Here is a 247,299-nt window from a genome sequence, read left to right on the forward strand (position 1 = left end):
GGTATCTAAATAGACAAGCTGGCTCCTCGTTTATGTGATACTGATAGATGCCAAAGTAGTAACTATTTCTAGTTTGCATAGATCTGAAAAGGAGTTACTCAAAGTGTCACAGAAAGCCCATTTTGATTGTTCTTTATCAACATGTCAGTAAAAATTTACTGTTTTGCAGATGACGTGCAATCGTATATGTTTTTTTCAGCTTCTCTTCACTGACGCCAAATTTAAGCTCCTGTAAAATTTTGTTTTTAACCTCTAATCTTGCAGCAATAATGCACGCGTGAACTCGAATCATTCCCTACACAGTCTGTAGCCTGAAGCTGTCCACTGTGTTTGTGGTGTTGATGCCTTTTGGAATATTTTAATGGAGTTATGTGAAAATTAATGTGGCTTTCTCTCGCAAATTCTAGGATTTTATTAGTCTGTTTAGTCAGCAGATTCGCGTATCTGGGCGTCACACCTGTAAAGTTCATGAATGCAGCACGCTAACCAGGCTAGCTAGCTCTGCCCTCTCGTCCTAAAAAGTGGTCACGTGTGTTGACAGCAGGTTATCTACAACATGTGGCTTAAAAACAAATCAACAATAAATCCATCATTTATATACAGTCTATGGTTAAACTGTGATATCAGTGCACTGGAAACAGGTAGAAACAGACAGACTTTTATGTGTCACTGCTGGTAACAATTTCAGCAACACAGGCCAAAATACCTCTGCTCTGATCCTACACATCCCACAGTGCAACCCCCCCTCTGACCACATGTTCCTTTCATTCAAACTGTACAGCTCCGCAGCAGTTTGGACAGCAGGCTGTCTGTCGCTCACACATCTTTAACCCGGACGCCTCTAAGGCTACGTTCACACTGCAGGTCTTAATGCTCAATTCCGATTTTTTGATCAAATCCGATTTTTTTTGTCTGCTTGTTCACACTACAAATAAAATGCGACAACAAACGTACGCTCAAAGCGGCCCGCATGCGCAAAAGAAGATGTCACACACAACGCGCTCTGTTTAGACCCAGAGCAAACAATATTGTTTGACTGATGGCCCTTAATATAAAGACTTCGGACTTTACGTTTCCCAATTTTTGCTTTAAGTTATTTTGTTATTTACATAATAATGTAAATAACCTAATAATGATCCTTATTGCTGTTTTAGAGAGGAGCGGTGCTTCAAAGGATAGTTGCAGATTTCTGTCAGAACCTGCAGATTATACAGTACAAATAAAATGTTCACGTTGTCTTCCCAACAGTTTCACTAACATCTACACTGGATGGCCAGGAAGCGTTCGCGATGTCTTCTCCGGAGCTGATAATTGGCGTCTGTCTGGTGTCAGTGACGTAAAAGACGGATTTAATGCGACATGACCGTTCAAACAGCAGTTGCTTTCTAAACCATCGGATATGTATCGGATTCAGGACCACATACGAAAGTGACCCAGATCGGATTTGAAAATATCGGATTTGTGCCGTTCACACTGTCATACCATGATCGGATATGGGTCGCAGAGGGTCAAAAAAATCGGATTTGATGCGCTTTCGCCTGCAGTGTGAACGTAGCCTAAGAGTTATGAACACCAGAGAACACTGCGCGCTTTTGACTTTTGTACAGTTTTATGAAATTGTAGCTTTTACCCAACTTTGTCCAGGTGTCTAAAAAAGTTGCCAGCTGTCACTGTAACCCAGGACTTCCTCCCTTCATCGAAACTGAGAGGACACTAAAGCATTGTCTGCATATTTTTGGCCTCATACTGTCACGTCTGCGTCTCTGCGTTTCCCTTCTTGGGCCACCTCCCCTCTCTGCGTGTGTGTGCGTGGATATTTGCCTCTTGTATTTCTCCTTCCCTCCTGTATTTATTTCATTCTGTCCTCTCTGCTGCTGGTCCTCCCCTTCCAGTCAGGGTGAGGGATCTCTGCGCCTCCCCATTGGTTCAGAAACAGGACAAAGTCCCGCCCCCTCCTCTCTCTCTCCGTCTCCGCGAGGCAGAGTGAAAGTGGAGGAAGCAGGCAGACGTGTTGCAACAGATGGCTTTACCAGCGGCGGCTCGGCGGCTGCTGCACCGCCGTTAGACACACTCGGATGCAGAGAGGGAGGGAGGGGAGCTCGTAAGCGTGGCTGTGGAACAAATCAAGAAAAAAAGGAAGAGAGGGAGACTTTTACCTCCTCCTCTGCTTCGGCTAACAAACTCACTCCTCCTCTCCAGACCCACAGGAGCACATGCCGGTGTGAGCGCAAGTTTTCAAAAAACATTATTTTATGGATTTCCGAAACTAAGGGGAGTTATGGAGGTGGCAGTGTGAACCGAGCCTTCCTCCCCTTCCTGTCGGAGGGGTCAGAGAGGAGAACACCTGCTGACAGTGAGGAGTTCCTGAAGGAGGCGACGCAGCAGCAGCCGCAGGAGGAGGAGGTACAGCACCGTCTTCATGCTTCTGCAGAAGCGCCTGTGCGGTTAGTGTGTGTGTGTGTGTGTGTGTGTGTGTGTGTGTGTGTGTGTGTGTGTGTGTGTGTGTGTGTGTCTTCAGTTCTGCTCTACTTCACTGTGTGTCACTTTCTGTGGTCAGAGCTGTTAGTCAGAGCAGCTTTGTTAATGTGTGTGTGTGTGTGTGTGTGTGTGTGTGTTTGTGTGTGTGTGTTGCTCCACTTTACCGATGTGTTCCTCGCATTAGTTTTGAGGCCATCCTGTACTTAGACTTGTTTGCAACTGTGTGTTTCACGTGCTTTCCCACCTTTTTCAAAGTGTGTGTGTGTGTTTGTGTGTGTGTGTGTGTGTATTTATTGCTTCCTTATTGCTGAACACGTGGGAGTGTGTTTTAGCTGCGCAACACTGAGGTCAGTCAGGATAGACGGAGAGGGAGGAAAGACAGAAAGAAGAGGTAGATGAATGGAGGGAGGGAAAGAGGAAAAAGGAAGGAAGGGAGGAAAGCTGTTCCACCCAGCTCTGTTTTTATTATAATCATATTTTTTTATGCTCCACTTTACCTAAGTAAGTAACAAAGGGCTTCACGGGGAACATAAACCGTGAAAAGAGGCTGTAAAGAGCAAGTCAGACAAATAGAAACCATAAAAACACAAAAAGTGTGCAACAAATGCAGTGAACTGAGACGTGACACACACACCATGCTGAGTTATGTGAGACTCCATGAATTCGGTAACAATAACTGAGCTCTTTCAAAGGCTCCGGGTGGAAAACGGTGACTTTGTTGTGTAATTATGCTGAACTCATGAAACGAGCCACGTCAGTGCTGCACAAACTTGTAATTGTTTTATACAGTTACACTAATAAAGTGCAGACACTATAAATATTCAGATGCTGTGATAGGACGACACTGCAGACCTGGATAACTATTGAAGACTGAACGGCTCATTAAGATGAAACTAACTGTTTTGTACATGACTTCATGATAATGATGCTGCGTATCACCTGTGTCCACGTCTGGCTGCTGGGCTGTGTTTTGACTAAGTGTGTGTTAACCTGTTGTTGTGTGTGAGTGATGTAAATTACATCAGGAGGTCGGTGTGGGGCTCCCAGATAACCACGAGCCTCCAATAACATCCAGCAGGTCACTGATGGAGCGTTCAGGGTCAGGGGACGGAAAAGCTTTTAGCAGGAAAAACTGTGACGCTGTGTTTGAGGCTTTATTTGAAAGGTAACATGTTCCAGTCTGGAACGACCAGTAACTGACTGGAAATTAAGAGGTTAAAGCACTCTATGAAAAAGAGAGGGCCTTGGTTATAAGAAAGCTCGCTCTTTTTCAACATGTTTTAAAAAAACACTACGGTAGGACAAGAGGATGAAGAGTGTTCATCAGCTTTTTCTTGTCTCCGTGACACTCAGAATAAGGACAAACCCACATTAGTGTAAACTGTTTGTTGGCCACAGATCCTTCAACCTGACACTTGAAGCTCATAATGAAACACTTTTTATATTTCTCTCCTTCGAACCATCTAAGCAAACACTCTCACTGCTGACTGACCCTGGAAGACTCGCCACAAACGCTCCAAACACTCATCTCATCTCCAAAGACTCACACTTCACTCGGCCATAATGAAACTGCACGGAGAAGGCCGCGCTGCGCCGTGCATTCAACAGGAATATGTGACACTCACAGTCCACTGTCCACTCTGTAAATAAAAGATGTTACAGCCACAGTGAGTGAAATCAGACGTCCACCTCTGCACCTGTGCATGGACCAGTTTCAGAATGAATACTGTATTTTTCCAGGCTGTCCGTGAACCTGGTGGGAAAGGTTGGTGCGATCAGTCCTTTTGTTGGCTTTGCTGTTTGTTGGGTTGGAATTCTGTTTTTGCTGAATTAGAAAAATGAACTGCACTAAGCCCCGCCCAGCAGCTGGCCCTGAAACACCTCCCTGTTTAGGCTCCAGTACTTCCTGCCAGGTGAAAACCTTTGGGGCAGATCTTTAAGAATTTAATATTGTTGTCTGGTCAAGAGAGCCGAGATCGTCCCTGCAGTTTTAGTTAATTATGCTGTAATACAATAATTTGGAGCCGTGGGAAAAATAAGCCAATGACAATCATCACGAGTCAGAGACGGTGATCCAGATTGATAAGGCCGGACTTAAACTTGTTCAGATTGACACAGTTGTGATGTTTTGGGGGTAAATTATGCAATAAAACGTGATGAGTGATTGAGATATTATTTCAAAGGCAGATATTTGTTTATAGAACTTTTGGTTTTGAGATAATCGACAGTTTTGCTTTATCTTTGAGGGCCATAACGTTTTGTAGAGACAGCGCTGCACAGACAACAGAAAGTCGAGCAGCAGTACACTAAAACCTGGCTGAGTCCTCTGCACCTGGTGTGTGTGTGTGTGTGTGTGTGTGTGTGTGTGTGTGTGATGGATGGTGGAAACCCAGAGACCAAAATCGTAATAATTGTCAACACAGTCCCCGCCAACACTGACCACTGCAGCTCGCTCACACACACACACACACACACACACACACACACACACACACACACAGCACGGGGTAAATGAGGCTTATGGCTACTTTGCTACCACTGGAATGTAAACATTCACTGACCCAGACTCTTTAAATATTAACACACACAAACGTTTTACGCTCGCCACTCGGCAGAATTAATATTTAATGCCTGTAAGTCTTCACAACACAACAAATACAAAATACTACAGCGTACCAGAGTATTCAGAAATAAACAATTTTCAGCGTTTGTCCTCTTAAACTGATCGGGACGAGCGGCACTGAGTTAATATGTTGTAGTGCACTGCAGAGCACGTGCCACCAGAGGGCGGTCTCTGCTGTCGGACGAGGCTGGTGAGCTCAGCGAGCTGTGAAAGAAGGCGAGCGGTAAAGAGAGAAAAACACAGCCACTCTGTTTGGAAGCATCGGGGGTTTAGCCCCATTGATCGAAGTCTGCCAGCCAACACGGAGGAAGCTGTGCGGATGATGTGCTTCAAGGAAGTCGCGGCTAAAGAGGGTAATGCTAAAGACTCCACCCCACACAGGTCATCGCTGCGTTGGTGTGAGGCACAGGAACAAGTTATAGGAGGTCATTCTGATTTGTGTTCACACCTCCGGACACCACGTGGAACGTCTTTGTGTTTGCTGTGTAACTGAGTGTTGTGTGTTAGGAGTAGGCGGTAGAGCAGCAACAGGTGCTGGCTGTAGTGGACTGTGCACTACAGCCAGCCAACTGCGTGGGTTCTCCAGCATTAATCTTTGGAAAAAAATATAACCAATCACCTAAAACAATTGATTAGTTTAAAAACGAATAAATAATAATAGATCTGCATATTATTTAGGGTTCATTTTCTGCAGCATTTTTGGCTGCGGTAAGGAATGAAGCCACAGTCTCGTGTTAGAACAATGACCTAATTGTGTCATAAATGAACTACGTGTAAAAACGCTCATTAATAATTAAGGTTAATGTTGGTCATGTGACACACTTTCAGTGCAGCTGGACCCGCTTTCTAAAACCCGTCTGTAACTACCATGATGTCACTGTTGGTTTCCATGGTTTCCAGATGTTGTTTGAAGCCTCATTCGTATGTTGGCCACTGATTGTTGAGTTTTTGGGGGGGTAATTTTTAAGTATTTATGATTATTATTTTTTTTAAGTCAGAAGTGGCCATATTTGGACGAGAGGTTTGACTGTTAAGCTATCAGCTAATGACACAGAAGTGACACCTGCTAATTTCTTCTAAGTAACAGACAAATAAATTCTAGAAACCAAAACCTGTGTAAAGACTTGTGGGATTGTCTGAGTGACGTGTCCGGCCATATTCTTTGTTAGATGATACCATTAAAAATGCTCTGAAAGGCACAAACACAGTGGGGCGTCCAGGTCAGTGACTCCATTTAGCAGCGGTGAGGCGGAGCAGCCGCCTGTCAGTCAAAGCGGCCACGCCTCTAACTTCGAGCCCATGAATAAGGCTGAATAATTTAGTTATTAAAGAAACTGATGCCAGTGTTGGTTTGTTATAAAGCAGGATCAAACCCACAGATTTGATTTCTGCTCTTAATTTAACCCGCGAGTCTGTGGGAACTGACCTGCTCTGGGAGCCACCCTCAAGTGGCCATAAGAGGAACTGCAGTTTTTGACACTTTTGTGCTGGCTTCATTTTTTTTCAGCCCAGAGGATAAAAAGTGTTGTTAAAAAAGTCGAACACCGTCCACCTCTCTGCTTCTGTGTTGTCAGGTTTGTGAAATGAAGCGAGCGGTACTTATTGATGCTTTGTTTCATATTGATGGGCGGTCACGCTGGTTTCCCCTCCATCGCTGCTCTTTGCGGAGCTGCACCAGCGTTGAGGACTCACACTGTCTGCACATATTTCAGCTTGTTTCTCTAAGTTTGTCAAGAGTGAAATAAAAACTGAAGCAGCTTCAGGACAGACGGCTCGCTGTCACGCATCGCACTACATCTGTGTGTGCGTGTGAAGCGATGATGACGATGACACTGTAGCCTGGAGCCGCTTCACATCGCTGTTGTCCTTTGACCCCCCGCCCTTCTGTTCCTCTCGCTGCACTTCCAGTGTTGTCGCTTCGTGTTTCATCAGAGACTTGAGCTGGTTTGTGTCACGTGACTCTGTCTCCACGTGAGCTCAGACCCGTTTCAACAGTCAAAGCAGAGAATGTGTGTTTTTTAGCACACGAACAGAGAGTGCTTTAAAAAAAAACCACAGCAGTCACATGAGTGATGTCGTGTTGTGAGTCTTTTCGTATTGCAGATAGTGAGTCTGGTCTCTAAATGTTGATTAAATATGTCACGCAGTGAAACAGCTGCTGTGTGCTGTGGGGCGCTGATTGTCAGTCGAAGCATGCTGAAATGAACTGCAGCATTATTTTACGTTTGGCTCTAAACATTATTTTAAACTGTGGTGTGAAGTTGTTCAGAATGTGAAATTGAAATGTTAAAATCGCTGTGTGACACTAAATATGTATCGAATTTGCAAAAAAGCTCGATGTTCCCACAGAAGCCTCACGAGACAATTTTCAGGCTTTATTGACAATCAAATGGTCGAACAGCTCCTACCTGAATGAATCTTGCTCTGGGCAGCTCATCAACACCCAGCTGAGCTGCTGCAGTGCTGCTGAGCAAAGCACAACGACGTCATGCCCGCACGTCAGCTGATCCTGCTGAGCAAGGTCGATACCACGGCGATAACGCTGGGTGACCTTCGAACTTGTTACAGGTTGGAGCCTGACACATGTGCAGGGTCTCATGCACACACACACACACACACACGCACACACACACACACACGCGCGGCGCACACACACTTCCTGTGCTTCGGTTTGTTTTCGGCACTTTCCCTGTTCCTCGTGTTCTTGCCCTTTTCTTCTCCTTGTTTATTTTCTCTAATATTGATTCATTTGGAAAGTCGGCAGTTTGAAGCGTGCGAGGCGGCTCGGCTTGTCTCTGTGTGTGTTTGTACTCGTATACCTGTCTCTGTGAGGACCAATGAGATTGCTTTTCCTTACAAAGTGAGGACATTTTATCTGGTTCTCAGATTATTTCAGAGCTTCAAAGAGCTCTTTATGGTTCCAACCTGATAAAAAGAGGTCGGGTTTGGATCACGTGCAGATCAAGGGTTGAATTTAGTTGTGATTTAAAGGTTTTTGTAAAGTTTGAGCATAGAGGGGAAGAAAGAAAAACCTCAAAAGTCTCAGAACCACAGCTGTGAAGCCAAAACGCGCTACATTATGCTGTGTGGATAATAAAACATTGAGAGGAAATTAGGGGCAAAATTGCCTCTCAGGAGTCATCTTGGAAACACCTCCAGGCAGCTCTTTGGGTTTTTTAGAAGGCCTTAAGTTCACATTAGCATCTCAACCTGGGTTTGTGGCCTGGTCATTGTCTGACTCCTTGCACCATAATGTTGATTCATGCCATGAATATACACTGCTCAAAAATTAAAGGAACAATTTGAAAACAGTCATGCTGGGCATCTGTAGTGATGTGTTAGGAATGGAAGGATGCCACATCATTTCATGAAAGTAATCAACCTTCAGGGCTGAATTCAAAGACACCCGAAAAATCAGGGTGAGTCCAACTCAAGTCAAGAAACTCAAAATGGTGCTCCGTAGTTTGGATGGCCTCCACGTGCTCGTACGTGTGCCTGAGAACCTCAGACCGTGCTCCTGATGAGCCAATAGATGATGTTCTAGAGGATCTGCCCCCAGATCTGGACCAGGGCATCACTGAGCATCTGGACACTCTGAGGTGCAACCTGGTAACATCGGACGGAACGAAATGTGTTCTGTTAGATTTAGGCAAGGCAAGTCTGTGGGAACCAGCCAATGATATCAATTCCTTCATGCACCAGCGTGGGGCGTGACAGTGGGTCCAAGGACTTCATCCCAATACTTAATGGCAATGAGAGAAGTCTGTGCAGGCGGGGGGATGGAGGGGGGAGGCTCGCCTCGTGCTAGCAGCAGTGACGCTGACCCGAGCCAATTAAAAACACTACAGAAAAGGTGAGGAGGGGAAAGTGTCAGCGGCTCCACCTGTAAAACCAGCCCTACTCTGATTAAAAAGTGCAGCAGGCAGCGATGCAGCGCAGCAGTGGAAGTGATGTGTCACCACCTGATTGGGCGCGTGTGTTTGGTTTATTGTGCGGAGCGTGAAGCACGCTGAGCGTGCATGATGCTCTGAACCAGCTTGTGACTTTGGACTGTTTTCATTGGTTGGAGATTTTAGTCAGTTTTCAGCTTGCAGTCTGTTGTCTGCATCAATAACATGATTGGACGGAGGTGTTGTTGTGTCGTTGGTCTTCTAATAACATTTCGTCTGGTCTGTTGATCTCTGGAGTTTTTTTTCCTGAAATTTACAAATTTTATTGAAATTTTAATTTAAAGTTTTTACTTAACAGCCACCCCAAGCTCCTTTTTTATTTGTATTTTTCTATTATATTGTTTTATTATATTTGCTTATCTTGAGTGGTCCTAATATTCCTTCCTTTTTGTTTTGTTTCTTTCATCTTTTCATTCATGTTTTTTCACTTCCTGGACGTTTGTTTCCTCGCCTAGTTTTGGTTTAATTTCAGTTTTTTAACTGAAGCCTGGATTAATACTTTCCATGAACTCAAGTCTGCTTGGGTCCGCTCGTTTCAGAGTAACAAAAATGTTGTTACAGTGGGTGAGCGTGAGGATCCACGTGCCCGCCTGTGTTTTTGTTTTTTCTTGACCCCTTGTTTGAATCTGCAGAGAATTTGCATTACAATGCACCGAGTGCGCGTGTGCCCCAGCGGCAGAGTCCACGCGGACTTCAAAGAAGTACAACAGGAATGCCTACTCAGCCGTCGGGTCTCCAGCTGTCCGTGTCCACGTTCACAGTGGAGTGTAATCTGGGCTTGAGTGTCCTCACAGGGGTGGAAATCTGAGGATGTGTGAGCGACTGAGCGAGCGCCGGGTCATCGAGGTCACATGTAGAGATGTAAAGAACAGCAGGGACGCTTCTGGTCTTTAGAAACAAACACACACACACACACACACACACACACACACACACACACACACACACACACACACACACACACAGTGGGACGAGGCTGCTCGTCTCTGTTGTGGAGCTGTTTAGATTCCACTCAGCATTACTTTTTAATTTGCTTTATCGCCGCTCTGAAAGTGAAAACTCGTCTCTGGACCCGTCCACAGTCACTCGGCAGCAGTCTGCTCGTTCCCTGCAGCTCTGAGTGTGTAATGAGATGTGCAGTTTACTCAATGTGTATCCAGATGGAAAACAGAGAGCATTTTGGACCCTGGAGACTTTGGGAGAGTAAGTGCAGGTCTTTGTGGCTGCTGGAGCTGCTTTTCACAGTGTTGGAGGTAAATGTTTAAAAAACACAGGTAACAGATTATTCCAAATGTATAATATTTTGTAAGGAGGGAGGTGTTATTGTATCAAATGTGCTTTATGTAGCAGTTATTAATTCTACTCAGGACAGTTTTGTTGGCCTTTTTGTTGTTGTTGTTGATCCTCATGTTGAAATGGTCCTTACAGTTCGCCATGCTCATAAACGATACTTTATAACATTTTAGTTCAGCTTTCAAAAATGTCCCCCGGGTGTTCCTAATAAAGCGCTCACTGAGTGCAGGAGTACTGATGCTGATGTATCGCCTCTGTTTGCATCTCTGCTCGTTTTCACTCACATTAATATCTGTGTGTTGCAAAAGTGGGACTGCTTTAAAATATTTGAAGTAAAGCTTTAAAAAACTGACAGACGTGCTCCTCCTGCACGCACGTGATGCAAAAAACACCAAGAACCTCAAACCATCGACACAAACGGGGGGAAAAGGATCACGGCGTCTCCGGCTACGCCAAAGGGAAAAGGAAGATATCGTGCTGGCAGCAAAGTTAGGAGGCAGCCTCAGACTACAGAACCTCAAGAAAAGGAACAATTAGAGAATAAAGCATGTTATTTTAGTGAGTAATAAAAGTGTCAGAACAGAATAAAAATAGAAGATTATCTGTCTCACTGTGTCACATGACTCTGTTTACTGTCGCGTACTCGCTGGCAAGGAGACTGCTTACTTCAGAAAACCCTCAAATCAAACATACAGAAGCATGATGAATAGAATAATGCTGAAGATGGCATGCAAAATCACATTTGCATGGGCAAATAATAGAAGGATTACATAACTGTCATGACAGCATGCACACATTGATATATATAAATCATCAAGAGTGAAACAGCATATTTTGGAATGAGAGCCATAAAAACGTAACATGTTTTTCAAATCTAACACAAATGATTGAAGGTAGAGTTTTTTTTTATTCTAAATTTTGACCCTATTTTGACACACGCGCACACACACACGCACACACACACACAAAATTTGATCTGCGTCATAACATGGAAAGTAAAAAAAAGGTGCCAAGTAGCCCACGTGTTGGTGTATTTGCATTTTGTTATTTCCTCTCCATGTGAATGGAAAAACAAACTGTCTGTTATCTAAGAGGTTCAAATTTCACATCCAGGAAATCCCGCGTGGACCTGATGCAGGGCGTCGAAGCTGGTGCATGTAAATATTTCATGCAAAGAGAAAGATGTCGTAGCATTCTGAGTCTGGATGATTGTGTCGGTTGTGTTTAATAAACTATAAAAATCTGCTGCTGACATCAGTAACCACAGATGTGAACGATACTCGATTGGTCAGTGTGTCCTTTGAACATTTCATTTTATTATTGCCGGTGGCTGTTACACATTCCAGCGTTGCTGTAATCGCATTACATCTTCCTGTAACGTAATCATGTAACACTGTATTAAATGTAGTAATCATATTACTGTTATCTATCAAACTAATATGTAGTTACTGTTGTTACATTCTTTAATTATCTGCATGATGGGTGGTTAAAGAATTTGGAGTGGGAAGGAAAATAACAGAGTGGTCTCCAACGTTTGAGCAGTGGTGATATGAATGCAAACTTTACTGCACGAAAAGCAAAAGCATGATGTAAAGTTCAAACTGCAGGTCAGAAACGACCGTCCACAACTGGACAACGCGACATTGACTCTTTAAAAGCTCCCGCCAAGACTGCATGCTAACACCAAGCTAGCAGCAAGCAATTCCCAATCCAAGCAGCCGGAGCAGATCTTAACAGGAAACAGGCAGTGATGATGTTTCTGCAGGAGAATCTGTTACCATTTGTCTAAATCTTTCGACTGGTTTTCAGCTCGTATGTATGCATTCATAAAAGGGTTTGCACGTGCGTGTTCGACTGTAGCCTCGGGTTTAAATTGTTATCTGGTAGTTATGTTACACTGCATCTCACACCACGCTGTGCTGCAACACAACAAGAAACAGAATAGTTACTTTATGTGGGTAGGTTCTCACTCATCCAGGTCATGGTAACCTAGAGAGATTTTTAAGAAACCTGATTGAAACCACTGGTGAGAGCTTGCCCGACCACCCAGTGTGACCAATTGGGGTCACCTGAGGTAAGGTGCATGGGGAGGGATCTCAAGACTGAAAGCTGATGCTCGATCTGATTTCCTCGTGTTGGTGTTGTTCCCAGATCATCATGAAAATGTTGTTCCAGGATCAACATTGCAAGTGACCAATCAGAATGTTGTGACGTCATACTTTTGCGACTTCGGGAAAAACCACCGTAAAACAAAAAACTGTACTTAAGCTGTGAGAAACCGCCTCTGTCCGCCGATCAACGTACCCTGACCCTAATCCTAACCCTAACCCTAACCTTTTAATAAACGGTAAGCAGAATTGATATTATCCTTGCAACATTGGAATTTCATAAATGCAAGAATGGCTTGGCGCGCAAAAGAAAAACGTCACAACATTCTGATTGGTCACTTGCAATGTTGATCCTGGAACAACATTTTCATGATGATCTGGGAACAACACCAACACGAGGATATCAGATCATCCGAAAGCTGATAGCTGGTGTCATAAGCCATCACCTCTGTCAGCCATGTAACAACAACTACTTCATATGGGGAGTAGTTAATGTAGTGCATTACTTCAGATAACAGTAAAATGTAATGCATGTAATGACCCCAGCCCTGTGGCCTTCAGGCTCCTTTAAATCTGCAGGTGTTTCTGCTGTTCGGCATCTGGTCATGCAAAGTCCCAGTCAGGATTAATGGAGACCAGATTCATATTCCTGAGTCTGAATGGGGAAAAACATTACTTTTATCTGTTGACACCTGATCTCTGATAGTTTTCTGATATCATTTCTGTGGACGATGTTTGCAGAAACTCAACCTTCTCCCAAGAACATTTAGCCTTCCTCTTGTTTTAGGCTGTAAGAAGACATAAATCTTTGGGATGTTCTTTTTTCCGTTCGTCATCTTCTCACTGTGACTGTAATGACATCTGCGGCCTCCAGGGAGCGCTGACAGCATTCCCAGTCGTTCCCTTCTGAACCCCGGCACGCCGCAGTGTTTTCTCGGCGGTTCTGTTTGCCGTGTGACTTTTCATCAGCGTCTCATAAATCGCCTCATAAATCTCCTCCACTTTAATTGTCCTTTTCACTTTGTTTCATTTAGACAGAAGGTCACTTAGGATGTATAAAAAATACAGCTGGAACAGCTCTGATTGGTGTTCGCCCTCCTCGCACTGTTATATTTAAAACCCCTCCTCGCCTCCCCCTCACTGTAGCAGAATTGATGAAATTGGTAATCGTTATAGACCGCTGCTTTGGAGCGGCTGACCTTCAGAGACGCTCGGTGAGAGCGATGGAGGGAGGCAGGAGGATGGGGGGAGGCTTTAGTTTTTAATGAATGTAAATTCTTCATAGAGCAGCAGTTTTAAAGCGCGATGCTCTCTGCAGCAGCAGTGGAGCCAAACTAACTGCAGGCTGTAAGAAGTAATTTGACTGTGGAACATCCACAACTGCTGTGATATATCAGAGAGACAAAGACGATGAGGAGAGGAGGAGTCTGCTATTTAAATGGGAACACTAAATCCACATTTACTGCCAGAGGTTTCTGGGCCCAGTCTGAACCTGTCTTTGCTTTTCCTGTGAAAATCTGCTAATTCTGTCCTGAGCAATCAATAAAAACGATTGCTTTTTACTTCATGCTCTCAAACTCTACTCATAGGAGCTGGTGTGGGAACCCATCATCTGGTCTGCTGACTTAGCCTCTGGGGATAACGGCCAGTATTTAGTGTAGTCAGCAGTCATCAGGATTAAGCTTCTAGAAGCAGATACAGAAGATGCTCATAAAAAATGATATTTTCATTGTCAGGCTGATGGCTTTGAACAATAATCTGTACACACACTGTTTATTTTCTGCTTTACAAAGTCCGCTCCAATTTGATGAAATCAGTGAGTTCTACATTTCTGTGGGTGAAGATCCCAAGGCTAGCTCCAAACCCCATCCAAAAAAGTCATTTTGGATAAAATGATTCTAGTTCTTTCTGCGTGTTGGTTAGAGAAACTATTTTATTTTTGTTTCTTCCCAGATGGTTGAGGACAGCTGAGGGGAGAAAGAAACCTGTATATTGTGATAGCGTTAGCGACAGGGTTGAGGTCATCACCAGCGATGACTTGGGCCTCACAGTGTTAGAAGTTGGACAAGTGGACCCAAGGCTCCTCATACCACAGATGTAGTCCCTTATATTCAGTAGTTTGATCAGTACAGAAGGCCAGTGAGGTAATTATAATGAATCTGTATTTATATTTTATAGTTTTTATTCAGTTTGAACAAGACTGTGGCTTGTTTGCACAAGATGTGTGAACAAGCTGTTATCTTGTGGACAGAAGAAAAGCATCTTCTTACCCTCAGTTATTTACCTTGCATGTAAAATTTAACTGTGAGTGTATTAAGTGAGGATAAGCAGCAAACAGCATGATGTGAGTTGAGCTTATTTAAAAAGAACAAATCTGTATTTGATTTAGCACTTTTTAGCTATAAAATCCTTCACAGGGACAAGAAAGTAAAAGAAAATGTCATAAAATCAGACTTTAGAAATCAGTCATCAAGGAGAATTATAATCCATACGTCTCTGATGTGGTCTGTGCACGGTGGTGGGAAAAGTTAGAGGTGTCTTCTTAAAATCTTAAAAACTTCAAGATAACATCCACGTATTTTAGTGCCGCTGGCGTCGGCGAGCATGTTGGGTACGTCTGAAGTGGAAGTGCTGAATAAAACAGCAGCAGTCAGACATGATCTCATGATGGCCCATCGGATGGAGGCGCACACAGAGCTGGAAAGAGAATTAAACTCTCCAGCACCGTCTCCAGGAGAGGTACTGATTAGGTCAGTGTGTGTGTGTGTGTGTGTGTGTGTCCGTGGGGCTCCATTAGCAGTGACACGCTGTGCAGAAATGGAGCAGAGTGATTCAGACTGACAGAACAGGGTGAAGACAGACAGCAGGAGGAAGTGAAGTGAGTTTCACATGAAGGTCACAGATGATTTTCTTGTCCCCCGGGGGAAACCTGTTGGTGGTCGAAACGACTGTTACCACGGTCACGGACACCGACACCATCCCAAAATACTTTGCTTGCTTTCACTGCTTCATCTTCTACAGCAGGGACACACCTGATGACTGAATACTTGTAGAGTTCATGTCCTACAGCTATCCCGGGATCAGCTACCGGATCGACCCACATTTTCCAACATTTGTTTTTGACAAAGACTTTTAAAGGACAGACAACAGTTTGACACCTGCTCTAAAGTTTCTCTGAGATCTCATGTCCAGGGGTTGGTCCGTAGGGAGAGCCTTCAAACAGATGTGTCTCTAAATGCCATGCTGGGTTTACCAGCAAAAAGCATGAGCTCCTCACAACTTTCCCAAAAAGCTGAATTGTCTATGAATCATTATAAACTTGTATTTCCAGTCAGACTGAAATGAAACACAGAAATTTGCTGTGTCTGTGTTTCCCTTACGATCATGCAGAGGTCAAAGCAACCAGAGAAAGAAACGTGCAAACACTGTGTTAACGCGTTACACCAACACTGTTTGGCAACAGTGTTACAGCGTTACTGTAAATACATTACATTTTTCAGTATTTACATTACAGTAACAATTATGCTGTTACATCTGTTACAAAGGTTCTTCAGTTATCTTATTTTTACTGCACAAAAAGACAAGAGCATGATTATAAAAAGCAAACTGTATCCAAGACAGAAACAACTGCATTAGACTGCTAACAGAGCTTTGGCTCTTTGCAACCATCTGCACAGCGAGCATGCTAACAGTGAGCTAGCCAAGAACCCAGAGTTATTTTAAAGCCGAGTGCAGCCCAGCAGTCGGACCCTGAACTTCAACAGGTAACAAGTAGTAATTAAGTAACGTGCTCCAGAACAGTAACAGATAATGTGTAATATATAAACACGTCTCACACCTCATAAAGAACACTGTTATCACATTTACACACAGTGACGTGTCATTTCTCAGCATGATGTTTCCTAAATATGAACCAAGTAGTTTTTGGTTCATGAGCTTAAAAATGAAGTAAAAAAACAATAAGTGAGTCTAAATGAAGCAAAATGAAGGTCAAAGCTCCAAAATGATCCACATCTTCTCTCTGTCCATCTTAGTACACCGCCCCCCCTCCATCCTCCAAATGTGCACAACGGTTATATATCGCCCATCATCATCATCATCATCATCACTGACGCTGCTTCAGGGCACTGCCGGCAGTATCTGACATAACAGTATTTCTCGATGCCCTGGGATGTGTGTTATCGTTTTCTCTGCCTTTTAGCTCTTTTTTTTCTAGATATGGGTATTTTCTTCCCCAAAAAGCTCCTCATTATACATGTAACATCTTTTTGTCCAGTAACTGCTCCCCCATTAGCACGTGATCGTGCTCTCACGCAGCAGGCAAAGCTGTCTGTGACTGGACTCTGTTCAGTGAGCGAGCAGCTGTTTCAGGGTTGTTTTAGTGGTTTGTTACCCAGATGTTGCTGTCAGATAGGTATGAAGAAACTCTGTCTGTCTGGTTGTTATGTACCTGGGGAACGTTTGAATCAGATCTCAGTTTACTTCTGTTAGATTAAAAAACAAACACATTTTTCTATAACATATATCTGTTCCTGATGTTGGAAGGCCAAGTGAAGTGTGTAATGGGGGAAATATTTATTGGATCCCGTGCTTAATTTGTAATTTGCTCACTTACAAAGAAACGAACAGTCTTTAATTTTTATTGTAGTTTTATTTTAATGCAGAGAAACAGAATATCAACTAAAAAATCCAGAAAAAACCCAACACATTCCAGTCAAACCTCTTCACCACCATCAGCAAGACCACTGAGCTGTCAAAGAACGTCAGGGACAAGACTGTAGAGCTGCACAGGTTTAGAGTGGGCTACATGACCATCAGCAAGAAGCCTGGTGACAAGGTGGTAACTGTTGGAGCGATTATTTGGAAACAGAAGAAATATTTCTTCTGTAATAACTTGCTCTCAGTCTGCAGCTCCATGAGGATGATCATGAGAAAGGTGGTGGATGAGCCTAAAACTACACAGGAGGAGCTTGTTAATGACCTGAAGGCTGTTGGGACCACAGTCACCAAGAACACCGTGGGTAAGACACTAAAGGACTTAATTCTTGCAGTGCCTGTGAGGTCCTCCTGCTCCAGAAGGCACAGGTACAGGCCGTCTTAAGTTTCCTAAGATAAATGCTGAGTATGACCTAAAGAACACTTTCCCTAGAGTCAAGCATGGAGGTGGAAACATTTTGCTTCCTTGTTGGATGGGCCAACGTACCATAAAATCTCAGACAAGAACTTCCTTCCTTCAGACAAAAATCTAAAGTTGGGTCAATGGAAGAGTCTTCCAGAATGACAATGACAAAAGGCTTACTGCCAAGTATGGCTAAAGAAGAAGCACATTAAGGTCATGGAGTGGCCTCCCCCGTCTCCAGACTTCAGTCCCATCAAAAATCTGTGGAGCGAGCTGAAGCCAAGACAACTAAAGGATTTTTAAAGTTTCTATAACGAGGAGTGGGCCAAAATCCCTCTTGAGGTTTCTGCAAACCTGATGACCAACTACAGAGTCTTAGCATTGTGCATGCCAACAAGGGTAAGCACAAGCATACAATCAAAGTGGAAGCACTGCTGAACTTTGTGTATACAGACAAATATATAAAGTTTTACTATTGGAATAAATAAAAAAAGTAATACAAAAAGTTGTTGGCACCTGTGGAGACGTAGCTAAACTCAAACTAATTTAAACTACAAACAGTTGGTTGTACATTTGCTTAAAACACACCATAAAATATGTGACCCGAGCACACCAAAAAAACAAACTGCAGTTGTTTTAAGATGTGAAGGAAACTGAATAGTACTGGTCTGATGGTCTCGTTTCATACCACAAACTGTATATAAAAGGTTACTTTACAGTTTGGTTTTTCACTCCACATTTTGAAGGTTAGTTTGGCCTCAGCCATGTTTTTTTTTTTTTTTTCTTTTCAGAGGATTTTGACTTTTGTTGCCATGATGCCAGGTCTCTCTTGGAAATGAGATTTTTAATCTCAATGAGATTTTTTACCTGGATAAATAAAGGACTAATAAAAAGTTGATATTTGGATGAGAGCTTGAATTGCCAAATCTTGGTCAGCAAGCTAAACCTATAAATCAGTTACATGATGATGAGTTACAAGTTTACAGCATTAAAAAGCATGTTAGTGTAAAGTTGGACATTTTTACAACAAGAACATATTTGCTTAGAGTCAGCAAGTGGTCATTAGAGGAACTGTAGTTAGCACTTCCACATAAGCTTCAGTTTTCACACCTTATTGTAGCAAAACATTTTTTTTATCCCAAACAGAGGGTTTTTTTTCTTTTCTTCTTTTAGTGGTTTTACATCACAGACACAGGTGATGGATTTATTTCTAAACTGTGCCAGAAGTAGCTGCAGGAGAGGAAGAAGGGCCAATATTATTAATGTTTAGAGAGTAGAGGAACAAAGGAGAAAGAAGACGAAATGAGGATAGAAGGAAAAAGATTAAAGGATGGAAGAGGTAAGGAAAAAGGAAGCAAAGGGGGAGAGAAAGGACAGAAGAGAAGGAGGGTGATGAAGAGGAAAGAAGGTGAGGATGAGAAACAATGATGGCTGAAAAGCTTTTCACTGAAGCATGAAATGAGAATTGGGGGATTCTTTTACACACACGTGCACAAAATTTCGGACCCCATCACCTCCTATAAAAGCTCCTCCTCTCCTATCTGACCTGGTGGCGCCTCCCTGTGTATGTGGAGGCGTCAGAGCAGCACTCGTCGATACGAAACAGAAGAAGAATCTGGAAACTGGAGATTCTCTCAGATGTCGATCACTCTGCTCCCTCAGAGTGCTGCTGCTGCTCAGCGTTTCTTTAGTTTTCCTTTAAATTCATTTGCCACTTGCTTTTCTCTACAGATACTTTTCATTTATACACATGCACGTCCTTCAGTTTTTAAAAACAGTTTGTAATACATAGTGCCGTCAGAAAGAATCAAGTTAAGTGATATTAAATGGGCATTTGACATCCGTAGTGAACTCTGCAGTAAAAAAACAGCAAAAGGTCATCTTTCATCAACGTAAAACAGAAAAAACAATCAAACCATCAAAGAGCTGCAGTGCATTCTCCAGTCAGTTACATTTTTACAGTTTCTGCCGTCTACCAACCAAAATCCAAAACAAGACTTTTAGTGTGTTCCTCTATGGAGACAACTCTGTGGGTTCTGAACTGTGCTGCCATTAATGCAAGGTTGCTGAATAGCCCTAAACAGACCCCCACTGGACCCAGGCATTGGGGAATTGTATATTTTAAAATATTTCATAAACTACCCGCTAAGCAGTTATGAAACAAACCATTAACCTTCAAAGTAAAAGTTGTGCAATTTTAAACAAGCTTTTATACCAAAGCTAACCATTCTCGGTGGTTAATTAGCAAGTATTTGCAGATAAGTGCTAGAACTCGGGTGTTTGCATGGTGTGTCTCAAGCCTCATCTCCTGAATTCAAGTCAGGGCTCTAACACATGAAAACGTGCTCATTTATTCCAGATATTGTCGCAGTTACTTATTGTCAGCAGATTACACGTGCCACCCTCCTATCTTTTGATACTTATCAGCAAGCTGGCTGAAGAACAGCAGCAACTGGTTATAAGCTAACATTATACAAGCTAATGCTAGGCTCGAGTGTCCTGAAAATCACACTTTCCTTCTGATAAACATTTTGACTACATTCTCACATCGTATTAGGTTTTGTTTGCTAAGTGTCAGAGTCAAAGAATGTAAGAGCCACTTCAAAGAAAGTTTCATTAACATCAGCGAACAGCAGCTAACAGAGGCTAACAGCAGCTAACAGAGGCTAACCGCGGCTAACAGCAGTGATTTAGACAGATAAATGGATAGATACAAAGCTAGACCCACGAACACTAAACATTTAAAACTAGACATGATGAGCAAAGTGTAGATCTAATTGTGAAACAGAGCTGCTGCCGGCTCATCTTTTTGTGAGGTGTTTTGTATCTATTTTGCTTGTTTGGGTTCATCTAGTCTTTCTAGCTTCTGTGCAGGCTTATCTGACTTACTGCATGACGACGAGACCATCAAAGCAAAACAAACTATGCTACCTGCTTTATCCATCATAGCTAAAATGTACTCAGGTCATTTTGTAAGTAAGTAACAACTTGCCGTGCTCTTGTCTTCCAACAGTCAATGTGCAGTGTTGATGCAACGAAAAGAGCTCAAATAATTTAATGGCCGAAATAAAGTCAGACTTGAGGGCTTTTCGTCTAATGATTCAGTTCAGAGGCTTAGGGGGAAGCCCTGGTTCACATCAGTGTCTGTAGACAGATAAACAAAGATGACAATTTTTCAAGGCAGGTTAGAAACATGCAATTTATTGAAAGAAAACATTCTTTATTGATGAACAGTTACATTATTGTAAAAGAAAACCTAGCCGGATAGCAGACAGAAGGACACTGTGTCCACTCTTACTGGTTTTCACAGACAATGGGATTCGGTCTTAATAGTCAGAGGAGGCCGATGAATTCGCCTGAATCTAATGTCAGTTTAAGTCACGATGACAAACTTTTTTTGACGGGCTTTAGGATTTAGTGAACAGTTCAGCTTGTTTCTCTGTGTTCTTGAAGGATGCCTGAAAACAAACAAGCCTTTTAAAATCTCACCGTTGAGGTGCACAATTTAACAGTGCTTGAAAACAGCTTTGACTCTCCCTATTGGACTGATTGGCTAATTGTTAGTCGCTACGGCAATGCTCATTTGGGCAACTGTTTCAAGAAACAGCTGTTTCATGTTACAGTGCCAGACCCAGCCCGTCAGCTCAGTTGAACAAATGGATTTAAGAATCAGCAACAACAAAACCTCCTCTGTTACAGATTTTCTGCTTTGTGTGCCATCCAGCCCACATCTACACTTCAGGAGTATCTATCCTGCAGCTAATTTAGCTCAGGGAAACCAAGCACTTCCTGCTTCATGTTGCTGGGAATAACCACAGTTCTGAAAGTTCAAGAAATGTTCGATATAACTCGTGTATTTTCTGCATGACTGGATAAAAGATGCTGTGCACACTGAAAGAAAGAAGATCAGTCAGTTTCAGTGCTTGGACTATTTCAACTTTTTAAAATCTGACAGAAAAATGGAGCAGCACGCATCCGAAACTTTGCTGAAGATATTTGGCATTAAAGATCCAGCACCATAAACCTGGTTGTTAATGTGAGACATTATGGCTTGTTAGAACATGCTGAAACCAGTGTGGGCAGTGGATGTGGGCCTTTGACGAGCATGAGGCCAGTACACACTGTGACTGTGCAGCAACAAATGACTACAGCACCATGTCTTTAAACTTCACAGGAAAATTGTGTGCAGCAAAGAAACCCTGAGACAGTTCAGGGTTAATGAAAGCCACAGCAGTTTGTCCTAAAGTTAATTACCAGAGTTATCGTAGTTTTAATTAGGTTCAGTGTTGTGCTTGTCTGGTCACGGCGTTTTGATCTCAATTAAAATCACAGAGTTTGTGATTAACGTGATGATTGGAAGTTTTAAATCATGGATGGAGCAGTGTTTCACCCACATAGAGCGTCCGCCCGCGTATCGTAAACTCCCAAACTTTTTTTAGTTTCGTTTTATTTTTTATCCACCCAAGAGAATGATGACATCATTGATCGATTTACAAGTGGGTGACCATCATTCTTATTTTGATAGTTTTGTTCCTGCCAACCAGCCCTGGCCCTTCCTGTTCTATCCTTATCAGATATGTATTGTTCCAGAGAGTTTCTCATCCCGTTGCTGGGTGGAGTAACTCCACTGTAAAGGTCTGCTTGGCAGTGCCTGTTCTGTTGTGTGGACGGTAACTGTAATCAGAACTTACAGCAGGTTAGAAACTACAGTGGCTTGCAAAAGTATTCGGCCCCCTTGAACTTTTCCACATTTTGTGACATTACAGCCACAAACATGAATCAATTTTATTGGAATTCCACGTGAAAGACTAATACAAAGTGGTGTACACGTGAGAAGTGGAAAGAAAATCATACATGATTCCAAACATTTTTTACAAATAAATAACTGCAAAGTAGGGTGTGCGTAATTATTCAGCCCCCTGAGTCAATACTTTGTAGAACCACCTTTTGCTGCAATTACAGCTGCCAGTCTTTTAGGGTATGTCTCTACCAGCTTTGCACATCTAGAGACTGAAATTCTTGCCCATTCTTCTTTGCAAAACAGCTCCACAACTGCCCTGTGACGGCCTCAGAGGTTGTCTAAGAGAATATTGGGAACAACGACACCATGAAGTCCAAAGAACACATCAGACAGGTCAGGGATAAAGTTATGGAGAAATTTAAAGCAGGCTTAGGCTACAAAAAGATTTCCCAAGCCTTAGAACATCCCACGGAGCACTGTTCAAGCGATCATTCAGAAATGGAAGGAGTATGGCACAACTGCAAACCTACCAAGACAAGGCCGTCCACCTAAACTCACAGGCCGAACAAGGAGAGCGCTGATCAGAAATGCAGCCAAGAGGCCCATGGTGACTCTGGACGAGCTGCAGAGATCTACAGCTCAGGTGGGGGAATCTGTCCATAGGACAACTATTAGTCGTGCACTGCACAAAGTTGGCCTTTATGGAAGAGTGGCAAGAAGAAAGCCATTGTTAACAGAAAACCATAAGAAGTCCCGTTTGCAGTTTGCCACAAGCCATGTGGGGGACACAGCAAACATGTGGAAGAAGGTGCTCTGGTCAGATGAGACCAAAATGGAACTTTTTGGCCAAAATGCAAAACGCTATGTGTGGCGGAAAACTAACACTGCACATCACTCTGAACACACCATCCCCACTGTCAAATATGGTGGTGGCAGCATCATGCTCTGGGGGTGCTTCTCTTCAGCAGGGACAGGGAAGCTGGTCAGAGTTGATGGGAAGATGGATGGAGCCAAATACAGGGCAATCTTGGAAGAAAACCTCTTGGAGTCTGCAAAAGACTTGAGACTGGGGCGGAGGTTCACCTTCCAGCAGGACAACGACCCTAAACAGAAAGCCAGGGCAACAATGGAATGGTTTAAAACAAAACATATCCATGTGTTAGAATGGCCCAGTCAAAGTCCAGATCTAAATCCAATCCAGAATCTGTGGCAAGATCTGAAAACTGCTGTTCACAAACGCTGTCCATCTAATCTGACTTTTGCAAAGAAGAGTGGGCAAGGATTTCAGTCTCTAAATGTGCAAAGCTGGTAGAGACATACCCTAAAAGACTGGCAGCTGTAATTGCAGCAAAAGGTGGTTCTACAAAGTATTGACTCAGGGGGCTAAATAATTACGCACACCCTACTTTTCAGTTATTTATTTGTAAAAAATGTTTGGAATCATGTATGATTTTCGTTCCACTTCTCACGTGTACACCACTTTGTGTTGGTCTTTCACGTGGAATTCCAATAAAATTGATTCATGTTTGTGGCTGTAATGTCACAAAATGTGGAAAAGTTCAAGGGGGCCGAATACTTTTGCAAGCCACTGTATGTGCTGCTCTGCTGAAGACTTCCACAGCTTGAGTCCAAAAAAGTGAAGCTCCATCTCTGGGATGTGGAACTCGCTGGAGAGGTGGCTGATCACTGCTCTGGTATCCATTGTTAGTGGCCGGGACACACGTGCACCTTCCTGTCGCTAAAGCCACAAGCAGAATCTAATTATATGGGAGACAGAGTGAAGTTACAGTGAACACTTGTGTTACCTTTCACTGTTTCCAATTAACTGTTGTATTCTTCAGGCCTTCATCACTGGAATACTCAAATTCTCAGTGCACACGCTTTTTCTCAGATGGACCATTGAAAGTATTTGACTCCACTGCGACGTGCAGCACATACGCACGCGTCCCTCTTTTCGTGTGTCTCGTAGTTTTTGGCTCGTTCCAAACCTTTTTAAAATTCAGTGACTTTAAATGTGTTTAGTTGTTGCTCTCAGAGTTTCTACCACTTTTCCCAACCACAGTAACTGAAAATACTCTGTTAGAAATCTCACTGAATCAGCTTTTAATGCAAAACTAAAATGTGTGGTCCAGTTCTGTTTTTTCAGTTTTTTTAAAGTAGCCAACTCCTGACTGCACTTTGATGTGTGGTTTGATAATCAAATGCAGTTATGATAAGCAGGTACACGTGTGCATTCGGTTATGATAAAATGCCCAGCGAGCTCCATCTGTAGACCTGCCGCGGCTGTTTGCTGGAAGCCTTCTGCAGAGGGCGAAAGAAAATACATTTTTGCAGACAGACTGAGGTCTTTAAGTGGAATCAGGTGGATCAGAAAGTCCAGAGAGCAGGTTCAGGTCCTGAACCTGCCTGAAGACCTCCACCGTGTGGCCTCATTATCCAGCCACACACACCAAACCCCACAAACAGACCACCAGCCCAGCTAATTGGAGATGTTGTATCACCTCCCTCGTGTCTTTTGCTCTTTCTGTTTCTTACACACACACACACACACACACACACACACACACACACACACACGGTGACCCAGTGGGAGTTGGCAGCTCGGAGCGAATTGAAAGAGAAGGCAGAAAGTCATTACTTCTCTCACTAGATTGTGTGTGTGTGTGTGTGTGTGTGTAATCCCACCATCAGTATGCTGCTCATGCTTTGCAACAGAAGGGAGGAAATTGAAGAGAGAGAAAAAGAGAGGAGGGAGAGAATAGTAGGAGGGGGGAGGCGGCAGTCCAACACGGAGTTCTTTTGATTACAGATGGTAAATGTGCCTTCAGTTACCACCTCCTCCTCCTCTTCATCGTCTCCTCGCTCCTTCTCACTCGGGGGATTTGAGGTGGACGTGAGCGGAATCACTGACTGCGCTGTGTGTGTGTGTGTGTGTGTGTGTGTGTGTGTGTGTGTGTGTGTGTACGCGCTGTACTGTATTTTGTATGGCGGTGGTTTTATTATGGAGCTAAGCTGGGGTCACAGAGGTCGTCTGCTGGAAGTTTTAAAACTGAAAGTGCTGTCTGTTACCAGGACTGCTCTATTATGATGGGGGGATAATCCCGGTTATTTTGGCCAATAATTAAAATTGGGCTTGTTTAACATAATTTTAATTAGCGTAACACTTGCCATGGATTCAATTAACGTTATTTATAGAAGAGTTTTCTTGAACTTTAAATATATTTCAAATGAAAACAAACAAATAACAGAGAAAAGCAGTGGAAGGATACGGGGCCATTCGCCACGTGCTGGTCCGGTGCACCCTAACCCTGGTGCGTGATATACGCGCCTCTTATAAATTCTCCCTCCACGCTGCATTACATGCGACGTGCCCCACTGGGACCCCTTTTATTCTTTCTTTTCTGTCTTGAACTCCTTTCTTACTTTCACTTTAACTCACCGTTTGAGTTTAAGAACTAAAAACTACTCGGTTAAGTTTAGGAAATCAGAGTTTGGGTTGCTTTGGATCATGTACCCGCCGCTGCCATGCTGTCTCCGTACTGTGTCATCCAGTTAGGTTTATAACTTAACATGGGTTGCTGACCTCAGCATAAGAGAAACAGTTTTGCGTTGTTCTTCTTCACTCCCAACAACATATTGAGGGAAATCTTAGATACAGTTAGAATGACAGTCTAAAATGGATTCATATCAGGAAAACCTTTAGAAAATATAAACGAACACCAAATGTGGATGAAGCAAGAACTTTATTTCTGCAAAAAATCCACCCAGTCAGCGGACTTCAAAGATTCAAAGAGGTTTAACAGGAATGATCGCTCGGACATCGGTTCCCCAGCTGTCTGCGTTCACAACTGAGTATAAACCCAAAAGCCAGCTGGTTTCCCAGGGTCTCCTCCTGGCAGGACGTCCCACAAACATCTCGTCTGGGACTCACCAACGAGGCATCCTAGTCAGGTCTTTGAACCTTGGCTGGCTCCTTTCAGTTTGGAGGTGTGTTGACTCTACTCTGAGCCCCTCACCGCTAAGGGAACACAATAGCCACATTTCATGGCCATAGGTGAGCGTAGGAATGTAACTCAACCAGGAAATTGCCTTAACTTCTCTTAGTGAATATTATTTCCAGTAACCAAAATCATTGTAGTTATGATTTTTGTTTTTAATCAGGCAGCCTTATTGACATTGTTGCATTGTAAAAGACCCGTGGAGCTTCCAGCTCTGAGAAGTTAACCCAACGACTGCGCGGTGTGTCCACTTTTAACCGCTTACGCCTCACTTCCAGCTCCATAACAGAACTTCATCAGTGCCTACATCAATATTTATACTGTCTATGGTTGCAGCCAGTGTTTTCACCACTGTATGTGGTTTAAATGTGGCCGATGAGCTGTGACAGGCTACTGATTTAGCAGTTCATTAATGTGCCTGCGCCTGTACTCGCCTTACGTCAGTGTAAATGTCAGTCAGAGCTCCTCGTTAACAGCTTCTTCTGTCTCTGTTTGTCTCTGCAGGACTGAACACAGCAGGACACGCCACACACACCTGACAGGTAAAGCTATTTTTGCTCTTCGCTAATTTAGCCACGCCGTCTGTTTGCTGGTAACGAGGAGCACGGCTGCAGACAGATGCAAACAGCTGCGATGGATCACAATTATCTTGTAGATTTGTGGCACTCATGCTTGCAGAAACAATGATTACACTCATTACTGAAATAAATATAAATTCTGCTTTTATTTATTTAACTTCCCCCAAACGATTTTCTCGGGACTCGATGGTTCCTGTGATATCTTACTGTAACATCTGATCTCAGTCTGTCGTGTCATATGAAATCTCTTTAAAACCACGACGTTGTTATCGTGGGGTAATGACAGATAAATAGCAGCTTCACCAAACTGCTATTTTTAATCCTGTGAAAACAAGATGGGAAGTTGTAATCACAAGAAACAGCCTGTTATCCCAGGATATCAAGATCGCAGAGCTGTTTTACCGAGCTCTCTTTAACCAAAAAATGGAGTGTGAAGGAAACAAAGGTTAGAAAAACTCCACACGGGAATCCAAAAATGAAACGTAGACTCGCAGCGATGCAGATGAGGATGTGAGACAGCGTTGCCGGGTTGCGACCCGGTAAGAGCGGCCTCGCACTCTCACGTTCCTGATTAATGACGGGGCTGTTCCCAAACAATGAAAACACACGGACACGGTCAGATTGTGATCACATGTGCACACCTCACACTCACATGCAGGAAGCTATCACGCCCACGCCTCTTTGTGCTTTTCATCATGTCTGTTATTCAGCTCAGACCGCACGAACCAAACCTGTTGATTGGTTCGGATCGAGCTCAGATCATGTTCATGCCATAAACGAACCGCTCTGGACTTGATTTGGGATCGCACATCCGAGTGCAATTACTGTGTTCACACTGGCCCCAACAAAAAGCACTGGGGGGAAAATTACACATCCTAAGTGCAAAGTAGAAGCAGTAAAGCATGCATGGGTGTCACTCAAAAACACATACTGATCTACACTAGGAAGCTGGTTGTCCAAATCAGGTCGGTGAGCAAAAAGAGAACTGGAGACCAAGTGAGAGGGAGCTTTTATTGGCCCAGGTGTAGCTCACACATCCAGTTACTTCAATCAGCTCCTGCAGAACAAACCACAACACAAAATCCAAAATAGAGACACCCAGTGCCCAGGGGTCGTCACAACTCTCGCCCAGAGTCGGGGTAAGCATCTCAGCAGCTCAGAGAGGTTAAGAGGGGGCTCTTCCTTCGCTCTGGCAGGAATCAGGTGAGATGGTTAATCAGACCAAGACATGACCTAAAGACCGCCACAGTCACATGTTACAGTCACAGTGCAGGAAACAGCGGTTGAAGACCACAGCACGCCCAAAATGAATGCAACTGCCTGCAGTCAACCTTTGATCTTTGTTGTCTTTGGTTGCTTCGAAGTCAGAGATCAGGGCTACGAGCGCTCTCAACCAGGCACTGTCTCCAAGGTGAATTTGGTGCATCAACATGGTGATGATCACACTCTGACTTTAAAGATGTGCTGCACAGAAACAGGAGACGCAGGAAGTCAAAACGCGGCCATTACGTCATCATTTCACAAGCTGACAGCTGCGCGGTCACCACATACCCAAAAACTCTCTGATGGCCATGTTTCTCCATGAAATGTGTTCTTTTGCTGCACCTGTCATGAAAGCGTGGACATGGATAAGGACACATGGATCGCTCACTTAGTGCAAAAACAAACAGATGTTCGAGCCTGTAAATAAGACGCCTGCTTAAACAAATGAAGAGAAATGAAACGGCAGTTACATAAATACACTGTTGGAGCTGCATCAAGAACAAATCACGTCTCTCTCGTGGAGCGTGGCTGAACTTTCAACATTTAGTGCAATGAAATTCTGCCAGCTGGCAAACAAGCATGGGCAGAAATATCAGTGCTGCAGATGTTTTAAAGACCAGCTGCATACAAGAAGGACTCTGACAATAAAATGACTTGAATCCTGCGATTTCGGAGGCAGAGGTAAGTGTTTAATGTTTCTGTTAAATCTGCTGTGTAAAAAGCACAGAGTGGATCATGGAGACGCTGCAGAGGAGTGAAGGAGTTTGTGCTTCAGTGTGAACTCTGCAGCCTCGTTTGTTTCCCTGCAGCTGATTTCTGGTTCAGCTCCAGATGACCTGCACTCCTCCACATTCCTCCCAGTGCGTGCACATGTGTGTCTGTGTGTGCGCGTGTGTGTGTGCATGTGTGTGCATGTGTGTGCACGTGTGTCTGTGTGTGTGCGTGCATCTGTGCGTGTGTTTTCACACACTGAGAGGACACAGACAGAGGGAGAGAGAAAACTTGGGAGGTGTCACGTCAACGTATTTTTTTCACTCTTCATTACAAACAGCAGAATGATTCATTTACTGGTTTATTGATTAAGTGACTGGTTGATTGATTTTCGAGCGACCTGAAAAGCGTGTCATGTTTTCCTTTCTTTTCTTTTTCTTTTTTAAATAGCAGCAGTGATATCCAAACAATCGACAGTCTGATTGATTAACCTCGCCCAGCAGCGCCCCCCGGTGTTTGGCATCTGCACTCTGTCTACATGTGAAATAAGCTACACAAAATATTTCCATCTTCCAAAAATGTATGTGCAATGTATACGCTACAAACATGTGAAATGTAACGATCTGAGGTAACGAAACTGATTGTGTAACAGGAACATCATCGGTTCAAAGATCCGTCTGAGGATCTTTGCTGTTGCTGCTCCGCGGTCTCTCCCGTGTCCAGTCAAATGAAGTAATAAAGTAGGAATGCTCTTAAAATAATAAAAGTCTTTCAATGGAAGCGGGTCAGAGGAACATCAGGGATCATATCTGTCAGCGTTGTAGCCACTTCATCTATCAAGCATAACTCAGCTGTAGTGTTCACTCCCAGCGGTCACTGCAGTGAGGAGACTCACAGTGTTGTCAGCATGATGCATCACTGCCTTGTGTGTGTGTGTGTGTGTGTGTGTGTGTGTGTGTGTGTGGGACTTTTACTGTTCGGATGTAGGACTTATGGATAATCTACGTCTAATTGGCCCGTTCTCACTGCAGCCTTCATCCCTGCACAGTACGGGAGTTACCAAGTGATCGGTGCCTCACGCTGATTGTTTTTCTCTGGAAAGGAGACAGAATTAAATTCTCTCTTGTTTTTGATTTATTGAGTCTGTCACTTTTTCGGGCGGTTGGTAGCCTGCAGCAGAAATAACTTCGGATTGGAGGGAGCGGTGTGAAGCAGCAGCACATCAGAGGAGAAAAAACCATGCGCGTTATACTCACTGCGTCTTACAATGCAGATTGCTCATTGGTTTTGATTGATTGATTGATTGATTGATTGATTGATTGATAATACTTTATTCATCCCGAGGGAAATTGGGTTAAGGCTGCCAGCCTTGCCAGCGCCATCTTACCCTTCCGACCATACATACATTACAACATCACACGGAGAAGACAGGTCAGAGAGCTATAACAATGGAAAATGCACAACATGAGGAAAGACGAGGAGAAAAAAGAACTCCCCCCAGACTGAGCTCCAACAGGGAGATCAGTTTGAGAACAGAAAAAACACCTCAGCATATGAATCATCACATCTCACAACATAGAAGACATAAGCTTCGAAGGCGTTCGGAGGGGGTGGGGAGTGTAGGTATGTGTCAGTGTACATGCGTGTGTGTGTGTGTGTGTGTGTGTGTGTGTGTGTGTGTGTGTGTGTGTGTGTGTTCCCTGTTCAGCCGTCCCTTCACCCGGTTAAGCAAAAGTCAACAATCTTCGGTCGACACGGGTGGCCTTCAATGAGGGGAAAGAGAGTCACAACAAACAGTTTTATTATCTAAAGGAGAATTTTGTTATTCCCGTCACCTTTTGCCTTGAGCATCCAGCTGGTGCCAGGGGGGGCCGCATGAGATGAAGATGGTAGTTGTTTTGGTTAGTGCGAACTAGGGCTGGGCCATATCATACCGCTCACGGTAATACCGGTATAATGTTGGGCAACGATAAGAAAATGAAATATGGTGATAGAATATGGGTAAAACGCGCATGCGCAGTGCCTTTGTTTTCATACGCACATGGTGGAAAAAGCATCGCGGCGACGGAGAATGAGAAGGGCGAAAGCGGATCGTTGAATGAAACGGATGAACCAGAATTGATTTGTAAAAATGCTCCAACATCAGTGGTGTGGAACTGGTTTAGCTTTCGTCCGTCAGATACACAACAAAGCACTATTTTTGGTAGAGCATGCTAGCGGGCCGTCGTTATTACCGTGTTTTTTGGAAAATACGGCACACTTAAAATCAATCCTTTGATTTTTCTGAAAATCGACAGTGCCCCTTATAATCCCGTGTGCCTTATGTATGAACTCTGGTTGTGTTTACTGACCTCGAAATGATTTTATGTGGTACACGGCGCTCGAAAATCTGTCAAATGTTTTAGTACGACTTTGCTAAGCTACGAAGCCGCACCGCTTGATGGATTGTCGGAGCATTACGGCTATCGTAGGCAGGAGCCTCGCGGAGTGATACGTACTGTGCTTCAACATAATATTACCGTATTGTGTGTGTATAACCTCTTTTTAAGTTTTGTGGATATTATACATGGTTATGCTGAGGATATGTCGGCCAATTTCCACTGGAAATGCCTTTTGGTTAAACTGTCAGCAAGGAATTTGCATTTGCACTGTTAAATTTTTATATAACTTTAATGCACATAAAAAACAGCTGCTTGTTTAAGTGAAAATACATAGATTTTTTTTTTTTTTTTTGCACTAATAAAGTTGTGGAGTTGTAAAGTATTTTGTCTGGTGTCAATTATATCGTCAGTTATATTGTTATCGCAAATTTTCAAATGTATATCATGATAAATATTTTTGGTCATATCGCCCTGCTCTATTGCAAACAAACTGCTTCCAATTTTATAGTTGGTCTAATGTCTGTCACTGGTCACCAGGTCACCAAGGCAAAGGTTAAAATATCAATACTACAGTCTAAATATCAGGAGAGCAAATCAATCAATATGCATCCGTTGTTCTTCTCCAAGATCTTATCCATATTGAGTTCAACAAACACAGTCTGAGTACTCACAGCCCTGCCCATCATCAATCATGTCGGCCAGCCTTGTGGGATTTTGAACAGCTGTAGCCGCTTCTTGTTCTTCAATAAGCCAGGTCAGAGCCAGCTCCAATCAGCCAGAACTCTGTTACCGTAGTTCCAAATTGGTAGATGTCGTTCAGTGTCCTCCATCGAGAGTGTCGCCAGACACCCAGCGCAACCGACCATCAAGTATCCAGCAGCAAACGTCTCTGCAGGACAATCGGGCTCTCCCAAGCCCAGCAGGGTGTCAATTCCGTTACGGGACCAGTTGATCAAATCCATAATTCTTCTTTAGGTTTTTAGAGAACAAGTCTGGGAGACTCTCTTAGGGTTAGAGAATAAGCAAGACTATACAATGGACATGAGAAGCCAAGCGGGAAAGATAAGGGAGAGGGAGAAAGTGCGACCGCCTCTGTCAAGAGCCAAGAGAGAACGGAGAATTTTGATGTTTAATGTTAGTAATTGTCATGTTTGTGCCTATTTACATTTATCTTTTTAAACATTCATTAAATCAGATCAGCAGGTCGTTTGCATGCTGGATCAAGGCGAGAACAAGAAACTGAGTTTTGACTAAAACAGCTATAAGAAAGGATCACGTGGCTGTCTGTGGATATATGAATGTATTTAAGCTGCCGAGGCCTGCTGCTGGACTCCGGGCCACAGCTTGAGAACCTCTGTGTGGAACGTAGCTGTAACTTTTTATTGTGATGATGCTGACTTGAATCATCTGGTTATCGTGGAGCCACTCACTAACGTAGGCTAGCCTGTGCAGGTTTACCAAGTGGTTGTCATCACCTTTTTCTCTGTGAGATGAATGTTTGTGTGACGCTCCTGGGAAAACCTCTGCATGCAGGTGCATCTCTGTAGCCTTTGCATTTGTTGAATTTCCATTACTTTGTGTCACCAATAAGCTTTGTAAATGCACAAACACGACACCACAAATTCAGCTTCAGAGCCTTAACATTTAAACCTGAGCTTGAATCATGTGAGATTAACTGGTCCCGGCCGGCTGAGACATTCAGTTTGTGACAGAAGTTCATATTAAATGAAATGTAATAATCAGTCTGTAATTGTTTAAATGTCAGGGCAGCCGATTGAGTGTGCGATCTTTGTGTGGTTTAACCTTTATTTAACATGTTCTTGTGTAAAGCAGCCGGCAGATTGTCTGAATGGTTTCAGAGTAATAAAGAGTCAAATACAGAGAAGAGCAAGATATTGATCTGTGAGAGATTTAGACTGTCAGGGCTTTCTGACTGGAACTGTGTCCTCACAAGTATAGGAGTGCAGGCGTGTGTGTGTGTGTGTGTGTGTGTTACAGAAAATGATAAATAGCTCCTTTTCTTTTTTTCTTTTTTTTTAAATTTCCATTACGTCAGTCCAATCCTCCGAGGAAATTATTTGCAAAATTCAAATGTTCTCTGCAGCAGTAATCTGGAAGCTGATTGGCTGACAGATCAGCCTCATACCTACAGCTGAGCACTAAAATTTACGTTACACTAACTGACTTTAAATGGTGTCCTTAAAGAGGAAGTACACACAAGTCATAGAAAGCATTCAAACATTGTGTTTGTGCAGGAAGTCCTTCATATTAAATGAAAAGTAATGACTGTAACTAGACCTGTTCCTCACTTTGAGGTGTAGCTGTCCTGTCTTCAGCCACATGATAGCCAATCATGGACTGCATTTCAGCTAAGTAGCTAAATCATAGCCAAGTGATGGGAAAAGGAACAAAAAAATCCATCCATCCATCCATCCATCCATCCATCCATCCATCCATCCATCCTTCCATCCATCCATCCATCCATCCATCCATCCATCCATCCATCCTTCCTTCCTTCCTTCCTTCTGGATGAGTTGTCTTGCTCTTGCTCGTTCAATTTAAACTTTTATTTATATAGCACCAAATCACAACAACAGTTGCCTCAAGGCGCTTAAGTCTCTGCTACACAATTTCCACTTCCCTTCAGCGCAGCTTTCTTCACTTCTCCATTGTCATGCACATTTCTTCCAAATAGTCTTGATGTTATCCTTGTAATGGGGACATGCGGTCCTTCCTCTGCTTGGTGTATGGCATCACGGGTGTTGTGGCCTGTCTCTCAGAGTTGGTGCAGCATTCCTGAGGTGGGATTCATGGTTTCCTTCAGATCACTGATGTTGCCGTCTCCATCGTTTGAGTTGATCTTCGGGATCTTTGGTGGCGCTCCATTGTTCTAAAGTGCCTGCTGTGGGCGGTCCATGAGTCAGCAGCATACAGAAGGGTTAGAAAACCACACACCCACACCGACCACGTCTTTCGACTGTGGGAATAAAAGTGGGAATCCTTCACAGGGACAACAGATGCACTCCATACAGAAAAATCCAGAAACCTGGAACCTTTTTGCTTTTCACTGCACCACAGAGCCACCTGTAACTCTTTAAATCTTTATTTAAAATCATGTCCAGAGCCTGCTGCTATAACTCACCAGGTTGAGTGGGTGAGCTTTATGCTGAAGGCCACTGCAGGGTCCCGGATCACTTCCTGTGTGCCATTCCTCCCCGCTCTCTCCCTGCATTCCGGTTTGCCAAAAAGGCTCAAAATGCCCCAAACAATTCTGAAAACTCGGTAACAGTTACATTTAGTTACATTTTTGTTATTTAACATGATAACCACACGTTTCTGCTTTTTTAGAGGTACTTAAACACTCATTCATACCCACTAAAAAAATCTCTCCACAGCTGAGGTCCACCATCATATCTGCTGCTATGCAGGCCCGCCTGGCTCAATGCGGGGAAACCGATGGCATGTGTGTTAAATGACTCACTGACGTTCTATAATATACGCTCAGTTAATTAGGCACAAACAAACGCACGCCACCACAACCGCCAGGATATAAATCCTGCCTTCATCAAGGCTAGAAGCTGCAGTAAACCAGAGGCTGCGAGGAGCACGTAAATATTAAAGGAGTCGAATCCCGTCAGACCTGCTGTCAGCCGTGAATCAGGTGGAAGAAATCTGCAGCAGGGTCTGCAGGAGCATACATTACATGTTTTGTCTTAATATATGTGTGCATACCGTAAAGTGAGTGTGTGTGTCCGGTGGTCATCTCCCAGCAGAGCGCTCCTGCTCTCCATCAGTCTATTTCTGTCTCTGAGTGGGCAGGATGGATGAACCGCCCGAAGGGATGGAGAGGGGGATGAAGAGAAAGTGAGAGAGGTGGAAATCGTAGAGGAAGAGGAGCGTATGTGATGCCGCCGTCCTCTCGTTTTGATCGACCTGTGTCGCTTTGTGTTCAATCTGTTTTGGGGGGTTTTTTCTTTTGTTTTTTTTTCCAGCTCATAATGAATTAATTAGAGATGACATCACTGAGTGAGAGAGAGGCAGGTGTCGCTGCAATGGAAGACTGTGATAGGCTGTGAATGATGAGGGTGACAGACGAGGGGTGAAGAGGAAAGGACAAGAAGATTAGAGGGTTTAGAGTAAGGACACCTCAGAGGTCTAATTATCGCCCGTCCATTAGTGAAGTCTTTGGACACCACTGGTTGTCACTGGCAACAGACTGAAAGGAAGGAAGTTTTGTTTAACCTCTCATTGAAAGCTGAGTAAAAATACGTGCACCTGTCCAGGTGTCTTGTCGTACTTGTGTTTCCCTCTAACAGGCTTGAACATGAACATTTCAGTCAGCGTTTCCTTTTCGGGAACGTCTCAGCAACATGTCTCCTCTCGCCTCTCACTGCTTGGTGTGTGGGAAATTTGATCGCTGTAAGTTTGCCAGAAAATGAAAATGGTGACATGTTGGTGAGGGCGATACTTTAGCTGAAATGCTAATTCCTGATATTTGTCTAGATGGCTGTCCCTCCCTTACCCTGTTTCTGTTCCTGTTGAACGTCCTTCTTCCCCGTCATCGCCGAGCACTCACTCGTAGGGGAATTTCTGAAGGAAAGACATCAGCAATGATCTTAAAGAAGCAAATGTTGCTGCCCAGCACTCTGGGAAGTGTTATAAGTCCACCCCAAGCAACTTGAAGTCGATCATTCTACAGTGAGAAAGATTATTAATAAGGGAAAAACACTGAAGGCTTTATGGCTTCTGTGGAAGGTTTGCCAGGACAAAAGCCTGAATATGTCAGCACAGCTTGGTTTGCGGAGTTGCATCACATAAACCCAAAGACCTCTGGAACAGCGTCCTTCTAGCAGACAAGACCAAAGTGGAGATGTCCATCCATGATTCACAGCACCAAGTCTGGAGCACAAACACCTCACACTAACTATCAGCACGGCGTGGATGGGTGACGATTGGGGCACCTTTCACTTACTGAGTCAAAGTCTTCTGTATATTAAAGTATTCTAGAGTTAAATGTGAGGACATCTGACCAACATCTAAAGCTTGGGTCATGCAGCAGCACAGCGATCCAAGCTCAGCAGCGAATCCACAACAGAATGGAGAAAAAGAAAAGAATCAAAGTGCTGCAGTGGAACAAGTCCAGACCTCAGCCTGGCTGAGATGCTGTTTGGGAACCTTCAGAGAGCTGTGCATGAACAAACGCTCTCAAACCTCAATGAGCCGAAGCGATAAATGTGGCAAAATTCTTCCAGAATGATGCCAAAGACATAAAACCATTACTTCAGGTTATTAGTGCTAAAGGTGGCTCTACAAGCTACTGACTCTGGAGCCTATCCCAGGTGACGCAGGGCTTTTTCACTGTGAGCCAACAATGCTAACCACAGCGCCACCATGCTGCTCATTTAGGTTTTCTTAAACAAACAGCTGTTCTTCTGAGGATGTATTTGGCTAATTTTTAAGACCTCCTAGAACTCCTGTTACATCAAACCTCAGCATTTTATTTTTCTCATGATTGTGTCTTACCTGTTTTTAAAGATAATTTCGGGTGAGCAGCTGCATGAAAAAGATAAATGTCATGAATAAAGAGCTGCATTAGTTACCTAAAAGCAAAGATAAACTTTTGAGGAGGAAAATGACAACGTAGTGTTAATAATTACTTTTCTCTCAACTCATTTTTAGACCAACACCGTTTAGATAAGTATGCTCTTTGGCTGCTCTACCTCTAATCCTGCCTCAATGGTGGCAGAGGCATTTATGTGTAATTTAGCAGAAGCATCCATTACACAGAGCAGGATTAGGTTCGGGTTGCTGATGTGACTGAGGTCAGACTGAAGAGTCGCTGGCTCCGAGCGAACGTCGAGTCAGTAAATGAATAACAGAGCAAACTCGGTGAATCTGAGAGAGAGAGAGGCAGCAGCTGCTTCTCCTCCTGCTCGCAGGAAAACAGCTGCTTCACTGGTGGAAGATACTGCCTGAGGGACTCGCAGTGACACACACACACACACAGATCTCTTGTGTGCTGAGAGGTCAGCAGGCTACCAGGTATAGGTGGAGGACGGGTGAGAGGAAAGAGAAGGAGCTGAGGGAGGCGAGGAGATTGAGGAGGAAAAGAAGGGGAAGTGCTGAGTCTAACTGATGACCGCTGCTTGCTACAGCCTTCAGCTATTTGTACGTCGCAGGAAAAAAAAGATAAATAAATAAAGAAGACAAATGTCCACTGCTCTGTGGAGGACAAACTAAATCTTCCCCGCGGCTCTCCTCTGCTACTGTTTCAGAAACTCTAAACCAGAGAGGAGAGCAGCTAAAGAACAACAAATATATCCTGGGAAATGCGGCTCGCCGGCTGCTGCATTCGCCCGGTGCGGGCAGGGATTTGGTGATCTGCATTTCAATCCAGAGTAAAAGGACAGAGAAAGACAGAAGGGAGTGGAGAAAGTGGACGCGCTGATGGATGGGTTTTAACAGAGACTCACAAACTCAGTCAAAGACCCAGAAAGATTGGAAAACTCCTCCCACAGCTTTATTACTTCTCGTGATGAATGTACGGAGAAAATGGGCTAAATGAAAATTACATGCAGAACGAGTGAGTCCTGCAAAGGCCTCAAACTGAAACCTGAACCTGAACCCTGTGTGACCAGTTGCCCCCTAAAAACGTCCTACACTGGGGATCTCCATCTGGGACATGTGATCGTATTAGCTCCATCTTCATATCAGTGTGTTTACATAAGCTGCTACTTAATACAGTGAAGGACCGTGGACCTGAATGTGGACGGTTGTGAGTCGTTTTACCTTGAATGTTGGCTGTGTGTGATAACACTTTATATTGTAGTCCAGTAGATAAACTTTAGAGTTAGTTTCTATAAATTATAGCTTAAACTAAATCAACTGCTGTCAAAGTTAACACAGCTGATGCTGCACACAGTCCTAGAACCTGCTGATAGCATAAACTGTATATAAAAGATGGCCATAGCCTTCTGCTCTAAAAAGGGCCTAAAACATCAGTTCTTTCCAGTTGCCAGCAGGGGGCATCTCTCAATTAACTAGATGTTTGTTGGAAAACGACCCTTGATCTGTGACATCAGTGAACACTTTCAAATCTTATTTACTACAATGTTCAGTTTATTTTATTTATAAAGCACCAAATCACACATCAGTCACCTCGAGGCCTGTACAACCAGGGATCTTCATCAATCACAAGTCATTAGCCAATGAGCTGTGAGCGTCTTATTGGTAAGGTCCGTCCCACTTTTCTGATGTCTGGTTTCAAAAAGCTAAGATGGCCTTGATGTAATGCTGTTCAGCTGCACACATCACAGTTACCGTTATTCAGGTTAATACTGTAATCATGGTTGTTTAGCAAGTTAACAAATGTTACAAATGAATAAAAATGAGGCGAGGGTCACGGGGGACACGGGTTTAACTGGTAGGGGGTGGGCCCCGGAATATAAAACCAGTTTCCCAAGGCCAGCCAGCAGTCACTGCAGGACAGACTCCACAGTGGGAGCAAAGAGAGCTCCAGGTCAAAGTGAACTTGCATCAGGTCCCTCAGAAGACCTTGAGCTAGAGAGAATAAACCAACAGCCACGTGCCTCATGCCACTGACAGCAGACCAGGAGACAAATCCTGAGACGAGGACGGCTGCAGATAATCCTGGGACAGGTTCACCTACAGAAACCCTCTGAGTTTTATTTCCTCTGGGTAGATGTTGTTGATCAAAGGCTCTCTGTGTGCCAGTTAGCTGATATTAAGATTTAGCTTAAAGTTAATCACAATAGCACTTAGTGATGGGTGACATCACAGTGCGCTACATCCATCTTTTATGTACAGTATGTGGTCAATATGCACATTAGTGAGAAAATCCCAGTCGTGAAACTAAAAGTAACGAATCTAACTAATGTTTGATGATCTTTATTCTGGAGATTATTTCTTTTAATTGAAAGACAAGATTAAAACAGGCTCCAGCAAACACTGGCCATCCAAAGCTGTTACAACATGGAAAAAGTAATTTTATCTGCTGATATCATCTGTTATGACGTCACCATCACCAGCTCAGTAAAAGGAAAGCTGTCCACAGCCTCACAGATGGAAGCAAACCTGCAGGTGATGGTGCAGATGATTGGGTTGTCCATAACGCAAAATATTCATTCCAGGTGGTCCTCTCAGCAGACGGAAAACGAAACATTTGAAATGATTCATGTTCACTGCTTTGTTTGACTCTGTGTTTCTTCAAATCTCTGTCACGCCATGCAGATGGAACGCAGCTCGCATCGATTTTCACTCCTGAAATGATCAAATGTAGAAAGTTTGATAGAAAATATAAACATTTTTTGCAGTAGTCGAGTCTGTCATAGACTACACACACACACACACTCTGCACTGATGTGCAGCAGAGAAGACGAGCCACCCGGGGAGAGACTCTCCGTTTCCTGTCAGCCTCGCCAACTTCCTGTCACCATGTTGATTTACTGTTCCATTACTCTACCTGTGGAGCTCTGTGTGTGTGTGTGTGTGTGTGTGTGTGTGTGTGTGTGTGTGTGTGTGTGTGTGTGTGTGTGTGAGAGAGAGAGAGAGAGAGAGAGAGAGAGATAATTCTGTGTTTTAGCCTTGTGAGTGTGTATAAGATATTCTTTCAGTGTCTCAGTGTTTTGTGTTTGTTTCTCCCCAAAGGCGGGCATCGCTGGCAGAGTGCCTCACTGGAGTAATTACAACACACACACACACACACACACACACACACACACACACACACACACAGCCTCAGGAGCAGCAGTAGTTGTTACCATGGTGTCATCCTCTCTCTGACGATTGACCAACCTTTAGACTTTCTTCTTGTTGTGCTTAATATTTTTGCACTGAAAACATGAGTCTTATTTATAATTGGGAGTAAAAGTTCTTAAATGTCTCGGTGATGCTTTAATCTGGCTTCTTTGGTTTTGGCTCAGTTCATTTTTAACCACTCGTACATCAGTGTCATGGTGGTGGAGCCTGTCTCAGCTGTCATTGGGCGGGATAACACACAGAGGTGGGATAACACAAAGAGACACAACAAGTCATACTCAGGTGATTTTAAACACCTGTTTAAAAAGAAAGTGATAACTGTATTTTTAAATAAACCCAAGAGGTTATATTTCCAGGTTCAACAACATGTCACTGGGGCGGTACGCTTTAAGGTCGTGATTTGTACCTCATGATCAGTATTCAGATTACAGCAGATTCTGGGGAGTACACAGTTTTGCTTGTACTGGATCTCACCTCTGCCTTGATACCGATACTGTGATCAATAATATCCATATATATGAATCGAGTGATGCCTGAAAGAACAGTTCTGCCTCGTGGTGTACCTCAGAGGTCTATTTTGGGTCCACTTCTCTTTTGGCTTCTCCCCATTGGCCACATTTTTAGATGTAATTGTGCTATGTTAGCAATTTCTTATTATCTCTATGCTAATGATGTTCAGTTACACGGTTGTTTCAGCTTCTGAGTTTTCTAAAATGTTTAGTTTTAGTAATCGCCTGACAAAAATCAAGCAATAGTTCACGGACACCTTCCTTCAGTTAAATATTGATTTAAAACAAACTATGATTATTGTTTCTTCAGAAATTAGGCAGCATATCACCCTCAGAGATTTGGGTGTCATGTTTCATGGTTCATTGTTGTGTTAAAGTGGGATCACACATCACTCCAGTTTTGGCGTCTCGTCACTTGTTGCTACATTTTAGAATTCATTTGAAATTTTTGTTGTAATTTTTCGGGCACGCTACACTCCAGTATATCTCTGACCTGCTGAAACCTCACGCTTTGTCCCGGGCTCTTAGGTCATCAGGTCAGAGGTTACTGGCTTTCCAGGCGATTCCACGTTCCTGGATTTCGATTTCACCGTCTTTACGCTGTACAAACTCCACTGGCTTATAAAAGAAGACGTTTTTATACAGTCAAACTTTTAACTAACTGCTATAGTATGTTTTATTTCTAACATTTTATTTCGAAGCACTGGGTCATTATCTGTGAATTACTTAGTCTTTGTACCTTAATGCAACACTATATAAAAAGAAAAGGAATAAGACTTCTCAGAATGTTAATTTAAAAGCTTTAGAGTAATTTTAATATTTTCCTCATTTCTTTTTCTCCTGATAATGCACCTTAACAAATGGAAGTTGAGGAATCTTCTACTATATATGTAAACTTTTTGGGGGCCTCAGAAAGTTGGACATCGTTGGCTTTAGGTCTGGTAAATAGTGCACATTCATACAGTGCAGCCCAGCAGCGGCACTGCTCACATATTTTGTGCTCTAAGAACAAACCAAAACCAGCGGGTGATGTCACGGTGGTTGTGTCCATCTTTTATATACAGTCTGTGGATATATCATGGTTTTCATGCCTCTATTCTGGCAGCTTGTCATGAAATACAATGTGATTAACGTGGTTTTGTTTTTGAGGACTGAGGGACCTCCAGGGTCAAGAGGGTTAATTAACCTTAGCGTTGCTTTTTATTTTTGTAAAGAGTCACGCGGTCTCGTTGGGTGCTTGAAAATCTTTTCATTTTCACCAAAGCCCTCTGTTGGTTTGAGCTCAGTCTAAATGTGTTTGTGGTTTTCCGTTTGAACCCTGAAAGAAAAATGAAACTTCCAATCGCCGAGCTAATTTGCTTCATAATGACTCTGCCGGGGATGCAATTTCAACAAAGAAAAGTGGCCTTTCGCAGAAAAACACAAAGCATTTACATAGGCACCGAGCCCCCTCCCGGTGCCCCCCGTTGATCCCAGCCAGGTTGTTTTGCAGCTGAGCTCTAATGAAGCTCTGAGTCTATTTTGGTTTGTGCGACATGAAAACATTCGGGTGCCTCGGGCTGCACGCTGATCACAGTTCACAGGTTTTAAACAAGCGAGAACACGAAGACGACAAGTGTTTCCTGTCATCAGAGATTTACGCATCTGAGAGTGGAAACAGGATCAAACAATCAAATGTGTCTGTGCAGACAAACGAGCTGAAACCACACGAAAGGATCCCAGACCTGCCCCGTCTCTCAAAGTGATCAACACGAACGCTTGTGAAGTTTTATTTGAGGTCACGCAGGTTACATTTTCTTTGAAACTACTGATTATGTGTCAAATTCAGAACTATTGCTGCAATATGACCCAAATAATACTTTTTATTCTGTATTTAATGAGATTACAATCGTATCGCTGTGAGATCTGGCTGTTATAATAAGGGAAAAGTTAATGGAGTTATCAGTCATCGCTGTACTTGAAAGGAGAGATGGCCCAGCCAGATTTATTGTAATAAAATGCGTGGACAGCAACATGAGCCCACAGTTTTATGTCTCTATTGTTTTATAGTTTGGAAAATGATTTGCCAAAGATGAGTGCTTCCAGTTTTCTGCAGACTGCACGACCTGACTGTGGAAGTCGGTTTCTGCCACTGAAATATGAAGTTGATAATAGTTTTGTGTTATTTTCTCACAAGTTGGAGTCAATAAGTGGAGATAATAACCTGTTAAGTTTTGAATTATGATGAGGATCTCTGTCAGTGCCTGCATAAAAATCTCAACTGTAGCTCAACACAACACATATCACAAGCAAGTGCAGCACAAGCACAATGAAAACACTGAACCCGGGTTTAAAGAGGACCAGAATGATCCAGAACAGAGTTAACGATTAATTAAATCTGACGGGTCCTTAAATACAAAAACACAGCAGATTTCATTTTTCATGTGCTGCAGCCTCACGCTCCAAACAGCTGATGCCATGGAGATATAAAGTCAGAGCCAACGATACGTTACTCTTAGTGCGCATTTTTAATTTCTTTTATTATCCCTTTATCATCCATCCAGAGTCAGAGAGGAGTCTACCCCACCTACCACAGGGCGAGAGGCGGGGTACACCCTGGACAGGTCACCACTGAAGTACCATAAAATCAAATCAAATAAAAACATCCCTACAATAACTCTGCAGGGCTGTTTGAAGTACTTTTACATTGCTCCATTGCTGCACTTCAAACTTGTCCTCAGAGCAAACATCAAATTCTCTTTCAAACTCTGAGGCTCTGGAAGTCTCCTGGCATACTCGTAGAATAAGACGGTGGCACAGAAGCTAACCAAAGTACTGCTGTGCATGTGGTCAGCACTGACATGGACTTCAGATTTACAATATTTTTAGTCCCTCATCTTCCCCAGACAGTTCTAATGTTACGCTCTTTAAATGCCATCAGACTTTGGCAGGACGGAGTCTGGAGGCTGCCTAATGGAAGAGAGGAGCTGCATCGCTGCCTCTTTGGCTACATCCACACGTACACGGGTGTTTTTGAAAACAGAGAGTTTCCGTTTTTGTTTTGTTTTTTTAAATCCCGTCCACACGTGCAGTTTTGAAAAATATCTCCGTCCACATGTTAACGCCAAAAACAAAGTCAAACACTGTCAAGAACATGCCAAATCCTAACTGTGTAGAAACGTTGGCCAATCAGAAGTCTAGAATCCTGGGAGGGAAAGACTAAACAGGGTTTTGTGCCACAGAAAAACCTTAAATACTTCTGAAAAGTTGTTGTGCTTTTCTGGGAAGGCAGCTAATTTTGTGTTACTTTTCAGATGCCTTCATCATTCAAATGTTAATAACTAAAGACAGTATTTTGGCTGGTGTAGACTCACAACTTAGGAATCAACAAAACGCATATAGCATCCATAAATGTAATTTTTAAAAATGTTATTTATTCAAAACCAACGACGACGTTGGCAGATAGTCAGATTAACAGCAGCAGTATTTTGTATCCGCCATTGTAGAAATTCATCTCATGTAACCAATAACGTGGCGCACAGCGTGACGTCAAAAAAGGCGCACACGTTTGATGTGGCGTGACTAAATCTCCTTTTTCCTCGTACACACGTAAACGCAAAAAAGAAGTTTTCAAAAATCTCAGTTTTCAGTGATCCAAAACGCAGTTTATGTGTGGACGAAAGGCACAAACGCTTAGAAAAATCTGCGTTTTCAAAAATCCCCGCGTACGCGTGGGCGTGGCCTTACTCAGCTTTGATGCTGCTAACGTGTTCACTGAATAAAATTAAGTAACCGATCAAGGCAGGAGTGGAAGAGCAACCCTTATATTCGTTTCTTGTATTTAAAAAATACTCAGTTATAGCGCACATTTAAACAGATTATCTTTGTCTCCTGGAAGGTCCTGGGTTTGAATCCATGTCTGCATAGATTCTCTCCTGGTACCCTGACATCCTCCCACAGTTTGACTGCCTCTTGCCTATTGACCCTGTGCACTAGTGATGTTCGATTCGTGAACGAATCGTTCAATACTCAAGAATCACTTTACTGACTTGTGAATCATGATTCACAAGCGCAGCTGACTCACTGACTCATTCCTGTTGCTGTTAGCAAACTAATTCTATTAATAGAAATATATCTAGCTTATAATTAAAATTGTGGGGAAAAAAACAACAACCAGTTTAATAACAAAAACATTCCTGCTCTGAACTGGAAGAAAAAACCCTGAGTACAAGCTCACATCAAGACAATAGCTCCTCGGTTCACAGTAGCATCGTTCAGCTAGCATGCTAACAGCACATTTGAGGTACTCGCCCCCTCCCTTGCTGTGCTGAATCATAGCATAAGCGAATCACTCAGGACTCACTAACCCCCTTCCTCCTGGCTCACAGCTCAAACGAGTTGAACGAATCACTGGCCGTTTCTCAATTCTCAAGTACGCGAGTACGTACTCGCGTTCTCGGCGAGTACATACTGGCCGAGAACGCACGGGAGTACGGACTCGCCGAGAACGCGAGCACGGACTCGTGATTTGTACAATTGGAACACCAGCGTACGTGATGATGTCACAGGTCCGGAGTTTTTACTGCCGTCCCCTCTTAATTTAACTGTGAGTAACATGTTATGAAGCTTAACTTTAATCACAGCCAAACCGGTTTACTCAGGAACAAATAAAACACTGAAATAAACCAAACATTAACATTTAGAAGTGATCTAAGTAACTTATATATCATTTTTAACCTCAGTAGTGAAACCTCTATTAATAAAAATAGTGTACATGTACATACGTGTACATACCTTAATAAAAACAAGCAGGTGAGATGTTAGAACGCTTTTATTTTTATTTTAGTGGACATTTAATACAATAGACAGCTGCTGGGGTTTCTTTAACCTGAGTAGCGAAAAGACCGCGGGTGGGGGGGGGGGTTGAAAACGATGTGCCGGGAGTCCGCTGTTCTGGACGAAATGCATTCTGGGATATTTAGCTGTACCAAGTCCACACCGATTCATGCTCGATAAAACGGGCGGAGCGAGAACACATCCGGGACTTTTTCGCGTTCTCGGCTTGATGCGTACTTCGAATTGGAACAGTACTTGGTCTCCGACTGATGACGTATCACGAGTACACGATAACGCACAAGTACGCATATTGAGAAACGCCCACTGACTCACTCACTCACCCCCTCCCTCCTGGCTCACAGCTTCTTCTTCTTCTTCTTGGTTGGCAACCAATATTAAGGCACTTTACCGCCCCCTGGCTCACAGCTCAGTGGACATTTAGATGAGAAAATATATATTTGACACATTTAAGGAAAATACCAATAAAATAAAATAAAAATAAAAAAATGTTCCCTTTAGAATTTTTTTGCTCTTTTTTGCTCTAAAGAAAATAGTTGATTTCTTTTACAATCATTCATCTTAGCAGTAGGATTTACATTAAAAGAGAAACAAATTAAGTTTGAGTGAAAATAAACATTTTTGCACTCTCTGGTCAACTGACTCAGTGACTCAAATGACTCAAGAAACCCGATTCACTTTGGTGAGTGACTCATTAAAACTCGATTCGGTAAAAAGAATCGAATTTACCATCACTACTGTGCACGAGAAAATGCTAACTTCCTGGTTTGAGACCGGATGTGGGGTTGTACATTTCCGGTAGCTTTACTTTGCGGTCAATCGCTACTGCGAAGATATGCTCCAAAATCATGTCCAAAACTCGAAAACGGAAAGATGGCGTTAAGTTACAAAGAGCAGAAGGTGGGAACACTCACCACTGTTGTGTCATAAAAAATCTAATGATCAATTTTGACGTTTAAAGAGTTTAGATCGATCAGTTGTTTACATCACTCAACACAAGCAGAACTGCATTACAAAATCAGAAGACACATCGTCCACATTCAGAAGCACATCTCTGTATAGTGACAGTTCTTATGATTTAAACAGGTAAATGTTCAGCATTCAAACTACAGGTGAAGAATAGTCAAACCAGATGTTTCCCGTTATGTCGATATCAGCTAGTCAAGTACACACCTACACAGCATGTTAGCAAACCGTGAAAAAAAGCCACACAAAAAATGAATGATTGCTGGTAAGGGTTTCTATACATTAGTATTTACGAAGGGTATGTTGTGACTTACCTTCAAAATTACAGTGGTCCCTCGCTATAACGCGGTTCACCTTTCACCTCGCTGTTTCGCAGACTTTTTAGTGCAAGTTTGCATGCTTTTTTTTACGTCACATTGTGTCCTGCGTCCTGATCGCTGCAGACGATCTCCTCCGTGCCGTCTCTCCTGTACAGTACAGAATCGCTGCATCGATCGCTAGCAGTGTGACTCTGAAGTGCAGTACTGTATGTCCACAATGTCCACGAAACGTTTTGCACTGTCAAAAAATAAAATTGGCTACTTGATTTCACCTATCGCTGGTTATTTTTAGAACATAACATCCGCAATAAACGAGGGACAGCTGAGAAATATAACATTTGAATCCCTTTTCTCTTTTGCTCTGAGGCGCGGGGGAAAAATATCGACAAGTCGATGAACATCATTTACAGATATATTGGGTAAATGCCCAAGACATCTATAGAAATGTAAATCGCCGCTTGATTCATTCATTTGCTTAACTTGTTTTGGACTGTAAACAAGGCGCGAATAGGACACCGGAAACAAAGCTCCCCACAGGAGTTTCCGCACCGGAAGTAGCATATGCTAACGTGCACGTAGTCAATTAACAGCTGGGATAGGGTTACACACACACACACAATCCTGTTTTCATATCTCCGTGGGGACATCTAATTGACATAATGCTTTACCTAACCCCTAACCCTAAAAACTGAATGCCTAACCCTAACCCTCAGCCCTAAACCTAACCATAACCTAATTGTACCCCTGACACTAAAACACCATGTTTAGTCTCAAAAACGCCTTCAAACTCTTGGGGACGGTCATTTTGTCCACACAAGTAGAGTCACATTGCAATTTCTGGTCCCCACAAAGATGTAAACATGGTGCAAACACACACACGACCCTGAACTGAAAAGATGGATGAATGTGTAAAATCCATATTGCTGCTGACTTGTTCACAGCAGGACTTTGTTTAGCTTCTGTACCAGTATTCCTGATTTGGCTTCTCCAAACCGGCAGCCTGCTGTTACTATCAGCTGTGTGAAATCTACAAACTCATTATAAAATATCCAAACTAAGACTTTAATTTAGAGGAGCTGGTTTTAGTGTTTATCTGTTTAATCTTCACGATTTCTTCATCTTTTATTCGTAATCTGTTTTTCCCTTGCTTGTAAAAATCAAGCCTGTGCACGCTTATGGTTCATTTTTGACGTTACGTACAATGAGCATGCACAAGATGTCTCGCAGGCATTCAGAAAATGTCCTCTTCCTTGATAACTGTCTGCTGGAATGAGCACCGGCGCATCTGGGGACCGCTGGCAGGACTTTCAAACACCTCAGTGATGTTTCCCGTGATTGCGTCACGTCGTTTGTTTGCGTGTGTTTAATCTAATGTGTGTGTCTGTTTGTTTCAGGTCCCTACTGAGCCCAGCGCTGTCAAACACTTGCCACACTCTACAGCATCAGAACAAGGTAACACGCGCACATGCACATACACATTGTACGCCTTCACAAGCCCCTCACACGGACCAAACTAAATGAGTAACTGTAACCTGAACCCTCAAACGGTCCTTTGAAGCTCCGTCCCAAAGTGAGTGAGGACCGAAAACGTCCTCACGTACAAGGTTGGTCCTCACAAAGACATATGTACCGCTGTGCACTCAGACGCACTCAGGACCAATTAGTTATTGGTGTGTGATGAATTCGTCACTGTGTGTGCCTCCTGCGGCCAGGCTGCTACAGCTGGTCAGATGCAGCATCCATCACGAGGACCAACAAATAACTGAGCCGTGCGTGTTTCTCATCTGTAACCATGGTTACATTTGGGTGCATTTTATTTGAAAAAGCTTTTACGCGGCCGGCAGCGTTGTGATGCACTGTTGTGTGCCGGCGACGTGCGAGTCTCTGGATGTTTCAGTGCTCTGCTGGTTTTCATGTTTTAATGCGTCTGTCAGAGCAGCCAGAGGTCAAAAGGTCAAGCCGCGCTGCAGCTAACCCGCTAACTGATTAGTTCAGCCTGCTGCTGGCAACAAGGCTGACTGTGGGAGACACACACACACACGCTCTGCCAAATGATGCCAGAGGCCCAGTAGGCTGCAGCGTGCCATTACTCTCTCTCGGTGGATCTTGTTTCTGAGGCGCCTCAGTGGCTCCGTCCCTGCAAAGCTGGAAACACTCCCATTCTTCTTCTTTACCTTCCTCTGCTCCCAAAGTTGTTTTTTTAATGTTTCTGCTGTTTTATCAAAGCTATATTATCCATATTCCAGTGCAAAACTCAAATCTTTATTAGCATGTATAGAGATGTCCCGAAGCAGGCACTCTCTGTTTTCACACGAGCCTCTTAAAACGTTGGAAGTAGCAGGTCTGGACATATGCCAGAGTTTTTCTTGCTCGCGGGGAGCACACAGCAAGAGATGGTCTGCGACAAACGTGGTCTCACTAATACTCCATCTGGTTTGGGCAAGAGAGCCCCACTGCCTAAGATGTCATGATTAGCTGGAGAGAGGATTCAAGTGAAGGACGTAAAGCAGGTTAAACAGCAGAAAGCAAACCTGTTGTTGGAAGATTAAAAAACCCCTCAAAATTAAAGCAAAACTGAAATTCAAAAATAGGTTCACAACATGAAAAACAAGTGGATTATTCAAAAAGTCTGCAAAGTTAAACGTTAAACACGTCAGCCCGATATTTGGATCAGATATCAGTCCACTGAAGCTGGATCGGATAGTCGACGTAATGGCAGCATAACATGTTGCTGACACGGCAAGTGAAGTTTATGCAAATAGCACGTTTTGGACACTACAGTCATTTAAAAAAAAAAACCAGAAAAGTAGGAAAAATGATAGATAAGATAACTTTATTGTCATTGCACAGTCATACATAGTACAATAGTACAATGAAACTGGAAAACTGTCCCACATTGGCACTATGTGCAACACAACACAACACAGCAACTTAACTTAAGTAATACAAAGAAGAATAAGTGTATGTTTATTGCACCTTGTTATAAATATAAATATTAATATTGTTATTGTTTTTACACCCCAAGGGCTGGGTATCGTCACTGATTTCTAGAATCGATTTGATTCGATTCGATTTGAATCGGGGAAATTTTGCCTTAGTCAGCAATATTATAATTCAGATCGTGCATCAGTACGTTTCCATATTTTTATACCTATAAAAAGAAAGCTGACACTTGCGAGACTTTATCAAAGGTGTAAGCATCACAGCAGATGCCTTTGTGTCAAAGTAACTGAGGATTAAACACAGAAAAACATGAAGGCGACTTTCCTGGCCTGGGATTTTATAGCAGATGACCTTAAAAATATTCTGCAGTCGATCAAAAACGAAAAAAGTGATTAATCAGCATATGAACATTACCTGATGCTGCTGAAGTGAAGCAGAGCAAAGTTACAAAGGTTTGATTAGAGACACAGCTGAGCGTTTTGCAATTTTGCATAATTTTAAAAAGTTTAAATTTGTTCAGTATTGAACAGCAAAAGGAAAAAGGAAAAAAACAGCGTCCGACAGCGCTGTAAACAACGGTAGACTTGTGCTTAACAAGCAAGCGAATAATGCAGAAAACAGATTTTTAGACGGGAAACTGTTCTTGAAGTACAGAGAGAGAGAGAGAGAGAGAGAGAGAGAGAGCTGTGCATGAAGTGTGATTTTTATCGTGGTGGAAGCAAAACAGTAAAAGTCAGAGGGAATTCATGACGATGTTTATGTGAAGCGTAGTTTGGATCTTCTTTTGCTGCTGGTTCGGTCAATATTGTTTGGAGAGAGATAAAAACCTGCAGCTTCAGAATCAGCGCAAAAAGGGCGTAAACACAAAGCGCGGACCCGCCGAAACATCAGAATCAGCGAGCTGTCGGCTTTCAGCCCCGACCGTGTCCGTGTCGTCGGGTGAGAAAGGCGACATCTCACTGATTCTGATGCGTCTGCGGGTCCACGCTGTGTGTTTACGTCTTTGTGCAGAATCCATGTGCCTGCTCTCATTTACTGTTTTAGCTGTTTGGTGGTTGTTGAAATTTTGTGAGGTTTAACCTGAGATTCTGGTGTTTCGGGCAAAATAAAATTATATTAAAAAATCGATTCAGGATTTTAATGAATCAATTTTACGTTATCCAAGCCAGAATCGATTTTAATCGATAAATTGATCATCAAAACCCAGCCCTAATCGGACCCACCAGGTGTGTATCCATGAAACATCTCAGACATTACGACCCAAATGATTTATAAGCAATGAGTAATACTCCTAACTAAGTTAGCAGCCCTGTTTAAACTGAGCCTCACACTTGCTTAGACATAAAGAACTATTCCCAAATCATACCCCACAGTGAGGGATGGAGATTATTGATTGGTACACTGGTATTGGATCACTACTCTATACTGGATGATACTCACAGCCACGCTGCGGGTATCAGGTCAAAACCAGAAAAAGCTGAATGAGGAACATTTTAACTTTTGCTGTGTCACCGTGGGCTTCAAACTGGAGGAGAAAGTAAACATCAGAGAGCCTGTAGCAGAATAAAAATGGCAGAACGTCACTGGAGGTCGAAGCGTGGTCAGGGCGACCCTCCAGAGTCATTTACAGCTCCTTTAAAACAGTTTGGGCAATCCTCGTGTCAACTATAAATACTGTGTCACTGTACCCAGGCTCCTGACTCTAGAAGAAGCTGAACTTTTTCACATTAAAACACGTTTCTAATTAAAAGCCATGTAGATGTCAGCAGTTAATGAATCTCTGCACCGTTTGAGCCTTTCAGTTTTACTCTAAATCATCTATTTTACTCTTGAAGAACATTTCTCATTACTTCAATTCATCTTTAGTTGTTGTAACTCATCATAATTAGGACTTGATCAAAGAAAGCACTGACTGACTGTCACTGGTCCAAAATACAAATTCAGATCTTTTAAGTTGAACAAATTCTTGTATCTCTCCATTGACTTGTACTCGCTTCAACAATTAAAAATCCTTTTATCTGAAACTGGATGAATGTAAATTATATTTCTGACATACTAAAATATACAGGAGATGACTCAGCGTCATGCCCTTTGCTGTCATTTGCCTGAACTGTGATTAACAACCCTGCAAAAAGAGGTCTGAAATTCTTTTCGTTCTTTGCTTATTCTTTTGTCCATTAGTCTGTTGTCCTGACGTGATCGTGAGAAAACCAAATATTGTGCTGGTTGCTGAACCCTGCTCACTGTGAGCTGAACAACAGAACAACAAACACGACTATCATTTACTGGGATCCGTTTGCAATTTGTATTTTTGTGTTGAGTTCAGTTTCCTCGTCCCCTGAAAGCAGACTCGCCATCTGCCTCAATCGGATGTGATGAGCTCAGTGTGCTTCTCAACTGCGGAGGGTGGGGGAGCTTTCAGACCAATCATCATCTCCAGTTTGTAAAAAAAACACAGAGCACTTCTGAAGCTTTCATTTCTGATGATATGCCTCTTTGTGACGTGAAAGGGGGGAAAAAGGGACCTGGTGGTAATAGGATGGATTCATAGGACGTCTGTTTGGACGGGTTTCATCTGAGTCAGCAATAATCAGAACAAATGACATATTTGAGTCCATTTCCTGACATTATCACTTCAATTTTTGTTTTTTGTTTGTTTGCTTGAAGTCTGTATCAAAGGATCCATCACATCCCTGCAGCATGCAGATCATTAGCGTCTCAACATTCAGTCGCCTTTGTTGATAAGATTGTAAATCTTGCTAACAAAGACTTTAATATGTCTCAATAAACACTGTTTGGATCATTTCGGGAGGCAAATCTTGCTTTGTGGTTCCTCTACGTTAGTGAGTTTGGCCTTTCAGGGACGGCTGATTGACATCGCTGTGAAGTAAAGGAGTCCACTGGATGCGAAAGACAAGACTGAAGAAGAACATGTTGAAAAAGTCAACACAGTAACAGTTTTATTTTATTTCATTTATATAATTATTAGGGTTAGGGTTAGGTAAGTCTGTACTGAAACTGGAGGAGTAGGAGTAAAGATGGGGTAGAATGGGAGTTGCGTGGAGCAGCGGCTGTCCAGAGCTGCACGAGGACACCACCCTGAAGGGGGGATCTGCCAAAACTTGCAAAAACCAAAACAAAGCATGTTTTCATTTTTGTGGCACGTCAACTGCTAAGTTTTGGATCGTGCCTCTTATTTCCGCGGTGTAGTAATTCACATTTGTACAGCAGTGTGACCGAATGATGCATTTTGAAGAGTTTTCGGGAAACGATCGAGCCCTGCGGCGGGGCGAATGAAAGCCTTGTGGTTCTAATTCGGATATATTTCTCCAACACTCCTCATATTGTGAGGATATAATAAACACGTGTGCCTCGCAGGAACACTGGTGTGCCTCTAGATGTATTTTTCACTGACTGCTTGGCTGTATGGCCCCCTCACTGTGGTGTTACAGCAGGGATTTATAACGTTATTTTCTCACATGCCGGCGGGGATCAGCTTCTGTAAGCAGGCAGAATCCGATGGAGGGACCTGGTACTGGCCTGTCATGCTTTTCTATTTGCTTTAATGAGCTCACAAAGGATGGATGGATAGATAGATCGTGTCTGCAGCTGCTCTTTTAGTCTACATCTCAGTGTAGCCCATAATAATCAGCATCAGCCTGGTTACCATGACAACAGCAATCAAGTTGTCGAGTGAGAGATTTTCTCTCCGCCAGTTGGACCTCTCTCTCTCTCTCCTGTGTCCTTTTTTTCACTTTGATGGTTTTTTTCTCTCCTGCAAACTCACCGTCATCTGTTTTGCAGGACTGAATTTGAATCTGAAAGCTCTTTTGTTGTTTGTCTGAAAGGAGACAAACACACAAACAGCCCAACGTATACACACACACACACACACACACGCACACACACACAGTGTCGAGTCGATCAGCCAAATCAGTGCTGCAGAAACTGTGAAGCTTACACAACTCTTGCCGTGCGCAGGAGAACAAACACGTTTCTGAACTGAGTGTCGATTTAAATGAGTGAGGCTTGTAACAGTTTGTGCTGAGGAACATAAATTCACTGCATTAACTATTGGAAGAGCAGGACCTTGATAGCTGGTAGGGAGGTCGTTAAGTAGTCTTAAGGTCTTGGTGTGTGTGGGCTTTATACCGCACAGTTAGTCATTTTCCTTTAGTGGCACTTATTAAATATCTTTTATTCCTTAATTGAAGTCTGCCTAATGTGGACTGAGTTCTGCATTCTTAAGTGATGTCTTGCTAATAACTAATTCTCCAGCAGTTTGACACTTATTAACCTACACAGGTTCATTATTCTAAAGTTGTCTCCTCTTCACACTTATTAAATCCATTATAGCACAAAATTACAGCAATTAACTGACTGTGTTAAGTGAAGAGTGAGAAACTGAAGGTCTGCAGAGAAACACTTTGCTTTTTCCCCACTCGATAATAGCTCAGGTATCTCTGTCATTGATGAGCCATTTCATTTTCAAACATCACTATGAAAACATTTTATTTTAAGTGTCATGGCGTTCCAGCTTTTGGTGTGATCACATGGATTTTCACCCATTAAACTGTGCATTTTTCCACAGAGTAATTCACTCCAGGAGAAAAAGGAGCAGTCATGTTTAAAAGTCTGAATAAAAATGATGAAAACTGAGCCCCTAATGGATGATGTTAAACACCTGCTGAGCAAATACACTGTGCGTCTATGTGTTTGAGGTGTCTGTAGCTCAGGAGGTCAAGCAGGGCACCTACTAATCAGGAAGTTGGTGGTTCAATCCCCGTCTGCACCAGTCTGCACTCATGGGCAAGATACTAACCCCAAGTTGTTTTCCGATGCATCCGTCGGTGTAGGAGCCATTTTTGGGTTGATACCTTATGTAAGCTGCTATAGGTCACCTTTTGAGTTTTTCTGTATGGTATGTTGATGTGAAGGTATTTAAGGTAGACACACGTAATTAGCGGCAGGTGTGTTGTTGATCAGAAGGAGGCAAACAGTTTGTGACCGCTGCGCTGCTTTTTTAAATCGTGGAAATAAAGAATTTAAAGGACAAGATGAGTAAGGCTGGAGTTATTGGACTGTATCAAGTTTAATAAGTTAATTCATACAAGTGACATCACGTCACCACCGCCAACGAACACCTCAGTGGCTTCAAGCCCAGGCTTAGCCCAGGCTTAGCCTCTACAGTCGGAGTATGAATGTGTGTGATTGTTAGATAGAAGCACTTGTGGAGAAACATCTTGTGTGAATGTGAAGCGCTTTGAGTGCTCAGAGTAGAAAAGCGCTATATAAGAACCAGTTCATTTAATAAGTATCAGCTTACTGATAAATTAGTCGTGAGCAAGATCTCACTTTATACTGTAAAGTATATTCTGAGTTTGAGACACTTACTTTAGAGTCCTTTGGACACTTTTAACCACGTCTTATAGATCAAACTTTGTGTTTTGATTGGTTTTCAGGGTGCTGAGTTCAACCCTGACCAGACACTTCCTTCATCGTACAACTGTGTGCTATGTGCTGTGGACCAGCTTGTAGCCGTTTTGCAGTTAGATCTTAGCCTGTTCATCCTGTAGATGCAATCTGAGTGTTTTAGCTTCAGCCATCTCAGTTTTTTTTTAAACTAGACATAATTCTGACTCCAGTAAGGACCATAATTTACACAAAAACCCATCTTTTTCAGTAGTTAGCGAGGCAATAAAGTCATCAGGAAAATTGTTTACTAATGTCAAGAAGTAGGGTCACTTCCTCATAGACTTTTCTGCAATCAGAATTCGTTTTGCTGCCTGTGGAGTCGCCCCCTGCTGGATATCAGGCCTCTCTTCTGTTGAACCAGCTCCCAGTTTGGATTTGGGACACAGACACTCTCTGCTCCTAAGATTGGGCTTAAAGCTTTCCTTTTTGATAGTTGGGGCGGGATCAGGTGACTCTGAGTCATTAGTTAGGCTGTGAGAGGTCTAGGCTGCTTCACATCATGGATGGATTCCCATGATGCACTGAGTGTTTCTTCTTCAGCCACTATGTGTTGACACACCTCTTGTTAGTTGTTGTTAATCTGTCTCTCTTCCACAGCGTGTCTTTGTCCTGTCTTCCTCCCCTCATCACCAGCCGGTCTGCAGATGGCCCCGCCCCTCCCTGAGCCTGGTTCTCCTGGAGGTTTCTTCCTGTTAAAAGGGAGTTTTTCCTTCCTACTCTCGCCATTGCGCTTTGTCATACCTTACCATACGATATAAAGCACTTTGAAGAGACTGATCTTGTGATTTAATGCTACAGAAATAAAACTCAATTGAATGCAGGTTTAAGGTGCTGCCTCTCTCTTTCACACAGTCTGTGCGTGAGGCTGCACTCCACACAGTCACATTTTAGAAACCTTGATGAATTTTTTTGTTTTCACCACAGTCTGATTGGAATAAATGTCCTTTCAAGGCTTCTGCACTGCTTTTTAAACTTGTGGAATATCCTTTTCCTCTGTGCGTACATGTGTGTGTGTGTGTGTGTGTGTTGTTATTGAAGGTTTTATTTTGTTAAATCTGTTACTTTATTTCAGTTACTACGAGTATTGTAGTTATTATTTATGTGTGTTTATGAATTCCTTTGAAAAATGTTATATGAGGTTCAGATGCCAACGCTTGGGGTCGGTTCTAATGTGGCACCGTGATTCACTTTAATGACACAAAATAGCAGCTTTTAGTTCCTCAGAGCTCTGCTGAGAGCTTTTAGACATGAACACACACACACAAACACACACACACACACACACAGATCAAAGTCTTCACGGTGTGCGTCTCTTAGTGTGTGCAGTGTCAGAGGTGAGCATTTAACATGAACACATCTTTCTAATGGAGGCAGTAATTACCTTCTGGCAGCCTGATAACACAACTTACTGACACACACACACACACACACACTCGCCGTCTTTCTGCATCCTGTTTGTCACTTTAAAGCAGCATTTTGCTTCCTTGTTTGTCACATTGCGCGAAACAAAATAACCATATAAATGAATCTGGTTAAACAATCACTGCAGCGGTCCTCACTTTGGCTAATTCTGTGTTTCTAATCGTGGCTCTTTTATTTCTGTCTTGTATTCGTTCTGTGTTTCTTTGTCTACGTTCTTCCTTCGTCGTTGAACGGATGCTGATTTTATTCTCCTCCCTGCACCGTGGCCTCTTTATTTTTGCTCGTGTTTTATTTTCTGCAGTTTTGTCTTCAGGCTTTTGTGAAACTTGGTCTCGTCCAGCTCCGGGTTACAGTCAGTAAAAATCAAAAGAACTGGTAAACTGAATTAATCAGCATAATAAATCTGAATCTGACTGCAGACGGTAGCATCACCTCAGAATCTGTTATGTGTCAAAAATAGCTGCACTCTGTCTTCTTTGAGGACATGTTTTGGGTTTTGTTTTTACAGTTACTCTGTAGCACAGTGTTGCTAAAGTTCATTTAAAGCAGGTTTAAATATTTGTCTCATAAACACAAGAAGAAACTCTCATGTTAAAGAATTTGGAGTGCAAAGTTGAGCAAGATTGGCTCATTAAAGCATATGTGGAGATGAATAGCCGGGCTAGTTAAGTGATGAGATCCCTAGTGCACTTAATAAAGTGTCGCTTCCATCCATCCATTTTCTGCCACTTGTCCAGGTCCCGGTCAGCGGGATCGCAGGCTGAGCCGAGATGCACAGACTTCCCTCCTTCAGGAGGACACCGAGGTGTTCCCTAAATTCATCTGTGCAGCTGTGTCCTCTCAGTCAGTTTAAAAACAGTTATTTAAAATGGTTTTGTTTGTTTTTTCTTGTCATTTGTCCGAATCTCTGCAATGGAGGTTAACAGTGCAAAGTTGTTATGAGCTACACAGATGCAGTAGAAACACATGGTAACCCACATGATAGAAACACATGACTCGTGATAATAACGCTGGTCTTCCGAGTCTTCTGGAGGGCTTCAAATCACACGAGGAGTATTTCAGAACCAGAGCATTAAGTCTTTTATTTTGAAAAGCTGACCTAATGATTTGTGGCATTCCTGTGTCTCACTTCCTGCTCTCCTCATCTGCTGCATCAGAGCTGGAAAGCAAAGCAGCCGTGCTCGGTCTGTTTGTGGGGTAACAAACGCATTGTCTCCATGGCCAGACTAACAGCCTGAGAGGCCCCACGGCACAATTATGTAACTTAATTAATTAGTAACACCTGTTTGAAACGCCACAAACAACAATCAGCTGATCCGAGCAGAGCCGGACATAGCGTGAATGAGTAAAAAAATATTTAAAAAAATAAAGAAATGCCACATAACAACTTTTAGGTTAATCTGCTGGTTATGTGACCTGAAAATGAAAACATAAAAACTTCAACAGATACGTCCTAAAGTCAGCTTTTTAAATCTCCAAATATCAGTAACTGTAACTGTCTTAAATATTGTCTGTTGGTCAGAATCTACTAACCATACTTTTGGTTATTTAAAGGGTAATCTGAGGATTAGCCTGAATAAATTAACCTTCACTGTTTTCTGATAAATATTTTATACTCTAAACTATCTGTACTGACGTATGAACCCTGCTTCCGGGTCCAAACTACTCTGTGTTTATTAAGGCTGTTGTGTTTTTAACATGTTTTAATGCTTTGTATCTTGTTCTATTCAATCTGAACAAGCCCATAAAACAGTCAGTGATTACTGTCGGCCTCTCTCAGGTTTTATTTCCTCTAATCATATTAAAACTCAGTTTTTAAACCCTTATGATGTAACTCCAGCCCAGCAGCAGTATATGAATGACTAACCTTGTATTGTGGATGGATTATCTCAGTTGTTCTCCTGACTGAAGTTTGGTCCGTTTACAGCATCCTGCCATGCGATTGCATTTGTCCCTAACCATCGGGAACTCTCACGTTAACTTTTATCGAGTGGAAAAAAGTTAGCGTTCATCCTCCAGCTTCACTGTGTTTATGCTATGCTAACATAGCTGTGTCACTAGCTAGCCTAACTTCAGTAACCCTACAAACGTCACTTCTGTTTAGTTTTCTGTCTTCATTTGTGTTGGAAGTGATAGCAGAGCTGTACGTTTTAATTTTCAGAAATCTCTCAGTCAGAGCATGGTATATTATATTTAGATGGAAGCTAGCGAGCTAACTTCCTGCTAACTTCTAACTCTGTTAAATTTAATAAATCCTGTTTTCATGGATGCCTGGATGTTAAACTTAATTGTTACACCTGGTAAAGCAGCAACGCTGATCATTTTATTACAGATGAAAGAATTTAGACAGTTTGTAACTCTCAGTGATGCCGCAGTGTTCGTTTGACTTTGGGACCTGAAGCGGACACAGCTAATGACGTCAGACTTAAAGACCGGATTAGTTTTTTATTAAATGCAAAGAGAGTGGAAAAATGCAACTGTGCATTTCGCCTGTGAAAACACAACATGGCTGACAGAAATGGCCCAGCTGGTTCAACTGTATCGTTTGTGACACAAAGAGCTGGTTCTGAGATAAATATTAATTATTGTGATGATCTGGAGTTGTTGTTTGACACGTGCAAAACCACATTTAGAGCAAAACAGTCAGATTTGCAATTTATCCAATAATTTGACCTTAACTTTTGACTGCTGGTAGGAAGGTTCTTGAAAACGGCCGAGGTGCTGATATATATTCAGTGCAAGCAGAGCTCATACAAATTGTTTTACGAGTCATTTATTTTTGACTATTTACTTTTTCATGCTCATGTTAAAGGATTTTCCCTCGGGCAGCAGTTATTCTGGGCGAGAAGTGTGACGTTTAGCCGTCAGATGTATGCGAGCCGTTGCATTAGCATTTCATTTCATCACCCAGACGGGAGCTGCTGTGAGAGGAGCTCCTCACCCGGGGACAAAAGGCCATCTTTCAATCCGTCACTCCCTCCGTCCGCGACGCTGCTCGTCATTCGGGAGTGCTGCGAGATAAGAAGAGTTCATTATTCTGATAACTCATCTCGCGCTCGTCTCTTTGGCTTTTCCACTCTCTCCATTCCTGCCTCGCGACCGCTCCGTCCACTCTGGACGCTGCGCTCCATTTAAACTCCTTGCGTGTTTATTTATCCCTGCCTCAGGGCGCAGACAGAACAAAATGTTAGTTTCACTTACAAATATGAAAACAAGATTATTCAGATAAAATGATTCTTTTCACTTCCTGACATAACAAAGTCTAAAGTTCTGTTGCCTAGCAATGACATACAAATATGACATACATTTCATTTGCAGCTGAAATATGTTTTACAGGAAATTCAGTGAAGATGAAGCATTGCCTTCAGACAGCAGTACCGGCAAACTGGGACCGACCGTCAGCTGTTTCCCTAACGCACACCCTAATAGCAAATCTCAAATCCAGCCTGCATTAACCTGCAGTCCACTTTGCAACCCACCTATGTCCTGTCCTTTGCTACTGATGCCTGATTGCTGCTATGGGAGGTCTCACTGCTGCTTTGTCTGCCTTTAGACTTTCCACGTACACTGAGAGGAAGAGCAGGATGCTCCCAGAATAACGCCATCCATCCATAATAAATCTAAGCTAATTATTGAGTATATATAAATATAAACTACTGCAGATTAAATACTGGGTTTGATTTAAGTGGTCCTGATGTTGATTGGAAATGAGTTGATTTAATCAAATAGAAATAATGGTAATTTGTGTATTTAGTCAAAAAAACAACAACATTTCAGTGATGCAACAGTCGCTGCAGGGAAAACTGTGGATGGATTATTGCAGCTGTGTGAAATAAACCTTTGAAATGGTTCCTTCAGTCGGGGACGTCTCTGACCGTTTACGGTCAGTTGTTGTCTTCAAAGTGACTCTTCAAATAATCAACTTCCTCTAGATAAAATCAGGTGATTTCATTTTTTCACATTCAAGAGTTGAGGTGAGAACTGCCAGCTGGTTCCAAGCAGATTATACAGATTGCCTGTTGGGAGGCAACCTGTCTGTCACATCCAGCTCAGACTGACCTCGGTCCTTCTCCGACTCGTTGACCATGGTTTGTAAAAAACAGAAACAGATCAGCTCAGCCTTGAATATCTTTGCAAATGGGAAATTGATCCAGCTGATTACCAACTGATTGTATTCTTGTTGTATTCCAACATAAAACAAGGTTGCCGAGCACCTACATGCATGTGTGTAAATCCTTCACTATCTGTAGAGGACTTTCTGTATTTCTGTGCAGCATCGATGAATTTCTGTCTGGACTCAAAGTGTAGTCGATGTGAATTTAGAGAGAAACAGAATTGATGAGCATTTCCTTCCTCCTGTTTCTTTTTCATATTCATTTGTTTTTATGTGTATTAACACTTGTTGCTTGTATATTGATTGACTGATTACTACTATATTGATGTACCCTCCCAAACACATTGCACGTAAAGGCAGCTTCACCCTATTCAATCAAACTGCCAGTTCAAAAACACCAACAACACCGTTATTATATCGATGATCAATTTGTTATTTTTTCAGGTAATATTTCAGCTAAATGACCAACAGATAATAAACTTTCTTTATTGGCTTTTATAAACACTGCGTGACCACATAAACCTGAAGGAGCTCTGAATGATATTAGTGCTGAAGGCTCTCTGTCGCTGACTGTTTTCTTTAGCGTAAACTTGTATGAAAGGAAAATCCCAGGATTCTCTCTTCGAGGAGCTCGAGTGACCTCAGTGCATTTAAAGGACATTTGTATCTTTGTTTTTCATCTGTCGAGGGCGAGGTTTTTGCTCTGATGGTGGCAAATATTCAAAGCAAATGGAAATCAGCTGATCATCAGCATCGTCAGCATTTTTAAAATCGGCTGGTTGGCTGTGCTCTTTCAGAGAAATGCCTTCATTCTTTGTTTTCTCTTTTCATTCTTCTCTCTGACCTTATCGTCTTTGACTTTTCTGATGAGATATCAGATTTTCAGCGTATTCTCTTCGTTATTAGGACTGTGTTATAGTTAAAGGCTTTCAGCTTTCAGGAGAATGGTGCAGTCCTCCTTTTTCTCAAAGTTAATTTCATTAGTATGCCTTCACCCGTGATATGTAGTGCACTCTATGAAGTCTATAACTGTATGTATGACTGATGTGTGCAAATGAGATGGAGGATAAAGGCATAGAGAGCTGATGATGTACATGGGAGGTGTACAGATGGATGGAGCATTAAAGAGATGAGTGGAGGTGTAAATGAGGCAGTGGGCGGAGTCTGTGGTGTGGAAGATGGATGAGATGCAAGAGGACGTGTTGTGCAAATGTGTATAAATGGCCGACTGCATTCAGATGCGTGTGTGTGTTAGCACAAAGTGGATGGAATCTCTTAAAGGAATATTCCAACTTAAAGTAGGAAACAACAGGAACAGGATGGGGATTCTTACTTGCCTCATTTGCTGAAGGGGGGGGGGGGGCTGAAAGGAAGAGCAGTCTAATTTAAAACGTTGTCCATGTTTAATATGAACAATGGACAAAATGTCACAATTGCTGAGAACAGTCATTTGAGAGGTTTCTGTGGTTGAGAGTCATCTTTGAAGAATAAATGATTATTGAATATCTGATAGGACTGAGTGGGAAAAGTCCGTCCCTGCTCTGCACCTCCCCACACTGGGAGCACAGCAGAGGACAGGCGGGGGAAGTGAAGATGATGTGTTACCATAAGTGCAATAAAAGCTTCCCATCAAGTGCTAAACTGAACATCACAGGAGAGTGAGCTTCACTAAAGGCGTCACTTTAATGCAGCACGCTTTTCGCTTAAATCACAAACTACAAAAAGGAAAACATCCGTTTAGCCTTTGCCGTTGGATTGCTGTGTTAGTGCTCCTTCTGGGACCTGGTTCACTGCAGCTGACTCTTGGTAATGTAACAGTAACAATGTAAAGTGAATACACTGACCAGTTCACACTGATGCCTGATCTGGTTTTTGGTTTATTGTGGCTGGTAGCTGGTGCAACAACAGGCCCGGTGACTCTGTAAGGAGAACTAAAGTGATGATAACAATAGGTTTGGGGTTTGTTGGGCCATCCAGCTTTCTTGGATGTTAGCAGAAGTCATTTAGGGGCACTTGCTGTAAAATCTTCAGTCTTGTCTTCTCAGAGGTTTTTCCTAAGCTTATTGAAGTGGTTTTGTAAGTTCTGATGGTGGTAGAGACACTGAAGACATCAGGACAGTGACACGAAACATCAGCAGGCTGAGAGCTGAAGTCGATGCGCTTTTATATTTGATGGTCGTGTGGAGCCGCTGTCCTCATCAATAAAGCAGCCGAAGAGCGGTGAGGTGATGAGAGCGGTCACTCTGCTTCACAACCACGCTGCCTTTAAATCATTCAGACCTGGACGCCGTGTGAGCGTTTAAAGAAAACACACACAAAAACTGCTTAATCATCAAAGTCAATGAATTGATTTGAAACTGAAGAAAAGCTAAACTGTTATTTTTATTTCCTAATCAAAAGGTTTCTCTTAGTCTAATATTAGGGAATGCTAATGGTCTGTAGTGATTCCTTGAGGCTACAGGAGGTATTGCAGTCACATGTGAAGGTGAAGTAACGTAAAGGTCTATGAGTGGTGACATAAAGATGTTTGTCCTGAGTGTGCATGAACAATTTAAAGATCATTACAGTCTAACCGTTCTCTGCAGAGCATGAATGTGTTCAGGACAATTCAAGACAAATCAGATTGTAGCGTTTATCCACATCATCGCTGCGTACATTTACTAGAATTAGTCTCTGCTAGTTATCGAATGTAATGCTCGGTGTTGAAAAGACTTTTCTTCTCTAGCTGGGTATTAATAATAGAAGCACCTTAATCAGCTTTTGAACAAGTGGTAGGAGTGTCCAAAGGTCAGAAGCTGCAGTGTGTGGTTCCCAGGTGGCAACCTTCAGGGCTGAAAAATGAAGCCGCTGCACAGGCGACACAAACTGCCTCTTGACTGGCAGGTGCTGCTCTGCAGGGAGCTGCAGCCAATCAGTGTCTTCGAGGTCTCTGACCCGAACTGTCCTGTTTGTGTTTGTTTTACCTTTTGGAGCATTTCTGGTGGAACCTTTGATGAGTAATATGCTTCTCCTGGACCGTGCTTTTAGGATTTCAACAAGTTTAAAATTACTTCAATACATTGAAGACATACGTGACTATGTGTTGCACCAAGCTTGCTAACAAAGCTGGCTAGCGTTAGCTTATAATTTAGCACTCCACCCTCTCATCCAGATATGGTCACTCCTGGCTACAAAAAAACAACATGGCGGTGTCCAAAATGCTAACGTTGAGGCTTCAAATTGCAGCGTTCAAAACCAATGGGTGACATCACGGTACTTCCACCTTTCATATCCAGTCAACGGTGCTTCCACAGATTCATGGAGGTTGTGTAATAAGAGCTTTTGTTATGCCGTTTGTGGATTTCTCCATCTTTGATGTTACCATTTATGGTTCTTTTGAATGGGACACTCCACCAGAATAATTTACTGTCAGCGCTGTCCTTAGTTAACCCCGTCTTTCATTCGTTTAGGGTGATTCATGAAACGTATTTGTACCAAAATGAAAAACGGGATTTGTTTTTCAGACACTAAACAGGTTCAACATAAGAAGACGAATTCAGTATTTGACACTAAGCAAACTCTACACTGTATTAATAAACTAGGCAGTCATTTAACATCCTTATTAAAACTAAAACTGTAAAATGTAGTCTGATGATTATAATTGCTGTAATTTTAGAGAGGTGTCAAGTGAGGACCACTTTATTCTTCTGTCAGGGGTATAGCGTGGGTGTTACACTCCACAAGACTGTGAGAGCCCAGTTGGAGTCCAGTTGGAGAGAGTAGCTCAAATTTACAGGGAGACGTTTGTTCTGTTTTTCACATGAAAAAGTTCCTTAAATAACAGTGTGATAAATGAGAAAAGACAAAGACTGGCTGGTTCCTTGCTGCTGTACAGCTGCTCACGGCATGAAAGTTCCAAAAAGTGCAGATCTGCCCAAAGCACCGGCCCTTTAAGGCTGTGGAGGTTGGGGTGTTGGATGGGTGTGTACAACATCGTGCTATCCTGAAGAAAATGCAGATTTGCTTAGCTTGATATTGTAGTAAATGCTAGGTCACAAATTTCAGACAGTCACAGAAATGGTCGGTCCATCAAAAGTCAGAAATCTGTGGAGGAGCAAGCACTTTGAAAACGTCCCATCAAAGGTTGTGGATAGGTGTGTGATTCAAACACACCAATAACCGTTTTTTTCTAATGTGTTCAATTTTCATGTGATTCGGCAATGTGTTTGTTTTTTTTTTGGTTTTTTTTATACATACAGAAAGTTTGTTGCTGCAAATTAATCTGAAGAACCAGAATCGCTCCTGACTCTGGTTTCTTCTTCTTCTTCTCTGTTCAACAACTGCAATTCAAAATAATCCAGACAGCAAATTAACGAGCACCACAACTAATTCACATATTGGTGAAATGACTGTAAACCTGTAAATAGGAGGAGGACATCGGAGGAATGGGCAGAAAGATATGAGAAAGTGATGAAGCGATAGAGAGACAATAGAGAGCGAGAGCCAGAGAACGAGGAGGGGAGGGAGTGATGGAGAGAGAGCCAGAGGAGAGCAGGGAGATACAGAACAGGAGGTATAAAAAGATCAACACAGAGAGAGAGAAAGTGATAAAGAGGGAACGAGCTGGAGAGCGCGAGGGAGGAGGGGAAGAGGACGGAGGAGGTTGAGGAGCAGCAGCAGCTCAGCTGTTGTTACAACAGTGAGAGCGTGCGGTCGCCGAGGGGAGAGAGCTGTTGCCACGGGGATTATTGTCATGTCTGCCACCTCGACAACAGCCAACAGGACCTAGGCTGAGAGGAGGCTGGACAGGTTGTTGGTTTGGCGCCGGAGCCTACGAGCAAGGCAGCGTGGCCCATGAGGACGAGGTAGGAACGAGAGCAGAAGTAAAGAGCGATGTGAAGGAAAAGACAAAGGAAAGCAGAGGGAGAAAAGGAAAGGGAGAAAGAGAGAAGTGTAGTGAGAGATTTGAGTGTAAAACATCATCTGAGAGGAAGCGAAAGAAGAAGTAAAAGCAAAAAGGAACAGAAAGCATAAGTGGAGCTGTGCGTTCTGGTTATTCTGCAGAGTTTCAGGAGAATTTCTGCCTTCTTTTCCTCCGACTTCCGTCTGTTCGCGCTCGTCGTGTTTCTCTCTGTTTGATCTCTTCACGTTAAGCTTCATGTTCTTCGCCTCGTTGCAGTAAGTGCTTCTGCTTGTAAATGGTTTCGTGCCTCTGTTTTGGAAAGCTTTATTGATAGAAAAGAGCAGAGAAAGAATGAATGTCAGCAAATCTGAGCAAACCAAAAATGTCAGTCTGTCGTTAAATACTTTTTCTTCTCCATTTCCTGTTCAGTCACTTACAGATATACATTGTTTAAATATATGACTAACACATCAAATACATTAGACACAAGGAAATCCAACATCCCCACAATAGAGAAGCTGCAAAGACTGTTTTTACATCAAAGCTGAGGATTATCAGTCAGCGAAAAATGTGAATTTTGTAGAAAGAAAAGTTTCTGACAGAGGAATCAAATTCAGAGTTCTTCCGTGAAAAGACATCAGACGTACGTCTAGAAGTCTTATGTGTGTCTCTGGGTTGTGGTTGTCGCAGAGATAAAGGTTTAAGGTTAAATCTGGTGATGCTCTGGATTTCTCTTTCTTGACCACCAAACACAAAATGTTTCTTGCAAACAAATAAAATTATTGAGATGTTTTGAATGAGTGATTCTTAATATTTCTTAGATCGAATAGGGTGAAGTGATCAGGGTTTTCCTCTCTGGGAGAGAAGTTGTCAGTGGATACTCTTATTGATACTTTTACTGATATTACTTTCTGTATTTTGGAGCAAAATAAAGGCATTATAGTGGTAATGGCTACTTTTGACGCTTCACCTCAAGCTCACGTGATGGTTAAATTTGGACGTACAGCTTAGTGGCAGAGGTGAGAGGTCTCTTCCTGTTAAAAGGGAAGTCTTTCTTCCTGCTGTTACCAAGTGCTGCTCATAGGGTATTGTCTAATTATTGGGGTTTACTTTCTTTTCTTTTCTCTTTTTCTTTACCTGCAATACAGAAGCAGTTATTGAGGCAACTATTATTGTGAACTGTCGCTGCGGAAATAAAACTGAATTGAATTCAGTGGAGCTGTTTGCAGCTGTTTCAATTCTACCAACTGGCTCGTTAGCATACAGCACCTGAGTAACTCTGCGGTACTTCACTGCTGTGATGGGCAGTAAACCTTTTACCATTACTGTGCCAGCAGGCCTGTTACACTCCTTATCTAGCAGCTGACAGTGGGTTTGACTTGGGTGCCTGCATGTGTCGGAGCATTGCTTGATTTATTTCATTTATCTGTGTTTTTATCTCAGAAATACTCCAAATGTCTCTTAATCCACGGCTGAAAATCGTCCCGTCAAATGAACTACGTCCATCTGTCAGTTCGATAAATGATTTCCATGTTTAGTAACACGTCGCCGGGTCAGTGATATAAATGAAACATTATGTTTGTTGCTTTAAAGAGTTGCCTTTTTGGCAGGAACCAGCGGATTTGGAGTTGAGGACCATCAATACGAGGTCAGAAAGTTTGGGGGACACACAAACTTTGGTGTGTTCATTGGATTTGTTGACAGTAAGAAAAATATACAGTGAAACTCCAGAGGACTGAACATCCTGTTTGTCCCCAATCAAAGTTTGGCTTCAGTGCTGGACAGAGAGAACAAACAGAAGATGGTGTACAGTTTCCTATTTCTACTTCTCCAAAACATTTGGTAATATGATATCACTGTGAACCCTGCACTCGAGGTTTATTGTACGGAAAACAGAGAGCCGCATTTTTTTGGGTGTCCTCGGCCATCTGATGCGTATTAGTTTCATCCGTGTGCGTCCAGTGCCGAGGCTGGAAGCAGCCAAAACTGTCGTCTCATTTTATCAACAGAGAAGAAGGAAAAGAATCCAGTGCAAACAGAGCTGGACTTTTTCCATAGTTGGTGAAACTGCTGCTTATTGTAACCGTAGCTGTTACTTATTATAGCAGTCACACTGAATTTCCATTAGTTGGCTTCTGTATTTCGCTTCAAAGCTGAGTGTGGCCATTTAACTCTGAAGTCCAACTAAAAGACACACCTGCACCGTCTCAGTCCAGCCTGCAGCATCCAAAAATGTAAGGGTGGTGTTTGACGGGGTCAGTCAAAGGAACGGATTGGGCACGTTTTCCTGCTATTTACCTTAATGCCAACAGAGGGCGCTGTACATTAAAATAGCCCTCAAATTTACCTTGTTCACCTCAAGTGAGGGTTCAAGTGATGATGATACAATCGGAGGTGGTGGTGAAAAGTCAGGTTTTTAACCAAGAAAGGACGTCTAACGCCTTCACACGCCTCCGTTCAGTGCAGCATGTTTGATTCGCCTAAGCAGAACATTTTTGTCAGCTGACCAGTCAAGAAAAGTGGTGAGATTGTACTTTAATAACAGAAAATGCTTTCCGTTTATTTACACAGCTGTGCTTCAATTTACCATACGGTACCCTGTCCTGGAGATGAAAAGGCCACGGAGTCCGGGTTCATCCTCAGGGGGGCAGAAATAAGTTCAGGAATTTCATGACGTCTACAGATTTGTGTGAAATGAAACTTTTGTAGGCTTTTGTTATATCTTGTTAAATTTCTCCTCTCTAACTGTACCTGGTGGATTGTAAACAGACAGCTTCTCTAGTTATAAATCTGTTTGCAGAAATGAATGCAGAACTTGTTGGTTCATCCTCTGAAAAGAGGAAGTTTGTGCTTTTAAAGATTTCCGTCTCTTGTAGGAGGAATCCATTGATGTCAGCCTTCCCCTCTAGCTGACACCCTGAATGAAGGTTTCACCTAATTGTCCACTGTTTAGTTCAATATGCTGTGTTTGTCTAATCTGCTGCTGCTTGTTAGAACAAGCTCATTAGGTTGTGGAAGGAAAGAAAGGGCAGCTTTATTTATAGTGCACAGTTATTCCATGGAAACATGATGTGCTTTGCAGGTAAACGGAGACGTAAAACCAACAAAATTAAAAAAGCTATACATAAACACACACATGAAGGTTTACTTCTGATATAGCTCTCAGGTAAAAGACAGAAGTGATGTTTTTTAGTCTAAATCTTCAGCATGTCGTTGACTTGCTCCGTTCTATGCTAGGACCCACAATGAAGCAAAAACTAACTGTTATTTATTTTTTGCCTATAAAAAGCATCAGCGTCTCCTGAATTTTTCTGTAACTCTGACCGGTTTGTTTCCTTTTATACTTCTGCTTGTTCCTCATATATTCAGAAAGGGGTCACATCCCTGCTCCTTTATCTGTGAGCCTGTGAACACTTTAATACTGAGTTTGTGACTGTCCCCAGTATAGTGAAAAGGGCTGAACAAAGAGGACATGTGATCCCCGTATGTGCAGAGTCCTTCTGTTTCTCAGTCAGGTCCATCCCTCGTTCATCGTGCCTGATGATGATGCCATGATGACGCTAAAAATGCTCGCCATTAAACTTCACAGTGGGACTTTAATGACAAACGGGTGGCATCACTGTGGCTAGGACCAGCTTTGCTCAAGCATCCAAGCTTGTTGCACTGAGTGAAATAGTGAAATTGAAAGAATGGTGTACTTTTAAGTATTTTCTCAGGTTGTTGGTGTTTAGAGCACCTGAACTCTTGAAAGTTCAGGTTTGTCAGCTGTTATCAGAGAACGGAGAAAGCGGCCACACAGCAGCATCAAACATAACTGGAACCTGTGGTAACATAAACGTGGTACCGGTGCTGATTTGTTACCGGCCCTTAATAAAAATTCCTACTGCTATTTGACAAGAACTGTTTCAGTGGTGCAGTGCGATACAGAGAGGTGGTGTTGTTGGATGGACTTTAAATAAAGCAGAAGGTTAAACGTGGTCTGAGAATCTCAGTGGCGATGCTGCCGGAGAGAATTTAAGGTTGTGCCCAGAAATAAATCCCTCACGCTAAATGCCTCCTGACATGTTTATTAGTAAAAGTCGAGCAATATTAGCCGACGCATCGATTACAGCCAAATGAAAATGGCAAATGCATTGATATTTCTGTCTGCGATCAGCTATACGTCATATAGTGTATGTCAATAACCGCAGCCGGCTCTGTAATAAAGGCTAAGAGGCTAACGTGTCACCACAGCAACCGCAGCACTTTTCATTTTCTCGTCTGATACTTTTTAGAGTTTTGTCGAGAAGCATTGAGCTGACCTTTCACCTGGAAAATGTGACCTTTCACCTCCGCGCAGGGAGATATTAAGTCTCCCCTTCTGGTCTCTCTGGATGTAGAAATGCTAATGAATATGAATGAGCAGTTGGAGCCATATTATGGCTGCAGTATCTCTTTATTGACATTCACCACATTTCATATTGAGTCACTTGGTGGCCAGCTGCTTCGGCTGCGAGGCCCGCCCACGGCGCATGAATATTAATGAGCAGATAGATGTGATCGAGAAGAGACAGCCAGAGAGGGCACATCGGGATGACAGACGAGAGAATTTATGATCCGTGGGGCTTTGGAGCGCTTGTTCACAGTTCAGGAGAGCGTGACTGCACGTGTAGCGCATATTATAGCCTGATAATATAGTTTCATTCATTGCTCTGCTGAAAGCGTGCAGACGCTCCGGTATTTCGGCGCTGTCTGAGAGCGGAGCGTGACTGTGACTCCACGTTCATTAATATGCAGCTCTAACAGCCTTCCTTGTCTGGATTCAGTCTCTCCAGCAGATGTTGAACCTGCTGCAGGGATTAGCTCCCATTCAGACACTAGAGCGTTATTGAGGTCCAGCACTGATGTTGGGTGATAAGATCTGGCTCGCAGCCGGTGCTTGGGTTCATCCCAAAAGGGTTGGATGAGGGGATTTAGGGCTCCATACGGACCAGTCAAGTTCATCCTCACAACACTTGGAAAAGCATCTCTGTATGGTGCAGGCTTTGTGCATGGAAGCATCTTTATATAGAAAGATAAAGTCTGCCTCAGAGGTCTGAGAGAAAGCTTCTCAACCAGTCATTCATACACACTTTTAACCCTCGAGCGTCTTCGGTCTTCAGATGTCAGGATGTCTAAAGATGTCTCCCATGCAAAGCTGTCATGTTGGCTTTGGCTAGGCAGCATCTCTACAAGTTATTCCTGTGAGCCAACAGCTCCCAAAACTCTAAACACTACTCTTGGCTTTATGATGTCATATTCAATTTTCAGTTTGATTTTATTTATATAGCACCCAGAAAGAAACCAGGATCAGGTGGGGACCAGATACTGCCCTGATATATGGTTATTTTAGGCACACATATAGACTGTATATAGACACCATGGCTTCAGCCACTGGTGTTCAGATCTGCATTTTGAAGCCTCGGTTAGTGAAGTTAGCGTTTTGGCAACAGTCCAGACTGGTTTTGGAGGCAGAAGTGGGAATATTTGTGGGCATGCTAAGTTATCAGCTAATGCTAGCTCCATTTATAAATTGTACAGGTGCAGTGCACAGACCGATACCTGCTATTTAGTGTCCAGATGAATAAAATACTGGGTTTCACTCACCTACAAAAGCACGTCTTGGGTGATCTCTACCTCCAAAAGCCACAAACGCAGCAGATTTGTCCAGTACAGTGAGCATATGTGTGGCCAAGCAGACAGTTAGCAGCTCACTGAAGCCCCTCCCACCTGCAGTTGTGAGGGGCAGCCAATCAGAAGAAAGCTGGCTTATTTTTTGCTGTGTGTAAATAAAGATTATTTACATCTGGAATAAGCAAAAAAAAAAAATCTATCAACACTGAAAAGCCACAGTAAGGCTCTATTGTGTCTTCTGAGGATAAAACGTGGTTCCTCTCTTGTTAATTACTCAGGAAATGAACGTTTCTCTGTAAAGTCTAAAAACTTTACCGTCTGTTTTAAATAATGTAGTGACTCTGCTCTCTGCTGCTTCAGCCTGTGTGTTTACTGATGTTCCTCAGACTCCGAGGTGTCTCGGATATTTCAGCGGCTTCACGAGAAGGCTCTGAATATCAAATAAAACAAACTATCTGGAATCAAGAGCAGCAGCTTTATTTTCAGGCTCGACTCCATGAATATCAAATGAAAAGAAAGTATCGGGATTCAAAACAGCTGCTGTATTTTCAGCAGTTTGAAATTACAGCACTGAAAAGGCTTTCGCTCCCAAGCAGTGAACCAAAGCATCTTCAATGCAAAACTGAATCTTCAGACCGGCAAGTGCATGTACATAATCAGGACATGTGTAGTCCTGTAATTAACATCAGAAACAGACTATTAACTCTCCGATGGCCTTAAAACCCTCGTTTTAACAATACTGGCTCGACTAAAGCTTTATTTACAAAGACGAGTTATGCTAATTTGTGTCGTTAATCAAAGTTATGGGGCTTTTAACTTGTTCACATGATATGCTGGCAGCTAAGATGAGCCTATTAGGGTGTAATTGTCTGGTCTGATGGGAGAAACAACCGGCTGTAACTAGAAAATTAAATATTCCTGCTCAAATTACCTATTATATTTCACCAAACACGGAGGGTATTTCATGATATTAGTCCTTGGTGGCTTGCCAAATGAGTTTTCTTTTTAATTAGCTGTTTCTTGTCTGTTTCAGGTAGATAATTTTAGAAGCTACAGTAGAAATGATTGATGAGCAGGAGGGCTGGAGGAGCAGCAGGAGAAGCAGAATTAATTACCCAGGGAGACAAACAGAAGCTCGGCACTAAAACTTTCTTTTTATCTTGACTACCAAATGTTTGAGCGCAGCTTCTTATTCAAAGGACTTGAATGTTCTACAAGGTAGAGCAAAACTGCAACACCTTTGGAGCTGTGAAGTAAACAGAATTCCACATCCTTCACATTATCCTCAGTTTGTTTTGGTAATAGTGTTGCACTCTTTTACTCTACACACAGTTTAGGTTTTGGTCACCTTTGATGCTTTTATTTTGAAGGAATTCTCACTTGTTTTCCTTCGCTCTGCACAAACTCATCGCAGACCAGCTGGGTTTGTTTAGAACGTCCAAGTGCTTCTTAAGTCTTAACATCATTGAACCAACATTTAACATTTTATGTACATTAATAAAATATATGTTTAATCAGCTAGTATTTCTGCTACAATATTTAAACATCTTGTTGATTAGTTGTCCACATCCCTGCTGGAAATATGATTTGGATTACGTGAGAGCATGCAGGTGGCAGTACACAGGATGCCAGTTCATTCATTGTAAATTAATCAGATGGTACTAACAGGTGCAGGTGAGCATCACATGGACTTCACACCAGAGAGCTTACAGTTTAAATATGTCTGATCCGACTGTGTCAATATCACAGGCACCTCTGCTGGGTATTTTCAAGAAGTTTCCATTCAGTGATCCATTAATTCCATCCATATTCTTCAGCTTATCTAATCCAGGGCTGCAGAGCCTTTCCTGGAGCCGGGGTACGCCACGGACAGGTCACCAATCTGTTGCAGGCCTGCGAGAACAAAAATGAGAGATTCCCATCACGATTTCTACACTGAGTGTTTGAGATTCGATCGGGGGAATGGGCTCCACCAACTATGAATCAGCTCGTATTTCTATAGCAGTACTAGATGGAAACTTTTTTTCCTTCAAGCTGATATTACCTTTGGATGGAAACGCAGCACTCTTGGGATTTTTTCGCTTTGGTGCCAGATTAATTATCAGAATTGTCTTTTTTCCTGTGTGACTGTGGGGATAAATAACTCAATAGCATGAACTGCACGAATAAATCAAGAAGAAGTCAGCGTGTTGAAACCTTTATGATCCGTTAGTGCTGCAGATAATTTGCACTTTAACCGTGCTGCGTTCAAAGCTGACTGTGACCCAGACTGAGACCGAAAAATAATCCTGCAGGTTGAGTCGGGGTTAGTCTGGTCTCAGGTCAGTTTGTAGGTCAGTTTCATAATGACGCTCAATGACATAACATGAATATATTGCAGTAGATTACCGACAGTGGTGGGCTGAACATGGCCAACAGCTGGACCGCTCCACTTCAGTCCAGATGTTGGGTTGGATCCATAAACCAGGTTAAACAATGCGGTTGTGGAGTCTCGCATGTGTTTATTCTCAGTTTCACTTGGTTCCTGTTCACAGTCAGCATCATTACCCAGTCGTATTCATTTAGAGCCAACATCCCTAAAAGGACAGCAATAAATGTGTGTATCTACCAGAGTGAAACATATTTGTATCATATTTGTTTAATGGCTTTGGTATGAAAAGATAGATACGTAGAAATAAAAACAAATTAATGAAATTCAGCTGTAATAACCAAAGGAAGAGATGCTTGTGCTAGCTAAAGCTGCAACAACATCAGTGCCATATAAATCATAATGCAAATATACGAAGTGGGAGTCTGTGTGAGAGCAGCATAAGTATCAAATGTCAGAAAGTTTGTTAGAACAGTTTCTGTTAAATCAGATTACAAATGCAGATTTAATGTCACTAAACACTCCATTATAAATCTGCACAGTTTTTCATCTTAAGTTTAATGTAATCAGTTTTAGCTGTCAGTCATTTATGTTGGTGCTTTATGAAGAATTATCTTAAAATCAAAGGAATGTCAGAGTGGCTTCCAGGACTGAAATATGAAGCAAATGCAGAAGTGTCAGCATTATTTCCTTTGGCCAGCAGAGGGCGACTTATCTAGATATGGTCTCGATCCCTATTTTCAAGTGTTATTGATGACAACATGATGTTTATTTTTAATGTTATGATCCCCATTAGTGATAAAGTACCGTAACCTTTAAGGTAGGCCTCCTGCGTAACTGCTCCGGTGCTACATTTTCAGGGTTTTTTGGTCAGCGCCTCACTTTTCAACATCCAGTTTCAAAATTCCAACATAGCAGCAACAGAAACAAGATCAGTGTGTGACATCAGTCCATGTTTAGGGTCCTCACCACACGAGCATGCCCTGAGCATAAATAAATCAAATAAATCTGGGATTTATGGTCCAGTGCTGACGTCTGTTTGTGCAACTTGTTGCTTCTGCAGACAGAGGGATCATGGGAACCAAAGCACAGACTGCAGAGATGCAGCAGTAGCAATAAAATGTGACCTCTGTATGTTCAGGCTGAATGCTGATTGGTTCAAAAGTTGGTTTGAACAGGTAAGAATGTGAAATTGGAGTTCATCTCCAAAGAGAGAAAAATATGGAAACAGTTGTGCGATGAGAAGCTGCAGCTGACAGTTTTAAGGCTGTGACGCATTTAAGAGTTTGAGCTGATCTACTTTGAAATGTAAGGACAGTTGAGTTTGACGTTTAGTTGTAGTTAGTGTTTTTGAACTTTGGGAAACAATGACGTAGACGACCACATTCACTTCCTGACTGAGACTCATGGTACCACAAACAGCCTTACAAATACAAGCAGAAAACAGCGGAGACACTTTATTCTTCAAGCAGACCAACACGTCTTCATTCTTACTCTGTCACAAGACCCAGAAGATTCCAGCCCGGCTCACCCTTTCTGATTTCATCGTTACTGTGTGGGTCCTCCTTTCTCTGTCTGTGGATAATAATCTTGTTACCACGTGAATATGTTGATGGATTTGCATTGCAAAACCTCCCAACTCCCAGTGTTCCCTTCCTCTGTGACCTCTTTATACTGCTGTGGAGTATCCGGGTGGCTTCATTCTGTATTCTTTGAGCATTTTTACACAAAACAGACGAGCTCAAAATATGTTTTTTTGGTGAAGATTGTTTTAAAATGAAATACGTGATTGTGGCTGTGGCCTGAATGGAGCGTGGAGGTCTCTCTGCCAATCTCTCTCTCTCAGCAGGTCGTGTGTAATCTCCAGTCTGTTCACAGCTGGAGCCACCAGACCACTTTAACATGAGAGCTCCATCAGCAGCCGCGCACACACACACACACACACACACAGAAATCACCGTGGGTGTGTTCAGAATGAGCACTGAGCCTCTTCTGTTTTGATTACTGGCTAATTTGCATGATACACCCTGCTGTGAGCGCTCTTTCTCTCTCTCATACACACACACACACACTCACACTCACACTCACACTTGCAGACACACACATTTCTACTGTGCTTTACATCAGTGTGACTGATAAGATTTCAGCGTTTTATTATCAGAGAAACAATAGACTGCAGCTAATGACAACTGTGTGTGTGTGTGTGTGTGTAGTTGTGTGTGTGTGTGTGTGTGTGTGTTTGTGTGTGTGTGTGTGTGTGTGTGTGTGTGTGTGTGTGTGTGTGTGTGTGTGTGTAGGTGTGTGTGTGTGTGTGTGTGTGTGTGTGTGTGTGTGTGTGTGTGTGTGTGTGTGTGTGTGTAGGTGTGTGTGTGTGTGTGTGTGTGTCCTGTAACTACTGGGACCAGAAATCTTTGACTTTTTTATTATTATTATTTTTGCTGTGTGAAAGCAGCGCTCTCTTGGATGGATCATCAACATTCCCGCCCTCGCGCAGTAAATAAACGCAGCGCGTCACGTACCGCAGCCACATTTCAGCCAAATGCTGCTGCAACAGTCATAACACGTCCGACAGCTGCGGGAGCAGCGGGGCATTCGTTTGGCCTTTTCGAATATCTGACCCGCTGCTGGCCAGATTACTGTGACATTTGCTGCAGGTATTTTTCGCCTCCAAGAGGATCAATCCCGATGACGCTGATGACCTCCTGCGGGATTCCAATCAACTACAACCAACATGCATCTAGGAAGCGAATGTTAGCAACAGATTGAGGAAGTGTTTGCAATATCAGAAGGAAAACAGTTTCCTAAAATATCTATAACTAAAGCAACATTATGTGGTTTTGGTACGGTGTAGACGCCACTTTGAATCCTTTTGTAATGTCTTCTCTTTCAGTGGCCAGTTGAAGGTTTTATATCAGTACACAAGTCGTTCCCGTGAGCCTAAAACGCAGGTGTCAGCCTGTCCTAAACACTCTGTTTCATACATATTTCTTCTTCTATGGTAACTAAACTGTGGTCATCTTAGACTGGTAGCACAGAAACTCCACCATCGACTGTTCAAATCTTCTGTTTGTGAACAGTAAGTCAGAGGAAAGCTGTCTTGTAGGCAGGGTGGCCCTTAATAGGATAGGAGCTCGGCTTGTTTGAGAGACAGCATAAACTGAGGGGGCACCAAGATAAATATGGATTATCCTGAGTCCTGGATCATGCCAAGATTCTCTAAGTGGAGTCTAGGAATAAAAATATGGAGCTGGAAATGGCGAACGTTGTAAACCTTTGGCTCAGTCTCACGCAGTTTGAACCTCGGTTCTGAACTCGAGGCGGTCTCTTTGTGTGTTTTCCAGAAGCTGAGACAACTCGTGGGAAGCAGCTGATTGGTTGACCTTTGTGGGGAGGCCCGGGGGTCAAAGGCCATGGCAGGTCGACTTCTCCTCTTCCTGTTCGTCTCCGTGGCGCTCTGTCACGCTCATTTTTCTTCTACGCAACGCCTGAAGCCCCGCCTCCAGAGAGACAGACGCAACATCCGACCAAACATCATCCTCATCCTGACTGATGACCAGGACATGGAGCTGGGTGACTGAAACTCCACTATAAGCCTTATTATAAGCATTAGTCTGACTGTCTGTACTATTAATGTAATTGTTGGTAACACACGGTTTAAAAAAACTGAATTTACTTTCCTGGTGTGGACATAAAAAAGTCTCAGTTTAACAATAATACACAGTTAACATAATATTACACATGTCATATTAATACATCGGACGGATCTCGTTTGAGCAGCTTGAGCAACTGAGCTTTACTTCCAAGTCCAAGTGTTTGTGAATCATTAAGTAACTCCTTTATTTTGTTCTTTAACAGGTTGGAGTGCAATGATTACTGTCTGGGAGCCTTTTTAGGGCTAACTTCCTCTCTGGGATCCAAAAATTAATCTTCTATTACCTTCTATTATTAACGACATACAGCTGGAAATGGCTGTTGTCTGCTGCTGTCTGAGATTATGATCCCATTTTTCAGCAGAGTAAATGTATCGTAGATTGTGCAGGCGTGTTGCAGGAAGAGAGAACTTTTGTTACCCCCCTCTGTAACCTCTTCGCTGCTTGTTAGACTCATTGGGTCTTGTACTGGCTTAGTAGCTCATTGCTCTGACCAGAACAGGTGTGGGAAACTCTTTAAACATTTAAAGCTTACTAAGAGTAACCTTTGAAGCGCCTTTCTGAGCCGAGCAGTTGGTCTCCGCCAATGCAGCTGCCCTCAGAAGAACCTGTAAACTGTTCTAATGGTCGCCAAACCACGACTTTACTGATATAAACCGAGGAGTCAGAACTCGTTATTAAGGGCAGAGGCGAGGTGGTCGAATGACGTCTCTTCATGAGGAAAGAGTTGATCTTTAATCATCGAGCATTTTAAATAAGAACCATGTTTCAGGTGTCACTCTCCATTTTATGTTGAGGCTTATGAGGCAAATGATTTTGAACAATTTTCAACAGAAACCAAGGAACTTATCACCAAAGCAGGTGGACAAGGTTTACAATGTGCTAACCGTCGGTTTCTCCATGTAGGGTCGATGCAGGCAATGAATAAGACTCGCCGCATTATGGAGGAGGGCGGGACTTCCTTCTCTAATGCCTTTGTGACCACACCCATGTGCTGTCCGTCACGCTCAAGCATGCTCACTGGGAAGTAAGTACAGTTCCAAAGATGGAGGTGCCTACTACACCCGAAAAGTGAAGCCAGACGCATTTTTTCCGTTGGCCAGCAGGGGGCAACTCGTCTAAGTGCAAAAAGAAAGCCGGTTATTTAAACTGTCTACAGGAAAAAGGTCGTTCTTGACTTCAGTAAAGACTTTACTGATGAGTTCATGGTTGGGTGCTAGTTTCAAATCTTATTAAATACAAAATGATGTTAATTTTATTAATCAAGTCAAAGAGGATAATGAAGCACATTTACACTTAAGGATCGATCAAGTTCGACCTATACCGAGCTTGATGATTTGCCGAATGCTGTAACCAGTTATTCCACCAATTATTACATGTTAAAGGCAATTTGCTCCTCAGTTGCTCTCCATCGGCCAGTCTACTCACTTTCCCTACTTACACCACCTCTTTAAGTAGTAGCTCCTCTCTGAGTCAGAAGGAGGCCCATGGCAACAACAACTACCCAAGAACAGCAGTGGCGTCTGACAGATCACAGGTTCCTTGTACATGAACAATGACAGTAACGGGTTATTCTATTCTTCTATTCTTATGTTTTGTAAGCAACCAGCTGCTTATGAGTCATTTACAGCTTTTTCCAGTTATCGTGTGTTGGCTGTGGGTTTCTGCAGAGAACCAGTCTGATGCAGGTGTTAAATTAATAAGCTGCATGCCTCAGTGTGAGATAATCTGTGCCCCAACAGGTCAAATCTGGTTTGGCGGCCCAACGAAGACGTTAGTAATATTAGACAGGTGATTTTAATGTCTTCATGTGTAAAGGAAAGGGTGAAAATCCTATAATGGATGTGTTTTATTACCAAAGCGCTATTAGCAGAACTATTAAAATGACTTTACATGAGACTTGGGATACAAAGTCTGAGCCTCTTGTAGTAACACGTGTTCTGTCTCCCTCAGGTATGTTCACAACCACAACACCTACACCAACAACGAGAACTGTTCCTCGCCGTCTTGGCAACGGCAGCACGAGCCGCGGACCTTCGGCGTTTACCTCAACGACACTGGATACAGGACAGGTAGGCAAATACACAAACACGCACTCGGGCTTTGTGAGGCTTCTGTTAATACATCTGTGCTTTTTCTCCAGCCTTCTTTGGAAAGTACCTGAATGAGTACAACGGTTCGTACGTTCCCGCCGGGTGGAGGGAATGGCTCGGTTTGGTGAAGAACAGCCGCTTCTACAACTACACGCTGTGTCGCAACGGCGTGCGAGAGAAGCACGGAGCGCAGTATCCACAGGTGAGGACACACAACACAACTCTGTCACTGCACAGCAATGCAAGCCCAACATAGTTCTTATTAGAGTTACAGCTCACTTTTTCTCTATGGACCATAAGTATGGACCCAAGTAATCGTAAAGAGGCTGAAGCAAGCGATTCCTTATGCTTATTACGCTAAACACTGGCAACATCTAAGGTTCAGGTTAGGGGACAGCATGTCAGTCCAGTCTGTGACATCCATCCAAGTTCTTCTGCTAACCTGATTCAGCGTCGGAAGGTGGAGTGGGCCGAACACCCCGGACATGTGGTCATTCTGTCGTGGGGCGAGCTAGAGTCACCAGTTAACCCAACCCCTCTAACTGAATGTGTTTGGCTGGTAGGAAGCTGAAATACCTGGAAGACAACCACCGTCCTAAAAGGCCGATCAAATAAACAACAAAAAGAGAAAGAAATGACTAAAAGGCTTTTTTAACTTTGTTATATTAGAACCAAGTTTAAGTTTATATCGACTGATACTGATTAAAATAAGGAGGATTCAGAAGGCCACATCAGTGTCTGTGTAAACCTTCTGAATGATCATTTCCATTGCTTTAAGCCTGAGTAACTATTTTTTAATTGTTTATTAGAAACGTTTTTCTCCGTTGATGAATTGTTTGCATGTTAACGTTTTTAGTTTCACAAATACTGCCTATGCATTTTTCATTTATTGGTCAGAAATCTGATGTCAGCAGAGCTGTTTGGCCAAATAAATGTAAGAGGCCTGATTTGATGGATCAGGAATAGTTTAGCATGTGGCTAAAATTGAAATGAACCCTGATCCTGCGCTGACTGCTTCATCACTGATTTGGTGGATGTCAAGAAGTTAAGTCAGATTTAACTTAAAGTGAAGAAAATCAAGTCAAAAAACCAACACGGGTTAATAATAGTGATGTGTGTTGTTGTGCTTCCAGGACTACCTGACCGACCTGATCACGGCAGAGTCGATCCGTTACTTCCGCTCTTCAAAGCGACTTTATCCTCACCGCCCTGTTCTGATGGTTCTGAGTCACGCGGCCCCTCATGGACCCGAAGACTCTGCCCCGCAGTACAGCACCGCCTTCCCCAACGCATCGCAGCACATGTAGGCCTCCCACAGACACACACAGAGTTATCTTTTCTCCGCTTCAGTGAACTTTACCTCGACTTGCATTCATTTCCTAGAGAATTATCCTAAAAAATAAACCTGCCGTCATGCAAAACGTCATGATTTACATTGTAAGGGCTTAATTTTTGTCCCCATGAGGAAGTAGAGTCCCCACAGTGCGACTGTGGAAACACATTTATGTCCTCACAAAAGTAGTAATGCAAGTGCACACACGCATGCACACATACAATGAGACTAAGCCACTGTAATCCAGCAGAACAATGGAGCAGCTCTGTTCTGCACCACGGGATAAATCCTGAAGCAACACGACTGAAACGGCACAATCCTCCCTAACACGTGTGTGTGTGTGTGAGTGTTAATGAATACATTAGTTTTATTTACTCTCTTTACATGAATTTGAGTCCAATTTTAGCGAACATGACAAAGTCCACGTGCGAGTCTCGAATCAGAGATACGTTTCCTTGTTTATGATCTGACTGGGAGACGGCTGAACAGACAAACAGAGACATCACAGGGAAATCTTTTTCATCCCGCAGATATAAACAGATGCCCGAGGAAACTCCGGCTGGACTCCTGCTGTCAGGAGACCATTTAAATCCCATTTAAAGCTCACAGGGATTTTTATGCAGGTTTTTCTATTCCTGTAACACAAAAACGCTGCTGGAAGTACTCGGAACAGACAGTAATCCCTTTCCTCTGGCAGTCAGTGCATAACTCGACGCTCATACGCCGGAATGATCAGCGTTTGACAGTTTTGTCTTTGAACACAAAGAACAAAAACGCAGCACAGGCGCAGAGTTGCTTCTCCTTTTATTATTCAGTATGAATTAGAAAGCAGGAAACCAGCAGCACTTGCAAAGTCTAATTTAAACCTTATTGACGGGACCGAACGATGGCTGATTAAGACTCAGCGGATCACCGCGACTGAGGAAACGTGTGGTGCTGCAGACTTTAATGAAAGTGGAGACCTGTTGTGTTGTCAAATTCTGAAGAAAAGGTCGGGTTTAGGCTGCAGCTTCTCCCCGAAGTAATAAACAGCCGTGCATTCAGCTTTAGTCTCGTAAATAAAGACAAAATGAAGCAGAAGGAAAGAAAACATTTTTACCTTTCTGCTCTGAAACAGGCGCAGAGGCTGCAGGTAGAGTTGGTTTGACTGAACGCTGAAGACAGCAGTGGGGACGTACAGACGCCATAAACAGGGGAATTACAGCCATAGATGCTAAAACCATTTTGTTGTACCAGCCTGTAAACGTGGGGGTCTGTGGGGATTTAATCACTTTTGGACACGGTCTCATTGCCGATTAGAGGAAATGCATTTCTGTGTTGGCTTCATTTCATTTCTCAACACCTCAAACGAATCCAAAGCCAACCGCCATTACTGGACCAGAACCAGTAGACAGTGCCCAGGCGAGGAAGGCAGACATTCACCGTCCTTGTTTGCCTACTGATCTGCTTCAAATGTGCTTACTGTGACGCATCATCATGTCAGTTACACGCAGTTTAACAGTTGAATGTAATTCTGCTTTTTGGTAGCTGCATTTGCAAAATGCATGAAAATGCAGTGAAAGTGAATCTGGGAACAGCGTCTCAAAGAGAATCGTTTAAATGTCAACAAACTGTCTGGTTGTCGCCTGGCAGGTTTGAACTCAGCACCTCATTGCTGTGAGGTAACGGTTTCACCACAGCTGCGCTAATGAGGCGCGCTGCAGTCCTTCAAAATGAATAAAGTCAATCTTCCCTAAAACGAGTTCACGAGCTCCACACGTGTCAGCTGACCGCCTGTCAGACGGACCGAAGCGTTCCAGCCCGCCTGCGCCCGTGCAGATGTTTCCAGCTGTCCAAAGCAGAGCGGAGCCCACAGCATTTCTGTCCCGACGAGGAAATTTAATTATGAAGCTGCCGAGCAGTAAGGAGGAGTGAGGAGAGGAGTAAATGAGTTAGCTGATGGGAGTCATTCATTATCCACGCAGAACACAGTGCAGGAACATCTTCTGCAGCTAACACAGCGGGAGGACAGAGAGTGTGTTATTAATGAAAAGGAGCATCTGCTGTCATCACTCCACACACAGCCTGATGTGTCCAAACATGATATTACACTCAGCTACACACAGACACGCACACATCACACATGCGGTTCATTCTAACACTGCTTGGAATACATTTGTATTCATATTCAGCCTGGTGTTTTGTTTACTGCCTACACAGATCACATATATATAAAAGTTAGAGGAAGCATTCAGACTCTGTGTCTTAAACTTGGTGGGGAAACCCACGCTGATAAGAGCAGCAGTAAGATGCTTCCTGTTGTTGGTCACCAGGTTTGCACACATCTCAGGAGGGTGACTGACCAGCTCCTCTTTACAGAAACTCTTTCAATCCTTCAGCTTTCTTGGCTGCTGTTCAGCAACTCCAAGCTTCAGCTGTCTGGACACATTTTCTATAAGACTGAGCTCCAGAGAAAGCCATGACCTTTATGTGCTTCTTCTTCAGTCACTGCTTTGTTGCCTTGGTGGTATGTTTTCGGTCACTGTCTTGCTGAAAGACTCATCAACTCATCTTCAGTGTTCTGGCTGAGGGAAGGAGGCTCTCATCCAAGTTCAATCCATGCAGCTCCATCCTCCAGCGAAGTCGTCCTGTATCCTTAACAGATAATCTGACGATGTCCTCACCTCTGTGCTTGACTGTGGGGATGTTGTCGTTTGAGCCGTCTTCCTTCAAACCCGGCACGTCCAGTTGGTGCCAAAGAGCTCGATGTTGGTTTCCTCTAACCACAGCACTTTCTTCCAAGCCTTCTCAATCATGCAGTGTGTTACCAGTGGGGTGCATGGTGACTGTCGTTCTAACCGCCTTCAGATTATTAACAACCACCTTTCTCATGGTCATTCTCACCCAGGGTGACTCATGGTCATTTATATTTTGCATTTGCAAATAATCTCACCAACAGTTGTCACTCTCTCACCAGGCTTCTTGCTGATAGCCGTGTAGTCCAGCGCCCCCCCGCCACGGACCAGTTTAATGTCAGACAATATTTTCATGGAGCCTTTAAGGTCTCGTGGATAATTACAACAAAATAAAATGATACGACCAAGACAAAAACTGTGGTGTTTTGTAAATATAATAATAAACGGGAAGTCACTGTGTAATTGTGTAACTTTATTAGCAGCGTCCTCCTGAAATGCGCCAACAACGCTGAGAGTAACATCCTCCTCTCTGCCCCTTAATGCTCTTTGGTCACTATGGTAACGCGTAAATATATCTTTCAAAATAAGACACAACTACAACACGGGAAAAGACCCAGGGAAACTGAGTTAACGATAAAAACTCTGAAAACCATAAATTTCACACCCGAGCCTCAACTCTCCCAGCCCGGTACCAAACGACTCACGGACCGGTACCGGTCCTTGGCCCGGGGGTTGGGGACCGCTGCTGTAGTCCATTCTAAACTTGTGCACGTCTACAGTCTCGTCCTTGACGTTCTTTGACAGTGAGCAAACTTACAAATTCATGTTTTTCTATTTTAGAGGTTAGTCCTCCTTTAAAATACGGTCATGCCATAAAGCAGGAAGTTGCTGTGAATCCAAAAAGCATGTGGAATGGTTCAGTTTTGCATTTTCTGCTGTTATCGACACATTAAACCATAATCACAAAGAGAAGACATATTTTTAGAAGAGCAATGTTCAGACTGTTCGGTACATCGCTGGCTCGCTCACTTCACTTTTAGCCTAAACTCTTCTCGGGTAAGTCTGTAAGCAGCTTGTGGATCAGGCATTGCTGCCTCATAGCCAGTAGACTTTTACAACCCTGCTGGAGCTCATACAATTTTTCATTTCTTCCATTTCCTGTTTTTCTCATTTAATTTCCTGTTGCTGCTGCAGCAGCTTTAGTAAATACAAGTCTTGTTCCTGACCAGTTCACACAACTTACCGAGACCTGACATCAGCACAGACATCGAGGAATTACTGCCAAGGTCTACAGGCCACAGGCCAAGTCTGAGGGCCTTCGTATTTAGTGATATTTCCTCTTGTAAAGTTAAGTGAACGCACAGAGAGAAATAAAAATAACAAAAAAGAGATTCAAAGGACCAGAAATGGAGACAAACTGATCACAGAGACGTTAACCAGTGAAAAAGAAGACACAATAAACACAAGTGGATGTGGAAAGTTCTTGAAAGAAGCATGAAGCAGATGAAACATGGTTGCAGACTGAACGACCACAAGCTGACACAAAACAGCCACAGAGAAACACACAAAGATGTTGGAGATGAGAAGGCACACAAAACGAAAACAAGGATGCAAAATGATACTAAAGGATTGCGCAGAGTTTCAAAACGACCACAAACACTTCAAATGGACTGAAAGGAGACACAAAAATAACACAAATGGGTGCAAAACCACCACAAAGACACACAAAAGAAAAGTTCAACATAGACCAAAAACACATTTCTGTCATCTGTAGACCTTGTTTTCTTTAGCATGCTGCTCAAGTGCCCATTGTGTCATAATTCATCCTCGACCACAGATACAACAACACATCAAATCATCGTGGAGCAAAGTCACTCACAGAGCTAACTTGACTGTTACTGTGGAAAGTGTGTGGCAGTTTTACACATATATACGACTTATATATATATAGTCGGTATTTTGATGGAAGTCAGTCGTTTCTTGATGTCAGTGATTAGTCGACTCCATTTCTCAGAAGCTGGGATTGGAAGTACTTGGGTGGGGGTGGGAAGCCTCAAATTCGTGATCATTATGCTTTGGATTTGTCTGGAAAATCCATCCTGTATCTTTCACATAGAGGTTTCTCCACAAGATATTGGAGGCAACCGAGAGTCAGTCTCATGATTAAACTTATAATACAATCTGTTACCACACTGGAAAAAGCAGAACAGAGCACATTTAAAGCACTCGCAGCACCACCGGACCCACAGCATTCCTCCCTGATCACATGGCATGACATTGCTCTGATATACAGAGCTTTGGTTGTAAACGGTGCTATCACAGACTATCCAAAGCCAGATCGTCTTTTCAGCACAAATAACTCAGGATTTACCCAACACTCCACCTGTCTTATCTCCTTTCCTGTCACTGTTCTTCTCACCAGTACTCCCAGTTATAATTACGCGCCAAACCCAGATAAGCACTGGATCATGCGTTACACCGGCCCCATGAAGCCCATTCACATGGAGTTCACCAACATGCTGCAGAGGAAACGACTGCAGACGCTTCTGTCTGTGGACGACAGCGTGGAGAAGGTGGGCACTAACACACACACACACGTCTGGTATTGCTATCCTCGTGGGGACATCTCATTGACATAATGCTTTCCCTGGCCGCTTACCCTAACCATCAAAAATGAATGCCCGACCCTGACGCTTACCCTAACCAGAACCTAATTGTAACCCAGACACTAAAACCACATTTTGAGTGTGAAAAATGCCTTCAACCCTGTGGGGACCAAAATCCAGGTCCCACGGGGGCTGTTGGTCCCCACAAGGATAGCAAATGTCAGATTTTGACCGGAACACACACACACACACACACACACACACACACACACACACACACACACACACACACACACACACACACACACAAACAAACAGCTACACACTTGAGGGCTGGAAAAAGATAGCTTGTGTTATTATGTCAAGTTTGGTGGAAGTGTGAACAGATAAAAGATGACCAGTGTGCAAAATCACTCTGTTTTTTTAAACCACAGACTGAAATGGTGTTGTTTGTTTCTCAGCTGTATAACATGCTGGTGGAGACGGGCGAGTTGGAAAACACCTACATCATCTACACGTCAGATCACGGCTACCACATCGGCCAGTTCGGCCTCGTTAAAGGTACGAACAGAGAATAAGGTTTTTGTGTCTGCCTGATTCTTTTTCTGCTGATGGAAGAAAGAATTTGTGATTATTTTTATAACTGATTAAACTTGATTATCATCTGGAAACATCCTGATTTGTGATTTAAAGGATTCCTTTTTAGATTTTTTTTTAGTAGGAAAACAGCTGCAGTGCAGGGAGGAACACTGTGAGATGTGTGCCAGACTCATTTTAAGAACCTTTCTCCAGCAGATGAAACAGCATTATGTACAAAATAAACAGCGAAACAGCACAAAGTCTAAGAGTCTGGAAATTGGACAATCGCTCTTTGTGAGTACGGGCTGAACAGCAAACAGAATTTCAGATGCACGTACAGAACATCTGAAGAATCAAGATAATAAAATGTTTGTGTTAATGATCACGTTTGAGTTTAAAGGAACAAATGTTTTGGGTTTGATCATCAGAAAACTGCTGAGCATGAAGATAACTTCAGAACGTGACAGCAAAACACACCTGTGTGTGCGAGCTTCAGTGTCACCACCTCAGCTACAAACGACAGCATTAATAACGTGTGTGTGTGTGTGTGTGTGTCTCCAGGTAAATCTATGCCGTACGAGTTTGACATCAGAGTCCCGTTCTACATCAGAGGACCTAACGTGGAGCAGGGCAGCATGTAAGCACACACACCTCAACAACAATTCACTGCACAAAGGCGCCGCCGATCCTCTGAACTCAGTAATAACTTTAAACGTTACTTTGTTCAGTCCATAAAACACAGACGGCTGTGGCCGCCTGCTCATGACCACAGCAATCGCAAGAAGGGTTTTAGTGCACCACCCTCTATTTTCACAGACTCCACCTCCCACATGCCAGCTGGTTAGGAAATTCACATTTTCCCCGTGCAACCTGCATGTCAGAGGCTCACTGAGGCCCGAGGTCACCTTCCCATGCACCTGTGGACCCTTCCTGACCACCTGCATGTGCACATTTACAAGCAAACATCAGCTTCTTTGTCAAACTGATATTCAGGTAGAAATCTGGTGATGAGAGCTGGCTCTCCATCCACACACCAAACAGTCATTTTCAGGTAATGAATCATTACCAGCCACTCAAACTGTAGCGCACACCATCATGTCCCAGCACACGGACTTTTATGATCCAATTCTAGCAATTTGTTTTTAAAGAGCATCTCGTAAAATATTACATGTAAAAATATATTGATGGTCCTGCGGGTCTCTGTTGTTGGCAGTTGATTAAAAAAAGGCACTTTGCAGGGTATTTTTAGGCCAAGCAGTTAATTAATTTACTGAATAAATAATAATGCAATCAGTAATTAAAATGCATGTTTTTTTGCAGCCCAATTAAATGTACAGAAAAGAAAAATAAGCCTTAACCAACAAGGCTCAGCTATCAGCAACGTCTCTGCTTCATTGGAGTCGTTCCTTTTTTAAATTCCTGTTTCTGTTTCGAGCAGCAAACAAACCCTCAGTGCTCAGCACCACATGGTGGATGCAAAGGAAGAGAAGCTGATGGAGCATGTACAAAAACCTGCTGGTTTTGCTGGTGGAGACCAAAACAGAGCTAAAAAAACGCTTACAGGCTGCTTTTAAAAATCTCTGAACCAAAAATATAAAGAATCTGTGGAGACGTGAAGCAGCAGAAAGATCATATCCATGAAAAATATGACAGCGCTGTTTTCTTCAGAGTGTGCTACTGTGTGCGTTTGTGTGTGTTAAATTGAATTACCACAGTCAGAGCGGTTCCACGAGATGATCACGGGTTCAGGGCAAGAGTTTCTTTCCCTTCTTCAGAGCAGACGTTATTGAGATAAAAAACACTTTGTTTTCAATACTTCACAATAAATGTCCCCGTGAACTTTCCCCCCTGCTCTCCAAACCCAACAGAAGTCTGTGCTTTAAAAGCTCTCGGGTCTGTTTTGCCTTCAGCAATTCACTTTTAAAATATCAGTACAATGCAAGATGGGTAATTTTTCCTTTTTTAACATTTTCCATTATGTGTATTTTTTTTAATATTCTGGTGTTCTGCTTTGGCAGCAAACACCGTTTTCATGGTGGAAGATTTCACCTGTGCCACATGTCACATTTAATGAATGTCACATGAAAATTGAAGCCCTGTTTTGGTAAAAAGGAGACATTTATTAAAGTATCTTGTTAACAGTTTCTTTTTCGGATTTCGTCATGACAACATGAAGCTAAAACAGGCACACACATATAATAAAATAAGCGCTCATGCTCTGTTTGCATGCTTGTGTCAGTAACCCTCACATGGTCCTAAACATCGATCTGGCTCCGACCATCCTGGACATCGCTGGCGTCGACACGCCTCCAGATATGGACGGAAAGTCGATAATGAGTCTGCTGGACACAGACAAACCTGCCAACAGGTACGCACCCACACACAGACACACACCTAAATGCCAGATTGTTAAAGCATTTCACTTCCTTGTTTTGTAACCATCTGAAGGAGCTGTTGTGTCACCATTTTTCCAGCTAAGATGCTCTTTAACCATCTGAGCGCTCAAAGAGCTTCTAAATAAATAAACAGTAGTTTTTTCATGCCATTAATCATCCTAAACACACAAACCATTAAACACAGATTGAAGTTCATTTCTCAGAGTTCACAGTGAGGTAATCAGCCGCTTGTTGAAAACAGAGGTCAGAGAACAGAGACACATCACCAGTATGTAAATCATCTTCCTGCAGAGAGTCGTAGGAGCAGCAGGGCGTCTCTCAACTGTAACGACCTCATTTAAACTCCTGGGTGCGCCGCTATTCGGCAGCACAAAGAGCCATCTGGTTCGCCTGGAGCGAGAGAAATATTCTATTAATATTTATAATGATCAGAGCGTCAACAAAGGCAAACATAAAGGTCAGGAGGTCGGGACAAACAGGAAAGCGTTTCGGGGGGCTGTCAAACCCGCCGAGCTGAGACGAAAGGGTCGCGGTTTAGTGCCGATAACCTAAACTGGTGATTATTTCATCTCCATACACCCTCCTGTGAGGACTCGGGACACCAAATGTGGATTCATCCATCAGTAAAAATAGTCCCTAACTAAAGGAATGTGTCAGATTTGATTGGTAAACGGACCGTGACCATCTGTGCAGGAAACATCTGAGCTGTTTTTAATTGATTAAACTATATCTGTTTGTCTTCACTGAGAACCGCTTCACTCTGTGTTGCTCACAATAAGTTGTCCAGGCTGTCAGGTCAATGGAAACAATCAATTTGGTGCTCAAGTCAATTGTAAATGACTTCATTGGGTAAGTTATAGGTGACTGGACTTATTCTGTGAATGGCTTCTTCCTTCTAAAACTGAGTTTTCCTTTCCTACTGTGGTTGGGGGACCTGTTATCCCGCTGTGATTGCCAGTGACCAATACCATCGCTGTTGGTGGCTGAGGGGGGGGGTGCACTTGCTAAGGTTTGAAGGTTATATAGCTGCTGGTGTTGGACACACGCAAAGGAGTTTAATTTCCACTTCCAGGTTCAAGAGAAAGTAGATAAACTACACCAGCGTGAGAGTCTCAATCACCTCTAATGATGAATGATTTAGTCTGGCTTAATTAGTGGACGGATATCAGCTGAGCAGCTAAAATGTAATTAAGTCTCTGCAGACCTAGAGCTAAATGAAGCCCTAATTTCAAATCAAAACAGCAGACACAAGTACCCTCCTTTGGTTTAATCTCGTTTTCAGATGATGATGGATCATTGTGGCTGCCTCCCACATACACATGATTTCAGAGTAAAGGGGTGGGAGCACCAGCTTCACCCAAACCTGTCTGTGTCACGGCGAAGCAGATTATATTTAGCATGAATCAAAGGATGTTAATTTAATGCATTACTGGGGAAACTAGTTAAAATATTCCCTTCATTGGCGAGGCATGGTCGATCCTTGAGATCATCATGACATGATGTTAAAATTTGACTGAAAGTCCAAATCAGAAATGGAGCATTTCTGAACCCTCGCCAGGTTTTTTGGGTTGGACGAAAGTTTGTTTAGTCCCGAGCATGGTCAGCGTGAAGGTTTCTTCTTCTTCTTCTTCCTCTTCTTCTTCTTCTTCACAACGATGGATGGATGGCCAGACAGAGGGATGGATGGATGGATGAATGGATGGATGGATGGCTGGTCAGACGGATGGTGGATGATGGATGAATGGATGGATGGATGGATGGACGGAGGGATTGATGGATGGTCTTACGGCTGGTCAGCTGGATGGATGGACGGTCGGACGGGGGGATGGATGAATGGATGGTCGGATAGTTAGACGGATGAATGAATAGATGGAGTGTCAGATGGAGAGATGGATGGATGGTCGGATGGCTGGATGGACGCTGGATGGATGAATGGATGGATGGATGGACGGAGGGAGGGATGGATGTATGGATGGGTTCAGGAGGGTTCGAGTAGTAAAAGTTTTTGAGGTCCATGTCAGGTCAGAGACTTTGGAGGGGATGTTGCAGCTGAATGAGAACAATAGTTCAGAAATTTAAGTCTTCTAAAACGTTGTCCGTACAAGCAGAAATGCTATTTTTCTTTTTCCTGTTAAACATGTTGTGATGCAGCCGTATCTTTGTGTTTTTCACGTTGCTGAATTTAAATCAAACCAGATACAGTGGCTTACAAAAGTATTCGGCCCCCTTGAACTTTTCCACATTTTGTCACATTACAGCCACAAACATGAATCAATGTTATTGGAATTCCACGTGAAAGACCAACACAAAGTGGTGTACACGTGAGAAGTGGAACGAAAATCATACATGATTCCAAACATTTTTTACAAATAAATAACTGCAAAGTGGGGTGTGCGTAATTATTCAGCCCCCTGAGTCAATACTTTGTAGAACCACCTTTTGCTGCAATTAAAGCTGCCAGTCTTTTAAGGTATGTCTCTACCAGCTTTGCACATCTACAGACTGAAATTCTTGCCCATTCTTCTTTGCAAAACAGCTCCACAACTGCCCTGTGACGGCCTCAGAGGTTGTCTAAGAGAATATTGGGAGCAACAACACCATGAAGTCCAAAGAACACACCAGACAGGTCAGGGATAAAGTCATTGAGAAATTTAAAGCAGGCTTAGGCTACAAAAAGATTTCCCAAGCCTTGAACATCCCACGGAGCACTGTTCAAGCCATCATTCAGAAATGGAAGGAGTATGGCACAACTGTAAACCTACCAAGACAAGGCCGTCCACCTAAACTCACAGGCCGAACAAGGAGAGCGCTGATCAGAAATGCAGCCAAGAGGCCCATGGTGACTCTGGACGAGCTGCAGAGATCTACAGCTCAGGTGGGGGAATCTGTCCATAGGACAACTATTAGTCGTGCACTGCACAAAGTTGGCCTTTATGGAAGAGTGGCAAGAAGAAAGCCATTGTTAACAGAAAACCATAAGAAGTCCCATTTGCAGTTTGCCACAAGCCATGTGGGGGACACAGCAAACATGTGGAAGAAGATGCTCTGGTCAGATGAGACCAAAATGGAAAACGCTATGTGTGGTGGAAAACTAACACTGCACATCACTCTGAACACACCATCCCCACTGTCAAATATGGTGGTGGCAGCATCATGCTCTGGGGGTGCTTCTCTTCAGCAGGTACAGGGAAGCTGGTCAGAGTTGATGGGAAGATGGATGGAGCCAAATACAGGGCAATCTTGGAAGAAAACCTCTTGGAGTCTGCAAAAGACTTGAGACTGGGGCGGAGGTCAACCTTCCAGCAGGACAACGACCCTAAACATAAAGCCAGGGCAACAATGGAATGGTTTCAAACAAAACATATCCATGTGTTAGAATGGCCCAGTCAAAGTCCAGATCTAAATCCAATCCAGAATCTGTTTTTCAAGATCTGAAAACTGCTGTTCACAAACGCTGTCCATCTAATCTGACTGAGCTGGAGCTGTTTTGCAAAGAAGAATGGGCAAGGATTTCAGTCTGTAGATGTGCAAAGCTGGTAGAGACATACCTTAAAAGACTGGCAGCTGTAATTGCAGCAAAAGGTGGTTCTACAAAGTATTGACTCAGGGGGCTGAATAATTACGCACACCCCACTTTGCAGTTATTTATTTGTAAAGAATGTTTGGAATCATGTCTGATTTTCGTTCCACTTCTCACGTGTACACCACTTTGTGTTGGTCTTTCACGTGGAATTCCAATAACATTGATTCATGTTTGTGGCTGTAATGTGACAAAATGTGGAAAAGTTCAAGGGGGCCGAATACTTTTGCAAGCCACTGTATGTGTCTTTAAACCTGAAACTTAGCGTTTTTTAGCTGTACTCTCAGTTCTGCAGCACACTGAAGCCTCTGAAGATATCTGTCTGAACATTTGAATAGAGTCCTTACATTCTGTGGAGTGCTGAGATGAACTTTACAGCAGCTGTTCCCTTTTTATTGTCTGTGAGTTACAGAGGAAACACCAACAGTAGCTGAAAGACTGATTACAGAGAGCCAGAGTTTATTCAGAGTAATGGACTGATTCTGTGCAGATTCTCCCAGAACAGTCTGCTCTTTGCTGTTAGGAGAATTAAACCAGACTTGTCTTGCAGCAGAAGCACATGATTATAGATTCTAGGTGTTTTTCAGGAGGAGCCAGAATTTCAGCAGCACAGGACAAAACAGTGACTGATAACACTTTACAGCCAACAAATAAAGAAAGAGGGTCCTGTTGTGCTACAAACATGAGAACAGATACTGCGCAGGCATTTGTAGATAGTTTAGTCTTCCCAGCTGCAGCTCCTAAAAGCCCTTTATTGTAAAGTAAATGAGAAAAAAGGCTTGATCAAAACAGAGCGTTTGACTGCTTCGCTGATGTTAGAAATTCAGCGTGCGCCTGTCTTCACACCTAAAAACACAAGTGTAACTCATGTGTTATGATTCTAGGTCATGTATAAATATGGTTTCATATACAGTTGACCAAAAATAATCATAATTCTATTTTTATTTGTGCCGGTTGATTGTTGACGCGACCTGGACCCAGAACAGGAAGCTCTCCCAGACCGACCCTGACGCTGATCCTCGGGATCGCCGCTCTACTAAATATTTTCGGTGTTGGATTTTTGGCACTGGAAAGCGTGGGCTCTCCAAATGTGTGAAAAGGATTTTCCTGTCCATACTTTGCTTTTAATTACATTTTTGGCATATTTTCTTCATCTGACTGTGGTAATGTGTTTGCTTGTTAAATATATTTCAAACAATACCAGCGTAGTGAAAAGGCGTTTGATGTTTTCCATCAATCCATTTCCTTCTGCTTAGCCAGTTCAGACTCATAGATGGGCAGAAGTCGAACACCAGTCTATCACAGTCTGCTATAGTGGCAATGATAGTAACGACAGCTGCACTGGAGAGCCAACAAGAAGACAGCCCCCTGATAATGAGGGTGCATTTGATGAAATGGGTCTGTTCTGGATCCTTTACTGCTGAAATCTGCAGGCAGGAAGATCAACAGCAAGACATCCAGCACATGTGAGCAGACATCAGCAGCTGTTATGACAGTCACAGTCAGATGCAGCATGAAAAAGGAGGTGTGGGTATGGTTGCAAAGCGGCTTGCAGATGTGTAGTAACTGTGGGCAGGTTAAAGCAGTGTACCAGCTGCTGCTGCGAGTTCTCCACAGTAACGTTGGGCAGGAAATCTCACTTTCACAGTTTTATTCAAACATTACTTTTCACACAGTCTCTGACTCTCTGTGGCCGGCTGTGCTGCGCCGACTCTCAGACTCACCGCTGAGCGTCTCGTGTCTCTCATCTGCTACGATCTACCTGCTGTCGGGGGAGGGGTTAATTAGACGTCCCCAGCAGGTGTCCCACACTCCTCATCAGGCACTGTGCCCCCAAACACACTGCTCTACCTCTCCTCCCTGCGACTGAGCCCAGAAACCACAACCCGCCTCCACAAGCGGCTTAAATAGCGTGCCCTGTATAAGACAGCCAATTAGACGCTTTAAAGGGTATTAGCAGAGCCATCAGCTGATGTGGGCTGACACCGAGGTCAGCTGATTTGCCACAGCTGAGTTGGCCTTCATGGTCTGCCTGAGCTAACACCCACTTGTTGCCTCCGTTGTGAACAGCAGAGAATCGGTGGATAAAGGTGCTGTCCATCAGGTCACCAGCAGCTTCTTAATAATTACACTTAGATTTCATTCTATGACTTTTTACAGACTTTATACATATTTTCATATAAGAAACAAAAATCTTATGAGCTCCGTTTGGCCAGGGTGTGTTTAGCATCTCACAGCTTGTGGCTAAAGTTCAACCCAACCCTAAACCTAAGCGGTGCGCTGGCAACTGGTTTGGATGTTAAAAGTAAAACTAAAAAAATCCAAATATTTAGTTGTGTGCTGCGCTGATGGCTGTCATTTTGGAAACTTAAATTAGTCCTTCTTCAGTGTGTTTCAAACTTTGGAGACAAGCTTTTACATCGAGCAGCAACATTTTCCGCCGCCTTTGTGTGTAAATCCTCGTCGCGGCCTCATTATTATGTTTGTGTCTTCCTGTGCTGTTTATTCTGTGAATCAATCGAGACGAAAACGACTGGAAAAAGTCCTGCAGTCGTTTCCACTGCGGTGACTGTTGTTCTTTTAAGTGTAGGAGGAAAATCAAAATGTTATTCCTGAAAGTTAACGTTACAAACATCCCAGAATAGAAACCAGATGGAGTCACGCGCTTAATGAGGGGACAGAGCGCGGTATGAATATTATATAAATGCGTGTAATGTTCGATGATTTGAACTGAAATGAACTCGCTGCTCCTGACGTGGCAGTGAGAGGCGCTCCAGCCCGAAGTTTAGGGGTGTAAAATAAAGCAGCGATGCACATTTAGCAGCTCTTTCAGACGCCGCTTCAGTAAAGGCAGTCGGGTTTAATGGAGTCGACGTGAAAAAAGAAGAAGGTAAGGTGAGGTGAAGACAGGCGGAGGGTGCGACAGTGTTGGTTGTGGGTTAAAAATAGCAGAAGTGCAGGAATTCTGATTCTCGCTGTTTTCATCCTCTTCTTCAGGTTCCAAGTGAACAAGAAGCCGAAGGTGTGGAGAGACTCGTTCCTGGTGGAGAGAGGGTAAAGACGACACATCACTGCTGCTGCTTGGGAAAATGTAACACATAACAATCTACGTTCAGTACAGAGTGTAACACAGCAGCTGCTCTCACTGCTGGGAAAACATGGCAGCAAGAACTCCTGTTCCTGAGTCATGGACGTGCAGCTGGTGTCGTCCACCCGGTGGAAGCAGATCTGCCTGATGATATTTGGTTAATTAGTAAAAAGTGTTTTCATAATAACTCTGAGACAGATATTAATCACAGCTTACAGCCACAAGCTTAAACACATCATTAAGCTTTGATTCAGTCAATTGTTCTTCTAACAGAGGGCTAAAGGTTAACTTTCAGCTTTTAAAAGTTTGTAAAGAACTCTAAAGTTTGGAGTGAGTCGCTCGTTTCGCTGGCTTCTTCTCCGTGGCATCGATCCCCACGCTCAAGGCCACCGAAACATTTACACAGAAAAAAGCAGATTTCTTGATTCAGACAGAATTGCCAAAATAAACTTTTATTAACTTTGAATCATGAATTCATTAAACATGCAGATTTCCTCCCTGCTTATGTTTGACGTTTTTACAGGAAGCTGCTCCACCAGGTCGTCGAAGGTAAGGAAGTGTCGCAGGAGGAGAACTTCCTGCCCAAACGCCAACGAGTGAAAGACCTCTGTCAGAGAGCCGAGTACCAGACGCCCTGCCAGCAGACGGGACAGGTACAGTAACACTTTACTTCTGATTCATTTACTCCTCGACTCCTGATCCTACTTCTCCCAAAGGTATCACGCTCCTTCTCCATCCTTGCACTACAATAGTCAGATTTTTTTATAATCTCCTGAATCCAATTACTTCACTCCTGATGTTATTATTGTACTTTTGTAGCTGCTTATTCCTCAATGCATAATCTTATTCCTCTCTTTTACTCTGGAATACCTTATTTTTCCTGATTCTACTCAGTTTTACTGCGTTTGCATCCAATGACTTCACTCCTGATCTCATTACGTGTCCCTGATGGCATTACCTTACCCCCAGTCTACCTTAACTTTACTCCAGAATACTTTACTCAAGACTTTATAACATTCTCTTACAAATCTGTTACTTTCGTTCTCATTCCTAATTTTCACTTCTCTCCAGAAACCTTATTTCACTCCATTCACCAAGTTAATCAAATTCACTCATAAAATTATCAGTATTCCTATAAATTTGGCTCCATTGAACTTACTTGACTTCTCATATCATTTCTGTACTTTTGATCCCATTACTTAATTCTGATTGCAGTACTTTATTCCAACCCTTTGCTCCACACACCATACTTTAGATCTTGGAGCGTTCCCTTTCCTTCCACTAAAATGTTTTTTCTCTAAACTTCCTTCTGTTAACTCCGTTCCTGGTCCCGTTATCACTCTTTTAAATTACTCTTATTCGTGTCCTTTTCCTTACTCCAGAATCCTATTCTGTGCTCCATTCTGCTCCCAATCCAATTAAATCATTCTTTCCAACCTTATTATTTTCCCAATAGCCTCATATCCCATTTCTAACTTCTGAATCTGGGACTTTATTCCTGATTCTACTTGTTTTTATTATTATTTCATTACTCAAGAATAATATTCCACCCTAATCCTTTCCATCACATTCACTCCATTCCTCAGTCATAATCCAGTAAATGTTCCTCTTTGGTGGATTGCTTTATTCAAGATCTCGTTGCTTTGTTCTGCATACTCCTATTTGCTATTTCTAATTTTACTCCAGAATAATGTTCTACTGGATCTCTCCTGATCCTGTTGTTTGGTTACAGCACACCCTACGGCTTTATTTTCGTCTTCATCTCATTATTTGAGTTGTGACTTCATCGTTTCGTTCCTCACTCGGGACGCTACATTTCTCGATCCAGTTATTTCTTCCTGATCCCATCATTTTGTTCACAATTGAACTGATTTACTCTTAATCCCTGTTTAATCCTCGTCTAATCACTTCATCCAGATGCTATTTACTCTCAATTCCATAACTTCCAGAAATCCGAATCCCATATGTTTAATTTCTCTGTACTCCTAACTGCTCCTCCACTGCCAGTCTCATCGTTTTACTTCTACCATCCTGTAGTTCACTCCTGATCCTGTGGCTTCAATCACAGTCTTATTGCTCATTATTCCTGCTTCGCTTTGACAGAACATGCAGACTATAAAGTTTGCACTCTTTCCGATGCAGTTTTTCTTTGGTCTGTGCAGTCTTCAGTAACAAGCTGTTTTTGGAATAAAGACGGGAAAGCTGGGATGGCTACCGCTCCAATAAACAGAGACTTGAAAGAAGCAGGGTAGACTTGTGTCACAGAGATGAAAAACCAGATGTCATCTCTGTAAACCACACACATACAATAACTGCAGTAATGACTGGAACGACCAGAACACAATGGACTCGCTGAACGCTGCAGCATCAAAGAGACGTCGAGAGAATCAAGATGCGACAGCACAACAGAAACTTTTCTGCCAGACATTTAGAGAGCTGTGTCACTGTGTGTTTGTGTTCACGCTTGTTTGAGGTTAATTACACTTGTCGAAAAATCCCTTTAGCAAGTTGATTAGTCTCTTAGCAACAGAGTCTGCCGGCTGCTGGGTTGCTGTGATAAACAGCCCCAAGAAAACTGCATATATGTGTGTGTACTTAATAATTCAGGCATTTGTCGCTCTTTAATAAGCGTGAGTGACTCAGGGCAACAGTCGGAATTCATTCGGGTCATGCTAATCTTCTAATGAACAACTACAGAGTCACGATACAGCCGATGCTGAAAGCAAAAGAAGACTCTGAATGTATTGTACATGTTTACGAGGCAATAGACGGCCTCTTCCCAGCCTCGCCTTTCCTACCTCACCCCCCTTCACTCAAAGCCCGGCAGGTCTGGTTACGTGCTGATCAAAGCAAATCCACGTGAATGTTTCGAACCCTCACAAGTCTTGTGAGTCATCGTGCAAACACCTGTCCAAGGTTCCCTCTCGTTTTTTTTTTTTTGTTTTTTTTTAACCTGTCCCGTTTGGTTCTTTTGCCATCAGAATTATTGTCTAAAGGCGAAGAAAGATGCCCAACGGATTTACTTTACCAAATGGACCATCCCAGCCTTGCCGTAATGGTCCATTTGATTCAAGTTTTTATTGTTTATTTTATTTTCACTTGCTGAATACGGGACAGACTTGACTGGAGGAGAGAATGTGGAGAAAGAAAGAGGGAAAGAAAAAAACCTGAGAAGAGGGACGGGGAAAAAGGGCAAAAAACAAAAACCAACAGAATAAGCAGACAAAAAATACATATATCGATCACCTGGATCACCTGTTGAGAAAGAAAAAAGAAAGCAAGCAGAAGAAAACGAGAGTAATAAACAAGATCACAATGATATATGAGAATATGACAGTAAATACTAAATATTAAACATTATTGTGCAGCACGTGAGATCGACAGCGCACAGTGTGCTTTGAGGTAGGAGCCAAAAAGGGTGTAATTTGTGTGTGTGATCACCCGTGTGTACACCTGTGAGCATGAACGCGCTTGTTTTTAAAAGGTTCCTTCATGTAATGATCTGCTAGAGGGTGTGGGGGGCCACTGCCCCGACCTCCAGGGCATGAAGCAGGTATGGAGGAGATCAAGACTCCAGACATCCAGAGGCCCCCAGAACACAAGAGACCAAGGAAGACCAACAGAGGGGCAGCCGCGCCACTATCCCAGAAAGAGCTGAGGAGAGTCCCAGATGAGGGGTCACTCAGCAGCCGCGGAGCAGAAGCCAGGGGGGGTTGCAGTGACGTGCCCGTGAGCTCCACCGGCAGCCAGCTGTGCCTGAGTGGCCGAGCCCCGGGCCGTGAGGCCGAGGGCACCCCATCCCCAAAGTGGCCCGAGCGAGCCCCAGGCTCCAGGCCCCAATAAGCAGCCACCAAGGAGTGAGCCGGTGGGTACCTGGGCGCCCACCCCCGGAGACAGAGAACCACCAACGCACCGATGTCTGAGGGCGTCCGCCACCGGCAGGGGAAGTGGTGGGGGGAGATGGGCCTCCAAACCTTGGAGGGCCTGAGATGTCCTCAGAGAGGTGGCGTCTGATACCCAACCTGACATATAGACACAGACAAACAGGCACACACAGATACAAACATCTATTCCCACCCTCATGCTCTCATATACAATTGCTCAACACTCACCCAACGTGGAGACAGACATAGAGAGACGCTGTACACACAATCACACTCCCCAAGCGTACTCTAAGCCCCGAGTCTAGGTACCCTTGCCCCTGGAGGGGGAAACTGCACCCAGACTCAGGTGGTGTAACCCTTTTCCCTGCGGTGGGGAGAAGCAGACCGCCCCGACTCCGCAGCAGCAGGGAGGCCCCATACACCAGACCCCAGTCGGACGGCCAACTCCTCCTCCTAGCCCCCCTGCTCCAGCAGGCCGCAGAGAACGGGGGTGTAGGAAGACTCCAAACCTCCCTCCACCCGCTCATATGTACTGTTGATGTATGTGTATTCTAAGGTGCATTTAAAACCCAGGAGGGCATGGAGCCACCTGCCAGAGCAGCAGGTAAGCATATAGCCCCTCCTGCTAGCCCTCAATGTCTACATGTATTTAAAATTGAGAGGTGGGCAACGACGCCAGGGGTGAGGTGTACACCCTGATGGTAGTTTGGAATCCGTGTAGCGTGCCCACCTCCAAGATCCTATATGTATGTGTAATGAGAGTGTGAGTAATGTGAATGTCTAAGTTGTGGGATAAAATTGAGGCAGAGGCAGCCAGAAGGGGACAGAGGGGGGGGATGTCTCCTCTGCACCCTGGTGACACACCCCTACCCCAAGGCCCTGCATGTGTGGGTGATTGTGGTGGAGCGGGAAGAGGGAGGCCGCTGGAGATGGGGAGGGAAGGAAGGGAGGGGCAAGTGACCCCTCCCTGGGGCCAGCTCCCCCGCTGACCCCAGTAGGCACCCCCATGCTGTGCAACCCGCCAGGGAAAGGGGGCCCAGGCCCATCCGGACCGGGGCCCAGTGCAGCAGCGCCCCCCGGCCCCACAGAGCCCGGGACAATTCACCTGACCCCACCACAGAGAAAACTGCACCCACCCCCATCATCCACTCATCTTCCAGACTACACAAGACAATAGACGCCCAGGCTGAGATCTTCCTCCACCACTCCTGTATCTCCCCCTCCTGCAGAGAGAGTTCCTGAAGAGAGGAAAGCTCCTGCAAGATGTGACAACCTCCCCCACCAGTTGAAGAGCCCCCCAGGTGGCTCGATGCACCGGCGGCACCCCGCGCCAGGGCCGGGCCCCCATACACCCACCCGCCCACAACCTCGGCAACACACCAACCAGGACCCAAGCCCCTGAGGCCCGGCCAGGGCCCCAGCCCAGAGACGGAGCGCCCCCAGAACCTCACGCCCATCCCGGACCCACCCAGGGGCAGCCAGGCTACCAGGTCAGTAACCCACGTCCGTCAGCACAGACCCTCCCCTAGCCCCGCTGCACGCAGCCACGAGGAAACCGTCACCTAAGAGCCAACAGAGCCCCTAATTGGCCATGACCGCTACCCCGGGTTGAGCCCCCCAAGGAAGATGCTCCTGGGGAACCCCCCGACGCCCTAAGCCTGTCCCTACCCCCACACCAATCACAACAGTGAAGGTGGGACCAAACTATGGCCCCCCACCCCCACTAGGTGATGGAGCTGATCAAAGGAGCCCAGAGCAATTGATCTGATGTGGTGGCAGAGGCTGTATCAAGACTAATGTAATCTAATAGATCATTTCTATACTGGTTAGAATTAAGATTATTTTTATTTTTCCAGTTCATGAGGACTGTTTTCTTGGCTATGCATAGGGCAGTGAAAACCATATGGGCTATATTCTTTTCCGTAGTGACATTATCTAAGCTGCCCAACAAACATACTAAAGGAGAAGTTGGAATGTTACATTTCAGACACTTTGATAAGTCTTCACATATCTCACGCCAAAACTTCTGAACTGGTGGACAGAACCAAAGAGCGTGGATATAATTGTCCGGTGAATTGGTTTGGCAGTGTGAGCAGTTGTTGGTAGACGTAAAGCCCATCTTGAACATCCGATGACCTGTATAGTGCACTCTATGTAGTATTTTGTATTGAATTAATTGAAGACTGGGATTTCTAATTAAATGAAAGGTTTTTAAGCAAATCTGAGACCAGAAGTTTTGGTCTAAGTTAACTGATAAATCCGCTTCCCATTTTGCAATAGGAAGTGATATTGATTCATCTGTTTTAGAAAGCATTCTGTATATTTTGGATAGTAATTTGGGGGTTTTAAGAGTAAGAAATTGAACCACACTTGGTGGTGTTTGTAGTTCAACTTGACCCGGTTTAAATCTCTTTTTTACTATGGATTTAATTTGTTGATATTCTAAAAATCTTTTCTTGTTGATCCCATATTGTGTAACTAGTCTGTCAAATGAAATAAATTCTGTTCCTTCTAGTATATGTTCTAAATATTTGATTCCTTTACTACTCCAATCTGAAAAGTTTATCATATTATTGTTTTGTAATATGTCAGGGTTGTTCCAGATAGGTGTACGTTTGCATGGGATTAATGGAGACTCTGTCAACTTCAGAAACTCCCACCACGCTGTCAGAGAGGAGCTGATGTTGACGCTTTTGAAGCATTCATGTCGTTGGATGTTTGAGCTGATAAACGGTAGATCTGAAATCTCTAGATTATTGCAAAGTGCTTGTTCTACATCTAGCCAAGGTTCATCTAAGAGGGTATGTTTTTGCCATCCTGAGATAAACTGAAGCCTGTTGGCCAAGAAGTAGTGCTGAAAGTTAGGTAGTTCTAATCCTCCTTTATCCTTGGTCTTTTGTAGTGTTTTTAAGCTTATACGTGGGGGCTTATTTTTCCAAAGGAATTTGGACATATATGAATCTAGAGATCTGAACCAATCTTGCGGCGGTTTAGTTGGGATCATTGAGAATAAATAATTTATTTTTGGTAATACCATCATTTTTATAGCGGCAACCCTTCCCATGAGTGATATGGGTAGACATTTCCACCTAGCCAGATCACCTTCTACTTTCTTTAAAAGTGGGATATGGTTTAATTTAGTTAGATCTGCAAGCTTGGGAGAAACATTAATACCTAAATATTTTATATTTCCCGATTGCAGTGGAGTAGAAGAGGAATTATGGAAGGAGCAATTAATCGGAAGGACTGTAGATTTTGACCAGTTAATTGAGTAATCTGATATTCTTGCAAAAGAGTTTATCAGTTCAATCACCCCAGAGATATTGGTTTGTGAATTTTGGAGAAAGAGTAACACATCATCCGCATAAAGGCTGATTTTATGTTCCACGTTCTTGCATTTTATGCCCTTAATTACTGAATTCTGTCTAATTGCTGCTGCTAGTGGTTCGATAAAAATTGCAAACAGTGAAGGGGAGAGTGGGCATCCCTGCCTGGTGCCCCTCAGGAGACAGAAGCTGGAGGATGTCTGGTCATTTGTTCTGACACAAGCTGTTGGGGAATTATATAATATTTTTAACCAGTTGATGAAAGAAGATCCAAAACCAAATTTGTGTAAAGTTGCAAATAGAAATTTCCAGTTAACTCTGTCAAACGCTTTTTCTGCATCTAGAGAAAATATTGTAGTTTCAAGGTTTTTACTGTATGAGTAGTCTATCAAATTAAGTAATCTACGTGTATTTGTTGATGAGTGCCTACCTTTTATGAAACCAGTTTGGTCAGGATGAATTAAGAGGGGGGTTATTTTCTCTAGTCTCTTTGAGAGAGCTTTGCAAATTATTTTAAGGTCTACATTTATAAGGGATATTGGACGATAGCTTGAGGGATATACAGGGTCTTTGCCTGGTTTTAGCAGGAGATTAATGTTTGCAGAATTCATATTTGGTGGAAGTCTGCCATTTTCTTTGATTTCCAACAACGTTCTGTAAAAAACTGGTGCTAGAATCGTCCAGAATTCTTTGTAGAATTCTGCAGGAAAGCCGTCTGGACCTGGAGCCTTATTATTGGGCATATTTATCAGGGCTTCCTGGAGTTCACCTGGCGTCAGTGGCGAATCCAGTGCCATTGCTTGAGTGTCTAATAATTTTGGGAGAGTTATGTTGTCTAAAAACTGATCAATTTCCTTTTTAGATGGGTTTATTTGTGGTGAATACAACGTTTTATAGAAATCCCTGAAAATGTTGTTTATTTGTTTCGGTTCATATATTGTGTTCCCAGATGAATCTTGAACAGCACATAGAGTTGTTTTTTCTTTATTTATTTTTAGCTGGTTTGCTAGAAATTGACCGGATTTATTACTATGTTCATAATTTTGTAAGCGTAGTCTTTGTACTAAGAATTTTGTTTTTTTATCAATTATCTCATTTAATTCTAGTTTTGTTTTCCGTATTTTGTTCAATGTTTCCTGATCTTGGTGGGACGCATAGGCTTCTTCTAGTGATTTGATGGTTTTTTCTAATTCCTGAATATTTTTGTTTTCTTTTTTCTTTTTATGTGATGAGAAAGAAATTATTTTACCTCTCATCACGGCTTTCCCTGCTTCCCATAAAACAGAAGCTGATGTTCCGGGAGTGTCATTAAAGTCTAAATATGAAGTCCACTCTTTTTTAAAATATTTAATAAAGTCTTCATCTTTAAGCAGTGATATATTAAATCTCCAGTTTTTACTTGGCGTAGTATTATTCTTGTGCATTAGTGTTAAAGATACAGGAGCATGATCGCTGACAGCTATAGGGTGAATCTCAGTGTCTGAAATGTCACTCAGCAGTGAGCTGCTGACCAAAAAATAATCCAGACGAGAGTAGGAGTGATGAACATGTGAGAAAAAAGTATATTCCTTACTGGTGGGGTGAAGGGAGCGCCATGCATCGCAAAGACCAAAGTCGCTCATATACTGTTTGATTATATTTGTGGACTGCCAATTACGCTGAGTTCCTGCTGTATTGAGCCTATCCATTTCTTCATTTAGTCCAAGGTTGAGGTCGCCTCCAAGAACAAGTGTGCCATCCAAGTGTTCAGAGAGTGCACTGAAAAAACTGTGAAAGAATGAGGGATCATCAACATTTGGACCATATACACTTACAATACATAGCTTTTTATCAAGTATAGATAGTTTAATGATTAAGAATCTGCCCTCTGGATCTATAACTGTATCGAGTACTGTGAAATTAATATTTTTATGTATTAAAATTGCTACTCCCCTTTGTCTAGAATTATAACAAGCTGAGAACACATTAGGAAACTCAGGTGTTTTAAGTTCATTCGAACCTCTAAGAGGTCTGTGGGTCTCTTGTAAAAGGACAACATCTGCCTGTAGTTTTTTGAGTTGGTTAAATATTTTTAACCTCTTTTCTCTGGAGCCAGCTCCATTTACATTCCATGTAACGAATCTCAGTGCACCCATAGATGTCTGTGTATAACTAGGGGTGTATGCTGTGTGTGTCGCTTAGACAGGTGGAGAGAATACATCACTTGTTCATAAATAAAGAGAGGGAGAGAGAGAAAAAGTGTGTGGCGAGATGCTCCCTGAGTCTGACTATGTGTGTGCATATTTACTAATATGAGTATGCTTGGCTTAAATGTGTGTATCCTATACAACTGTGTGCGCTGTCTGAGTGATGTAAATGTGCTGCCGTTGAGCGCATGACTGTGCGTGATCGTGCTGTGCGTATGTGTCGAAATAAAGGATGTTGTTTGTGGATGAGTGTGGAAGCAGGTGATCGAAGCAGTGAAAGAAAGAAAAAAGAAAGAAACCAAGGACAAGGGTGAGCAGCATAAAAACAAGAGGGAAAAGGAGAGAAGAAAAAACAAGAAGAGAGAAAAAAAAAAAAAGAAAAAAAAAGAAAAACCGGAAACATTCTAATCAAACCATTGACGGAGAGTGATGGTGTTAATACTGCTATGATATCACACCTAAGATGCGATTTGATACTGGTAAGTTAAACAGATGTTAATGCAAGTTAGTGTGAGTGGATGGGGAAAGGGTGTAGCGGATTCTTATCTGGTGTGAAGTTAATACAGCCACGGAGTGATGTCGGGGTCGCGGTGGAGCTGTCCGTCCACGTACAGCCGGTCCACAGCGATGACAGCGCGGGAGCCCTTCTGGATGAAGCCGCGTCGGATTGGGAAGAGGACCCTGCGTCGTTCCAGGATCTCTTTGGGGAACTGGTCGTTCACGCTGAAGTCCGTTCCTTTTAATTCCCTGCCGCGGCTTTTCACCTGTTCCTTTTGTTTGAAGTGGCCGAATTTGGCCACGATAGGACGTGGTCTCCCGGCCGTAGCCCGAATGGGGCCGAGGCGATGCACCCTATCGAAGACGATGTTCTTCACCGTGTCCTCCGGCAGCTTCAGGTGGTTTTTGATGAAGCTTTTTACCGTGGCCTCCGCGTCCTCTCCAGCGGCTTCTGGAATACCAGAAAATACCAGGTTATCACGCATGCTACGAGCTTGTAGATCAATAACTGTTTCTTTTATTTTTTTATTTTCTCTATTGAGCTGGGTAACATTTTCTGTGAGACATTTCACCGACTCCCTTAGCGTGGCATTTTCAGCAGCGAGCGTTTCCACCTGCTGCTGGCTGAACTCCAGGGATTCTCGCAAGCATTTAAATTCCCGGTGAAGAATCTCCACCAAGGACAGCCTTGCGTCGAAGCTGGACAATCGTTTGTCGATTGACTCCAGTATGTCGGCAATATCTTTGCCGGCTGGCGATGTTGTGCCGGGGGAATCTGCCGGGCGAAGTCTTTTCGACGATGGCGTCTCAGATTTGGCCGGGGAAGATGCACTCTGGGCCTTCTTCATCACGAGATCCTGGAAGCACTGGATCAATGTAATCTTGGAGAGCTTCTAAACTCTCCCCGTTGTTCTCCAGGGTGTTGGAGATTATTAAGACAAATATTGTTAGTTATAAGACAATTGATAAGTGTATTTGGTAATACTGAAGCTTAAAGGAATTTGTACAAATCTAAACTACCATTTGCTTAATTTTCCGCCAAAATCTCCAGCGTCTGACGTCAGTTACAACATGAGTCGCTTACCTTGTCCGTCACTTACCTCTCACTTACCTCTCCCCGCTCTCACTTCCCTCTCGTTTTCAGAGGCACTCTGCCTCTTCTTTGCCTCCTTTAGTAAAGTGACTCTTTTCATAGCTTCTATCAGGATCCAGCAGGAGCTATCGGAGAAAATGGAGCCATTGTTCTTTTGTTCTTTTTGGTTCCACAACAGCTTTCGAGGATTTTGTAGCCGGTGGCAGAGAGCAGTCAAGAAGCCAGTGTGATTTGTCCTAGAAACATTGTGTAATCAGCGTTTACCTTGGGATGATGTGTAAAAGGAACCCACTCATGTTTCAAACCTACAAACGCCACTCAGTGCAAGTCTGGCGTGTTGAAGCTCGGGTGTCCCTGGATGCTACCCCTGGAGTATCACCGTAATCAGCAGTTTAAAACAAGCTCACGTGCATGTCACCTTATTTAATATAAGATTTGGATAATCAGCCAATCAGTGATCAATAGTCAATAATAGAACATCACTGATTGTTGCTGAGAGTTAACAGCCCAACCACAGAAGTATTTCAGGGTCTTTTTCAGTCATATGGACAGGATGGAGTACAAGGCCTTGTGCAGTAATAAGGTGCTTTATGCCAGACTCAATATAGAACTCTGCTGTCGGGCAAAGCGTCTGATTTACCTGCTGGTTTTGATATTCAGGCTGTGAGTCAAAGAGCTGAAATGAGCCTCTGCTTGGAGACTTGTGGACATTCTCCCTACAGGCTGACTGAGGAGCTCTGAGTAGAGCTGCTGCACTTTTTCATATCGGCTGTTTATGGCCCGATATATGTGAGGATCTTTAGCCCCAATCCAGAATTTGATCGACCTGAACAAATCAAATCCTGACATCCAAGACCAGCAGCAGTCAAATGCAGTCAAATGCAGTCAAATGCATTCCTCGCTCAGTGTGATTACGGCGCTACACAGAACCAAGTGGACCAAACAAGACCTTCATTGTCTTTTGTTAAGCGTGCGTGTTGTTGTAAATCAATTCTGAGGTAAACAAATATTTTTCTGTTTAATTTTGTGATTTGTGAACTTTGTTTTTGCATCTTTTGTAAGTTGTTGTATATGTGACATCACATCCTGCCTGAAGATGATCCTTATATGATTATCAGGATGCCGTTTCCCTTTTAACTTCCATCTTTCAATATTCGCATTAAAGTATTTATTTATATTTTATTTATGGAGCTTTTGTATACGAACATTTGATGTTGGGAAAACTAAACCGGCTCCTCTGAACTGTTAAAAATAATTCCTCGTGCACGATTTTGTGTGTGCAGAAGTGGCAGTGTGTGGAGGACGCCACGGGGAAGCTACGGCTCTTCAAATGTAAGAATGAAGGAGGGGCCACAAGCTTCCAGAGGGGTGTGATTGGCCGTCAGCGTCCAATCAGCATCAAGTCTCAACTGTACCTTCCAAATTCTGGCGCTTGCGACTGCAATTTCCGTGACCTGCGACCTCTGAACCTTCGACCCCCCATGATGAAGCCGTTCAACAAGAAGCCTTTCTTCTCCAAAAAGAGTGAGTGTTAACGCTTCAGTCCACCAGGGGGCAGCAGTGATTATTAGGCATGCGCAATTTGCCTCATGAAAAAATTATTTTGCGTTAGGTTTAAAATAGAAAACTGTTGAGCGCCACGTGTGAGCAGTTTAGCAGCTTTTCTGGAATTCTCTGAATCCTTTATTAAGTTTCATCCATAAATTCCTTAAAAGCCTAAACAGGTTAAAGGTCAGCTGACTAAAATCCTGCTTTATTTGAATTCCTCATTGCACAAACTGTCAGCATCTTGAAGTCTTCATATTGTTTTTTGGGTCAGATCACTACGCTAGAATGAGGTTTTTTGCTAAAATAAGCAAAAATCACAAAACTGAAGCATAAACTTCTTTGAATGGTTTGAATTTTAAACCCGAGTTGTATCCAAGTGGATAGTTTATAAAAAACAACCAAACTAAATTTGCTCATTTTAAATGGGAGTCTAGAGGCATTGACTTGGTTTCTGAACGACAGTTTTTGGCTTCCGATGGGCGCCGCCAGAGCAATTCTGACCTGTCGGTGTGCGGATGAGGCCCTCGCAGACTTGTTCCAGAACGTCCTGCTTGGCCTCGACTGGACTGTGATTTGGAGATTTTGTGCTTCTCAAGCTGTTGCGACTAGTTTTTTGCAGTGTGGTGGGGTTTGTGTCATCATGCTGCTCGCGGCGTCTGCAGGATGCGAAGGGATGATCGAATACGTTTGGATGATGCGTTTAAAATTAACATTTCTGTGAGTGCCAGGACAAGATGATTGTTGTTACTGACTTTGCAGTGGTTTCATTGTTGTGGATGACTGGTGTACGCAGATGTTTTAATCCCAATGATTAATAATTCAAACGAGCACCTACACACCGACACGTTGGAATCATCACTGTGACGCAAGTCTGACAAACTCCTGCAGATATGACACATTAGTGCTGGTCATACTCACAAACAGACGAACCTCTCACCAAAAAAATGTCAGAGCTTTTGGAAAATAGTACAAAAATGTTTTTGCATGACACTTATTTGCAGTTTTTAATTTTCTGGCTGCTGATTGCTTATGATTTTAAACTTTTGTTTTTTTCAGCGTGGCTGTCGCTGCTTTGTGGTAATAAGTTTGTCATGAAACAGGAGCCGCGGTTCATATGAGATGATATGAGCATTGCTGTATGTGCTCAGAAAGAAAGACGGTGTATAAACTCCTCAGACGTGTCAGCTTTAGATCTCTTTCACTCCTCTGATTGACAAACTCATCTCAGGATGACATGTTTGATGGCAGGTGTGAGGCAGCTCATTGCGGTCGTAGAGGAGTGCACACTCTTGTCATGGTTTGGATCATTATCTCTGAGTTCAGCAGTGTGTTTGGCTGATCCTGTGTCTGATGGATTGCTACTTTGAACTCTGTGGTTGGAGGCCCACATGTTTAAATAATCCATTTGTCAGACTTGTTCAGATGTCACATTAGAGCATAAATTTAACTGGGAAAGTCCTGCAGCTGTTTTTCACAGTACCACTCGGAGCCGTGACTATTGTGCAGGAGCACGCACAAGGCTGGGTTTGTTTTAGCACATAGCATGCAAGCACACATGGTAAAATGTCCCTTCTTAATTCCTTTAAATTGAAGCAGGTACAGGATCGACTCTTAAGTCCGTGCAACACGAATAAAGAAGTTAATTTATTTTTAGGTCAGTTTCCAACAGCTTGCCACCAGGGCTTCCAACCTGTCCTTTAATGACTTTTCTGTTTCCCTTTCTTTCTCGTGAAGAGGCTGTGAGCGAAGATGTTTTTAGATTTTGTGTTCCAGGAGAGATAACCTGGTTTCTCATGTTTCAGAGCTGTTGTTCTGTCTTCTCAGGCCGCAGCTTCCACTTTGTGGTGTGATGCTGACCTCTAATGTCTGAGGACAGCACTGCATCACCCTTATGGTGGTAGAGATGCAGGTATTTGAGGTTCTCTGTCAATGATGAGCTTAAGTTTAGCCATTACTGTAACACTGAGGCATGTAAACGTGTACTTAGAGACTGCAGGAAGTGGATTTTATTGTGTAGGGCAAGAGCAGTGTGATGATAAACTTCTTATTCTTCTCAGTGGTGATATTCACTGAGGTGATGAGCTTAATTGTGTTTGCCTGTCAGAGTTCAAAGCCCTGAAGAATTACTCCAGGAACCGTTACAGCCGCTCTCTCTCCATGACGAACAATTACCCTGGAAACCAGAGCCTGGCAGGCTGGGATCAGCCAATGAGAGACGAGTCTGAGGACGAGTTTAGCGGGATGGGAGGAGATCCCAACGCCGTGGTCACACCCAACTCTGTCAAAGTCACTCACCGGTCAGTAATGCTTGTTTTTTTCATTCTAGTTTAAAATATGCCGTGTTATGATATGATGCTCTTTAACCAAATACGACTGATATTAAATATGTTTTCCTGCAGATGTTCCATCCTGTCTAATGCAACAGTGAAGTGTGACACGGGAGTGTATCAGTCCCTGCAGGCCTGGAAGGACCACAAGCTGCATATCGACCACGAGGTAACGTCCTTCTCACGTTTCTGTGAAAGCCACACAGCAGTACGAGTTAGCATCTCTGCACTGTTGTGACCACAAACTGTGTGCGAGGTGGACATGAAGCCCATTTAAGTGCATTAAAGGTACATTCTTTCTCTTCTCTTCTGTATTTGATCTCTGACCTGAGGAAACACTTTGCTGATGGTTTTGCTTTCTTTTTTTTTTTTAAGTCTTATCATTTCTAACCTGTTAATTCTGAAGATTTTGGACCTGTTAGAGTCAAAAATATAAAGGAAGGCACATTTTAGGCCCGCCCTACCTTGTGATTGACAGGTCACTATCACTGAGATCCATCACTCGCTTGTGACTTCTGGGTTCGACAAACTAAGCTGCCAACAACCAAAACACTTTGTTTAGGACTTCACAACTTTAGTGACTATGAACAGATTTTAAAACAACTTTTTTAAAGGGCTTAATTTAATCTAAACTTGACCTTCTCCAAACCCAGACCAAGTAGTGTTGGTACCTAAACCCTAGTCTCCTGCCTAAAGGTTTTTTGTTAATTACCCCCTGAAGCTCTGGTTTATTTAGTGATATTTCCACCTGAAATAACATCCCACATTCACATGCAGACACAGTAGTGCTGAAATGTTGAATCAGTCAGTGCGCTCTGGTCCCTTTAAACTGAACTGTCCTCGAGCTTTGAAGCTCCTGATTCAGCTTTTTCTGAAAGGTGGAGGGAGGATGTTCATAAAGTCGAAGGTGCTTGAGCCGCTCCGCTTCCCCACGATCCATCTGCATGTTTGATCAGGCACAGATTTTGCACCGTACGCCCGACCTAACAAAACCCTGGGGTTGTGCGTGTGTGAGTCAGTTTATAAAGCAGCAGAATAATAAATCAAATTAGTCGTCATGTATAAAAGTAAGAAAACAGTCCAAATTAAGCACAATTTAATGGGAAAGGTTAAACACAGCGCACATTTAAAAGTCAGTGATTGCAGTAATTACACCAGTGATTACACTGTTCATTGATCTGATCCTATTCTAGGTGCTGGGATGTGCACTCAGAGTGTGGATAACATTAGCAGCCCTGCTTCCTGGCAGGTTAGCATTCCCGTGTCTGTGCAGACTGTTGCTGCCCACTGTTCCGGGTGAATGATTCTGTGACAGATAACTGAGTCTGCCGGGTTCCTCTCTCTCTCCACCTCATTTGTTTACAACTTCCTGCTACAGACCAGGATGCTGCTGTCTGCTGGACTGCAGCCCCAGCTCCTGTCAGGTGTGCACAACACGGTACACCTGTCAGGTGAACCAGGGAGTTGTAAATTAATGAAATAGGACTAATTGGTTCATCCAGCTAACAAGATCTGCAGCATCTAGGCAACCAGTCGTGCTCACCCAGCCAATCAAAACAGTAAGTTAGAGAGTGAAAAAGACTTACAGCAGTGACGCTTGTTTTAAAAAGTTAGGAGTGTCGCTCTAAAAATCCCAGCTCACACCTGACGCCGCAGAAGTGAAACAAACTTTTGGAGAAGTAAGTTTAAGTTTCTGCAGAATATTATTAGTGGCCCTGAATGATACCTGTGACTTTCTCTCAGATTGAGACTCTGCAGACGAAGATAAAGAACCTGAGAGAGGTCAGAGGTCACCTGAAGAAGGCCCGCCCCCAGGAGTGTGACTGCAGTAAATATCTGTAAGTAGCAGAAAAGTGCACGCCACAGTTTTAGATTCATGCATGTGATTAAACGCGATGTGACGTTCGTGTTTCTCAGGTACAAATCCAAACTGAAGAACAAACTGAGGTACAGAGGAGGAAGTCTGCATCCGTTCAGGTGAGAATACACTAACCCTTCTGGCAATAAGCCAGCACGCTGTGGGAAAGTTTTTACATAAATGGCCCTGGCAGCTACATCCTACAAGCTTTATCTGTGTGTGTGTGTGTGTGTGTGTGTGTGTGTGTGTGTGTGTGTGTGTGTGTGTGTGTGTGTGTGTGTGTGTGTGTGTGTGTGTGTGTGTGAGCAGGAAGGCCGGGGCTCGGGACAAGAAGGCGTGGCTTCTGAAGGAGCAGAAGAGGAGGAAGAAGATGAGGAAGATGATCAAGAGAATCAGAAACAATGACACGTGTTCAATGCCAGGACTCACCTGCTTCACTCATGACAACCAGCACTGGCACACGGCGCCGTTCTGGACGTGTAAGAGCCGCTGCTTTACTTTGTGACGATTATCACAACCCTGAGCATTTTGACATCACGATCTCCTTACCCGTGTTTGAGCTTCGATCGTTATCGTTGCAGCCATTTCTAAAAGAGTTTGCTGTGATCTGTGTTTGAGCTGTGCTTATAAATAACGCCATCAAAGTGCTGTCCCAAACCGAGAACCGCGCTCTAAAAATGTTCTCGTTCTTCAGGTTTAACCAGCACAGCAAGAAAAATATTGTTATTGAATATGTGTGTGTGTTTGTGTTGGTGTGTGCGTTGCAGTGGGTTCATTCTGCGCCTGCACCAGTGCCAACAACAACACGTACTGGTGTCTGAGGACCATCAACGAGTCCCACAACTTCCTGTTCTGTGAGTTTGCGACTGGCTTCCTGGAGTACTTTGACCTCAACACAGACCCGTACCAGGTACAGAGCAGTTTCCTGATTTTAGCTTAAAGGTGTTTTTTTTCCTGCGTTAGCTCGCTGACATGCTTCCCATGACATAAATGCTTCCCAAAGTCCCAAACTCCAACCTCATTCTGGCTTTAACCCTCAAACAGGTCTGTGAAAGGGAGGGGAGGGGGTCTAAAGGTCAAACTGGTCCTCATGAAAAATATGTGGTCATGTTCTATCTCATTATCATTTTTAATCTTCGGTTTCCTGTGAGAAATGACTTCACTCACACAATCGTGTTGTTCTCAAGAAAGCTGCAGTCTTCTTATCTAAAACATTCAGTGAGTGTTACAGCTGACCTCTACTGTACGACCACCTGTGTGTGATACGTTCAGGAGACATCTGGAAATGAAAGCTCCAAAACATAGCCTGGGTTACACCCTTTCCACATCAGACTTTGGACTCGTGTGCTTAAAACAAGAAACTAAGACTTGTGTCTGGCTGTCTGCAGCAGGAAACTACATCTGGATACCACTGAATTTAATTTTATTAAATCAAGACTCAAGAATATAAAAAACTATGTACCATACTCTACACATACAGTATCCTGAAATATTGTTTCCCTGTAGTGCTGTCTAGTTCTAATATAAATCAGTGATATAAAGAAAATGAAAATACATAAAATGTAAATAAAGAAGAAAGAGAACGATAACAGCTGAGAGGGTTCGTCTCTGCCGCGGTGACTGACATTCAGTAACGAGACAGCAATGCAGTTACACTCGATGACTCCACAACATGCTGAGGATGAGTGTGTGTGTGTGTGTGTGTGTGGGGGGGGTGGGGGGTGGGGGGGGGGGGGGGGGTCTTTGTTAGTTTCAGAGACCGAGAGAGGTCATCGGCCATGAACTTCATGTTGCTGACAATCTCGACGATAGAGACACTGATGTTCAGAGGGGAGCACACAATCACAACAACAGTTGCCTCAAGGCGCTTTATATTGTAAAGTAACCCCCTGTGAACAAGCGCTTTGGCAACAGTGGGAAGGAAAAACTCCCCTTTAACAGGAAACCTCCTGGGAAGGCCATCTGCCGCAACCAGATTGGGGTCAGGAGAGAAAGACGGGACAAAAACACACTGTGGAAGAAGCCAGGGATGAATAATAACTAATGATGCATAGAGGTGAATAAACACACAGTGAGTGAAGAAGAAACACCCAGTGCATCATGGGAATCCCCCAGCAGTCTACACCTATTGCAGCATAACTAAGGGAGGATTCAGGGTCACCTGGTCCAGCCCTAACTAAGCCTAATCTTAAAAGTAGAGATAGTGTCTGTCTCCTGAATCCAAACTGGAAGCTGGTTCCACAGAAGAGGGGCCTGAAAACTGAAGGCTCTCCCTCCCATTCTACTTTTAAATACTCTAGGAACAACAAGTAAGCCTGCAGTGTGAGAGCGAAGTGCTCTAATAGGGTGATATGGTACTACAAGGTCATTAAGATAAGATGGGGCCTGATTATTTAAGACTGAAGGTTTTTCAGGGAGCTTTTAGGAAATCCTGATAATAACAAATTACAGTCGTCCAGCCCAGAGGTAAAAATATGTAAACTAGTTTTTCAGTGTTTCCCTGAGACAGGATGTTTCTACAGGTTTGCATATTTCTTTCATTTATAAATGACACACATTCAGCCCGACAGTCACACTCACAATGCACACGTCCAAGAAACTTGCATAACAGCAGAAATGTGGAGTTCCTGAGGCCCCGCAGCTGTTGGGCTGATACACTTCATCTAATTTACCTGAACACAAACCACACAAACTACCGTCTCTCTCTTTGTCTCCTCATTTTTGTTTCCAGCTGATAAATGCTGTCAGCTCTTTAGATCGGACGGTTCTCAATCAGCTCCACGTGCAGCTGATGGAGCTCAGAGGGTGCAAGGGACACAAACAGTGTAATCCTCGCACGCGCTCAGTGGAACCAGGTAAGACAAACACACACACCTTAGACAAACGTCATTCACATAGCTGCTACTAAACAGCACAGTTTTTATTACTCTGGAACTCTTTCACTATTCTTCCTCAAAAATATGAATACTGTAAACTTTAACTCCAACGCTCAGTTGGAGCTGCTGTACTTCTGCAATTCAGACAGCAGCTTTATGCATTTGCATATTTCCACCTCCAGATATGAGTGAACAGCATTTGTTCCCTCAGCAGCCTCAGACAGAAGAGGAACTGTTTCAGCTGAGCCTGTGCTCTGTTATACTTTAATGCTGGTTCGCTGTCGTGGCTTTTTGGAACACTTACTGGGATAGAGATGTTGTTGCTAAGGCAGCCTTGAGAACATAAGAAATCTTCTCAGCGATGAAGTTTTCTGTGAGAGAAGGCAGCTTCAGGGTTCTTTGTTCTTTTTAAAAAGGTGCAGAGTACGTCAGACCTGTTCAGCCAGGGTTTATGGAGGCGTGTCTGTGCTTCCCACAAAATTAGCCTGGATTCAAATTAAGAGTCAGTGGCTGCAACACTGCCTTAAAGGTTTTAAGCTGTTTAGGGCTCCAGCGAGATGTGATCTTTCTGAAATTTAAAATAAAGATACAGGTTTTAAAATCAGGTTTTAAAATTTTTAAAAAGCACGGTGGTTAGAACTGTTGCCTCACAGTAAGAAGGTCCTGAGTTCGATTCCAGCATCAGGCTGGGGTCTTTCTATGTGGAGTTTGCATGTTCTCTCCAGGTACTCTGGCTTACTCCAAAAGTTCAAAGACATGCAATTAGACTTAGAATTTGAACTTTTATTGTCAATGTACAGTTGCTTGCACACTGAAATTCGGAGTTAGTGGGATTAGGTTAACTGGTAATTGCCCATAGGTGCAAATGGTTGTCTGTCTCTATGTTAGACAAGTCTATCCCTATCCCATGACACCTGGGATAGGCTCCCTGAAAAGGATAAGTGGAAGAGACTGGATGGACGGAGGTTTTAAAATTGTATCAGAAGAGATGGAAAGATGCATTTATAGTCATTAGCAATGGGCCAAAGTTAGAGCCCTGTGGCACTCCATTACTGAAAAAGGCGTATAAGTGAGCATCAGCAGCAACTTAACGCGCCTGAGCCATCATTAATGTTTTAATTCCAGCTTCTCGTTGTGACAAGTCAACAACAAACAAGCTTTATTCGTCACATACACAATCATACAGAGAAATGTTTTGTGTCCGAGCTGCAGACAGGCTGCAGACGTAGCCTCGCCATTCCAGGGCTTAGTTTTTAGGACCCTTACTGGATACTGGGTGGGAATCAAACTTGCAACTCCCACTCCAAAGGTGTGTAGTCTTACCACTACACTATCCAGCTGTAGAGTGTGTGCATTCAGACGATCCTCGTCAAGTTGAGTGATCACATGATGCTGCTGTACTTGATGATCAGGGACAACAAAATACCTCATCACAAGTGGCCTTGCCTTTGCTCATCAACCAATCAAACTGTCTTTTCAGCAGGAGGGCGGGCACATGGCAGCTTTCATGACTACAGGTACATATACGCACACACACACACACACACACACACGCTCGTATATAATGTTTTTCTGCTCTGAATGCTGCATGATTTCCTGATGGAGCTGAGGGCTGCTGGTGGTGAAGCAGAGAGAGTGTGTGTGTGTGTGTGTGTAACATGGTGTGTGTTTGTTGCATCAGGCTGTTTGAGAGGAGGAAGTGGCAGAGAGTCAAGAAACCTTCATCGTCTCGAACCCTGTGAGTCTTCCTCCTCATTTTCCTCTTCATCTGACCTGCATGCCGCTTACTGCCTTTAACTGTGTGTCTGTAACATACAGTAGAGATGTGAATAAAAATAAATAAATACAGTAAAAGCCTTAGTTGATTTAAACAAGCTCGTCTCCTCGTGCACCTCTGGACGGTTTTCAGCTCAGCTGAAGTCTCGGCCTGTCCACCTGCACTTGCTTTTATTTAATGGAGGTAAAGAAGTACACAGTGAGGCAAATGTGGCGAGCAGAAGCACATGACCGCTGTCCTGGTGTGGAGAAACGTGGGCACGCACCACAGTTTGGCTCATTTCATCTGAATGTTGTTCCTCAGACACTGGAGGACATTTACAGCTCCACTTTGACAGGCTCAGATATCACACTGAGCTATAACCTCACATTGGAGTGAGTTTCAACCAGAGACCCAGCTCTCGCTAACAACAATGATCTTTCATAATAAATTTAAGCCAGTTTGAAACAAAAGTTCATGTTTGCACTTAGTGTCACTTAGTGACTTAGTGTCACTGCAGGACTTCAGCCTTGCTGAAAGAGGTCTGCAAGTGGCTGACAGGATGACTTCGAAGGGTCGAAGGTCGATTGATCATATGTCTCCTTCAGGTCTCAAAATAACTTCCAGCTGTTATACTAAAAACAGACCTGAGAGTGATGGATCAACGTTTACTGATGCTAACAGCTTTTTTTCTATCCAAAGGAAGTGTAAATATGACCTGAATTTCAAAATAAAACACTGGCAGTGGAAATGCTAACTGATGTCTGTTTGCATCCACTACATGAGTACTGAGGAGTGTAATTGTTACCAGCAGCAGGAAATAACTCATATGATGTGTTAGATGTTCTGGTTTTATCAAAATTGAAAGCCTGAAGGTGAAGGTGTCTTTTGACACTAGTTTAAGTCATTCATTTACTGACTCGTGCTGTTTGGCAAACAACCTTAATAAAGCGCGTTTGTGTCCGAGCCGCCTCCTGTGCTGCTGCCTGCATGGCCTCTCTGCTGTAACTACTGTAACTCACACTCTCAGTGCAGACACACAACTGTGGTTCAAGTCTGACATTGTGTGTGTGTGTGTGTGTGTGTGTGTGTGTGTGTGTGTGTGTGTGTGTGTCCACACAGGGGTCCGATCTGGGACGGATGGAAGGGCTAAACCTTTAGATTGGTTGAACTCCGCCCACATCAGCTCGAAGGTGGAGGGCGTGGTCGTCAATACATCATCACCAATTGACCACCACGGCTCCGCCTCACCTGTCAGCCAATCAGCTTCTTTAGTCTATGTGACATCACCAGGACCTCCCACCCTGCCGCTCAGGGAGACACTGGGACAAAATAGTCGACGCACCCCTCCACTGGGTGCTCCCGCTTCCTCCTCTTCCTCCCTTGACGAGGAGGGGAGCACCATGTGGAGGAGCAAGAAGAAGGAGGAGGAGAGGATGAGGAGGATGATGGGGATGAGGAGGAGACAGAGAGGTAGACGAGAAAACCGTGATTGTAAAATAAAAGCAGGCTTGTTTGAGGAAAAACGTTTTGCTGTTTCACACCACCGAACATCAATCTGCTGAAAATCCGTCTGCTAAAATTCTATTCTTATCTCTTCTTATCGACTCCTGTTTTCATCTCGTCTCTGACAGAAATCATGTTGCTTCAGGTGTTCATTAAGCACTCTTTGATTTTAATTTCAGTTTTTTTCAGACACCAACGCTGGAGCGTCAGTTTATAAAAAAGTTTCTTTTCTTCGTTTTTTTGAGCGACTCTGTTAAAGACGGAAAAATTCAGATAGATGTTATTTTCCCATTTTTGTCTCCAGTGAGAGAACAACACAGCTTCTGCCGTGATGAAATAAATGTTGTGTACCAACCTCTTAACTTTATTTTTGATACATTTTCTTGCTATTACGCTATGTTGAAAATGGTAAATTGGTATTAATAACAAGAAAATGTTCATAAGGAAATGTTTTGCAAGATATAAAATTTTCCTTGATACAGGAAACTTTGCTTGTTCCATAAAGATGGAATAAATTAAAAAGAGGGAACATGTGAACCCACTATGAGGACAAACATTTGTATTTTTTATGGCTTTACAGTTTTTTACAAAATATAATATAATAACCTATCATAAATATCATAAATACTGAAAGCAGATGAAAACTGTCACAGTATAACCAGAATTTTGTTTCTACAATAATGAATAAATAAGTAAAATAAATGAATGAATTCACATCTCTTTAAAACAAGAACAAATATTTTAACATATTTTTGAAGCTTTGGGGGAAAATGTTCCAGCTGCAGTAAAAAACTTTTTACATGAGACATTTTTATCATATTCTGAGTTTTATAAGAAACAATGACATGAATACTAAAAGATCTTGGAAATGTGAAGTATTTTGAAATTTACATTATTATCTGACACATTTCCTTAGGGGAAAAATTGGTATATCACAATAACAGGAGAATAAAGTCTGATGAGATTAAAAAGTAGTGAAACTTTGTTGTGACACAATATCCTGAGTCCGTCATCATTGAACAGCTTTTTAAAGGTAGTAGAAGTTTTGACATATTTTCACATTCTTAGAAAAATATTGTTATCACTTGATTCATCTTCAAAACTCAGTGAAAGAAATGTAATGATGAAATGACAAAAGAAACCATAAATATGTTTAATGCCTTGAGTATAAAAGAACTTTAGGCTGTTTTCATGATATGAAATTAAACAAAGTTTTAGTTCTTAATAAGAAAAAGGTAAAAGTATGATTTTAAAGCTTGTTGAAATTTTGAGATCATCAAAAATATAGTAACACATATAAACACAGTTTCACTCTGTTTATGTGAGATTTTACAAGAAACATTGTTAACATGCTGACAGCTGGGTTTGTGTTATTCAATTCAGTTCAGTTCTATTCAAACAGCGCCAAATCACAACAACAGTCGCCTCAAGGCGCTTTATATTGTAAGGTAGATCCTACAATAATACATACAAAGAAAAACCCAACAATCATATGACCCCCTATGAGCAAGCACTTCGGCGACAGTGGGAAGGAAAAACTCCCTTTTAACAGGAAGAAACCTCCGGCAGAACCAGGCTCAGGGAGGGGCGGGGCCATCTGCTGCGACCGGTTTTGGTGAGAGAGAATTATAAAATAAAACATTTCATTTTCTTGTTATTTTGACGTATTTATCAGTTTTTTCCTTCTAAAACAATAAATCATCTCATCGTAAGGAGAAAACACAGAGTACATACAAGTATGAATTATTTTTTACGATATTACTTTTCATGGTTTCATGGGCTGTTAAATCATCTGTTTGGGAATAATAGTCTTATCTACAAACAGTTATTTTATTATTATCATTGTTTTAAACTACACGTGAAAGATGGTTTTAAAGCCTCAGTGTTTTGGTGGTCAGAAACCTTCATCAATGAACTGTACAGGGGCATCACTCAGACATGCATACCTGCTAATTAGAGCTAATTAACAGGCTAATGAAGAAGAAAGAGATTAGCACAAATCTCTCAGAAAGTCCCGTTAACCACATTCATCAGGTAAATGTGGAGTTAGAGAACTTGTGTTGCAGACACATTTTAGTCTGTAGTGACCTTGGCCAACTTTTGATTCCATCTTCTAATAACGATCTTATAAACGTAGGTCATCAAACTATTTTCAACACAAATGGACACTTTGTCACTGCAGTAAGAAACCTGCCATATTTGTCTCGTGTTTACATTATTCCTTGTAAAAACGGAATCTCATGATAGCAAGAAAAAATGTCAAATATAAAAATGAGAAGTTATTTTTCTATTGTAACTTTTTTGTCATAATTTAGTATAACAAAGTATTTTAATCTCTGATATTCTGATCATGATGAAAATGTATTCGTGTTGAACCTCACAGTGAAGAGGCTTGCCATTTTTACACAGAAGTATAGAAGTGAAAGCACCTCCTCCTCCTCCTCCTCCTCCTCAGGTGACCTCCCAGTGGCCTCATTTGTTCTCCATGTTCATATTTAGTCTTTCTAACCATCTCTGAGGACTTTAAAGGACCTGCTCTCCCTTTTCCTGTTGTTACTAAACGGAGACTGAAGCGGACGCCACAAACTTTCACGCCGACCACTCTGACATCACTGCTGATGCAAATGTGATGTTGCTTTTTTCCCCTTCGCTAACTTGGGTGTCAGTTACCGTAGTGACCGACAGCTTTATTGATGACAGAGCTACAGTTGTACTAACCTGGTGACTGACTACAGTTCCCATGATGCAATGCAGCAGCCCCGAAGAGAAGAACATGTCAGAGTCAAAGAGAACAAGCAATTGGGGGAAAAGGTCTGTTAGTGTCTCGTGAGCCGTGAAACGAGGGCACGGTGATGATGTCATCAGGTCTGGAAACAAAGAAGAGTTCACGGAGATCTGGTTCAGTGTTTTTGTTTTTTAACGCTTCATCGTCCAATCACGTTGTACCTACACACCTTCCTTTTGGTTCAGTTGTTTCGTCCGCTCAGCTGAGTTTTAAAGATGTTCTTTTTTCATCTAGATCAACAACAGAACATATAAAATGTAAATTGTAACTGTAGAAAAGCACGACTGGATTCACACAGGAAGTCAAAACATTGAAGTCATTTATCTTTGAATTTCCACATCTGAATATTAACGCTGAGTGTTGAGGAAGTGATTTCAGGCTAAGCCCAGGTTTCTGTCGGTGTCCCCTCAGATATTCTGGCACTGTCAGATAGTTTTCTTACCTACATCTGATCCCGCTTGTGTTTCTTATATTTCCCAGAATGCTGTTCAGCTGTTCATTTTATTACTGCAGTGCACCTGTTCTGCATTTCAGTGTTTTCTGTAACATATCAGCTATCCAGTGTTGGATGTTCATATTAAACATGGCCAAAGTTCAAAACACAAAGGTCAGTGTGTACAAATAATCACCGCGAGCGCTGGGCTTCAGACTCTCAACACTCAGTTTCAGCCCATTTTTTCAGTGCTTGGGTCTGTGTGATGTCATAGAGAGGAAATATCCCTAATATTGTCATCTCAGGCACAGCCTCACCCACCTGCTCTACAAACAGCAGAAATCTGGATTGTAGGAGCTAAAACAGGCAGTGAACCGAGCACCACGGCCCTGTTTGACATAAAGAAGGATTATTTTGAACTTGGACTCAGGAGAAGCTACTCTAGAGAGTCCAAGGCTGAAAATGTGAAGCTGGAAATTAGCAGAACAGATCTCGGTGAACTCGGTGATCTAAATTATTTGTGACCTATTATTCCCTGAAGTTAGCAGTCATACGTTATAACAGTCTGTGTAATATCATTTTTTTTTAAAGTTTGGATTTAATGTATGGAGTACCGAACAGCTCAAGGGTCAAGAGGGAGATCACACAGTGACCTAACATGATATCATAACACCACAGTGAGACAACTGCTCATTGGCTAATCTGGGCTTTTAGAAAAAAAATCAACACATTACGTCACGTTAATGTCATATCAGAGTTGCCATGATGAAGAGTTCTGGAGGTGATTTTCTTCCTTCCTGTGTGAATGCAGCTGTCACTCTGCTGTCTGTAGACGTTTTTTCTTTCTTTCTTTAACCCCAAAGTGTATTTTGCTCTGCGGTGCTATTTGCTGTCTAACAGATATCTAGGAAAAACCTTCTGGTTGTGTTTGAATGTATTTGTAAATGTGTAGGCGTGTCTTCTGAAGACGCACACGAGAACCGGACCGATGTGGTCCAGCTGAGCCTGGACAGACACGCACATACACACCTTCACTTTATCCACCCCGACACACACGCACGCACACACACACACTGAAGGACAAACTGCAGAGCACTTTGATTGGAGGATGCAGGGGACGAATGAACCAATGGAGGGTTCGTGGTGAGGCATGATGTAAAGCTGCCATGTGCAGCCAGTTAATACTGATCTAACACACCTGTACAGTCACCCACTGACCTGTGGATACAGTGATTGGTTTTAGTTTGTGAATAAAGTGTTGAATGCCAAACTGTGCCTTTTCTGTCCAAAGTGTTTTTGTCTGCAGAAACTCTGAATTAAGACAAAAACTGATCACTACAAAGACAAAAAATAACCACAAATTACATTTTTATTTGCTAAAATCATTAATTAACTCCAAAACGTTTACCTTAATCAATAACAAAATCAAAACTAAAAAAATAAAATTCAAAGTCTGCCCCAGGGCAGCTGTGGCTACAACTGTAGCTTGCCTCCACCAGTGTGTGAATGTGAGAGATGTCAGATTTACTTCACTGATGTGGATGCATGTGTGAGCACCTCTATAAAAAAAGATGTTTTGGCGTTTTGAAATTTGTAATCCATCATTCTAAGTAAGAAAGTGGAAAACAATCAAGACAGATGCCAGTAGTGAACCTCCCAGAAAATTCCTCCAAAGGTCAGACAGCAATGCTCAGAAAAGCTGTAAAAAAATTTTTTAAAGCTAACAAAGATAGCATGTTAAAGGTTAAAGTTTATAAGAAAAAGACTGAACAGGTGTGTCTTATTTTGAAAGGTTTCCAGGAAAGAGTCTCTTCCCTAAAATAAGACCATGACAGCACAGTTTAGATTTGCAAAGCTGCAAATGAATAAACCGCAAACCTTAAAAAATGTCCTCTGGACAGACGAGACTAAAGCGGAGATGTTTGGTTTCCTCCTAACGTGCTGCTGTGACAAACAGCATATCAGCACGAACACCAGCTGTCAGCACGGCGGCGGAGGGATGATGATTTAGGCTTGGGCACCTTCCGATCACAACCGTGAACTCTGTATGCCAAAGTAAAATGGAATCCAATGTGACATCATCTTTGTGACAGTGACTATGGCTGTGTAACAATTCATAGGCTGCATCCTTCGGAGGCCGCATTTGAAGGCCGATTATGTGTAAGCGACATGACGAAAGCTGTCCCAGTTCGAAGGCTGCTCCAAATGCGGCCGACAAATGCGTCCTTAATTTCCCCGAATTTGAAGGATGAGTTGGGTGTACCGTTCGTGGCCCAACCTATCCCAGAATTTGGCTACTGAACTGAACATGATATATAAGTGACTTAGATAACTTCTAAATATTTGGTTTATTTCAGTGTTTTATTTGTTCCTGAGTAAATCAGTTTGGCTGAGATTAAACATAGTTTTCACACAGCTGAATAAACGTCAAACAGAAAACTGATTAAACAGAAGTGTGAGATGATCGAGAATTTACTCCAATGTCCTGTTATATTTTGACGCGAATCTGAAGGCTAGACCGTCCCATTTCACAGCCTTGCACTTCTGCCCCTCTCGGTCTTCGGAGGACCCAGCCTTCACGGTCTACGTGGGCCCTGAATTGAGACACAGCTAATGATCCCAAGCACTGCAGCAGATCTACAACAAAATGTTGCTGCAACGGCCCAAAGTTCATACATGAACCGGACTGAAAGGCTGTGGCGGTATTTTACGAGAGCTGTGCATAAATGAAGGGCCACAAACCTGAAAGAACAACATATAGAAGAGTGGACCAAAAGCAGCAGTCAACAGCATCGGGCTTTTATTGGTCACTACACAGTAAAACAAATAATCATAAACCCACACATCAGCATACATACTGGGGCGATCGTGACTCAAGAGTTGGGAGTTCGCCTTGTAATCGCAAGGTTGCCGGTTCGAGCCCCGGCTTGGACAGTCTCGGTCGTTGTGTCCTTGGGCAAGACACTTCACCCGTTGCCAACTGGTGGTGGTCAGAGGGCCCGGTGGCGCCAGTGTCGGGCAGCCTCGCCTCTGTCAGTGCGCCCCAGGGTGGCTGTGGCTACAATGTAGCTTGCCATCACCGGTGTGTGAATGGGTTGGTGACTGGATGTGTAAAGCGCTTTGGGGTCCTTAGGGGGTAGTAAAGCACTATACAAATACAGGCCATTTACTTACAGTCTGAATATAGGCACATTTCTTTCGTTTGAATTCCTTCCCATTAACATGCTTTTGGCCATCACTAGTGGGCAGAGAAAAATCCAGCACTGATGTTCCATCCAGCAATCAGAAAGCTCTCTTTTTAGCTCCATTTTTGGTCTCCACCACCTCTTGAGTATGTTCCCCCCCTCCCCTTTGGTTAAACAGCTGGTCTCTAAATGCTGTTTTTTCTTTCTTTAATTGGGAAGTGACTGCCAACAGTTTTATGCACGGTGGTTACAGTCTGACACCACAAAACATTTACAAACCAAACTTTTTATGCACAAAAACCACAAAATCATCTAATTCAGTACTGACATTAAACACTGCTAAATTGATTTAGCAAAAAACATTTTTTATTCATTTATAGTTTTATTAGTTTTTTATTGTAACGACGCTTCTTTGCAAATTCTGTCCCAGTTGAAAGCCGGTTTATTTTCCTGTTTATTAAATGGTTCCACATGTGTGTTGCAACCATGAAAAACTTGCCAAATCTTCTCTGCCGGTGTCAAACAGCTCATTCTGCTACTGACTCTTTGGTGTATTTATTGGACTGGATCATGATTTTTTAATACCAGCAGTATTTTCATCAACATTAATATGTCTCAGGAAATAGCCACAGCCTCACACTCTGTCACCCACTATGACAAAACTGGTCCCCTTACCTAACATCTTGCATCTTATGTACTGCCACACAAACGTCCGACAGTCCAAATAAAAGTACAGCATCGTTAATCTTTACAATGAAATGTCTGAAACTATTAGGAGAAATCTCTGAGAAATCCTTTTAAATCTATCACTATTAAACCAGGTTATATTACTTTTCATTGAAAAAACGTATTGTCGTACAGTAGATGCAGATGTACAAACACACTGGATAAAAACACACAGCAGGTAACAAACAACACGTCAGTTAATCAGTGATGGAGATGCTGCAGAGCTTCATTCAGTGATCTGCAGAGACACGAACGGCTCATTAGGAACACTGATGCAAGCAAAACAGTGTTAAACTCTACTTCGTCCAAGCGTAACTCACCATGGCGACCTTGCTGGTCTGTTCGCGAGTTCGAATCCTCAGCTTGTTGACGGTCGTCTCGGCGATATCTGCTCTCTCCTCGGCTTCGTCCAGCTCGTGTTGGACTTTGCGGAAACGTATGGTACTGCAGCTCACCTGCTCCTCCTGGTGGACAAAAAGACGATCCCTTTTAAATAGATGTTATTTTATATAAATTAGAGCGGCTCTAAAAAGAAAAAAGTCCCTTTTAAGAGGAAGAGACCTCCAGCAGAACCAGGCTCAAGGACGGGCAGCCATCTGCCATGACCACTTAGGGGCGGGGCTTTTCTGGTTGCTCTCTGTTGATGTCAGTGTTTGCTTGCCAGAATATCAATTAGTAAATGCAAATTGTGCATTTACGAATAGTCCCAAATAACTGTGGCACTCAGGAAATAAATGTACTTTTATGGAGGGTGGAGTGGGTTGACTACACAGGTAAGCACACTAATTGTTCTAAAAACAAGCAAATCAAAAATGAAATAATAAATGCTCTTTTTGTTTAAAGAAAATCTCCCAGAATCATTGTTTTTTTAAGGGTAATCTTGAAAATCTGAACACGCTGATTATGATCTAAATTTTCCTTCTGTGTTGTCTATGCAGGAAAAGTCCTGCTAGTCATTTGTATATTTTATGTATGTTTATGTTTGCATACTTGCACGTTTCACATTAAAAGCTCAGAAGTGAGTCCCTCCGTGGAGCGATATTGACTTTATAGAAATAAAAAAGATCTGTTTTTTAATAATTTTGATGCTGATTTGCATTTTATTGACTAGAGCTTTACTGAACACTCACAGCGTTCTCAGCTTGTCTCTTGTAGCTCTTCACTTTGGCCTGCAGCCTTTCAATGAGCTCCTGCATCCTGAGCAAAGTCTTCTTGTCCTCCTCTGACTGCACAAAAGCACAAAGATCCAATAAAAACACAGAAGTCGGGACCAACATCTGTATGACAGCAGCAGCTGGATGCAGTGAGGACCTCACACCTGGTACGTCAGCTCCTTCACTTTCCTCTCATAGCGTCGGACCCCCTTCTGATACTCCTCGCTCTTCTTCTGCTCCAAAGTCAGCTCCGTCTGCAGCGCCCTCACCTGCACACACAGCAGCAGAGGAGCAAAACTGCCAAAATCAAGCATGAATAAATAATTAAATGACTCAATAAAAAATATGCAAATTTAATTGCACTATATGCATGCATCAATTAATCTATGACAAAAGGTCAAATCAAATGGCAAAATGACCAATAAGAGGAATTGATTTAAAAAAGGAAAATTGAAAAACAAAGTATCAATTGATGTTCCATTTTATAACTTAATGTCTCTATTTACTATCAAGTGCATTTTTTTAGTGCATTTAATAGTTTTGGATTTTTTTTGAGTCATTTACTTTTACAGTTTTCATTTTTAACGATATTGGGGCAAGCAGAGGAATCTTAGCAACAAATCCTCACTCAGAGATTGAGCTTGCTGTTCCTCCCCAAACAGGCAAGGAGAGTTTTTTATTAAACACGTGCTGCACTGTGCTTCTGAGGGTCAACAACAACATAACCGAACTCACTCATGGTAAATCATTCTTTCCATCAAACAATAACCATCAATGACTTTATACCGCAGTATAAACAGAACAGTTAAACATCATGTAACCCTAAAGAATAAAACAAGAACATCTTAACAGCAGCACATGTCCCAAGGCATGATGGGAGATAACTGGCCGCTCCCCAAAAACGCAGCAATACTTTAATTCATACAGTGCCAGTTTACAACAACAGCCACATGAAAGTGTTTTATACTGCAGGCTTAAACCTCAACAGTCAAACAACCCTCCTGTGAGCCAGTACCCGGCAACAGTGGGAAGGAAAAACTTCCTTTTAACAGGAAGACACCTCCAGCAGAAGGTTTTAGCAAGTTTATACAGGCTGTGTGCATACATTGTTATGCAGCAGATAACAGTAGAGGAAAATTGTTCCCAGCACAAATATTCTTTGGCAATTACTTTTTTGATAAACCTCAAATAAAGATGTTTACCCTTTTTTTCCTTTTTTTCAGAAAAAGTAAATGTGCTTTTTTGGAAACTGATCTAAGAAATTACTCAGACGTTTTGGGGTTTTATTTATGTAACGCATGTAACACATCCATCACTGTATAGAAGAGTATCTGTATGACAGAAATAAGGAAAAGTAGAATATGTCCTTGTTAAACTACCAGGTGTTGCTCTGAAACTTGATTTAACTCACAGTGAGAAACAATTTTGTGACTGAGTTTTCACTCACTGTTGTCTCCAGTTTGTGGAGTTGTTTCTTTCCTCCCTTCAGCGCCATCTGCTCCGTTTCATCCAGTTTCACCTGCAGTTCTGTCAGAAGAACATAGATGCTGGTAAAAACACGGTGACATCTGCAGGTGAACTGTGTGAACAAGTGAACTAACAGAAACGGTTTGGAGACTTGTTGTCATCTACAAGTGAGGAAATAAGAATATACAGTATATTGTGCGTGTTCAGATAATCCAGATAACAAATGTGCCAGAAAGCAAACAGACAAGAACTCCGTGCTTTAGTTTTGGCGAGCTAATTTCTATTAACCTACCATGACAACAGGTGACATCACAGTCGATACATCCGTTTTTAATCTGTTTATTTTTGTCAGTAGTGTTATTGTACCTTTTACAGTAGACTCCATATTCTTCTTCATTCTCTCCAGCATAGTGCTGCTGTCCTGCTCCTTCTTCAGCTCCTCCGCCATCATGGCCGCCTGGTGAAGCACAAACATTAACAGGATTCTGGTAATAAGTATTTGAGGCTGACAGAGCGTGTGATGATGCATGAATCGCAGCTTTATGGGGTAAATAAATTGGGGATACAATGATTAAGAAATGCTAAAATGTCTGAGTTATTACATTTAAAGATTAAAAAGGTTTTCCAGCATCAAACTCAGTTAACATATGATGAAAACTACAATTTAACAGCAGCAGGAGCTCAGCAATGGGTTTGATCAGGGATCAAAGGTCATGGGTCAGGACTAACATCACTGATGGCCTTTTTGGCCTTCTCCTCAGCATTGCAACTCTCCTGCATCGCCTCGTCCACCTCTCCAGTCAGCACAGACAGATCAGCCTCCAGCTTCTTCTTCTGGTTCATGAGGCCCATGTTCTAAAACAGGAAGTCGTCAAACAGTCTGTCATGATGAAATATCATGCTCATATTTCAACATGATTGTATTTGATGTGCCATAATTAATTAACCTGTGCAGCGAGCAGGTTAACTCTCTCTGACACCTCCACCAAATCATGTTCGGCCATCTTGCGGGTGTGGTCAGTCTGTTCCAGGACCCCCCGCAGCTCCTCCTCCTCCGCTGACATCAGCGAACACCGCCGCTCCAGGAGGGCGATTTGCTCTCTGAGCTGATTGGTCAGCTGGACTTTATCTTCTAGCTCCACCTGCTGCTCTTTAACCTGCGATAGAGTTCAGCACAGAATGATTGGTTTACATGTTATATCATTTGCCACTAGGGGGCGGTGCTGTTTGAGCAAGCTTTGTTTTGGTTGTCACTTGAAGTTTTCACTTTTACTGCATTTTTCAGTCCATGATTAATGTGATAATGAAGCCCAGTGTGGTCAGTAAATAGCACATTCCCTGGACACTGTTTTTACTCATCAATCTGATGTGAACAGGTAAGGGTACCTGTATCTGCAGGTGTCTGATGATCCTCTGGCTCTCTGCTTGTTGCCTGTTGGCGTTTCCCAGTTGAACCTCCATCTCGTTCAGGTCAGACTCCATCTTCTTCCTCAAACGAACCGCCTCGCTACGATGACGAATTTCTGCCTCCAAATTGGCCTGCATAGTCTCCAGGGAACGCTGCTGGCTCCCCCTGGTGGACAGCATTGGAGTTACCTCTCCATCAACAGGTTGCAGTTGTCAGTTCTTTCTCTGGTTATGAACCTTTTTTTCTGGTATGACTGGTTAAGGCAGACCCTACACAGGTTAAAGAGCTGTGGGCTCTGTGCTTATGTGCTTTAAGACAGGGGCTTTAACAGCAGAATTATAGACAGTCACTGCTCGCTGCACTTACAGGCCGTCCATTCAGTGCAGAGCCTTCTATCTAGCTCGCCAGCTAACAGTAGCTAATAGCAGACCTGTCCTGAGGAAGAATAACCTGGACCAGAAGCTCTGCTGGCCTTCTACCGCTCCTCAGTGGAGAGCGTGCTCTCCTCCTGACTGGTGTTTGGTATGCTGGGGCCACAACTGCCAACAGGAAGGCTGTGCAGAGGGTACAGCCCCCCAAAATAATTGGATTCCCTCTGCCTCGCCAGATCCTCCTGTCTCAGGAAAGCAGGACCATCACAGGTGACCCCTCGCACCCCGCTCACCACCTGTTTGACCCACTGCCCCGTGGTCAGCGCCTCAGGTCAATCTGGTCCCACACCTACCTCCAGACTCACTAACAGCTTTATCCACACAACAGGTTTTTTCCTTTGCACCACTTTCAAGCATTTTCCAACGACGATAAAGGGCTATTAAATTTAATTCAACTCTATTCTATTCCATATATTAAGTCCCTTTCAGTCTGTTATTAATATATTTATTACCTGAGGCTGTCGATCTCCTCCTCTTTCTCTGCAATCTTTCGGTCCATCTCTGCCCTTATCTGCTCCAGCTCCATCTGATATCTCAAGATCTTGCTTTCCTCATGTTCCAAGGTTCCCTGATCAATGGAAAGGTAACAGTTCAGGCAATAAAGACTTTATAGATAATTGATTACAGCAGCTAATTACCTCTGCTTCCTCCAGGGCAGCTCTAATGTCGCTCTTCTCCACATCGAGGATCTTCTTCATCCTCTCCAGCTCATGGATCGTCTTCCCTTCCTGACTGATCTGATCTGTCAGATCCACAATCTCCTCTAGAGATATATAAAGAAAACACTTTGATACACTGGAATTTAATCCCTTAACTCCCACAATATTAAAAAAGGATTAAATATTGAAGTAGTTTGTTCACTGGACTACAACTTTGGAAAAATACTTACTCTAGCTACAATGTAAGGAACTCTTGTTGCTGAAGTGTTGTTGAAACAGACTAAAGTAACACTGCTCGTTTGAAGGCTATCCCGACGTAATGGCATTTGCTGAACATTATGATTCAAGTAGGTCTTTTTCTCATAGATTTCTATACAATCAAACTTCTCTTTGCAACGAGATGAGTCGCCCCCTGCTAGCACATTTACAGCTCTTAAGTATTGGAATAACTTTTCAGATTTATGTCGACTTTCTTTAGACACCAGCTGTCACGGTACTGGGTCTGTGATTGGTTCATTTATATAGGTTTCTATTACTTTGTCTTCTCCATGTTCCCTCTGTCTCCCCTGTCAGTTGTCTCTATGTCTCAGTGTCTAGTCTGCGTCTTTGTGATTGTCTCGTGTTTCCTGTTTTACTTTGACAGTCCCTTATTCCTTATCAGCTGCGTTTCCCTCTTGTTTCCCATTTCCTCGTTACTCCTTTGTCTATTAGAGCCCTGTGTTTTCCTTTGCCCTTTGTCGCGTCGTACCTCCTCATGTTTCTAGTTTCTTTGAGTTTTAGTTCAAATTTCTCAGTGTTCTTTTTCTAGTTTTCAAGTTTAGGATTTTAGTTTGGTTTTTGTGCTTATGTTTTGGACATTTTTCCCATCAATAAAGCTGCCGCCTTAAGTTCACTTTTTGTGTCCGAGTCATCTGGGTCCACCTCCTGCCTGCCACTGCCTCACATGACAGCTATGCTGAAAACAATGCACTGCATGTGGCTTGACATTATATGATAAACCTCTACCTTTCTTCACATCGTGATATTCTCCATGATATTGACCTTGTAAGACCAGGTCCCTGAAATGAAGATACCAGTGTGATTATAGTAAGTTAAGAGGACAGGGGAGGTACTGCAGTACCCTGCAGGTTCCTGTTTTCTCGTTTAATCGTCTCCAGCTGGTCCAGAGCTTCTTCATAGCAGTTCTTCAGTTTGAAGAGCTCAGTGCTCAGACTGCGAGACTCTTTCTGTGAGGCCTCCAGCTCCATCTGACACTCGTCAAACTTCAGCTTCCAGTCACTGAGCACCTGCATCAAACCAGTGCACACATTTGTTTCTGAGCACACCTACTTATGGGCATTAAAGTGTAAATCTCCAATATTATAATGGGGAATCGTGCCATATGTCTGACCATGTCAAAGTTGCGTTGCCTCTTGTCCAGAGCCAGAGCTGCAGCATTGGAGCGCTCCAGCTGGACCATCAGGTCTTCCATCTCTATCTGCAGACGCTGTTTGGTTTTCTCCAGTGAGGAGCATTTGGCCTGAGACGCTTCTGCAACTTCTTCGAGAGTCTGCAGTCTCACGACCAGTTTCTTCCTGCAAATACAACAATTCAACTTATTAAACCTTACCAGTCTAAAGTCTAAAGTCAGTAGCTGCTTTGAATGAAACTGGATGAAGAATTTAAACTGTGGTCTTTGCATTCTCCTATAATGTGTTAGACCTCAGAGTGACGTGTAGCTACAGCAGTGTTGTCTTACTTTGCTTCCTCCAGCTCCTCTATCCTCAGCACGGCATCAGTCTCATACTTTGCTTTCCACTGAACCACCTGACTGTTGGCTGTAGACAGCGCCCTCTGCAGTTCAGCCTTAGCTTCCTGCTCCTCCTCCAGCTGTTCTCTGAGAAGGCTGCAGTCGTGTCGGGATGCCTGCACCGCATGAGCCAGCGCCACGCGAGCCTGAAACACAGACGCAGGATACATTTGTTCCAATAAAATACCTTCAAAAAGGTATTAATAAGAGCACTGTAGTGACCTGATGTGCTACAAGTGTAAGAGTTAAGCATTACTTTGCTCTCCTCCTCCAGCTGTTTCTTCATATCCTCAACATTCTGGCAAGCGCCCACCTTCAAGCGCTGGAGCTGAGCAATCGTAGCGTCTCGCTCCTCCAGACGACGTCTGTACTCGGCTGAAAAGGCGACAGCCAAAAGTACATGAGTACGATAAGCTTGCTGTATCTTAGACATCAGATATTCATTTACCATTTTTACAAATTGTATTTTTGGTAGGCGTGTTTACTAAGAATCGTGGACAAAACATAAGCACAGATTCAAAAACTTTCATCATTTCAGATCAAACATTAAAAAAATAAAGCTGATGTTGGACGTTTTTTATGACTCAGAGGACAGAACACTATCAAGGACAACCCTCAGATACTTCAATTATCCACCAGTGCAGTAGTTCACTATTTACTACTGTTAGTGCGGGACGGGGTGATGACTTCATAAAGTCAATTACCACATCAAAAAAAGTTGTGGGTCATTATCAGCAGAGGTTTCAGGTAAAACCATTGTGAGACCTTGCCTCACCCTGTCATGTGACCTATTGAGATCACCTGACGCCAGATGTGAGTGAAGACTAATGTGCCTGGGAAGGAATCTCAAAGCTGCATTGTAGGTGACTGACAGGCACTTCCTGTAATTTAGATCCTAACAAGGGCTGCATGTTTGTAATCTAAAGTAAATACATAAAGTTTTTACTTTTAAGGTATTTCATCAGTTGAGCCTGAAATTCTTTTTTTATATGGACAAAATGGGGAATATCTAACGGGAAATCTAGGTGTAGAAACCAATGCATCGATGTAAGGAAGCTAAAGAAGTTCAGTTTTTAAAAATTGGTGCCATTAAAAGTAGCAAAATCATCTACCAGTGGTTTCTATTTTAGCCATGATTGTAGTGAAGGCCAGCATCACTAGCTTTAATATGCTTTTATTAACATTTTATGACCTTCTACTTGTCCTGTTAGCAAAGCTTAAGCTGAGAGGGAGAGGAATTTTTGGCATCTCAATAATTCTCCATCACCGATCATTGTCAATTAATGTTTAATATTATTATGATGATCACCATAGATATCATTTTAAATACTTTTTTTTCTATAGAGTACATTTTAAGCATTTGTCCTAATAATCCTAACACAACAGACAGGAAGGTGAGGACATCCACACAGAGTGCTGCAAGATGTATGAGAAAGAAAATTCAGGCAGACGAAAATCTCGTGTTAAAATCTGTAGAATCAGTGTCTGGTGTGTCTGTGTGCTGTACTGGTTTCTGTGACTGCTCGTGCTTTCTGAGCGTTGACTTCAGACAGTTGTCTCTGCAGCTCGTCTGCTCTGCTCCTGCTTTCATTCAGCTGGTCCTCATAAACCCTGCACATCTTCTCCACAGCAGCCTGCACACAAAGATCAATCAACAGAGAAGTCACAGTTAATGTGGTCTAAGAAACATGATCAACGTGTGGTGGTTACAATGTGACCAAATCTGGTCCCGCTGCACTGCATTAACATGTTTCACCCCCTCACAGGTTTAAAGTGTAAACAGGTCAAGAGCAAGAACCACCTTTGTTTTGTGTCCCATCATCAGTTCTTTTACAATAACGCTGCTTTATGAGGACAAAGCTTTCAGAGCATTGGAAATGGCCTCTGGGCAGATTAGGATCAAGGATGAGAGGCAGCACTGTACCCAGCTCTGTTACTGCATCCATGGCAGCATAAACAGGGCCAGCAGGACTCAACATGACGAGTAGACTGACACTGATGAACCTTGTGGACTGCCCCCTTAAGTGGGAGGTCTATTCCTACCTTTGACCTGGAGAGCTGTTCCACGCTGGCAGCCAGGTCATCAGCCTCCAGCCGGAACTCCACCTTCTCCTTCTCCAGCTTCTGTTTGACTCTCTGCAGAGCATCTATCTGCTCACTGAGCTCCGTCACCATGTCCGAATGCTTCTTCCTCAGGGTGGCTGCCGTTGCCTCGTGGTGAAGCCCCGCCTCCTCCAGCTCCCGCCGCAACTTCAGGAAATCTGCCTCTCGCTTCCTGTTCAACAAAACAGTATTTGTGATAATCTGGGTAAATCGCAGTATTGAGATACTAATCCATCCACTGTCAAACTCTAAAGGTAGGAATTTACATCTGCATGTGATCTTTAAGGGGTTTCTCTGACATACGGCTAGAGCTGTGTTCTTGAGATCACCATATTAAGGGTCTTTGCTGTTTATGACATTACAAAGTGTCAACGCCTCACAGGAAGTACCTGTGCATACAATGACCATGTTATTTTAAAACAGCCATGATTTGAGCACTATATATATGACTGAAAATAAGGAAACACAGGACGGGTCACCTCTAACGTAGCTACTGTGGCTCTGACTAATTGACCCCTAATGGATCCCTTTGATGGAAGTTAGAAATCACCGAAGCCTATTTTAACCTGTTCAGGGCGATCTGAGCCGCTGAGGCTCCTCCTGCCTCCTCCAGCTTCTCTCCCAGCTCCTCCAGTTCTCTGGCAATGTCGTTCCTCTGACGTTCCGCCTTGGAACGCCATGCCCGCTCCGCCTCCAGGGCCTCCTCCAGCTCCTCGATACGAGTCTGAGGAGGGCAAGTACAAAACAAACTATAGCAGCAGCAGTGAAGAAGAGGAAGCTGAATAAGATCCTCTCTGCACCAACCTGAAGCTCTTTGATCTTCTTATGAAGCTGAGCAGCCAGACTCTGCTCATCCTCCAGTTTTGATTGAAGCTGCACCAACTCAAAGTCTTTCCTTTAGAGAAAGGTGAAGAGAGAGAAAAGCATTTTGTAGGGATTGACAGTAATAAAGTACCTTTTTTTCAGTTGAAATGAGCCCTTTCAGCTAAACATTTATATTCCAAAGCTCTGGACATTTCTCCTACTTTCTCAGTCTCTCTTCCAGCTCTTCCTTCTGGTTTTCCAGGTCCCTCACTGAGTCCATGGACAGCTTCAGATCCCCCTCTAATTTCCGTTTGGTTCGTTCCAGATCGGTCCGCACCTTCTTCTCCAGCTCCAGTGAAGTCTCAACCTGCACATGAGTTAGAAACCAGTAATAACAGCAGGGAACATTCCAGGTCTTTTCTGGAGCAGTGCGTGCTAACAAGCTTTCAAAAGTTGGTTGTAGAAATGCTTTTGGGTATTTCAGTGATTGTTTAGGGACAGACAATTAACAACCTGCAGGGTTGAAAAAGAAATCAGTGTGAAAGTGCCAAAATCTGCCAAAAGCCCAGACCTGTGGTGTCCACTTGAAGCTGGCTTCAAAAGTAAGTCAAAGCTCTAACACACTGTGTTGAAATTTCCAGCTTTACAGCAGAATTAAACATGTTTATTCTCTATCGTGATGCTGTATGAGTGAAAATTTTATCCACTCCTTTGGATTTTGTTAAGGTTGGGGTGAGATGCTAATGACCAGCTAATGCTAGCAAGTTTGAAACAAACACAGACACGTTTCTGCTAATTAAATAACAGAAACGTAAAATACTAGAATTTTACTCATTAAAGCTGAAGCATGGATACAAGGACAGCCCTCCACAGCAACACTTATTATTTTTCAGTTCATTCCATTCAAGTGCTACAAAAGGTACAAACAACACAAACATAGGGGCAGGGCTCTAGACTAACTTTTTGACATGGGCGCACCGGTACGCCTAACTTAAAAAATTTAGGCGTACCGGCACAAAAGTTAGGCGCACTCAAATTTTTCAACCGCTTCGCTTAACACCGCAGTTTTACATGTGCACTTTCTTTGGGGGGAAGTCCATACAGACAATATTCATTTCTAAATTATTAACTAACAATCGTGTGCTTAAAGTGCTTTGTCAATATTGTAGAAAATGTTAAACTTAATCATCATCTTGGCTCCTCTGACGACCTGTTTGCTGTTGCATGCTGCTGAAAGGCAGTGGGGAGAGGGGACACTTGGGCAGTGCATTTATTGCAGCATAAAGTGTGTTTTCTGGATACACTGCTGCTTTTTCAGCATTCAAAGATTGATGGCACCATGTCAGAGCTGGCTATGAATTTCAGACGGATCAGTCCTTAACACAAAAGTTATCAACAGTTCTTTTCATCTTTTCTTATTACCCACACCTACATCCACTTCTCTCAGGCCTAGGCTGCTCACTAGGGCTGGTATCATCACTGATTTCTATAATCCATTCGATTCCGGTTCTCAAAGTCCTGATTCGATTCAGTTTAGCCTCAGACAGTCAGAAATATTATAATTCTGATCATTTATCAGTACTGACACTTGTGAGACTTCATCAGAATTGTGAACATCACAGCAGATGCCTTTGTGTCATAGTAACTGAGAATAAAACACAGAAAAACATGAAGGAGATTTTCCTGGTCTGGCTTTTTATAGCAGATAACCTTAAAAATATTCTGCAATATTCTGCAATTTTGCATAATTTTAAGGAGTTTAAATTTCTTCAGTATTAAACAGCAGAAATTAGGCTTTCTTGTCGGACGTCATTTACATGAAAAAAGAAAAGACCGCGCTGTAAACAACGGTAGACTGGTGGGTAATAAGCGAATGAATAATCCAGAAAACAGAGATATGAGACGGGAAACTGTTCTTGAAGTACACACAGGGAGCTGTGTAGGAAGTGTAATTTTTATCGTGGTGGAAGCAAAACAGCAAAAGTCAGAGGGAATTCATGACGACATTGATCAAATGTGAAGCGCAGTTTGCTGCTTCTTTTTGGCTCGGCGAATTTTGGTTGGAGAGACAAAACCTGCAGCTCAGAATCAGCGCAAAAAGACGGAAACACAGCGCGGACCCGACGCATCAGAATCGCTAAGCTCCGACAGCGTGTCCGTCTGCGGGCCGTCCGGTGAGAAAGCCGAGAAAGACAAAGCTGATTCTGATGCGTCGGGTCCGCGCTGTGTTTACGTCTTTGTGTGGAATCCGTTAATGAATTGATATCGCCTTATTAAAGCTACTCACCTCCCTCTTCTACCTGCACTTTCCACTGGACCACGGCCAATCAGAGAGGTCCCGCCCCTGACTATCTCTGATTGGTTTAGTCCACGATAGGGGCATAATGTGTGTCTGTTGTTGACCACATGGAGAGTTGCAGAGATTTTTTTTGTTACCCAAACAGGTGCGACCAAATGTTGGTAACAGTTGGTCGCACCGGTGCGACCAAATGTTTTTTTTAGTCGCACCACGGAAAAATTTGGTCGCATTTGCGACCAAATTGGTCGCACTCTAGAGCCCTGCATAGGGGAATTGTCCATTTCAGAGACTTGGTGAGCGTGGCAGTGGTTATCGGTGATCAGTTACAGCTACCAACGTTGGAGAAGTTAACGTGAGACGTGTGTACGGGGATAGGGGGATTGCAGTATGTTTCAAAGCTGATATCCCATAAACAGCAAACTCCACAGTGTGGAGTGTGGATTATAAAAAGCACCACAGGTCAGAGGATTGCAGTTCAGTGTGAACCATCCCTTCAAGATGCTTTATCTGAGTTTAAAGGAATTCATATGAAGATTTTTCTCAACACTAAAACTCAAAAACAAATGAAAAAGTTACCTGAATAAACTTCAATTTTGTTTATACAGCACAGGTTCAACCAGTCGTCTCAAGCTGTTCATCCGTCCACTCGAGCGCCATAAATAACAGTTTATTATTACAGCCTACTGTCAGACATTCCAGGAATATCTCTCCTTACACTGTCCACTTGCTGCTCCAGTCGAGCTTTGGCCTTGGTCAGCATGTTGACTTTGTCCTCCTGCGCCTGGAGGTCATTCAATGCCTGCTGGTGAGCTTCCAGCAGGGCAGCCTTCTCTCTGCTCAGAGATGCTATGGATTCATCTAGAACAGACATCTCCTGTGATAGGTTCTTCACCTGCATGGAGAGAAAAAACAAACATTATTCTGTGAGTGAGGGAAGTGATGGAAAGCAGCACTGATATAGTCTCTTTTGGGGAACAAACCTTGTTCTCAACCCCATGTCTCTCTTTCTCCACTTTAGCCAGGGTCATCTCCAGGTCATCCACGTCTCTCTTCAGCGATAACACCTCGTCCTCCAGCTGACGCTTCTTGGACGTCAGCGTGGAGCTCACCTCCTCCTCATCCTCCAGGCGCTCCTGCATCTCCTTCAGCTTTGACTCCAGAGAGATTTTAGACTGAATCAGCTGGTTGCAGCGGTCCTCGGCATCCATCAGGTTGTCCTGCTCCTGGATTGTTTGGATACAAAAAGTAATTTAAATATATGAGGCCAGTCTGTATATCAGTGGCTAACAGCTGTAATATGGACAGGGTATATTAAAAATTATGAATAAGTGCATAAAATTCTTGCATAATGGACTACACTGTATACAAAGTGTGCTCTTATGACTGCACATGTTCCATGACCATGACTAGCTGGATCACTAAAACAATGACAGTTTTTTATTGGTGGGTGCTTAAACCTACAGAGGGTTTGCTGAGGCTAAAACAAGCACCCAGAATAAAGGAATCAACATATTTTAAATAGCAAAGCAGGAAATATATCACTATGACCTCAGAGGGCGAGAACGCACGATTAAAAATGACTAAAAGAAATCTCCAGCAGAACTAAGCTGGGTCTACTACCAGTGGGCAGATGTGTGGCCGACGATAAAAAAAGAGATTTATAGAGACCACGAACAATAAACAGGACAAAACACAATCTAATGCAGAAAGTAAACCTATGTTAACCTTTTAATGACCACCAGGTTTCTGCCCTTATTGACTCAGGTCTGTTTTCTATTATTCTGTGAAACCCTGCTGTAATTATCCTGATTTGGTGAGTTGGCACCACTTGTTTAAATTTCTTTGTGGCTTACTGCTTGAAGCTGAAGAGCCAGGTCATTTTTCTCCTGAACCAAAGCCACCTGCCGCTCCTCCGCCTCCTTCCGCTTCACCTCCGACCTGATGAAAAAAAACCAAACAGAAACATGGCAGAACATCAGACGTCTGTCTGCGTGCAGCTCATTTCAGGCTGTAGCCCCGATTCAAGCGCAGGCAGATTAACAGACCTGCCGTAGGCCTCTTTTAGTTTCTTGAACTCTTCGTTCAGAGCGGCCAGTTCCTTCTCTACCTGGGCGCTCCTGAGCAGCGGACGGAGCTTATAGAACAACATCATCCACGGCCAAGTCCTCACTGAGAAGAATGCCCTGATGGCAAACTGGATCACCATCGCAGCGTCCCTGAGAGGAAGAAGAATAAAAAAATCACATCAGCCCAAAAAAACAGGTGATGAGAGTCAAAACAACAGCAACATGCTGCACTAAGCAAAGTTTAAACATCTTGGCATGGTCATATATTCATGATAGTCTGTGGAGGTTGCTTTTCTTTCTTACAAATACAACTTCCTCCTTCCTTCTGATCAACCTTTCTGGCATCAGCACTTAAAAAGTTTTTAAAGTCTCCTTTTTACTGATTTGTTATCATTCATTCATCTGATAGATGTGATATTGACCTTTGCAGCATCAGTTTCTGTCGCTCCATCCTCATGAGCTTCCCTCTGCATATGGCCTGAACAGTGGTGAGGATCTGAGACAGACGGTTGTCCCTCATGTCCTCCAACTGACCCAACAGACCCACCTTAAAGAACACCTGAGACGAAGCAACGGGACCATCAGCTTAACTCCAAGAACTGAGGTATCAAAGGCAGGGTAAGCATGAGTTTGTTGTACCTTTGTGTGTCCAAACTTGTACTGGCTGTGGTCTATGTCAAGAGAGCCCAGCAGTTTCTCCACAGCCTTCCTGTTGTCCACAAATGAGTCCTCTGGAATCGCAGAAGGGTTCAAGATGCGATAACTGAGAAGAAAAAAAAAGTCCATTATTGAAGAGCAATAGCAGATGAAGTAAATAAATATGTGTTAGATATGGGACTCACCGCTGTCTGAACTCAGCGTACAGGATGCGGTTTGGAAAGCCCTTCCTGCAAATCCTGATCCCCTCAAGGACCCCGTTACACCTGAGCTGATGGAGGACCAGGAAAGGATCCATCACACCTGGAAAAACAAAGGAAGGCACCTCAAAAAATAACTTGGAGAATACTTTAACTGTGCAGTCCTACAATATTTTTATTGGGGCATGGGAAGGAACTATAATTTCCCTTTCAGTGCAATTTAGTAAAGTCATTACTTCAGATGGTTTCTTTACAAAAATACATTGAGCATTACGCTAAAACCAAACTGAAAGTGCATCAACAAATGCATGTAGACATAATATGGCTGTTGTGACTTGTAAAGTAGTGCTAACAATATCTTTGGTAATACTTCTGGCACGAGACAATAAAAACACCTTTAGTGGTGCCAACGTGAAAAACACCTTACAACTTTTACCCCACCACATACAGATCATTCATTTAGCAAGTTTATTTTTCTGGGTGAGGACGACTGCTCGACAGAGACCAGCTGTCAGTAGATACCAGGGTTCATGGTTTTACCTGGATTCTTGCTCTCATTGGGGATTATGCAGCGCACAAAGTGAGGTTGAGTGCTGCGAAGGTTAGCCATCAGCTTATTAAGATTTTCCTGTAATAAACACACAATTAGTTGAAACCTCTGTCATAGTGTACAGCAGGGGCTAAAGGGTCACATGACAAACTGAGACTGTTGTGGAGGCCCTCTCAGATAAACTTATAAAGAGATCAAATTAAGCTTACTGGTTATGCCCTCCAATAACAGTCCCAGTTTCTCCTGTGGCACCTTGGGAAAATGAATTGCCCACCCCTGGTGTACTGTAATGGTGTCTCGAGGGAAGCTGCCAGTCACACCCACCTTGTGCAACTGTGACACAGTTTGGAAAGAAGCTGCTTTCTTCCTCCTCTGTTTGGTTTCAGCCTTCGGATCAATAGCTAAAATAACACAAAAAAGCAAGACTCAATCCAAACACACTCATATAGTTAAATTCCTTTTTGTAGTTGAACGGTTTTCCATTAAATATTTAGTGCAGCTGTTTTTTTTTACGCATGTCAGAGCTGACGTAGTTCTCAAAAAGTCCAGCCATCAGTTTGTTGGAGGATTTCTGGAAGAGGGCCACCACTGTCTCATTCAGAGGATCCCTGTTCTTGTCCAGCCAGCCTGTGATGTTGTACGGCACCTACAACACACACCAGTCAGTTGAGCTTTTTACACCAAATCTTTAATGTGACATCAACCTCGGCCAGATCTAACTTGAGAGAGAAAGGCGTTGCATTCAAAGCGTATTTGCATGAGAGACACTCTCAGGTCAAAGAAAATGTCCAGATGTTAGCTTGTAGATGTACCAGATGTTTTTCCCACCTCATTTTATGTCAATCAGCAGTATCCTTTAATCTCAAAGATGAGATAAGTTTTAACTGCAGAGCATCCAGTTCACATTGCTATCAGCTAGTTTCCTTGTTGTCATTAACGGTAACCGAATTTCACTGATGTTCACTGACTGGGTTCTCATATGACTTAAAGCATAACTATGGTCCTATATAATAAATAACTGGATGTTCTAAAATCCATTTATACCAAAATAAAACATCATAAGATTTTTTTTTTGTCAACTCAAGCTTTTAAAAACAATGCTGAGAATATCACAAAAAAAATTCTGTACATGCTTATATCTTTTGGATTTTTTGTGTTCCTTATTCAAAGTCACACCCGACCAATTCCCATCCCGACGTTCCCTTCCCAGCAGCATTCTACATGTCCAGAGTTTCAACCCAAGAGTAAAATCAAAAGCTTTATGGCTTCACCTGAAAAGGCCAGAACAACGTCTCTATCACCCTGCTGTAGCTCTGTAGCTTATCTGAGCTAAGACTAAAATTAAATTGTCCTGATAAAACTGGAGAACTTCACCTTCAAGTAGACTTCAACATGACCAACAACAGAAAAAGTGACTTTATGAAAGGATACCCACCACTCCAGCATAGTGAACCAACTCAAAGTGTGTCTCATATTTGCGCTTCTTGTCCAGACGCGGCCGCTGGAAGTTGGGTGACTTCCCTAGATGGTTGTCGTAAAGTTTAGTTTTAAAGCTGTGGTCCGTGGCCTTGGGGAACATACATTCCTCCTCCATTATGGACAGAATACCCATTGGCTGGACAAAGGAGCTCTAATTAATTCATTTCATATTCACATAGGCTTCATATTGGAATCATCCAATGCAATCCATGTAACACACAAACATACCTTCTCTATGAGGTCTATGCAGGCCTGTAAGTCCAAACCAAAGTCTATGAAGGTCCACTCGATGCCTTCAGCCTTGTACTCTTCCTGCTCCAGGATGAACATGTGGTGGTTAAAGAACTGCTGCAGCTTCTCATTGGTGTAGTTGATGCACAGTTGCTCAAAGCTATTGAACTGCAAACAGAAATGAACCATATTTTTGGAGTTACTGATCAAAAGATGTTCAACTCTTTTTTTTTTCAAATGACCGAACCACGAGTGACACCAAAGAAGAAAAATGTTTTCTTTGAAAAGCTGTCTACTAGTGTTTCCTGTGCTAAGTTCGAGCTGACATCTAGGATATCCTCGCTATGATTTCATGACTTTTATTCCAGTGGTTGCAGACTATTTTTACAGTAGCATTTATCTTCAAAACATATATTTGGTGTCACTGGAAAGACCTGGACCTTGGCTGGATTTGAAGGTGCTGAAAGTGTCTCTTTGTATTTCCTTTGTACCTCAAAGATCTCAAAGCCGGCGATGTCCAGGACACCGATGAAGTACTGACGAGGCAAAGAAGTGTATAAGGACGAGTTGATACGACCCACCAGCCACTTAAACATGCGGTCATAGGTGGCTTTGGCCAGGGCGGCCACTGCATAGTTCACCTAGACACAAAACACGACCTGTTAGGCTTCCTGGAACCACAGATAAACATGTTTGGAAATTTACAGTTAAGTTTATGTAATAAGACAGAAAACTTTGATCACCTGTTCTACAGTCTGTCCTTTAACAATAAACTCATTTCCCACTTTCACTCGAGGATTCAACAGGCCTTTCAGCAGGTCAGCAGAGCTGATGCCCATCAGGTAAGCTGCCTTATCTGCACCTTAACACACAAAACACATGCAGGTAATTATCTGAGGTCTCTACCAGCACAGACTAGACATGTTTTTCACAGTTATACAAAAAGAAAAAAAAATTAAGGACTTGTTCACTTGAATGTCAGATAGTTATAAAGATCAACTGCAATGGACCATATGTAACTGATGGCTGTCGCAGCTCAACCACAAGTTCAAAATACATCCTCTGAGGTTGTGTATTGTGAGATTTGGGTGAGGTCTGCAGTTAGTCCCAGCTCATGACCTTTCGCCTACAATTAGTATTGCATTGGTACTTTCTGTACCTTAACCAAGAAATTGAAATTGAAAAAGTAATTTTTGGTTAAAAAGGCTAAAACTCTATATTGTTGCTTCGTTATCTTTCCATCATATTCCACCAAAATCATTTTAATAACAAACTGCGAGACAACAGAAAGCTCTGTCCAAAATCACCGACAGGCAGCATCACTTGCACCCATTATACAAACTAACTGTTGTGTCTTTGATCACATGGTGTTTAAGTGGGTCATACTCTCTGTGCCGTCCGCTTCGGCCTGCTCTTCTCTCTGTTTCTTCTTGAACTTCATGTTACCGAAGTGCATGATGGCTCCAACAATTTTGTAGCAGCCATACTTCTCCTCTGGAGTGAAGCCCAGCGTGTCCATGGCATGCTGCACACAAACATACAGATTACAGTTTACACACACCATCAGAGAGAGTTTTCTTTGAGACGTTGTGTTCTTCTTACATCGGTGAGCCTCAGTTCCTCTCCGTCACTGATGCCCTCCACTGTGGTCACACCCTGAGAGCAGAAGTGGTAGTCGTAGGGGTTGGTGGTCACCAGCAGCATGTCTGCATCATACATCATGAAGTTATTTTATCATTAGTTATCATAGTTAACCCTCTCTTTCTTCCCACGCTCCTCAGACTGTAAATGGCATGTTTCATATTTTGTGTGGTTACATTTCATAATGTTATTGTTCATTTATTTGGTAAGCAGAGGCAAAGACAGAAAACTGTAATAGCTGCCTCATTGTTTTAGGTCAGTCATAGTTTTTTTAAGTTATTTGTCGGGGGTGCATAAACTTATGCACCAAAGCCTCCCCAGATTGCTGGGTTGATAAATTAGATTTTAAAGGCATGCATTGTTTTTATTGTTCTGCATGTTCTTGGTTTTATTTCTGTTTCTGTTAATAATGCAATTCTATTAAATTCAGTGTCATTTATATAGCTGGTGTCTTTCATTGGACAGGTTACAGCACTGGGTTGTTTGTTTGTTTTTTACCTTGTAATTCTGGCTTATGATTGGACAGAATCTGGTAATAGATGTGGTAGCTTCTCTCTCCCGGTTGCTGGAAAACAACTCTTGACTTTTCTAAAAGGTCTGAGTAAAATAAACACAAACTACGTCACTCATCAGCCAAAGCATGGTGAGACACCCACAACACCTCACAACCTTTCAATGTCTGACGCTGAGATGTTAGTAACACATCTTGTTTGTAATACCACTAAGCCATAAAATGAAGTATGCCCAAGAAATGTAAGATATTGGAAACTTGGAGGACTGTATAGTAACTGCTGCATGACTTAAACTATTCCTCAGTAATTTGTCACGGTGTATTAGGAGTGTTTGGGATGTACCTCTTTCTCCAACAATGCCCCGGCGCTTTTAGTTGTTGAGACAAGTTTCCAGTGAACTAATGTGCTGTTTCAGCCCTTTTTACACCCGCATGCCTTACAAAATTCTAAACTACCTAATGATGGATGGTTTTAATTAAAACGTATTTGTGGCTGTGTGATAATAAAATGCCATTTGAAAAATGCTGAGTAGAAAGGCTAACATGTTCAGCTAGTGCAGTTTAACTTTAACAAATTCAAACTTGGAATAACTTTTTGAGAACACTTACAGATGTCGATGTCAGCAGACGCCAGTTTCCCTGTTGGGCCAAAGTGAATTCTGATGAACTTGCCCTGAAGCACACAAATACAAACCCACAGTCTTTACAACACGTCTACACAGAAATTCACATGAGACACAAAGCTGTGTTCTCCACTCCAGCCTTGAGGATGAACTCACAAAGCGGGAGGAGTTGTCATTGCGGATGGTTTTGGCATTCCCAAATGCTTCCATAGCTGGATTAGCTTCAATAATCTGATCCTCTAAAGATCCCTGAATACAAAGAGAAACATTGCAAAGACATATTCCCAGTATGGGTAATTTGTTTTCACTATGGACTGGAACAGTTAAGGAAAAGGGAAACTGTTGAGGCGTCTTACTCCTTTTTTCACATTTTCTCCTAGAGCAGCGACGATGGCAAAGTACTGTATCACCCTCTTAGTGTTGACTGTTTTCCCGGCACCTGACTCACCTCTGAAAGGATGGTGTAAAAACAAAGGCAATTTTCAGTTAAACAATTTAAAATATGCCTTTATCAGTGAATGAGAGCAATAAAATATTGGTGCTACTTCATCATGACATGTATAAACTCTACAACTCTGAGGCGAAAGACAGAACTAATACACTGAGGCACATATTAAGTGAGAACACGACTCTCTGTTCTCAGTTTAAATCATGACATTGCGCAGTCACGCACAGGCTTTGAAGCCTTCAGCTGAGTGTTTTTGCTATTTCCGTTGAGCTAACTAACTGGATGTAATGAGCGATGGATGGGTCTACAGAAGAAACCAAGGCCCTGTGCTCTCTTATAGTAGTGACTAGGGATGTTACACTTCCACAACCAAGACTGGAACCTTGTTTGAAACAACTGAAGTACCTATTGCCATCTCTATGCCATGATACCCATGTGGAGTACAGTTAAATCATGCGAGCTGTGACTCAGCTACCAAGAACTGGAAGTAATTCAGAATCCAATCCTGGTATGTGGTTTATACTTTTCTGCTCCTAAAGAAGAACCAAGGTGCCTCAGTATCCCTGAGCCGTGTGTTCCTCCGGCTTTCTCTCTTCCTCTTTCCTTTTGGATTCCATTTCAGTCTCGACCTAGTGATGTTAATGGTTGGCTTCCCGAGGTTGAGACCAATCCACCTTTAACTGCAGCACGTACTCCTTTCATAGGGAAGCTCCTTCCTCAGCAAAGTCTATTTGAGTTTTCTGTCAGTGTTTCTCTGTTTGGGTCTGGGGCCCTTTAGCCTTATCTCAACCCCTTTTCCTCAGGGAGAGATGGTCCAAATCTTTCTGGCCTCTACCCTTTGACTTGTCTACTATGGGTGTCTCTGTGAAAAGAAGTGTAGTTTTGGAGTATTTTAGATACTCATTGGCAACTTTTCATCATCTCTGCACCATCTTTTTTTTAAAATTTGGATTTCCTCAATACATTTTTTTTCAATAAGACCATAAACTCTTGATTGTGACCATTAAGCCATCATGAAATATTTACTAAAGTTACAATTAGGGATGGGTACCGGTAGTAACCAGACCGAAAAGCAGCGCACATTTCGGTGCTTTATTTCGGTGCTTTTTTTTTTCCTGAGCCAATTCTAGCCAATCATTTTACGTTTCCGAGGATAGTAGGCGGGCCCAGGTACGTAGGTTCTTTTAGAGCAGAGCTACAGATTAAAAACGCCCAAGGCGAAGCGGTCAAAAGTCTGGCTGTACTTCACAGCAAAAGATACAAACTCAGCAGCCTGCAACAAGTGCTTTAAGCTGATACTGTGATACTGTCAAAGGAGGTAACACCTCAAATCCGATGAAACACCTGGCGACGCATAGCGTTTTTTTTAAAGCCGAGAAATGCGCCGTGTTTGATAGCTTGCTGCGAGACCTCACACCGAGCACATCTACTGCGGGTGTGGTGCCTGTTATCGGACCCGGAGTTAGCAACATCCCCCAAAAACCCGAAGAGTAGAGTCCTGGCCCCTAGCCCTGCCAGTGTAGCAGAAATGATGAGGATGATGATGGCAGCAGCAGCCGTTCTTCTCTGCGTGAGTAGCTTAATGTTGTTCGTGTGTAATTTACGTTGAGTAGGCTAACCACGTTATTACATTAATGCATGTAAGGTGAACTAGCAAACACCGTCGTAGTTACATGCGGCTGTCTTCTTGTTTGACGGCAGATACTCCCTTCACCCTGGCCAAAAAGGCTAAAATGACCAAAGAAAAAGTGGAAAACAGTTAAACATGAGAGGTTTTTGGACAAAGTTTGTGTTTTTTCCATTGTTTAAGCACTGCTTCCAGCCAAGAGTAATACCATATATGCCCTATAGCTGCAGAAAAGGCTAACATTGTTATCTTTTTACAAAAAAAACAGCTGAACATGAGAGGTTTTTGGACCAATTTTGTGTTCTCCATTCTTTAAGCACCGGTTTGAGCACCGTTTAAGCACCGGCACCGTTTCAAAAGTACCGGTTTGGCACCGGTATCGGATAAAACCTAAACGATACCCATCCCTAGTTACAATCAAGGGCGTGGCAGAGGCATTTACCCATAGACTTGTACACGACTTTGAAACTAGAGGAGTCTCCCCCTGCTGGCCAATAGAAAGAATGTTCCTGGTTAGCAGCTTTATGCTCTGACCTAGAAGCTACTTCCATCTTTTTATATGTAGTCTGTGGTTTAAATTAAATAAACTGCAAGTTTATATACAGGACATGGTTTGCTTTTCTCATAAAATTCATATTTCCATTTGTATTTTTATTATGATGTCATATTACCGACCGTAATGTTAGACCAGCTGTGATTCTGACTTACGTGATGAGCATTGACTGGTTCTCACGATCTGTGGGGGAAATAAAAACCAAGTGAATAAACGTCCAAGAGGCAAATCATGAGCTCAAAGTTTATCCACTAAGCAAATGTTAAAAAAGATTTATTCACGCATTCACCTAAAGTGGTCCGTATATTGACACCACAAACACAGACTATACCTTCAATGTTTAATTGGAATAAAAGGTGCAGCATAGAAGACATTGTCCAGTGGCTGGTTGCCAGGTAACGACTGCAATGAGAAAGCTGACAGCATGGCTAATGAGGCTAAAGGTGACTCACTCTGCAGCAGGTCAGTGTAAGCATTGTCAGCGATGGCGTAGATGTGGGGCGGCATATCTGCACGGCGCCTCCCTTTGTAGGCTGCCACCACCTCAGGAGTGTAGACCGGCAGCCATTTGTATGGATTGACTGTGACACAGAACAGACCAGAGTAGGTCTGACGCAGAGACACACAGTTAGAAACACACAGTGAGGAAGATGGAAACATGTTTTTGATGGTTGTATATTAGAGTAGATGCTGACATAGATCATCCACATGCTGTATCTCCTCCTCAGGTTGAAGAGGACAGATGCTTCGTTCAGGTGTGTCAACATGGCCATGTCCTCTATCATGTCAAACTTAGGAGGGTTCATTGGCTGGAGGTCGTCTTCTTTTACTATTAGAAACTGAAACACACAAACACACTTAGAGCTTTAGTTAAACTCCTCAAAGTGAAATTTAACTGTTTGTTTTTTGATTGTGAAATAAGAAAAACAACATTCCACACATTTTAACTCAGGACTGCAAAACGGTGCATGGAAACAAAAAAGATCAAAAGGAGATGTAGTTTTATTTTGGGGGATAATTGGGGCTTGCATGTTTCTACTCAACATATTAAATGACTAAATAATAATAATGAATAAACAGCATATCGAGTAATTAGAATTATCTGGCTGACTAACCCGTCCGTCTTTGGTCTCCACAGTAGTCTTGTCTCCATTCAGCTCTCTGATCTCCACTTCAGTGTATGCTTCAGTTTCATCGGGCATCCAAACGCGCTTCGTGCCTAAGAGAAATGGATTACATAGTATTTTATTTAGTATGCAGTAGCATATATATATATATACATACACCATCTAGACCTATGTACAGAGCAGAGGTGGGAAGTACAAATACTTTGTTACTTTGTTATTTCCTAATTTTCAGGTATCTGTACTTAACTTGAGTATTTATTTTTCTGAAAACTTTACTTTTACTCCCTACATTTAACATGTATATCTGTACTTTCTACTGTTTACATTTTCGAAACAGGCTCCTTACTTCTGGTTTAACATTTGAGGGGAGTTATTGCACGTCAGTGCGCACCTTCAGACATCAAACCGATGTGAGCCTAAACAGTAGTGCATGAAAGGCAGTACTGTTTGTGTATTAATGACCAGGGTTGCTGCATACTGTGTGTCATAGTCTGGTGTTAAAGTGGGCCGGTGTTTGTTTGTCTTTTTACAAAGGTAAGGAGTGCTCAGGTAAGGAGTACTGGTTTTAAAGTAAAGAACAGTGTGTGATTGGTGCACAGCTGTGGTGTAGCACAGATTAATTGGAAGTTAGGTGATGATGCTGAGATTCAGTCACTGAATTCCACCTTCATACCATCTAGTATAAAAACAACATAAACTGTATAGTCTCAGTGTAGAGGATGGAACTCAGCCGGGGCAACTCTGGAAACATCTGTTTACATCTTGTTGAATTCAGATGTGTAAATCCACAAAGAGCAGTAAACCTCGGAGCAGCAGTACTTAAGCAAAGAAGTTGAAACACTACTTTGACTTTTACTGGAGTATGTTTTTTACACTAGTATCTTTTCTTATACTTAAGTACAGATTGTCCGTATTTTCCACCTCTGGTACAGAGAAATATAAAAAGGAAAAAGAGACCATCAAAAGCTTGGGCCTTGGCAGCCAGCTGCTCCAAGTTGGTGAGGCGGAGGTAGTGAGCCGCTTCTCCAAACTCCGCCATGTCCAGGAACCGAGACATCTGAACACACAAGCATCACAGATATGAGCATTCATTAAAGATCCTCAGAGGACTGTTATTTCCCAAACAGTGTGGAAAAGATGTGGTACTTGCTGCCATCTTGCTTTGCTTTAAATGTTCTGAAGGCTCATGAGCAAACTTCTAAAGCATTCTCAGACAGCAGCATTTATCACCATGCTAATAAATAACAGTGCTGGCTTTCTCCTGGCTAAGGTAGGGTGACACTGATCCAACTTCTGAACCAACTTCTTCCCGTTCTGTTACGTTGGCTGCAGATATGTTCTGATACAAAGTTCAGATGCTCATTTTCCACCAGTCACACTTGAGAGGATGTGCACCGTCATTGTTTAATGCAAATGTCATCAGTAGATTTCTCATGTAGAGGCTGCGTCTGTTTCTTGAAATTATTTACAGTGAGAGAAAAAAATAGAACATTAGCACATTTAACTTTGGTTTCCCGTCATTATAAACCACGATCATTCATCCCATCGACTGCACTATAAATCTTTATTTAGCTGCGACTAAATCCCAGGCATGGACTGAACTAAACTGTGATGTCAACAAATTGGCATGGCAGTCATTCACAGTAGTTCTGGCCTACCTCGCTGCATTACTCAGGCTTTCCGAGAGAGCTAACAGCTGCCACATCAGCTCAAGAGGATCCCTTTGCATTGCTCAGGCGTCTCCCTGTATTACTGCCCACAGCTGAGTTTATGCTGCCTGTAGAAATTCTTCTAGTAAATATAACCCTTCATTTATCTCCCTTTGTGTGAGTCTGAGTGCCTTAACTAAGACTCACAAGATGAGGTGAAGCCTCTATAGAGCATCTGTGGTTCAAAAGGTAGGTTGTCTATAAATTAGAAGGTCAGTGGTTCTATCCCTGCCTCCTCTGCTCGTTGAAGTGTCCTTGATACTGAATCTTGGGTTTGAAATGTCTTAGTGTAGAAGTGATTCTGCATAGAACAAAGTGCTTGAATGAATGAGGCTTTTCATAAGAAAGTACTCTGAGTGCTCAAATACTGTAGAAAAATGCTGTACAAGTCCACTTGGCTTTTCCTCTTCAACAGCAGGACAGAGCTAACTGGGAGAAGACTATTTTATTAGTGGGCAGAAATCATCTGCTTGGCCACATTTGACCTAATAAACCTAAATCCATTCACCCCTGAGTCCACATGAAGTACACAGTTCAAATATGGTGAGTAAAGTATTGAACTGTTGATAAATGTTGATTATTTAGGAGTGAACACAGAAGCCTGTTTCTCAGTCTGCTTCTTATAAAATAAGTGCAAAATAATAATGTTTCATTAGTACTTATTTATATTTTGAGGCTTCTGTTCTTTTCTAGTTTAATGAGGTTCAGTAAGAACATTGTGACTTCACATACTTTTGAGCACCAGTAAGATTAAAAGACTCTTTAGTTGTTGAAGCTCATGAAGCTAAATTTTCACCTTATTTCATTAAAAATGAAGCAGATTTGAAACCAACTCTCCAGGTCTTTTAAATTCAGTTTAAATTGATTAAATTAGAAACGCATCTGTTGTCAAACGGACCAGAAATCAGCTAATACAAAATGACATTAGTGAATAACCTGGGACACAATTTCTGAAATTTAGGATGACCATCTCACAATCTGACTGCAGCCAATGGGAATGCAACAGGAAAAAAATTTTGGCAAAATGAAACAAAGTAAAAAATATAAAACAATTTTTTTTGTAGGACATTAGCAAACAGGTACATCTAACTTCATCACTGCGTCACAATCCTACAGCTGTTACCAAGGAGCAGATAATAATGGTGTTAGCCATTAGCCGTGCATCTTGTCCTCAGTTCAGTAGCAAACGTGCACTAAACTTTTCCCAAGTTCACTAGATCAGTGTCACAGTGTTGCTTATACTGGACTCATACAGTTACACACTGGGTAAGCACCTTCAGATGCTGAGGTTGCTGGGAAATTTGAATCCTTTAAATCTTTGCACTTTTTGCATTAAAAACTCAGTTACCCAAGTTGCTGTGTACAAATAAAATTGATCTTAGGCACTATGACAGTCATCTCAAATATCAAAGCATACATCACAGAAATCTGATTAATTAAATGGGGGCAGTGTACTTACTGTGCTGGGTGGCTCTGTTTTGAAGATCTTTGAGGATGTGCAGAAAAACACAATAGCGCAACTCAAAGAGCATCACTTTGCTTTATAACCTCACTGTGAAGGTCACTGCAGCATGTGACCCCCTCCCCTGCAGCTGACTGGGCAGACTGGTCTGCTGGACAGTCATAAAAGGCCTGCTGTGGTCAGGATAGAATACCAAACTAAAGCAGAACCAAAGCCCCATCTGCTCCCTCCTCATCCCCGTTTTCTCCCACTGCATCCCGGTCTATCTATGGAGACTGACTGTCCACTGCTGACTTTCCCCTCTGTGCTTCTGCCCATCTGTGTTTTGTTCCATCTTTCTGACATGTATTCCATCCAGGCTATCTCTGGGTATTAAACCCCAATTATTCTTTATTTAACCCAGTGGCGTCAAACTTAAGCCAAGCTGTCAATGAACTGCTGATGTGGTAAATCAGAGAAACCTGTCAGCATTGCTCCTCAGGCTCAGGGAAGCTCCGAGAAATTAATCTCTAAAGGTAAATAAATGCCGGAGCCTCAGACTTTTAAAAAAAATTATTAATTCACAGAAATTTCCTTTTTATTCTTCAACTTTTTTTTCTTATAGACCACCTGTAAACAAAAATTCTTATATTTACTGGCTTTAATGACAGCACAGTGCTAGGACTCAGATTTTTGATGGGTGAAAGTCATTCGTGTCTTCAGTAGTTAGTTTTCAGTATCGGCTTCTATTCATAGAATATTCATTCACATAAACATTGAAAGCAAAGATGTAATTTAATAAAGTCTGAATAATTAGTTATATATATGTGAGCTACGCTAACTTATATCAGCAGATTGAGCAGCTATAAATTCATTTATCTGTATGCAGTTAAAATTTAATCATTGCAGTTTCTAAAATGGAAACAAATGAGCAGTTCGCTTTGTATGACCGGTGTTTTATTTCTTTTTTGAATGTTTCTAATTGCTTCCCCACATAAAATACTTTGTAACCACTGTGTAACCACATTCAGCTAATGCTAGAAAATAATGGCATTGGTCTTCTGGGTTTTGGCTTCTGTATCTGTTAATAATAGAAAAGATTCACTCTAATAAACTGTGATTGTCTTTTCAAGCAAACACCAGCCTTAGAAGCTGCTTTTAAGCTCCCATCATCCTTCTCTGTTTTCCTCCATCAGTTACTGACAGTAATAAATAAGGCAATGATGCACATCGTGTTTCACTGACTGATAACCTGACACACTGAGCGAGTCCAGGCAGGATTTGGACCGCAGTGGATTTTGATATTTGATTTCTCTGTGCAGAGTTGAAATAATAGATCTGCTGTGGGGATTAAACTCGAGGCTTTCAGCTTTGATATCGTGCTATTTTTACACTGAGAACAACCAGCCTTCTGCTGCCTCTTTACATTCATGAAAACTCAGCTCGCTCCAGTGATCGGCTGGTTTTTGAGAACCAGCTCACATATCAACAGGCTGGGGAACTGAAAATTACATAGCATTAGGTGGTGTAAGTTGGGGCAGTCACATTATAAAGATTACCAAAAGAATCTGCAGGCTGCTCCCAGAGCTACTGTCCGTGGTTCCAGCTTTGAGCCCAGCAGTACTGTGGTGATGCGCCTGCATCAGTCTTTTTCTGACATAAATATGTGGAAGAGGTGAAAAAGGTGGATGGTTACGTGACAGATAGATTTAATATGATGTCAGCCCACATTTTGCAGCTCTAGTAGCTTCAGCTCTTCTAGGAAGGCTTTCCTCAGGGTTTAGGAGTGTTTATGGGAATTTTGGACCATTCATTAAGTATTGCATGTGACGTCAGACTCTAAGGTTGGCTGCAGTCTCTGTCCTAATTCATCCCAAATGTCTGCTGTTGGGTTGAGGTCACAACTCTGTGCAGGCCAGTCAAGTTCTTCCACATCAAGCTCCCTCATCCATGTCTTCATGAACCTTTCTTTGTGCACTGGTGCGCAGTCATGTTGGAACAGGAAGAGCCCATCCCCAAACTGTTCCCAGAAAGTTTGGAGCATGAAGTTGTCCAAAATGTCTTGGTATGCTGAAGTTGTAAAAGTTCCTTTCACTGAAACTAAGGCCTCAAGCCCAACTCCTGAACCCCACCTGAAACTTTACACTTGGCACAATGCAGTCAGATAAGTACCGTTGCCTCTGCAACCACCAAACCCAGACTCATCCATCAGATTGTCAGACAGAGAAGTGCAAACTGTCTGTCCAGAGAACACGTCTCCACTCCTCTCTAGTCCAGTGGCAGCGTGCCGTACAGCGGCAATTGCGCTTGGTGATGTAAGGCTTGGATGCAGCTGCTGGACTGGAAACCCATTTCATGAAGTTCTCTGTTTACTGGTCTTGAGCTCATCTGAAAGCCACATGATTCTGGACCTCTGCACACTATGTTCTCTGTGATTTTATCTGACCTACCACTTTGTGGCTGAATTGCTGTCTTTCCCAAGTTGCTTCCACCTTTTTATAACACCAGTTCACCGTGTAATATTTAGTAGCAAGGACATTTCCTGACTGGACTTGTGACATCCTATCACTGTACCATGCTTCCTGAGCTCCTGAGAGTGACCGACAAATGTTTGTAGAAGTGGTCTGCATGCCTAGGTGCTTGACACCTATGGCCATGGAAGTGACTGAAACAGCTCAATTTAGTGGTTTGGATGGGTGAGTGAATACTTTTAGCACTATAGTGTAGTTGGATAGTTACATGATGGATGACTGGATTGGCGAATGGATCGATCTATGGATAGACAGATGGACAATAGCGATGGCCATATTAGCAAGTGAGCTTTCAGAAAGAGTAGAAATACTGATATTTATCTTTGTGTTGTATTGATTTTTGTGTATCATATCAAACAAACTGTTCCGAGTTAGTGACTTCAGCGCGGAGAGAAGTCCGTCTTATGGTGTTTGGTTCACTGTCATCCTGTCAGGTTTCCTGTCTTGTTGCCGTCCTGTTGGCTGAGCCCTTTGTGACCCTTTTATAAATAAAGGTTTACGCACAAACTTACTGCTGATAACACCACACATATCTATGTAAGCCCTGCACCCATCCACCCATTCAACCATTCCTACCAGCTGTCTCTCTCGTCTTCATCCCTCCATCCCTCAGCTGTCTGACAGAGGAGAGAGGGAATAATTAATAGTTCATTTTCCAGAGTGCTTTGACTTTTTCTTGGAAATGACTAAGACACCTGCCGAATTCATGACTTTTTCTCTCTGTTGTGTCCGTTCTTTTCTTTACCTAAACCATCCTTCCACTCCCGTCCCAACCACCTTTTAAGTTTTACGTTTTTTCATCCATTTCAATGCTCTCTCTTTCTCTCTCCAGTTAATACGCTCTAATCCAGGACAGGTTTGTGTGAAGCCTAAATACTGACTCACACAGCCACAATAAATCCCTGCAAATGCTCTGCTCACACACAAACACACTGAACCACTGCACTTTGAAATGCCTTCTTTAAAAATTCTGTTTTGTTTTTGGTTTTTTGTTCCCTGCTGAACTGATGGACTCAGAAATAACTTTAAAAATATGATCTAAGGGTGAGGATCATATTGCACATAGTGGAAAAGTAATGCAATTTTATTTTAAACTTTAGCTTCTATTTGACATTATTCATGTCAAGAGCGCCATCACCACCAGGCCTATTTGAGGCCAAAGAAAACAACAACAACAAAACATCTCAATCTGGATAAAGGTTTAGGACCTACATTCCTGTAATAATAGTCTCTTTTTCAAAACTGACTCAAAAGCTGTTTCATAGACTGGTGTGGGTTAATGTTTCTTCATCATTTAAGCTGGAAAATGACTGGAGACGTTTCTAGCACACGTGACTGGTCTTTAACCTGCCAGCTCCCCTCGTAAAAAGCCCGAGCGACGCATTGTGCCAAGGTGCAAATAGCACAGGTGATAGTCTGGTAAATACACAGAGCGAGTGGCTGGCATGCATCTCTGCTCTGGCCTTTCCACTGCCCTAACTATTCAGAGACAATTTAATGTATTGCAAACTGATTTGAAGTGAAACAATCCAGATGCCGCTGAAGTTCAGACTCTCGACTTTAATGGAAAGGGTTGAACAAAGTCATAGCATTAGCTATCACCATTTTTAAGGTATCTATGCATAAAAATGAAGCAGATGATTCCCTGGATGGTGCTTTGCAGTTTATATGGACAGTGGCCCAAAACATGCAGTTGAAGCAACCCAGATAAAGTTAACAGCTATTACTTGATCTCAGTCTTAGTGTTGAAGACGAAACTAAAGGCAAGAGCCACAAACAGCAGACAACGAGCGACAGACACAAAGGAAACACATGTATCTGAAAACAGTGCTGCATTTTAACAGGATATCCATTAATCATGTTAGTTTGTCCATTTACATTTGGGCCCCTGGGTATAAATTAAATACTCAACAGTTAATGCAACAATGCAGTTTTCCATTTTAAATCTGTCATGATGGAGTACAGGACCAAAATTATGAAGATGTTTTTATTGTGGAAACATTTATGGACCATTTCGAATGTAGTTTAACTTTTAAATGCACATTGACACATAGCATTTGTGCATAGTGTTAATGCCTGCATGATACACTATAAAGTCTGTAAGCACACACTTAAACAGCTGTCAGACCAACCACTGCGCTCTCATCCTGTCTCCCACATACAGCCCAGTGTATCCCAGAACAATGGGTGGATGCTATAAACTTATTTTAGTTTGGAAACACAGAGACGCCATGGGAACCCCGAGCTAGTCCCCCCAATCCCTCGCTGTCACTCCAAATGACCCCACAAACACAGACAGGGATCTATATATTAAACCTCCTTTTAATTAAAAGCTAAATTAACTGCAGTGGTTAGAATGAAAATGCAGCAGCAGTGAGCTGATGCTCATGTTGTACATGACTCACAATCCTAAGCTGTATTCTTGAAATAATTTTTCATCATCCAGCCTGAAAAAGTTAGAAAAATATTAGATGTATGTTCAAAGTTCTGTTGTTCTGTGGATTCTTGGGTCACATTTGATTTGATTGACTTAAGCCATGTTTCTATGCGATCTGATTTGTTGTACACATGTGAAGCAGGCTTCTCTCTGTTCCTTCCTTTCACAATAAAAGTCCTTTACATGTAAACCGTAATTTCTGTAGATAAAATGGCTTATAAAAGTCACTCTACAGTTTGTGGATCAAGAGGATCAGGGACATGTCTAACAGTCTGCTGTTTTCCACACTACACCTCTCTGCGTAATACAGCCTAATTCAGTCATGTATTTGTAACTGTGGGACACATTAAGTAAAATATCACAGAACAGAGCACCGACCGATATAATCCAGGGCACCTTTAGACCCCCGCGTTGTAAAAATGAGATAATCTGCTGATGTGTCTGTTGCTTAGTTTCCTGTAAAATAATTTCAGCTTCTTTGCTGGTTCGTTTTCTGTGATTCTTTGAAGCCTAATTAGTCAGCAGCTGCTGCGGCCTGACAGTAAACAGCTGGAGGGGATCGATCCAATCAAAAGATGAGATTAGCCAGACCGCAAATGTATCCGAAACAGTTCAGAAATGACCTTGACCTGAGGTCACAGACGCACACACAATAATCTCGCATCACCTTAGAGAACTTCACAATGACAGACAGATTTTCTAGAGACTCACTAAAACTGAAACTGTCATATTTGTAAGGAAGCCACACACACACACACACACACACACACACACACACACACACACACACACACACACACACACACACACACACACACACACACACACACACACAGAGTCAGGCAGCAACTGTGGTCAACATTCCTCTGAGGCTCCACACCAAAGCTCAGTAATCCTTCACTCTCACACACACACACTAAAAGACACACATCACTACTACAGACCAGGAGATTACCTGTTGTTATAGAAACAATGTATCTAACCATAAATATTATTTAAATGCCAGATATTGCACAGCACTGTACATGCACAACTCACACACAGAGCCGAATGAACTGAGAACAGTAAACACTATTTATAGCCTGCACGGAAACACAATCTCACTGTGTGTGTGTGTGTGTGTGTGCTGTTTACAGATCCACGGGTCACATGTTGCATCTAAAAGGAAGCTGATGGTGGAGTTTTGGCTTCATAGAGAGCTGCCGTTCCACTTCCTGTTAATCCAGTTCTAAAGAAGCTGTGATTCAGTTTAGGACACAGTCAGGCCGTTTCAGAGACGATCCTCAAAAATTAGGAGTGAATACATTGAAACAGCTCGTGCCTTAACAAAAACAAAAACATCAGCTAAAGTTAGTTTCCCATTTTTTCTCCGTGTTGCTCCCGCGTTCATCTTCGGTCACTCGTCATCACAGAGGTTGTTGCACACCATACTGTGAAAGGTTTTCCTGTATGTGAATTAAAAAAATACTCTGAACCAAAGTCTTTAACAGTTTACATTTAATGAAATTATATTTTTCAGAATGCTGATGGTGTCATTCTTTTGCATCTGATGGGTCGAAATATATTTTTTCTTTATCTTTGTCAGATCTTTTTAGTTTTGTGCATTTTCAACTGACTGTTGAAAAGAACTGATGGAGTTTTCGTTTCCCTTTGGGATTATCTGTGAGTCCTTTCAGATTTGTCGTCCAGTTCTCCAAACAGTTTTCAAAATAGCAGCTGGAGTAATAAGAATTATGACCCAGAGACCCAAACTTAAAGTGAAACTATTAACCTTTAATATTTGCATTTTAAATCTAAAACTGAATTGTTTGCATTAAATACAGTTCATTCAATGTAAACATGAGAAAACGTGGATTTTCATCTTCATACTTCTCACTCGTCTGTTTCTCAATGAAAAAGCTAAATGACATTTCTACTGATAAATCCATCATCCAGCGTCGGTGCTGGTCTGTTACAGCGTTAAAGAAAAACAAACCATATCTTCTGTCTGATAAACATCTCACATAAACCTTAAACCCTACAAGTTTCCCAGATGTACAATTTGAAAAAACTAAAACACACATCGGTGTTCAGCTCGCTTTACAAACAGAAGCACAAATGAAACTGGCAAACACAAGCTGCATGTTTCTTTCTATTTACATTTTCTTAAAGTTATTAAAGTGAGTTTTACAAACACACATTCGCACACGTTAGCAATTTTTATGAAACTTGGTAGAAACTTGAGCACACCCCAAAACAGGAAGTTTGTAGTCTTTTTGCTCTTTTTCTTTATCACTAAAGCCATCAAACATTTTGTCTAAGTAATAATTTAAATTCAACTCATTTTCTGTTTAGATAAAAAGAAACAAAAAAAACTGAGGTTTTCCAGCTGCACCATGACGCTCCCATTTTTGTCTGACTGCATCTTAAAAACCCAAAGATGTGACACAAAATGCACAAACTGCTTCCTACAGCACCCCCTACTGTGTGGATGCCGGCATCTACAGCTTATTTCTCGTGAAACGAGTTGCTCATTAATGACAACTAATATCTGTATTCAAGTAAATAAGTACAGATTTCTGAAATATTAACAACTAAGAAGCTAGATGATAAATTAGACATTTCTAAGTACAGCTGTCTGGAAATTCAAACATTTCTTCAAACCAGGTGCGTGATGTGGACATTTGTGTGTTATAGTTTGTGCATCTGTGGGTACACTTGGGTCTGATCAATGGAAGTTTTTCATGAGCGGGCGAGCGAGAGGTTCACAGATGTCCACGTGCCTACATGTTTTTTCTTTTTTTGTCGTCATCTACAGAGGCTTGAGAATTTACAAGTTACCCGCGCGCCCTTCAGGAAGACTTGAAGCCTAACAGGAATGAACTATTCTGTCTCCAGATGTTTGTGTCAGAGTGTAATCGCCTTGTGTTTCATATTTCATTTTTAAGACAGTCACCCAGCCCACACTGATCTTAAATGACTTATATAACTGTGGCAGACTTGTGATGTGCTAGCTATATCTGTGAAGGTTCTCAGTCATCCAGGTCATCGTAGTCTAAGGAGCTTGGAGGGAAAAGCATCTGGACTTCTTTAAGTTACTTGAAGTTAATTGTTTCACCTCTCATCCGAAAAGCTAAGAGTTTAAAAATCTGGGACTCTCCACCATTTGACCTCAGAACTGAAGAAGCTTCTCGGATGAGAAGTGAAACATCTTCAAGAAAATTAAAGAAGTCCAGACACTTTTCTCTCCAAGCTCCTTAGACTCACATGCTAGCCAGTTATTATATCAATATTTCTTTGAATAAGAGCTGAACATGAATTTTGACAGCTGCGTCCGTCTTTGGCTTTGTGTTTCCCTGTTTGTGCAGCAGAAGCTCATTTTAATCTCGCTTCATTTTATTGGTCAAACATTGGTTAGCAACTCACTTTTTCTTCTACTTTTGTTGTTTGGTTGTTGCTGGCAATGATTTTAGTACATTACAGCTACCTTCTGGTAGTATCAGCATGCCAAACATACATTTGTATTATTACATTTTTTTTAATTAATGAGTTGAAAAATGATAACCATCCCTAATGTTTTCATTCAGATGAATATTATTAATAATAATAATACTATTATGGGGTTTTGGCAGGTCTTACACTGACTTTAGGGCTTTTCTTTTCACCCTGGTTGTAGACAGGTTCCAGATCTGATTTAAAACAGTTTAGCTGTGTTTTTCTCTCTGAACTTACTTGTGGGCTGTTTTCGGACAGCTTCGTGTTAGTTTAGCAATCAAGGAATTACTTTAGGAATTATTTTTGGACATGCTGTGCAATGCACTGCATAGATAAAATAGCCATGTGCTGGCTAATTTCTTTTACACATGTATTTTTCACTTGAAGCCATAAACCTTTAATATGTGCTGTTTCCACAAGAAGTAAGCTTAGTAAAATACACTTAATTTAAAATTGACCAGGTGGAAAGAATCCCCAAACTTCTGCTGCACAAAGAAAACCATAGCTGCTTTATTTTAATTTTTTTTAACCTGGGCCGTGAAGAACACCTGGAATGGGAAAATTTAGGGCTAAATTTGTCCTGTGACCTGAGCAGGGATGAAGCCGCAGGTTTAAGAGAGTCAGATCAGCTATTCCGATTATTATTGTCAACCAGCAAAACATCGATATTATCTGCTGACAATCAGAACTTTAATCTGTTGGATATTTGCTGCTATGAAACTGTGTGAAAGCTGCATGTGCTTCAGCTGTTCTAGTGTTTCTGTCTTTGTGTCCATCAGTCCAGCTGGATGGCTTACAGATCTAGAGATGACCATGTAGTGAACATCAAATCCGTCTGTGTGCCAATGTGTCGAGTGTCTTTATGTTTTGTAGATCTGATGGTTTCCTCCTGCGGCGCTGGGAGGCACCGCGCCGCTCGCTCCGGCCTGGACGTCGACAAAGCCCATCCTCTGCCTCCTCTTCCTCTGCTCCGTCATCTGCACACACACACACACACACACACACACACACAGAGTCACTAAACGCCACCCAAGCTGTGATTCAGTGTGTTTATATGTGCTGCTGTGATTAGAGCTTTGCTCCCCAGTTATGGTGCCACTAATATGGTGCATTATAAATGTTGTCCTGCTAACTGTGAAAGCAGTTGAAAGATCAGTTTGCCGATCCTGGATGAATTTCTGCTTTTAATGAATGGATAAAAGTATGATCAGCATTTACTTGATTTGGGCTGCAGTGTTAAGATCTTCCAGCATGTCGTGGGGTAGAATATTCATAGATTTAAAAGTGCATAAATTTTTCACATATTAACCCTAATATTTTGACTTATCAGGGACTTTTTGATTGTCTGAGGTAGCTGTAACATAACGTAAGATGGAAAACATACCCCATACTTGGTAATGATTGCACATGATTGACTATTTCATCCAAACTCTTGTAGCTGACCCGACTGGTAACCAGTTAGCCTTGGCTGATAAAAGTAATTATGAACTGACAAACAGATTCATGTAGCTTAAAAAAAATTAAAGCGAGCTGTAATTTGTCAAATCAAAGTCAACTTTGTTATTGTCAGTGCATATGTCACTTTGTGTGCAAATACCTGCTCTTTGAGCTCCGTCAGCTGGGCGGTCAGGGTTGTGACCACCTTCATGGTTGATACCAGTTTGTCCTGTAACTGCCTCATCTCGTTCTGCTCGCCATCGCTGTCTGTTACCACCAGTGACATGGCCTGCATCCGTGGAAACCAGTCCAGGTTGTTGTTCTGAAGCAGCAGAAGAAGAAGCAGTTTATTTGTGAACCTGAAATCACAGCCATGTCACTTTTCTTTCTTTAACGTTTCACACCTTGATCATGTGAGCCACGTAGCTCTCCGGTCCTGTGTAGTCTGTCTTGTTTTTCTCGCGCACCAAAACGATAAAGTAGAGGTAGTTCCAGATATTGTGCTCCATTTTGATGTGCTCTTCGAAAGACACCGTCTTATTGTCAAACTTGTCTCTCTCGAGGCCTGCAGCAGAACAAAGAAGACAAAGCTTCTTCAACAAATCTGCTGTTAGCTGATTGGTTTGTTAGTCACATTGTGAAGAACGTCTACAAACCGCAAATGAAACATGTTGTTTTCAGAATTTCTTCCTTCTTCTGCTTCTCACTCCTCAAGTCTGCAAATGTGTCGATGATGACACCGAAGATCAAGTTGAGGACGATGATGATGACGATGAAGTAGAACAGCAGGTCATACACAACTCGAGCGGGAAACAGTGGCTCCTGAACACAGACCCGGCAAAGGTATTTAGCCTTCACTCTGCACTAACTTCTTACCTGATGATCTTTTATCTATTTTAAAACTTAATCTTCAGAGCAGCTAGCATTTATAGTCCTGCAGTTTAAGATCATTTTTTAGTAACAGCAAATTTAAAAACCAAACTGCACCTTTCTGTGGCAGAATACTTTCCACATGATCAAGAAAACGTCAGATAAAAGCCAAAGATACAGGCTGTGCATTTTGTTATCAGAGAGCAGCATTCAGGTAAAAACTGTCTCGTACATTCTTAGATGGTTTGCGGAGGACGTCTCCCACTCCTCCTCCATTCCTCAGTCCGTGGTTCAGCACAGTAACGATACACATCAACAGAGTGTCGCATGCTCGCTCAGAGTCTGGCTCCTCTGAAACACAAACACACACACAAAGACTCATCAAGGACATTTAACAATGATCAAATACAAAGTCGGTATAAATGTAAAGTTATAGTGTGTAAAAACTTTCACCACTAGTTCTGTTTTTCTAACCCTCCCAATCAAATTGTGTATAATCACAGCTATGGTGGCTGTTATAGCACAAACATGTTTTAGTGAGGCAAAAGAGACCAAAAATATTAAACTTAGTATTTAAACCATAACTGCCATTGCTGGCATATTTCTACTACTGTTTGGAGAGGATCTGTATCCACCCCAGAGATATTCCTTTTTTAGAGGCTGTCAGCACACTGTTTACCTCAGCTGTCAATGCCGCATAAGAAGCATCCACATTTATGCTAGAAGAGCCTTTAAAAACTTTGTGATACGAGTCTGTAAGTGAGTGAAGCTCACTTCTGATCGATGACAGCGATACTACGTGAGTTATTGAGGATATGTTGAAGATTTAAGCACTATTTGCCCCTGTTAGCTGTTGTTAGCTGGCTGTCCTTGAAGTGGATCTAACATTGTTGGTCTCTGACACTTTCTGAATAACTTTTTATATGATGTGAAAATATAATCAAACGAGTTTTGAGAGGGAAAGTGTGATTTTTATTTTATTTCATTTCATTTTTTTAGTTTTCAACACTAAGCTAAAATTAGCTGGCACAATGTTAGCTTATATGCAGCTGATATTGTTGTTTAGCCAGGTCATTGTCAGTTACATGGTGGCTTCCACTAGGGTTGGGCGACATGAGGAAAATCTATTATTGCAATATTTTTTGGGATATCGTGATACCCTCCCTGAAGTCAAGGTTTTTATATAAATATCACCACGAAAACCTCAGAATCTGATCTAAAAGCTCATAAACACCATTTCTACAACCACCAAACAGCCAAAACAACAAACAATTAAAAGAGCAGTAAAGTAACATCATGAAATATGAATATAGCCATGAACTCACTCGACTTCATGTAACCAAACAAACGGCACAGTGTCTAAAAGCTGAGATCTCACAGATTCCAGAACTGCAAGTTTCGTCACACTTCGACCAAATTTCACTGAACCAGCTACAAATATGCTTCACATTCGATAAGCATTAACATGGAATCAGACTTGCACATGCCACTAACCCTAACCCTATGCTATCATTTTTCTGTAAGGCAAATTTACCTATGGCTATAAATGAAGTAACCTTAACCATTTTCCTCCGTTTTGCTCGCCGATAGCCATTGTAGCTCGTATCACAGCTGGTTTATTTAAAGTTTTCTTTGGCGTGGGGAGATGTTCACATGCAGAGTTTAAAACAGTTTTAATTTTGCAGTGGATGACTTTTCGGCATGTTTTGCAATTGACCCCATTTTGTTCTACATCCTCCTTCTCAAATCCAACCACATGATGACTTAATGCATCTTAACGCTGGTATTGCATCCTCACCAGCTTTAAGAAACTCTGAGTGCTCCAGTAGAGTAGAAAAGCGCCATATAAGAACCAGCCCATTTACCATTTAACAGCTCCAAAACATATTTTTGAATTTGCAACTGTGGATAAACACCATTTTAAACTGTCAGTTATCTAGTTGGAGATATTTAGCTCCCTGTCTATACTCAGACTCCAGTAAGTGGTGGAAATTGGATAATTGTATCTATTTTAATTAGCTAAAAGAGTTGTTTTCTAATACATGTTACAAAAACTGACTAGTGTCAGTAACCATCTAGTGATGTCTCTGTCTCTTACCTTCCTCTTCAGTGTTGGTCTCTGCAGTGCAGCTGACTCCGTCTGCAGAGCACGACTTGAGGAAATCCTGAGAGGCTTCACTATTTTGAGAAGCTGAACAGGAGACAGTAACTAGTACCGATTAAGGTTTTGGTATGAGGGTTAATTTTAACAGCTGTGAATTTACCTGCAGCGATCTGTGGCAGCGGGTCGACCTCCATAATGAAGTCCTCCTTCAGGAAGAGGAAGCCCACAATGGAGAAGAGGTACACAAGGATGAGAGCGAGCAGTGCCGTGAGCAGGATGGAGCGCCCGTTACGCGTCACACTGTTTATCACATTTAACAGGGTCTCCTCCCTGTAGATCAGGTCGAAAAGCTGCCCGAAATGAACATAGACATTTAGATTTTCCTTCCTACCACAAACAGCACAAACACCTCACAGGTCACTGTGTCTGCTGTTTACCAGGATGCTGTAGAAGAGCTCGTGAACGAAGAGTCCCAGTGTGGACGTCAGGACGTATGCCAGGTGATAGAGGAACTCCACATCCATCACCATGGCCTTGTACCCCATAATAAATGTGCCGTTGTTCCCCACAAAACTCACCACAAACACCACTTTATTGATGAGCTGGAAATGGACAAAACATGGACAGCACAGTGGATGATCAGGCTGGAGGTGTTGTTACCAAAGAGATGTAAAAGGACGCTGGCCAATTGTAAGAAATAAATGTAAGAAAAGCAAAGTATAAAATTACAGAAAAAGTTCTGCTAGCTCATTGCCCAGACTGGCCTTTAATAATAAAACAAGGCCTGATTCTGGCCCTCAGGCCATATGTTTGACACCTCTGATCTAGAATGTTCTACTCTAGAACCACAATTCAAATCTAGAGCTCAAAAAGAACAGGAGAATATTTTCCTTTTAGGACACAGTCACATCTGATAAGTGTATTCAGTGTCTTCACAGTTTAGCTTTTTTAACTGACCAGTTCACTGATCACCAAACTTAACTAAAAAAAACATGAAATTATCATTTTGATTTTAAAAAAGAAAAAATCTTCATCAACTCTGAATAAAACCTAGAAATGTAAACTGTGAATCAAGAGTTTAAATATTTAAATATTTAAAACGGGTACCAAGCCATGCTAAGCTAATCAAACCCAGGGTGCAGATGTGTAATGTGGTGTTTTCTCACATTAAGTGTTCCCAGCACTATTAGCGTGTTGCCAATGCCTAGGTGGTAGATGGACCTGAGAATCAGAGCGACGGTGAACGGCGTGAGGCCATAACGCTGAGAGAACAAACCCAGGACGGAGAGACCGGCCAGGACCCAGAACAGCATCAACAACAGAGAGTCGTCGATTGCACCTACAGAGGAGAAGAGCATCGTTTTAAGTGCCACATCCTCACCTCGACCAGTCCTCCACACTTTCCACAGATGATGACAAAAATAAAATGACAGTGTTCATGTGTTTAGTAGTATTTTCAGATCTATCAGTACTTGCAGTAGTACCTTGTCCGGAGTCGTAGGGGTAGAAGAAAGCGATGATGAGGTTGATGAAGAGGGCAAGTTTAAAGGAGATTGTTCCCCACAGAGTCATCCTTCTGGAGAACCAGTACAACACTGGCATACCTGCACAAACACATACATGTTGAGCCTGAACACGCTGTTGGGTTTTTATATGTTGAACAAAAGTAGAATTGATGTGAGCACCTGGCTCACACGAATGAAACCTATACAGATCACACTGAGTGTGTGTACTCACTCCTCAGCTTCTTCTGCCACTCCATTTCTCCATGCAGGAAGGATGTTTGCTCGAAGAAATGTGTGACTTTGGATCCCTGCTCGTCCAGCTCGGTGGTGTTGAACACCCTGATCTTTGACTCCTCTGTCAGAAACTCACAGATGGGATGAACGGGAAACACAATCTGCTCCATGCTGCGGTCCTCGCGAACAATCTGGGCACAGACAGATACGCAGTTTAGACAACGTCTTCTACACAGACGATAAAAGCTCGATCCTCTCTAAAATGTAGAGATGAAGTTGACAAACTCAAAGAAAGCACATTTTCATAATTTACGGGGTTTTTTTTGCCCTTTTTGGGTTGTGGATAGTGTAGACAGACAGGAAAGAGAGAGGAAGACATGTAGCAAAGGGCCACAGGTCGGACTCGAACCCGGGCCTACTGCTGTCTTGCCATAAAGCATATGGTCAGTGACTGAACTATGAATTCTACTTCTTGGTGGTGGCTGGAACGAGGGGGGGAGCATCTCTGCTTAGATTGTTGTGACTCACCAGGACAGAGTTGTATAACCGAGGAACAGAGATGCTTGTTAAATAAACAATTTGAAAAAGTTACGTTTTATCCAAACGATCAAATGCCATTTTGTGCTATTTGATAACAAAACCACAAAGTATTATAGTATTGATGGCTCAGGATAAAGATGTTTATTTTCATAGTAGTAATACCTCTATCTGTGAAGTTAGCTGCTCGTAGTACTCCAGCGGGTCCTGCTCCACCACAGGAGCTGGAGCTGAGGACTTCAACATCTGGGACAGAGGTCGGTTGTTCAGGTTCAGCTGCAGACACACAAACAGCAGCATGGTGTCAGTTTTAGATGATTACAACTTGACATGGATGGATGGATGGATGTTTACCATTGAGGAAATGCCCTCCTCTCCCTCTTTATTGTTCTTTTGAGGTTTTAGGAGGTTGTGAAGGACTTTGTTGTGTCTCGCCAGCTGCAAAAACACATCAAGAACTTTATTTTGACCCTAACCAACCACAAAATATCATGAGCTCTTCCAGATAGCCAATAGGAAAGTGAGTTTAGTCACCTGCTGAGCCAGGATGTAGATGTTGTGCCCCACCTCCCGAGGAGAAACTTCCACCTCCACCCCTTCACATTCACTCTCCTGGTTGTAGGCCTTCTTTATCACCTCCACCTGGCAGAGTGGACATGTACACACTTAGATTTTTCTTGCTTTTCAATGAGATCTTTAACAGCTGCTTTATGGACATGTGGTTCAGGGTCTGACCAGCTCTCGTGGCCGCAGGTTCAGCAGAATCCTCTCTGCGTTCTCACTGTCGTGACGACTCTCCATAAGAGCCAACAGCAGCTTGGAGGCATTGTCCTGTCGAACAGCAGTCAAACAAATGGACTGAACTGTTTGTCAAGTACTAGAGACAATGAGTTCTATCTTTACACAGACAGGAGTGATATTTGTGGAAATGCTGACTTAAAAGCCTGGAAACAAACCCACACATTAACCTAAAAGAGTGAGAGATAAATAATGGTGTTTGGTTACATTTTATCACCTCCTACACCGCGCCCCAGATTACATGTTTAAACATAATTACATTTCAAGCAGTGTTAGATTTCCTGTGCTTCTTTTAATGCACAGAAATATGAAAATAAGAAAAATGTCTGCAAACTTTTGCCACTATGGTGTCGCTACACTGAACTCTGTCTAAATGAAAGAGGTGACTCCATTTTACCTTCAGCTGCAGCACCATCTCCATCCGATAGCGACATAGAGGACTGATGTCATTCAGGATCAGAGCCGTTATGATGTCGATGCCGTTGGACTCGTGGGTCACGATACATGTCTGAAACACAGAAAACAAATGTCTCTGTAAGACAGTGCAGTAAACAAAGGACACCTTTAGAACGTCTTGAAAATTAAAAACTAGAGGACAACATCAGGTCTCTTCATCTGTTGTGCTGGCACTCGTGGTACTTTGGTGCCTTTTGAGCCCACGTGTAGAGGTTTCTGGGTGCTGGTGCCAGTTTTTTTTTTCAATGGATGTACCTTTCTTGTCTGGTAGCAGACATTACCAATCGCACTGAACAAAGCGACTGTTGATATCCTCAACTTTCTTATATTTCTAGTAGTAAGTATCGTCTTGCATTACCAACCACTGGCTTTGTGTTACATGCAGCTATATCGATCTGCCCAGACTAGGAAATGGAGATCACTGGCCACTCCTTAGTGAGTAGTTACCCCAACAAGGTCCCCATGAATGTTAATAATGTAATCATCTGCTTTATCACTACTGACGAGGGACAGTTAACCTAACAAGCATGTCTGTGGACTGTTGGAGGAAGGAAATCCACACAAGCAGAGTGAGAACACTCAACTTCCAGCTGCAGGTTTGAACCTACAGCCTTCTTACAGTGATGCTGCAGTGTTAACCGCTGCACCACCTTGGCACCTGTACCGTCAAAGAAAAGTAGAAACCATTATTTCCACCCTGTTGTTCTCATGTACCTGGTTCTCTTGGCAGGGTCCTTGGCAGTACTCTGTAAGTGTTTCCAGGGTCTGAATGATGAGGTGGACATTTGATTCATTGATGTACAAGCCCAGCAGGCCCAGGCCACCCGTCGTACTACCACACATGATGTCCAGGAACTGAAGTGTCTCACACACAAGGTTGTAGTTGGCTTTGTTATTCTGACAACGCAGGAAGTTCTGGAAACACAAAGTCACAAACTTGAGCCTTACATTTTCTGTATGTGTGCTCACATGAAGACGATGCTGGGACAAACAGATAGCTTTACTTCCTGTACTGGCCTCTAACAGACGGTGGTAAAAGACCTGCCTAAAGTGGAGAGAAAAACATCCAACTTGTCTCTAAAATCTAGGTAGTAGATACTAACTTTTTGTCACGTGTTTAATGCTATACAATCTGTAAAAAAGGCTCAACACTGTTCAGTAGTTAGTAGGAACTGACCTGTAGGTCGTTGTTGTGGTTCTCACAAAGCAGCTGTAGGAACCTCAAGATCGGCTTCATGATGGTAACAGCTGGTCCCATCTCTGTCTCCACCTCCTTCTGTTCTTCAATAGGTTGAGCTGGCAGGGTGGAGGTGCCTGGGGCAATGGGCGCCCCTGGTACCAACAGTGGATGACCCCCTGTACCCGGAAGTACACCCAGAGTGGTGGAGCCACCTTTAAACCATAAAATATTATTACAAACATCTTTCAGAACTCAAACTTTTTCAGAGTCTTATTTTTCCCTTCACAAAGGTGCATAATACATAATTGTCTAAGGAGCTTGGAAAGAAAAGCGTCTGGACTTCTTTAAGTTTCTTGAAGACATTTCACCTCTCATCCGAGAAGCTTCTTCAGTTCTAAGGTCAAATGGTGGAGAGACCAAACAACCACTTCACAAGTGCATGGAACAACATAGAAGAACCACCTCCACGGGACAAGACTCGGTGGTCCATCTGCATCTAAAGGATAAAGGTCACTCTTTCGAGGATGCCAATGTTCACATTTTGGACAGAGAGGACAGATGGTTTGAAAGAGGAGTGAAAGAGGCCATCTATGTCCACTGTGAGCGACCATCTTTGAACAGAGGCAGTGGTTTACGACACCAACTGTCTGCCATCTATAATCCAGTTTTGAGTTCCCTCCCCAGACGCCTTAATGCCCACTCACATCCTGGGCCATCTGACCTCAGGAAATCACATGATAGGGTGGGGCCAGGTTTCACAATGAGCTCACCCGAAACCCTGGCTGATTGTGACCTACACCCGTTTTCACACCTTGGCTCATGTGATTAGGTAGAAGATCATTAGGGGGTCCATTGTCCCTCTCGGGTGGTTACTCCCACAGAGCTTTAATCTGGGACACTCCACCATTTGACCCTAGAACTGAAGAAGCTTCTCAGATGAGAGGTGAAACATCTTCATGCAACTTAAAGAAGTCCAAACACTTTTCTTTCCAGGCTCCTTAGACTACGACGACCTGGATGACTGAGAACCTTCACAGACATGTGTTTGTTAATTAACCATTTAAAACATTATATCAAATGTCTAAACTTGATCAAAGTTCCTGTGAGTGATGCCAAACCATTGGTTACAAAATGGGGTTTGATCATACCATCCTCAAATAAATCTAAGGAACCCTAAATATGGACGTACATTGAAACTATACAATAATCGGATTCCACAGATGTGTCCTCATAAAACGGTACTATTTTCAGATGCCTCTCACCGTTCTCCAGCTTCTCGTTGGCCTTGTGTGTCATCTCTCCAACATTAACAGAAACCGTTGCTTTAATGTCAGCCTGAGCTTCTTTCATTCTGTCATTAAACACTTTAAAGAACTTCTCTGACTTGTTGTCACCCATCATCAGTTTGTAGAAGGAGTTCTGCATAAGAAGTGGACAGAGTCAACACACCAGTTTAACACGGGACCAAAAACAAGCTTGAAAACCATCCCAGTCTAAAACCATGCCTAAAATGAATCAAAACCAGCTCTGAAGCAGTCTTTGCTCTAAAACAATATATAAAAGATGGTCAAAACTAAACCCAGCGTACAACCACATCTCACCAAGAACCAACTTATTTAATTAAAATGGTCCCATTGCCAGTACCACATCCTGTGATCTCTGGATCAGCTATGTTGAAGAAAACTAAACTACACTATTCAAAAAAAAAAAAAAAGTGACCATTCTTGTCTCGGATTTATTGTTTTTACACGTTTGACGTATAATTTGTTTTTTCCTGTGCTTTTAGAACGGACTTGGCTCTGTAATTTCATGACAGTGACTTAAATGAGCAAAGAAACTTCTCCTGTCTGCTACCTGTATCTCAGTGTTTCCTCCCTCCAGCAGACAGATGGCCAGCTGGATGCTCTCCTGGAAGATCTTATCATTCTTGGTGCTCATCACCAGATCTGTGAACAGCTTCGTTCCTCCTTCGCGATCCAGACGACACTGGATTGCTGCCACCGCCGCCCAGTCCCGCTCCTGTTCACCGCCTAACTCACAGAAAGAAAAATACTGCATAATATAGCAGCTTGTGGACAGACAATATAGATTATAGCATCATAAACACATTAGATTGCTATTATTGTGTTACGTAAATCATGTTAAATAAATGGTGTCCTGGGGAATCTCCCCCCAGACTTGGATCAGTGAGCTCAGTGGTTCTAATTAGCAACACTGAACGCACTGACACATAACTTCCAACAGGTTATAAATTAAATCCAAGTCTGGGGAATTCAATTCCCTCTTCATTAGTAACTATATAAACACACCAAAAGCCTTTAACCCAGGGTCCACTACAACAACATAAAACATGATGGGTGGGTCTGAGGATTTCATCCTGGTACCTAACAGCAGTCAGAATACTGCTGGCCCGCACATGGAGGTTATTGCCAGCCTCCAAGGATATACATGAGACAACAAACCTATCAATGTCAAATATGGATGTGTCATCACGAAGGAGCTGGACTACCTGTGCAACAAAGACACCAGCAAAAAGCAGCACTAGAGAAAAATCAGTAAAGAAGGATAAAGACAGAGAAATGAAGCCCCCACCTGCAAAGTCATCCTCTTTTTGGGTTCGTGTCCAGTCTACAATTTAATTTAACAAAGCAGGTGAAATGGATTTCGGATGTTTTGTGCTTCTTCACTGAACACAATGACATTCCTGAACTTATCTGACTGTGTTATACTGTTATGATAAAATGTTTCCTGCATTTTATTTGAGCAGTGTTTATTATTTCCTCTGAACAGTGTTCGCATGAAGCAGTTTACCTGGAACTCCAAGTTCAGCTAAGTCATTCTTCTGGTTGGGCTTCTTGTTTGGAAACAAGTAGTTTTGCAGTAAAACTTTCCGCAGCACTATTCCCTGAAACAAATCAACAGAAAGTCCATTCAGTCTCCATCCTGTTACATTTAACTGAAACAAAACCAAGAAATAAGCCAGAGATTTCAGTTTGGGGAAGGCTTCGTTCATGATCAGTGGCAGCAACAAGGCAGAGAGGCTGAAGAATGGGGAAAAAGACGAGAGAGGGTGGGGAACGCAAACACGAACAAACAGGTGAAGATGATTCAGTGAAAGGGGAGTGTTTGGGTTGTGGTCCCATTCCAGACAAATTATCTCAAATAAAATAAGCATAAATATGGAAAAACTGCAAAAGGACCACTGGAAGCTACAAAACCACCAAAGAAAAATGACCACAACAACACTGGTTTTTTTTAATATACTGTATTTGTCAAGGACATGCCTTGGTTGTTCGACCGTGATTATAATGGTTTTGATTTAAGTTAAACAGGCTGATTGTGGTAGTTCAGCTACTATTAACTCACCTTTTCATCAAAGTCCAGAGTCCTGATGAGCATCTCCTGCAGAGTCTTTAGGACTTTGATGCACAGCTTCTCCTCTGAAGACATCAGCGCCTTGGTGTGCTGGATCAACCTGGTCAGCACACGGACATCATAATTCCCCTCATCCTTCTAGTGTCAGTGCTCAAGCATGCTTTACACTCAGATGACCTACTTGGAAATGAATCCTCCGGACTCACAGCGCTGTCGGATGTCGGTTGCTTCAGGGAACAGCAGCTCCGGCTGATGGAGGACATCCACCAACACAGAGAGCTCAGCATTCACCAATGGCTTCAGACGCTCCTCCAGAGTGTTTATGATGTCCTGAGGAAGATACAGAGGGAACAGGGGAAAATACAGTTTACTGCAAGTTAATGTAAATAAAGATAAGTCTTTTTTTTTTGGTGTGCCCTTGTGCACCTGCAGCTTCTCTATGATGTTCTTGTAGTCCCAGGGGTTGGTAGGAGCGCTAGGGCGGATGTGGCGGGAGGAGGATTTGTAGTTTGGATTGGTGCGCGACAAAGAGTTCAAAGCTGAAGTGGACAGCATGGTGTTGATCTGAGCCTCCAGTTCCAAAGGCACAGAGATGGAGCGACTCTTAGCTGGACAGAGAGAGAACTTTATTTAATGTTCACAAGACTTAGTCACCCTTTTTTAAGTGGGAATGTGAGAGAAAACTTTGGGAATCATTCGTGGCTCAGACGGTGCCAGGATGTTACCTGTCACAGCGAGCGTCTTGATGCATGCCTCCACCTGCCCTCTGTGCTGCTGCTGCAACCAGGGACAGTCCAGCAGCCTGACAGACGACTGAAGCAGCTGAGTCACGATGGTGTGATGAGTCTGACAGAGACAGAGAAGCATTAAACTAACTGGAACCACACCTAAACAGTTTTATATCACCAAGGTGAAGCATTTTCTTCACCTGCAGAGAAGTGCTGTTTTCAGAGAAAGGGGAGCTGAAGAAGGCGTTGATGGTGTCAAAAACCACGCTGATGATGTATTTCTCCAGAACGGGATCGGAAAGACGCTTTTCTCGTTTATTACAGACCTGCAGAGAGGGAAAAAACCCCGAACATCAGCACCATGTCACGTCAGGTTGTTTTTTGTCTACTTTCTTATGGATATGACTCTCAGATACTGTTTATCTGTTGTTCTGCTGTAGATAGTTTTTTTAGGCTTGTCACTTTTTTGACCTCCTATTCTTCAATTTCCTCAGATATTTTTTAAGGATACTCCCCACACGATGCTGGTATATGCCAAGTTTTAAGCTAATAGCCCTTTGAGAATCACCTTGTCTTACATCCCTAGCAGGGCCTCCTCCTGAAGTTGACCTTGTGTGGGTGTGTCAGATCAATTCAATTCAATTCAATTTATTTACACAGCGCCAAATCACAACAACAGTCGCTTCAAGGTGCTTTATATTTTAAGGTAGACCCTACAGTAACACATACAGAGAAAAACCCAGCAATCATATGACCCCCTATGAGCAAGCACTTTGGCGACAGTGGGAAGGAAAAACTCCCTTTTAACATGAAGAAACCTCCGACAGAACCAGGCTCAGGGAGGGGCGGGGCCATCTGCTGCGACTGGTGTTATCCTGCCATATTTCCTGCCTTAGGTGCCGCCTTTTTTGTACAGCTGACTCCCATCAACAACTAAGAATTCTTGAGGCCAGAGATGGTGAGCTGTAGTGCCAGAGAGCCATGTTGGGCTGCAGCTAGTGAGCTGTGTGTGTGTTTGGAGGTGGATTGCCCCTACTGTGTGGAGAGGAGTGTGTTTTGGTACTAACCCTTTTTGGCATATTTTCAGTTTATTGTTTTCTTTCTTTAAAAGGTGACAGCAGCTTGTCCGTCTCTTTTAGGTAAGTTATTAATGGAAATATGTCTGTGAAGGTTCTCAGTCATCCAGGTCATCGTAGTCAAAGGAGTTTGCAAAGAAAAGCGTCTGGACTTCTTTGAGTTGCTTGAAGACCTAGGGGGTCCTTTGTCCCTCTTTGGGGGGATACTCCCACTGGGTTTAAATCTGGGACTCTCGGCCATTTGACCTTAGAACTGAAGAAGCTTCTCGGATGAGAGGTGGAACGTCTTCAAGCAACTCAAAGAAGTCCAGACGCTTTTCTTTGCAAACTCCTTTGACTTATTAATGGAAACATTAATAAACCTGTTAATTTAACTATTTTGCCTCCCTGTCTCCTTTTTTCAACCTGGACACCTTTTGTTACTTTCCCTCACCCCTGGACCTTTTTAGGGGAACGTAACACCTTGTTGGTGTAAAAATGTTTTATGCAAACTCTGTTATCTAACTAAACCAGGGGTGGCAAACTCCAGGCCTCAAGGGCCGGTGTCTTGCAGGTTTTAGATCTCACCCTGGGTCAACACACCTGAATCAAATGATTAGTTCATTACCAGGCCTCTGGAGAACTTCAGGACATGTTGAGGAGGTCATTTAGCCATTTAAATCAGCTGTGTTGGATCAAGGACACATCTAAAACCTGCAGGACACCGGCCCTCGAGGCCTGGAGTTGCCCACCCCTGAACTAAAGGAACAGGACGAAAGAGACTAAATTTCAAATTGGTTCTTTACTAAATTGTCTGTTATGTGCAGGTAACACTGGTTCATCTGTTGAATTAGGAGGCTTTTAGGTGAGGTTTAACAAAAAAAAGGTAAAAATCAGCCAATGTCCAAAAAAAAGCCTCAAGTGCTCAAGACCACTTTTTTTCCCCAAATCCAACTCAGTGGAAGCAAAATATAAAGAAAGACTCTGCACATTATTGTACATATAATGTTACAAAGCTGGATGCTTGTGTTAAACCTGGGTGTAGTTTTAAATAATGAGGTAATGATTTACAATAGTTTATCATTTATGATGATAAACTATGGTGCTGTTCCTACCCGAGCCATGTCCACAGTGAAGTCCTCAAACAGATTCCAGATGTGGTTGGATGTGTAGATTTCCTTCATCTCCACCTCTGTGTCCACATAGCAGTGATTCACAAAGTTCACATAGGCAATTTTCACCTGGAGACACGCAGGAAGTCAAGTTAGCTTTCTGGTTTAATCAAAGCAGTTTAAAAATCTTAAACCACACAAACACGGTGAGAACCTCAGTGATGCAGTCCTCATGGGTCACCACTCTGACCACATCCTCCAGGGGCAGCAGGGAGGTGCATTTAATCTCCGTGTACACGTTCTTCCCCTCTGCACAAGCAGCCAGAAGCTCCACCAGAGAGATGTGATACCTGCAGGGGGGGAAATGATTTCACATTCAGGTCTCAGACTGAAACACGACAGCATGATTGTGATGGGAAATAAAAGCACCTGATGGTAACTTGAAAAACTTTGTTGTCCACACAGTATTTAGACATATATATATGCACCCATACGTATATATACTTGAAAACAGATGTGACTCCTTATAGGGCAAAATCTGCCAGAACCAAATCTGTCAATTAACTTGCTCAGATCTTCTGGCATCAGAAGAGCTCCGACTTGTGTGTTTATAGCAGCAGAGTTAAGGTGGTACAAACTTCTGCTCTGCTTCTTCTTTTAAACGATTTGACTGATGAAACAAATGAACTCCTCGACATCATCTGTAGCTTAATATACAGCTATGCGTACAGAGCGATACTGACACACTGCATCATTGTGTCTGGGTTTTGGTATTAGAATAGTGACACAGCACTGCCACCATCACGTCAGATAGTGCATTACAACACTTGTATAACTATAAGTTCACAATCACTGCAAGAACTTCTCAAGAAAACATGTTTAGAAGTTTAATAAAAATTTTGAGTACCTGGTTCAAGATCAGAGGAGACACAAATTCCTTTTTGATTGAATCAGGAAGGACATATATGGCATAAAAAAATCTTAAACATGCAGAGCTGCATGCTGTTTGGATCCTTTTATATCCTGTTATACGATAATTTTATCCTGTTATAAAATTGTCTCCAGCTCGAAGCTTTCAGTCATTTAATAAATAAAATAGAATCCTGTCATTTCTTAAATGACCGCGTTATGGTTAGTATCAGGTTTTACGATGGATTAATAAAACTGCTTTTTTTCATTATTTCATCATCATCATCATCGCTGCCTTCGTTACCTGAGTGGGCTGGTCTCACTGACGCCCTCCCTGCTCTCTGCCATCAGCTCCAGCATGACTTTAAACGAGTTTTTGTCGTTGTAAAAGACGACCACGTCCTCACCAGCGTTTGTTAACTACAAGAACAGATGAAAGGGAAACTTGAATACATCAGCATGAAAACACGGGTTGATGTTTTAGTAGAAGTGAAGCCGTGCGTCTCATCCTCACCTCGGTCATGATCATGTCCTGACACTTCTTGACGTACTTGCCCTCGGCCTTGATGATGGTGTGGAGGAAGTTGAGGTACTGGACGTGGCGGCCGTGCGTTGCCAGGCAGTGGATGAAGTGATGCAGCACGCTCTCAGAGATCTCGCTGCACAGTTGGTAGTTATTACTGAAGATGTGCTGCACCGTCTCCGCCTCCAGGAGCTGGACATGAACAAGGAAAAGTTTAGAAATCAAAAAGGTTTCACTTCAGGTCAGTCACATCAACACTGATATTTATTTAGAGAAGACTAGTTTTGACATTTTTTTTTCATTACAAAAACCCCCAACTGCCTTCTGAATGTTGGAAAATAGTGAAAACAAATTTTGGGAATTTGTTTTCACTATGTCACTATGTCCCTGTGACATCATCCAACCACAAAAACAGCTGGTTTATAATCATAAACCTCCTAGGACCTGGCGTCACATATGTGGACATCACATTTGGGTTGTCTAGACCAAAATCTAAAATTTTGCTCTACAAGGGCCTGATATCCACTTATGAGGACATCATACTGCCACTGTTCTATCAAAATTTAAAACGAAGTCCTCATATGTGGCTCTCATTTTTCTCAGAAACAAAAATCAGGTAAAAAAAAAAATCTGGTAAATCTTTGTTTTTACATTCATCAGGTCCCAATCAGCCCAAATAGCAAAGAGAAATTAAAAATGCATGGCGTGGAAGAGTTCAGGTCTTAGGAGGTTGATATTTGTGGTGGGGCGTGGTCTGCGGTGCCGTGCAGGGAGGGCGGACGCATCCGTAATCACGCCCGCCGGGTTAAAACACGGGGACTCAGGTGTGTGTGGTGAGATGTGAATAAAGATGGCTCTAAATGATACTCCGTGGTCCCGCCGTGCCTTATTCTCACCACAATATTCTTTCTCTAGCTGATTAATTTTCATTCAAGTCCCCTTCAGTACACCAAGCATTAGAGTTGTCAGAGAGGTTTCTCTCTACCAGCCGCTCAAATCACTTTAACAGAAGATAAGATATTAAGACTGTTTTCTCACTTGACATATTCCTAAAGAAACAAACACACACACACACACACACACACACACACACACACACACACACTCGTTTTCATATCTTAGTGAGGACATGTCATTGACATAATGCCTAACCGATACCCCAAACCTAACCATAACCTAGCTGTAACCCTCACACTAAAACCACATTTTGAGTCCCAAACTCATTGGGGACGGGCATTTTGTCCCCATAAGTGACTCTTGGTCCCCACAGGTATAGTAGCATGACAATTTCTGTCCTCACAAAGATGTCTGAACATGTAACCACACATAAAATCAACCACCCTTAAAGCGTACTGAACGTCCACTCAGATTTATGAACTAAATAAGCATTTTGTATAACTTTTGCACATTTGTAAAGCAGCTTACCCCCGGGTTGAGAAACAAGTTGAGGTTTTTGTGCAACAGAGCCTGATTCTCTTGGTTCCCCATACAGAACTTCTGCAGGAACAGGTGAGTATACTTGATGATCTCCTGCATCTTCACATCATTCTGCACACACAGAGAGACAAACACGATGGTTAGTCTTGGTTGAGCTGAACTCTCCTCTCAAATCTGGCTACAGCCAGACTATTTGAATATATACATATATTTTAATCGAACGAAAGAAATCCACGAACACCAGGGGCAAAAGTTAACTACAATAAATATGAATGGCTGTTAAATAACAAATCTCAGCCTGTTTGATAAGTATTACATTATTATAACTACTCCACAGTTCAAAATGAAAAGAAGACTGGAAAAAGAAAGAACATCTGTAATAAGTTATTGATGAAAAACTCCACTGTGAGATTTCTGTCAATGTCATTTAAAATAAGGCTGCATGGCTTCAAGTGCAGCACTATTTGAATTGACCTGCTTAATTAAGCCTGCTAAGGTGCTTTTATTTTGGGGTGTCCCGTCTTACCTTGTCGTAGGAGACCTGCAGCAGGTCCAGCATCACTTTATGAGCACCCATGTTTTTTAGCAGCCTCTGCTGCTTCTTCCAAACTCCGCTGCTGCACATCTTATTCAACCTCTCCAGGATCTGCAAAGGGTGAGGAGAGAGATGGCAGACAGCGGAGTCACGTGCAGTTAGACAGATGATGGTCAACTTCTATTGGTTGAAATACTTCATTTCAATTTAATTTTCTAGTGTCAATGTTAGTTTGTTTTTATGAGCGTTATTTTCATGGGTAAAACAGATATTAGAGTGCAAGGACACCCTTCATTTTTTTTATATTTCGTTAGTAAAAGGGGAAATAGGTGCACTGTTTTATTGAAATATGTGCAAATATATGTGAAAATACAGTATACAACAAGCTTGAAAGTCAGTATTTGGTATCACCACCTTCATTCTTCAACACAGCCTGAATATTTTTCTCAACATTTCAACAACAAGTAGTCTTCAGGAATAATTCTCAGGCTTGTTGGAAGGACATCTGAAGCTCTTCTTCGGATGTTGGCTGCTTTTTTGTTCCGTTCTTGGTCCCACACGGCTTCAGTAATGTTGAGGTCCAGGCTCTGGGGGGGGGGGGGGGGGGGGGGGGCATCCATGGCCGATAGTGTTCCATTGTGTTTTTCTATCCAGGTATGCTTTTACTGCACTGGCACTGTGTTTATACTTTACAATTGATTCTTTGCTAAGCTGTCTGCTATGTGGAGACACAACGCAGGTTTATCTCTTGAGTTAGCTGTATTTTTATCCTTGAATGATTCTTAGGTTAGCATTAAGCTTAACAAACAATAAGCACTGAAAAAATTCCAAGTCGGGCTCCATGAAAATAAAATATAATGAGGTTTGGCTGAAGACTGTTGCATGGTACTGTAGAGACTGCAATTATATTTTTGTACATTTTTTCTAAGCTCTAAGTATCCCACTGTGTATTTTACACTTGTTTTTTTTTTTTTTAGCTTAGTTTTAATTAACTATAGTATCTGTGATGGGCTGTATATGCTAAGAAATGAGTTTAATTAGCATTTTAAGCAATTAAAGTTTTCCCCCATAGAAAGTATGCACTGTGTAAAAAAGTCTTTCATAAAGCCATTCCACATTTAGGAAAAAAGTACAAGATTTCTTTACACACTAAAAATGTTAACATAAAATACATTACGTAACACACACAATGTAACACAATCATTACTGTTAAACAATGTGTCTGTAGAATTATCTTTAGAACAACTAGAGTAGGTGCCGTGCTGGGCTCAGGGTTTTTTCACACATATTCTAAGTGATAAGATATTTTTTCATTTCTGAAAATGCTAAAATGAATCTTATTTGTGAATAAAACGCATGTTTATTTATTCATTGTTTCCCGAGCGTTTAATTTAAAGACATACTTGAATAATACTGCCAGTGTTCCCCAAGACTCAATTATGGGCCCATTACTATTTCTTTAAATATACTGTGCGCGATGTTTGTCACGTTTTCAAAAATGTGTGTGTTTTATTTTCAGGTGGCGCAGGTGCGTAGATCATGTTTAAGCTATATTAAAATCTATAACCTTGTGAATTTTTAAAAACTTTGCCAACATGAGAAATTATCAATCTGACTTGTAGAAACTAAGCACATCTACAAATGAGTATTACTCACAAAAAAGCCAACTGTTGTTATTTCAGTTTACTTCAGTAGATTTTGGGGCTCAGAAAGCTTAATTTAATTAATAAAACATTAAGTGAATCATCAGATTAGCATTTTGTGATTTTGTAGCACATGATATAAAACAAATAACGAACCACATAAATATTGATTATTAATGACATTCCAATGTGGAAAGAGTGTGATTCATTGACAAAGGTCATGATTAGAAATTGTACCAAACCTAATCTCTTTCAAAACATTGAAGAAATACAAGATAATTTGAAGTCATAGTGGCAACAACCGAACATTTGGAAGCTAAAATTTACCAGAGCAAAAGGAAGGTTTTGATTGGTTGAATTTGGAATATAATTTTATACCAAATAAGGACTTAAATCTATCCTTTAATTTTCATCTTCGTTTCCATTTGTGACATTCTGCAGGTGTTGTTCACCAGAGAAACTAGTAGGAGAGAATAATGATGGAATTATCCTGAGCAGAGAAAAACCACCATTGCTGGAGAGATAAGAGATAAGATCACCACGTGCAGGACGTTTTCAACAGAGAGATACATCACAGCTGTGCCCTCGTTGATTAGTTAATAGATGATTTTTTGGAAGAACGTTCCAGAAAACCCAACAGACAGAGACAAATCAAAAAGAAAAACTGATCACGTGTTGAAGAAACATTAACGAACAGGCGCTCTCACCTCTTTGACTTTCTGGTAGTTCTCGTTACCCTCCTTCAGTTTCTCCTTCTTGGGCGTTGCCTCTTGTGATGCCCCCTGCAGGATGCAGAGGGTCAGACAGCATATGCAGTTCTCTCCGGGTATGGCACCACATTATACACTCATTGTGTCCTCACTGAGGACTTTACACTACATTTGTGATCCTGGTCAATATTCAGATTCACTTGTTAACCTCAACATTTACCAGCTCACTAGCAAACTAGCTTGGTTAGTGTTAGGTTTTGTTTTAGCCGCATGCTAAAAAGGCAAACTTCAAGAAACTAGAAGATATTATATTCCAAATAAAGTCTCATATTGCAGCCGTTTCCCTTATAAGCGTTTTGATTTGGCTGCTCCAAATAGCCACAAATCGCATTAAAAGAAAGGCGTGGATGTTAACCTAACCCCAATCCTAATCCTAATCCTAGATGGGTCACTGGAGGTTAAGGAGCAAATATATCACTAAACAGACATGGGTAGCAGGGTAGGATAAGTGTGTGGACAGATGTAATGTCTGCAAACACACCAGCACATCTAGTTTCCCTAGGAAGTAGTGTACTGGAGGCTTGCACCAAAAACAAACAGTTTGCGTACTGCAAACTGGTTATTGTTTATTCCAATATTTCTTAAAACTTTGCCGTCTCTTCTGTAAGGTTACTGGTTTTTAAACTATTTTTAAACTCCTAGAACTTCTGAACAGCACCCCAATTGGCAGGTTTAGAAGTACCCTCGCTGGTGGAACCACATTTTTCTCTATGAGAAGTTGTGAAAGATACGGAGTGAAGTCAGAAAGAGGTCATTTTGGTGTGGATGAAGCTCTTTCTTTACATTGAATTTTTTATTACAAAAACAACTTCTCATGTTAATGCGATTGGTTGTTGTCATTATCAAGCTAACATTTTAACAAAGCACGACTAGCTGGTTGGGTTTTTTTTAACATGCAGTGTGAGTGTATAAGATGTATGACAACAAGAAACTAGTTCTAGAAAAACATTTTAGAAATAATGTTTCTGCATTTCAAAGTATAAACAACAAGAAAGAAAGAATGAAAGAAGGAGAGATGCCATGCAGTGAAAGTGCCATGCCACATATAAACCCACTACCTTATATCCACATGATACACCAGGAAGCCCAACACCAACAGGAAGTGAGTTTAAAAACCAAGATGCAAAAGTTCAAAAGATATTTTTATTTGTTTTTGTTTAGTACTTTAGTTTTATTAGTAGTATTTAGATTTTTAATAATATGTTGTTGATGTGTTGTTTTAAATAGTGACTGAATGGGGTAGTTGGTTAGTTAGTCAGTGGTTAATAAATTGGTTAGTTGTTATATTGACAAAAGCTTATGATGTCAATCAGCCACCTAGACACGAAGATCCTGTTGGTTCTGAAAAAAATTGAAATCTTGAAAGCAGTTTAGAGAACATACAAAACAAAGTAATACTGACTTCAGCTAGCCTTTAAAAACCCTTTAAAACAGCCTCTAAAACCCAGACTTAATCTGGGATTCTCCTCTCACCCAGCTCAGTATATCTGTACTCTTATTATTTAGATATGGGAAGGTTTGAGTCAGTATTATAGACTTTAAAGACAAAGGACACAATAACAAGGTACACAAGATAATATTTATGAAGAAAAATGGCCTTAGCTCCTCTGCATGAATACTTAAACAAAAACAGACCTCTTGGTATTTTAAAACTAACTCTGTTAAAATAAAACCTCATAATTTCATATTTCATAAATTTTATTATAATTGGTTTATTGGTCATATAGTCAATTAAAAATTATGACCACTGAATTAAAAAATACTGGCGGCACTATCCTACATCACCTTGTTCTCAGCTTATCGCATTCACAAGATTTTCAGCAGAATTGACCTCTGACCCTGATATTCAAACTCATCTGAGATTTTTCAGTTTGAAAGTCCTACGTCGCTTTGCTCTTGAGGATGCTGGTTAACAATGAATGACTGCTTGGTCATCAAGTCTGCAGCTGTCCGTGTTTGTGTCCACAGCATACTACAATCAAAGACTAATACTCTTACCAGCTGAGCTATGCAGGCTTTGTATTACGTGTCTACATAAGACCTAACTTACGTACATTTAAAACCTTTGATTTGAAAAGTTTCTTCATAATTTCTCATCATGGGCTCCTGCATTCTCAAAGCCTTAGCTTTCACACACTCAGTAGTATCAAAATACATTTTAAAAATGTTTTATTTAAACAGGGGAAAAAAATCCACCGAGATTAGAAAATCTCTTTTGCAAGGATGCCCTTATCTTATACTTATCTCATTAGTCCTTACCTCTGTTTTTTCCTTCATGTCTTTCTTGTCCTTCTTCCCTTCTCCTCCTCCCGAGCTTTTCTTCTCCACCCACAGTTCAGATTTCTCCACCAATGTCCTGAGGCGATCCAGATCTGCCTTAATCAGCTTGTAGTTCTCCACATCCTGAGCGGAGATCAGCAACTGGACCTGCAGTCACAACTTGGAGGATTAACATGAATATTCTGCTTAAACTTTTTTTTACAAGAGGACACAAAAGACCAGCAGATATATTTTTATATTTTTCATTTTCTGAGTTCTGCACAGAAGACTGTAGCAGAAAGCCTGGGTTAGCAAAGAAAGTACCGTTATGTTTGAGGTTTTATTAAACTAGCTAACGCAAAGAAAGCCTGGATATACTAAACTTACTTCGCACTACACCCCTCAGGGCCACAGATCTCCAGGAAGATTTGAAAAATTCAGTGAATACAAAAAAATAGACCATTTGAAGTTAATTATGACAAGTTTAATGAAGAATTGCTGGTCTTAGCTAGTGTTGTGTACATTGATTCTCATGACTGTACTTCTTGCGCTTTTTATTACATTCCCTTCTGAATAACAGTAAAGCATTTTAAGGGGTCAGCATTTTAGTTAAGAGATACTGGATTTTGTTTTGTGCTTATTTATGTAGATTTTGCATCTCTGTGTGCACCTGTTTGAAGGTATGTAACATTTCCTGTCGCTGACTGAAGTGTCTGAAAAGCAGCTGCAAGGCTGCAGACACCAGAGGAGCGTAGTCATGCATTGTGAGGTGGATCAACACCCGCAGGAACATGCGACCACCTTCATCGTCCACCTCCAGGATACTGTTCCCTTTTCTGCACACAAATACACACAAAGTACTTAAGATGTGTGTATGTTGTATTAATAAAACCTGTGCATGAATGCATGCCCAGCAATACATACCCAACTCCAAACATGGCCTCTGCCTGCTCTCCAATGAACTGCAGGTTGATGGTGGCTGAGTAGGGACAAAAAGGCCGGTGTTAATAAACAACAGAACTGAAATTAATTATTCATGGTTTCACACCAAGTTGCTCATACGGTTCACTCTAAATGTCACCCATTACTGTGCAAAAGTCTTGAGCCAACCCTCATTTCTTGATGCTCTGCTAGGAAGATGGACAACATGTGCAAGCATAGATAGTATGGATACAGTATGGATACAGTATGGATCATTCTAATAAGCTTGAAAGTCAATATTTAATATGACTATATTTATTCTTCAACACAACCAGAACTCCCTCTTATTTAACTCTCTTAAGTAAGCTATCGTCAAATTCCTTTAATTATTCTTTAGGAATAATTTCCAGTTTTCTTGAACAGTCCAAACCTCCTCTTTGGATTGGTTAGCCTGTTCTGTTCTCTTTCAAGATGATCCCACACTGCTTCACATTGTGGAAATCTTTCAATCTAAGTTCTGTTCATCTGGACGCTGAATGAACAATGGGTTGTGAGGTCAGTTCCTTGATCATTAATATGCAAATTGTCATGACCATTGATCAAAGACCACTGATCAATGGTCATGAGTACCAGAGAGTTGGGGAATGGCTGCAATCACAGCATTGTAAGATGATGAAAGACGTACCCTTTGGCCCCCTCCTCGATTCAGAGATGATTTCCCATTTATGTGAAAAGTGTTCTTTCAGTGGTGCTAGTTTCAGTCATGTGCAAATGTACTGTTTATAAGGTTGGAAACCTGCAGTCAGCTGAGACTAAAGGAAATCACTTGGATGAGTAATGAAATGCTTCACCCACTGAAAACGCTATGTCCAGATGAACACAATCAACCTTTTGGGATTTACTTACCTGGATGATTGAGCATGCATCAAGACATTCCAATCTAAGTCGTGCACCAACTATTAAGAAATAGGGTTAAAGACTTTTGCGCAGTAATTTGTGTTATAATAATAAAATGACTCGTAAACTGGTGAAAAAATGTGGCGTGTACTCTCTGTAGGTTCTTCTTTGCCTCTAATATGAGCGTATCTATGCACTACCTGTCATGTCCATGTTAACCGGGACATCTGAAGCATAGGGAGACAAGTAACACAAGCACCTTAAGAAAAACTGCAGGGTGGATATTCAGGTAGACAACACGCAAAAGTTTTTCTAAAATCCGTGTAAATTTAACCCATCTCATTAAAGTTTTGTTAAATATTCAATTATTAGATTTATCATATTTTAATGGGACCTGTCATACCTCTTTCCATATACATATTTTTATTTCTGGATCCTAGTAGAACAACCTCACAGTTTATGTCATTATCTGGACCCAGCATTTTGAGTTTCTTGTGTTCTAGTAATATTTTGGATTATGTTTTATGTTCAGGATCATTTATAGTCTTAGTTATTCTATTGTGAGTTTCTTTTATTCCGTGTTTAGATTCTTGATTATTAGATTCCCTCTTGTGTCTTTGCCCTCTGTGTCTGTCTCGGTGTGTCTGTGTGTATATATGTTGTGAGCCCTCGCGTCTTGTTCCATTCTGTGTTTCTCCAGCCCCTCATGTCTCCTCTCTGTCCCCCTCGCTCGTCTGCCTTTCCTCCACTCCTCTGTCAAACACGTCTCAGTCTTGTGTTTCTCCATTTACTGTTTTATTGTGAAGGTCTCGTGTTTCCATGTTCGATGTGTCCTGTTTTGCTTCCCGTGTGGCATCATGTTAATTCGTGCCAGCTGCGTTCCCTGAGTGTTCTCACTTTCCTCGTTATCTTTCTGTGTATCTATATCAGCGTCTCCCTCGTACCAAGCTGTGTGTTCTGGTCCTAATTTAGTTTTCTCTATTGACTTGTTTCAGCAAAAAAGCTGGATTTTGTGCTAAAGTCCTGTCTAAGAGTCTGCGTCTGGGTCCAATCCTGCCTGCCACATACAGTTTCATGACAGTTTAAAACTAATAAAAATCTTTATTTATCTTATAGTTGGCCTTGGTGCAGCCCTGGCTGTGACAAGCCATTGAAGTTCTTCTCCCCCTACTATTAAGCAAACAAAAATTTTGAGCTTTGTGCATAAGATGATCATATTTTCATATCCACTCTGACATCACACACATCCAAGAGCAGGAAAAAGCTATGCAGCTTATGACTCACAGTGAACAGTAGTGCAAGTAATGACCTCATTACTTGAAGAGTAATTATAATAGTATATGGATTTCAGAAAATAAGGAAAAACATAACAGGTCCCAGATGATATTAATTGTGTTTTTAGGTATTTAGATATATATTGGGCACTAATTCTTCCCTCAGGGAAGCGCTACAGGTGCATCAGCACAAAGACTGACAAACTCAAGAATAATTTATTCCCAAAAACCATAACCATGCTGAACACATGCACTGAAAACACAGTTCCACCCCCCAATCCAAGCACTTCCCTTCATAAACAGAACACACATCATCACTGTGCAATACTTAATTTACATGCAATAACCTACACTGTAAGTATATAACACTATTTTTATTCATGACTTGCATATTTGTACATTGTATATTTTTGAACACTGTTCAAATGTATATATTAGGGGTGCAACGATACTCGTATCGATATTGAACCGTTCGATACAGTGCTTTTGGTTCGGTACGCATGTGAATTGAACAATACAAAATTTTTAATTTATTTTATCAACTTTTCTTCTGACGATGCTGTCTGTGTTGAGAGCTCAGTGGATCTGCGTTCGACTACTCTGCCTAGGCTGCACTGTCGAGCGCAGATCCACTGAGCACAGCGCAAGCTAGCAAGACAGAAGCTAAGCTCCTTGCAACATGGCAAATTGAACCTCCCCCACCCTAATTCAGATCTGGCCTTTGGAACTATTTTGGTCTTCATGTGAAGTATGACCCTGAAGGTAAGCGCGTCATGGACAAAAGTAAAACAGTATGTCGGATGTGCCACGCAATGCTCAATTACATTGGTGGGAACTAGTGCATTAGCGCAGTTAGCTTGTTAACGTGTTGACGCCGTCCAGCCCCACACACGGGGCGATCCGCGGTAGCTCGTTAACGGAGATTTGCCGTGTTGTGGCGTTAACATCATTTCAGATTAACGCTGACAGCACTAGTGGGACCACAATGAATATGACTGCACATTTACTCCGACATCATCCTAGTGCAAAGACAAGTGGAAGCAGACAAAAACAACAAGCACGCATGCTACAAACTTTACCCGAGTCATTTAGACAGCCGTTAGCACATGATTCTCCTTATGGGGACCTGATATGTTTAATATGCTGCTGAGAGTATACCCCAGAAGAAGCGTAGAGTATAGCTTTTATTTTGGAAAGAGCCATTTCTCTGTAATAAACTCTCTTTTCCAAAGATGAGGGATTTCTCCATCAGATATTTATTTTTTTATTACTTTGTCGTTTCAGCAACATTAAATTTAAAAACTGTACTTTTGAGTTAAAATATATATTTATAATTTTAATAAATGACAAATTAAAAAAGCATGAACAGTTTTTTGTATCGAAAAAATATCGAACCGTGACACCAAAGTATCGAACCGAACCGAACCGTGAATTTTGTGTATCGTTGCACCCCTAATATATAGTGCTGCAGAACTGTGCACTTTACCCCCTTTCTTGTCTTTTCCCACATGTCTACAATAGGACATGCTCTGTATCTCATTGTACATGTGTACAGTGACAATAAAAGGCTTTCTACTCTATTTTAATAAAAAATACAGCATTTCTAAAATTAAACTACCACACACATGCACATGCATGCATATAGAAGCAGAAGACAACTTTTTATATATAGTTTATGTATGTTAGTAAACTGAATTGAATGAGTTTATTTCCACCAGCTGTGTTTCTACCTGCATGCTCCATATTAGTGGTAGCGTCAGCGTCAGCCATGGGATAAACGTCCACAAACTCCTTCTTAAATACAGACAGGAGGAAGGAGAGGCGGTAGTCCAGACGGACATTCAGGATGAACTGATGAAAAGGAAAGTGGAATTCAGTTACAATAACATCATTTTACATATAGGGTTTGAATGTCATTCTTATAACTTTGCTTACAAACTAAAGGCATTTTGTGAGCAGGCCCTTTTGCTAAACACTGGTTGGGCAGTGTTTTATTTCTTGCAATGTTGTCTAATCGATATCTAATACATTTCATTTTAAATATTGTACTGCATTGGAGGGGTGTACCTAAAAACAAAAAAGTGGCCACTGAGTGTAAAATGTGTTAAAATTATTGTATATTACCTGTAAAATCTCCAGTATCTTCAGCTTAGTATCCATCACTGTCAAGTCCATGTTGTCAAGACTATCTTTACTGCCTCTTTGTCCTTCAAGCACAAGCGCTGGCCCCATTCCTGCTCCTCTGGGAACTGCACCTCCGAATATGGACTGTTTCCTGTTGAGGACCATGGTCGACATCATCTGACCCATCCCATGTATAGAGCGCTTCACGTTCTTGCCTTAACAGAGAGAAGAAAAAAGGCATGTCAGTGTAATTAACCTGACAATATTCGAAATAAAGTCAATAACAGTTATACATGGGCACAAAGAGACCTCTGGGAACGAGTCCAAGAATGTTGTTGCTGGACGGTCCAGCAAAATAACCACAGAGAAACACAAAATGAAACAGAAACAAACAAAAATTATATTAATGAAAAAGAGACATAAACAAGTAGAAAACAGCACAAAATGAAAATGAAAGGTGAAAATAACTGAAAAGAATCAATAAACAATGAAGACAAATGAAAAATTGCTTGAAACAGAGAATGAGCTAGACTTGATAAAACAAATCAGCCATGTTTGATTAAAAAAATGGAAATCAGATCAAATGACCAGAATATACAAATGCAGACGAGAGAGAGATAGAGCAAAAAAGATTTGCAGAGGGGCCTGCAATTCCCATAAATTCATAAACAAAAAGACCTTTTCTTCATAAGGGAAGGAACAATTGCCAAAGCAGTCATAACTTTTTATTGTGAGCTTTAAAATGATAATAGATGAATAAGTTATCAAGGTATCAAAGATAAATGTTTGTTTTTGTTTGTTTCATTTGACCTTTAATGGACTTTCATTGGACTAAATAGAGCAAGCGCATTCAGAGATCGGTGCAAACTTGACCTTGAACTGATTTTCACAACAATTACAGTTTGGGCTGTTGTTAGTATCTACCATCACACAAAATCTGAAGATGATATCTTAAAATTGTGGAATCTAAACTGCTCACAAACAGGCATACAAACAAACAGGACCCATTACGTTCTCCTAGTTCTTTTAAATAGAACTAATAAAAATAAGTAAGTAATTGAAGATAAAAAAAGTTAAACTTGAAAGCAAACCTAAACTGTATCAACAGACAAGAGAAACAATTCATGTGCTTAGGTGACAAAGTGCAAATGTACTGGAATGACCACCATGAACCTGAAAATGGTGCTTCCAAAGCAAGGTCTGTGAAATCATCTAACAGTGTCTTACTTTCTTTGTGATGTTGTTAAACAAGTTGTTGTTAAACAATTGAATGTCTTAGCTTGTTATGGTATTTTAAGTCACCTGATGCATCATCATTGAATAGGAGACCAGCGTGTCCTGGATTGGGTCTGCAGTCAATGATACCCAGCAGGGTCCTTGTGAGTCTGAGCAGCTCAAAAAAACTGTAGAAGCCAAAGTAGATCAAATGTCTGGCCAAACTCACGACCTGAAGGAAGAAGGGAAATGGAAGAAGTAATCACAGACAGCAGTAGTAGAACTTTTTAGTGAAGTTGTAAGACTAGGGAGTAGAAGCAGACCTCATATGTGAGCTTGTTTTTCTCCTCGTCATGGAATGGCATGTCATCATTAAGGACGTTGTTAAGATACTCTTCCATGAAGACCATAGTACTGGAGAACCGGTTCTTCTTGTTGTCTCTACTGTCGTCCATGTTAGAGTCATAACTAATGATGAAGAAAGAGAAACAACACAATCTTTGTAATAATGTTTTGTAGAAAAACATTATGTTGTGAAAAAAGGAAGGCCCCAGAATACTTACTGGAACGTAAGATTAAAAGTATCACAATGAATCGACTGACCTATACAGATTCAGTGTTGGAACAGTGTCAGGAAAGTCTTTACGACAATATTCACTTTTAAAGAAGTGGTTCATGATCCTGTCTAAAATATATGTCGCCAAGAAAGAGGCACATATGTGGTATCCCTCTTTGTGTTGCACCTACGGATACCCTCTCACTTACTGTCAGAACGTTCCACAATCTTTTTGACCATTTGTGCCACGTAGTAAAGCAGCTATGACTACTGGGCACATTACCTATATTGGGATAAAGATGACTTTCAAGACTTTTGGAGTTCTTCAATGAACCCACAAGACCATTTATAAGACGCTTATAAACAGTGTCCCCTCCTAGGTGTATTTCATTGAAATGGTGGTAAAGACTGACTTGTGTCTTCAACCTAGCTCACTGGCCACGCTGTGCTCTCCAAGCTACAAAACGAAGATGCACGACAAAATGTCTGAAGCTCTACCAACTTAGTTATCCCGGCCATGGCCAGAAATGTCTAGGCAAAGTCTAAAGGCCAAACACCATATTTATGTGTAAACTACATGCCAGTGTTGGACCACTGTCGAAACGCCTTTCAGATAAAAAATAAGAGGATCGTTTTCACCTTTTCTGAAAGCAAGAAGTGCGTGACATTCGCATGTCAATACGCTGCAATGTGAAGGAGCCTACTCTTGTGTGGTGTGTCACCTCAGCAATGGAATGAAAGCTGGCTTTTGGATACAATATGGTTTGTCATGTAGGAACTCTGGAACTGATGACCAAGACCAAGGTTTACGCAAAGTCTCCACCAAATGTTAAGACGTGTGCTTACCTTGAGGTGCAAACACATACAACGCCTGAACAGGGACTTGAACCCTGGACCCTCAGATTAAAAGTCTGACGCTCTACCGACTGAGCTATCCAGGCCCTGCCAGTTTACGCAATGCTGACGCTAAAGCCTGCGCTCAAGGGCTTCAAAAATGTCAGTATAAAATGGCGTCAGAGCTACTCTACTCAACCACTTTCCAAAGTCAAGTAGCATAGTCATTATCCCCCTTTCTGAAAACAAAGGGTCACAACCCTGGAGACACTGTCTCTCACTTACTGTCAGCACGGATCATCGTAGTAAAACAGCTATGATTACTGGGCACATTACCTATATTGGGATAAAGATGACTGTCAAGACTTTTGGAGTTCTTCAATGAACCCACAAGACCATTTATAAGACGCTTATAAACAGTGTCCCCTCCTAGGTGTATTTCATTGAAATGGTGGTAAAGACTGACTTGTGTCTTCAACCTAGCTCAATGGCCACGCTGTACCAGTGAGCTCTCCAAGCTACAAAACGAAGATGCACGACAAAATGTCTGAAGCTCTACCAACTTAGTTATCCCGGCCATGGCCAGAAATGTCTAGGCAAAGTCTAAAGGCCAAACACCATATTTATGTGTAAACTACATGCCAGTGTTGGACCACTGTCGAAACGCCTTTCAGGTAATAAATAAGAGGATCGTCTTCACCTTTTCTGAAAGCAAGAAGTTTGTGACATTTGCATGTCAATACGCTGCAATGTGAAGGAGCCTACTCTTGTGTGGTGTGTCACCTCAGCAATGGAATGAAAGCTGGCTTTTGGATACAATATGGTTTGTCATGTAGGAACTGATGACCAAGGTAAACATAAAGTCTCTGCCACATGTTAAGAAGTGTGCTTACCTTGAGGTGCAAATACATACAATGCCTGAACAGGGACTTGAACCCTGGACCCTCAGATTAAAAGTCTAATGCTCTACCGACTGAGCTATCCAGGCCCTGCCAATTTACGCAATGCTGACGCTAAAGCCTGCGCACAAGGGCTTCAAAAATGTCAGTATAAAATGGTGTCAGAGCTACTCTACTCAACCACTTTCCAAAGTCAAGTAGCATAGTCATTATCCCCCTTTCTGAAAACAAAGGGTCACAACCCTGGGGACACTGTCTCTCACTTACTGTCAGCACGGATCATCGTAGTAAAGCAGCTATGACTACTGGGCACATTACCTATATTGGGATAAAGATGACTGTCAAGACTTTTGGAGTTCTTCAATGAACCCACAAGACCATTTATAAGACGCTTATAAACAGTGTCCCCTCCTAGGTGTATTTCATTGAAACTGACTTGTGTCTTCAACCTAGCTCAATGGCCACGCTGTGCTCTCCAAGCTACAAAACAAAGATGCACGACAAAATGTCTGAAGCTCTACCAACTTAGTTATCCCAGCCATGGCCAGAAATGTCTAGGCAAAGTCTAAAGGCCAAACACCATATTTATGTGTAAACTACATGCCAGTGTTGGACCACTGTCGAAACGCCTTTCAGGTAATAAATAAGAGGATCGTTTTCACCTTTTCTGAAAGGAAGAAGTTTGTGACATTCACATGTCAATACGCTGCAATGCGAAGGAGCCTACTCTTGTGTGGTGTGATACCTCAGCAATGGAATGAAAGCTGGCTTTTGGATACAATATGGTTTGTCATGTAGGAACTCTGGAACTGATGACCAAGACCAAGGTTTACGCAAAGTCTCCACGAAATGTTAAGAAGTGTGCCTACCTTGAGGTGCAAACACATACAACGCCTGAACAGGGACTTGAACCCTGGACCCTCAGATTAAAAGTCTGATGCGTTACCGACTGAGCTATCCAGGCCCTGCCAGTTTACGCAATGCTGACGCTAAAGCCTGCGCACAAGGGCTTCAAAAATGTCAGTATAAAATGGCGTCAGAGCTACTCTACTCAACCACTTTCCAAAGTCAAGTAGCATAGTCATTATCCCCCTTTCTGAAAACAAAGGGTCACAACCCTGGAGACACTGTCTCTCACTTACTGTCAGCACGGATCATCGTAGTAAAGCAGCTATGACTACTGGGCACATTACCTATATTGGGATAAAGATGACTGTCAAGACTTTTGGAGTTCTTCAATGAACCCACAAGACCATTTATAAGACGCTTATAAACAGTGTCCCCTCCTAGGTGTATTTCATTGAAATGGTGGTAAAGACTGACTTGTGTCTTCAACCTAGCTCAATGGCCACGCTGTGCCAGTGAGCTCTCCAAGCTACAAAACGAAGATGCACGACAAAATGTCTGAAGCTCTACCAACTTAGTTATCCTGGCCATGGCCAGAAATGTCTAGGCAAAGTCTAAAGGCCAAACACCATATTTATGTGTAAACTACATGCCAGTGTTGGACCACTGTCGAAACGCCTTTCAGGTAATAAATAAGAGGATCGTCTTCACCTTTTCTGAAAGCAAGAAGTGTGTGACATTCGCATGTCAATACGCTGCAATGTGAAGGAGCCTACTCTTGTGTGGTGTGTCACCTCAGCAATGGAATGAAAGCTGGCTTTTGGATACAATACGGTTTGTCACGTAGGAACTCTGGAACTGATGACCAAGACCAATGTTTACGCAAAGTCTCCACCAAATGTTAAGACGTGTGCTTACCTTGAGGTGCAAACACATACAACGCCTGAACAGGGACTTGAACCCTGGACCCTCAGATTAAAAGTCTGATGCTCTACCGACTGAGCTATACAGGACCTGCCAGTTCACGCAATGCTGACGCTAAAGCCTGCGCACAAGGGCTTCAACCATGTCAGTATAAAATGGCGTCAGAGCTACTCTACTCAACCACTTTCCAAAGTCAAGTAGCATAGTCATTATCCCCCTTTCTGAAAACAAAGGGTCACAACCCTGGGGACACTGTCTCTCACTTACTGTCAGCACGGATCATCGTAGTAAAGCAGCTATGACTACTGGGCACATTACCTATATTGGGATAAAGATGACTGTCAAGACTTTTGGAGTTCTTCAATGAACCCACAAGACCATTTATAAGACGCTTATAAACAGTGTCCCCTCCTAGGTGTATTTCATTGAAATGGTGGTAAAGACTGACTTGTGTCTTCAACCTAGCTCAATGGCCACGCTGTGCCAGTGAGCTCTCCAAGCTACAAAACGAAGATGCACGACAAAATGTCTGAAGCTCTACCAACTTAGTTATCCCGGCCATGGCCAGAAATGTCTAGGCAAAGTCTAAAGGACAAACACCATATTTATGTGTAAACTACATGCCAGTGTTGGACCACTGTCGAAACGCCTTTCAGGTAATAAATAAGAGGATCGTCTTCACCTTTTCTGAAAGCAAGAAGTGTGTGACATTCGCATGTCAATACGCTGCAATGTGAAGGAGCCTACTCTTGTGTGGTGTGTCACCTCAGGAATGGAATGAAAGCTGGCTTTTGGATACAATATGGTTTGTCATGTAGGAACTGATGACCAAGGTTAACATAAAGTCTCTACCACATGTTAAGAAGTGTGCTTACCTTGAGGTGCAAATACATACAACGCCTGAACAGGGACTTGAACCCTGGACCCTCAGATTAAAAGTCTGATGCTCTACCGACTGAGCTATCCAGGCCCTGCCAGTTTACGCAATGCTGACGCTAAAGCCTGCGCACAAGGGCTTCAAAAATGTCAGTATAAAATGGTGTCAGAGCTACTCTACTCAACCACTTTCCAAAGTCAAGTAGCATAGTCATTATCCCCTTTTCTGAAAACAAAGGGTCACAACCCTGGAGACACTGTCTCTCACTTACTGTCAGCACGGATCATCGTAGTAAAGCAGCTATGACTACTGGGCACATTACCTATATTGGGATAAAGATGACTTTCAAGACTTTTGGAGTTCTTCAATGAACCCACAAGACCATTTATAAGACGCTTATAAACAGTGTCCCCTCCTAGGTGTATTTCATTGAAATGGTGGTAAAGACTGACTTGTGTCTTCAACCTAGCTCAATGGCCACGCTGTGCCAGTGAGCTCTCCAAGCTACAAAACGAAGATGCACGACAAAATGTCTGAAGCTCTACCAACTTAGTTATCCCGGCCATGGCCAGAAATGTCTAGGCAAAGTCTAAAGGCCAAACACCATATTTATGTGTAAACTACATGCCAGTGTTGGACCACTGTCGAAACGCCTTTCAGGTAATAAATAAGAGGATCGTTTTCACCTTTTCTGAAAGCAAGAAGTGTGTGACATTCGCATGTCAATACGCTGCAATGTGAAGGAGCCTACTCTTGTGTGGTGTGTCACCTCAGCAATGGAATGAAAGCTGGCTTTTGGATACAATATGGTTTGTCATGTAGGAACTGATGACCAAGGTTAACATAAAGTCTCTACCACATGTTAAGAAGTGTGCTTACCTTGAGGTGCAAATACATACAACGCCTGAACAGGGACTTGAACCCTGGACCCTCAGGTTAAAAGTCTGATGCTCTACCGACTGAGCTATCCAGGCCCTGCTAGTTTACGCAATGCTGACGCTAAAGCCTGCGCACAAGGGCTTCAAAAATGTCAGTATAAAATGGTGTCAGAGCTACTCTACTCAACCACTTTCCAAAGTCAAGTAGCATAGTCATTATCCCCTTTTCTGAAAACAAAGGGTCACAACCCTGGAGACACTGTCTCTCACTTACTGTCAGCACGGATCATCGTAGTAAAGCAGCTATGACTACTGGGCACATTACCTATATTGGGATAAAGATGACTGTCAAGACTTTTGGAGTTCTTCAATGAACCCACAAGACCATTTATAAGACGCTTATAAACAGTGTCCCCTCCTAGGTGTATTTCATTGAAATGGTGGTAAAGACTGACTTGTGTCTTCAACCTAGCTCAATGGCCACGCTGTGCTCTCCAAGCTACAAAACGAAGATGCACGACAAAATGTCTGAAGCTTTACCAACTTAGTTATCCCGGCCATGGCCAGAAATGTCTAGGCAAAGTCTAAAGGCCAAACACCATATTTATGTGTAAACTACATGCCAGTGTTGGACCACTGTCGAAAGGCCTTTCAGATAAAAAATAAGAGGATCGTTTTCACCTTTTCTGAAAGCAAGAAGTGTGTGACATTCGCATGTCAATACGCTGCAATGTGAAGGAGCCTACTCTTGTGTGGTGTGTCACCTCAGCAATGGAATGTAAGCTGGCTTTTGGATACAATACGGTTTGTCACGTAGGAACTCTGGAACTGATGACCAAGACCAATGTTTACGCAAAGTCTCCACCAAATGTTAAGACGTGTGCTTACCTTGAGGTGCAAACACATACAACGCCTGAACAGGGACTTGAACCCTGGACCCTCAGATTAAAAGTCTGATGCTCTACCGACTGAGCTATACAGGACCTGCCAGTTCACGCAATGCTGACGCTAAAGCCTGCGCACAAGGGCTTCAACCATGTCAGTATAAAATGGCGTCAGAGCTACTCTACTCAACCACTTTCCAAAGTCAAGTAGCATAGTCATTATCCCCCTTTCTGAAAACAAAGGGTCACAACCCTGGGGACACTGTCTCTCACTTACTGTCAGCACGGATCATCGTAGTAAAGCAGCTATGACTACTGGGCACATTACCTATATTGGGATAAAGATGACTGTCAAGACTTTTGGAGTTCTTCAATGAACCCACAAGACCATTTATAAGACGCTTATAAACAGTGTCCCCTCCTAGGTGTATTTCATTGAAATGGTGGTAAAGACTGACTTGTGTCTTCAACCTAGCTCAATGGCCACGCTGTGCCAGTGAGCTCTCCAAGCTACAAAACGAAGATGCACGACAAAATGTCTGAAGCTCTACCAACTTAGTTATCCCGGCCATGGCCAGAAATGTCTAGGCAAAGTCTAAAGGACAAACACCATATTTATGTGTAAACTACATGCCAGTGTTGGACCACTGTCGAAACGCCTTTCAGGTAATAAATAAGAGGATCGTCTTCACCTTTTCTGAAAGCAAGAAGTGTGTGACATTCGCATGTCAATACGCTGCAATGTGAAGGAGCCTACTCTTGTGTGGTGTGTCACCTCAGCAATGGAATGAAAGCTGGCTTTTGGATACAATATGGTTTGTCATGCAGGAACTGATGACCAAGGTTAACATAAAGTCTCTACCACATGTTAAGAAGTGTGCTTACCTTGAGGTGCAAATACATACAACGCCTGAACAGGGACTTGAACCCTGGACCCTCAGATTAAAAGTCTGATGCTCTACCGACTGAGCTATCCAGGCCCTGCCAGTTTACGCAATGCTGACGCTAAAGCCTGCGCACAAGGGCTTCAAAAATGTCAGTATAAAATGGTGTCAGAGCTACTCTACTCAACCACTTTCCAAAGTCAAGTAGCATAGTCATTATCCCCTTTTCTGAAAACAAAGGGTCACAACCCTGGAGACACTGTCTCTCACTTACTGTCAGCACGGATCATCGTAGTAAAGCAGCTATGACTACTGGGCACATTACCTATATTGGGATAAAGATGACTGTCAAGACTTTTGGAGTTCTTCAATGAACCCACAAGACCATTTATAAGACGCTTATAAACAGTGTCCCCTCCTAGGTGTATTTCATTGAAATGGTGGTAAAGACTGACTTGTGTCTTCAACCTAGCTCAATGGCCACGCTGTGCCAGTGAGCTCTCCAAGCTACAAAACGAAGATGCACGACAAAATGTCTGAAGCTCTACCAACTTAGTTATCCCGGCCATGGCCAGAAATGTCTAGGCAAAGTCTAAAGGCCAAACACCATATTTATGTGTAAACTACATGCCAGTGTTGGACCACTGTCGAAACGCCTTTCAGGTAATAAATAAGAGGATCGTTTTCACCTTTTCTGAAAGCAAGAAGTGTGTGACATTCGCATGTCAATACGCTGCAATGTGAAGGAGCCTACTCTTGTGTGGTGTGTCACCTCAGCAATGGAATGAAAGCTGGCTTTTGGATACAATATGGTTTGTCATGTAGGAACTCTGGAACTGATGACCAAGACCAAGGTTTATGCAAAGTCTCCACCAAATGTTAAGAAGTTTGCTTACCTTGAGGAGCAAACAGATACAACGCCTGAACAGGGACTTGAATCCTGGACCCTCAGATTAAAAGTCTGAGGTTGTGCTGCTTCATGTTCAAACCACATGTTATAAAAACTATAATTTCCTTAATAGGGTTTTGAATTTTGGACCCTGAGATTAAAGGTTCCCTTTTTCTTTCTGAGTCAGAGTGAATCCAAGTATAAAGCTACCACAAGACAGCCCTATCCCAACTTCTCCAGAAAGATATTACTGCTTTACTAAAATCGACTTACTCTTTGATGGTGATGGAGGTTGGAATCTCAGTCCAGAGCCGGGCGAATTTGACAGGAGTCACCAGTTCCTGAGGGTCTCGGTCTACGTGAGCATGGAGCATGAGGCGGCAGAAGGATGCCCGGAGGTCAAAGGGAAGAGTCTCATCCATCATGCACAGGAAGATCAGCTCCACATCCAGCTGTTTGGAGATCTCATCTATTGCAAGATACTGACGGTCCAAACACATCCGGGCAAACAGCTTCAGCTGATACCTAAGGAAGTCCACAGAGGCAGGCTCTATCAGCTTTGCTTCTTTTTATCGTAGTCTTGGATCACTTTACAAAAGTTTGTTGGATTTTTATGAGATTTGAAGTGAATGGCTGTTTTTGTTTGGCTGTACCTATAGTAAGTGAGGACGTTCTCATCATGAGCATTTCCTTGTCTTGCCTCCTGAGCCAGCTGTCTGATGCTTTTCTCCTGTTTCTCATTAGCTTTGTCTGTCCACATCAGCCACACCTGCAGGAAGAGTAGAACAGACATTTTCGTAATCCTATCCATCTAAAAAGTAAGAACATGACTGCAGTAAAGACCAAAATAATTTGGTTGTCATTAATTGTTTAGTCTTCTTCAAATGTAATGAACCTTTCACAGTGACATGAAAGTAAGTGATTTGTTTAGATATGAGATGTTTGCCCATTACACCATTTTCTAGAAATACTACTATCTAGTCACATGTGATTTTGCTATCAGACAGTAAGTATATTGTATTCAGTCCACAATGTGGAAAAAAAATAATTAATTTTGTAATTGTTGATGTAACCTTTGGTGTGAACTTTTTTAACCAATCAGTATTCTAGATAAACACAACAGCCTACTGAAGTTTTGAAAATCAAAGTTTTCTGTGTCTTGGGAAACAAGATTTTGAATTGGTTCAATGTATTGTGGTAATGACCACAAAAGATGGACAAAGTTTCCATTTCTGATACATAAAGCCATTCCAGAAGTGCCCTGCATTATTTCTCATAACCAGCAGGCAGTGACTATGGTTCTAGTTGCAAAAACACATCCCACTATACATAAGTCTAAAGAAAAAATGTTCACTTGGTCTATGACCTAAGTAATTAGTGTTATTCTCTTCTTTTGGATTTTATATTTGTCACTAGTTTCTACTCTTACTGAATTACAAAATGAAACTGACTTTGAAAATTACGGTCCCCTTTAATTTAATAAAGGATGATAAAGCAGCTTTACCCCATAATGAGTGTGCAGTGTCCTATATAAACACCAAAATGGTTGCAGTGAAAACACTCAGCTTGTGACTTCACTAACAAATGGGTGGCGTAAACAAGACTACATCCGTCTTTTATATCTATGGTAACGATTTACAAATATGCAGACAAACACACCTCATCCTCATCTCCAAAGTCATCCATTGCCATGTAGTCTCCTTGAACACCACCAGAGGGCGCCTCCTTTGGAACACGACGCCTGAAAGTAATTTTAAAAAGTAGTAAAGTAGATCATGGTAAAGAATTAGACTAAAAGTTATAGGTGAGAATTTTAATGTAGATTTTCATGAAACTATCAAAACTATGTAGAATACATGCTTCCAATCTCTCTCTCTCTCTCTCTCTCTCTCTCATGTAGATAGATAGATATGTAAAGACTGATTACACACACGCCTTAATTTTTACTCTTTTTTTGTTAGTGGGGTGGGGGTGCAAACTGAAAAAGCTCATTCTCCGAAACTAAACTAAGTTTTACTGCAGTGCCCACAGGGTAAGGTAAAGTGAGATGGGTAAAGTGATCTTTATTCCCTCCCGCCTCACTCTGTCTTAATGAGGATGTCCTGGTTTTTGGGGTCCAGGACACATTTACAGATGAGCTCCTGTGTGACGGGGATGGCCACGTTGTTGGACACACACAGGTCTGACAGGTAGTCCAAAAACCTGCAAAGTCCAGGAAACACCAAGTCAAGTAGTAAAACAGAATATAACAGAATAGCACTTTATTACCACTTTCAAAAGTAAAAGCTATAACTTTGAATTATATCACTGCTTGGATTTGCCCAAAAAATGCAATCATCCATATCAAAGGTAGACTGCAGAAATTTCAGGATTTTGACTTCTGCAGGGGATAAGCAATAGAAAATATTGCCACCGTCCTTATTAGAAAGTCAGGAACCACTGCTGCCTTGGTGTTAGCAATTTTAATTGCTTCACGCAGTTTGTGTCTTTGGATTGAAGATTCAAAATCCTGTAGTCTAATCTGCACTTGGCATGTACTCGGGATTGTTACTGTCTCCGTGCGTACCTGGGTTCTCGGTTCTTGCGGACCAGACTGACAAAAGTCTCCACCTCGGTCTTGGTGATGTGTTTCTCCAGCAGTTTGCGGTTGTTGTGCAGCAGGGCAGTGATGGTGTCCTCAGCCAGGATGTCATACCCAATCTGACTCTGCATCACACCAAACTGCTTCGCTATATACTCCTGGAGAGGGGTGAATTTTGAGTTTCTGTGATCACTGTTATCTTCAGCTGTTCTACCATTAAGAGCTTTATCAGGCATCAAAGTTGTGTCATTTTTAGCATTTAGCAGCTGATTTGTCATTCTGCTTTCCTAAAATGATTGAAAATAAGAGCTTTTGGCTTAACAAAGAAAACACCGGGACAGCTCCAAACTCTTAGAAGTCTCAACGTTATAAAGCTTATAAAGATTTGAAACAATAAAAACTATTATGAATGTCATCGTCCCCCTCACCTGGTTCTTGCGGTAGTCATCCTGAGAGTGCCGGAGGACTCTGTAGCTGAGTCTGAGCATGTACTGGTAGGGAGCATTCTTCTGGTCGGCCAGCTCCTCCAGACACAGCAGAGGACCTTCCCCTCCTGGCCGGTCCTTAAAGGGGGCCTTCAGGATGCCGAAGATCTGATCAAAACACACAACCACACACTTTCAGAGAGCTGGGAGTCCTTTAGGACATGGTGTTTGTATTATCTGATATTGTACTCAGAAGGAGTCAGAGGAAACTGGTTCAAGAGTTGGCACAGGTTCCAAACCAGCCCTTGTACAATTTTACTGGAAAAGGTGTGTGAGTATTTTTATGATCAGACCTGTTTGAGGATGTTCTGTTCTCTCATGAGCTTTTGTCTCTCTCGGTTAGGTTTGGTCATGACTACATCCAGGACAGGCTGCCCGCTGTTAATGACGTCAGCCACAAAGAAAACCACATCTTCCAGCAGCTTGATGGCATACCTGACCAACAGAAATACCAGAAAGCATTAACTCCTCCTGAGTGCCAACAAATAAAGTAAACTTTCTTTTCAACGTGGCTCATTACTTGCGGTCGTTCTGACTGATGAAGCCCTGGCTGAACTGGTCCACCACAGTGCTCAGCATGGCGCTGGCATCATTGGCAAAGTCCAGATCTCTGATTTCCATCACAGGAACGGAAACAATAGCGAACGCTTCTTTGTCCTCTTTTGTGGGACATGTCCCCAACTGCAAAAGAACTTAAATGAATATTAAACATACACCTCAAAGAGTAACTTCATCTTATTTCTATTTCTGGTAAAAAAAAATCATGTTTTTGTGCATTTTTTTAATTGATGGTTTGGATGAATGGTTAATTATTCTTAACTGTTGGTTTTGAGGCAATGACTATTAGTTTAATAATGATTATAAATAATTGATCATGTAGACTATTAACCAGGAAACAAGAGAAAATGTCTGTTCCAACTGGTTGAAGGTCAAGGTGACGTCAGCAAACGTCTTTTGTTTTGTTTGGCCACCATCTTAAAAGTCCCAAATATTCCTTTGTCAGATTTGAGAACACCAAACAACCAAGTATTTGCAGTTACTACATCATACCAATGTTTTTGTAATTATAGTTCCTTAAATTAAATGGAAGACTAAATCAGCTAAGCACCTTTTAGCAGCAAACCTGATCAAAACTAAGACCTCACCATGAGCCTGATAGGTCGCTCCTCATCGATATCGATGGGGACGTTGGTGCTCTGGATCCAGGTGTTCGTGCAAAGATGCCTCAGTCGCACGTACGAGTTTCTGAAAGATACGCAGTCCCCTGTTTTAATCCCTTCAACTTTATTCTGAAGTCTGTGGGCTCCTCGTTAAAGAAAACTAATGTCTGTCATACAAATACAGCTTAAGAATCATTGTCAACCACTGTCTTATATATTATTTATTCAATATATGTAGATCAGTTTCACAAACGTTTTTATAATTAATTTTTAACAGTTTCCCTGTAAAAACAAATAATCTGAAATGAGAGTTCCCCATAAAAATATAACAGTTATTGGATATTTTTAGGGGAAAGTTAATGAGAATACAATAAGATATAAAGAAACAGCAGCATATAACAGCAATATAACAACAAACACTTTATCAGATGATTTAAAAGATTTGTTTTGTTTTTTAAACGTTGAAAAGACGAGGACATAAAGCTGCAAGCTTCTCTTAAATCTTGTTTTTTATTTTTCCTTTTTTTTTCTGTGAAGTATAGTGAAATAATTCTGGAAGCATCATTCTCTTTTTTAGACAAACAGTCACTGTGTATTTAGTTGAAGTGCAAAACAGATTCATTAAAATGACATTCAGTCAATTACGATTTCAAACTATTTCAAAATTTTATGATCTACATAATTAAAATGGTTTCCCAAAGCCAGACACACAACCAGTACACTCCAATTTCTTACCATCTGAAGCAAAAGTGGACTTCGCTCCCATAATGTCCCTATCCTCTAAAGTCTTTTACTGTGAAACATCTGCAGGAAGTTAAAGGACTCGTGTGTTCCTACCGTGGTACGAAGGAGTCGGTTTTCTGCAGCGTAGTCGGGTCGAGCTCGAACAGCGAGGCGATGTCGCTCCCGTGTGGCACCGCGACCAGCTTGTACTTGATCCTCTCTCCGTGGGACCGCTTGTTGCTACGGCTACCGTCCATCTACAGAAAGGTCAGAGGTCAGGAATAGGATGTAAAGGGGTTAAAATACTGATAAGCGTGGACTTCATACAGAAGACGCTGTTTCTCCAACAGGAATTTTTTTTTGCTGTTTCTGACTGAATCGATCTTTTATGAACTTGAAAAACGCATCAAAATGAGGCAAAAGTGTTGCGGCACTTCCTGGAAACAATATTTCATTTTTCCTGAAAATTTTGAAATGAAAATGTCTTTGCCTTAAATACCTGAACGTAAATGTCATCAGAGAAAAGTCAGACACAAAGTGTCCCGTCTCCTGCAGAGTGTAATTAAAGCCCTTTCAAAATAAAACCTGGACACCTGCTCTGACTTACCGATGCCTTATATCTTATGTGTCATGGAAGAGACTCACCGAGGAAGACAGCTCCACATTGTCTCCTTTATAACCCGGGTTCTCCTACAACAACAACAACAACAACACAAATGAGAGGTCTTCAACAATGAATTTATTGGATGAGCAGCTCTTTCCTTTCCTTCCAACAATTCATTATTTATATATTATTTATAGATAAATAATTATCAGTTAGCATCTACATCTATGAAACTGCATCTGTTGTATCAAAACTGCTGCCATAGCGTGGTGCTTGGTATTTGCTCTATGGGTCAAACTTCATTCATGGACTGCTTCTTTAGTCGGCCAGCATGACTAATAGTTACCTCAGCAGCCAGGTAGTTTCCAGTGGCCAGGTGTTTGAAACGGTAGAGACTGTTCCAATGTCCCGCCCCTCCGCGGCATGGATCATGATGGACAACCTGTCAAACCAATCAGCACATAGAGAAAGAGTTTAACACAAGTGCAAGTGTAGAGGAAATTCTAGAGAATTTGTGTACTTGTGTGTGTTTGTTTGTGTACCTCAACCTCCCACAGGGCGTTGGAGCTGGTCGCTGATGTTGCTGACTGCCTCAGCGTGGTTCGGAGGAAAACGTGGAGTTTGCTCTTGTATTCATCGCAGGTGAGAAACTTTTCCTGCTCAGCGTGAAACAAACGCACCACGTCGCCCTGACAGAGACAGGAAGATCTTAAAGGAGGACTGCAGGACAATTTGGGTTTGTCTGCAAATCTCCTGAGCCTCTCTGGGCCTTTATCGTTTATCTCTGAAACACTGTTGGTGACAAACAGCGCTCCTGCTGGCTCTTTGACTTACTGACAATAACTGTGACTCTTGGGGTGAATTTCAGCATAAAACATGCAGTTACAGAACTTTACTATGCAAAGAGTTTAAACAGGTCCCAGGAGACGGCCTGCAGCTGCAAATATTCCAACAAATAAATAAAAGTAACCATGTTTATTGAGAAATGAAAACTAAAAGTAGGAAAAGGCGAAGGCGAAGACCTCCACAAAGGAACGGTAAAAACAGGGAAAAAGACTTTAAATTACTGAAGTTATTGTTCAGATGTTGTTTTAATGTCTAATTTGAATATATGCATGTGAAAATTTTAAATCTATCTGTGGCACTAAACACGACTTCCTTTTAAAACACTAACTGCATGTCTGTATTTCTAGTGCACTTATACTGCATGCAGTGTTGCTTCCCTGTGAGCTCACTCACTCCTTTGAGGACTTCCTCTCTGTGATCGTTGAACATCATGAACAGGTTGATCTTCCAGCTGGTGTTGCAGTTCACAGAGTTCACCTGCAGAGGGCGCAAACATGCTCTCGTTAGGGTGTGGGGAGCAGAGGCTGTGTGCATTTGAATAATCAAACACGTTGATCAAATCAAAACATTTGTGTTTCTTTATGTTTATTGTAACGTTTTGTGCTTTGAATCTCTTTCTAACCTAATACTTGTGTTATTTCTTGCTTCATATAATCACATTTATTCTGATTTCAGATTTGTTTTCACATTATTTAAATATCTATTTTGTCATGTTGCATTATATTTATTTAGCTATATGACATTCTACCTATTTGTGCTACATTACAGGTTTATTGTGTTTATTTTTACAAACTGTAACTATGGAATTTCCAGATTTTAGGATAAAACAGATCTTATCATTTTATCTCTTTGTAGTCATTTGTGAGTCACTTTACTGTGAAATTCATTAGAATAACAGAAACCCACGGGCCACTTGAGGTACTAAACAGCCAGCAGTTTCCCCACGCGAAAAATATTTCTATATATCCAAAGAACACGCTGCTTTTCTTTCTTTTTATTGATTTTAAACTGTTTGTTTTAAGAAATCATTAACTTTAATGTGTGTGTTCCAGAAGCCTCAGTCTTATCATTTAAATAAATAACTGCAGACTCTGCTCACAGTAACAATTATATCACAGCATCCAGCAGCGACGGCGTGTTTAATGAGCAATAATTAAATATAACTTAATATAGAAAAGTGCTGTATAAGAATCAGTCCATTTACTATTTGTGTGTGGTGTGTAAAATGGGTAAAGTGCAAGTCATGTATTTTCCTGTCATCATGGGAAATGACACATAGTGAATATCCGGAATGTGAGAGAATAACCTGCATGTCATCTCTAAAAAAAGAGGGCGCCAATATCGCATCCCTGTGGAAATTTCAGGGAAATGACAAATGCTGAATATCTCTCTCAGTTTTCTGATCGTCACTTTCTCTCACCTCTTTGCATCCCGGATGGTCGGTCAGTTCGTAGTTTGAAGCGTGCAGCGGCTGACCAGCGTTCACCGGGTTCAGGATCACTTTATCTCCCACCACCACCTGCAGCAGAGAGCAGACTGAATAATCTGCAACTATGGATCTATTGTATATATTTTGATGCTCTGATGGTGGCACTAAAAACGAAAGGTCAGGCTGTTGCCATGAGCGCATATTTTCCTGTAATGTGCAACAGTGTTTCACAGATGTGTGGCGTAATGTGCATTTACATTGTCTCCGTTGGCACGCAGCTTCCAGAACGGCTGGATGAAGAGCCAGGAGCCTTCGTTTCCCGTCCCGTCCAGAGTGACTCGCATGGCGTTCTTCTCCAGCAGAGCCGGCAGCCGCTTGTTCACCGTCAGGTATTTGTTACTCTTCATGTGGAGCAGCTGCAGACACATGTACATCATTGCACCGTATGTCACATAGACAGCATTTAAAATATGTCACTAGGGCATTATATAACCAAATGCCAATTAATGCGCCACTAAAATAGTCCCCAATATAGTGAGCAGTTGTTTTAGGAAAGATGTTGTTTTTTTGTTTTTGTTTTTATTTTGCTCTCGATTACACCTGAAAGGTTTTTAAAAGGTTTCTGGGGTGTTTGTGACTCAGCAACTGTTCTGGAACCAAGATCTTTACTTTGTCTTTTTTTTTAATATACTGTGAAAAAGTGAACACAAATCAAAAAAACCTCACAGGTTTTTTGCTGCTCTGGTATTTAAAAGAGACACTACTGTCCATTTGATTACATTTGAAGGAAAACACTGACTTTTTCACTTCTTCATTAGGATTAGATCAGTGTAACTAAAATTATTTTTATGTTTAATAAAGAGTTATGTAAATTTTTTGTTTTGTTTTTGTTTGTTTGTAGTTCACTAACACCGAGTTAGTCATCAACTCGCTGCACTCGTGGTGTCACAGATTGCAGATTTGAAGACAAATAAACAACAGAAATGATTGGGGTGAATTTTTGCTTCTGTGTTGTTTAGTTAATAAACTTAATAGACACACTTTTCTATTTCATGGCTGAATGTGTTTGAACCTGTGAAAAAGTATCTTCACTAATCTTTTGCTCTTCAGGTTAGTGACACAGTCATACGTTCTACACCTTAAAAACAAACACACTCACACACACACACTCACACACACACACATTGGGTGTGGTATCGTCTGACTGAATCTTAGTCAGATTGTTCTGTGGGAAATGTGTGTGTGTGTGTGTGTGTGTGTGTGTGTGTGTGTGTGTGTGTGTGTGAGAGAGAGAGAGAGAGAGCGAGGGAGAGTAATGACAAGAGGTCTTCAACCTTGAAAGGAGGTTAATATTGACACTAACAGATAACAGCATGTACATACACACTAAAGCAGTGCTGCTGTGTGTGTTTTCGTGTGTGTGTGTGTGTGTGTGTGTGTAAATGAGCATACAAACACCAGCAGGGTCGATTACAGCTATAAAAAGGGGAGTGGAGGCGTGTGAATCACCTGGTTATCATGGCAACTGATGTCGCCCTGCTAGCAAAGAGTAGCAGTCACAGTGCAGACACTGGTTGGCTTCAGAGCAGGAAGTCCTGATAGACAATGCAACTCTGCAGGCGTGTTCTTATATGCAGACGTGTTCAGACGTGTAGCCTGTGAGTGCCGCCTAACATCACCACAGTGAGATTTACAAACTCATCTGCACTGACCTGGAACTTTGATTCTTTTGAACTTTTAAATGTGCAGTAAGTTGGATTTTGGCCTCTGCTGGGCAGTGGGAAAAAAATTGTTATAGATAATGTGTTAAAATTTCTTTAAACTGCAGCTGCTGCACACAAAGGACATTAACATTACAGACACACCATGTGTTAAATTGTTATATGTTTGTTATGTGCTTATTTTTATTGTAATTCTTTCCCTACAAGGGATGAAAAAACCTTTATTACAAAATATGCGTGAAAATGAATTTCAAGCATGGATACTGGTAAATGTCATTTTTGTTTTTAATTAGTATCAATATTCAGCCAATGTGGTGCGTTTAGCTAAACTGAAAAGGGATGAAAACACCAAATGGAAAAAAAAAATAGCATAACACAATAACTCAATCAGACCAACTGATAGAAAAAGTAGCAAAAGAGTTTTTAGCAATGTGTTAAATAAAATTAAAATTTATGACTGGGCCATCAGAGATGTTCTGGGAGGGAAGTTGATGAAGAGAAAGTTAGCAAACTGTTGGCTAACTCAGAGGCTACCACTGAAAGGTTTCGCTATAATAATCTTATGATGGTGTTCAGTCATTGGCTAAAATCTCACTTTTCCATTTTTCCAGTGTCAGTTAAATGTCACTTCTTTCTCACCAACCATCTGAAATTGAAGAAAACAGCAGTATGACCTACTAACAGGAGGCTCTTAGGAGCACTGTGAAAACGAGGTCATGCACGCTTCCTGTTAACAATGCTGCCAGTGGGCACGGGCCCTTATGGCAGCATCATTACTTTAAACAAAGAGTTTATGTGGCTGGTTGGTTACCGGTCTTTATGACAAAAAGGGCCAGTCTATCTGACATTCTGTGTCATATACTCACTCAAAATAAGAAAAATGAACCCAAGTTCAGATATTCTTCTGGATCAAGGGATTTATATCATGCATGTTGCAAAGGGAATTTCAGCATTGGTGAATCCATTTTTTTAAAATCATGGTTGGGCCTACCTAATGAAGGGAAACCTAAGATTCACTCTCTTTGATTGAGCCATTAGGGCTTCTTTCAAGTTACAAGAACTCGTACAATAACTAAAACATTTTCCAGCTTTTGTTATTTCCTCTGTACTGCAACCTAAAGTTCCATAAAGCTGAGGCAAGTTGACACATCAAGACTGCTTTTTGAGTCATATCTAAACACAAGAGCATAAAATGAGGGGATTGACGTGTAAAAAAGAAAGCTTGCAGTTGTTTCTACGTTTTATGTGCCCATATCAGTCAAGCTGCTGTCAGGTCGTGTCAAACAACGGCATCTTTATGGTAGTCCTTGTCATTGAACATTCCTCTCTCAAATTTCAGCTGAATGGTTTATGTAAAAAGTGAAAAAGGAAATGTGTGAACTTCACTGACACAACATGTGCTCATAGAAGGAAGCTTACTGGGAAAAGTAAATACATCCAGAGGGCGCATGATGCTGACTGAAAGTCTGATATGTTTTGTCTTTGGGTTGGTTGCAATGAAAAAACATTAACAGTGAAAAGAAATCGATGAGTGAGATGCAGGTAAAGGAAACAAGTGCAAACGTTGTTTACTTTCAGTCATGAGCGGATCATGAGGTAACATGATTCTGGGCTCCTTGCATCCTTCCTTGAAAGGCCTGCTACAGTCTTTCTCTGTGCCATTTCCTTCTTCCTTCTTTATTGATTACATATTTCTATGTGGCAGTTTTCTGTCTTCTTTCTTGTCTTTTTTAAATAATTTTGGTATTTGGACATATGTTTCTGGCCTTTTTTTGCCAGCTTTGTTTTGTGGTTTTGCATTTCTCTGTGGAGGGTTTCCTCCTGCAGTCATTTAGTCAAAATATATATAAATGAACTGGGTGGCTCCATTAATCAATGAAAATGAGAACAAGCAGTGTATTGGAGAATATCTGCTTATTCATGAAAGACTGTGACTAATCAATCATACTAAATGTTCATTATTGTCTGTGTTTGGTCTATAATCACATAAATAGTCTACTAATCTTTGTGCTCCACTTTATTTGAATGAGAAATAATTCATTTACCTGTATGACAGTTCCATATTTGACCACGTCTCCATGGACTTTCTTGTTTTCTGTCTCGTTCTGCTTCTGTTCCAGATTTGATGCATGCTGCAACAGACACAGTTCAATCCAATTAAACACAGCTCAATCTAATTAAACGTCTGCCAATGAGCTCTCTCTCAGGCTGATGTATAATTTGACAAATAACAAACCACCAACAGCAAGTCTGTAGTCATATTTCTCTGTTGATGTGCAATGGTGCCCAAGAATATCTAAGATATGTTTCGCTTCGCACAAAAACTAAGGGATTTAATAATGATGTCCTCGTAGGTTAGCTAGCCTAGCTTCATCCATGCGCTCATGCTTCTGCTGAAATGTGTGTGTTACCTGTAGTTTTTGTAGCAGAACCACATCACCAATCTTATCCTTCTCATGTTTGGCTTGTTTTGCTTTCCAGAATTGCTTCTGAGCCGAGTACCGACTCATAGGACAAACCTTAAACAGGCAGTCTGCAAGATGAAGAAGAACAAGAAGAAGGCACTTTCTTTGTTATTACATCACAAGACCGCCTGCAGAATGGGATGCAATTATATGGAATGGAATTATATATAGAAATGCACCATATATTCAACACACATAACTTAAACTTAATGTCATATTTAAGCAGAAATGGCAAAATATCTGATGGATTGGTGAATCAGTACTGAAAATAATGTAAACTAATCCTTATGCTGAGTGCTGCCTGTTTATGGGCTTAAAATGGCCACAGAAAGCTAAAACAACATGTGGTATTTCCCAATGATTAATTTTAGGACCTAAAATGGTTTTTTTAGGAAGATTGACTTTGAGTCTTTAATATATACAAGAATGAAAGGGTTTGGGGTCAACTCAAACTCAGCCCCCTGCACATGGACTGCCTGCCCAAGGGGAGAGCTTCACTTTTTACTGTCTATATGTCACTACTGTTTACCAGTTTCACCAAGATGCTGGTCTCAATCTGTGTTATGCTGATGACTTTATGTTGTGTGTCATCAGGTGTTGAAAAAGTAATTCAGTTTTGAAACATTTAGTTATTAATTTTTAGGTCATATTTAAGCAGAGTAATAAGTGACTTCCTTTGAAGTATATTATAATACCCTGAAGATCATCAATATTAAATCCCAAAGGATTTAATAACATACCGAGATAAAATCTGATGGACATTTGTCTTGTTTTATGATACGTAAGGGTTAATATAAATATTGAAAAGGTTAATCAGTAACAAAAATATTATTTTGCACTGAGCGTTTCCTTTTGGCAGGCTTCCAGAAATCGACCAATCATGCTGCTATTTAGACACAAGCCAAAAAGAATTGTGTGATAAGTGACTTCAAGCCACTTGTTTGTGTGCTATGGAAGCGGAAGTGGCAGACATTTGTGCTCAATGAAAATGTGAGGCATTGCCATGGCTGTTAGGATTCATCATGTGCGCACGATGAATGAGTGAAATGTCAATATGTTTTGGAGTGCACAGAAGACAGACAGACTTTGTTTAATTAGACAAGATAAATAAGCAACTAAAAGAATGCTGGAGAGCGCAGCATTCAGTAAAACTAATACAGTTGGAGCGAAGTGATGCAAGAGCACAAAAGACGAGCAAATATTGACTCTCCTCCAGCAGATCCTGTATGTTTTCACGCTGTTCCAACTGTGTGTTTGTACAGCAAACAGAATTTGCCTGTGTGTAATCGCTCTGTGTAACATTACTAGGATATGAATGTTGTAAAAATCAGCTTAATGTAGAGTACTAAGCTTTGAAACAACCATAGAGAAATCATATAGTATTTAATTAGGGTGTAATTGAAGGAACAATCATGACATTTGGACTACCGTTGAATTTTTTAGTTGATATAAAAATTGGGTTAAAAACATTTGGAGAAACAGCTTCAATGTTTATATTTCAGAACATGGCTTTATTTATTTTATCTAATAATTCAAATTCTATTCATTATTATATATTATCATTACTGTATTGTGTTCTTACTTCAAATAATGCATGTTTTTCTTAATAAATTAATGCATTTACCCACTATTGTTGTGTTCCTGCACCTTTAACATTGCATCCACACTCCTTTGTGCCTTATTGGCTTTTATGAACTTTCTCAAACATTTTTTAGAGTTTTTGAAATAGTTTTTATGTGTCAGAGCTGCTAACAATGTGACCTACTTAATGCCAACATTTTAAATTTTAAATAAAAAAGGAACATGAGGAGTCATAGTTCATGAGGGCAAAGACTTATGATAAAGAGAGAGATTATTTATTTGTAAAATTAGTTAAACAGTCAGCACAGTAAACTTCAGTCCATCAGTCTACCTGTTAAGTCTATACACTGCTTGTATGTCTTCTTTGTTTTGGTATCAGATGGTTATGTTTTTCCATTTGGACTGTCTTGTCAGCATGCTATAAACCACCAGTAATGCTGAGGAAATGTGTGAGATGTTTAAATGCAAATTAACAATTTCATAAGTTTGATCATCAGACACTGGAGCCGCTGTCTGTTCTGGATTTTAACTTTTTTAACTTTTTGCTGTCAGTCACTGTTTGTGGTCCACTTATAAACTGGTTCAGCTGCTCAATGAGAGCAGATGGTGAAGTAAGTTTATAAGAGAGAGAAATCATCAGAGAGCAGCTGGTGGAAAACTTCTCCTCCAATGGTCTCTGATGATCATAGCTGGACTAACATCACACGCACTCCATTTATATTTCATACAACACACTGGAGGTTTGCACGGCTTCACTCGGTCCCATCGTCATGAATCTGTTTATCACTTAAATAGAGCAGCAGACATTTATACCAAATTAAATAAATACCAGAATACCATTACTGATCCAAAACACAGCAACACGACAACAGTCATTCTTACCCCTGAATTTCTTTGGGGGGTTGTCCAAATCTCCAGCAGCTGGCTCAACCACACATCGGTCATCTACCAACCTGCAGACAGACACAGAACAGGAAACATGTCGTCAACAATGGCGTCACTCAGAGGGAGAGTTAACAGATTCACCCACAGTTTGGGGTGAATTACTGAGAGCCCAACAACATCACAACAAGTAAATATTACATACTTTTCTTATGCTTATTTCTAGCTCCATGTTATACAGCAATTATATACACATAAAGCAATTAAAGTAGTTTTGTGTGATTCACAGTTCAGAAAAATCCTTTATCTTATACCAGGCTTTGGTGAGGCCCTTCAGTTCATCCTTTGTCTGAAACAAGCACATTAACCTTTCTTACCATCCAGGTAAGACTAAATACATGAGTTTTCACCAGATCCCACATAATAAAATCACCACGTATTAAGACATGGCATTAAGTGGGACTCAAAAAGAAAAAAACATGAACTAAAATCTCATGTTTTAGGCGCTCAGGTGCTCTGCTGATGAAAAATCACCCTTTAAAATTCATGTCAGGAACCTGATGACAAGGCAAAACGTCAGGGCCTTAGACAGGCTTAGAGACCAGTCAGCAGCAGCCAGATAACCACTGCTTGTTATGGAAAAAATTCCCAAGAAAGTGAGTTTGATGTCTGTTGCTGTGAATTGCCCAAGTCACTAGGGAAAAAACTGTATTCTCTAACTGGTTAGCCGGTGGTTGCAGAAGGTTGCTGGCCATAAAGAGGCATGCAGTGCTGCACCAAAAGCCTTCTTGTGAAGGTGCCATGGGAGGTGCCCACTCCCAAACACTCGCCTGCTTTCAGTTTCTGGCACTTTTTCCAGTTAATGAATACACATCCTTTTCTTTCCTGGTGACCAGAGGTTGCTGAGGGCGTCGCTGACCGGGCCTGTGTGACTGAGACTGTAGGATTTTTTTTGGTTTCAGAAATATGCAGCTCTGTAGTTTGAAGGTTGTAGAGACAACATTGTAGATGCTGTAGAGAGTCACATGACCTAACAAGCTGAAATGACAGTCGGGTTGTACTTTGGGGTTTTGTTGTAATGAATTTCCAAGTTATATCTTTTTTCATGTCTTTTTTAAATAATTAATTACAAACAAACTTGGAAAAAATAATTAAAAATAATTATAATAATTGACTAACTATACGTGGCATTTACTTTGTATCTTAAAAATGTTAAAAAAACAGTCCAATACAATCCTGTTAACGAAACCTTAGAAATACAATGGAACTAAATAAATGAAATAAATGAATATAACACTTGTCAGTGAAGCTACGCAGAGATCAATGCCAATAAACTGATTTCCAGTGAAATCTGACAAAACAACCAGTAGCATTTGGTGACAGGTCACTGATTAAAGCTTCTTCTCCCACAGATGGTCTAATTTGGAAAGTTCTAAGTAGGGTGTGAAATGTCTTGTTGATATGTTAAACAGCAGAAGTACAGTCATTTTAAGAGACGACAGGAAGCAACACTCTGCAGTCTCGTGAAGACGTTTGTGGTAACTCTGCATCTATTTTTAGACAACTTTTCTCATTAAATGGGTTGGAGGTTTTCAACCAGTGCTGCCAAGACACAAGCTGTGAGCGGTGACTCTGCCCACATCGGTACAGATTAAACTGATCGACAGCGTGTTCAGTTCAAAACATCTGAGAGCACTTTATAGCCCTGCATTGTTTTCTGTTAGTTTCCTGACATTAACCTAGAAATAATAGGCAGCTTAGATGATTTAGAACTAAACAGAAGAATAACAATACTGGGACTGACCACGCTAACTCCTTCGTACAACCTCCCAGTCACACTTCTTTAGATATCTGTGGGTATGTGTCTACAGTGATGTGAAACAGAAAGGTTTCATAGGACTCAGTTCAGCAGTGCAGTTTTGTGAATAAGAACGAGTGATGATTCAGCGCTCAGCACCTTTAGCAAGAAGTTCTCTTTTTCTGTTTGACAGTCTCTCGTAGTGTTGTGGAAGAACTTTAATCCGCTCTCCTTTACAAAGATCTCTTGATGTTTGTGGGCAGTTGTTTAAACACAGCTCTCTTAAGGTTGAGGTCTGGACATCTGACTGCATCACTGCAACACCTTCATTCTTTTCTTTTTCAGCTGCTGTGCTTGGGATCATTATTCTGCTGCATCACTCACTTGCCAAGATTTAGCGTTTGGACAGATGCCTCACATTTAGAATATGTAGGAATACACAGGAGTGATTTTCAGTTCTTAACTGCAATTTTCTAAAAAGCCGTAAGCCCCCAAAAATGTTAAGAATTAAAATTCAAAAAATAAAAACAAAAGATTAACTTGCTCGTAAAGAAAAAATACTAAATGAAAAGGAGTCTGCTTTTTTCTCCTCTCTGACACTGTTGTTTCAGTTTCTTCAGTTGAACTCTCTGTATGTTTAAACAGTATGTTGATGCAGAATGGGCAAGCATGTTGGTTTAGATTGATTCTGATTCATTAGCATATGCACAGTGGTAAGAACAACATAGACTGGTGCTCCAACGGTAATTTTACATGCACACTGTTTTTTGTGCAGTGTGAGAACATTTCTATACAAATATACAAGCCATATTTGTTCAGTCTTTTTCTAATTGTACTGAGATAAACTGTAACATGTAACATGCTAATTCAGGTCCGACTGTGTTTTATCTCTTGGGTTTTGTGTTATGTCTCTGAGCATTGCACGGTCTGATGTTGGAATACATTTGCGGGGAGAATATTGTGGCATTTTCTTAACACACCTAAACACACCAAACCACTCCGGACTACTTCTGGTCAGTCATCATCAATATTCTTTTTGTATGTGTGAAACAACTATCAATCTGAACTAGCTGACTTGTATTTATTTGTGCACCATAAAAATGAACTTCTACCATGTTTTGTTATGGTAGAAATGATGTCCCTTTATCTATTTTATTCACTTCACTTTTAAAATCTTTCTAACACACACAGTGGAAGTGATTTAAGTTTTGGAATATAATAATAATACTACTAATAATAATATTACATTTTATTTAAAAATAGCGCCTTTCAGAGCACCCAAGGACACTGTACAAAAAAAAAAAAAAAAAAAAAAAAAAAAATATATATATATATATATATATATATATATATATATATATATATATATATACATATATATATATATATATATATATATATCAGTGGTTCTTAACCTGGGTTCGATCGAACCCTAGGGGTTCGGTGAGCCGGTCTCAGGGGTTCGGCAGAGCCTCCACCGCAGAGGTCACAGAGGTCCAGACACACCCGAATTATCGTGTAAATTTGTGATGACACGCCCCCTTCTGGCCATCACTGGCTGCAGACTGTCATGCTACACTGCTTGGCCAATCAGGGCTGCGGGGAATGTAGCGCGCGCAGTAGTCAACAGGTGAATGTAGTGGTAGTACTTCGTGTGATTTATTTTAACATTTTAATCCATACTAACTATGTCGGGCAAAAGAAGAAAGTGGTCGGACGAATATGTACAGTATGGATTCACATGTATCACGGAACGTGATGGGAGTGAGCGTCCTATCTGCATGATTTGCAACGCCAAGTTGAGCAACTGTAGTCTCGCACCGGCAAAACTAAAGGAACACTTCTTGAAGCTGCATGGAGACGGGGAATACAAGAACACAACACTTGCTGAGTTCAAGGTGAAGAGAGCCAGATTCGGTGAAAGGCCCACTCTGCCTGCTCTTGGATTTGTAGCCGTTAACAAACCGATCCTCACAGCATCGTACGAAGTTGCTTACCTGATCGCAAAGCAGGGCAAGCCACACACCATTGGTGAAACACTCGTGAAACCAGCTGCGTTAAAGATGGCAAATCTGATTCTCGGAACAGCGGCCGAAGGTAAATTATCCCAAATTCCTCTTTCAAATGACACCGTCAGCGACAGAATAGAAGACATGAGTAAAGACATCTTGGCTCAAGTAGTCGCTGATCTGATTTCAAGCCCGGCAAAATTCAGCCTTCAACTCGATGAGAGCACAGACGTTGCTAATCTAAGCCAGCTTACTGTTTTTGTGGACTATGTGAAAGATGACATGATAAAAGAAGATTTTTTATTTTGTAAGCCTCTTACAACAACAACTAAGGCAGCCGATGTGAAGAAGCTTGTGGATGACTTCTTCAGAGACAACAATCTTTCATGGGACATGGTTTCTGCAGTTTGTACGGACGGAGCTCCAGTCATGCTGGGAAGAAACTCTGGCTTTGGTGCGCTAGTAAAAGCCGATGCACCACACATCATTGTGACTCATTGTATTTTGCACAGGCATGCATTGGCAACAAAAAACTTTCCTCCAACAATGGCAGAAGTATTAAAAACTGTGGTGGAATGTGTGAACTATGTGCGAAATAGTGCTCTGAGGCACCGCATTTTCAGCGCATTTCAGCTAAGAAAGCCCTGGATTTTTTTATACCATTTGTTACAACATATCTTTGCGAGCAATCCTTTTCGACGATGCTGGACATAAAAACGAAGAAAAGGAACAGACTTTTCTGTGAAAATGACATGAGACTGGCACCTGCCAAGGTGAAGCCACGCATATCTGAACTGGCCTCTCAAAGGCAACAGCAGAAGTCACACTGATTTGCAGGTATGTAATTTCTTGTAAGTTCATGCATTGTGTTGGTTTTGTTCTTTGAACAAGGTGATGTTCATGCACGGATCATTTTGTGCACCAGTAAAAAAACATATCTATGTCTTGAATTTGAAAAAAAAAAAATTTCACTAAAGAGGGGTTCGGTGAATGCGCATATGAAACTGGTGGGGTTCGGTGTCTCCAACAAGGTTAAGAACCACTGATATATATATATATATATATATATATATATATATAAACAGAAAAACTGGAAATATACACAATAATAAGAGTAACAGATAAAAGTTAAGAGCATGCAGAGGTTTAAACATAAGCAATTTTAAACAGGTGAGTTTTGAGGGTGGATTTAAAAAGAGGGAATGAAGTAATGTTTCTGAGGTCAGGGGGTAAGAAATTCCAAAGTCGAGGGGCAGAGCAACTAAAAGCCCTGCCCCCCATTGTAATCAGACGAGTGGAAGGAACAGAGAGAGAAAGAGAAGATGAAGATCTGAGGCACCGGGATGGGAAGTTCATCTGTACTAAATCAGAAAGGTATGGTGGAGAGAGAGAATGAATAGCCTTAAATGTATAAAGGATTATTTTAAAATGAATGAGAAATTTAACCGGGAGACAGTGAAGCTGCTTCAGGTTTGGTTTTAGAGGAAGTCCTAGTAATAATACGGGCAGCAGAGTTCTGGACACGTTGGAGCTTGTTAATGGATTTTTGTGTAAGGCCAAATAATAGTTAATTACAGTAGTCAATTCAAGAGATAATGGAATGGTAGTAGCATGAGGAGTGAGGAAAGGGCGGAGGCGATTGATGTTATGTAGTTGAAAATATGCTGCACATGTGACATTGATACTGTCGAGAATGACACCCAAGCTTTTCACAGAGGGAGAGATAGGAACTGACGAATTACTGATAGTGAGAGAAAAAATCATTAATTCTGGATAGCGATAGTTTAGTGCCAACCAGGAGAAATTCTGATTTATTGCTGTTGAGTTTAAGGAAGTTGGAGGAGAACCAAGAATTGAGTTCAGCCAAGCAGAGGGTAAGGGAGGGTGGAGGAAGAGTAGAATCGGGTTTGGTAGAGAGGTAAAGCTGGGTGTCATCGGCATAGCAGTGGAACTGAATGTTATATTTACGAAAAATGTGTCAGAGTGGAAGAAGGTAAATAATGAAAAGCAGGGGCCTAAGGACAGATCCCTGGGGCACCCCAGTAGATAGAGGAGAAGGTTGAGAAGTGAAGGATTTTAATTGAATAAACTGAGTGCGGTCAGACAGGTATGATTTAAACCAGGCTAATGGAGTATGAGAGAGGCCAATAGAAGCTAATCTGCTAAGAAGAATGGGGTAAGAGATGGTGTCAAAGGCTGCACTCAGATCAAGGAGAATAAGAATGAAGAGGAGACCAGAATGAGCTGCCATAACAAGATCGTTTGTTATTTTTATAAGAGCAGTTTCGGTGCTATGCAGAGGACGGAAACCAGACTGGAACTGTTCGTAAAGGTTATTATCAGTTAGGTGTAGATGGACTTGTGAAGCAACTATTTATGTAGCAACGATATATATTTCATCTTTGTTTTCTTATTTAGGAGTGTTCGGCGCCTTCCTTTAGTTAACCACTGTGACACACTCACTGGTCTGTGCAGGCACATTAAGAGGTGTTATTATAACAGTTTTCACCAGCTGATCTGAGTAAAAAGTGAGGACACTGCACACACAGTGGCTAACATCTTGTGATTAACTTATGCCAACGAGCACAAGTTAGCTAGTTCTCCTTTTAGCATAATTTACTAAATAAACTTCATGTTCAAATGTTTTCTGGGGCGAAAGGAGCCGTTTTCCCATATAATGCAACGCAGTCTATTGACTACGTCTGCAACCAGAAAAGCTACTGGTGGCCATTAAAGATAAAGGAGGTTTAAGGCACTTTTTAAACATTATGATTGGTAGCATTGTGATAGTGGAAACATGGTATAAGAACTAAAAGAAAATTAGTCCCAGTGAGGGGCTTCCACAGAGTCACAGCCATGATTAGATTACAGGTTCCTAAGGAAGTAAGTCCACAAACCCACAAAGAAAAAGTGGATCAGTTGGTCCTCAAAATGGACCAAGAGGTTTCCTCACTGAGAGACAGAAGAGAACTAGATCACAGATACATGACTAAAGAAAGAATACAAGATGAAATACTTGGATAGGCTAAGACATGCAGAACAGAAAGAGAAGGGGGCTGCTAAAGAAACATTCGGAAGGAGTGTGGTGGGGGGTGGGTATTTAAGCCTTGGGGGTTGTAGCTGTGGAGCTGGAAACTTGCAGTGAATGGAGTTCACCCTATCCATTAAAAGGCAGCACTGATTTCTTCAGAGACATGCTCCACCCTCTGGTTTGCATCTTTGTGGTGAAGGATTCAAATTGCAACAAGATAATGAGCCCAAACGCACCACAATGTTAACATGTGAAGACCAAAGTGCAGGGTAACAATATCAGCACGTGCTGCCCATTAGTCTAGCGACATATAACACTGTGTCTGTGTGTATTTGCTGCCAAAACAGGCCTGACTTATCGAGGTATGAACTCCACTAGATCCCTAAGGTGTGCTGTGTTACCTGTCACCAACATGTTAGCAACAGATCCTTTAAATCCTGTAAGTTGGGAGGTGGGACATCCATGGACTGGACTTGTTTGTCCAGCGCATTCCACAGATGCTTATTTGGACTGAAATCTGTAGAATATGGAGGACAAGTCAACACCTGAAATGCATATTTTTCTTCCTCAAAGCATTCCGGAACCATTTTTGTTTTGTTGCAGTACGCATTGTCCCACTGAAAAACGCCACACCCACCAGGGAAGGCAAAAGGATGTGCGTGGTCTACAATACATTGGTAGAAGCTGCGTGTCAAAGTGACATCCACATGAATGGCAGGACCCAAAGTTTTCCAGCACCCAACACCTGTCAATGCACACACTTGACCATCCACGTGATGAAAAATAAAACATGATTCATCAGACCAGGTCACCTTCTTCCACTGCTCTGTGGTCTAGTCCTGATGGTTACGTGCCCATTACTGCTGCTTTCAACCATGGACCGGGGTCAGCACTAGGGCTGCCACGATTAGTCGACTAGTCACGACTATGTCAACTATCAAAATCGTCGATGACTAATTTAATAGTTAATGCATCGTTTGAAGTATTGTAAGATCCCAAAAGATGCAGGAATAAGTAGTAGGATTTAAGAGTGTAATAACGGACTGAAACAGAAGATGGCAGCACTGCATGTACAAGGATGCCAGCTGCCGTTAAACCCCGAAGAAGAAGAAGTAGCTCTGTCCCAGAATTCATAGTGCGGCCCTGCTCAGTTTCCAACAATGGCGGCAGCTAGTTAGTTTTAATATTACTCATATTACTCTTTCTGAGTCACAAAATAAACATTTAACATATTTTCAGGCGAGAATGTAGCTGTGTAAACCTCAAATATCTGCTCGGTTTATCAAGACACCACATATTTTCAAAAGCGCTCCGACGTTTTCGGAGACGTCTGTTACCCACCAGCTCGATAGCGAGCCGGGGTTCAAGGCTCACTAGAGCCGCTGAGAACACCGGACTCCCGGCAAATCGTTTTCAAACCCACCGCCGTCTTTAGCTACTCAGGTTAAACATGATATATAAGTCACTTAGATAACTTAAAAATGTTATTGTTTGGCTTTTTTCAGTGTTTTATTTGTTCCTGAGTAAATCGGTTTGGCTGAGATTAGTTATAGTTTTTACACAGCCGAATAAACATCAAGCAGACAGCTGATTAGAAGTGTGAGATGCTCGAGAATTTACTCCGGTGTCCTGTTATATTTTAGACAGCAAGGAGCAGACGGCTGAGTTTATTAAACTTCACCGAAACAATCTGCAAATTTCATTAAACTTTAATAAACTATCATCTTGTCTTTATTTTTAGTTAGCACATACCTTAAACACTTAAAGCTGTAAGCTAATGATAGTTATATAAGAGCAGATGCATGCTGGTGCAATAAGCTGTACGTTGTACGTCCAATGGATGCATGATCTGATTAGTCGACTAATCGCAAAAATAATCAGTGACTAGTCGACTATCAAAATAATCATTTGTGGCAGCTCTAGTCAGCATGGGCACCCCGTCTGTAGCTATACAGCCCCATGCACAACAGAGTGTGCTGCACTGTGTATTCAGACACCGTTCTATCAGAACCAACATTAACTTCTTGAGTATTTGAGCTACTATAGTTTGTCTGTCAGATCAAACCACACGGGCCTGTCTTTGCTCCCCATGTGCATCAGTGAGCCTTGGTCATCCGTGACCGTGTCACTGGTTCAACACTATTTCTTCCCACTGCAGACTGGGAACACCCCACAAGAGCTGCAGGTGTGTAGCTGCTCTGACCCAGTTACAAAATATTGACTTACTCTCTAATATATCTCCACCGTTAACAGAGTTTTGCGTGAAATACATGAAATTACTTTGACTCATTTACTCTGGCAGTGAATTTCAATAAAAGCAGTACTCACAACCGAATCAAAGATGGATGTCATGGTGTCGTGACATCCATCTTGCATACGTACCAAAACAAAAAACCCTCTGCAACATATTTCAACCTTCCTTGAAGTTTCAGCAGATTACAAAACCTCACTAAGTAAGGTGATGGAGCTCTAACTTTCCATAACCAAATACAGCTTCATCCGTTGGGTCTGTCTTCTCTGTTTTTGGTGATTTTTGTGTTAAATATGACTATTTAAGGATCTGCCGCTGACAGCTGACTATTCAGAGCATGACTCCGCGTGTGTGTGTGTGTGCTCATTAGAGTAAATCCCTGTTACTATTGCTGTTTAGGAAACACCAGGAGACAGACGTGCAAAGACCTCTGGCAGTCTGACACACACATGCACATGCAAATACACACTTGTATTTCCATAACTCCATTTCAGCTTATAAAATATAATTATATTCACCTTCAATTATAAATTCTTAACAATGAAGTCTTTTAATTTACTTTATGAAAATTGCTTCATTTAGTATGTGTAAACAGATTTATGTGACTACAAAACACAGACACGCGCACACACACACACACACACACACACACACAGACACACACACACACACACTTTCATGCACTGAGGCTGCACACAGCGGGATTACTTTTGCACTTTAACTACTTTCAGCAGGATACCAGTGTGTCACACATCCTATTGTAGGGGCTTGACTCCTTTGTGGAGATAAAAAGCAATTCCCGTTAATGTAATCATTCCATTTAAGAATGAATACCTGGTTTAAGGTTCATTTTAAGTTAAGTCTCCAGGAAATGTCCCCTGCAGTGATGGAAACATGTCTACACGTGTAACACACTGACTCACTGATTCTCCATCTGCTTGTCTTTGATCTGAAGGAAAATCTTGAAAAGGTGATCTCACCTTTGTCATGACTCTATAAAATGACACACTCATCATTGTTGTACATTATTATACTGAGTGTATAAAAGAATCTTGTTTTGAAGCTCTCTCATAGCGACCATCATTATCTGAATAATATTTTGCATTGTGGTGCAAACTAAACCACAACCTGTAGACAAATCAGGTGTCCGCAAAATGACTGTGAAAAGCTCCAACGTCCACGTATTTGTGGCTCATCAGTCACAAAGCTGCTTTTATAAGCTCACTTCAAACAAACAATCAAACTGAGGAAGGGTGGATGGTGTGCAGAGGCTACTGTCGTGTTCGTTCATTCATTTGTTTACTCGGCTGAATGCCAGTGGGTAGGTACACAAATCAGGTTTAGTTCACACTAGCAAAAGTTTATTCACCCTTACCTGACAAAGCCAGAGGTAAAGCAGAAAGAAACGAAAACTTTTCTTAGTTTTTCTTAGTAAATTCGGTTTTCCTGCTTCTGTCTTTCCCTCTTCTCCTTTTGTTTTCCTTTTCCTTCCTCTGTTTTATCATTGTCCTCTTCCTTTTCATTTTGCATTTTTCCTTCCTTTCCTTTGTCTTTTCTTTCCATCTCTCTTTCTGCTGGCATTTTCCAATCCTCTCTTCTTGTCTTTCTTTAAAAAAAACTGTCCCTAGTTTTGAAAAAATCCTCCCTTGCCTCCCTTTTTGTTTTCTTTTCTCCCTTTTTTTCCTTCTGCCGCATCTACTTCCTGTGATTTCCAGACATCCTCTTTATGTTTCTTTCTACTCTTGAGGTGAGATTCCCCCCCCCCCCCCCCCCCATACCAGCGTAGCTACAAAAACAGCCAATCAGTCCCTTTGTCTTTTTTTTTTTTTTTTTTGCTCGCCTATCCCGTTTGGTTCTTTTGTCATCAGAATTGTTGTCTAAAGATGTCCAGCGGATTTACTTTACCAAGTGCACCATCCCGGCCTTGCCGTATTGGTCCATTTGATTGACCTTTGCTTTTATTGTTTATTTTATTTTATTTTCAGTTGTTACATACGGGACAGACATGACTGGGGGAAGGGAAATGGAGAAAAAGAGGGAGGGAAAGAAAAACAGCAGGGAAGAGGAACGGTGAGTCCCTTTGTCTGCCTGTCAGGTGCGTGCATGTCTTTCAGGACGCCTGCGCTCTTGATTGCTCCATTCACACAAACTCAGGTGTGTTGACTTAGCCGCTGAAATGCTCTGCACCCCTACAAGTGACCACATTTTAAGAAACAACATATTTCAGGACTGACATACAAAGGCCTTCACGCAGTCTATCTAAATAAATCCAATCCCTGAACCCCCAGTTTCTTTAGCTTGCTGCTATTAAGAGATTCACTTTTAATTTGCTTACAGTGTAAAGAGGATAAAATGGGTATAAATTGTATATTATGATGCTAGAAAGTCAGAAATCTGCAGGTGCGCCCAACAGCAGTAGATCAGAGATGTTGATTAATGAAGTGCATTAATCTGAAACTGAAATAAGAGCTATTTATTTAAAGGAGCAGCAGTCTAAGCGGAGAGGCCTAGACCCCATCTCACAAGAGCCATGAGGCCTTTTCCCAGTTGGATATGTCTGAAACACCTCATCTAGAGGGCACCCAGCACTAGTGCTGGGCGATATGACTATATATATCGTGTGGACGATAGAAAAGTGTCTATCGTGCCATTTGTCTTCTATCGTTTCTATCGTTTTTAACCCAAATTTTACAAATTATTACATAAAATATATCATTAACCCTTTACTAGCGGTCGGAGCAGGCACACTCCGTTTTCCCTAACTATTTTTAAATCCCTGTAGAACTGTAACCACGTAAGATAGCGCAATAATGTTTTGTTTTTTGTTTTTTTTTGCATATGAAACCGGAGGAGTTGTACTTACATCTTATTCCATTAGCTTGCCCTAGGTCACGGTTTCCTTCCACATATAGCTTTGCAAAAATTGCATGAAAAGCACTTGCAGCAACAAAAACATAATATTCCAGACTTGCAGCAACAAAAACATAATATTCCAGAATATTCCATTTGCTGATCCGATCAGCTGTTCATAACACTTCCTAGTTGGAATATAAGTCAGCTCAACTATCGCATGTCCGCCATTACCTGTCCGAAACCGGAAGTGACGTCATTTTCGCGGAAAATGTAGTTTTTTAAGCTTCAAAGTCTATGTTGGTGTTTTTAAAAGTCATGTTTGACTTTATGCTCTTCTGTATCGTTTCTGGGATGCTTAGAAGTCAAATTACACTGTTGTAAATAGTTTATTTTGATGCACATGCTGTGTTTTTGCAAAGTTGCATTCATTTATTTTCATTTTTCCTGTAGTATATAAAAATTTGTGTATCTCAAAAATAAAACTATGAAGACACTCAAAATAAATAAATGTTAAGATGAGCTCTGGCGGACTTGGTTCTATGGTAGGTCTTAAAGGGTTAAATAGCCTGTGCAAATATATTAGCGCTGTCTTCTCACTATACATACTCTTAACTTTATGCAAGAGAAAATAAAGTATAAAAAAAATGATATTTTTCGCAACATGGTTTGCAACATGGTGCTGCTTTACGTGCACCCGGATTTGCGACATGCTTTACAGTAACTCAAAACAAAGACTGCACCCTCTCCACTCGCTGTTTAAAGACTGCATACTTTCCAGATGACCACAGGTCAGGTGGTATATCGTGATATATGTCGTTATCGTGATATAAAATAATTCATATCGTGATAAATATTTTTTCCATATCGCCCAGCACTACCCAGCACACATCCTGGTGCTTGAACCACCACAACTGCATCTCTATTCTGAGCTCTTATTAACGACCAAGGCCCTCTGCCAATCTAATGCTGAGTACTGCATTTCTCCTGTTTGTGTCAATCTTATTTCATCAGTCACACTCACAGCCATAGGTCAGAGTAGGAACATAAATTGAGAGCTTTATTTTCAAGCTCAGCTCTTTTTTTAACCAAAATAAAAGAAAAAAACAACAGCATCCATATCCCTGCATGTTTTCGCCAGCCCATATGTCAAACTCCATCAAAATATGAAAAATGAAGAAAGTAAAAAAAACAAAGAAAACAAACTGACCTAAATACAGCTAACTATCATAATACTTCATAAAACTGAATTCATTTTAGACTTCCTGCATCCCAGAGATTTCCCCTTGACTGGCTTTGGAACGCCAGCAGAACTGGAGGCAGCGGCCGGATGGAGCTCTGGGTGGTTCTGCTTCGACTGCACCCAGTCAGGCGTGGAGATGGTTTGATTGATAGATAAAAGTCCTTTTTAACTTTGCTTCTTTGAGATGGAGAAAATTTTAAACGCAGTAGTTTTAACAGTATTTATGCCAAGGCAATAGTTGTTTTTTGTTTTGTTTTTCTGTCCCTCCTTCTTCTGCTGCAGGAGGAGAGACATTTAAATATGGATCCAGGTATTTGAATAAACACAGATGTTTTCCATGTTTCCCTCCCAGAAAACAGCAAATGAACTGGCAGGCCACAGATTTCAACGATGCTGAGTGACAACTCAAATCTCAGTTACGCCTTTCAGTTTTTGAACCAAGAAGACCAGATCCTTTTCCAAAGTGACTTTAGTAAACTCAGCTGCAGACAGAAGAGAAAAGTGCAGCAAGTGAACACAAAACACAGTAATTGTCAGGGTTCATGGGTCACTGACCCATGGTTTTCAATTTGTTTATGTGAACTGTTTATTTTCCATATGTTCACATTTCCTTTATACCAGCCTTCACCAAGGTGTGAGTCCTGGGTTTGGGTCCCATCTTCTCCACATCCATCCATCCATCCATCCATCCATCCATTTTCTTCCGCTTATCCGAGGCTGGGTCGCAGGAGCAGCATCCTAAGCAGAGAAGCCCAGACCTCCCTCTCCCCAGCCACCTCCTCCAGCTTGTCCAGGGGAACACCAAGGTGTTCCCAAGCCAGTCGAGAGATATAATCACTCTGCCCCGGGACCTCTTCTCAGTGGGACATGCTCAGAACACTTCACCCAGGAGGCGCCCAGGAGGCATCCTTGTCAGATGCCCGAAACAGCTCAATTGGCTCCTTTCGATGCGGAGGAGCAGCGGCTCTACTCTGGCATCCAGGAGGTGAAACTGCTGAGTAGTCCAAAGTGCTGAATCTCAAGTGGCATCATTTGTGGTGTCATTGGCACCCTGAAAGTCACCTAGCCATCATAAGACTTATTAGAGCAATATAACAGTCAACATGTGGATGAATGTTAAGTGGTCTATGGCAGTCTTTCTCAAAGTGTGGTAGGCGTACCACTAGTGATACTTGGGCTCTCTCTGGTGGTATGCGGGAAATCTCCAATTTATTTATTTTTTTAAGATTAAATAATATATCATTGTGGAGGTATGCAAAGACGACACAAGAGTTCCCGAGGCTCTTCTGGGAGTCAACCAGAAAAGTCTCCCCGAGCGTGAGTCCTCTATGAAGAGTAGCCTTTCCTTATCGTCAGCGGTCGTGGCAGCGGGGAGTTGGTGAGGCCAGCTCGCACCGGCAACTGTCGAAGGAAGACGTGAGTGAAGAGGAATCCGCCGTTATCCGTTCCTAGCAAGGTCAGCGTGCACTCTGTGAGCTCGAGAGCACCATCAGCCAGCCCAGAGAGAGACGAGTTTCTTGGGCCGCTCTGCATCGGAAAGGGAGTAGAGCCGCAGTAGCAGCGCCTTGAGAGCGGCGTATTTCCTATCACTTCCCACATAAATGAAGACCGGAAACTAAACAGCAGTGGCGTTTACTGAAGTTGGGCTAGCTGGTATATAATGATGTGCTGCCTGGTGGCTAGCTACACAGTATATAAACACAGTGAAGCTGGAGGATGAACACTAACTTTTTTCCCCTTGATGAGGGTTCCTGATGGTTAGGAACAAATGTAACTGCATGGCAGGATGCTGTTAACAGACCAAACTTCAGTGAGAAGAACAACTGCAATACGAGGTTAGTCGTTAATATACTGCTGCACGGGCTGGGCTGTAGTTACATTGTAAGTTTTTAAAAACTAAGCTTTAAAATGAATAATGATGATAAAAACCGAGAGAGGCCGACAGTGATCACTGACTTTTTAGGGGCTTGTTCAGATTAAATAGAACAAAATACAAAGCATTAAAACATGTTGAAAACACAACAGCCTTAATAAATGCAGAGTAGTTTGGACCCGGAAGCAGGTTTCATCAGGTCATCACTCCTTCCAGGATTTTGATGATTTGTGAGTCCTCATGATTATTTTTCTTATATTGAGAAGATGATTGTTATTCTCTCACTGATAAATTCAAAAACAGTGGTGAAAAAGTCACTGGAAGTTCACAGGAGGACTAAATGGTACTGAACAGGCCGGTCACAACAGTTGCAGGCTGAATCATGCTGAAAGTTTTTCCTTCCCACTGTCCCCACATGCTTGCTCAAAAGAGGCTGTCTGATTGTTGGGTTTTCTCTCTATTTTCGAAGGGTCTTTAACTTACAATATAAAGGGCCTTAAGGTGACTGTTGTTGTGATTTGGCGATATGTAAATAAAATGGGATTCAATTAAAACATCTTTTATTCCATTTTTTTTTATTTTTGCTGGAACCCATAACTGAAATTAAAATGTAACCACGATGAAACTGCAGTTTTTGCTTCTGTAAAAGGTAAGAACGGGTATTTTACCAAAGAATTGTCTAAAACACTCAAAAACAGCCTGAAGTATCTCTGCATATGTCCTTCAACTATTCTTGTAGCAGGGAGTGTTACATTCAGGGAGTGCCCCTTTAATTTCTGTTGTTGTTATGCATACCAGAAAAATTATATTTTTTTCATGATGCTTCAGCTCATTGTTCTCATTACTCACCACCTGCTTTGAATTATTGTGCAGGGAGGAGAGCCGGAGATGTTTCAACATTTACGTAGCATTCCCCTGTGACCATCACATCATCGCAGTCTGACACGTTGCTCTCACAATGTTTATTTAGTAGATCTTTTTTCTGGGAAGGAGACAACTAACTAAACTCTCTGAGAAAGCGAAGATGACATGTGTCTGCAGTGTGTTGTTAGTAGTTGCACTTTACTACCTCAGCAGCTCAGTGCAGTGATTCTGTTTGAATCCTGTTTATGTTGATCCAGCTGAATTTGACTGTAGGGAAACCAGTAGGTTCATCCACTCATACTTCACTCACTGTCTCACCTGGCAGGAACTCCCTATTCAAATGTCTCAAAGTAAAGAGTGAACAGAAGCCACACACATGCCAAAACATCAAAATGTGGCCCTTAAGGTATATAAAACAAAGAAATCAACAACTGTGCCACATTTGGCTTATGAGTGACATGAAAGGAGATTAGATTAGGCCTTTTTGCTCTTCAGGAGTGTATCGTCATTTTCATGCAAACACTTGCAGAAAACAAAACAGCACCATCCCCATCTCGGTTCATGTGGAAAATAATCCTGCTTTTGATTGATTCCCTTAGTATATTTCTTAAGTTTAAATCTTCTGTAAAGCGCAACTGTTATTCCAAAAAGGGATTTTGTATTACATACTCATATTTCTCTATTTGGTTATTTTTATTTATTTATTTTTTTATGTTTTATTGTGCCATGTCTGTTTTTGTTCTGGTCAATTTCTATCATTTTCCTTCTATGCTTTCCTGGCCACGTCTCCCCAGAGAGAGATTTTAATCTTAAAGGAGTTCCTGTTTAAATAATAGTTCAATAAAATGTGAAAACAACTGTGGGTTAAACCCCCCATCAAACGGATAAATGTTCAACTCTGACCGTGTTTTTGTTCTCTTTCACTGCAAGACTTTGAGGTAGGTCAGGTTCTTTTTGTTTGATTAAAGGGGTGGAGGAAGTGCAGAAATATTTACTTTTCTCTTGTCTAAGATGCTAGCATAGGCAAACTACTGAGCAGTTAGCATGTCGACATTAGTGTGTAATGCTTATCCAAACCACAGACGTTTGGGGACTTGACATCATTGATATCCTTTTGATATAAAGGTTACATAGAATGAAAATATGGATAATTGATGTGGTTACATTTTTACAGATATATATTTTATACTGTGGGACTATACTAAAAATGTTTTATGGGCCCCAGGAGATTTCTTTGTTACAGTACTATAAGTGGAAACTAGGATAAAGTGGCAATAAAGGGAATTTCACATTATTGTGGAAAATTAGTGTGTAACTAAAATTCAAACTTTTTAAATGTATACTAGAGTCACCTTCATTGGTGATAAAATAAAGTCCCAACACTCTCATTTTCGACCTGCATAAATCTGAACATTTGTTGACTTTCGTTGTTTTATAATGCGATAAACTAAATATGTTGGGGGTCTTGATTACAGATAGGTGAAGGCATTTTTTCATAAATGTTTTCCATTGTGTACAAGTCTGAATATGGTGACTTGCATGAAATGTCTGGAATTCCTGATGTGGACATTTTAAAATCTGACTTAATGAAGCCTTCTGGTAAATGGACTGATTCTTATAAAGTGCTTTTCTACTCTCCTGAAGTACGCAAAGCACTCTACACAACATGCCACATTCACCCAGTCACACCAGCACTTCCTTCTAAGCTTTTAGCTTCCTAGCTAACATTCATACTGGATGAATCGGAGAGCAACTTGGGGTTAGCATCTTGTCCAAGGATACTTGGCATGCAGACTGGAGGAGCCAGGGATCAAACTACTAACCTTCTGATCAGTAGATGACCTACTCTACCCCCCTGAGCTACAGCCACCCCCCTGTTAGCTATTAAAATGATAGGCACCTTTCCTGTATGAAAGGAAAGGTGCAGAGTTTACTAGAGTCCCCGGGTTCATGCTTAGACTATATGGAGCATATGTGTTGGTTGGTGAAGTCCCATTCTGAAGTCTCAGTGTTGACTGCTGTTGTGTTGACTATTTGAAGCCAGAAATGACCATATCTGAATGAGAGAATAGACTGCTGTCAGCCCATAATGTTAACACTGAAACTGTAGAGTACTAATTAAATTTGAGAATTTTGCTCACCTAAACTGAATTTGTAGACAAACTGTACTTCACAGCAGGCCATGTTTATTTTCAGACAACTCTACCTGAACGCTTCAAATGCTTCAAAAGGCACCAGCAGCACAAATATATGTTACCTAACTCACTCCTGGAAAGGTAAAGCCATCAGATAGTAAGCAGTTACAACTGCCTGTGCTGAAAAACCTGTCAGTTAAAAAAAAGCCTGTACAGTTGAGGCATATAGATAAAGACAGTATGTTGTACCAGGTTATAAACATTCTTTTTAACACTGTAAAGCTGGACGTTTTCATCTGGGTCTATATGGGGATTTTCTTTTTTAGACCCTGCCTCAACTGCCATTGAAGAAAGTGAAGTTTTTTCTGTTGCACTTCCTATTTGGCTTCCCTTTTCAGCCCTGAAGAATAGAGGTAAACCCCTTACAATGTTCAAACTACCTGCCTAATTTTGTCTAGCTCCCCTCGCGAATCGGTGGGCAAAACATGACTCTTGCCTGTGACGTCACCATAGTTATTAAAGGGTGACCTATAATTTTTATTGTATTTGTTCAGATCAGTGTGGCAGTCAATGAATAAAGCTGTAAAGGTCAAGACTGAGTAAAATTCAAAGGAGTGCGTGTAAGACCATGGTACAGGAAACACACACAAACGCTGGTACATATATCTTTGTGAGGACTCTGTGACATAACACATTCTCAAGACCATAACGCAAAAATGAAAGCCTCACTATTGTTACTGAATACTGATTCTAATCTTAACCTGAAAAACAAATCTGAACCTGAAGAACGTTTTGACCAGACACAAAGTCCTCATAAAGCGAACACTAAAAACAGCAGGGACAAATGCACAAACTGGCAATGGAAATCTCTCTTGGACATGCCGAGTACCACTTCCTTTTCCTGCCAAGCAATCAGACAGCGCTGCCACTACCCTATGCAGCATGTTTGTGTTAAAGTTTGTGCTGGAGATAGTGAAACATCAGCAATACCAGAAGACTCTGGACAATATTAGGAAAAAGATGATCTGTTGAACTTGTTTTTGTTTTTTTACTTCAATCTTCTGTAATTTTTTGAATTTTATTGAAATAACACATGTAAGAGAAAGTTAGTAAAAATCAGAAACCACTAAAACATAAAGTAATGTTTTCCTGATTGCACTCCTCTTCTGATCTCGTCGATAACAAACATAACATACAAGCAGAAAAGCTGGTAGGTGTGTAATGAGTGCATTAACTCTGAAGCAGCCTTCATGCACGACCGTTCTCCCTGTAACTTATTAAGACTTTCGACCTACAAAAGGCTTTAGTGGACTCTAGCTGATTTCTGAAACCCTTTTGACAAAGACAACATGCTTGATATACTTCATAGTCAATACTCTGTGATATGCTGCAGAAACATTTTGGTTCATAACACGGATGTACTGATTGTTGAAATCGCTTATTGAAATATATGGTTAATGTCATTTGGGGGTTTATTTGTTTTTGTGATTAATTTCACTCATTTTCAGCACGGTGCTTGTACATTTCCAAAGATTTTTTTTGTTTTGTTTATTTTATTTGTTAAGTAACTTGACCCTGATATTCAGTAATAAAAGGTCCCTAACTCAGGGGATGAATCAATGTCTACACATAACAGCAAATTTGGCAAAGTTGCCATAATTTAAACTGTATCTTAAGGCAAAAAAACCCCTACAAAAACTACCAAAGTTTTTGTAGATTCAAGAACTGAGAAGAACTGTTTGACAGCGATTAAAATAGTATTTTTGCACCAACAAGGAAATTCCCACAGAGCTATTAGCTGGAAAGTGGACAAGTGGAGGACCAAAGAAGTGGCAGGACTGAAGATCTACCTATAGCTGATCACACAGGATGATTGTAGGAATGTCACCGAGCCTGATACTTAGGGTAGCTCTCAACACAATAAAAACACAGTGGTGCATGTTTTGCTTCTGGCCCTAGACTTGATCCAGTTCTACCTACTGTTTGCTGAAGCCTCTTCAAGTGGTCTCAGGTGAAGGTTGGCTGTCAGGAAGCCATTCTTAAGGAAGCAAACCAAGGCTGAGGTATGCCAGTTACTGTGACAACAACTAAACTGAACGTCGGTAACAACACCTTTTAAGGACTCATGAATCTAAATTTGAAATTTTTAGTTCAAATTGTCATCGATATGTATGGAGGACGTCAACAGGAAAGTACAACCGCCATCTGCAACCATCTGTAAAACAGAGTAGGCTCTGCTATGGTTTGGGGCTACATGTCAACCAGTGGTGTTGGAGATCTTTTTCAAAACTGATGGAATTATGAACTTACTATCAGTACCATCAGATTTTGAGGCACCATGCAATACCTACTTGAAAGCATCTGATTGGCAATAGCTTCATTTTTCAGCATGACAGTGATTCCAATTGCACTGCCAGTACAGTTAAAGCATATCTGTATTTAAAAAACACTATGGAAAACACTGAGTCATGGAATGGCCTCCCCAGAGCCTGGATCTCAACATTATTGAGACAGAGTGGAATCATCGTAAATAGTAGGTTGCTCAAGACTTCTGCAAAATACTATAACTGCATCTCTTCTTAATAATAGGATGTATTTATTTCTTTCAGTCTGTCCAAAAGCCTAAAACCGCTGCCCCTCAGGGGGCCTCACACCAGGACAACTAACTCTTGCAGGTAACTGAAGCTGAATAATGACTTCTAGCAAATGTCTAGTCATCAACTTGTTTGCTAAAGCAATAGAAAGACAGACTTGTCAGGTCAGGCAGAGATACTGAAGGTGGTCCTGCTGGAGTGTCCCACAGGTCCAATGGTGGCTGCTGAATTTTTACGCATTTCTAGAGCATCATTAGGACTTAAATGAGCCAGCATTACTGTTGCATCAAATTTGATCAAGTATGTGAGTTAAAGTTTTAAAACAGGTTCGGCAACATCAGTATCACAAATTTACTCTTGTAAGAACATTATTAACCATCTGACTTTTGAGTAGGTGGGATCTCACGGTGCGCTGGTGATAGGGATCTTAACGGGGTCTCTCATCCAGACTGTTTTGTTCATGTGTCGCCTTACAGATGTGAGGTATCACTGAGTGACCGTGGGGATTTCCTTCCCCCTGAAATAAGGTGAAAAAAGGGTCCAGTTTGATCCATTTAGATTCAGTGATGTGATTATGCCACTTTATAATAAAGTGCACTGTTACTGCTGCAGTGGTGATGCTAACGCTACACAAGTCACAGAGCAGGAGGGCTGCTTTCCTACTAACCTCCATCAAAGCAGACATTAAGGCCACTGATGCTGGCCGTTAAAAATAATTCAGGTTTACAGCACTTCTAAACTGGCTTCACTATTCTGACCTGAAAGCAATGTCCATCCATAACATACACTCAGTGGGTGCACAATGCACCACTGTTGCCCTGCACCACCTGCTTTCAGTGGGTGTCACTCATTCTCACACTGCCCAAATAAATCTAAAACCAAAAGCTTCAAAGCCAATCCTTCATTTAAAAAATATGTTCAACAAGTTCTCTCAGCACAGGACAAAGTCTGGTATGTTTTCACAAAAACACACTTTGTTTGCAGGGAAAAGCAAACACACAGAAGCTTCTCCACAAAAACAAAAAATGCTCATATGTCTCCTTCCTTCTTTCAAAACACTGACGAGCCTGTACACTTCTTCACCTCAGAGTCAGTCTATCATCCCTGGAGTTCTGGATAAAGCAGTTCATTGCACTGACTATTTTTCCATCACCCGTGAAACTTTGCATCTGCAAATATTGTCTTTGCTCTTTTTTCTTTAACTGCAGGCTTTCTGCATTAAAGCAGCCGCTCCCGATGCACGTAGACCTATAAGAGTTTTAACTCCTCTGTTTCAGGCTTTTTTAATGTCTCTTTATGGATATTATTCACAATCAGTGGTGGGCAGTATATCAGATATATCAGTCATATTTTAATCATAATATGACTTTATCAAATAGTTCCACTACAGTGAAGCGACAAACAAGAGGTTAAATTCATGATACTCCTGGTAGTCAGAAGCATTGTTGTGGATCTGAAGAGGAAACCGGCGCTGACGGTATACTCCAAATTTAATCACACTATTTATTAATCCACAACTAATTCACTTCAACAGGGCAAAGATGAAAAGCACAATAATTTGTGAAACATACATGTACCAGCAATAACTGCATATTTACACAATGACATCATAGCGTTGTCTTGATACATGCTCAGTCTTCCAGGTCAGAGTTTCTATATAACAGCCCTTACTGCAAACAATAAACTGTTATTACTATATTAGACAAGGTTGAACTACACATCCTAAAAGCCAGGTACACACAACTAAGTAACAGTGTATCAGATATCGGTCCAGTCCTCTCTTAAAAAGCTGTAATGGTTATGGTGACAAGTGGCCATCAAGTTATATTATTTAATTCCATTGAATTGTGTTGCATGGTGCTCTGTGTTTTTACATGCATCAGCAGCAGTGCACCTGTTGCTATCAGGAGAGTTAGAACACCATGAATAAAGCAAAGACAAAAGCAGTTTGGACTTATTTCATGTCTGGTATTGCATCATTTTTTTTTTAACATAAGTGCCAAATTATGGTCAGGCGAGTGAGCACTGAAATGCTCCACTCCCAATACGACCGCAACAGGCGTCTCTCTCTCTCTCTCTCTCTGTTTGGTTTAAAGCTTGTAAGGAGGCTAATACTGCTGCTGTCAGCTCCGGTTATATTATCAGACTGAACTGAGATGAGACTAGTGCACATAAATCCGCTCAAAAAAACAAAACAAAAGAAAAACCCAATTCGTTATTATTTTAACAGTATTTATCTTTTTCCTGTTTTGGGTTGTTGTGCCAGTAAATATAAACCCTTTAACTTTATTTTACTTCCATGTCTTTGTTTGTTATGTTCTATTTTACAAAGTTAAGAAAACAAGATTAAAGTTGAGTCTGATGTTGTCTGATGGAAGAATGCAGTCTCTTCCTCACAGGGACGGATAGTCAACAACTAATCATTCAACACTGTGTCGGCTCAGCGCTGAGTACTGACACCTGAAGCCACGTGTCGATCTACAGAACCCAGTTTAAACTCCTCATCTTCAGATTTTAATGAAGCTGGGGGCTTCGCTCAGGCTGTTAACGGATGTGTGCACACAGAAGTACAATGGAGGTGTTCACAGTCTTTTCCACAAAGCACAAGTGCGCACAGAGCGCATGACAGTGACAGTACACTCACCCCAGCGTGCTGATGAAGCCGTTCACCGTGCCCTCGGCATACAGGGATACAATATCCCCGATGTGGAGGAAGCTGGATGCAGAGTCAGACATTCTACAGCTGATTTATTTCAACAGCGAGAGGAACCCGCAGGTAGAGCCGAGAGAGAGGAACCTTCTCCCCCCCTCCTGTCCTCTCCTCTCCGCGTGTGGAAGTTCAGAAGCAGCGAAGAAAGTAAAAGTTTCCTCCTCGCATGCAGCAGCTGGAGTCCTGAGAGTTCAGAAGAAGCTCTTTACATTCACCCCGCTTCAGTCCTGCCGCCTTCACGGACTCACCGGCAGCTGCTGCATGACAGCGAACTGTGGAAGAAAAACACTCTGAAGGAGCTCGCAAACTTTTCACAACAGGAGCGCAACGGAGACCCACCGCTGATCCGTACCTGAGTCTGCTGAGAGGCTGTGCGGAGCACCGGAGGAAACATCTGTGTGGAGATAGTGTCGCAGGTAAAAGTGTTCACACAGAGGCGCAGACACGCAACGCGGACCTGCTCCGTCCCTCCCTCTCAGTGTGTGTGTGGGGCCGTGCACGCTCGCGCGCTCACGCCGAAGACTCGGGTACTAAAAACCAGGAAGTGAGTTAAGGCGTTGATAAGGCTGACAGACGGCTTCAAGAAAGAAAAAATGCACACACACACACACACACACACACACACACACACACACACACACACACACACACACACACACACACACACGGGTGTAGTGAACGCAACGCGAGCTCGGAGTCCGGTGTGAGGCGTGCACTCGCAGCCTGCAGGACGTGTCCGTGCGCTCTCGAGTTTATTGACATGTAGCCAGAAACGGTTCAAATCAAAAATCGGTCAGAATATTTGATCATAAATACAGCGAAGAAAAACGATACAGATAAACTGGACCTCTTGTGCAACTCTGTGCAGCCACTGCATGTAAAAAGGCTGCACAGAGTTCAGATGTTATTTTGCAATCAATAAAAGTTTTATATTTAAACTGTTAATGCAAGTAAAATTCAGAATCCTGCTTCTAAATGCTTGTATCATAACAACGCACGTATTTGTAACATATCTAGTATAGTACAGGCTCACATTTTAACAAATAAGTAAAGCTTTATAACACATTTAGAATTCACCCGCCACTTCATTAGGTACACCAGTTCAATCTTTTATGAACACAAAGTATGCAGAAGAGCACAGTGCATTAGATCTTGATGCAGATGGGCTACAACAGAAGACCACACCATCTGCCACTCCTGTCAGCTAAGAACAGGAAACTGAGGCTACACTTCACAAGGGCGTGAACTGACAGAAGGCCTACACTTTTAGTCTCTTAGCAACAAATGAGCCTCATTTAAATAGCACAGCCTACATGAGCATTGTTGATGACTACGCTGGTCTTGATGGCTTCTTCCAGCAGGATAAAGCACCGTGTCACAAAGCTCAGATCATATCAAAATAGAGACAGACACTATCTCTACTTTTAAGATTAGGCTTCAAACTTTCCTTTTTGCTAAAGCATATAGTTAGGGCTGGACCAGGTGACCCTGAATCCTTCCTTAGTTATGCTGCAATAGGCATAGGCTGCTGGGGGATTCCCATGATGCACTGGGTGTTTCTTCTTCAGTCACCTTTCTCACTCACTATGTGCTTATACATCTCTCTGTGCATTTAATCATAAGTTATTATTCATCTCTGGGTCTCTCCCACAGCCTGGTTCTGCCGGAGGTTTCTTCCTGTTAAAAGGGAGTTTTTCCTTCCCACTGTCACCAAAGCACTTACTTACAGGGGGTCATATTATTGTCTGGGTTTTCTCTGTATGTATTATTGTAGGGTCTACCTTACATATACGCCTTTAGGGGACTGTTATTGTGATTTGGCGCTGTATAAATCAAATCGGATTGAATTCAGTTTCTTGAACAGGACGATGAGTTCACTGTACTCAAATGGCCTCCACAGTCACCAGATGTCAATCCAATAAAGCACCTGTGGAATGTGGCAGAACAGGAGGGTAACATCATGAATGCGCAGCTGACAACTCTGCAGCAAATGTGCAAGGCTTTATGTGATTATGAAATATAATACCTGAGAAATGTCTCCAGCATGTTGCTGAATCTGTGCCATTAAGGAATTTTAAAAGCAAAAGGGCTCCAACCTGTACTTGCAAGGTGTACCTAATGAAGTGGCTGTGAGTGTAAATGTGTGGTGAGCAAAATACAATATTAGCATCCAAAAATAAAGTGGAGTAGAATAAAGTAAAATAGCATGGGGTCGGTCTTAGCTGTGTTTAGCATTAACCACTTTTCCCAGGCTTGAGGATCAACAGGAAAGAATCTGAGGATACAAAAATGGCCCGATTCACATTTTGTTCCACAATATAATTGTTAAAAATTCAGTTATATTTTATGTTTTTTAAAGTGTAAAAGAAGTTACTATATTAAAACGTCATCACCAGCAACCGGAAGTCGGGTTATGATGCTGGATGTTCTGGACAATTTTAATCACCTGTTAGAAAAAAGTCTTGTAAAAGCAACAAAATCCATGAGTTTCTGATTTTTCATATATTGTAGAAGAAAATATGAAAATGTCAACTGCAGGCATAATTTCTGGCATCCAAGCAAGAACATGCATGAAGTGCAAACTTATTTCTGGGTTTCAGAGTTCCTCAAGTGGACATTAGAGACATTGCAGTTTTCAATCTTCAGTCTCCAAATGAGAAATTACTAAAATGTTGTTTTTCTTTGTCAACCAGAACTTGATTTCACCATCATTGTTATGCGACTGAAATTTAAACCATGACAACTTGTTTCTCTCAAAGATGTGAAATGCAGAAGTTTGTGGTTTGCTATTGTAAACCACAATTTTCCGTCACAAGACAGAAACACCCAGAAGCCGTGTTTTTACCCCACAGATGTGCAGGCTGAGTGTGTCTGTGGGGTCCTGCTGAGCGGAGTTCTTCTTTTAACTGTTAAATGAGCAGGTAACAAGCTGTCTGATGCACTTCAGCTATGCTCCAGTAAACATCACAGACGTCTTATTCGCCTGATGGTTCACGAAGCTCTGTGAAACACCTCAAGTATTTGCATAAAGAAAACAGACCAAAGTGATATCAAATGACAGCTGTCTGTAGGCTCGACTCAGTCTACCTCTGTAAAGAAAAGAGGAAAACAAGCAGGGCGAAAGACAGTCTTGTTCCTACATGGGTGGAAGGTGTGACACGCTACACTGAGGCGGCACAAACATTGGTTCCAGACCAATGAACTGGTTCCCACATCTGAGTTTCAGGGATTTAAATGATTCTGTTGAGTAATGTAGAAGTGCACAGTGTCATACCTGGAAGTGTAAATAACACATGAAAACATGAGTGAAGAACTCTAATGAACAATGCTTTAAAAAAACTTTAATATTAGCCCTTAAAATGCATCCAGGATTAAAATGCATGCCTCATGTCTGTGGTTGTAATTTAAGAAAATCTAATCGCAATGAACTGACTGCACAGTGGGGTTTTTTTTATGTGGATTGTTAGGGTCATTTTTACCTTTTGCCTCCAGTTCATCTTCTCTGGAACTGGATAAATGTCACACAGGTGACGATTTATGATCTGCAACGTAATCCTGTGTATTTGTGTTAAAAACCAAAGACCTGGATACTGAGCTACAACACACACACACACACACACACACACACACACACACACACACACACACACACACACACACACACACACACTGACTCGCATCCCGACAGGTTGGTAATTGGGATGCAATACCACAAATGACCACTAGGTCAAAGAGCGCTGTTTTCATGCATTATTGCTCAACAGATTTATATATTTAATCTATGTGAACAAAAAGCTCAGGCTTTAGACTCTGCTACCAAAACTTTTTAAATTGGTTTTTATACAGTCACGTGTTATAGGCACAACACAAACAATGAGGCACAAGCAGCACTGTGTCCCACCCCTCTACTGGCATCTGGAAGCCGGCCAGTCAGAATGAAATGGGCTTTAAGCCTGGGGGCCTTAAAGAGACAGAAGCCCGAATGACTCGTTTCAGAGGATCAGTGGATCAACTGAGGCGTCATGTTTTCAGCTTTTGCCTGTACATCCACGACAACAACTGCTAATAGTTAATTAGGCACGTTTTAGGCCTCCAGTATGACTGCTTTGGTCCCCTTTAATGGCAGAAATCTAGCATAGACTCACAAGTGATTATTTGCAAATTGCTGCAGCTGCAAAGGCTCCACTCCCATGCAAAGTTGGATATATTAAAAATTTTAAAAAAGATGGTGACGCATGTGTGTCCCAAAAAGGTCGAGACAGTTTAAATAAAAACAGAGAAACCTCATAACTCATATTTTATTCACAATTGAAAACAGAAAATATATCAAATGTTTAAACGAAGACAAATTTCCATTTTAAGAAAAATATTAGCTTCTCTATGTCTCAAAAAAGTTGTGACAGGGCCATGTTCCCCACTGTGTAGCATCTAATCTTCCTTTAACAGCAGACTGTAAAAGTGCGGGAGCTGAGGAGAGCAGCTGCTGCGTTTTGTTGTCACATTCTGGTCTGATAGAACATTTTAGTTGATCAGCAGTTCTGAGTTTTCTTTGGTGTGTTTTTCATTTCATGATGCACCAAATGTTTGGTGAGAAGTCTGGAATGCAGGGAGGCCAGTTGAGGAACTGGTCCCGTCTTTTGTGAAACCATGATGTTGTAATAGATGCAGTATGCAGTTTAGCATCGTTCAGCTCAAATGTGCAGGACTTTCCCTGAAAATGCGGCATTGATGGTTGTCACTTCCATAGGTGTTGTTGCTTTACTCAACATGTTTTGTTCTTTTTGTGTTTTGTTTAAAGGCTTTTTGGATTGATTAATAGTTGTAGTTTCAGAGGCAGTTATCCCTCCATGTGCTGTACGTAAATGCAAGGGAAACCGCAGCTGAACACAATAATAGTAATCAGTAGTCCACTCACGCCACCTCTTCCTCTCCATTTACAGATTTATAACAACATGTGAGTTTCCGTGGTCACGTGGTCACTGGCCACTCAGTTTCAGTGGTCTCTGTGGTGACTGAAAAAATAAGGCCAACAATGCTTTTCTTTCTTCTCCCACTGGAACACAACTAGACTACGTTTAGGGGCAAACAGCAAGTCCTCGGGAATCTTTTGGTTTCAGGGTGAAATCCTGGTTTCGATTCAAGGTTTGGTTTAAGGTCACATTGTGATGAAAGGAAATCAATGAAGTAAAGAAAACAAAAAGACGCTGGGTGTGTTTGTGACACCTGGCAGCGTCTGTCGTCCTTAAATAAAAATAAGGTTCTCTCAGAGAGACAGAAACTCATCTCACAGAGACACAATTCAGTCAAACTGTGGCGTTCGGTCGTTTGAGCAGGTCGTTCTTCCCCACTATGTCCAAATGTCTACAATGACTGAATCCTGTTTTTAGCTCCTTTGTTTTCAAATGTCAGCCATCAGGGAGAAGCAAACATCCAAGCCAACAACCTCCCAATTTGTGGATGACCCTCCATTTGAAGTGATGTAGGGTGGACAGATTTAGAAATTTGACATCTGTTTAAATAGAGAAAAAAAACTTTCCATCTGAACCTGAAAACACGCCACTCTCCTCTCTGGAGGTTATGAACCCAGACGTGGGTGCTTATCTGGGGCAAAGGGAGGGAGGAGAACTGAAAAACTCCAGAAGAAGATGAGGTAAAAGTTCAGAAAAGCCTTGTTGCAGTTTAGAGCCAGTGTATTTCGGTGCACAAAATTCTCAGTTTTGGGGTCAGAGTCTGGGCCACTAAAGCAAAGGAAAGAAAAGACAAAACAACAATTATGTGTTAAAGTTAAAAAAAAAAGTAGTAAATAGCAAAAGGTGTTTAATCTTTATTCTCATAAGACTGAAAAGGCAAGCTCGTCAGCACACACAGACTTCTGTCAGAAACAGTTTCAATCACAGGAAAGGATGAAGTGAAGTACCAAACAGGCGATAATCCCCAGGGCTGAAAAATGAAGCCTGTGCAGAAGCGCTAAAAACCACAATTCTTCTAATGGACACTCCACACGTGAGCGAATCACCACAGACTCACACGTTAAAACACTCAGCTGCACAATCAGTTACAGAAAACCTTTGGTCTCTATAGCTAATTACCCCCTTCATATCCACTGTATGGGGAGTGAATTAAAAACAGTTCATCCATTTGGATGCTGGTAAGGCTTAAAAGAAAAACTGAGTGAAAAAGATTAGATACCGAGAATACGTGGACAGGAATGACATGACTTCACCCCAAACAGGGAGAAAAAGAGTCAAGAAAAACATGAGCTGAGTGGAGAACTTTCTTTGTGTCCATTAAACCTCATTGCAGTGGTTTAATGGCACCAATTAGATTAATAGCTGTTTACATGATGAAAAAACTCCGAATATTGTAGTTAATGGATATGATTAAGCATGACTTTGAATTGTGTTTCAGTTTTTTGGTTGAAATGTGGCATTACATCTCAGAATTGTGGACAGATGTGTCCTGTGTGAGGTTTGTTTCATAAAGCACATTAACAGTAGTTATTCTGGTAAACAGCTGATATTTTTTATAGTTCTGCATCTCTAACCACTTTACTCTGTTGTAAGAGTGAGTCCATGCAGCACTTTCCTCTGTGCTGTTAAGTACTTTTTAACCATGTCACATAAATGCAGCAGAAATAACTGGAAACATTTGGGCCCAGAAACACTGGAGTATGCAGACTGAAGGAGCCGGGGGTCAAACTGAGTTCTCTAGCTGTAATTTAGGGCATTTCCTACACCTCTAGTTAATTTACTGTGGCTATAATCTGCTGATGAGTTAGTAAACTTGTAGCTTTTCTCCCTGTTTGGTTTCTTTTCACAGATAAAGCTCCAAACAAACTCCAGGTGAACCAAAAGATGTTACTGCAAACCATGTGAGAACATTCAGTCCTCATACAAGTCAGGTCTGTTCAGGGCAGGAGCAAGACAGGAAGAAGGTGCTGTGTTTGGACCAGTGCATGATGTTAATAATGTACTCCTCCTGTGGTACTCCGTCGCATCCCAGAATACAAAGTATATCTGGCAGTCGGAAGGAATTTATCTCTAACTGGCAGTGTTCACGTGGTTGTCGAGTCACCTCCTCCAAAGTGTCTTAGCACAGCTGATGGACCAAACAGCAGAGGTGTGAAACACTCAGAAACATTCAGATATTGACAAATGGCTCATTTCCAAATAAAGAGATTGCAAATGAAGTAAATCAGACACGACATCAGTACACTCTTTGTCTTCTGTACAGAACATTTAGCTGTAGTTGACAAACCACAGAAATCAAAACCTGAATGATGCACTGAAGCAATGATGAGCTGTGCTTAGTTTATGGAAACAAAGAACAAAGAAACAACAGTAACTGAATATGAATCTTTAAATTTAAGTTTAACTTTAAAATCCCAAAAGCACATTGGGATTTTGAACACAGGTGGAAAAAGTTGGGCTTCCACAGAATCCTGATAGAATGAGGCTGCCAGAGGAGCATGGACTGGGCAGATGGATACGGTATCATTCACATCAGGACTTTGTGGAACAAACATCTGGGCTTTAAGATTCTCCAGAATGTTTCAGTGCGTGACAATCGGCCGGCGTCGTGCATCTTCATGATGAATGTGGTCTCTCCCCCTGAGGATGGACAGAACATATGGCGCTGGCGGTGCTGGTGGACAGGGACAGTGTATTAATTAGGACAGATTGTATGTTTTTTAAATATTTGAGGTCAGCTGCAGGATGCTTCACTCCAAGCCAAACATGACTGTCAGCCTGGGAGATTTAAATGGGATTTAAGGGAAAGGAGGAATTTCATGCTCTGTTATTTCACACCAACATTTTCCACCGACTTTCTCTCCCATATAAGGTTTGCATGTGTGTGTGTCCGCTGACCCGTGCTGCCCTCCATGTCTTTCCACTGGAGAGACTGACAGCCTTATATAGAGCTGCAGGAGCAGCGAGGACAAAGTAGGACAGCGAGTCCACATGCAGCTCCTGGACTCACCTGATGGCTGTCTCTGTGAGGACCTACGGCACCTACAGCCTGTCACAGTGCTGACTCCGCCTGTAGCTGGTTGAACTGGAGCAACCAGACGGTCAGTATGAAATGCTTTATTATTACTAATTATTACTATTACTGCCGCGCTCCTTTCAAAAGCAATCAGAGATTGTAGGTGTGTCTTTTCACAATCCATCATACTGAAGATGTTCCTGCATTGCCCTTAATCACATCGTCACAGTTTGAGGGTTCACACTCGGTTTCAGGGTTGTGGTTAGATTTAGGTTAGTGCAGAAGGCCTCAGAAGATCAAATATGTATATCAATAACATAATGAGAACATGTCACTGCACAATCATAATCTAGGACGATAAGGCTTAATTCTATTTATTTCCATGGATTACCATTTTCAAGAGACAGAGTGAGTCACACTCACACACAAAGAGTTTATTTAGTCCACTAATCAGAAACTTTTTATTCTAAATCATAAAGCAAGACATTTAACCGGCAAATTCCTCCTAATATTCACATTAATCTAAAGGGGTTAAATAAATAAAGACCACAAGGCCTTCTGGATGAGAACGAAGACCTTCCAATCTTTGTGTATAACTCGCAGTGCTGGGTTTGACCTATGAACAGACTTCTTCAGAGAAACAAGCTTCTGTGGGAGAATCAAGTTTCATTTTCTTTATCATCATTTGGCATCTAATCAAATTCCCATGTACTCCTAAAACTCGAGGGCAGTGGTGCTCAAACATTTACTGGCACGGTTCATATCAAAAGTTTAAACAATGTAATGCCCATATCCCCCATATCAGTCTGTGCAAATTTAAACCAGTGAAACAAAATCCAAGATGAATTTCAGTGAAATGAATCGGCAGAAAACCAACAGCACAGGAGTAAACTCTTTCAGGCATCTTTTTTCAACCATCCTTGCTTAATTAATCCAAATTTTTTCCTGGTTGTTCACACCTGCACTGACTCACAGTCAGAGTTTAAACGGTCGTAAATGTTATTTATCTTCATTAGAGGGAATCAGTAAGAACTGCAGGAGGCTCCATCATAGGTGCAAACTGAATGTTGATCAGCACTCCAAGAACTGGAGGAGGTGTGCGTTAGTTGACTTTGCTAAGACGGAGCAATATCGACCTCTGATGGAAGAAAGCTGAACTGCAGGTTGTGGATAAACAATGAAACATCTCACGATCACAAATAAGATTTCCATACCTAGAATCTGATGCAGTGGACTATCCTGATTCTGCATCGCAATGAAAAAGAAATCTGTTCAAATGAATGCACAAAATCTATCTATGTATCAAACCTCAGCTGAGCAGTTATTACCACAGATCAATACCACATGAGCCCAAAAGCCAATAACTGATTTCCAACCAACTGGAGGTCTTGGTAGCCGGGAATCGGTCCGCCAGGACCTCCACTCCTGGCCGCCGCCCGACTCACATTGCACCCGACCCCTACGGTGCCTCCTACGGGTGGTGGGCCTGCAGGAAGATGGGCCCATGTCCCTCTTTTGGGCTGTGCCCGGCCGGGCCCCATGAACTAAGGCCCGGCCAGCCGGAAAAGGGTGGAGTGCCCACTCCGGGTCAGGGACGAGACCCTGCCCCAGGTGGAGGAGTTTAAGTATCTCGGGGTCTTGTTCATGAGAAATGGGAGAAGCGAGCGGGAGATCAACAGAGGTGCAGCGGCCGCAGTGATGCGGACGCTGTACCGGTCTGTTGTGGTGAAGAGTGTAAAAGCGAAGCTCTCAATTTACCGGTCGATCTACGTCCCTACCGTCACCTATGGTCACGAGCTGTGGGTAGAAACCGAAAGAACGAGATTGGGAATACAAGCGGCGGAAATGGGCTTCCTCTGAAGGGTGTCTGGCCTCTCCCTTAGAGATAGGGTGAGAAGTTCAGCCATCCGGGAGGGGCTCAGAGTAGAGCCGCTGCTCCTCCACATCAAAAGGAGCCAGTTGAGGTGGTTCGGGCATCTGACAAGGGTGCTCCCTGGGCGCCTCCTGGGCGAGGTTTCCCGGGTATGTCCCACCGGGAGTAGGCCCCGGGGCAGACCCAGGACACGCTGGAGAGATCATATCTCTCGGCTGGCCTGGGAACGCCTTGGTGTTCCCCCGGATAAGCTGGAGGAGGTGGCTGGGGAGAGGGAGGTCTGGGCTTCTCTGCTTGGGCTGCTGCCCCCGCGACCCGGCCCCAG

The 247,299-nt window shown here is 42.0% G+C and overlaps 3 protein-coding genes and 8 non-coding genes across 18 annotated transcripts; 1 reads left to right on the forward strand and 10 right to left on the reverse strand.

Moving 5' to 3' along the window:
- Positions 1–2,018: 2,018 nt before the first annotated feature.
- On the forward strand, positions 2,019–122,856 carry sulf2b (sulfatase 2b). Of its 8 annotated transcripts, none has more exons than XM_063463032.1 (25): positions 2,021–2,444; positions 26,815–26,852; positions 48,044–48,101; positions 76,847–77,075; positions 78,062–78,182; positions 79,109–79,227; positions 79,299–79,450; positions 80,382–80,551; positions 85,679–85,829; positions 86,324–86,423; positions 87,003–87,078; positions 88,681–88,809; positions 95,415–95,471; positions 96,029–96,158; positions 107,776–108,016; positions 110,145–110,337; positions 110,440–110,536; positions 112,111–112,205; positions 112,285–112,344; positions 112,535–112,704; positions 112,993–113,135; positions 114,957–115,080; positions 116,582–116,618; positions 116,783–116,839; positions 117,980–122,856. In XM_063463032.1, the coding sequence occupies exons 4-25, from the start codon at positions 76,916–76,918 to the stop codon at positions 118,008–118,010; spliced, it is 2,613 nt and encodes an 870-aa protein (XP_063319102.1). In that variant the 5' UTR covers positions 2,021–2,444; positions 26,815–26,852; positions 48,044–48,101; positions 76,847–76,915; the 3' UTR covers positions 118,011–122,856. The 8 variants fall into 8 exon arrangements, with proteins under 8 accessions (XP_063319107.1, XP_063319102.1, XP_063319100.1 ...); XM_063463030.1 differs by having other exon boundaries at positions 2,021–2,403; XM_063463034.1 differs by having other exon boundaries at positions 2,021–2,403; positions 116,585–116,618.
- Positions 122,857–125,718: 2,862 nt separating this feature from the next.
- On the reverse strand, positions 125,719–150,376 carry LOC134618337 (myosin-7B-like). The gene is made up of 45 exons (XM_063463707.1): positions 150,277–150,376; positions 149,308–149,411; positions 148,888–149,031; positions 148,645–148,801; positions 148,348–148,375; positions 145,921–146,014; positions 145,721–145,813; positions 145,551–145,614; positions 144,929–145,027; positions 144,392–144,495; positions 144,176–144,314; positions 143,533–143,651; positions 143,281–143,430; positions 142,787–142,957; positions 142,515–142,694; positions 141,593–141,725; positions 141,404–141,480; positions 141,070–141,157; positions 140,515–140,632; positions 140,312–140,435; positions 140,095–140,231; positions 139,652–139,822; positions 139,460–139,544; positions 138,587–138,829; positions 138,322–138,498; positions 135,529–135,674; positions 135,308–135,398; positions 135,070–135,227; positions 134,444–134,675; positions 133,908–134,034; positions 132,657–132,775; positions 132,350–132,546; positions 132,002–132,185; positions 131,732–131,897; positions 130,591–130,715; positions 130,405–130,520; positions 129,500–129,686; positions 129,061–129,270; positions 128,843–128,968; positions 128,480–128,570; positions 128,094–128,173; positions 126,811–126,915; positions 126,623–126,718; positions 125,813–125,956; positions 125,719–125,730 (listed from the first exon to the last, which is right to left on the reverse strand). Exons 1-45 carry the CDS (start codon positions 150,374–150,376, stop codon positions 125,719–125,721), a joined length of 5,811 nt encoding a protein of 1,936 aa, XP_063319777.1.
- Positions 150,377–161,301: 10,925 nt separating this feature from the next.
- itpr3 (inositol 1,4,5-trisphosphate receptor, type 3) lies at positions 161,302–237,141 on the reverse strand. The gene is made up of 60 exons (XM_063463154.1): positions 237,050–237,141; positions 213,758–213,828; positions 211,241–211,362; positions 210,875–210,961; positions 207,366–207,524; positions 207,100–207,198; positions 206,073–206,156; positions 205,376–205,522; positions 205,180–205,275; positions 204,875–204,919; positions 204,344–204,486; positions 203,492–203,591; positions 202,867–203,027; positions 202,640–202,781; positions 202,290–202,454; positions 201,847–202,019; positions 201,363–201,482; positions 200,940–201,021; positions 199,934–200,049; positions 199,554–199,805; positions 191,133–191,277; positions 190,897–191,041; positions 189,595–189,809; positions 189,201–189,321; positions 185,303–185,357; positions 185,049–185,214; positions 184,379–184,546; positions 182,057–182,131; positions 179,698–179,817; positions 179,160–179,282; positions 177,726–177,926; positions 177,516–177,631; positions 176,517–176,652; positions 176,306–176,431; positions 174,336–174,461; positions 174,133–174,253; positions 173,834–174,015; positions 173,589–173,737; positions 173,399–173,507; positions 172,844–172,937; positions 171,887–172,062; positions 171,295–171,451; positions 170,030–170,244; positions 169,567–169,767; positions 168,794–168,904; positions 168,334–168,429; positions 168,133–168,240; positions 167,953–168,036; positions 167,764–167,874; positions 167,060–167,252; positions 166,807–166,926; positions 166,489–166,661; positions 165,760–165,924; positions 165,483–165,672; positions 165,317–165,409; positions 163,451–163,569; positions 163,005–163,170; positions 162,753–162,913; positions 162,509–162,670; positions 161,302–161,888 (listed from the first exon to the last, which is right to left on the reverse strand). Exons 1-60 carry the CDS (start codon positions 237,139–237,141, stop codon positions 161,772–161,774), a joined length of 8,067 nt encoding a protein of 2,688 aa, XP_063319224.1. The 3' UTR covers positions 161,302–161,771.
- trnak-uuu (transfer RNA lysine (anticodon UUU)) lies at positions 192,234–192,306 on the reverse strand. Its single transcript has one exon. It is a non-coding gene; the product is annotated as a tRNA-Lys (tRNA).
- On the reverse strand, positions 193,115–193,187 carry trnak-uuu (transfer RNA lysine (anticodon UUU)). Its single transcript has one exon. It is a non-coding gene; the product is annotated as a tRNA-Lys (tRNA).
- trnak-uuu (transfer RNA lysine (anticodon UUU)) lies at positions 193,990–194,062 on the reverse strand. The gene has a single exon. It is a non-coding gene; the product is annotated as a tRNA-Lys (tRNA).
- trnak-uuu (transfer RNA lysine (anticodon UUU)) lies at positions 194,885–194,957 on the reverse strand. The gene has a single exon. It is a non-coding gene; the product is annotated as a tRNA-Lys (tRNA).
- On the reverse strand, positions 195,766–195,838 carry trnak-uuu (transfer RNA lysine (anticodon UUU)). Its single transcript has one exon. It is a non-coding gene; the product is annotated as a tRNA-Lys (tRNA).
- trnak-uuu (transfer RNA lysine (anticodon UUU)) lies at positions 196,647–196,719 on the reverse strand. Its single transcript has one exon. It is a non-coding gene; the product is annotated as a tRNA-Lys (tRNA).
- On the reverse strand, positions 197,534–197,606 carry trnak-uuu (transfer RNA lysine (anticodon UUU)). Its single transcript has one exon. It is a non-coding gene; the product is annotated as a tRNA-Lys (tRNA).
- trnak-uuu (transfer RNA lysine (anticodon UUU)) lies at positions 198,415–198,487 on the reverse strand. Its single transcript has one exon. It is a non-coding gene; the product is annotated as a tRNA-Lys (tRNA).
- Positions 237,142–247,299: the final 10,158 nt, after the last annotated feature.

Source organism: Pelmatolapia mariae, linkage group LG20 (genome assembly GCF_036321145.2).
Source record: "Pelmatolapia mariae isolate MD_Pm_ZW linkage group LG20, Pm_UMD_F_2, whole genome shotgun sequence".
Classification (NCBI taxonomy): domain Eukaryota; kingdom Metazoa; phylum Chordata; class Actinopteri; order Cichliformes; family Cichlidae; genus Pelmatolapia; species Pelmatolapia mariae.

Coding starts and splice junctions, on each gene's coding strand:
- sulf2b (XM_063463032.1), top strand. CDS start 76,916: ATGGCAGGTCGACTTCTCCTCTTCCTGTTCGTCTCCGTGGCGCTCTGT. Junction 80,552..85,678: donor CCCAACGCATCGCAGCACAT/GTAGGCCTCCCA, acceptor TCTTCTCACCAG/TACTCCCAGTTATAATTACG. Junction 112,206..112,284: donor TGTGACTGCAGTAAATATCT/GTAAGTAGCAGA, acceptor CGTGTTTCTCAG/GTACAAATCCAAACTGAAGA.
- LOC134618337 (XM_063463707.1), bottom strand. CDS start 150,376: ATGTCTCGGTTCCTGGACATGGCGGAGTTTGGAGAAGCGGCTCACTAC. Junction 145,615..145,720: donor ATGACAACTCCTCCCGCTTT/GTGAGTTCATCC, acceptor TGTGTGCTTCAG/GGCAAGTTCATCAGAATTCA. Junction 129,271..129,499: donor TCAGACACCTGCAGATACAG/GTACCCTTACCT, acceptor ACTCTATCGCAG/GTTAAAGAGCAGCAGGTGGA.
- itpr3 (XM_063463154.1), bottom strand. CDS start 237,141: ATGTCTGACTCTGCATCCAGCTTCCTCCACATCGGGGATATTGTATCC. Junction 202,020..202,289: donor ATGACTACCGCAAGAACCAG/GTGAGGGGGACG, acceptor ACCCCTCTCCAG/GAGTATATAGCGAAGCAGTT. Junction 199,806..199,933: donor AACGTCCTCACTTACTATAG/GTACAGCCAAAC, acceptor GGACTTCCTTAG/GTATCAGCTGAAGCTGTTTG.